The 286,090-nt window shown below is 47.1% G+C and overlaps 3 protein-coding genes across 3 annotated transcripts; all 3 read right to left on the reverse strand.

The window, feature by feature from the left end:
* Positions 1-6,292: 6,292 nt before the first annotated feature.
* On the reverse strand, positions 6,293-228,939 carry CFAP299 (cilia and flagella associated protein 299). Its single transcript, XM_075709379.1, is given in 9 exon segments — positions 6,293-6,388; positions 8,752-8,881; positions 32,414-32,556; positions 152,229-152,319; positions 177,239-177,250; positions 226,735-226,817; positions 226,819-226,857; positions 228,446-228,544; positions 228,898-228,939. Coding segments are annotated over 9 exon segments (735 nt in total).
* A 5,554-nt stretch (positions 228,940-234,493) lies between these two features.
* FGF5 (fibroblast growth factor 5) lies at positions 234,494-242,152 on the reverse strand. Its single transcript, XM_075709583.1, has 3 exons — positions 241,861-242,152; positions 239,194-239,297; positions 234,494-234,838 (listed from the first exon to the last, which is right to left on the reverse strand). The coding sequence occupies exons 1-3, from the start codon at positions 242,150-242,152 to the stop codon at positions 234,494-234,496; spliced, it is 741 nt and encodes a 246-aa protein (XP_075565698.1).
* An 11,080-nt stretch (positions 242,153-253,232) lies between these two features.
* On the reverse strand, positions 253,233-255,711 carry PRDM8 (PR/SET domain 8). Its single transcript, XM_075709733.1, is given in 4 exon segments — positions 253,233-253,673; positions 253,675-254,615; positions 254,871-255,102; positions 255,493-255,711. Coding segments are annotated over 4 exon segments (1,833 nt in total).
* Between the last annotated feature and the right edge of the window lie 30,379 nt (positions 255,712-286,090).

Consider the following 286,090-nt stretch of genomic DNA (forward strand, 5'->3'; position numbering starts at 1 on the left):
TGTGGGTTTTTTTTTTTTTTTTTTTTCCTTCCTGGCTCCCCCCTTCTATTAAGAAATAGGAAAAAAGCAAAGAGGTCAAATAACGCCGCTCTAGAATTAGGCACCAAACTCCAGCTGGTGCGTGCATGTGCACGTGTGTGTGTCTACAGATGCACGTGCAGGCAGATATTTGAGGCAAAATCAAACTGAAGCTGTCTGGAATTATGGCTATGCGTAAGACAGCCCGACTGTCTTTCTCCCCCTCAGTAACACGTACGTTACTTGCCTTACAATTGGGCAGGGCTGGACTTTCCCAGCCGATCACCGACCTATACTTGTTCTACCACGGTACTGCAGCAAGAGAGGGGCACGCGTTCTCGCCTGCGTCAGCGAGGACAGGCCACGCACAAACGTCACCGTCATCCGAGCTGCAGCCAGTGCTGCTCCAGTCAGGTCTGCAGATGCTGCTCCCTCCCTGCTGGGCCCTAGCAGCTGCTTGCTAGTACAGCTCCATCCCACTCCACCACAGAGTCTCCCGTTTGTGAGGCAACCTAGCCTTTTTATTCCTTAGCCCTGGGCACACAGTAGGCTTCAATGTTAATTAAGTTTATTTAAATGATGAGCAACTCCTGTGCTGTTGTCAGGGCCAACCAAACTCACCACCCCCCAGCAGCCCCTTTCAAAAGCGCTATTTAAAACCTCCACCAAAAACTTCCAGGTTTCCACTTTTTCAGAGCTTGCCATGTAAGGCACTTACCAGGTAACTTCTCAGTTGTTTGTTCCCTCCACAGGAGCATTCGGAAGTCCCAGGGAAGAGGAAACCACAAATACTCCTTCTGGGGGAAATGAAATAATTACATATTTGCATCACAAAGTGATATCAGCAAAATCTGTTCAGCATGTGAAGGCCAATCCCACGTTTGCGCTTATTAGTTGCCTGGCTTTCAGGCTTTCCAGAATTTACTTACAAGAGCAATCTCCGCTGCTGTGGCTCCTACATCCCGCTCTCCTCGCTCTCATCTGGTAAATATCCCCCCGCAGGTTCACCCCGGCTGGCTCGCAGCAGCCCCCTGCACCATCTGTTTGCCCGTCTCAGATGGGCTTCTGCGTATTCTGCTCTGGTAGGGCTCCTGCCACCAAGCCTTCGGGTTGGCGACTCCAGCTTTGCTCCTGGCAGCACGTCCCCAACCCCACAAAGTGACCCCCGCTCTTACTCGACCCACGATCTCTGGCTAAGGTGCGTCGTCCTGCACCCCCAGAAGCCATCGCTATGGAGAAACCTCGTCTCTTCTCACTGGATTGGGTCTTGCGACCCAGTCCGCAGAATCCGCCGCAGTCAGCTCTGGATCTCTCGCTTTTCCCAAGCCCTGTCATTCCCCTACATCCCTCACATACACACATTCCCACGTACAGCACCGTGCGAAGTTCCTAACCAGCACAGGCAACACTGAACAGCACGTCAGCCAGCAGTGCTTGGCATCGCACTACACAAACCGCAATGTGCAGAGCTGGCCCTCCCCTTCTACCGGGGAACAGAGCGGTGCTCGCTCGCTTCGCATCTCCTTGCTCTTAGAGTTGCCTACAGAAAACAGCCTTTCGCTGGACAGGGTCACGGTGAGAAACATCTACCAAAGCACTCCTGTGTACAGCCTTTACACATAGCCATTAGGATTGCTTTTTTACGCTCGCTAGACTGGGTGTTTGCTCAGGTGGCCAGAATCAGCCTTCCCGCTGGAGATGCCTTCCCAGCATAATTTCTTCTCTAGGGCCCGGAGATCACGTGTTTCTCTCATCACGGAGAACTTCTGCCGTGGGATCTGTAATGACTCTGCTTGGAGTTGAGCTGAAATAAAACATGCCTCAAGCGAACAATAGCCAAATAACAAGAGCGATGTTTTTTCTTCTTGTAAAGAGCGTGTACTGCACACAGGGCTAATCTGCATGGCTTCAGTACATTCAGCACCTGTGTTTTTGTTTTCTTTGCAGTGGGAACAGTGGCTTGGCCTGCGCTGCTTGTCCCTGCCTGCCTTGCAGAGAATTGCCCAAAGGTTCTATTCATTTTTCATCTGATTTCTTTTCTGTACGTGGGGAGATGGAGTTAATGGAGGATGTTCCCCTACGACCTCTTTCGCTGATGGCCAAAAGGAGAACATCTAATGACCGAGGCGTACGCTGCTTGGGGATCTTGTTGTTCTTTACATGAGATAGGGCTCAGCTATTGAAGTGGCGCTGCCACCCCCCATTTCCTTCTTTCAGCTTTGAAGATGCAGCTAGATTGGCAGGGCTGCCACTGGAATCACAAACTTAAGAGTCCGTGAAGCGCTGCCGTGTTTTCTGAGCCGATACCTTACTGTACAGCTACCAAATTCAAAAGTGGGGCTTAATTGCCGCCATCGCATGGGTTCCTCAGACAGCCGGCCTTCCACAAAACCCCTTTTGGTCAGAGAATGCCAGGCTGCTAAAGCCTCCCCATAAAATCACACTGAACTTGCCACAATTTCATTTCACGTAATACAAAAAGTTTCTAACTACGTCAAAGCACCCTGTTGTGGCACTTGAAGAACAAAGAGCTTCAGATTTTGGTGTAAAATGACTTTTCTTTTCAAAGCATTGTATTTCATCCTAAATAGTAACTCTTCCTGTGATTCTGCTTGTGGCTCAGGATGGAGCTGTTCACCAGCAATCTCGTGCTCCTTTTCAGCTTCACTCTATTATCCAAAATAACAACAACAACAGTAGTTCCGAACTTTGTTGCAAGACCAAAGATCCAGACTCCACATAAAAAGAACAAAATTATGATTTTGGCAGGGGAGGTAAAGACATATAAAGGAATCCAAAACATATACAGGCTAATAAAATCTGTAGACCCAAAGTCATGTACGCAGTTTAGACACGCTTGAAAAAAAATCAACACCACCCCCCCCCACCACCCCTTTGCAAGGATGCACTTTCCCATCAATGCCTAAAATCAGTTGCCTTACGGCAGCGTGCAAACTCTGTACCCGCAGTAAATGTTGTGATCAGCGACAATACCAGAGCCTCTTTTCAGAACAGAATGGAGACATTTCCACTCACCTTACGTTTATAGCAGGCAATAATTTCAGGGTGGACGGTTTGCATTTGTTTCCGCTAAAAAGTCACGAAGCATAAGAACATATACGGGAAGCTTTCATGTGGTTATCAGTCCTTGGAAAGCTTCTCTCTTGATTACCGTATGTTTTGCACGTCCACTTCGCTGTGTGTCCGCGCAGGGCTGAACAGTGACGAGACGTTCGGAAAAACCACCGCTGACATTTTAGGGAAGCGGAGTGTAACAGCACTTAAGCTGCTTTTAGGCGCTATCCTGTTTGTCTAAGAAAATTAACCTTGTATCTAAAATGCAAGTTAGATTACAGAAGCATTTGGGGACAGATTTTCACTTACAGCAGAGGCTAAAGTTTCTTCCATTTAGGATTTGCAACGGACTATCACATGTAACTCGGGAGCTTTCATTTACAATAACGCTCTGTAGTCCTACATTTTGAATGTCGGAAGAGACAGCAGACTGGGAGATTAGCTCATAGGCAAGGACGGGCGGGAAGGAATCAAATGAGCTTACTGAGCATCTGGTAATTCTGGGAATTACTCAGTGAATACCATTCTTTCATTGCAATTATTACAGTTTACTTTTTGTCACAAATGAGGTTTATCGCCCAAGTCAGAAATGGCATGAAATTACAATTGCACAGGAGGTCAGCACCAACTGCGAAAGATGAGGCTTCCTACCTCTTTACAGCCTCTCAGTTACCTGTCTTTAGAGAAGTACGGTGCCTTAGTGTGCTCGCTGACCGGAACGCACGTAAAGCCCACTTAGATCCAAATTTCCTTCCATTTTCCTGCAGATACAGACATAGGATGCTCCTAGACTTCCTGCTGTTCTTCGACTCAAGAGCGTTGATTAATATGATGAAAATCACGGAAGCTGAATTTGTGGAAATAACTTCTAAAGTTGAAAATTTACTTCTATTAAGTTCTACTTCTAGTTATTTATTTGAATGTTATGATTTGGAGACAAAGTTCTCCAAACTCCAGGGACCACCTTCCAACTTAGGTTTTTTTAACATTACTTTAAAAACCAATTACATTGAGGAAGAAAAATGACAATTCATTTGTCGAGTGGAATGAAAAAAATAATTCATATCCTTTCCACTAATTATCCCTTCTACCTACCAGCCTTCCTAACAAGGATTTCTCCCTCTCCAGTGTTCAAGAGAGGCCAAACCTAATGTTTTCAAAATGGCTCGGGAGTTCTGAATTTTTTTTTTCTTTAAAAAAAAAAAAATTCCCAAATGCTAAGCTGTACTATAAAGGCAATTTTGCTTGAATGCTATAAAAATGTTTGAGTCATTATCTAGCCCTTCTCTTGAGCTGCCTCAAGACACAGGGGCAGTAAAACAAAGCTGAGTCCATGACAGAAGCCCATTTTTCAGGGGAGAGGCAGAGAACGATGGAAATCTTTATGTTTGGTACCGCTAAATGAGCGAAACACCTAGAATCACCAAGGTCAGGAGAAGCCCACCCTAACAGTGGAAGGCCTTCCCTCCGGAGACGTAGGTTTCCAACGTAGAGCCCTCTGCAAAATCAAAGAGTTACCGCAGTCGCGGGCTTTTGTTCTTTCTGCTATTAGCCCTGGGAAGAGGCACCATTTGCCTTTGGCTGTTTGTTCTCTGAGCAGGCTTTTCGCTTCGTGTTTCCATCGCCGTTGATGTGTAGGGCTGCAGTGGGTGCTGGCTTTTGGAGCAGGCAGGGAAGCTGCTCCTGCCGGCATTTGCTCTGCCTGCACTAGAGGGCTCTGCTGACCCGGCCATGTAGGCAGAGGCAGGGGCTCGCTGCAGGAGACGAGGCCTGAGACCTGGAGAAGACGAGGCCCAAGACCTTGGGCAGCCTTGCCCCGCTCCGGGAGCTTCCTCCGCAAGCTGGCTGCAGTTCAGGGACGGGTAAACTCACCTCAAGCTTGCCCATCTGCCGCAAAAAATTTCAGGGTGCTGCGGCATGAAGTGCTCTATATGAAAGCAAGACATTACAGTAAAAGATTTTATTATATTTTGGAAATGGCAGAACTTCATCACATTGAAAGTTTTATGGGAAAGAAAACAAGGCTTCTAAGTCTCTCCCAAATTATTGCAGCTTTGAAGTAACAACTTTCACTTTGTAATTGTTGGAACACTCCCTTCTCCTTGCAGTAAAGGGATCTTTAATGCGCCAACTGCTAAGACCGAGGCTCTCAGCCTTTTCCAAAGGGAATGTGCTTGCGATGAGGCTGGCAGATAAACCCCACCCTATGGTAAGCCTAGCAGCGCTGCTACCATCTTTTTTTCCTTGTCCGAGTTGCCTCACTTGTCCTTTTCACAAATTCACAGTACCGAGGCCAGGAAAGATCATTAAAATCATCCGGTCCCTTAAAGAATAAAGGTCCAGGGATTTTTATCCAGCCACTTTCTGCCTTTGTCTCCTCTGCCTTCACCTCCACATCCTCCCGCTTCTTTTCTCTGTAAATACTGCGTTTGTTTCCTGCTAGTTCTTTCTGCTGCTTAGCTGCGTGCCGTTTTCCAGCTCTGCAGCAAGCAGCCAGCTACGTCGGCAGTTATGCCAGCTGGGTCACGCACACACGGGCAATGGAAGAGTCCCTTGGGCCACTGCATTGCTGCCCGAACTTCTGGCAAGTTGGTACTAGAACAGCAGCAAGAGCAGGAATGGATGAAGAGTGGCCTTAGAGGAACGACTAATGCCATCAAAATGCTGCAGATTTCTTTACATTTACCAGTCTCTTTGGTACAACTTCTCCCTGCTACCCTCCCGATGGCTTGGTCCATATTACATGGTATTAGCTGCTGGCCTACCTAAACAAGAGTCTCCCAGCAAGAATTTAGAACATTCTGTTGCTGGGAAAATATGGGACAATAGTTTCTTTTTTTGACTCCAGGAAAGAATGCAGCACCCCTGTCCTAGCTGCCCTTCTGCCCTCGGAGTAGTGGGAAAAGTTGGGTCCAAACTTTCTGTCTTCCTTCTAGGTGCTTTTGCAATTTGCATACCCCATGGACTTCACAAAGGACAAACGAGGGGCCCAGATACACGGACTCTACAGCCAGCATGGGGTCTTCCTTCCACTTCACTTCCCTCAAGGAGCGAGGCACAAACCAACTCTAAACCGGTATAAAAAACCCCCTTCCGACCCCAGAGCACAAAGTAAAGATCTTTCAACCATTTATTTCTCTTGCAGATGACTTCAAAATAGCTAAACACATCACGGGGACAAGAGCCACACAGATGGACCTTAGGTCCCTCTTCTGACGACATGGTCGTAGATAACAACATGGAGATAGAGATCGGTTTCAATAGGCGTCCGCGTTGTGTTGTCTCCTGGGTAGGCCTGAAACACAGAATGTTACAGATACCCAGTCAGGAGAGAGAAGAGAAATGTTTTTTCATGTCATGAATTTTCTTCTTCTTCTTCCCTTGGAACATAAGGTTTGATGAATACAACTAGCTCTAAGGGTGGGGGTTTCTCCGTGAAGATTAACAGCCTGGCACCGGGCAGTTCGTTTCTCCTGCAATGAATGCTTTTGGCAGGTGCAAAGACAGCAAGAGAGTTCTTCTAGCTAAATACAACTAGGAACAAGCGGACCGTCGACTGGTCAAAGAGAAGGTCCACTTGCAAAGATCAGGCAGCTGGTACTATGTCTTTTCAAGCTGAGCCCCGTGAGAGAGAACTCGCGCCCATCGCAGCTCAGCCCACAGCAAGCGCTTCCCAAAAGCTCCTTCTCCATCAGCGAGCGTTACAGAAAAGCCAAAGCCAAACGGATCTCACGGAACTCAGAGGCCTGTGCCCTGCAACCTGTGGGGAGACGCAATGTACACGCACAAACGCTTCTTAGCGTGGCTCTTGGCACGTGACGATCTTTCACGTAGACCCTAAAGAGCCGGTTATTTGTTACAGATGTTCTACAGCTGCAGAAAGTTGGATTGGCAGCCCGCTTTCAATGCAACCAAACACATTTTTAGGTATGCATTTTTTAATTTCTAACAAACCAATGCACTTATTTTGAAATGCATATAATTTCATATTTTGTACTGTTACTATTCATATGCGACCATCTTTCATGGGAAGCACATCAAAGAAACCATCATCCTCGATCAGCTCTGTAGAAACCAAAACAAATTATTGCCCAGCTTAGTTCATGTTGGTTTTGAGAGTAACCAAAGCCTGGGTGTGTTTGTCACATCCAATCTATAGTCCAAGGACTTCAGCTGTAAAGTTTAAAAAAGTGTGGTTGGCACCAGAGGAACACAGTCGGTTTCTTACAGAGGGAAGCTGTCTATCATGTTATTACCCATTCAGCTCTCAACATTAAAGATAAAACACCCACGGCAATTTAATCAGCTTTCAACTATAGCCGAAAATGGGATGTCCGGGCATGACTCAAGCATTCGATTTGTTTGGATTCAACTGCTACGTAACTAAATGGTAGAGGCCAGTCAACTTCAGCAATAACAGGATCACAACCATTTTTAGGTGAAAGCAAAGAGTACATTTGTGCTGTCAATCATACATGAGAGAGACAGGGTCCACAATGTTCACCCAGTCCATAGCACTACTGAGGCACAAGTATTTTCCTTTCTTTTACCGAGTTGTAAATCCTCCCGAACCATGTACTACGCGCTGGAGAAACGCAGCTCTCCGCAAGAGGACCCATCTAGTGTCAGATTTCTCCTTTGTGAGGGACACGGTTTAAAAACCAAGTCTGACCCTTATGCCAGTGACAATCTCAATCTGCTACAAGAACTAAATGACCTTAATGGGCCCGCTTTCCTTAAGACGTCTCAAATCTTTTGTATGAAGGAGGAAGGATAAGGATCGCTTGCGCTTGGGAATTCTACCAGTTTCAGTTCACCATTGCAAAGGTGCTGGGGTACAAGAGATGGCCCACGCTTCAGAGGCAGGCACCGATTCTGCTTTCTGGATTTGCTGGTGTTCAGCCTGCCCTGCCAGGATTTGGGATATTAAAGTTCCGGCAAGCTGCAAGCCTTTGTTTCAAAGTAGCCTAATATTTATTTATTTATTTCCAATATTTCCAATATTTATTTGTTATTATGCACCTGCAGGCATCTTTCACGGTAGAGATGAATACAAGGACCACCAGCCCCAGGATGCGTCGCCAACATTTTAGCAATTTTTCATTTTAGCTAGAGGTACATGTGTCATCCTCAGAGTAAAACACAAAAGTCTTTCCACACCAGATGTACCTGGTTATACACTCCCATGCTTCAACCTGACATCTTCCAGTCAGTCCCGCGTTCCTCCTCAGCCCGTTCCCTCTGCCACGCTTCCCCTTCCTCAGCACTTCTCGGCAATTTGATTAATAGGACGCAACCTCAGCCTATCCTGGCAGTAATGTCAACAGTTTCTCATTCTGGTTGGAAGGAAAAAGGGCAGGGTAGAAGAGAAACCCCGCTTCGGAAGTCCTTCAGTTTTATCGGTCAGTTCAACTTCTGACTGTTGTCACAAGGGAAAGGCCCAGACACACTCAGTGATTAAACAAGGTAGGCTAAGTTCACCCTGACAGGGACCAGCGCAGCTGTGTTAACAAGGGGAATAGCGTGTCCGCCCAAGCCTGAAATATTAGCTGTGTATTGATAAAGACGCTATTTGCAATCGGACTCAGCAGTTTAGCAGTCAAACTCCATTGCATAAAGGAATTTTAGAATATGGGGGGGGGGGGAAGAGACATTTACCTTGGGATCCACGTTTATTATTTTCCTATCACTTTTGTTCTTGAAGAGCAGTCCACAGGCATTTTCTGCAATCACTTGGTAATTTGGGCTGGAATTTGAAGTGCTGACATTTCTATCCCAGTTGTAAAAGCTGTGAAAATGTGAAACAGAAATGCTGTACTTTTAATGGATATCATTCTTCCAGCTTAAAGGGCAGATTCTGACCCCCTTATTCACGCTGAGTAGTTCCTGATTCCACAACAGCCCCTCTGAAAGCCAGACAGATTCACCGAGGAGCAGAAGTCTACTAAATATTAGAAAACCTGTCCAAACGTGGCCCTGCATATCTGATCTCTGGCAAACCAAAACGGAGGCCCCTGGCTGCCTCATCATCCATTCAGTACTAGCGTTACTAAAAGACTCGGAGCCCGGGTTTTAACTAGCGGGAAGTGGTAGTGCTTGAGAACTACTACTGTGACCCAAACAGCTCTGGAGACCACCTGAAAGCGCTTCCCGGACCACCACAGATCTGCAAACCAGATGTGGGAACCGACGGTTTTCCCCTTAGGATCTCACTGGAACTCTCTTGCTGCCTTACTGGTTTTCCTTTCTCTGGTTTTTAATATAATTTTGCTAGCGAGGAGTTTTTGGAAGTCTCCTCGTGGGCCACATAGAGCGGGAGGGGCTGAACTCCAGCTCCCCAGCGAAAATCCCAGCTCCTCAGAGAGCTGTAGGCGTCAGCCTGGCATTAATTCTGGAGCAAACCGTTCGATCAGGCTGACCCTGCTTGCTAGTTTCCAAAGTGTCCGGCGCTCAGAAAAAGTCAAAAGGAATCAGCCTGCTATGTCAAATACAAAACGGACACAGGAGGATTTAAGCAGTTTATCACACTTTTGTATCTTGACTTCTCTAACTCTTTATCACCTGACCTCAGCCCTTTTGAGCTTTGTACTTGCCACACAGCCAACTAACAGGCTATCATCTGCATGCTCATTGTCAGTATTTCTTTAGAAAGCTTTTCAGCTCAGATGTACCCACAAATTGCACAACGCGATGGCACTGCTGCGCGTACCTCGCTGGAATACTCGTTTGATCGCTCAAGTTTGATCGCTCGTTTGATCACTCAATCGCTCATGGCTGCCGCCGATCAGATGAGCGTATCTTTTGCAAAAGACGGAAGAGATGAGAGGAAGAAGTCAGGAAATCATTCTGTGTGTAAGGAGGATTAAAAAAATTTAGAAAATGCCTTTTAATTTTCCTTCCTTCTGCAAGGACACTCCATTTCAACTAGATACATGATTCTGTTTTTTTAAAGCGCCTTTATTTCTTCCTCGCTTTGAGAGAGGGCGAAACAGTAGGCGTCACCGCTACGTATACTAAACCTTTTTACATCTCGAGCGCCGCTGGCAGTTAACGGAGCAAGGTATAACAACTTGGAGGTGAATTTGCAACGCCCGTACAGAATTCACCCTGGCGTCACTCAAGTCAGCGGCCGATTTGCCACCAAAGTCCATCGCCTTGGATTACAGCCAGGCAAGGTAAAATGGCACGCTCGGCACAAAGCGACGTCCTCGGGCAAGCGAGTTAGCGCAAGCAGAAGCCGTCTTCTGGAACTCTGTGCAGCCTAATGCTTAGATGCCTGCAGAAAATCAGCGAAAGGTGGGCGGACACAATTCATTCGGCTTAGTAGTAACAACTGCTTTGTTTTAGCATACTAATTGGTCAAATTAATTTGTCGTCTATAGATTTATTTAACGCTCCTGAGTACCCATGTTAAGTGGTAAACAGAACATTTTTTTAAACTCACAGTTTAAATCTCAGAACATGCACAAACTTATATACACAGATTCTTTTAACTTTTTACTCGGTTGCCTTATTTCATCCATACAGCTCTTGCCTGTCCCCCAGGACACAACTTGGTTAACAAGTCCAATTGCACACATAGGGATTGTGTCTGCTGGGAAACCACTACCAGATTAGGAAGGAATTGCTCTACATTATCTCGGGGAGTGGGGGGGATATGTCTCTCCACACAGACTTCCCCACATTCATTAAAAAGAAATAAAACATCCGAAGGCGGAAATAGTCAATTAGCTGTCAGATAACAACTTCCTGCATTTTGCCAAGTTTCCAACCCCGCTCCTACCATACTTCCCCCTTTAAGCCAGTGAAGACAAGATCAGAGCTCAGACAGCCTTTCTGCTGGGAAATCAATGTCTAGTGCAAACGGTTTTGTTACGTACTCTCACTCTGTGACAAATTAGTTGCCATCGTGTGCTTAGATGCGAGACACAAACCCCAAGTCCACCGGCAAAACAAAGTGAATCTCTCTGCACCCTGTGCTGAGGGCTGAGGGAACGGGGCAGTGCCCCATGCGTCCCTCTGGCTGCCTTTCCCACGTATGAGCCCCGAGCTTCTTGGCGTTCCCGTGTTCTCTGAAATAAAGACCAGCAGACGGCGAGACGGCGGCTGCTTTGAGAAAGCCTAGATGTCTGGCCACGGAAGGAAATTTCCCCTGCGTACCTTTATTCGTGTTCTTCATGGAAAACTGACGACATCAAGAGATTCAAATAAGCCTCGCACCGACCGTCAGCAGGTAGGATGAGAAGGGCTGCTGCAGCTAGAGGACAGCTAGAGGACAGTGTTACTGTGCCGAAATAGGCAGAAGGTCAGAAGAACATTTTGACCAGAGAGGCAAGGAGTTGGAGAAGGCTTCTCTGGAGCAGCCTCTCCCCTGCCAGGTCCCGTCAAGGTGAAACTTGCTCACTGCAATCAATGCATTCCACCACGAGGCTGCTGTGACAGGAGGGGGCCGGCAGTCAGGACCTAGGGAACCCCATCGCATCTGCGTTTCTTTCTCTAGCGTAAATACGAAAGCAAACTTCAGCAGTAAGTGCTCTTTAGGAGTTACTATAATCCCCATCTAATCAAACTAATTTGCGTTAGCAGAATTCCCTGTGGCTTTAAATGTTTAAGTTATCCCGAGATGAAAACATGCTATCAGATGAACATGATCAAATGCCAAAGAAAAAAAAATTTCAGTTTACATTTTTGCTATTATTATTTTGTTTGATTACCATGTGTTTTGCAACAAATGGAACAGTTTTCAGCACGGCACTTAAGTGTGTGGCACAGTCCAGCTGCAAGAAGAATGCATCTTGGGGGGATGAAAATTTTTTTTGTTTATTTTTTTTTTAATTTTTTTTTTTTTTTTTGGACAATGACTTGTTGGTGCAGTGGTATATAACAAGTAGCACACTGTGTTTGGGAATACAGACTAAAATATGTGAGGCGGGTTTTTTTCTCATTCATCAGCTAATTCTGGTCTGAACAGATTTTCATTCTGCAGGCAGGCAGATGCCCTCCCAGAACACAGAAGTCTGAATACAGGTTTTTGTATCCTTGAAGTTATCCTTCGGGTACCAAGATGGCAGCACATCAAACCACATGGTGCTTCTAGAATGTCTTTCATCCAAAAATCTCTGGGTCCTTTTGTAAACATGCATTAAACCACTTGACATTCTTGTGAGATGTAAGGCACGCTTTATTACAGCTCATCAGTGAGTGGCTGGGGGAGCCAGGGCACAAAAAACGTTGGAGATTTTTCCCTGGGATACGTGGGCCGATGGCAGAGCAGCAAAGAGCCCCAGTTGCTGGCTCCAGCAAGGAGATGGGGTGCTTTGGTTGGAGTCGTGTGGCCGCTCACATTCCGGGAGCCGGACAAGCGTTTTCCTAGAGGCAAATCCCGGGGAAGGTTACAAACTGGATTTGGATGCCCCAGAGTGCGATCGTCCCCTTTTTTCCCTTATTCCACAGTGGGAAATGAGGTGTGGTGGAAGAACTCACAGGGCTCATTCCAGGGGTCGAAATGTCAGGGCGCATCAGGCCTGGGCAGACCGGAGCGCGCTTCAGACACCGAACAAGCCGAGGGTTGCCAATCACCGCCTGACCAAAAGCAAAGAAGGTGTGCATCTGCAGGGCAAGAGCTTTGTTGTCCCAACTTACTATTTAAATCAGCAAAATCAGGGAGACAGAACATAGCGTAAAGGTGTTTATGTCTGTGTTGGCCCCACCTTTGATCCCATGGGGTTAGATTATACTACCCTATTCTTTCTTCCCCTCAGGATAAGGATTGGTTCCTTGATTCAGTTCTCTACTTTTCTCTTCCCACCCACACATACACAAAGATAAAACCATTCCCTATAGCAGACTGGGACTTCAGTCAAAAACTAATTATAAACAACGATGGCTCAACAGCTTTTTTCAGTTTGTGGTTCTACGAATTTGCGATGCAAACTATCTGGCTTCAGACCCCCTCCTGGTAATTTACAGACCAGCTTGCTTTAGTTGGGCAGCAGCAGAAGGGCGCAGACAAGGGAGATAGGGGATGCAGGACAACAAAGGAGACCAGAACCGGGAATAAAAAGAAGCAGCGGCTCCTTTATCCTGGCGTTCTCCTTCTTTCTGCCCTCCGGTAGGAGTGCACTGGTAATCATTCTAGTGGGGGGAAACTGGCATTCTGCGTGCGCCTGCCAAATATGACAAAAGTAGCAATGTGCTCGGATGGGATTTGGCCCGTCAGTCCTTCCACAGCTTTTCTGGTGCAAACGAGGTCAGCGCCTCGGTGGGACATGACAGGACCTAATACAGCACATATGCCTGACTCCACGCCAACCGCTGTTTCGTAATAAGATGCATGTCGCAGACCTCTGCTTAAACAAGAACAAGCTACTTTTTCCACCTAAGAAATTTGAAGATGCTGAGTTTTGCTTTTCTTTTTCATCTTGAAGCAGCTTTGACTGAAAGAATTACATTTATCAAACGATTGTCAGGGTAGGGTGAGACATGTGACAGTACTTTGGAAAACCAAGGCAGTTTGATTTGTCCACAGCTACTGAGCACAGTAGCTATTCTGGTGATTTTTTTCCCTGCTTACCTGTGCTATATTGTCACTACTGAATTAAAACCCTGTAGCATTTAGCTAAACTCAGATGGCTGATTATCTTGCAAACCGGTTGTAAATCAGGAGTACCTCCAATGAAGTCTTGCATAAAATTGGTAGAAATGGGCATCTGGCCCATCGGACCAATTCAAGCCTTGGTTTCCTAGAGGCAGCGGAAAAGCACAGTACTGCCTGCTGCACATGCAGTTACAAAGCAGGCGTCACCACAGTAGACAGCGAGCGTCTGACACGTCCTCGTTATACTACTGGCACTGGGAGTAAGGGGGATCTCTGCCTCTAATCTGTGGCCAAGCTTCGCTGCTCAGAACTGGCATGGCGAGAGGATGTTTAGCACTACAGACAGGAATAATCTTTAAGACTGTTTCGGCCTTGCCTTTGCTGCGTAGCTAATGGGCAGTGCACTGCATCTCATTACTGAGCTTGGGAAACAGCCCCATCAACACCGGGGTCACCAATGGCACCTCATCGCTGCAAGGCAGTTTTACGGATGAATGCTGCGCCAGCCAGCACCGGACGCGTCTGAACCTAGCAGAGACGCAGCTTCTGCCTTTTGCTCAGATCTGGACAGCTCCTGAGGCAGCGCCCTGCAGCCAGCACCAGCACCTCCTCTCTGCAGTCCCTGGAGGCAGCCTTTCCTTTGCATCTCTCCCAAGCAACAGCAGAAACCCTCAAATTCGGCTCAACAGAGAACAGCGGCAAAGCTGCCACTGGTTGCAGGAGGGCTGATGCTCCCCCGGTATGTTCAACAAGCGCAGGACAGGAACACATCACTGCTAGTCACTGGGACTACAGCTGTTCCATGGCAATGAAGCTTATGAATAGCAAGTGAGAAAATACCTCCCTGAGCTGTTGACTCCTCCCTTTTTGTATGGCTTTAAAAACAAATAATTTTTTCCTTTTCCCTTACTTAACTACTTTTTTTAAAAAGCATAGGTGACACTCGGCAAGAAGAGCTCTGAAAGGAGCACACGCATGCCGATTCCCGTTCACTTGTGATTCCGAAGCAAAAGGGTGGTGAACTCAACGCTCCGTGGGAGGGCCAAGATGCTGACCTGGCAGAAGAAAACCAGTGCTGTGAGGATGTGCAGACAGCCAAGCGCTCTGCACAGGAGGCCCCGCCACAACGACTGACAGCGAACGCTATGCACAGTGAGTGCAGGGAAGTGCAGGAAGGAAGCAAGCAAGGCCGCGTCTAGAAAGCCTTGTCTCGTGAGAGCTGTAAGACAGCCCCGTATCCTCTTAGGTGGAGGACAGCCAAGCGACTGGAGTTACAGAAGCGGAAGGGAGAAGGAGAAGGAACCTGTCCTGTCTCGTCATCCCGTTATGTCACGAGCCATCGCACTTCACCTTCCATCAAGGCCAAAGGACTTCAATCTGGCCACACATTTCAGTCAGATGTCATAAAACCACCAAACCCTTAACTGCTACATTAAGTTCCCCTTCTCATTTCCGAATTGTAGGTTTCTTCCTTCTTCCCAAACTCTCCTCACCTCTGGGCAGAACAGTTCTCTACAGGACCTTAACAAGTGCAAAGAAATGTTTCAAAAATCACCAGGGAAAGGACGGACGCTACCTTTGCTTCCAGGACAGGAAGGTACAGATTTTAACAACATATCATCATTGACACGACACAGCGTATCGTTGACGGAACGTATCTTTGAGGGCAAAAGATTTCCTTTCCTTTGTTGAGTTTGGGCTGAGAACTAGAAATGGGAAACTGAACAAGGGAATCGCTACCTGATTTTTAAAAATAGTTCAAGTAATCCACAAAATCCTTCTGCACAATATCGTCATGGAGAGATCGTGTCACTGCCTGTCTGGGACGAACCATGTCATTCAGGTGGTTTCAGAATTCGGAAACGGTACAGTTTCCTCAGACTCTGACAGAACTTTCTACGATAACTATTGCTGCATATATTTATACTGTATCTCCAGACACAGGACTGCTGCCAAACACTGGCGTTTACAGAACTGGTTCGCCCCCGCTGTCCACTGCTGTGTGCTTCTGTGCAAATAGGTACACAACAAAATGCGTCTTTTACCTGACAGAAAACATGAGGTAAAAGCGAAACCATTAGCTGTGTCGCTCCATCACTTAAACTCGCTCCTGTTACCTCGAGCGCGTCTATTTGATTCATTTAGATAGAACAGAAATAATACTGGACAAATTAGTAACTAAGAGGTTATAGGTTAAGGACAGAAACTAACACATGAGAATTGCAGTGTGCATTATATTTAAGGCAAGAGATAAGGAAACGATACATGCCTTGCTAACAACTACACCCACAAAGAACTTCTTCAGGGACTGATGATTGAAACACCCTGCTGCAAGGAAGGTTGTGAAGATAAAAAGAATGCCACAAACACGAAGTCAGCAGAAGTCACAGTAACACACTCGCGCTTCTGAGAGTTGTGTATCATGGAAGTCCAGGTGCTGCCAGACAGAGGAGTGCAACCGGTGTCGCACGGACTGGCCAACATCCTTTTCGTCACCACCTCCGAGGGGCGTTGTGCTCACTCGGCGTCGCAGCGTGCAGTGCCCCATCTCCGCCCAGCAGCCGAGGGGCCGTGCCCAGGGCTGGCTGTGGACTGCAGCCCCAGCAGGCAGGCGCGAGGGGCTGCAGGATGGGCGGCAGAACCGTCACAAGCCAACCCCCTCCGGCACCCGAGCTGAGCTTGGGCCACCCCTTCTGCAATTCGCCCCGGCTCTCCGCCGCTGGCAGCGCAGGCCGTTGTCTGAGAGCTCCAACTTGCAGGTCCGTCTGCTTTTGCTTTCAGTGGGTGTTAGGAGACACCCTCAGCGCTGGAACGTTCAGAAATGCCTCTCATAGCCAAGACGGTTTTTGTGTAATCTGCTCAGTACTCCCAGCATTGTTTGAACTTTGGCTGGGTATGTTTCACGATGAAGGCTAAGATTAATGAGAAAAAGAGAAAAAATAAAAGCAATGAAAGGAAAAGAAATTAAAGTCCTTGGGGGTTATAGGCCCGATCCCAAGAAATTATGAAACTACTGTCAGGCTCCAGAGGTTGTGCAGTAATCACTCCGAACGTATTATCTTATTAGTTCTCTCCATCTTTAAAGAACAAAACCACCCTACACATTAGGATTTATGGCCAACAAAAAGAAAAAGTTTCATCTTGAAGATACAACAAAGAAGATAAAAAGGAGACATGTAATTGTTGAAGGAACAACAGGATGAATAGCTTATACATATTGTGCAATTAATAATCACTGAAGGCCTGTTGGAAGTTGCATAGAGCTGATAGATCAACATACAAAACCAGAGTGCCCGTTCTACTGCGTGCGCTGCACAGTGACTGCAATAGCAGTCAGCCAATCAAGTAATTCCTTTTTTTCCTAATATGCCTTTTCAGTGTCTTCAGATGGGAACCAAAAAAACCCCACCCTATAAAAATAAAAATCTCAGTCATAGCCCAGCCTTGGGTGTTAAAACAAAACAAAACCGAAAAAACGAAGCAAGCGCCATTTAAAAAAACACGCACGCAGCGGTCGCTCTGTCCCTGTTCCACACCAAGTGGTGTGGCCAGCGAAGGTTCTGAGCGACGGTCGCTGGAGAACAGGGGCCCTCAAGTTCATTCACTACGGATTTACCGGAACCAGTTCGTCACCACGGCAGACAAAGGAGTATATAATGATCAGCAGTGAGATGGGAGAAGCGATCACCGGTTCTTCCTCAGAAAAGAATAAAGTCTTAGGGAAAGAGTTACTATCTGATTATCTGAGGGGAATTTCTAGCGAAGGCCGACGTAGAAACGAAGAAAGGCATCACAGTAGAGCATTTGTCTGGTTGTCACATAGGTTCACTTATTAGCTTTCCTCTTCCGTTAACGAAAAGCCAGAGTACGATGAGCAACTGCAGCCCTGCGCTATCATTCAACTCATTGCTTCAAGTGCCAAAGATGCAGGTAAGTGCCAAGACAGATTTCCCAAGGCTGATGGTTTCTTGTAGTAGGCGGGGTGCATTGCAGGGAGCTTCCACGGGTTTTCCAAAATCCCCCTGGGCACCTGCCTACACCTTTAACGCTTTTAAAAACATGACCTTCAGAGGTGTGCTGAAGTCGCACTGAACACAACCCTTAGGTGCTTTGTTGGATCAGAGTCATAGTAAGACACAATGAGCAGGAAGACCTGGAGGAACTAAATGGTAACTAGGTAGGTAGGCGAGCTAGCAAAAGCAGCGTTGAAGTATTGTGGCATATCGATTTGGATACGCATATTTGTGGAGCTGGGCCAGCTTCTCCAACGTCTTCCCTTCTGAAGGAACCGGGGTTAACGTCCATGAATAAATTAGCCTCTTGATCAAAGTTTGATTAAGCATCTGAGATGAAATGATGGATTTTTCTGAAGGCATGTATTAAAAGCACGCTTAATGTATGCATTTTTTTTCTTTCTTTCTCCATCTTTCTTCCTGTGGTTTCTTTCAAAGGGTCGTCTTCCTTTCCAACTGTAATCGCCTTAGGCAAAGAGTCAAGTCCAGAAAGAATTCATCTTGTGCTAAGTTCACCATGTGCTAAAACTTCTAATTATCAGCTGAACCGATGAAAAATAATACTTTTATGACAAACAAACATTTCTTTTTCCCAGTATTTTACTTCAGCGGTGTGAGGTAAAGCCCGGGGAGACAGCCAGCCTTCACGGCTTGGAAAGGATTCTTTCCTCCTTCCCACACCTCACTAATGCAAATCCTTTGAAATCCTAACGGCTTAGGCACTGAGGGAATCCTCAGAGCAACCGTTCTGCTGAACGATTAAGGCTGCAATTTCCAAGCAACCTGGGGACATTTAGATGCATCTTTCCCACCAGAATTGGAAAACGGCACATAGAAAATCTCAGCCCCCGAGAGGAGCTCAGTTCCCCTCGTGCCTTAGTCTAGAAGACCGTGAAATTGCTGGGAGCTACCTCAGGCACCGTGGAGGTAGGTACTGGCCTGCCCTGCTGTTTTCTGCAAGCTCTTGCATAACAAATCTCATATTCTGCAAACTTTGCCACTTATACAAACGTTTAAAAGACAAACATTTAGGCACATTTTCAAAATACTGCTTTAGAACTCCCTCCTGCCCCTGCCCCCTGCAATATGCTCAGGATTTTATCTGTATCACAGTGACCTCAGCTTTTAAATATACAGGAATAGGAGAGATGAGAATGCAACGGGATTGTCCATCTTGAGCTACATAACTTCCCTTCGAGTGGCAAAAATGCCAGCTTTTCAGGAAAGGACTACCCTGTCTTGAGGAAAAAGGTCTTGGGCAGAGCCACTCCTAAGCTTATTAGATCTGAAGGGCTGTTGTAAAACACACCCTCAGAAAACCTCTGGATTACAAACTCTGCGTTCAGGATGTAAAAATCACTGCAAAATGGGCTTTGTAGTTTCCAGCTTGCAAATACTAGTTAAAAAAAAAAAAAAAAAAAAAAAAAAAAAAGAGTGATTTACTAGCATTTTGTGGGACCAGAGCACCCAGGAGACTGCTAAGTCTGAGGAGAATTACTAACAGCTAGTAGTATAAAAACAAAATTTTAAAAACTAACTAACTTAAAGAACAGTACGCTTAACTTCAGGCACCGCATCTTGCAAACACCAGCCTTGGTACGATCCATTACTTTCTTACAGTCAAACGTTTGCTGCAGGAAAAGGCAGCGTCTATTCTCTTTGCTACTAAAAATTTGATACAACCCATTACTACACACATTTCAACTATTGGTGTGACGCGCAGCAACATATAGCTTGAGTGGCTCAAACCAACGTAACTATTGAAAACACATCGGGGTTTTTTTAATGCTTCCAAATCACAAACATACTATCGATCTGGGAGACTGACATATCTAATTTAAACGTACTTTTAGCAACAGAGCAAAGAGATGACAGCGTATCAGGCAGGCAACTTTCCTATTTCAGTCCAAACAAGGCGGCAGAGATGCAATATTAATGAAGCAAAATGGCATACAGAGTATGCCCATTCCTTCTCTCTTCTCTACAATAGATTCATAGCTTGTAGTCTGACTGCAGAGCTTATGCACGTGAGACAAACACGTACAACTACATAGTCAAACTCTGTCATTTACTTGCACATTGAATTGAGAAACAGCCTATAACCAGAACCTCTTTGAAATCTGGAGGGATAAAAGGCGCAGGCCCCAGTTCCTCAAACCGCACGAAACACATTGAATACATCGGGACCACGCAGTGCACCGAAAGCTCTGCGTGTGCTTGGGTCAGAAAAACCATTCCAGGAAGAGGCTGTATGGGCAGCAGGAGAGTGCACGTGTTAACAGGAGACAGCAGGAAAAGCAGGAGAAAGAGAGCGAAGTTGAAGGAGACCTTTGCGTGCTGGAAGGGGCGCCGCGTGTGCGAGGACACGGGGCAAGCGCTCTGACAGCATTTGCGGGGTCTTGCGGGTAAGGACACAGATCACGGATCGGACGCGACGGAGAGAGGACGCCGACAGAGCGACATGAAGGGCTCGAGTTGGCCACGGTAACTGTTACTCACCTGAGCTGCAAACCACCCGAGGTTATTCGAATCACAGGAAGCAAAGAAAGTACATGCCCTTACGCAGAACGACAGAATCCCTTCAGAACTGGACAGATGGCTACGTAGGACCGCTGGGGCTGTAGTTACTACAGCTGTTCCAAAAAAGACCGTTTAGATAAACGGCTGACAACACGAACGTTACACCTTTCTGTAAGATTTGAAGAATCGGATATCCAGAAAGTGTACGCTTAATATGGCGGTTTCAATGACTGCATGATCTGTAGCCCGCTAAAGAACAAACCTATTGAACAACCCAAAACAGCAATACAGTTGTTAAGAAAATCACTCTCCCTGTTTGTCTTCAACGTGCAGATGTAAAGAGATTATTACTGCATATTACAGATAAAGAACAACTGCAACCATCTCCTCAGCAAGGAGAGGGAGCGAGTGAGCGGCTGCATGGGACTCGGTTGCCGGCTGGGGCTAAACCACGACACGTGTCCAACAGTGAGAAAAAAAAGGATATTCTCAACCAAAACTTGAGAAAACTTACCAGTTCCTACGCATCCAACTAGAGCTATATGCTACCACAACTCCTGCCTCCTATGCGTTTGTTTTAAAATCTGTCCACCCATCATCTTCAAGACAGAATTTTGCAAGTACAGAACACAACATAATTCTTGTTATACTTCAGTATTTTATATGAAGTTATACTTTTGCAAGAAACACATACATCAAAAGGTATTTGCAGGCATGTATCAGTGTTTAAGTGGAAATGTGAACAGCGTGGAAAATTACTGTAGAATTAAAGAAGGAAGCCTATCAACACTCATCTATTAAACATATGCAAATAGGCTCCGGCAAAACTGCAGACACCCTGGCAAATCACGGCCCCTAACAGCTCCAGGCTTTCACCGTGCCCCTGCTGCCGGCGTGCTTGGAAGCCAAGGGCTGTCAGCGTTGCTCTGCCCTGCAGACGAGGGAAGGGGCTTCCACGGCCAACAGCCTCCCCTAAAACGCGCTCCCCGTCCCTCCCCGCCCGCGTGTGCGGGGTCACCTGAGGCACCGCCAGCGAGACAAATACCACGCTCTCACACGGAGACCGCGGCTCTTCCTCCCAGATGTGCAGGTCTGAAGCCACACAGGAATTTAGAGATCAGAACTAGCACTCCCATTCTTTATCCCTGCTTTGGTGTTCAGCGTTGCATTATTTAAACAAATAATAGGGCGTCCATTTTCAAAACATTTTCTATCCCCTTGTTTATTTTAGCAGATGCAAGAGGTCAGATTAATCAGTTGCGGGTTTTCCGTTAAAAGTGTCAAACGTCGTGAAAATTCCGACTTCTGTATCCGTTTGGGGCTGAAAAGGTTGGGATTATATGTTGTAACACTGTACGATATATGTGGGATTATACGATGTGAGAAATAATTTTAATGTCCCATTGCCAAAAAAACCCCCAGCATCTCTCCTTACCTCACTAATTCTATTAAGTGCTTTAAATGGTACCATTAGCTCCAAAGAGCATTAAGAATACAATTACCTACCTTTCCTTCCCCACCTTAAGTGCTAGCCCATGCTTCTCCCACCCTTTCTCCTGCTGTTCTTCAGGAAATATTTTCAGTGCGATTACAACACGTGCGATCTGCCTGTGCGCAGAAGGCCATAAATCCATATTACCGAATGTTTATCCGAGCTTTTGAACATCTTGGAGAGCGTGCTATCAGTATCCCACAAACCTCAGGGTATACCAGCGCAGGAGAGGGAGCTAGCCGGATACCATGTCGTTACAAAGCACGTTTTGATCTGGGGATGTAATGAGAAGCGGGATCGCGGGAAGGTTTCCTCAGTGGCAGCTCCAGCGCGTCGGTGCAGGTGCGCTGCCCAGGCAGAGCGCTGAAACGACGCGTTTCTGGCTTAGCGAGGACTCCGGCTTGGCTCCGCACGCGCAGCTTTCACATCCAAACCTTGTTACTAGATCAGCCTGGAATGTCATTCTAAATCCATAGTCTCCAGGCATTAATCAAGAAAGGGGGCCGGCCGGAGGCGGGGATAGCCTATATAAAACTCACAGCAGAGGAAAAACATACCCTCCAAAAAACGCCCTATCAGCGAAAGGAATTAAGTCACTTTCCTAGCTTGTGGTCATTTTCAGAGACATAATAAAAATAACCTGTGGGACCCATAGAGTACCTGCAGTTAACTTGTCATCACGTGCAGATGTATAGTACCTTTACTATTGCAGGGCATTACATTATTTCCTTAAATTGGTCTCATACTTCAGCCCCTGGAAAAGCACCAGAAGAATTTACTGGGGCTGCGAGACTCGGATTGCACTGAACAAGCCCCACCGGGCTCACTTGGAAAAGCACGGGAACTCCCGCCACTCAACCATTAAGCCTGGGATAACAGGGAAAACGAAAAGCTCCGAGAGTCGCACCGAGCGGCCACCGCGACCCGGGCTGCAAGCTCTGAAACCAGGGAGGGCTGCTCCCGCGCTGCCGAAACGACACCGTGGCACCCCCGGGTGAGAGCGGTGTCGCCGCCGCCGTCGCATGGCAGCCCAGCATCAGAGAGCACGCCGTGGGGCTCTGACCCCGAGACGTTCTCCTTTCCATGAAAAACACAGACACAAAGAATTGTTATGAGGCTTCCCAGAGGAACGCCAATTTTGTGAGCTCTCCGTAAGCATCTGTGAGTGAGAGGGGAAAAGGAGGCAGGGGGAATTAAGGAAATTCAGAGACCCAGAGAACTGGGAAAAGATTTAAAACAAAACTGAAGACGAGGAAAACCAAGTCATACGCTTATTTCACAGAGGGAGAAAGGAGGTGTACATTGGATGACGGGGGGGGGGAAAAAACGTCAAAAAGGACACGACACACTTTTTAACATTCACGGTATTTTACATCTGAGACACATGGTTCCTGCTTTGCATGCCCCCTGTTAGCATTGAGCAGGCTGCCCTGTCTTGAAGTAGACGGGGCTGAAACGCAGCCCTCGGGCTCTCTCTCGAAGGCCGACTGACTCACAAACCAGACCTCCATCTGCTCTCCATAAGCATGGATGCCTTCAGGATATTTTGAAAATAAAACTGCTATTGTGTACCATATAAAGATTTTCACAAACACAAATATGAACTCTGTAGTGCAAACAAATAAAAAAAGATTGTCTCCCCCCTCCCCCTTTTCTTTTTAATTAATCAAGAGCAGCACAGAGACATGTATTATTTATCCACACAGATCTCTAGTAGAGACCAGGAATTTGGTTTCTTTACCTAATACCCCTCAAGAGATGCAGATTTAAAGCTTTTAAGTACTGCAATATGGTGGCATGAAGAAGTGATACAGTCACTGTACAGTGCTTATGAAGTGTCTGTTCCTTTTTAAGAATACTTGCGGAATTAAACTGAAAATAACTGCAATTACACTAACTTGGTTTTGATGAAGTATCTTTGACACGACCATTGCGGCCAGAAAAGAAGATCCCCTAAGACGCTGTTGATTTTTACGTAAATACTTACTTTTCACTGATGAGATCTAAGGATGAGCAGTGCAATGATTAGAAGCATAAGCCATTTCCATACAACAAAAGATTAACCGGCATCACGCAGGAGAAAAGACAAATACGCGGCATGAAAATAATCCAAAAATAAGGGAAAGCACAGCGATACTGAACAAGAACTTTTAGCTGGAAATACTTTTTTGTACACAATCAAATTACTTGCAGGCCTCTGCTGCAGCACAGGAGGGAAGTAGATTCAGTTCGGGGTACCGAGGAATTTTTCAACCCAGTGTTTATTTCAAGACCCTGACTGCTCAGACCTCACCAAGCATGCGGGAAATCCAGTTGCATAGCCATCCTTCCTTGGATCTTTAATTATTGACATAGCTCAGACACGAGAGCTTGAAAAAGGCAGCCACAAAAGCCAGTAATCACCAAGTTACCCTCAGCTCGTTAGGGGTTCTTCTCTTGCGCTCCCCCTGCTCCTTCCCCCCCCCCCCCCCCCCCCGCCCCCCGAACATTTTCAAGATACTAGGTCTTTTTCCAAATAATAGTTTTGGAAGTTTTAGGGAAAGTTTTTCGGAGGAGTTAAAACAGATCCCTCCTCCCTCGGTATGCCTACTGGTTCCTGGAAGTCAATCGTCAAGAAGCACGGTCTGGTCCCTGGGCCAGGCACCGGTATGGGCGGGCTATCACAGCGGCCGGGGCCTCACCCTGCTAAGCGTCAGGGAGAAACGCTGTTTATGGCAAGACGAAGCCATCCTCCAGTTAAAAGTTTAACACTGCCTGCCACAAACGCACAGGTTTACCTACAGCACCTGGCAACCAAAGCAATACCATTACTTATCAACGCGGTGCAGGAGAATTTTGCCATCGGTCTCACGAGGATAAAGCTGGCAACTGAAGAAAGTACCAGTTATTCCATACAACCATCCATTAAAAAATCTGGACATACCAACTTCAGCCACAGCTATTTCCTGGTCTAACTCGAAGGAAAAAGTGGTTTCTCAGACACCCATGTGTGGCAGAAATCACACGCTGCCTCAGGACCAGCGCACGGCGCTCTGGCTGACATTTACACGTCCGGACAACGAACCAAAAGCACAAAGCGTCCAGGAAAAGACTCGCAAAGCTACGGGATGCTGCAGCTTGATTATAAACATCCCTTTGACGTCCATTACTAACAAGCGATACCCAGATCAGCAACGCACAGGACAGCTGCGCTCGCGGAGTCGGAGCAGACGCGTTCCGGCCGTGCTGGGCCAGGCCCGCTGCCCCGGGCGGGCGACAGGCCGCCCTCCGCTCCTCTCCCTCCACGCTTCACACGCTCATTCTAACACAAGTTTTAAATAAACAACGCAACTAATCGTGGTGCGCCGCATTTTAACTTAAGTGCTGCTTAACATTTTATGTGCAAACGCATTCACTAATGAAAGCCCCAACCTAGGGTCCTTATTCAGCTTTTTTGTTTGGAAAAGCATGTAAATACATCATAGAATCACAGAATGCTTTGGGTTGGACGGGACCTTTAGAGCCCACCCAGCCCAGCCCCTGCAGTGCCAGGGACAGCTTTAACCAGCCCAGGGTGCTCACAGCCCCGTCCAACCTGGCCTGGGATGTTCCCAGGGATGGGGCCTCCACTGCCTCTCTGGGCAACCTGTGCCAGTGCCTCACCACCCTCAGTGTCAAAAATTTCTTCCTTATACCCAGTCTAAATCTATTCTTCTTGAGTTTAAAGCCATTACTCCTTGTCCTGTCCCAACAGGCCTTGCTAAAAGCTTGCCCCCCCCTTCCTGCAGCCCCTCTCAGCACTGCCAGGCCGCACTCAGGCCTCCCCGCAGCCCCCTCCTCTCCAGGCTGAGCACCCCCAGCCCCCCCAGCCTGGCCCCGCAGCAGAGGGGTTCCATCCTTTAAGTGTTTCTCTAAATACGGAAGCAGTTAAGCGAATGCCTAATTAGGTCCCTTGTTTGGGACCTCACCCATTAGCCGTTACTGTTTCTAAGATTATTAATTACACTGCAGCTGTACCAGGAAGCCCGTTCCGGTGGGCACCTTAAAGGGGCCTTTAAAAACGCAGCTCGAGAGGCTTAGGCACGCTCTCCACGCGCGAGACGTGGCTGGGCGTGCGGCACGTTGACTGGCAGGTCGTACGCAAGCAACGGGGACCATTTACAAGAGCTTGATAAAAACCAGCCCGGCAGCACCAGCACGTGTCTATTGTCAGCGCTGCAAAGATTAATTCAGTATCATTTCTGGTCCACGTTAAGAGAGAACTGAGGCTGGTGGGAAGATAGGTGGCTATCTGGTGAGACAAGATATGTAGGATTTCACCTCATGGCCTGCAGAGCGCCCTTGGAAAGAGTGAACGCACAGGGAAGAACTGCGAAATCGTTCCCTTTATTTTCAGGGAATCGCCACGAGGAGAAAGAGCTATCGTGTTTAGGTCCAATTGCCTTATGCATCGTAACACCGCCTTCACGCGTAAACAGCCGTGAATCATTTCTGATTCTCAAATTGCACACAGAAGCTTCAACCCAAATCACATTCCAGACAAATGCTTAACTGATTTCTGTGTTCTGAGGGGTTTTTCCTACTGTTCTGTTCTTTCCAGCAATCATACGACTGCACCGACAAGGAGGACAAGATGGCCTTTCTCCTATGTTACAATTTTTTCCTCTCCTAACATTTTAGCGATTTGTAATTTCCATTTCCCTATTTCAAATGTAGTTAGTTTGTTCAGAGCTGTAAAAAGCCAATCTTTCCTCTTAAGAGACTTTATCTTTCTTAAAGAATGAAGTTCGAATTGAAAAAAAAAAAAAAAAAGAGAGAGACCTTAAAAGTGAAAAGTAGTATTTGCTGTATTCTAAATACAAGCCAGATGTGGAAGCACACATCTCCAAATTAAACATTTACTGGGTTGGCAGCAATGGAATTTTCTTCTCACGCATGCAAACGTCACGTCTGAACGTACTCTCCTTTCTACCTACGCGTCTATCTGCCACGTGCTCTCCGTTGCCTTGCATACCTAAGCGGCGGTTAAGAATTATCCTCTGGACTTCTGCGCTGCCGCTCCTCCTCTCGGCACAACAGCATCACTTCATCTCCAAAAGATTTGAAGACTTGCAACGAAAAATCCTGGATGCCGAACATGAGACAGCAACATGCTTACGTAGGAAGCTAACGGGTGACTGACTAGACTCTAAGTATTATTGAAAGCAACAATAGTGTAGGTACTGAAAATCTTCAAAAACCAGGCCACGCTATTTTTGAGTTAGGACACTAAGTCTCCTATTTGGTGAATACCATTATACAAGGAAAGGACTCTGGACTCACAGATAAACGGCGAGCAGAATGTTCTTCCCCCCGCATATGGCTAGAGAAGGCTCCAGCCGACGTGCCTGGAGCGACAGCAGCCTTCGCTGGCTTCGCTCTCATCCGGGCTCCCCGGTTTCACACCCTTTGCCCACCCATTTCCCCAGAGTCTCAACAGCAACTGCCTTAGTATTATTGGGATGTTGGCCAACAAACACAGAACATCATCGTAACCAAAAACCCAGATGGTTTTGTAAACATTAAGTATGATGACAAACAACTGAAAAAAACCAGTATCTACCTCTTGTGAACTATAAAACAAGGTATTGTCCTCATCAAACTGTTTGAAAACAGTATCTCTAAGAGATCCAGTGAAATTTACTCTATCAGTCAGGGCAAAGTCCGTATGAAATTGCAATGTTTGAGAGAGGTATTTTTCTCTCAACCCTGAATTCTTTCAGACTGTAATATTACTAGCAGTACGGTCATCCCTCCAAATTAGGGGGTGGAGTCTGTCTAATCCTCTCCAAGATTAGAGATTGCACATGTTGGAAACTCCGCATGTTTTCACTTTTTCCCTGAAGTTAAGTTCAGACTTAACTTGTGGTCTATATCCATAGCATCCGATCGTTAGAGACACTAATGAGTTTCTGATTTGCAGGCATTCAACACTACTGAGGAGCCGACTTCTCCCACATGGGCTGGGGTAGCTGGAGAGCGACACGACAGACGGACGATGACTGGGGTCTGCAGGTGCACACCAAGGGCGAGTTACCAAAGGGTTTCCCTTTCAGAGCCAACAGAAGTCAACACGCCTCCAGGGCAACTGGAGAAATGGCTGACTGTGGGTCTTTCAACGCAAGGACAATCTCCTGTTATATTTGGAAAAAACCCTCTCCTGATCAACAAAACGGTAAACACCAAAACAAATACAGCCAGTTTTCCTCCAACGCCCCTTCAACATGGTGCTCTCCGAAAGCTGGAAGGAGATCCATAGTAGCAGGTGTCATCAAGTACAGGCTCACGCTGCCTGCTGTAGGTGACCTGCTCCTACCGCTACCTGCTGTAATCAATGAATTGACAGGCAGCCACGGAGCATGCCCTGTCTGGGGACAAACGCTTTCCAGAGGCTTCGGGCTGGATCCTGGGATTACCACAACCCCTGCATGTGGGTTGCTGCTGACAGGGCACAGCTGGGGCGCAGCTGCAGTTCCCTTCGGCTCCCGCCGCCTGCTCCTCGAGGGAGAAGAAGTTCTCCGCGCGTCTTCTGCCTGGCACAGCGGGACTGCCCGTGCTGCAAAGTGTGAAAATGCTACTGCTTCCCTCGCGGCTCTCACCTGGGTAAGCGGGGTAGGAGCAGCACTCTTCCGTGAATTGCTCTCAAATCCGCAGGGTACGGTGTACAGCAGGGAAGGGAGAAGTTGCCTCACGCCCCACGCTCGGGAACGTGTTTCTGGCCATGATTTGGCCTACAGGTCTTTACAGATTAACAGATGGTATCTTAGAATATACCTGACAATAAAACGGGAGGGAATTCCAACCCCAGTTAATGAATGACTGCCAAATGCTGCGCCCACTTGCAGCCAAAACAGATCGCAGCTGAACTACAAGAGGAGAATGCCAGAAGCTGATGGGACAGTTCTTGCCAGTAACAGAAGAACGACACGCTGTGTCTGAAAGCACCGGTGCGTCATGATGCACCGCAGTCGCAGAGGAGGCGTATCGCCACAAAGCCCCGAATGCTGGGCCTCCCACGCTCAGACGGATGCGTGCCAGGGCCAAAACCAAATGAGTTTCACTGCTGATAAGTAAGCCATTTCAGACCATTAGTTCCGGGGAAAACCTAGGACCCGTGTTCTACAGTAAATGGCTCCTTACCCGGCTCTGTTCTGGAAAAGAATGCGCGCGCTACGTTAGAAGAAATGAAAACACTGCAACCGCGAGCCGAGCGTGAGGATAAACCACTACAGTGTACGGTATCAAAAATACAGTATCTATCACGCTGCCACACTAATGAAAAACCAGGGCAGGAGTTCACACAAAACTGAAATAGTACAATTCTAATCCAAGACGTTTGTGTCATCCTCATTCACTAGGCGAGACGCTCAAAGCGGCTGGTCAGACAGAAGGGAGCCCAGACTTTGTCTTTTGCTGTGCTTCTTCATTCAGAGAACTTTTTGGGATGGTTCCATAGAGTGAACATTCTCCATTTTCTTTGAACAAATTGTATTACACTTGTTTCTCATCAGATTACATAAATTAGCTGAGAGTGAATGGATTCAATTACAGTCCAGATTCCAGACCTCTTAAGAACTTACTGCCTGACACATTTCTTTCATTTAATAAACTGGAACCAAATGAGGATTATATCATATAAATAATACTCCCTCCATAGGGCAATGCAATAAAATGGCAAAAATACTCAGAGGAACCACGTAGATCAAATACAAGAGCCTCTGATATTACCCTCCGGGTTTAAAGTATGAACATCACATCAACTTAATTGTACAGTATTTTTACTTTGTATTGTGAACAAGAATCTGAATCAGAGGGTACTTAAGACCAACTTTAATATCTTCTGACAGCCTCAGACAGCTAAGGAAAAAATGCGTTGCAGCAAAGTATGAATTCCCATTTTTAAAAGATAATTTGATAGCTCTGCACAAGACTAACCTCTCCCGCTAAATCCAACATTTACAATCTCCCAAGGGACTAAGAGTAAATACGACCAAAAGCAAGGGCTTCGTAAAGCTCTGAGCGAGGCAGTTTCCCAAACCGGTTTGTTCTTTAAGCAGGCGACATTTTGGAACAACTTGAATCAATATGACGACTTCTAGGAACAACCGCTTTTGACAGAAATACTCACCCAGTCTTTCAGCCTGAGAAGCGGATACACCATCTCTAGTCGGACGTTTTTATAACTGCTGAAAAGCGTAAGTATCCAGGGAAGAAAAATGCGATAAGAAGACTTAGATTCGGAGCTTGACAGGAGACTCAAAGCTGAAGGCACAAAATTATACACGCAGTCAACTTATCCCCCTTCACAAACAGCGTTCTTGACACATTTTGAAGAAGCTGGGTAGAAAACAAAGCGGCAGAGGAACAACACTGCCAAGATGAGGGATGATCATTAACTGTACAATCACCTGTAAGAAAATTCTTTCTAGATCACTGAAGAATGGCTGAAGACAGTTTTGATGACAGCCTATGTCATTGCAACTTGTCTACTCCTAAAATTTTATTTAACCTGGCACACAACTACAAATACAAGATCCAGCAGGTGAAGTTCAAATTTAAGACTCCAACCAAGAAACAGGATGTTTTCATCTACCAACAAAAAGGTTTTCAGGGGACATGGTAACTTGTTTGCCAACGAGAATCTTTAAATCAGTACAGTACTAGCCAAGTCTGTCTTCCTGGGCTTCTTCATACCTGTCCAACCATCTGTCCAACAACATTCTCAAGGTTAACCATGAGACACACGGTGAGAATGAAATGCGCTGCTCTGAAGACACCTAACTGGTGCAAAACGGGGCGCTCGAGAACTCCAGTGGACCACGGGATGCATAAACGCAGTTAGAAATTTTCCGTGACACGACCGGGCTTTCACGGAAAGCCTATTTGGACACCTGCCGCATCAAGAACTGCATCATTTAACCATAAAGTGAAGTATTTTTCTTTAGCCGGTGTACCATGCAGCAAGACTTCAGTACATATAGTTTTATATATATTCATATATATGGATATGAACCTCATTAACTACAGTGCATACATTCGTACATACATATAAATAAAACAACCTAGCCTTCTTGGCACTGAGTATGCTTTATCCAAACTGCCCTTTACGTTCAGCTAGAAAGTCCGAATGCAGTTTTGAATGGGTTATGTTCTAGTTATAAAACTCCATATATACAAGTAATGTTCTACCCCCCTCTCCCCCCCTTTTTTTTTTTCTTTTTAAACAAAGATATAAAATGAAATATCCCCTGAAGCTATATTCTACCATCAGAAGGAATGAACATACTGAGCTGTGCATGAAGTTTGCAGTGTACCCTAGTTTTGATGCAAGGGAAGGAAAAAGAAGTTGAAGCGTTCATTAAATGAGACTTTTTCAACTCAGAACAACCAGCACTAAGCACACCTACTGGATGCAACAGTGACATTTCTTATTGGAGATGACAACAATGATTTAAAAGGGTTATTTATGAGTCACTAATAAAATCCTAATATGTGGAAAGGACATAATATGCAAAGCGGGCACAATGTTATGGTCACTCCCGTTCCTAATTCAGTCACAAACAGCAACTGTGTTTTCATCGCTGTGATTTAAAATCATAAAATCAGGATTTTTGCTTCCCATCTCAGGTAGCGCTGAGATTTCGGTATCTCTGCCTCATTACTGACATCTGCTGTACCGTGAACGAACAACACAAAACCTTCACCAGCCAACTTGTCCCCTCCAACACTCATTCCTGCTTTCTCGCTCCATAACACATAATGGGAATTTGACTGAACAGTATTTGCAGCGATTTGCATTACAGAAAACCACTTTCAGAAAACAGACAAAAATGCATTAACTCCTATGTACGGGACGCCTTTTTACCAGGACACGGTAACTACGCATGACACTGCAGCTAGTCGTTGACAGTTCTTACCTTCTAACATGCGGGAAGAGAAGACTCCCGTCATGATTCACAAGACCAGCCCACTGAAATTTTTACCATCTCTTTCTCCATGCCAACAGCACCTGCCTGGCATATCGCATACCGCTTCAACGCTAAGCACGGTCCCAAGCCTCAGTCAGACCGCAAGCGTTGCTGCGCCAAGCTTCTTCAACTTGGCCTTCGCCGACAGAAGCGCACAAGCTTCTCTCGTACGTGTATCTCCGGGCACTCAGGTGCAGAATTTATTTTCAGGAAAACACACTCCTCGGCGGAAAAGCTCAGCGATGATGTTTCTCGTCAGTCACAGTTAGTAACACACCATCTTATCTGCCACCAGAAGACCTCTGCGGGCAGCCCGCTTTCAAAGCAAAGTATGCTGCCCCTGGACTCTGCGGAGAGCGGGCAAAGCTGGAGATGTTCTGGCAATAGCTGACCGCAGCTATGTGACCTGTAGCATCTCCAGAAGCATGCTCTTACTGATCAAAGCATGTCGTCATTTACAAACTCCTCAGGGTAACGAAAGATGCAGAGACAGGCGATGGTTGTAATGTCCTGGTTAAATTTTATGCTCTGGACTAAATAAATCTGACAGGGACTCTTCTTCGAGCCGTTCTCCACAACTAATTCGGATCCACGGTGTTTGCCTTTCCGTGAAAAACACTTTTATAAGCTATCTTCCAACTCAAAAGCATTTAAATCTTTCTCTATATATTGCCTAAATGCAAATAAATGAAAACAAAGTCAAAATAAATACCTCAGATCAGTGTTCCGAGGGAAAAGTCTTTTCTTCCCGCTGAAGTAGACTTCAAAATCATCTGTTGTCAGTCTGTGTGCGTAGTCAATGTACGCAGACACCTCCTGGCGACGAGAATTTCGGTCACGAATGAAGATTATGGACTGGAAAACACAAAGGCATCCGCAAATGAAAAACAGAAACATACACGCGTGCACTGACTTCCGTATAAAAACATATTTAGAGAGTATATAAACATTTTCAACTTCACCTGAGCCAGGCTTCTGTTAGGAGTTAAGACACTTAAATTACGGCATATTACAGCATATTCTTAACACAAGCTTGGCAGCATTGCAGTAGAAATAAATATAAGCGCAGTGTCACGCAACGCGCCCTCACGTATTCCCCACGTGTCCTGCTGCCGCTTCAGAAGGGTTTTCCCACAGGTCCCGGGCCGTATCTGCCAGCCTCATGCACACAATCCTAAAGCAGTCTAATGCCATCGGACACCTATTTTTAAGCAAGGGTGGTTTGCTTTGGCCATTCTACAACGCCACTGTCCAGGCACTAATTACCGGACCGAAGTAGGAAGGGTGAGAATGTTATTTCATTTGGGGTGCACCTCTACAGCCAAAGCAAAACTTACTCAATATTCACAGCAGATTTTTAGCTTTTCAGAAAGATGTCATGTCGGGCTGGAAGCTGGTTACCATACGCCCCTCTGTTCTGTGCTACGACCAGAGAACAGAGCAGGCTTCGCCAGCCCTCTCTCTTGCAAGACAACCCCTGCACTGTTTCATTCCTAACAGCTAATGAGTTCCAGAGCAGAAATCTGATAATTTAAATACAAGCAAACAAACAGCAAAACAAAAGCTGTGCCTAGAAATAAAGCTAACTAAAGCAGGGTGGGCTACAAGTAGGAGAACAAATTACCTATGTGGCTGCTGCCATGTGTCAGAGCTGAACCGAAGGTGGCATTGAGGCACCCGGAGGACAGCGGCACATTCAGCAGCCCTTCTGGCTGCAGGAGATTACTTTCTGCCTTAGGGTGGTAACACGTGGAAAGAACATCTCTGCTCCTGCCGAGATGCACGTCGCGGACAAAGGCGCCGGCGGGATGGCTTTCGATGCCACTTGCTGCTGGGAAACCCCGTTTCCCATTTACTCTCTACTCCCTTCTCTGTTCCTTTACCTTTTATGTGCTTTATTGTGCCACTGAACAGAGAACAGGTCGGTAGACAGCAATTCTTTTTCACACACTACCGCAACACAAAAAGCAAAAAGAACCGGTCGGATGAGTGTGGACTTGCAAGACAAAAGGGTTCCTGCATCCTGGGATCCACATAAGAAAAACTAAACAGTGACCGTAGAGGCTATTAGGTGGGTGAGGTGTAACAGCATTTGTTAGCTCTACGCGTTTGTTTTTACTCAACTGAAATCAAGTGATACGTCTTTTTAGAATGTGGGGGAAATGGAAACAATACCACATGGAACTCTTTCAAAAAAGATTTTTTACTTTAACAGCAGCAGACTTCTAGAGTGTAATGGTTTATCTGGCAAGACTTTTTTATACTTGAGACATGTTTCCTCTTCCAATTTCACATTTAATTCCATCAAAACATGTGTTGCTCATTTTGCAGTTTTGTAGCATCGACGTCGTGGATAGGAAGAGCCAGAAGAATCTCCTGCGATACATCTCACCATCTTGAAACACCTCTCTTCCCTATCCCAGCACCCCCCCTTTCGAACGACTGATTTATGCGTCTGCAGGGCCAGGTGAGGGCGGATATGACGCAATGAGAAAAATACGACTGTCCCCAGCACGTGGCAAGGCAACCGCACGCTGCACCCACGCTTAGATACGAGACCAGGTGTGTGTCACGCATCTGAAAAAGGGATTCGTCATCCTTCGGAAAAGCTACTTTTAAATGAACGCCTTGACTTGCGCAGTATAAACTGATCATTTAAAAAAGCTGGCAGATGTTACAGTATTATTTGCAATGTTAAGCAGAGGGCTAGCTTTCATGGCTCTTTGGCTTATAAAATTAATCTCCTAAAATCACGTTCACCTATTATCGGCTATAAATCAACACGGAACTACAAGCAAGCATAGAGACGACCATGAAAACTGCTTTACGAACACTAAGACAGCAAACAGTATAACTAACAAAAAAAAAAAAAACAACCTACCTTAAAGGTACACTTTTGAGGCCGCCTCCTCAAAACTAAAGGCCCTTGATCCTTCTCATCTGTCAACACCGCTTCTCTTCTTCCCTCATCCGTGATTAATTTCTAACCACCTATAAGCATTCATTCACTAAACTATGCATCAGCTAGAATTTTGTTAAGTTATTCTAAACGTTTTAATTGCATCGCACCTTTTTTCCCCTGAGAACACTTGTACAAATTTCCACTCTTTCCTCCCAAAAAGATAAAGCTCCTGACTGAAAAGTAACTGAAAGAGAGAATAAAAATACCATAAAACCCACAAACAGGAAAATCTTCTCCTAAAAGTCTCTTCATTACTCTTCCAATTCCTCTCTAACACAACAAATCCTATTAAGCACAGAGTTTGTGCTTCACATCCATCTGCCAGTTTTCAGGAACTTACTATATAGTGAAAAGTGAAAAAACTTTCATTGAAGATGGGGTTTGAAAGGTATGCTTACATACAGCTTTTGGGTCTAACAACTGAATCTATTTACAACTGGGGTAAACTGACTTAGAACTACTACAATTTGGAGCAAATCAGAAGAGAACAGAACAGAATAGTGCATTTTGAAGGAACCTACAATGATCATCTAGCAACACGGAGTTCCTTTTCCCTCTTTTCTGGTCAGACGCTAGAGCAGGGAGATGCGCTATTTCTGGGGTATAAACATAAATCTCTCCATATATTTACATTTATTTATTTATCATATATTTATATAAATACAAATCTCTCCATGGGGGAGAGGCTGAGGCAGTAGGTCAAGTTCAAGATCAGGAAACAGTCATGTAGAACACCATAGGATCCTACGTTTCCCTGCTTATCTTTCTTGCTTCCATCTCCAGTGATATGGGTTTACAGCAGACAGATATTGTGGGATGCCAATGCTCTGATTATTCCAAAACCATTTGCATCTACCAGCTTCCTATAGACAAAAGCAGAACATTTATAAGGAGCTGCACTTGGCTATGCTAAATACAGGAGCACTTTCTTCAGGATCATAAGTATGGGATCCTTGGAAAAGACTAATACCAACCTGTCATACTTCAAACCGGATTAAAGAAACCCAACAAACCTTTGCAAATGACCAATTTATGCAGACATTGACTGATCTTCTTAACTACATGGAATATTTGTACAATTCCATTGCCATCACTTTTGCCTTGTAATGCACAACCCTGCCAGAGCATTCCAGTAAGTGTGTTTCTCCCACCCAGAGATCATCAAAATCAGCTAAAAATTTGCGCTGACTTGCCCCAACCCAAAATCAGGTCCTATGCTATCAGGTAGAAACATTGGAAGTAGGCTAGTTACATGGGGACAAACATAGAGAGAAGATCAACTTCTGAGTACTTCCAGCACACGTAGAAACTTAAAGCACTAAGGCATTTGATTTTGAGTTTGATGCCTGTATTTCCCCCGCCCCACCCGCCCAAATACTAGAGGTTCAGTTAATTTGCATAATATTTGGGGAATTTTTCTGGACCAAACCTAAAATACAAAATTTTTTCAAGTTGTACACTGTGGTACCCACTGCTTCTTATAAATCCATATACCAACCAATACTTTATGTACTGCCTGGGCCTGCTCGTTCATGGCACACACCCCATCGATCATGAAGATCCACTCCAGCCTCCTGCACGCACTTCTAATTTGAACAGCAACCTGAGGGCTGTTTCATCCAGCTCATTCAAAGCAATGAAACACAAGTGTGTGATCTTTGTGTAGTGCTCCAAATCCATGAAAGAAAAAAAGGAAAGCCAGAAAAGCTGTTCAGGCAGGAAAAATACAAACACAGCTTTCCTTTGGCCATCATTTGTAAACACTGCGGACTTGATTCTCACGTACATTAATGCCATTATATACAGTTGAGGGAGTATAAAAGGATTTTAGAAGTAGTAAAAATTACATTTACCTCCTGCTTACAGCTTACTTATACATCACTAACATTAGGCTGGGTACGAGTCTGGCCCATAACTGGACTGATTTGGGTCATTGGGTTTTGAAGCATGTTCTTCCAAAGCTACTAAAATCATCCGCCTACAAGGCAGCATTGTGCAACCATGTAGGCCTTCCACCTTTATCTTTAAGAAAAACAAACTATTCTGTGCACAATTTCCACATGGTATCTGAGAAAACACTGTCTACGTTGGGGCTTAGTTCCATTGGTGAACTTCTAAGTTGTAACAAAAAACCCAAACGCCACCTGCCAATGATTCACTCCTATGTATGTTACTTTACGCATTGAAACATGTTTCCTAAAACGGGTTTTGATTCCCAATAAGACCTTACCACAGACACCTAAATGCCAGGACTTGTCCATCCTTTGGGATATATTCGTATGCATCGTGAGACAGGTTCAACATTCATCAAAGACAGAAGACCTGCTTCTGCTGACACCGGCGAGCGCTCAGACTTGCCGGCTTGGAGGAGAATTTGTTTGCATTTTTTCCTATTTTGTTAACGTTACCAGGAAGAATTACGTTCCTCACATTAAGCTAAATCTGGCTCTCGGAAATACTCCACACCTGAAGGATCATTTCTCTAGAGCACTAGGGTGGAACCAAGGGACCTGCCAAACACATCACTCCTCCATGTCCCACTCTTCTCTTGGAGGAACTGGTATGAGTATCTGTCCTGCACTGCTGTACTGTGGGGTTAGTCCGACCTGTGATCTTAGGCTGCTGCTGAGTAATCCTGCTTATGAAGGAAAAGTTACTGATATAGATAAGCCTTCCGAGAGACACCTCAAATCTGTGATAATCACCCGCATACCAGAAGGCTGTCTTCATTTTTTTCATAAGGTGATGCTGCAAATGAGCTCTCCAAAGCTCAGGTCTTTTTTCTATGCTAGCAAAGCATACAGTGAGGGCTAACATCGTTTGTAAGACCAATTAATATACCTGGGAGGTGGAAAAAACAACAGGTTCTTAATTAGGGATTAAAAGGTATGGGTGTCCCTTATCTTACAAAAACTTTTAGCTTCCCGAAACCCTTGCCCTTCCTCTGTCCTTGGAACAGAACGTTGCTACTCTGAAAAAAAAACACTTTAACAGGGGCTGTTCCTTCGGCACCTCCCCAGCACAGTCTGCGGGCACGTCCTACACACTAAAAAATTACAGCCATTTTTTAACCGCATCCAAGGGCTTTGCCGGACTGGGACCTACGAGATGGTGAATGAACCGGAGCGTGCCACGATTCGGCTTTCTTTCAAAGCATGGCAACGCAGACGTGTTCAAGTGCGGTGTACCTGAGGAGGGAGAATATATGGGAACAGAGAGAGACCAGCCCGGCTGTCTGGTGAAACAGCCTCGTAATGCGAGCCCTTTAATGGCATGCCAAACTGAAAGTGGATGACAGGCAAGTAAAGACAGACAATATTTAAGAGTCAATTGCTAATTTGCTGAGGAAACTCTTTTCATGTGGACAATATCACAGGTGGGGACCCAGGGGAACGAGCACAATTAGGCTGAAAGGGACAGGCGTAAAATACATTACCAGTTGAAATATATTTTTAATGAGTAGCAATTTATTTTTGTTGCTTAGCATTTGGCCTTACTTGCCACCTGCAGATCACGTTACGTCTAATAGAAATACCAGCGGGCAACAGTAGTCAGAGCAAGGACCTCACCTCTGTATCTTTAAAACAGATGCTAGTACCGTTTCTGCTTTGCAAGTAGGAAAAAATTGCTGACCTGTTCTTCTGGCTAGCTGGGAGTGAAAACAGCATAAAACATAGGCTTACAGGTTGGGATTTTACCTTCTGCACAATTTGGTTTTGGGCGAAGGGGGCGGGATACAGCAGAAATATGTCGTCCTTTTACCGGAGAGACTGCACCACCACTAAAGCAAGCCTAGAACGGGCTCTGCGCACATTCCCAGATTTTTGTCTGGAAATACCATCCTCTTATTTATGCTAACTTTGAAACATTTCTAAAACTTGTAATATGTCTGAAATCACTTCAGTTTCCTTCTCCTATGCTCAAACATGCCAAGCAGGCTTTAGGAAAACACGCATCTTTTACCTGCCTATTACTGTACAAAAGAAGAAAACCCAAGGACTTTCAGAGTAAGCACAAGATCACAGCAGCCTTTACTCTGCTTTCTTCTCATCTATCCAAAATAAGCAGGATGTGGTCTAAAGGTAAATGCAAATAAAAACAAAACAAAACAAAAAAACCCAAAAACCACAAAACAAAAAGAACAACATAAAAAGAGAAAAGAAGAGATCCTTCCACATGCTCGCACAAATATAAAATTTATGTTTGCCTTGGTTTTTTTTTTCCCCCCTCACTTCAAGTATCTTCAAGCTCTGACCATACGAGTTGGATATCCTCTCTATGCGCTTTCCCTGTTTGGCACCTAAATGCCGGATCCCAGCCCCAGAGAGCGCTGCCTGGTGCTAACGTGGGACACCAGAGCATGCAGAAGTACTCTCGGGTATTTTATTTAGTTAGCAGAAACAGAGAGACAAAAACTGTGCCGTAATATTAAGCAATACGTGCTGTACCTTGTACCAAACGGTAAAACTCTTCTGTGGTTCACAGAGAGCTGGTTCATGCTGGTGTTGCAGACCGCGCAGCTGCTGAAATTACTACTCCAGGCCCGACACCGCGGTTGTCAGGTAAGGTACAGCTTTCCCTGGGATAAGCAGCAGACTGCTGTGCTGAAGGACTTCAGGCTTTCATTGGTGACTGTCTGTATTCTGCGCATTTATTATGAGCTCGGCCAAGGCCATCAGATGCGGCGTTCAGGGGACATTTTTGAGGCAGAGGCAACTCAGAAAGATCCCGAGAGCGGGGCTGCGCTCACCGGCCAGGTACTCAAGTCTGGATTCAACTCCAGCTCTGCTGCACACAGCCTGTACCTTCCCCCCCTGCCAAGACCTTTGCAGTTTGAGGATGTTAAGAAAAGCAGCCTGCTTATTACAATAATTTAAATAGGCAACTGAGATACGGAAAAGGTGTTTCTCTGCCACCAGGGCCAAATTCTTTGAGAAGTCGACTGTCAGTGTGCATTATTTTCATCCGTCCAGCCAGGCACCTTTGCATTTACGCCCCGAGAGCAGCGCCTGACTGTTCAGACTGCAGAGCCTTTGCACCAACAGGTAGGTACCACCCTGTCTTGCCGAACTTTGGCCGCCGGCCAGTACAGCTGCGCCGCAGAACAGCCGGAGGAAGCGCGGCTGAGCTGCAGCACTGCCTGCGGTGACGGTCCTCGGGGCTGGCCACGCGGGACCGCTCGGCAGCAGCGGCTGGAGTGCGAGTCATAGAATCGTTTAGGTTGGAAAAGCCCTTTAAGATCATCCAGCCCAACCATTAACCTACACTACCAAGTCCACACTAAACCAATCAAGGGTAGACCAGACTGAACCATGTCCCAAAGTGCCACCTCTGCCCATTTTTTTGAACGCTTCCAGGGATGGCGACTCCCCCACCTCGCTGGGCAGCCTGTTCCAATGCTTGACTACCCTCTCCATGAAGAAATTTTTCCTGACATCCAATCTAAAAGTCACGGGTCCGCAACAGGGTTTGCCTTGTCTAACAGCTCCCTGTGCTCCCCTGGCGTGGTTCTGGGCACGTTTCAGAAACGCAGGCACCGAGACGCGTACACGCACAATAACCTAACCAAGCTTTTTTGAACCTGGAAAGCAGAGTTTGTGGGAAAGAATGGCTGGCCAAGAAGCAGATGTTCTAGCTTTCAACTCTTCAGGGGAAGAAAAAAAAAAAAAAAAAAAAAGAGAGAAAAGAAAAAGAAAAAATATATGGTTACCCTTCAGAAGAAGAAATGTTTGCTATGTATGTGAAACATGTGCTTCCCAGTCTCTTACTGTTAAGTGTTCAGCAGCTGCTCCAACTGGAAGAAGCTCTGTGGACTGTGAATTTGCTTATCTATGTAAACAGGGTGTTGCCTCAGTTTGAAAACAATATTCTGGCTGAGAACAGCCTGCTGAGAGTGTGAGTTTAGATTAATTCTGTTAGCATTAAAATAAAGGAGCTTATTAAAAACAGAAATGCACACAGAACCTAAAATTTGCTCAGACATAAAAAGTCGGCGTTAGCAGCGAGAAGGTAGCTGCAGCCTTTCGGTTTGGCTAACAGGGAACAAGGCACGTCTTCCTGACAGAGGAGGATTCGCTCTCCAGGTCAATGAGGGCTGGTTACTGCAGGTAATGCTCTGAGCAGAATGAAGAGACACAATGAGGAAAGAAGGAGACATATAAAGGTAGTTGTCCGTACGTAAGAAAAGCGGTGGGGCGGGGAGTGGGGGGCAAAGAAGACAAGGAAAACAACCAGAAACAAGAAAGAAAAGGAAAAAAAACCAAAAGAAAAGCCAGTGCAGGACCCCACACCCCACCAGAATTTAAGTGTAGGACTGGGGAGAGGGGGGATTGCTTATTATGACCTATCAAAAAAGAGACCTGCAGATGCTTCCTGAAACCTTTTTGGGAGGCAATCTTTTCTTCAAAGCTACTGAAAAACTACAAGCCTTTTAGTAAATTCAGAAACAAAAAGGCAAACCCCAACGCCAACTCAGTACATGAAGAGAGAAAGCTGAGCGAAGAACACCCAAGACCGCCCAGAAGAGCTGCCATCCCAGGCTGCTTACGCTCTCCCCCATGAACAAAATCTTTCTGAACCACATTCTCCACAAAGGTGCTGGCTGAGCGAGTGAGTCCGCTGAGCCTCTCGGTGCCCCACAGCAGGGCATCGTGTATCACCACACCGTGCCTACCACGACCCCACAGCAGGCAAAATGAAAAGCAGGGGTTTCCTAGCTGCTCAGGATGACACTTTATGCCTGCTACAGAAACAGAGTTCCTGTGCGCTTCTTCCAAATCCCTCTGCCAAGCCCCAGTGTACAATTTTTCCGTGGCGTCCAGCTGAGAGGCAGGATGAAGGATTTAGGGGATGTGGGGCCATCGCAGCTCCCTGTCATGGGGAGACCGGGGAAAAAAGCACAGGCTGAGTACGTACTCCAATGCTGCAGCCACGGATGGCCTCGCACAGAAAAAGTCTGGGAAGAGAGACTTTAAAGCACAGGGTAAACTTCACAAAAAGGATCCTTCGTCGAACAAAGCCTTCTGTAACATTTCATTCTTTTAAAATAGCATCCTTGGAAATTATTTTTGGTAAGAAACTGCCTTGCAGGTAAGTCCCTAGTGAAATCTACTGAAATTCCTGGATGGTTTCACCATTTTCTCAGTATTTGCCCCATTCCTGAGCTCTGTTTGAGCTCTGCTTCTATTAAACATTCACCAGTTCTTCTTTTCCTCAGCTAAATAACTTTTTTTTTGGCATTTCAGTGCCAACACTAGTTTAGCACTGAAACAAACCAGAAGGAAAAAAGCACCACTAACTTCTCCTCTCATTTCACTTCAAATACATCAGCTCAGAATGTGTTTGATAGCCACATATTTTACCGTCAGTACTAAGTCACTGATTCTTCTAAGTCAACAAAAATACACACACATACATTCCGAATCATCAGTACAGCTGATGCTTTAGCATAATAGTAACTTCAATATGGAACTTCAAGCACCCCCAATAGACAGAAGTAGTCTCAACTCAAGAATGACTGGAAGGGAAGCTGACTGACTACTATCTTCCAAGTTCTGTTGAGGACATGTGAGAAAAAGCGTCCTTATTCCTGTGCCTGAAAGAAACCCAGACAGAAGCCCTCCCGAACACACAGTGACAGCAGCCAGTCACTAAAACCCACTAACCGGACCGCTGCGGCCCCCGCCGCGCGGCAGCGGCGAGGGGCAGGAGGAGAGGTTGTTATTAGGACACAAGGTCAGGGCAGGAGCCTGTCAAAAGCCACAGCAAGAGCTAGACAGGCTGCGACAACCCCATTACGCACAAGCAACAGGCTTGCCCAGGGCCCCTGGGCCACTTGGTTTTGACACTGAGGCCAATTTCTGCAGCTTGTAACTAAATAACACCAGCTGAGTCTGGCTGAAGGAGGCAGGAAAGGCATCTTCCCTGGATCAAGACTACCGTGGGCCAGGTGACGCATTCACTTACACCAGAGAAATGATCTTTCTCTGTACCCTGTCTACATAAAAACCCAGAGAACTGTATGGTAACAATAACTGCATCCTACCAAGTCTTTACAAGGTCCATTTCTGCAGTCCATCCCTAACAAGGACACACGAAGGCAAAACAGCACTTATTAAAGGGGATTTGCTGGCTGATGGTAAAGGCAACGCTCTGATCCTGGGAAAGCTCTGTCCTTGGCTGACAAAAACAGAAAACTAGCAGACTGAAGCCCATCAAAATCTGTTCCTGTCCCTGAAGGGACTAACAACAGAGATGTGGGAAAATACAGAACAGGGCAGGTGCGTAACGCTGCTTCCCCAACGCAGCATCCTGAACCCCACTGACCTGCAGCTCAAGCATTTCCTAAACCAGGGGTTTTTAAAGCTAGGCTATCAGGTTTTTTGATTAACTCTTCCCTCTGAGCTAAAGAACGTGTTGCGGGTCAGACAGCAGAAGCGATTGCAAGTGTAGCCGAACGCACGGTCAGTTCTGGGTTTGCAAAAGGAATCACAGGTTGGCCACTCACCCATGGCACCGTAGGAAATGAACGTGCAGAGAGAAACATAGAAATTCAAGTCACTTTCCTAGCTGGTTCACTGAAAACATACATTTCTATTTATCCTGCTAAAACATATAAAAGCTGTATAATTATCAGACAGGTAAACCATTAGATATACTAGCAAAAGATTTCAGCCTGGAAAGTATGTGAGACGAAACGCAGCCTTTTTTTCCAAGACTCTCAACTTTCAAATGTCCACAAATATTGCTTAAGGGTTTTGGGGTGGGTGTGGGGGTGTGGGGTTTGGTTTTTCTTTTTTTTTTTTTTTTCAGCTCGCTCTCCTGTACCTGCTCCATCAGAAGGGCATCCGTGTATTTTCCCTGGCAAACACTTAATTTATGAATAAATAAGTAGCGAGGCAAGAGCAACTAGAATAATAAGGGTATGCCTTAAAGTCAGTGAAAGGGACTGCTCAAAGCCTGCCCAAATATTGTACCAACTGGATTTCCAGGGGCGAGCCTGCCCCCGAGACAAGAGCAGCACTGCACAGAGGGCTCCTGTATTCACATCATGGTCATCCTTGGTCTTCCTCTGATGGAAAATAAAAAAATAAGAAAAACCAAACAAAACATCTATTTTCTATTAATTGGCCAAGAAACCTTTCGGGGCCCCGGACCTGTGCCGCTTCACGCTCTCTCGGGCCGCGTGTGCCTGGGCGGGCACCCAGCCGGGAGCGGTCCCCCCGCAGTGCCCGGCCCGCGCGCCCCGCGGGACGAACAATCCCCCAGTGTTCGGCGCGCCGCAGGTGCCTCGGGGTGTCAGCTGCCTGCTATTTATTAAGGGTTTGCTGTGTACAGGGAGGCAGGCCAGGCCATCACTAACAACTCTGTGCAAATGGGTCGGGGAAAGGAAAATAAAGCCTGTGCAGCGGGAACCTTCAGGGGCTGGCGTTTTGCTGGCAAAGCCTGGCCCCGTTCCTCTTTAGGTGCTACTTAAAAATTGCTACTTGTTTGACTTGGAAGCCACTTCACATAGCTGGGGCTGCGCGAGACATGCGTCGCAGGGAAACCAGCTGGAGGCAGGTGTGCTGCTTTTTTATTTCAAGTCGTACCAGAGGAACACTTCCTCTGCCCAGTTCTGAGGGGTGTTCTTTTTAGAAGTCTGTTTATATAATTTGTTTTCCAGTGGAGAAAAAACACTGTAAAAATAGCAAAGGATTCATTTGCATGTCTTTGAACTTGGGGGGTTTGTTTTGGTTTTTTGTTTTCGTTTTCTTTCGACAGAAAAGAGAAAAGACTTCTTACAATTACGCACAAAAACGTAAGCAAATAACTTTCCAAACTGCAAATCTTCTCCTATTTTCCACTGACCTATGAGTAAAACATGATCCGCGCCCCCGCTTCGGTGCCGATAATGGTTGCAGAACCTCCTGCAGCTACATTTTTTCTTGGGGGGATTATAAAACGGGACTCACGTGTAGCTTTGGGATTAGACGAAAAGCTCAACTTCAGCAAACCAGATGTCTCCAAAGCCGCTGTTTAAGACACGGCCAAGGGAGCGTGCTGGCAGTGCGAACAGAGCGCAGGCACGCTGGTCGCAGGCCTGGGGACTGCAGCTGAGGGAAGGTCACAGAGACAGGCTGTCAAAAACAGCCTGGGAAATTAAATGAGGAAAACAGATCTCCCTGCTTGCGCTGCTGGATGAGCACGGGCACCCCGGCCCTCCCCGAGTCGGGGCTTTGTCCCACAAGACGCGGGCTCCGTCTTGGTCAGCGAATCTACAGAACTCAGCATTATTTTGTTCTCAACAGACACAACCTGTGCTCGCCCCAGGATGTCCCACTGCCTTGGCGAACGGGATGTTTTGACAACCTACAGCTCCAATCACTGCGGCGAACCGCAGGGCCAGGGCTACGCTGGACTCTTCCGCTCTTTGGCAACAACCCCCCGAGCGATTTACATTAAGAGACTCTGTTATCTAGGCAAGTCCTCCCCTAAGGAGATACATATACACAATGCTCTGATACCAGAAAGTCCTTATTTTGTACAAGACTACCTAGCTACGTGGGAATCGACGAACACCTTAAAAAAAAAGCAACAAGTTGCATGGAATTTCACAGCCTTCCTCTCAAACGGCAAGGACTGAAATGAATACGTCACCCCCTGCGCGCTGGGGTCGCCTTTACTTCCATAATAACAACTTCAAGGCTGCGATCCTGCTGACACAAGCAAGCATTTGCTTTTCTGAAGCCTCCTCCCCTTACTAACCCTTGGCCTTTTGGGCAGCTGGAAAACTAGCTGTGTTTGGCAGGTGCAGAGGGGCTGCCCGGTGCTAACATCTACAGCCGCTCTCTTCTCCAAAAGGAGCGGAACGAGCTCTCTCCTGAATTTATTCACACCAAGGTACAAATGGGCACAGTTTACTAAAACTGATGAAGTGTCACTTGATGCCAGTTCTGATGAAACCGAGGAGAGACAAGAAAGGCAAAGGAGAGAGCAAGCAGACATCAAAAACCACAGGAGGAACATACTCCGGTACAAAACCCAAGAGGGCTGAACTCCAAGTACGATGACGGCGGCTTCTAGTAGCTGCTGTGGGGTTCGCGAACATTTGCTACGCAATCACATACACACTTCAACTCTCCGTAAGTTATGAGACCTGAAGGACCACTGCAAAAATTCCTGCCAGATAGAATAAGCATTCGCTGATGGCTCAAGTTTTATACGATACGGTTAAAAACCAGCTTTACTGAGCTCAATCAAACCAAAACGAAGATCCCTGGCCCTAGAGAGCTGCGCAAAAGGTAAAAAGCAGCTCAAACGTCCAAAGTCCTCAAGCCTCCACAAACGGGAGGAGGGAAGGACCCCCAAAATGAACTAAAAGGAGAAGGACAGGGAAAAAAGTAAAAGCACAGCAGAAGTGTCTTGCTTTTAACGTATGAAAGTTTAGATGCTTTTGAGCATATAAAAGCATACTCTTTTTCCTGTCACCAGGCACAGAAGTCAGTTGAGCTGTTGATTTTGAAATCCTAATTAAAAGCAGGGTTTGATGTACATCTGCCTAACTCCACCTGATCTGCTCAGGGCACCAGACTTCTCAAAGGCACCTCTCCGATTCCGCTGAGTTTTCCCCGCGCTGCCGGCTGCGGAGCCCCGTCCCGCACACCCACATGCAGTGCCTCCCAGCCACGCCGCTTCTCCGAGAGAACAGCTTCCTCCTCTTCTATTTTTTTTTTTTTTTTTTTTTGGTAAGGAGTGACCTTTTAGAACAACCCACCTGTCTAAAGAACACTTTTTCCTGGTATTTGTCAAGGATATTTGAACAGATTTGACTGTAATGAATGTCATGGCTCCAACCGTTGAACTGAACTAGTCGTTCCCAGACTTTCTTTTTTTTCTTTTTTAAAATGCTGTTTACTGAAACATTCATAAAATTCACTTGGCAGCCTCAGGGCCTGAACCTCAGCTGTACACCCAGTGTGTGCTTAACACTGGCACTGCTGGAAGAGACCAGGGAGAATTTTTCACGTTTCCACAGGATCAGTCACAGATTCATTACTCCACTTCAAGGGAGGGGACGGCCAGGGTCCATGAGCTCGTGGTTCTGCACAGATGCGGAGCAGTGGTAGGCTCTGAAAGGACTCAGAAGTTTGCAGACTCTTCAGGGTAGGGAGCTTTTACTAACACCTATTGGTAAGTTGCAGAAGTTGTTCACGGATTTTTATTAAAATACCAAACCTATCTCCCAGAGAAATGGTACACTGAGCATCCAGCCTATTTTTCCTGCTGCTGCCCTTGGGTAGAGCAGCCTGATTCACCTCTGCTCTCAGTAATTGCTGACGTATTCTGAGGAAGGCATCTGCAAGCAAAGCTGGCTTTCAGGGAAGTTAGTTTCTCCCTTAGCATTCCTGCTAGTAAGATTTTCAGTTATGTAAAGCCTATATTTAAAAAATATACTTCAATTACTTTCAACACCGCTGAAATTCACCTGCTTCTGTCATGGGAGGAGAGACACCAACCCATCGGTCCAAACGAGCACTGGGAAACGGTGAAAAGGGAGAATCCCTTGCAGAGGGAGCAATCACAGTATGAATGATCAACAGAAAGAGAACACAGAACTAGGATTGAAAAAAGCAGCCTTAACTGACCAAACACCCCAAAAGCTCACGTTTAAAACAAAAACCAAGGGAAAAACCTGAACACACCTAATTGCTGACTTTGGAAAATGACGATCTGACTTCTTACTTGAACCTGCCCGAGTTGAACTCTGCAGATGCCCTTTACCACATAGGTAGCACAGCACGCGGCACTAACTATTTGGAAACTGGTATTAAAACCGCACCAGATGTACAAAAGTCTCTCGGCGTGCTTAACCCTTAGGTTAAGTCTTCATTTTGAGGTTGAACTGTTCCTTATCCGCTCACCTGTGGTATCTGTAAATACTACATACCATGAAAATTACATCACAAGCAAAACCTCATTCCCCAATCTTCTCCAGGTTTGATGCAAGGCTTGCGAGAAATCACCAGAAAGATTCCTTTCAGCTGTAGAAGCCAGGCCAAACTCAGACACTCAGAGCTCTTCGAGTCAAGTGCAGAAATGGCACCTCAGGAACTCCATTTTTACCCACCCTTGTGTTTTACACCTGTGGGGTTTTTGACAGAGGACTTAATTACTGTAGGAACAACAACTCATATATGGTGAAAGCAAACCAGGCTTCCTCACCGAGCACTTTCTGACCGGTGCAGGGCGATTACCTCCAGGGTAAACACACACTTGACTCCAGCCAGCGCGGCACATTCACGTGCACGGTTAACAAGGTCAGCCGAGGCGTGGCACAGTCACGCGAAGCAGGCAGGCTCCATAAAGGTGATAAATCCTTGGGAAATGTTAAGCACCAAATAGCAGCGGAGACTGGATCGATGCCTACACGCTGAAAACACGCTGCCGAGAGCGAGGTTAACTTACGGCAGGAGTGAAGCGGGTGCTGTTTGCACAAGCAATGGTTAATTTAAAAAAATGTCTCTGTGGCAAAAAAACTGAAGGGGCTGGCTAGCATAGCCTAACTTACAGAGGCTTCGGGGGCCGGGGAACGCTCTCGTTGGAGCAGCCCTTCCCTGTAGCCCTGCAGCAAGCGTCCCCGTTTCTCAGTCTGTGGATTTGTTTCACCAAACTCCCGCTCCAGCCCGGGCTGGTGCAAACGCCACGTCCCTCCCGCCACGCTCAGAAGAATGCCCGGCAAGCACATCTACCAGCAAAATCACAAGATAGAGATCCCTTCCCATGTAATTACAGGGCGGTGCCACCGTGCAAATGTCTTCATGCAAAGCTTTGCAGCCCACAATTAACCAGAAGAATCCGGCAGCAAATGTGGTTGAAAGGAAAAACAAAACAAAACAAAAAAGTTTACCCTAAATTTGACAGAACTGCCTATAAATAACTGTAGGGCCTTGTCAAGCACATCTTTGCTGTAATTTTGCCTAAAATATCATGTCAGTGGGATTTAGTCCCACTTGTATATTTTCTGTCAGAAAATGGGCTCGCTAGTACATCTTAAAGATGTCTCTCTGCTCTCTGCCTAGCATCTGGAAGGTATGCACGTGGATTTATAAGGCTTATGTGAAGTATAAGTCAGCGGTTAATCCATGTGATTGTAAATCATGTGACTATGTACTGTGACCACATTAAAACTCTGCCAAAAAAAAAAAAAAAAAAAAAAAGGAAAACTACAGCTAACCTGTAATTTTGGTTGACCGAATCAAGCCTGTTCCGTGGACTCACACGCATTCGGTCCCAGATCTGTCATACAGAGGAGACGCTTGACAGTCACGTCTTTAATGACTTACACGTGCAGCTGATGCGGCTGACAGGCCGGAGACTCTTCTCCCCTCAATAGTTATTTACTCGACAAAAGACAAATACAGAAAACTGAACACTGGCATCAGGAAGGGCGCTGAAGTGGGGAGAGGTGACTTTTGTCGCAGTTGCAGCCTTAGGCTAAAGATGGAGCATTGGAAATAATGGTAAGGCTTGCACATCGTTGGCAAGCCTGCTGGTGACCTCAGGGCCTGAGGGCGGGCCAAGGTTATACTGCAGGCAAACGCGTTGGCCCGCTACTTCTACTGTACGCCAATACCCTCGTGCCTGTCAAACCTGACGACTTCAAAAGACCATCTGCTTACCTTTTCTCCTAGCGCTGTAAGCACCTATTCAGTCAACCTGCCACCGCAGCAGCCGGTGCAAGGGCACCCTCTGCACGCAGGCCTTCCAGCGCTCGCGTGCACGACGGGGGCTCCCCGACGACCCGCGGGAGAAGAGCGATGCTGGGATTACGTCCCGCGCTAAGTCAGCACGCCCCGCAGGCATAACCCTCAGCCGGCGTGCTGCGGCCTAGGCCACGCGCTCCCGGCTCTTCGAGAGACCACAGATCATGGGGGCTTGCGCGGGGCTCGGGAGATCACAGCCCAGCCTTTCCACCCGAAGGCCCCAGCTGCACTCGCTCTCCTGTGGCAGGCCGACTCCTTCCCAAGCCCCGCTGGCTGACCCTTCCTGCCGCTGGGCCGCGAAAGGCCGGGGAGGGGGGCAAGGCAGAGCCAAAACTGCTGACCGCAGAATGGCACCTTGCTGCCCCTGCAAGGGAAAACGCGTTTTTCCTAGGAGACGCGTGCACCACGACCGGCCCCTGGCTTCACGCCGCAGCCCAGCGGAGGCCGTGCGACCGGCACCGCTGAACCGTCCCCTCGCTCGTCCCGGCTGAGTAGCCTGAACCGCCGCGCCAGAAACAAGAACTGTCAGATCTATCTCACAGTGTTATAAGTTATTTACTTTCAGATATCTCCCAGAAATATTTCCTGCCCCCGTCCACATTTCAGCACTCCACCTCCCCAGAACACGCACTTCTAGGCAAGCCGCGATCAAAAACTGCAGCGTGTGTTGTGCCGCCAACTCGTTTCACTGCAGAAATGGAGAGCGGATTCCTCTCTGGAAGGGCAGTGAGGAAGGCAATGGGAAGCCCTCTCTGGAGAACTTGGTTCTGAGGGTTTCCCCTTCACATCTCGATGATTTCCTCAGAGGTTCTTCCAAAGACGGCAGTACTCCAACATCAAAGCCGGAGAAAACCGCACTGCTCTGCTTCTGTTTGGCTCCTTTATCAGAGCAGTAGAGCGCTACAGAACACTCGAAGCCTCATGTTAATTAACCATCGGTGTCACTAGGACAGAAATCATTACCTAGGACTCTATTTATGGAAACGCTGTTGTTTCTCTATGGAAAAGATGCGTGAGTCGAGAGGGAAGAAAGAAGGGAAGAAGAGATATATGATACCCTATATTAGTCCTTCAAATAAATGGAAACACGTATTTAAATCTTAAATTGATCAAGTCTCCCCATCAAGCGTCTAGCCCCTATTAGCTGTGAAGAGACAGGCTTCTTAGGGGGAAGCAGGCTTTCAAATACGCAAAGAAACAGGCCCACACCTCCCCCTCTCACAAATTACACCACAGCCCTCCTTTCTAATCACTTTTACGATTCAGTCAAATACGTCCAGATTTTTCAGACTCAGTTTATAGTCATCATACATATGGCTGCACGGCCCCGGTGCGAAACAAGGATGGGCGTGCGTACGCACGTGCAGAGTAGCAGAAAAGCGTTGCCCTCCTGTGATTTATTCCAAGCTGATTTACAGATCTGGCCCTCTCTTCCACGCCTCTGCCTCATTTGAGAATCCCTCGCGCTCCCTTTGCTTCTCTGTTGCGCTGTGGACCCTTTTCTCTGTTGGTAGCTTTTATTCGCATTTCCTAGCTATCCACTTAATCTACAGTACAGGAAGTTGGATCCTGGCCCAACAGTGATGTTTACATAGCAATGTTCCCATTTTATGCCTTCTTTCATTTTATCTATTTCCCGGGCTCTTTTCACAGTCCACTGGAGACCTGGAAGGAGATAACACAATGCCGGACTTTGGGGTTTTGCAGTGAGGTCTGTGGTACTCTGTGTTGCCCCAGCACCTACAGCACTCATTAATAAAACTCTACAATTTCGTACAGGGAAGCCAACAACCTTCAGCCCTAGAAAGGACAGCTTGGAAACTTAAACTCATGTTATGGGCTCAACGGTCAACAGCTAAATTACGATGTACAGACCTGCCCTGACCGAGCTCCATCAAGGGGCCTCATCCCTGAACCGTTCCATGGATGAAACAACACGTTCAGCCTGCATGAACGCCGCACGTTTGACATCTTCCTAAATTGTCCGGTGTGGTCTATCCCTTATATGGAAAAAAAGCATCAGTAGACCAGAAATCTTCTCGATAAAATTATCCACCTGCATGTCTAATGAAATCCGACTGGTAACTCCGCGTAAGCCTCCCTGTCAGCAGGATTGCCAAGGCACACCCTGCTTGCTAATATCAGTAAAATTCCTCAGTAAATCACTGCAGCATGAAATACAGCTTAAAACAAAAACTGTACCTCTGAAAGGACAAGCAAACAAAAGATATCCTAAGCTCCAGTTTAAAAAGTAGCCGATTGAATCAGAAATGTTTCCAAACATTCAATACCATATAGAAACACCTCTGACACCATACGGTTCACTTTCCACATGTCCCTTTCCCCTCATGTCACTAATACTGTTCCTGATGGATTATTTTGACTTTGCTTTTATTTCTCACCTGAAATCATAATCCACTTGTTGATCGGTGCAGGCTATTATTTCATGTGAGAAACAGAGCGTTTGAAGACTCCTCTGAAGAATCAGCGGTAGCATACAAAACACTACAAATTTTAGGAGCTGCTTTTTATGTCAGGAGCCCCACAGAGAGACCCAAGAGCCATGACAGATTATAAAATCAACAGAGTCGGACAAAGCGGAAATCGAGCATATGTCGCCTGATATTTTTCAGGAGGGCAGTTACGCCGCTAAAAAAGAACAAGCGAGGCAGGGTCTGGGCGCCCAGGGTGGGAACCGCTTGATGGTAACTGCAGGGAACGGGAGGTAGCTCTATCTCCATGGGAGCGGAGCGAGTTTCTCAGATTTGCCATCAATGAGAAGACTCCGCCTGGATAGGTGCTGTAGGGTTGAAATTGGACTGCGAACACCCGAGTACGCTTCCTTTCTGATGTTTTTTTCATGCACTCGTAACTGTACATTTGGACCCCCAGGGTGCTTCGTGCCAGGCACGAGCACACATTCAAGCACGGCGGTGGCTCGGTTCCAGTGTAAAGGGCATCGTTCAAAACCGAGCAACCGTCACAAGTACCGTAGGGAGTGCGGGAAGTATCAAAATAAATGCCTGGGCGGAAATCAAAAGACATCAAAACAGCGCTACTGGATCCCAAGCACTTCTCAAAAACCGTCTTAGGTAGAAGTTAAGCTTTCTGAGGCACCGGTTCTGACTGACTGAAAATTTGCCCCACGTACATCCTAACAGAGCTAGCTCAGAGCAGCTTACCTGATCCTGGTTTCCTTTCCCCTAAGAACCTCTTTGACTCTTTGAAAAGTCCATTAAGCACTGCACCTTGACAGGCATTCCCAGCAGTACAACAGACGAGGCGTAATCTCAGAGAGCAACAGCAGGAAATGCCTGCTGTGGAATTACACATCGGGATGTTCTTGATGATGCTCTCTGATAGTGCCCTGGCACCTTCTGAATAGGTTTTCACATCAAAGAATCGCTAATACAAACATAATTTGTTTACATTGCTCCTCAAAAATCATTGTTCAACATCTTCTAAACACGTATAAACCACCGATCGAGCCAACTTCTACAACCTCTAACCTATCCGGGATTCCAAGTTCAAAACACATTCTCTGATTCTAGTTAAATTGCTCTTAAATCAATGTAATGCTCCATCTGACACACTGTTGAAGTTTTTAAAAAGACTACTACGGTAGCTTTAAAAGGATTTTACGGAGGAAAATGCTCAGCAGTTCACTGCTCCTGCAAGTCCTGTGAAGTGGAACTAGATCAAATAGCCCTTCAACTTTCAACAAAATCCTCACAATCTAGTGCAGTTGATTAAAAGTACTCATGTTTAACTAAATCGCGTATTAATGAGAAAAAAGGATGGCAATGCAGCTCGGGTAGGAACACATAACTTTCTGAAACACAACCACAAAAATAAGGAAACAAAGCTAGTACCTGTGCTTCCACCCCTCCATGATGATTACTATACATTATAGGCCACGCATTTTGACCCAACACTGCCTTTTACTTACAGTTTTTGAAGACGTGATTTTCTTCCTCACCTGTTATTCTGACAGCTTTTGATGTTGTAGTTACTTGCATTGACAGAAGATAGTTTGCTGGAAGGTTGTGAGCAGAGAAGGAATTGCAGGGGACAGAAGATCATCACCTCCGGGGGAGGAACTGAATGTATTAGAGTCATGATATGATCTGGGTCATGACCACTTCATGTAAGGTCAGCAATGTATGGTACATGTAGCACGGACACACATGTGAAGGTTGGGGAACAGAGGGCCTGCCACCATTAAATGATGTATTCCATGACTCGTTTTGTGGATGAGGGCTCCTCAGTGCTTGAGAACAAGGCATTAACTTCTCATACTAGCAATGTACTAACTTCTCGTACTTTTAAATATTTAGTCATCCGAGGGTGCATCAGAGCAAAAGCACGTTTGTTGATGGAAACCATTTCATCTCAAGATATTGCTGTCCCCGGTAACATTGCTGTAGTAAGGTACAACATGGCTATGGCACTACACGCACTTCTCCCTTGGTCAGTCGTGCCAGCACGGTGTCCCCAGCCCATCATAGAAATGTGTGCACCCTCAGCTCGGTGTCCCCAGCCCATCATAGAAATGTGTGCACCCTCAGCTCGGTGTCCCCAGCCCATCATAGAAATGCGTGCACCCTCAGCTCGGTGTCCCCAGCCCATCATAGAAATGCGTGCACCCTCAGCTCGGTGTCCCCAGCCCATCATAGAAATGCGTGCACCCTCAGCTCGGTGTCCCCAGCCCATCATAGAAATGCGTGCACCCTCAGCTCGGTGTCCCCAGCCCATCACAGAAATGCGTGCACCCTCAGCTCGGTGTCCCCAGCCCATCACAGAAATGCGTGCACCCTCAGCTCGGTGTCCCCAGCCCATCACAGAAATGCGTGCACCCTCAGCTCGGTGTCCCCAGCCCATCACAGAAATGCGTGCACCCTCAGCTCGGTGTCCCCAGCCCATCATAGAAATGCGTGCACCCTCAGCTCGGTGTCCCCAGCCCATCACAGAAATGCGTGCACCCTCAGCTCGGTGTCCCCAGCCCATCACAGAAATGCGTGCACCCTCAGCTCGGTGTCCCCAGCCCATCATAGAAATGCGTGCACCCTCAGCTCGGTGTCCCCAGCCCATCACAGAAATGCGTGCACCCTCAGCTCGGTGTCCCCAGCCCATCATAGAAATGCGTGCACCCTCAGCTCGGTGTCCCCAGCCCATCATAGAAATGTGTGCACCCTCAGCTCGGTGAAGCGTGTTTTGATTCTGGAAATCAGGCTATTATGCAAAGAAGTTACAATTAGAACATGAACTGTGGTTAAAAAGGACTTCTCCAAAAGCAAGAAGCTGTCAAACTCACCTACTAGAGAAGTGCTTGTTAAGCCTCCCCTTCAGACAAAGCAAACACACAGAGAAAATAAAGAAAAAGCAAAAAGGCCTCACCAACAGCTCAGCTGCCCTCTTGCTTTCTTACCTACCGGCCACCTGCTTTTAGGCAAACATACAAATGTATTTGGAACTCATTCTTAATCCTAATCTAAATATGGCTTCTTCATCAGGGCCATCCATAGTATAAATTCCATATTCCTGTTGTAATAAATCATATATTATTTTTCACATAAGTAGCATAATAGTAGCATATATAAGCAAAGTTCTATATATAATTAAGTTCTTGCCCTCAAATTCACAAAAGTATAAACACTGACAAACAGATTACTGTTTTTCCCCCCTCATCATTTGACTTTGAATTGAAGTCAAGTGTGCCTCTTGATCAAGAAGGCACTTGTACACCTGAGCATACGTGTGCACAGGCCCACAGGAAATGTTAAACACAGTTCAAATAGAAGTGTGGGGATTTCCTCTTAGCTAACTCTGTTAGCCATGCTCACTTTTTTGAAGATTAATTTTCCAGAGGAACCAAAATGATTTGTCACTGAGCTTCAAAGCCACCGGTCATGCAGCAAATATAAAGCAACCCTGTCTACAAAAAATTACACTTCAAGTTACAGCCAAAAAGCATCTAAAAAATAAACGCAAACTGAGAAAGAGACAGCATAAGCAAAGAGAAACGTAGAAATGTCTGATGGTGCCAGCACGCTTCCTGGGCACCGCTCAGACAGTAAACCTACTGGAAAATATGCTGGAAAAAGAAGGATTATTCCTGCTGTCCTTCCTAAGTGCAACTGCCAGAGGAAGGTGGAGCGACGTTCCCATTCAGGAAGGGCAGGTGAAGTAAGCCGAGAGGACTGTTTTGTTGGGTAGGAAAAAAAACACCTACAAAACATTTCCTTCAGCTACAGTGACACAGCTGAGGCTGCAGTGCAGGCAAGTGCCATGCCCCAGACTGAGCCACGGGAGCTGCCGAAGCGGAAGGCAAACATTAGAAGAAAAAGACAAGTTTTGCCATCAAAGCGGAGTTTTCTTGCATACTGACCGAGTCCATAAACTACAGACAAGAACATTCCCTAAACTTTGACACAAGAATAATCAGTTTGAACTGAAGGTTTTACAGTTAAAGAAACAGAAATGATGTTTCCTGGTTTTGTTCATTTTGCTTTAGCTTTTTCAAGCGAAAAGGCTGATCGCATCTACCCAACGGCATGACGTAACAAGTGCAATCTGTTATTTTCACCAGTATGGAGATTATCCAATTTCTTCCTTTGCACTTGCCGCAGCAGCATTAGGGAACCGGCTACGAGCAGATGCATACGCACTTACTGGTGCAAAGCCCAGCTCTGAAGGTCCTTCGCTCCGTGCTGACAGCATCCCGGCCGCATCACGTTCCAGTTCACATCTCCCTCCTGTCCCGCAGGAGCCCTCCAGCAACCCCTGCGTGTGTCTAAGATGCCAGTGGTGAGCAACGCACAGCCCAAATAACAGAGCTATGGGCCACCTCAGTGGAAATGGAAATTTGGACATTTTCCACTTCTTTGCCTGACTTCTCTTAGCTGAACCGTACCATGATTCTTCGGGTCAAAACAGAAACAAATGCATCGCTACTATATGAAGCCAGCAAGCGGGAATCAAACCCAAGCGCGCGCAAGCTAAATTGAGAGCATAGGTCTAAGTATCCGACGAGTGACTGAAGCCTGGCTTCGAGCAGACCGAAACGAAACTGTAAAACCAGCGCTGAAATGCTTCTCTTGAAATTTCATTTCATCTCTGAGAATGATTTCAGTCAGCTGAAACCAAATTGGTAACCTAAATAAGCAATTGTAAGTGCTAATATTTATACATTCATTATTTACATACAAAATGAAGCTTTAAATATAACCTGAGCTGGCCCTTTCTTCCAAGGACCGGTTAGATGGCGTATGTATGAGCATCAAAAAAAAAATCCCTAAGAATTTTATGTAATGTACAAAAGACTTTGAGATGTGAGTTAAAGATCTCTTCACAAAATGCATTTCTTCCACGAAACCCACAAATATTAACGCACAGTCACTGAAAATTCTGTCAAACATCCATCCACAAACAATCATGGAGTAAAAAGAAAAAAAAGAAAAAAAAAAAAACCACACAAACCCCGCAAAACCCCCTAAACTGGCGTGATCTGCGGTTCTGGCAGTAGTTTCTGTGCTGGCCGTGCTTTGCGCAGGTACGCTGCTCAGGAAGGGGAGCACATCCAGCTCCTTTCCCCCCTCTACGCTCCTGCTCACATCATGCCAAATTAATCGCATTTCCCACAACACTCAAGGGAATTAAGGAGCCTCACGGAGGGCTACATGGAAAAAGGACGGAGAATGCATTTGCCACCTCCAGGCACACAAGCGGCTTCTTCAGGTGGGCTCTCCTGGCAAGTGGTCCATCTCCACAGCGCAGCATCCTGCCCCCCCGGGTATTGCTACTGCCTTTGCCAGGAACAGTTTGGAAGGTCAGCGCGGGAATGCAAGAGTCATCTACGTGCATAGCTTTGTCCAGCATCAGCTAAAACCTTCCTCATAAAAACCTCATTAGCTCTTTGGAAGCTCATTAGCTGCTGTACTCAGTCACTCGCACCAAAATGACAGAGGTGTAATCTCTTAAATACCAGCAGGAAGTGCCTACTGTCGAATTAAACACGATGATTTACTTTGATGATACCTGGCCACGCGACAGGATGCATTTTCACATCAAAGGCTTCACGCTCGTTTCTCACATATTCACTCCTCAGGCAGACAAGCCCTAAGCCCCGTTTGCAAAACACCGTTCTCGGCCTTGAATCCAAGGATTCTTTGCAAGGACAGAGATGACCAAACTACTTAGTCAAAATAAGAATCATGTTCCTCGGTCCCTACTAAGCAATGTGGCAATCCTAGTTAGCAGTATTTTCCAACTAATTATACTCTTCAAACAATGGTGTTAATAAAAATAACAAATAAGAGCGCACCCTGGGATAGCTCTATTGCGTGTCTGCTGAAATTCTAGTAAAAGCTTCTGGAATTCATACCAGCACACTGTTGTGGGGTTTTTTGGCAGGTTTTTGTTTGGCCGGTTGGTTGGGTTTTTTTGTTTTGTTTTTAAAAAACAAGTTATCTGGAATGTACTTCACAATTCAGCTAAATCAAAGCAAATCTTATTCCCCTGAAGTCTGATTCAATGTCAGTGGATGCAAACGAGCGTTAGTTGAACGAGTGAATACCTAAGTGCGTTCAGCCTTGGTGCCAAAATCACACATGGTGTAACTTGTTGATGAATTTGCCTATATGGGTCATCAAGAAAATATTTTCTGCTTCTTTGTAAGAATAACACCGGTTACTAAGGGAAAATTATCTAATAAACAATAATAGCTACTACACAGAATTTAATGAATTCCAATTTGCCTTCTCCAGACACACGTCACCATTAGACAAAAGATCCAGCACCAAAGATTTTCTGGGAAAGGCTGCACCTTATTAAGGTGAAAATCACACCCACCATTCGCACTTGCATCGTCAGGAACATCTTTTACTGCTTTTGAACTGAAGTCCTCAGCTGGCTCAACCTTTTGTTGTGGCAGCCCTCTATAAAGAAAGGTCATTTTTGGCTACCCCGATAGACTCCAATTTTCCTTTAACCCATACTTCAGGGAAGCTTGTTCCTTTTCGGTATTCTCTCAAACCTGTACAATAACCAAATGTTCCAAGACGCCCTAAGTATGGACCGCCACCTCCACGTGATGGAGAGCATCTGCAATTTCTTTCTTTCCCTTTCTCTTCCTTTTTTTTTTCTTTTTTTTTTTAAAAGAGTCAAAAACACGCCTGTCCAGCGTGGACATTGAGCACCATTCGCCCCACGATTCCCCAAGAAGCCAAAGCCATGTGCTTTCCTCACTGGGAACAACTACAAAGATCCATACACCGAATGCATACAGGGTTCTCGAATATTCCAGAAATTCACCTTATCTTTTGACTAGTCTAAAACTGAAACTAACTAAAACTAAAACTGAGAAGGAGGGAGCCCGAGCCCAGCCCCGCCTGCAGCCAGCGCGGCCCCCCGGCCGACAGAGGCAGCAGCCATCGGACACCACGTCGGTATCGAGCAAGGGCAAAGGAAAGAGCGCTGGCGCAAAATCGCAGGGTGGAGGAAGACGTGGACGAGGTTCTCCTCCACGTGCCCAGCATTTACGCAGAGAACCCGTTACTGCAGAGCCAGAATGGTCAGCATCTACGTCTAGCTGCAGCAAGCGCCTGCGCCGATTTTTTACTTTGTCTCTCAAAACCCAGTGCGGAAAGATCTCCCTCTCATCCCTCCTGTCCTTTTGTTCTTCCACGCGCCCGCTCCGCTTGGTGAGTTTCTGTATTTCAGGCGGTCGTGCAGCCCACATAGACAGAACCTCACTCCTTAGTCTCTTCAAGGGTAAAGTTTGGGGACTCAGCCTACACATGGGAATAGCTAGGACAGGAAGGAAGGGGTTAAGGACGGATTTTGTTGACTGTTCTAATTGCCCCATCTGCCATCAGCCTATCGACCATAAGCATAACAATGAACCTACCTTGCCAAATCCTTAAAATTAGAAACATCTGAAATGCCTCTCACCCGCTGAATGTTTTTGGGGAGTTTTTCTATGTGCCAAATAACGGTGCAGTTTCATCCTTTACAACCTTAGCAAAGCTTCTGAAAATAGCTTAAAAGCCCAGCTAAGACGAGACTATGCTATTAACCATTGCTATAACCCTGGCCCAACCAAACGCACAAGTCCTTTTGTCTCTGCCGGCTACACGACAGCTACAGGTTTTCTATTTGCCCGTTTTAAGCACTTCAAAACATTTTTGTGAGGGTCTTGACAATCTTCCAGTAAAAAGCAGCTGTCAAAATGTATTGTACAATATACTAGCAGACCTCCTGCACGCTGCTGCTATAATTAGGTGGGGTTGTTTTATTTTGGCTTTAAAGCAGCTTGCAGAGAATATAATTTTCAGTTTGACTAAATAAAATGTTCAGAGCACGTCAGGTCCATAATTATATTTCAATTTGAGAAGAACGCGTTCACAGTTTAAAAGCAAGCAAGCAGCAGAGTTGGTGGTACTTTATTTTACCTTTCACAGCTTCTGAAAGCCAAAGCCTCAGAGTGACTACAGTTCACAAAGCAGGCAGGAATTTGGGACCTCCTTCTGAAGCGAGCCTCAGCATCTACACGCCCCTTGCAGGGCAGTGCTTCATAGGCAGAAGCTCTGAAGCTTTCACCCTCCAACTCTCTTCTGGCACGTTCTTGACTTGAGTGAAATTAGAGAATTAAACTCCCCACCTCATCAGCCCTGACCAATTACAGAGCGTAACTGGGCACAGCGTGCCTTTTGGGCACACCCCCTATTAGGGTCTGGCTGTTTGTGCTGCTCTTGTAACACGCACTACCAATAAATAAGGTTTAACTGCCTTTATGGATGCTCTGTGTCAATGCAACTACGCAAAAGAGCCAGAGGTTACTGGGGAGCCTGGCTCCAAAAACATACATAAGCACATTTTTGACAGCTCTATTTAATAGGGCTGCTTCTTCAAACGCCTTGGCCAAACGTGCCCCGATACAAGCACGCTGAAGCCAAGGGTCACACGGGATCGAATCTGACCCTGTGCTGCACGGTCTCGCAGCCTGTCCTTAGGCCAAAAGCCCACTGGCGCCCCATGAAGTTTTACCGGAGGCACAAAAAAGAATTTCAAAATGCAGTCGGATTCTCAGCAATTCTGCGGCTGCGACGCACAAATGAGCCTTGCCAGGATCAGGACAAGAACTACACTCAGAGTTACGATTTCTCCCACCTTCCCCAGAAGAGAAAGCTGCGGGGTTTTGCTGTTGTTGTGTTTTTCTTAATGTTTCCCCCTTTTCTCAATCATTTCCCCAGTCTCCAACCCTGAAGGCTCCCTGCTTTTACTTGCTCCAGCCCTACCCCCCTCATCTCCCGCTCTCTCTGCCCCCCCTTTTCTCCTCCTGCGTTCTCTCGTCTTTCTCTCATGTTCAGACCGTTGCTATCTTTGTGTCGCACACTAGTTCCTTTCTACTTCCTGTTCACAATTTCATGCCTTAGAAAATTAAAGGAACTGAAAATCATTCATCTTCTAAAAATCAAAAAATTATCTTTTTTCCACCGGTGGGTTGTTTTTGGTTGGTTGGTTGGTTTGCCTTATTTTTATTCCCTCTGCTTTCCTTTTTGAAGCTTTTCAGCACAAGCCTCTGAAGAACTGCATTTGCAAATGGAAGGCAACATGCTTTTGCAGTCATTTATCAGAGACAGGAGTAGCGCGATAAACGGCGAGGACCGGCAACGCTGCCTTTCTCCATCCCGGCTCTCCTCTTTGTCTTCTCTTCCTACAGTCCAGTCCACCAGATCATTTGCTTCCTGTCAACTTTTATACCCTTACGGCCTGGTTTTTGCTAGGTTTGTTTCTCCAACGTTAGAGCTGTTCAAGTCACCGATTTGCTCCTCAGTACCGAGCCCCTGTGCAGCTTCGACTGGCTCCTCCACGCGCCCATTCCTCCTCATGGGGGGAACGGCAAAGCGCACGTGAAAGTTCAACCCCAAACTGCAACGCTCACCCCACAACATCAGCGTAGGCCTTCACTTGCTTTGGACAGAGCCTGCCATTTGCTGATTGATCCCAGCCACTGCTGCTGCTATCCCAGAATACTTCCTATGATTACTCAGACTGCTAAACAAAGGCTTCGTGAGTTACATTTGCCTAACAGCATTTAGCATATGTGCTCGGTGGGACCCACACACACTTTAAGTGTACATTTCCAGACCAGAGGGAGGGAAGAAAACCTTACACTGTAGAAAAGCCCGAGAAAGGCCAGGTGCCAGCTCATCGAAACTGTGAAGAGGGCACTGAACGGTTTTACCAAAACTTTGGAACAGCAAAAGCAGAAAGAGATGCGAATATGTAATTACAGACCCCTCATTTCATGCCATAGAGAATGTGCAGATATTAATTTCTGCAGAAAGCCTTGAACCAGATATGGCAATAGGCTCTAACTTCAACTACCTTCCTCCCTCCTTTTAACGAGCTAAAAAGGGTCAGACTCGACGGCAGTGCTTATGCAGAGACCGATAATTTCTGGTTTTTTCTGTTAAAAAGAGAGACAAGCAGATGACCCACGCTTCCACCCGCCCACTTAACAAGGACTCACTCTCCTAGGGAGCTGCACCAAGGCGGCCGTGGCTGCTGCCTGCATGAGTTCTTCCAGCCACAAAACAGTGCGAGACGAAGGAGGCGGCAAGGAGAAGGGAACCCGGTCCTCGACAGGCTGTTTTACATTGGCAAAGGAACGCTGGGTAAGCTTACCGTTGTACGTTGCCTTTTTATCCAGAAAAGGATCACTGTTTGGTTAGGATAGAAGAAACAGGGCAAAAATAAATGGTTCTTGTAATAGAGGAAAGCTTGGGACTTTGCAGGGCTCTGTGCCAGGATCTGCGTGGTTAAACGAGCACACAGGTGCCCTGGAAGAAGGGGTGATGCAAAGCAGCAATAAAGCCTGCTTTTGAGGGCAACAGCCAAGTTGTTGAGGTCAACAGAGACTCCGACAGCAGCCATTCCCCCTCCCCCGAGTCAAACATCAGGAGATAAAGCACAGATACAAAATGGCTTCTGTACAAAGAATGCACGAGCGGACTAAGGTGATGTGGAATAACATGATACAATGACCTGGAAAAGGATTTACATTTCACTGCTCCGAGGAAGAACGAGCGACCATGAAAGGAGACTAAGAAGTTCAGAGCTAGCCAAGGGAAAGGCTCCTCGTGCAAGGCATAATGAAGCCATAGCAACCCCTGCCACCACATGTGGACACCAGAAGTTTACTGATATTCAAGAGATGGCTGGACAAAGACAGGAAAAATAAAGCCACAGGAAGTTACTGAGTCCCCTCTGTTTCCCAGAAGCCTCTATTTTACCATTCCAATACAACTGGGGATGGCCAAAAATAAATAATTTAGTTCCCTAAATATAATCTCCTAGCTGTTCTAGCTGGGCAAGCGGCTAAAGGCAGAAAGGAAAAGAAGTGGGCAGTGAACATCCATCTCAACTTGAGAAAGCCAGCACCAAGTCACTTGTACTGCCTAATTTATTTTTTTTTCCTAGCTAACGTATTTAAACAAGTTCTCTGAAACAATGAGTGACCTCGAAAAGATACACAAGAACCTATCCAAAACGGGCTATATAAACACATTAAAGCAGTCCACAGCCACTTCGTACCTCAGCCTGATCCTACATAATACATCAGCACTGTATATTGAAAACTCTCCAATCTTGCCAGTTCTAGGGTTGTATTTTTATGCTGACAAATTGCCCTCTAATAGTCTTTCCTTCATATTTAACAAGATAATTTTCTCCTCCAGTTCTTCAGTTTATTTTTCATTTTGCATAAAAAAAGCCCTTATATTCACGCTTCGACTCCTCCGAACTGTTCTTACGCTTTCACCAGGCAAAACAGAAAATCAGTAACGCTTCAAGTAAAAACTTGTTATATACCCCACTGCTTTTTTCTTGACAGCAAGCATGAATCCTTCCTAAGCCAAGATTCCTAATACCTCTGCTACCCACTCAAAAACGCGGTTCTATTTATCAAGGCTATATTATGAAGTAGACGCGGCTTTGATCTTCATTTGGATTCATCACATGCTTAGTCATTTCCTTCTGTCAATAGCATTCCGTAGCCTCAATTCTTTTATTTAGAAATCTGATACAGTTTTGAGTTAGGCAGCTTCAAAAGTACTTCAAAAGTCCTCAACAGTAAGGAGACTCATTAACCTTTACGTCTTGCTCTAGTACACGAACACAGAAAATCAATATAACAAAGCATTTCAGTAGAAAAACAGGGAATTTTCAGGTGATCACAACAGGCAGACAAGCCTGTCACTTCAGGGAATATAGGGACCTTCACTCTTTTTTGGTGAGCTTGGAGTTTTTGGGGGTTTTGTTTTGGTTTTGGGGGTTTTTTGGTTGGTTTATTTAAATGACAGCTTAAGTAGCTATGGTGCATATCTTGAGAGGTGCATTTGTGCCAAAGTGTCACAGAAGCATCATAAATAGAGCCCTGCGTTCCAAACCCATCTAAAACGTGCCCACGCTTTTCTCGTATAAGGCAACTCTCATTTTTCACAGCAGATAAACGCCAGCAATGGCAGCTTCCTTACAGAAGCCCTGTACTTCTCTGACGCACTGTCTCATCGCTTGGATGGTTTGTAGAAGCTCAAGGCTGTGACATTCTGAGCTGCTCTGAGGCAGCAGGCAGACCACGTACACCTGCAGCCACCGGCATCTTCCTCATTGCTGCCAGAAAGCTGTCCAGTTCAACATCGCCACGATTGTTTTTGTGCATGAACTTGCAGGCAAACACGATCGCAGCACCAACTCCGAGTCGCCGCCGATCGTTCCGACGCTGCTGCTGCTGCTTACACAGAAACGGCAGAAAGTGCGAATAAAGCTGCCTCAAAGGCAACGCACCACTTTTTACCAGGAGAGTCACTTCTGCACCTCTTCTCCAAGTTATCGTTCACATGGGGTAGCGCCGAGGCGCAAAAGCAAGATACATTGACAAGGATGTACTCAGCCTAGTAAGGATCTGTCCAGTGTACAACAGCGCAGAACCAGCAGACTTGCAAATAAAATGTCTAAGGTACAAACTGCTATCCTTCGGATAAAACACATGCCTATTCCTGTCAGTCATATCTACTTGTTAACTACCTATATCGCTGTGCACGTGTCTCTCACCCACCACCCTCAGACACATGAGTCTGACCCCACGGTTGGCGTACACGGACGCAATGCCGTCCGGATCAGTGGAAACGGGCCAGCAGACAGCGACCGTGCCCAGGCTGCATCCGCTCGGCTGCGGCGGGCGGGTACCAGAACAGTCAATGCCGTTCGTTACCAACCTGGCAAAGCCCTTCAAAATGCCCAACCGATTCTACGGCTCATGCCTTTTGGTTGGGATAGAATCTGTTCACCATCGTGTACTGGTGGACACGCCGGGCATTTCTGATATTTGAATTCCACATGGAACGTGTTCAGACAGCTAATAGTAGCTAGTCACTTTCTTGTCTTTACTCTTAAAATACAGATATACACATAACTGCAGAACACTCAAAATGGCAAAATATACCTTCATAGCTTTCCTATGAATTGGCTTAATTCAACCGTAAGTACCAGAAACAATCCATAATCCTTAATTCAATCCGCAAGAACCAGAAACAGCAAGAAATGACACAAACTTTATGATAAGAGATTTTTAACTGGAGCCTTGTAACCAATTAGCCTGTGTTCTGTCTGTAGCCTGACAAATATGCCACATTTTTATTACTGCTTATGTATTTTTCTTTTCAATTAGAAGTTTTCTTTTGGGGGTGAGGAGAAGACAAGAAATACTTACTCGCTGCTGTCAACGACAAGAGAACACTGGTGCTGCCTTCCCATTCAGTATTAACCCAAAACAATACTGAGTGGACCGTCAAACAGTAACCGAGCTAGATTTATACCCCTCGTGCTCCTGAAAGGTATGATAAACAGAGAGCAGGGCCTCGCGGCACAGAAGTACGAACAGAAACATCCACTTGATAATTAACTGCTCTTTCACTATACGAGCTCAAAGATTTAACGTGTTTTCTTCAGCTCCCTCAATTAGTCCTATCCCAAATCCCAGCCAAGTTGGCCAAGTGGCCCCGCACCAACGAGGGAAACCGGAGCAGTATTTGGTGAGGATCCACCGTGGTGCTTGCAAATCCCAGCACCCAGCTGCCCTGCGGGGAGGAAGGGGAGAAGGCAGAAGGCACCCATCTCCCAGGCTCAGCCCTGGAGCTCTTGGACATCATTGTAAGGGGAAATTCCTAGGGTTCCTGGACAAGAAAGGTAAGAATTTATCTTGGGTTTTTACTAGCATAGCCCTAAAGCTACAGGTATTTCATGCCTATGGTAATTGAACCACAGGCAAAGTCCGAAGCACGTGATGGATATTGACCCTTTCTGGGGACACTATGGAGAAACCAGCACCTGCTCCGAGCTAAGACCTCAGGATTTGCTCCACAGATGAATATGGCAGACGAGCAGAGCATGAAAATAAAAGGAGTCGCATGATTCGGTACCCCAATCCCTACAACCGGCAGTACAAAGGCTGCGTCCCCTGGGCAAACAGAGCACCCGCAGCACAGCCAGGACGCCCTGGGTTAGAGGAATGGGCACTAAATACTGCAGGACCTGGTCAGACGATCCCTATCCTGTTTTCAGGGTGAACAGAATCTACTCCCTGGTCCACATTTTTCACTGGACCCAACCTGGCTTTTTTTTCTCCCACTAAAACATATTTGTTAACTTCAGTAATTTGCAAGTGTCTGCACATACAGATGTGTCAATATTCCTGCTACTGATTAGTTTGCAAAAGACTTAAGGATTGAGTACTGAAGTTTTAATCGAGTGTCACTGCACCTAATGAGGAATTTACTTGAATAAGAAGGAAACCCAATTGACTTAACAGGTGGATTTCACCATGAAAAGCTCAAAGTGATGTCCCCCACCTCACTGTACCTAGGCATGGTGGCCAGTCCGCCGGCTTCACGACTTGGGGATGGCTCAGCACAATGCCGACGCGGGCGCGCCATACGGAACGGGCGCCCGGAGGAGCAGACAGGGGTCTGCTCAGGGTTAGGAGAGCCCCGTCGCACTAGGATTAGCTGTTGTTTTCAAATATGCTTAGAATTTAAATGACTCGGGAATTTGCAATTACCGAGCATGAAATCGCATCTTCACGCTCGAGCTATTACAAGGATTCCAGTCGGGTTCCAGGAAGCGAATGCTGCAAAGGCGGGAATGGTTATGACGAGCTTCACGTGCCATTTGCAGGGCCAAACTCACCCTTGTTATCATTCCGACGACTTTACCGTAGCTATGCCCGAGATGACTTAGGTTCAGCGAATTCCACAGATGCGCAAAATAAAAAGGGGTTTTATGCAGATGATGGCAATTGCGGCCTGTGTCTGTCTCCGAGGATTTTCCAAGTCTAGGAGGCCAGGAAGACATAGCAAAGTCTGTAAGGAGCGTTGCTAATCACGCCTGCGGCAGAACACCTCACCAGCATTCACCTGCCCCGAGCGGGAGCGGGAAATGGAGCCCAGGAAGCTCACAACAGGGAAGCAACCGCAGCTGCTGGGGTAACGGCTTCCCTGCCAGCTGCCATTTCTGCTTGTTAAAGGGCAGGCGAATCGCACGTCATCTCTAGTGGCAACACCTCATCGCTTCGACCTCCCTGCCAGCTCGCTTGTTGCGCCACAAGCGGGGGCAGAGGGAAGACCCATCCACTCTCCGCCAGTTCCCCTCCACGGAGCACGGGGAGTTGCCGTCCCCTTCTGCACCCACCAGCCCACACCTCCGATGGGCGCGGTGACCAGCTAGGTCCCTACCCCTGCAACATAAATAGTACGTACGCCTTCCGGCAAGGGAACAAGTCAGCTGTCGGTAACTTGGCATCATCCTAAGTGCAGATCAACGCAAATCTCTGACTTGCAAGCAAAGTGCAAAAACGGGAAAGGGCAGACTGTGCTGATAGAGCTCTGGCGCAGAAGTCACGGTGCTGTGTAGCACAGCAGAAGGCTTGAATTATGCAGATCTCTCCTCTGCGAGACACCTGCCCTTCTCATCGCTGCACCAGTGCCTGCCACGGCACCGTGGTGGGAATTCTTTGACACGATGACTGCAGGGTAAAAACCCCACTTGGGAAGCTGGGACGACAGCTTTTCTCTATTAGTCCAAACAACAGGAGTAAAACGCACTCTCTCCAAACCATCAGTAGTGGGTCCCTCATCTTCCTGCGGACCAGCTCCTGAGACATCTTTACCAGCTCCTACATACACGCACATCAGAGAACTCCCTTATTTGAACCCCAGCCAAGCAATACCTGGTGAGCTATAGATGTACACCCCACGGTGGTCTTGTCTTCACATTAACTCTACAAGTCAAACACATCCTTCTCATTCAAAAGAGCTAACTTCAGGTATGTTTTTGGAAATGCTTAGGCCTCAGCTCCAGGCATGTTGCAGCATTTCTTGTCAAATTGAATTTCTAATATATTGTCATGGAGTATTACAGTTGGCAAAAGTAACTCGGGGCTGGCAGAAATGGTTTTGACTGCAAGATTAAAATATAAATAAAAGCATCCTCAGCCAGAACCGTCATCTACGTGTACAAGACGCAAATTCTTTCACAGAGCGCCAATGTGCAAAGGCATAAACTGTAGTATTTATTCTGTTGAGTCAGTGCGTTCGTAAACTCCCAGTCAACGTACTTACTGGAATATTTTGGTGCGCTCCAATAATAAAACTGTACATTCAAGCCTCCTCTCTCTCCCCTACATTTCTTTATAGATAAGTTACGGAAGTATGCTTAATTATTAGAAGCAGACACTACCATTCACCACAGCTTCTACCCCTGCTTATGGGCCAGCCAAAAATCTCCCTCACAGAATGCGGTGCCAAAGCAGTAAGCGGCTGGAAGATAAGAGCAAGAAGGCAGAGCCTTTCCCCACTGGCCAGCCGAGCAGAGCTCTTCAGAGTCCTGATCCAGAACAACTCGCTTACAAGCTTCACGCTGTTTTCAGAGGTCCTCTTAGCCTGAACAGAGCGCAGCTACTGAACCTTACACGAACTGCTTCTCCGTTCTCCAGCCGGTATATACACAGATACATTTTCATAGGACATCTGTTCTCTGAGACCAAAGAGCCAATTCTAAATATCAGCAGACTCGATGGTAACCTTTTTCAGTGAGTTATGTGAAAACATACAAGATAACTTTTAAACTTAAGTCCATCTTGGATGAGATACCATGGGCAGCAGCTGCTTTGAAATGTCTTGAGAGGAAGAGAAACGAGCAGTGATTTCCTGAAGGCAGAAGAGAAAAACTCACTGCTTACTAATGTGCTTCTGTCCTGATAATCACGACCAGAGTCAAGTTTTCAAGAGAACAGTCTAAAAAAATATTTGGTTTAGACCTGGTTTCAAAATCCCCCGATACTGAGATACTAAGGAATATCATAGAACAGGGAAAAAATGCAGGTGTTCGTTGGGCTTGCAGACTGGCACGTACGCTTGAAAGGAGAGGACGTCAAGAATGGAACGTCGGAAAGCAGGATACTTTTTATGGAAGGAAAACCTCTTACCCGGCTGCGTGGAAGCAGGATAGGGAAAAGACAGCTTGAGCAATACATTCTTGGCCACCCTCTTTACTGGCAAGACAAAAATGATCCAGCTCAAGCCTTCTCTGTTCACAATTATTTTTCAAATAAGTTAGCATTCCAGGTTTGTTACAAAAAGCAGACTCCTAACACTCAAAAAAATCACACATGCTGTAAAACAGCTGGTTAGCAGGTAGTCTGTCTCCAAAAATCACAAAGGAAACTAAATGGAAAAACACAAAACTTAGCAGATACAAAATAAAAGTATCGGTGTGTGAATGACGCTCAGTTTTCAATCCGTACAGAAGAAACAGAAGCTGGATTTGATGTTTCTGGGTGGATTTTTGCTCATCTGTTTGCTTGTTTTCTCCCAGAACAGATCACTTTCGGTGTGTCAGATAACACCACCTTTTCAGTTCTACTACGGTATCACCAGCAAAGAACTTCACAAGTTTAATTCATGTTATTCTTCATAACCATAAAGAGTGGGTGAATAAGCAAAAGTCCTCTAGTCGTCTTTTTTTTTAAAAAAACCACGTAGATCAAATCTTAGCTGGTATAAAGCAGCTTATCAAAGGCAATGGAAGATCACCTTACACAAGCAGAGCATGTGATTCTGTTCTAGGAAAGAACCATACCTGTTATTACTACAGAGGTGTTTGTGTTATTAAGGCATTAAACTTGCTTACAGACACAGGGTTGGTTCCCCTGCTCCCGCTGGAAATTCCACAGGAGGTTATTCCCTTCTGTCATGGAAAAGGGCAATGGAGATGAACACAGCTGTCTCTTCTTGGGGGAGAAAAGAAGAAAAAAAAAAAAGGAAAAAGAAGAAAGAAAAAAAAAAAAAAAAGACGAGGGAAAAAAAAAAAACCAACCAAAACTGCCCCTGTGTTTTTTTTTCACAAAAATTCTCCTTTTTCCTCCACATCTGCACTGTGCATATTCAAGGTAAAGCAGAGGTAAAAGAAGTCATGCCTACCCCACAGCAATCTGTTCTGAATGAAGTTGACTTGAGTTAGGCAGAAACGGGTCCTGTATGCAGGATTTCAATGGAGTCTTGAGATAGACATCCTTCTGCATTAGGGCAGATTTGCCTTTCAAGGAATTATGTGTTTATTCACAAAAATCACCCATTACCAAACCAATCCCTTACATTCGACAACGTTATAAAAACTACCAATCTAGAACTGAATCTCACTTCTTTTTTTAATTAACCACCATTGTGCCATGAAGCAAGGACATCTGTCTCCCGAAACACCTTCCCACTTTCACTTACTGTACACCATCAGCTTCCCGCTTTTTTTTAACTACCAAACAAGCAATTTTTCTACAGAGTGGCATCTCATAGCAGGCGTGAGCAGAGGATACACAACTCAGTATGACACCTCCTCAATGACAGGCAAGTCACAGAAGTGTTACCCAAGCGTATAGAGAAAACCATACTGACCTTGGTGCAGTGCCTTACACTGTACATCCCTTCCCTGCGTTCATTTCTCTTTTCTGTCCATTTCCCATCCAAACACGGGCGGCACGCAAGCAGAGCAAAACTTTGCTTTTCAACTTTTTCAAGCAGACATGGTATTTATGTCTTTTGATTAATCCTCCTAAGAGAAGTTAACAAGTCCACAGGTTTAAGACAGTGTTTGTGCCAACCTCTGAGACGCTATACCTACAGCTCATAGCACAGCCGCTCGGCAGGAGCATCCGCCACGGGGAACTGCGATATACTTTCTATTATTGGCCAGAGGGTTGGTGTTAAACATACGAGTAGCTATGCTCCACAGTAATTTATGTTTCTAAATGCTTGACTATACGGCGTACAGTTAAATATTGTGAATGCCTACACTTACTGTATGGGCACAGGACATTACAGTCGTCTGCTTTGGAAAAGATGAATGAATAACTGCTGAAAGATCACATCAAAAGAGAAGAATTTTCAATCTTCCCAACGAGAGCAGATGGAGAGAAATGCTTCAGCAGACCTCTTTCATAAGCAACTGGGTGCTGAGCGAGAGCTCAGATCGTGAACACACATCAAAAGTGGCAACGCACACCCTTGGTCGAGGGCGGAGGTTTAATCCTAACCCATTCTTTTCTCAACTTCCCCAGCGTGAACTCATTCGGGATGGAGCGTTAAGTCAGCTGCAGCCCAGCCTTCTTCCCTCACAGACATTATGTAATTCAGTCTACGGCAGCAGCAGAGATAACGTAGTAGTATAAAAAGAGAGTTGGTTAATATCTGTAATTAGTTAAAGCCTTAACCTCTGAAGATATGAAAGAAATGAACTAAAACCGTGCCCTGAAATGAGATGATCACAACTTATTAGGTACACTGCATGCTACAAGCTAGGCGTGAGACCAAATTGATCTCCATCTCTCAAACCCAGAAGTACGCAACACCGATAGCCCCCGCAGCCATTCCTCTGTCCCAGTACGTTACCAGGACCAAGTGCATCTCAAAGCAGAGTAGCGCCTCCAAAAATGGATTTGGTTTCACTGGGTTCAGCTCTGAAATTCAGAACCCGTAAACAAAAGTGGGGACGAGGCGGGGGTTCACGCTACGGCGCTCAGGGAGGCTAGTAAGAGTGGATCTGGAAGGACTCATCAACACTTCTGCTATTTCAAACCCAAACACTAAATGCCATTATGCAATGTGGTTTGGCAAACTTCAAGCACCAATATTTAGGCAGGTTGGGTTTTTATTAGAACCATTCACATGGCACTGACCCAAACCAGTGTCTGAGTCTGGGGGCACTGTCATAGTAGATTCCCTCTTAAAACGGCCAAGATTTTTCTAAGAACTGCCTCTGAAGAAGCAGCAATTATCTGTCCGACAACTTCTGTCTTTTTGGAACGCAACAGTTTTCTTCACGTTAAAATTTGTACTGCAGCATCCCTCGGTCCACAGGGATGCTCGAGGTGGAGCAAGCACGGAGGGATGCGGCAGCAGCATCTTTTAGGACAGTAACACTGACAGCACAAGGAACAGCCTTGGCTGTTTTACCCCGAAACAAACTTTGACTCTGCTTATCTTGACAGAAAGGAAGATAAGAAATGAAGACTGATAAAAAGTAAAAGGCATAATGAAGCTTTTTATGGATTTCCTTTCAGTATTGAAGGATTTAATACGTTGTATTTGCCATCCTTGCTCAGAGTCCTTAGCCCTCACAAGACGAATGTTTCCCTCTTCCTCAAGGTCAAGTTTTTTTTGCTGTTTTGAAACATATCCCACGTCATCACTGCAACAAGACCGATTTTCTCGTGCTGACCACAGGAAGAGATGGACGACTGCAGTAAGATAGTTCAAATGTCTTAATTGTAAACAGTATTCTATTGTATTCTCATTTATATAAGACAGCTCCGACTATATACCCCACTGTATAAAAACACCCAGTAAGTGTAGTGACCACCCAGAAGCAAAGGACTGAATTCCAAGAGGTTGTGGGGGGGAGCACAGCTTAGTTACACACGTGTTCTTGTTTATATAATTCTTCAGCAAAATTAAATTGAGCTTTAAGAAAATAAAGTTAATATTGATGTCAACAAAATGCAAATTTCTAGAACATCTGTGTTGGAGTAATATAATCATTCTAATCAGAGCACTGGATTAAGCTACAATTATAGTAGTCAGATTTAAACAGAAAGGAGAATATTTTTTATTGTTTTTTTTTCCAAAGTGGAAAGTCCTTTTTGATACGTTACGGAAGTAAAATGTACTGAACAAAATGAACTATACAAGCCGGACCTGGCACTCCTTAAAGGAGATCAGGCCCTAGTAGTAGACATCACGGTGAGGTATGAAAGTAAATCAACATCTTTGGCAGATGCAGCGGCACAGAAAGTTAAGACATATCAACACTTAAAAGATCAACTTCAAGAATTGACGACTACCAATGCTATTAAATTTATGGGATTTCCTTTAGGAGCATGTAAAAAATGGTATCAAGGCAATTATGAATTATTGAAGGAATCAGGAGCCTCCAGTTCCCAACATGAAAAGGTCACTCGTCGTTTATTGTATCGGGCGTTATCTTCTTCAGCAGATATTGTACACGTTTGTTAGTCAAGTGCAGACTGTTTTAAGATCTTAAGGGATTAATGAATTGTAACTGTATTACTAATGAATTGTAAATTCATTCTTAGTCTTTCTACCTATCTATATAAGGCGGGAGGCCAGACCCCCCTGGAGAGTGCCGAGGGCAACAAAATCTTAGGTCAAAAGGCAAGCGCGACACACTAGGGTTGCGATGGTACGCAGGGACGGTAATGGGCTTGGAATCATGATGCATCATCTATCCTGGCAAAAGACATTAATTACCGGTCTTTACCAAGGTGGACGGGCCCCCTTTACTTAACCTGGAAAAGGAACATGTAGAGTTTTACATATGTTTGATAAATAAACCGGAACTACAGAGTAGCTTAGCCTGAACTCATTACACCAATCTGCATGTGCGTTACCGGTACTCCATTAAAGACAAGAGATTTCCTCTCGTCTGAGCGGGGAGCAGCTATTCCCTGCTGTTTGTGGTGCAGTGGTGTATTAAAAAGACCTTTTACACACAAATGTTTTCAAAGTCCCAGAGACACACCTGAAAAGATAAATATAGCTCATGCCATTTCACAGATAAAAGTAGTTACAGATTAATACCCATTAAAGTGAAATAGCTATAAGCTGATAGAAATCCACTGGCTTAAGCGTCGTGCTTTCAAATCATAACACCTAAGAAAATCACCTTCATCAACTGGCCAGGAGAGCAGTCGAAAGCTGGGATCTGCTGTTAGAAACTAACAGATGAACCCAGCTACGCTGTGTAAGAGGATTGAAGCAGACATTGAGACCGTATTTTTATTCCTAATTTGGTCCAGTATGTCTTCTAACTGCATAAAATAGGCTGATGCCCACACTTCTATTTATCCATCACTGGGTCAAACAAGAAAAGAAAAGAATCCTGCATCTGAGTTTTGCATGCCCTTGAAGTCCCTGCACTTGTCTGGAAATGAGCTATCAGAGATACACCTTTGTTCATCCCGCCATCAGAGAATTTGAGAACTTCTTATTCCTTAACTTCTTTATTGTCCAAATCACCCCGGTAAAAACTCACCTCAGGCAGAGACAGGTTATTAATGTCTCATTTTACAGATCAGGAGAAGACAATATAACCTGGATTAACGTTCCTAATCCTTTTACCCAGCTTGTCATTATCTGACACAAAATACTGGGGAGGAAGCTCAGTGCTTTTACAAGCTAGGAAACGAACACCAAGTGACCTAACGACCGTACCGATACGGTTGGGAAGGAACACACCACTTTCTATGAAATATTGCTTTGGTAAACGCTACATCCTCTTTTCAGTACTACCCAAGATTACGGTGATGGAGTCATCAACGGCAGAACGGGTCAGCAATTCTCAGGGCACCAAAGGATTGGTAATAAAAGCAGGTTTCATTCACTCTTCAGGCGTTCATCTGGAATTACCTGTGGACGCTCACCTTGGCCGCAGCATCTCTCCCCTTCCACTCAGCTCCTCTCCCCTCATCAATCCCTCAAGACATTTCTATCCTGCTCATCTTAAAAAGTAAGCCTGTCGGCCAGCTCAGCCAGCCTAGCGTGTTAACAGCCCTGTTCGGTTTTAGCACGGGTTCTTCCGCTCGGCCACACAAACCCGTGTTTTTACAGTGTACAGCTCTCGAGAGCCCTGACCCTTGATGGGTGCCACAGAAATACAAACAAGAAACAGGACACCGGCATTACCGACCCCAAACAGAAACCCAGCCTGTGACGCCGTCCTAACATTCACGCACTTGTCCCACATCAGCAAAAACGGCCTTTACCTAAAGAATGGCGCTGTCACGAGAGCACATGGGAAACACTCTGTTTTGCAGCAGAGTTTATCAAACGCTGCTGCAATAGCAATCCCGCAGCCACGGCATGACGCCCGCGCGAGACCACGGAGGTTCGGCGGGTGCGTACACAACTCCTCGCTGACGCTTGGAGCAGAAAACAGCACGGTGGTTCTAATCCCACAGTCAGGCAAGGTTCCCATTGACGTCAAACATAAATAGTGGAGAGTTCAGCTGTGTAAGCCTTCTGCGGTGTTGAAAACAAGTATATTTTCAGTACTTAAATGCTTGGCGTGTTCTTAAAGAGAGTTCAGATGAAGCCTCAAAGGCAGGTCCTTCCAAACAAGAACTTGCCGCTGTACCAACCTTTCAGCGGAACGGTGTTCCTGCCTATGCCACGACGCCGGAGCATCAGGCCAAGGCACGGTACCACCAGCACCTCGCCAGTCGTGTAACCCTTCTCTAGTCAGCTGTGCTATCTCAGCTGTTGGGTCTGTGGCACACCGAGAAGTGCTAACTACATGCAAAGGTACCGCAGGTCTGCTATCGGAAGCTTTTGGGCACTACCCAGTGGGTTATCCCTACGTGCTCCGCACAAGGCACGACCACCTGCTTCTCTTCTGTGAATTGCATTAACTGTTACATATTTTTACATGCCAGAGAATAAAATGCCATCATAAACAAAATACACATCTGCCACCTTTCCCTGTAAGTCACAGAACACGGCAGATTTTTAAGCCGGGGCAAACAAGCAGACCCTCTACCACCTCCCAAGCTCTGCACGTGCGTGGACGTGCCCGTAACAGCAGCCAGCTACAAGAAAATGCTTCCAGGCTCCTTTAGAAGAAGTTGGTACAGAGTGTCAACAGCATACAATTATAAGGGCTCATTTTATATTTTTTTCCCCCCTCTGCTCATGCCTATTTCAATGGGCTAAAATCAATACCGGAGAAAGAACTCTCCCATTACAGCAGGAATCGCCGCTGCCGAGCACGTGCGCCGATCAGGACGGCGGCGAGGCTCAATTTCTGTCTCTGGTGCAATGCGAGGAGCGGTGATAGGACTGCACATGTCTGTTCCAGCCAGGGTAGTTTATATTTATTAGTGCAGAAGTGTAAAAATATTTGGTGGTAAAATGAACCGAGCGGATGTTTTTGCTGGCAGGAGACTGGGAGTGACAACTGTACTACTCATTGTGAAAGAGTAACAGCTGAGCATGTGGTGGAGTTGATTTCGCACTGACAAAGAGGCATCCAGTACCCTGTGATTAATTGGATTATAGTGGCTTTCCACTTCCCACCAGATCAATTGGCATTTTAAGTTACTCACTTATCACCCCGGAGGGTGAAAGGTCGAAATTAACAACTTCAGTAACAGGCCTTTTGCAAGAGGTTAAAAGACTTCTCTTCCTCCGCCCTAGCCCCTGCCTCCAGCTCACTTCTTCGCTGCTTTGCTACCGTTTCACTATGCTCATCTACAGCATTTTTCTGCTTTGGCAAAACAATCAATTCATGGGACAAAAAATAAAACATGGGGACATTAATATAACTTTTTTTCCCCCCCAAAAAATAAAGCAAAGAAAACATTTTAAACTCTATTTATGTGAAAGCAGAAGGACCATGCCCCACGAAACCCGATTTCCAGTGTAACCTGAAGTAGGATTTCAGCAGTAGCATGAAAAGCACGTCCCTCCCACAAGATGTGTCTACAAGCAGCCTTCCCGGAGAGGTGTTATTCTGCCACTGCAGCGGTGTTTCTTATACAGTTTGAAATGATTTAATAGTCAGTAAATGCTTTTATCTTTCTTTTTACTTTTTATACAAACTATATAATGGTTTTCAATATATTCACTTCCTTGTAACCCCCTGGTCTCGACATTACAGTTTGGTACATTTGTTAGCGTTCGAGAGAGCACAGCCGTAAAGGGGGGCATTGCAGGCGGATAACCCTAGAGTCAAGACAAATTTTTCAGAGGGCACGTTAAGAGGTGCAGGGAAAGAATATGCAACCCGCCCTCACATTTCCCTATGGAGAAGACCAGAACTTGGCCTCCGACATATGCAGACTCTTGACGTAAAGGCAGTGCAGCTTCAGCACTTCTCGGAAGCGCAGAAAGAGCTCATTTGCCACGCAGAACCGCAGCACAACTCGTTTGCAAGTCGGAAGGGGAAAAGGCTCTTTCTTGAGTTGATAGAACAGATATTGGTGCTCCAGCACAATGAAACGTGACCACGTTTTTTCTTTTAAATACAAAGGAAATATAAAAATAACACAAAGTCACTTTTATTCCCCCCTGTAAAGAAGGAGGAAACGGAAGAGTGAGAATAAAGTGGCAGTAGGGGGTCATCCCAGGAAATTAAGCGCCTAGTACCAAAATCTTCATCAAGAAAGCAAGTTATATTCTGTATATTTTACAGCACAAAGCTTTCTACCTCAAACCTGCAAAACGCGTAGAGTCACCAAGGCACCGATGATGAAAACTATAACGAAACGCGGCTAAGTGCATATTAGTCGCTTTGCTGAGATGTCACGAAACTTCGTAGCTTAATTGTGCCTGTCCTTTGTAGCACAGAGTGCTAGTAATAATTTTCACAAAACACGATGTTTAGGATAAGCTGGTCTTGAGAACCACTGTCGTTCTGGCATGCCTGAGGCTTTGGTTTTCAAATGGTGGTGTCGACAGTCCTCTCTGTCTTTTATATTGCCAGCATGATCAAAGCCGCATTTTATTGGCTTGATCAATGTTGAGCATTTCTTACATAGCTGGTGCACAACCCTGTGCTGTCAGCACACCCAAGGCAGCTATCATCAGGCTATCTGAAGAATTAGCCTCAGCAGAGCTGTGGTTTAGACATCCTCCGGTGCCTTCTCTAACCTACCGCTACCGCGCCAGCACCGCTCGGCTCCACCGAGTGACGGAACCGCAACCTCTTGCCAATGTCCTTCAGAGAGCAGGCTCAGCTATTTAACATGACCAAACAAAGCACAGGCAAAGCAGCAAGTCAGCTGTATTGCGCTTAACAGTTCCAAACCCACAGAACACAGAAAACAAAGGATGTAATTAACGTTTACTAGGGTTTTTTAATCTTACAGGACAGGTGCTCCCTTTCTGACTGCTACTAATAGCGGCTGGATGCCAAGTGCACAAAGCCACAGGTGGAATCCAACTAAATCACAATTTATGAATTCTATTAACTGGATCAGTGCTTGTTGGACTGGCAATGCCAATAATTACCAGCCTCCAGCTGAATGTTCTACCAGTAGCTCAATGAAGCTAAATGATACAAAGGGCAAGTTCAGAGGGCAAGCAGTACGCTCTGTCTACCCGAGCTCTGAATAAGCCAGGGGCACCCACTCCTGCGTACAACTTAACCCAGGGGTAGCACCTGAAAACAGCTGGGGCCCGAGAGGACAGCAGCGGACCTTCAGGATATGGCTACCCGTAATAACTACTCAAATAACGCACGGCTCTACAGACAGCTACGTCCGCAAAAGGACTCATCATCAAGTTAATGACAAAGCCAGGGATTTTGTTACCTCCACAAGTTTGAATTATTTTGTCCTGTTTTGAAGCTCAGACCCACGCTGCCTTGCGTCCTGGTTTGACTGCCCGCAACGTGACAAAGTTCTCCAGAGAAATACTTTCCCCCCTAGGAATTAAGTTCTTACACCAGACGCTGAATGAGCAATTTCATCAAATCTCTATGAAAAGTTCACGTCTCCTATGTTTATTCTTCCCTCCGCAGCAGGCAGATTTCTGCCCAAGAAAAAGCAACGTACCTTAACTTCCACAGATCAAGAAACCCCAAGCAAAGTACCCCCCCCCCCTTGAAATTACTCTGACTTTTGTTGCCAGAGGCTGCCAAAAATTAAGGAATCTCAAACACGCCTGTAAGAAACAAGAGGATCTGTGCCTGTTCGTTGGTTGGTGAAACACCTGTTTCACAAAAATCCAAGTAATTGCTTCAAAATCCTGAGACAGCTACTCAGAAAAATATTCAGCCATTTCAGTAGTCCTTCATACACAAAAGACAGCCCACGAAGTTGAAGAACAAGAGAAACAGTAAAGAACTAACTCCTCATTGCAAAGATTGGGATGGACTGCACATACTTCCCCCCAGCTCAGCTACAAGGAGATGAACAAGACTTCGAAGGCCACAGCACGGGACAAGGCTTCTCCCTATTCCAGCACAGCACGTGGTTAGCCACCCGCAAGTTACTAATTAATCTCTCAATTACTTTGGTATCGTTCAGTAGAAACGCCTGGCAGACTGACTCCCTCCTTTTCAGAACCTCAGAGAACACAGGGAGGCTTGTAAGCGCAGGACCATCCATGGTTCCTCCAAAACCACCAAACACAATGGTCTTGAAGTCTTGCTCCCATTTCAGAGCAAGTGAACCAAAGAAAGAGGCTCAAAGAGCAATACTGATGTCTGCCATCAAGTCAGCTCGTCCTCTTATAGACAACAGCTCCGAAAAATCAACCTTCTTCCTCAGAGACATAATCAGCTCGCTGGATTTGAAAATGTCATGCTGGAGGTAGCGTGGCTCCCATAAGGATCGCACGCCCTTCTCCTTGCTCTGTAACCAGCTGTACACTCGCTTCATTTTTAATAAAAAACCTTCTCTTCTGATTATATGGCTATTTTTCTGAACATTTGACCATGCAACTTTACAAAAATAGTCCCGAAAAATCAAAATAAATTACTTGTTCTGAGTCAATGTTATCTACAATTCTATTAACTGAAAGGTTTATGAGGCATGATTTACCCTAGAAGAAGCCGTCTGAGTCTGATCCACCTGGAAATGCTTAAACAAACGTTATTCTACACTATTCTACACTTGGTTAGAGTTTTGTTTATTTCTTCCATGCAGCTGAATGGTGTCTAACTCCCAGACTTTTTCTGTCTCACAGTTCAAATAAGCCTCGAATAAGCCTTTAAGTGAACGTATGCAAGTTTGTTCATCACTTGTTTTTCTGTTTATGGGCTTTCTAATACTCTTGGATTTGAATTCATCTACGCGATCCTGAAATAGTTCTATCTTCCAGACTTGTGTTTAAAAAAAAAAAAAAAAATCAATTAGTTGTAAAGAAACATGACAGTTCTAGTACAGGACTGATCGTAACTGCTTAATCAGGCAAATTCCCATTGACTTACTGGAAGCTTTGGTTCCATATGAGGATATGTGCATTATGATGTCCTTGAGTCATAATTGAGCAGGGTGGAACCTTAATTAACTGAAGCTTTTCACAACTGCAAGCTTATACAGGTTGTGAGCAGGCTGCCAAGCACTGGAAGTCTAATTCTGTAAATCTGCTCTACTTTCTTCATCGCTTCAATATCCTCAAATGTTCCTAAATGACCACTACATCACCTAGGAACTACGTCAGACAATGCAGAAATGCCAAATACACACAGTATTATGGAAATATTCATTGTGCCGTGCCACACGTTAGTTTTTCAAGTCCACCCTCCGAGACGCACGGGATCTCACAGATGAAGATCCTCTGAGCGATAGCTTCTTGATATGCTATTGCTATTTGACATTGCAAGATGATGTTTAATTAAAAAGAAGTTATCTACCCAGCGAAAAAGCAAACAACTGAGTAAATTAATTATGACAGCATGCGTATTATGATCATTCAGATTTTTCCATGGAAGAACAGCAATGCTGTTTAGGCATGCCTTCAGCATTTGCTTTCACCACAAAGTAAGCTCATTAATGGTATATAAACTTTTTTTTTTGCCTTAGGGATTCCAAACATGAATCCTGACCATATAAATAGTTATTTATTTAGAGATTATTTTTTAAGTCAACTTTAAATTTTAATTGTTTTTAATGATTTTTTTAAAAACACACTATTACTGGCTTCTTAATTTATTTATTCACTACATCAAGTGAAAAAAATTAATCTTCTAGTATAAATTATACACATGGAACATATCCAGTATCTGCATTAAAAACTGTGATTATTAATAGTTTTTTCTAAGTTTATAAACACATATTACACATTCACCATTTGTTTGATATATTTCTGTAACGCTGCCCGTAACAGAAAGTTGGCCTCTAGGTTTCAGGGCAGTTGCACCTAACAAGACACAAGCTGCCATACTGGACCAGCCAGCAATTTTTGTAATACAGTCTTCTTTTTCCTGAAGACATTGATTCATAGCCTTCGACCTGCAAATTGACATCTCAAAAAACCGACTGCTTTTCCTCCACAAATATGGAACCTTGTTACACTTACGGTGCATTTTTACCTCTTAACACACACGTGGAGAGGCCATAATAAGATCTGAAGGTGCAAATAAAAAAGTCACAGATCTGATTTATACCCCAGAGTAACTAAAAAAATTAAGTATGTGTCAGTAAATTATTCCATCAGTGCTTCCCAGGCGAAGTAGCAGCTGCAAAGGGAGAAAAGGACAGGACCGTACAGAAGGGAGAAGCGAACATTACAGATGCAGTTGCCGAGCGGGCACCTGACGGAAACCATGCTTTCCACATCGAAACCTGCTTTGAAAGGCACAAAAGCCCTTTCTGAAGGCCGACACGCAAAAGCCCAGCCCCACAAGTGGGAGCAGGCAGCTCCTGGTTCCCCTCAAGTCCATTCCTTTCACCTGTACAGTCACAGAATCATAGGATCGTTTAGGTTGGAAAAGGCCTTTAAGATCACCCAGCCCAACCATTAACCCACACTACCAAGCCCACACTAAACCAATCAAGGGTAGACTAGACTAAACCATGTCCCCAAGCGCCACCTCTGCCCGTTTTTTGAACGCTTCCAGGGATGGGGACTCCACCACCTCTCTGGGCAGCCTGTTCCAATGCTTGACCACCCTTTCTGTGAAGAATTTTTTCCTAATATCCAACCTAAACCTCCCCTGGCGCAGCTTGAGCCCATTTCCTCTCGTCCTATCGCCAACTCAACAAGGTTGTCCAGAAAGCAGCTTCCTGCTCAAAGGCATCCTGAGCTTCCCCGGTTGTTTCCTTCACGGCACCGCAGGGCGACGGAGAGACCTTTCCACACTTGGGAAGCGCCACTACGTGACAGCTAACGAGAGCAATGCGGGACGGGGGGAAAGCTGCCAACAGACAGGCCAGAGCTGATTGTCCCTTGGCTGGTAGCCCCAAATCTGAAACGCGAGGAAGCCCGAGGCACTGGCAGCTCTGGTTACCACTGGGGCTGGACTGGTAGGAAACCCTGACCGCTGGCGAGCCTACCTGGGGCAGGGCTGCTCCGCGGCAGCTTATCGGTTTGAGTATCTGGCAGCAGAACTGATGTGCTTCTGTAAAACTGTTTGGCTCCAACAAGTGGCATTTATTCACAGCAAAAAGTGTTTTCCATTTTTTTTTTTTTTTTTTTTAATATGCTATAGCAATTGAGGAGACTGTGGTGGTTCACCGACAGAGCGCTCTGTATCAAGAAAGCAGTTGCGACATTATTTTCAAGAAACCATAGCCTCACAGCTTGGTCCTGCAGATGTTGATCCCAATTACGGCAATCTTCAGCAGATATATTTGAAAAGGTGTTTAATATGACCGAGGTCGTCTCTCATTCTCAAAGCAAATCACTGTGCAAACATGCCATATCATGCCACAGATGGAGTTCAGCCCTCCGAGACAAGCTGTACTCTGTCTGAGACGGCATTTAAAATAATAATTCAAGTAGCAATGCTCCTGTCACTCAAAGTAATGGTGAAAGCAAGGTTAAATGCTTTTCTTTGTGTCATCGAAAGAACAACTTGTTTACTGTCCCATTATGTTGTTACAAGCTATTATCTGCTGCACTGTTCAAGACAGGCAGTAATCGTGTATAGGAAGGACACGGTAGTTTACACGGAAGTCCACAGCTTGCAGCTAAGTAAATATTTCACCACTTTGTTGAGTAGCAAAATACTCATTTGTTATATCATCAAAAGCCTGATACCTAGTGATCAGGCAGCCATAAAACAGACCCTGCAGGTCATTACCTATCCTTGTACCTCATCCATTGGTAAGAAATGACTGAGGTTATGGTAGCACATGGTCTGGCACTTCTCTTCCGTGGCCTCACCAGGCTTCACAGCATCCTGCTCAGCTGCGTTCGATGAATAGCATCTATTCTCTGGTGCAATTGTTGAGAATTTAATTGAACATTCATGAGAGCCAAGGAAGTCAAGTCTTGTGCCGAGCCCTGCACGAGCTCCTGGGGCTCGTGGAGAAGCAGACTTTCGTCCTGATGCTCCCCCAGCCACTTTGCCCACACAGACCGCTTTGGGAAGCATTGCCGTCGTAAGGTTTTCGTGAGAATACAACTTCCAGTTAAAGCAATCTCTCTACAAAGAAAAGTCTTGGCAACCTCCATCCAAAAAACCCAAGAATGTCCTGGAAAAGAAACTAGACAAACTCTCCCAGAAAGACTTTTCAATGATTTTGAAGTGCAATATCTAATATAAACACTCATATCAAACCATAAACTTTATGGGATGCAAAGTCCTTCTTAGTTATCATTATGGCAGGCAAATCAGTTGCTACAATACAACCCATAAGATGATAAACACTTTTCTCCAAGCACTTTCTTGTTTGCTATTACAGAATTTAAAATAGTATTGATAATAGAAAACTTACACAGACAATAAAAATGTGATAAAAAAGTGTCTGCTTTGTCACCTTTCCAGCAGGAAGGCTTGTGTCCCATTCCCAGCTGGCAAGCCTGTATCACGAGCGATAGTCCAGAGTCAGATGCGGGGTGGCAAGGACCAGTCTCTGGGTGGATGGGGACCGGAGACTGGAAGAAGCTGTTTTCCTCACGCTGGCTGCATGGGGACCATCACGTCTCGCTGGCTACAGCGGTCAGCTCGGGCAGAGATGCTGCCTGGGCAGCTGAGCAGCGCAAAGCTGGGCCGGGCCCTGGCTGCTGAAGCCCCTGCCCTGCATGCCGCAGCACCTCCCCAGCCATCGGCGAGCACCAGCCCTCGCTGCGCCCTGACAAGTGCCGTCGGCGAAGATGCACAAGATCATCCCGAAGTTGATAAATGAAGGCAGGAAAAAAAAGAGGGAAATGCCAAGAATAGCCACACAGATACTGAGTAACAGTAATTATAATAACCTTTTTTCCCTCCTGATTGACTGCGGAGAATTCAAGAGTGTCAAAGACTCTTTCACATGCAGTCCTGATTATTTACCCAAGACAGACTGATAGACCTTATCTCACCTTTCTATTATGTGAGCCTGTCACAATCTTCCTTTTATACCATGTTTGCGAGACAAAGGTGCGAGGCTGGTGATTAATTTTAGAGGAAGCACAGGGACGCTCAGAGACACGGCGGACTCTACCTAGGCAGTGCTGGAGGTCTGGAGAAACAGAGAATTTGCCTCTCAAGTCCCACCGCCGATACCTCCCCTTCCTATCTTCCCTTCCTATATCTTTATACTTGCATATTTCCCTGCAAGGATTTTAACTTGACAAATCGTGAAAAAGAGCCAACAAAAAATACCACAAAAGAAACCAAAAGCAAAACTTTCCTTATCAAGAATTATAACACAGCTACACAATAAAGCTGCCCATAACAGCTGCAATACCAAGTCCTTCTAAAACACCAACAACACATCCGAGGGACCAAGCGCGCCCATTACAGCTCTGGAAACTGCCACTTAACTGCTGACCATTTAACTGCAGCAAAAGGCCTGACAATCCTCATCTACGTGAATTTGTGAGGAAGAACCGCTTGGTTTGTGGCTCCAAGGGAATAAAATGGCAGGAGACTCCCTGCGTCTCTTAAGGGAGTACAGAACGGTACAGCCGAGATGTCCTGCTCTTCAACCAAGTCCTCCGAGTGCCTACCACAGTTCTCCAAAGCAGCATGAAAACTCGTAAAGAAAAATCCTGAAACTGAATCACTTCCTTCTAATCTGCTGCCTTTTTTGGCCCTTTTCCGATCAGATGAGCCTCATCCACAGCTTCCTGCTCCGAGCGTCTGTGCGCCACACACCACAGACGCACACGAGGCTCTAATGGGCTGACACACAGACATTCCTGGATAATCAAAGCATTTTTAATGACTACGTTACAAGAAGGAAACACGATGCGGAGACTCTTTATGATAAATATAGCAAGATGCTTGCAAATGGGAGATTTAAAAGTGTATTAATAAAGTGAAATCAATCAGATGTTATCAATTGCACTAGCACACACATCACCCAAAAGGATGTTGGCTTACATACAAAAATATGGTTGACAGCACCAAAAAAAGAAAAACCAAACCCCAAACCCCAAAACACAAAACCAAATCAACAAAAAAACCTGCCTAAACTCCCCCCCAAACCTCCCCCAAAAATCCCCACACCAAAACAGAAATGCTACACGGAGAATACAAAACCTTACGCTTAGTTGTCTCTTTTGAATCAGCAGGCACACAAATCTAAAAATACAGCACAATGGCCTATCACCGTTTCCATATTGTGGATCCAGTGACTGTAAGTTTTATCACAGCAGCTGGAAAAAGAATGGGACGATGAGGTGCAGCAGATGAAGGGAGCTGGCACCTGCAAAAGCCAGTACAGAACGTTTCAAATCAAACAAACAAAAACCAGACTAGTCAGAAAAAAAACCTTAAGCCTAAAGGCCTTCAAGTTTAGGAATGGTACGCAGGTTATTGAACTGGGATCACTGGAGTTTGAAAGCCATGTTTTATAAGCCACCGTTGCGTAAGTCTTATACGCACATCTTTATGCCCTGGGACGCATTCAAGTGCCAGTGAACATTCAGTTTATGTTTACTTTTGTCTTGTTTACATTTTTAAGAATTTATATTAGTCACGTTCATTTAATCAGTTGCCTTAACTGCACTTCACTGCGTGACATGGGTTTTAACAACCACAGCTATTAAATATTACATAAAGTACTGAACAGTAAACAGTTTAATCATTAAACCCAGGGCTACAACAAACATTGATTTTCACTAGGAAAGTAATTCCGGTATTTTTCCACACATGTAAAAAAGGGTGCCTCTCTTTAAAAAGCAAACAGAAGTGGGGAAAGGCTGGCAGATTGTACAGTCAAAATTAGATCAAACTCAGATAAAAAGAGAAAGAAATTATGAAGCTGGAAAACCGTTCTGCAGACGGCAATGAATATTTTACAGTTCACCTCATACAGGTTGTTTTACGTCAGGGAATGCATCTTTCGTGTTGAGCGCGATTCACCACGTTATTACTGCCAACGTTGGGAAGCACATTCCCTATAATATGGCCCGGTTTTATGCAGAACACCATCATGCCCAGTTTCCAGGGAGCTGACTGTCTGCCACTGGTCAACAGTACGCGCTCCGCAGGCACAGGCCAAAGGGAACCCAGCCAAAGCACGGGGTCAGGGACGATGCCTCCCGAAGCGCTCGGCGCTGACTCGCTCTGCTCCCACCAGAGTTAATGGGACCGCGGTGGCGAGGTCTGCAGGGGCCTTCGGCGCTCCTGACGCCCCAGCAGCGGGAGACTTGTCCTGGATTAGTCGGTTAGTGGGACTATATCTGATACTGTTCTGAAAGCAGTATGTTGCGCTCCATGTCAGGCCAGCTGCCCCCTAATTTAGCCCACTACAAGCATGGGAAGAACGAGGATCAATCCATGTTTTACTGAAACATTTACATTGAAGAGAAATTTGACAAAGCGAGAGGGAGAGATCTGCAAGTACATAAATCACTGCAAAAAACTCAGAACAAAATTTCAGATACTGGAAAAGTCTATGACAGCCGTGTCCCTGCACTACATCTGCACTGTGCAAGAGAGCAGGGTCTGAACAAACTGAACCAGCTCCGGAACCGGGTAAGGACGGCTACCTCACAACAGCGGCACTTTGACGTCCGTAAACGGAGCCATTATTGTGGATACAGGAATACAATCCTGCAGCAGCGATGCTGTGCTATTGCTCCCACAGCCCCGCTCCTAGCTCTGTACGTACGGCACTGCGCACGGTGGGTGCACAAACTTGGGTGGTAGGAGCCGGGGCATCTCTACGCTGTCGGCTATAGGGCGTCCTCGACACATGGCAAGGACGAAGCCGGATGCTCTGCGGACACGCGTGGTGGGAAGGCGTGCTGCACCGCCTCCACGCGCCTTAACCCAGGCTGCGGGCAGGGCCTCCCGCTTGCAGCGCGGCAGCCTCTCCCCGAAGCCGCTGCGGTGGCTTCTCCCAAGCCTCTGTGGCAGCGTTGCTGGTTTGTGCTGCTCTGGGGTTATTCTGCTCATGGCCTGGCACCTTTAAGCCCAGATATTTTTCCTATGAAGGGTTCTTACAGGAAACCAATCACCTCTCCTTTCTTCCCCGTATTCTGTAGCTATTACATAAGATAGCGCATAACAAAGGCGGCAATAGTCTTTTGAATATCTGGCGGGTGTACCCAGTAACATACAGGCTTAGTAACCAGCCAGCATGCAAGACCTCAGAGTTTTACCTTTAAACCTCTCCTGCATTTTCTCTCATGCTCAGTCTTTCTCTTCTCCCTGCCCCCCCCCCCCTTTTTTTTTAAATTAGGAAACTCAGAAGCCCACATATGCCATCAACTACAGACCCACTAATAAAACTTTATGCACCTCTCAACATTCTTGTGCAACATCTGCGAGCCAGTGGTTGCATTTCACCATATGTCGCCAGCTGGCCAAGCGCTGGAAGAAGCTGCCCGGAAAGCGTGTGCGGTCTCTGTCCCCGGAGGTTTGCAAGACCCAACCAGGCAGAGCGTAAGCAAGCGGGTCTGAAATCAGTGTGGAACCTGCCTTGAACAGGAGGCTGGGCTGGAGACCAAGGCAGCGCTCCTGGCTGCCTGGTCCCAAGCAATGACAAAGTTGCACGGAAGGTGGGATGGTATCAACCAACCACAATTCTTTGAAGTGCTAAGGGTGATGGTTTCTGCTTTTTAATTGCAGAAGCTGACCGCTATCACAGTGTCCAGTCAATGATAACTAATACAGTTAGCCTTAAAAATTATTTAGCGTCATGGAAAAATAAGGGTAAATTACAACAAGGAACATGAGCCCGGTCAGACCTGCAGTACAAGCCACACGCTAACTGCTCAACTCAGAGAAAAAGACTTTGGGATGGAGTCCATACTAGCACCCTTTTTTTTTTTCTTCTTCACTAAATTAATTTATCTTGCTCCCTTTCTCATATTCATTCAGCCATGATACTCAACTGCAATGTAGCTTGATTCAATGCAAATTGTGGCTTTTCTTTGTCTAGCACTTGTTTGTGCAGCTTTTGCTGAGATGGTATCAAGAAAATCTATGAATCACACCCAACTAATCAAGGTAACTAAGCAGATGGCAAATTTTGAGAGCAAACAGTCTCAAAGACATCTGTAATTCCGTCTGTTCTTCCTAGGTATCTATGCTTCAAGTCCGACAGACAAGTGGGCAAGCCGTTTACGTCCACATTACTTGTAGAACTAAGCCTCAGCCGATCCTCCTCTAAGCCTATATCCCCACCGGGGAGCCAGCTGGCTCGCCCCAGGTTTGGACCGATATGCAGACTTGCATTTGGGCTACGTGAGCAATCCTGAAGGCTGGGCTCAAGACCGAAAACAACAGAGAAGAAATAATTTCCCACAATGGGGAGAGAGAGGGAGAGAGAGAATTAAAAATCCAGTGTGGAAAAGGAACAAAACCATCAGGAGACGATGTCCATGAAGCAAAAATTGTTTACTGAAGGAATTACAATCTAGTTTCAAGGCTCCATTATCCACAGGTAATACTCAAGCAAACTCTGTCCTATTTCCCCTGAGCTCTTCCTCATGCCTGGGAGAAAATCCCTCTGTTCTCTCATATCCCCTTATAAAGCTTAATATTTTGCAATACTGACAATATTTCAAAAAGTAGATGGCTGCTTTCATGACTCCCGCCACTAACGCTGGGTTGGCGATGCCTGCGAGTTTCCAGGCACTCCCCATCTTCCAGCATTCATCTGTGGTTTATATTCCTTTTCTGTGTTTGCAAGGTTTTTTTGAGAGACGGATTGCTTTTTCTGTATTCTTGAGCTAAAGACTCTTTGCCATTAGTAGGCTTTACGGAAAGGCAAATAAAAATAAAACACGACTTGACAAATGCCAAGAGTAAACATTCAGAGACAGAGAGAGGGGAAGCAACCCTCAAAAAGATGATGAAAAGTTCATTTCCAGAGAGTCCTCCCAACGATGCCAATACTGTTATTTCAGTGACATCCACACAATCTTCAAGGAAAATGAAAGCTTGAGGAACTCCCTGAAAAAGTCACAGATAAGGGTAGCATGCGCAGTACATCTGTGCAACCGAAGAGCATGGCAAGGGACTGACTTAACAACAGTCTCAAAAGCACGTACGTGGGATCCTGTAATATTGCCAAGTCGCAAGTAAACACAGAAAAAGCAAGGTTGTTATCAAAGTGAGCTGGGTCACCATTACCAAGGCTTTAAAAAAGTTCTTTTCACCTCCACAAGGGAAAAATTCTCATCACCGTAAAGCTAAAACTAGAGGTAAACACTACCTCTACGTTCAGTTTCCGGCAGCAACGCGCAGATTTCTCTGAAGAGATGGAGGTTGATGATCCCCCCGCCCTTAATAGTCAGCATCGAAACAAAGTTGTTCATTAACAGGCACTAATTTGTGCTTCCTTGTACTGGACTGTCTGACCAGTTAATAGAGTCAAGTTTCAAGTACGCCATATCTATAGAATAAAGTTTAACACACTCTTGTCCTAATCTCGGCCGATTGGGACATCTTCAAAACATCTGCAAATTTTGGTGCAGTGCCCAGGGATCATAATTATTTCTGAGGAGGAGGAACTGAGATTTATTGAGTAAGACAGGGCAATACCTGAAAAATTATGAATCTCAGGAAAGATATGCTATTGCTAATAGCATTTCAAAACTTGATGAGAGTCAGCACTGTGGAATGGTGAACTCCAGGCGTATTTTTAATGGTGTTTTTGATTACACTCTATTTAAAAGAATCAGCTGTCAACACTGATCATTTCCTTTTGTATAATTCATAAAGTGGTTAATTTCAGAAGCAAAAATATTATGGGTTTGAGTAATTGGCTGCTGAAGCACAGTAGGTACTAGATCTCCACATCTGGTGACTGGGAGCACGTGCTTAGCCGGCTACATACTCGCTCAAAAACGTACCGTGTGAAGGAATGTGCTTCCACACGCAGGCTTTTTGCCTGAAGCGGGGGGAAAGAAAACCTCCCCAGTGAGCACAGAGGCCTCGCAAGAAATACATCGCTCCGTGTACTGCAAGTGCGATGGCTCTGTCCTTCTCTAGAGCCAACACATCTATGTATGCTCAGAGCAGAGCACGCAAGGAGGTCGCGTTACGGTGAACAAAACGGTACCTGTTCGTGCATTGCAGTGCTCCAGGCTGGGATTTACAGTGGTCCTGCACCATGCCACCCAAATGCAATAATGCTCTGTCAAGAGCGTCAGTCAGCCCTATATTGCCACAATATTATGCCATTACACATTTCAGAAACTTAGACCCGAGGCGATAATTTTCAACTATTTCTGTTTCGGAGCATCTGAAAATTTCTCCAGAGGAGACGGAAAATTCACTTACGCTCACAAACTGGTTTTCATTCCCACTGTATCGTTTGCAGACATCACCCCGAGGTCCCGGCCAAGCTGAAGACCACGGTGAGCGATGCGATCGGTGGCATACCAGCACGAGGCCTCGCATCTGCAGACGATTCTCCCCAGCGTCATTGCCGGCGCGGAGCGGTGACAAACACACATCCCAAGAGCCGAGCCGAGAGCAGTGGCAGCCAGCCTCTCTACCTTCTCGCCTTTGAGCCGGGGCCTCGTCTTTGCCAGCGACAAACAGGGATATCGTAACAGCGAGCCCCCTATTAACTATGCCCCATTTACGCTATTAGAACATATTTACATACCGATTCTTTGCATTTAACAAATACGTGTAATAAAAGCTTTGATTGCCGTGGTTGTGGCACTCGGTATTCCTGCCAAATAGCCAGGCTACGTTCTGATGTTTGCATAAATTTCTGATCTCAAGTTCTAAAGGCGAATGGTGACACAGCCGGAGGGCTATAAATACACAGAGGAGAGCTGGTCTGTCTAACGCTGACCTGCTAGCGGCGTACGACACTGGAAGCCACAAACAGAGGACACGTGAAACATGCAGATAAGCATTTAAGAGTCATTTTTAAATCCACTTTGTGATTATGTGCTTGGAAACTGGTTTGTGTAATGACAGCAATTTGATAAAGTTTTCATGTGAATATTTGTAGATTTTCTTTGTGTTTGTGTATTTACTCCACCATAAAGAGGAACACATGACTGAATTCTAGACATGAAGAATCACTACAGTTTAAGGAGGAAAATCTCTCCTATGCTACTACTTACATTAAAAAAAAAACTCAGGAATGCAATCTTTCAAATATCTATCTGTTTATATACATATTACAGAAAGGATCGTACTGGTCTTCTGCTAAATCCCCTATCGGCTAATAATTTATTCAAGCAAAAAAACTTGATAATAAAAGCAAATCTTTTCTCATGCAGCAAGGGTCTTGCAACTTTGAAGTGAATTCTTGCTCTCACATCCAACATTTTCTATTTTTTGGTGGGCACTTGTAAAACAAACGCATTTCCCAATTGCCAACCCTGCAATTGTGTGTCTGGTGGGATCTGAAAATCAAACTGGTCCTATTTTATCGATCACCAGCAACAAAAATAAAGAAACCAAACTTTGCTCTGCACAATTTCAACCATTTTGAATGGATGGCTGGGATTAAGAGCAGAAATTTGTCTTCCAAATGTGATTTAGTTAACAGACCAGCTGGAGATCCAAGATACAGAATATTTTCCAAATCATTTTCTCACAGAATGCCTTTGGAGGATTACAAATAAATGCTATTTAAAACTTACTTTAGTTATGACACGAAACAGATGGAACCCTGAGTTTCTTCCTCTGAACTATAAAAAGAAGTTTTGCTCTTTTTAGAGTGCCTCGGGAACTCAAACTTGATATTCGACTTGACCTCTGGATTCAGTGTCCTCACACACCTTACTTTCCATGGCAGCACTTCTGCACTGCCCCTAAGTTCCTACCTCAAGCCTAATTTTTTTTTAAGTATGTCACTCCACCAATATAAAGGCAGCACCTTTCCCAGCAGTAACTGCTTGTGGGTGGGAGGTAGCCGCTTCTGTTAGACAGCTTAATGTCAATACATAGGCATCTTTCTCAACTTAAAATGGTGTCATATAAAATCACTGGGAGAATGATCTCAAATTTTCAGTGAGATAGATAATTATATTTTGAAACTCATCTGCTTTCAGGTAATTGTCTAACACGTATCTATTTCAGTCTCCTCATGCAGCACGCTGTAACCTTTACACCAAAGAGCACAAGCGGCAGCGTACGCTCTTTAGGGGGCCCAAGTCGCAGCGCTACCATTTGGGGGTCATGGCACTTCCTGGCGCTGCTGCTCGCTAGCGACAGCACTAGGCTGTCACGTGCAGGGAGCCATACCTGTGCGTCACGCCTGAAAGGGGGCAATTCTTCTCATTTTAGTGGAGCAGCTTTGGGCATTAATTTATAGAACCACAGAATCGTTTAGGTTGGAAAAGCCCTTTAAGATCATCCAGTCCAACCATTAACCTACACTACCAAGTCCACTCTAAGCCAATCAAGGGTAGACCAGACTGAACCATGTCCCCAAGTGCCACCTCTGCCCGTTTTTTGAACGCCTCCAGGGATGGTGACTCCCCCACCTCTCTGGGCAGCCTGTTCCAATGCTTGACCACCCTTTCCGTGAAGAATTTTTTCCTAATATCCAACCTAAACCTCCCCTGGCGCAGCTTGAGCCCATTTCCTCTCGTCCTATCGCTAACTACCTGGGAGAAGAGCCCAACACCCACCTCACTACAGCCTCCTTTCAGGCAGTTGTGGAGAGCGAGAAGGTCTCCCCTCAGCCTCCTCTTCTCCAGACTAAACACCCCCAGTTCCCTCAGCCGCTCCTCATAAGGCCTGTGCTCCAGACCCTTCCCCAGCTTTCACAATTTAGTTATCTTGTACGCTTTCACAAGATCAAAGTGCACCTATTTCAACCAACAGAACCACGCAATCATCTGTTCCTTACTTCATTTTTTATTACTGAGTAGGTCAAAACGGATGACAATTACTCACAACTATCTCAGCAGTCCCTATACCTGTCTACCCAGTTTTTGGTGCCTCTCAGCCAGGTGTAGGTGTCAACTACAAGTCTCGCAGGCCAGTCCTTTTTCAATCTGTCACAACTTTCCCGCTGTCGCAAAAATAAGCAGATTTACTGATGCCAAGTGGCGATGTGGGATGCCAAGGTTTCCTCCACCAAAACACTTTTTAGATTGGTCCTCCCACTGGATGGAGATTCAAGACAATGTAGCTACATAGTCATCTTTTCATACACCACCATTTCGTGTCACCTGTCTCCTAAGAATACATCCTGTGACGCCAAGCCTGCCTCACAAACACCGCATCCATCGATAGCATTTTCTCTGTTTTTTCCTACACGAAGGACTCTTCCCACAACGCCATCCATTACCGGAGCGCGGCAGACGATGCAGCAGGACCTCTACCTGCTGTATCCATGGAGTGACTGAGAGCGCGGAGCCCTGAGCAGAGAGACCTGTCCAAGTGGAAAGGAACCGCACAGGTTGATCTACAGTGTGTGTAACTGCAGTGCTGTTCCTAGAACTGCAAAAAGCGACAGCGTTACTACGCTCCTCATGCTGCATGTAAAATGCTGTCCTACTGAGATTGTTCACAAAGCCATGCAGGAATTTCTAATATTTTCATTTTCTGAATCTCTGAACTTAAGCAATTAGAAAACGGTAATTAGTTAATTATCTAGAGAAGTCTAACATGGACTGCCTGCAAGCAGCTGTCACCACTGGTTAGTGCGGAACAACTCTTCTGAAGAGACAATCATCGACCTCAATTTCCATGGGTATGTGACAACAAACATCACCGTAACAGCATTGGCCCGACATGAATTCAAGTCTCCAGCAAGGTTCACTGCCTGTGGAAAACACTGCATAAAATACCAAGAGTTATCAATCCATTAGCACGTTTTAGTAACCGACAATTACTTTTTCCTGATAACGAGAGGCTTGGGAAGAGGCTTGCTGCTTTCACCATTTCAGGAATGTTTGATCCGTACCCAGCCGTAGCGCTGAGTTACCTAACTCTGCTCATTAGCAGCCCCATCAGTCCCGAATGCCATCGTACACGGGAGGAGAGACCACGCTTTACAAATAAATGATTAGAAGAAGTTACAGACAGTACTGGAGAGACATATAGATGGTGCCCCCAAATCATGCTTTTCTTGTGAAGTTTGAAAATTCTTTCACAAACATTAATGTAGTCATCCAATAATGCTCTCCGGGGGCTGGGGGGGAGACGACACGTGGGACGGACGCAGACGGGGGGAGGACAACAACCCAACCACCAAAACCTAGAAGCTCTTTCAGAGAAGCAGCCATTTCTGGAGATACAAGAATATCCTTTCAGAAGCATCGCCCATTTGGTACCCAGCTTGACTGGCTTTCAAGTGCCAAGAACACACACGGCTGCTCCGAGTCACGGAGAGCCGCAGACGGGCACTGCTGAGCGGCAAGCTCTGAAGGGACCACCTCAAAACGGGGCATCCCTAAAAAGCTGGCGCTGCATAAAACGCAGCTCCAGGCACCTCCCCAAAGCGACACAGGTCCCCAGTTCTTTGCTCTGACAACACTCGAGGGAGGGAGGGATTGTTGTTCATTGATTCAAATAAGTGCCAAAAACTGTCACAGCCAAAAGGTGGGAAACCCGTGAGACGGGGAGACAGTAGGAGCAAGCCCCACGGCACCCTTCCGAGATGATCCCCTCTCCTCAGATAGCTTTCCGAGTCCTATTTCTGTTGGACCGCCATTTCCTTTGCTTCAGCACCTTTGCGGAGCAGGGCTCCCTGTCAGCTCCTGAGCCCAGGGGACGTTTCCGAAAGGGACAGCAGAGAAGCAAACGTGCATTTTTTGGAAATCATTTTGAAACCGCGTGTTTCCAAGTTATTCAAGCCTGCATCAAAATATTAAGTGGAAAAAAAAAAAAAAGCCCAAAAAACTTTAAGCATTTCATTTTTCTAAGTGAACAGGGTGATTCACAGGAACTTTCTGGGGTGGGAGGCGAGGGGGCAAAGAAAATCTGAGATTTTTAGTCGTACAAGTCAGCAAACAAACAGGATGAAACTGGAGGAATAGCAAGCAAAAGTTAGGGCCCAAGCTGCCCCAGCCATAAATTATACTAAAAGTAAATCAGCTGCCAGGAAAACATTTTAAGTTGTCAGCCAGAGCAAGTGCAGAGGAAAACACGCCCTGCCAAAAAAAAAAAAAAAAAAAAAAAAGGGAAGGAAAAAAAAAGAGAAAAGAAAGAAAGAAAGAAAAAAAGGTATCACAGCGCAAAACAACGCTTATTCCACAATAGCTCTCAGTGGAGAGGGGAGGTAAAAAAATTAAGAGCTCTGATGGAGTGCAATTTCCAATAGGGCCCCAGCAACTTTTCAAAGACTTGTCACTCATTTTGTTAAACTCCTAAAAGCTAGCAGCAGAATGGGCCAGGGGAGAACTGGATTCCCCTTCTGCAGGTGCAATTTTGCATATAGAAAATTAATTCCAGATGCAAAACAGAGTACCCGTCCGTCTCTATAATACAAACCTGTAGTTTGACTGACATTTGCTTGCTGAAATTCCCACCTGCAGTTCAACTGTGGGTTAAAAATGGGGGGAGCCCTCTCTTGAAAACCTGTGCCAATCTATCTTTGTTCTCTCCCATTGCCACATATACAGCAATACACTGGGGCATGAAGAAATAAACCTACATCCTGACCTTACACAGAGAATTTTAGGCATATAATTCATGTATGCCAATTATATGTGGTAGATGAAAATATTTTTTCAATTATAAATTAAACTTAAAGAGAAGAAAAACATCTGGAAAGGTCTTTTGTGTACTTGCAAATATGGAGTTTTGAAAAAGTATGAAGTCTTCGGGGATGTCAAACTGTTTTAAAATTCTGGATAAATCACATTTCCCATTACTTTTTTTTCCACCGGTATGCACAGCACTGGAATGCGAGGAAAGCTCAAGATGCAAACCTTCCATAGAAGTAATCAAATGTCACAGCTGTCTCTAAAACGGTGTAGCAAGCTATCGAGGGTTTCTGCCTGGGATCATTTTAACTAGTTTACATCGTTACTAAACACTTTCTGAATCGACACTTGGCATGAGGAGCAGAATCCCAGTACAGCGACGCACCAAGCACGCTATCTTGGGCATAGACATCACGTGAAGCTGGATTTTTCAAGGAGCCACAAGTGCCCTGATGCCAGCGGTCACAGCCGTAGGCAGGTTCCCAGGAAAGCTCCACTCCCAGCCACGGGAGCTTGGACAGACATTTTCTCTAACAGGCTAAACTTTTCTATTGAGTTTTTTGTAAGATGAAGCTGAAAGAGGAAGTGGCGAGAAAAATTCGTTTACTAGCACTTGTAACTGCAATAGAGTAAATACAACCAATCTTTTGTTTTACGTAGGGAATGCTACCAAAAAGACAGGTAAACCGCTATAAAAAAGGGTCTTTATTTGCCGCTATCTGAAAATGAATGGCACTTGGCAGCAATAACAACTCCCTGCAGTTTATTAAGCCTCACTGGCCGTCCTCTCTGGTGCTTCAGCCCAGTTGTTCTGGAGAGCAGAGGGATGCTCCACAGGGAGCCACGGACACGTGCTCTGCAAAGAAGGAGCACTACAGTCTCAGTCACCAACTCCCCACGTTTGCTACGTAAGCGTGCCTGGAACCGCAGCAAGTCAAAAGAGCAGCTAAAGCATCTCCAGCTCTGCTGCATTGCTCAGGCTGTGCTCTACCGCAGGCTCTCAGCTTCCACGGACCCACTGCTGGTGGTAACACACCCAAACCCAAAATGAACTCAGCCCTACCTTGCAGGGGCCATGTGAAGCAACTAAGGTGGCAGCAGTCGATACAGGAAAAAAGGATTTCTGATGTCGAAGGGAGGATTCACAATTGCAGACTCTGGAGAGAAGTGCAGGGAAGCACAATTCCCTTCTGTGAAAACAGACAGCTCTGACTGGCAACCCAGAGCACTTTGCTGAAAAGGACAAGGACCGCTGTTGAGCAATCCTCTCCAGAAGAGCGAGAAGAGACTTGGTTTCTTAGATTGAAAAATCTAAAAAAAGATTAAAAGGGCTAGCAAGCTAGAACAACACTCAGGCTAAGAAAACGATATACGTAATACAAACAGATCTTGAGTTACCCACAGCAGTGCTCCTCCTGCAGGCAAGCTCTGTTCTGAGCGTGGTAAGGACTAAGACAGACAGACAGACGCCCATTTCTGTCCACATCTCCTCTTCCCACCTGTGTAGATGTGCTGTTGTCACAGTCCATCTCGGTCCAGCTACGCCTGACTACGTTCCAGCTGCAGAACAGCGCGTCTTCAGGGAAACAGGTCCCGGTCATACACAAAGGGAAGGTTTTCTGCCCCGCAGCAGCAGGTATCAGGCACGCTGACAGCCCGGCTTAAACACACGGATTACAGCAGTATCACACAGACGAGCAGACTCGTTACTGTCATTATATATCATGGACTTGAAAAGGCTTGGTGCATCGGGAACTCAGCGGGACTTGATGCGTACTTCCCGCCAAAACACAGCCTAGCCAAAAAGAAGCGGGGAGAGAGGAGGCCTATCTTGGAATTACAGAGGCTTTCGAGCCCACCAACACCGCTACAAATAAGAGGTTTCTGCTAACCATTACTCACTCCATTACCCGTATTGTTTTTTGTGGACAAAAGTAAGCCGTATCAGCAAATCTCACGTTTCCCAGATTAACTCTGTGCGGATCAGACAGGCCCACAAGCAGTAGCGTGCCACTTGGCATTTTAGGAGCAGCAGCAAGGTTCCCTCTCCTGAAGCTGACAAGACACAGCTAGCTGACGTAGCTTCAAGAGCTAAGTACCTTTTTTATTCCTCTCAATGGATTAGAAATCCCTCAGTGCAGTGACAGAGAGTACATTGCAATGACAGCTTCAGGGCTGGTGCAGCCGTGATGTGGTGCTGGAGGGAATGGGGAGAGGAGGAGGAGGAGGCGGCTGCGCTCAGCAGCAGGTGCTCTCCCATGTGAACAGGTACACTACTACCGAGCGATGCTAATGGGGATAACGGGGGCTACAGTGTCCACCCCGCCCCACGCTCCCAGTGAAGCTACTGAGGGGGTCCAGGGCTTTTACGTGTACAGTCTAAATGAAAGAGATCGCTTCCAAAATTACCAGTTTCTACAGACGTTGTGGTTATTGGGCAAGACTATCCGAACTATTCTGGGAGCCATTGTGCAATAGCTTTTGGCAAGTGACAACTTTCAAAAACCAACCAACCAAAAAAACCCATTCTAAATAGATGGTATTGAAAGCAGCATCCACGTTACTTGAGGCGTATTGCGTGTGGGGATGTATAAATACATCCTAAGAGATAGTTTTTACTCCAGTGAGCTTACTAACTGCATCAGTAAGACAGGCAAAGAAGCACAAACCTGTGAAGCAACTTCCCCAAAAATCACAGAGCAGCAGTGCTAAAATCTTGCCCTACTGATTCTCAGCCAAGTATCCTATCTGCTAGACCACACTGCTTCCACTTGTTTGGAAACGCTATTTGCATCTGTGGACCAACAAGCTTATTTACTGTTAGAAATGTGCACAAGGTCTGACAGGCTGTATAATTTTTATGTTTAATAAAAAGACAAGTACTTTTTTTTTTTTTTTTTTTTTTTTTTTTTTAAGAGAACTGACTTTGGAGCTACTTTTCCACTTAACAGTACTCCTGTCAAATTACAGTGTTATCCAACAGGCAGCAGACCCTTTATATTCTCATCTTTTTCATCAACTTCAGGCTGTGAAATCCCTTGAGCTCTCTGAGCATCACTGTGCCCCGGGATGATAAAGCCAGGAGAATAATACGCGCATGCCAATTTTTAGCAGCGGTATGCCTGTAAATCCAAGGCTATTTTTAAGTCCTTGGAAATTCTTAGGTGTTTGGATTCTTCTTGAGCCTGAGAGCGATGACTGAAAAAATGAGAAAAGGGCTGGGGGAGTCACCTTGGCCACCAGGTCCAGCCCCTCGGGATCCTCCACAAACGCACGGTGGGTAAGATGTGCCGACCCACGGCAGAGTTTTCGAAACGCAGTCCAAAAGTGCTTCCAGGGCAGCCGCCTTGCTGAAGACGGGACACATGGCTGCCCACTAGATCTCTTGGCTTCTGCACGGAAATACCTATCTCCAGCTGGAACTAAGCCAGCAGAAGCTGCTGAGTTTGACCTCCCAGGCTGCCTGGGGATCGAGCTCCACGACAGCCTTTCCCCTGTGAAGCCTGGTCCTTGCCAGCGAAACCATCGCACGCTCGCTCCTCCACCAACTCTCAGCAGTGCCGAGTTCCGTGGCTCCCGGCTCTGCGAAGACCTCGTCCTGCGCCTGGCAGACCCAGGAGGGCTGGCAATGCCCGCAACGCGCGTGCACGAATGGGCTGGGGAATACGTTCCTGTTCCCTACGCCACCACCGCCTCTGGCACCATCTCACCGGCTCTGGCCACGTCCAGCCTGGCAGACAGAGCAGAGGGGCCGACGCTGGGAATCCGACCATTCTGTCCTCAAGCGCTGCGGCTCGGGGCCCAGGGCCGAGCGCGGCGTGCCTGCTCCCCAAACCAGGTGTCCGCCTCCCCGTAACGCAGGGTGGAAATGGGCCGGGGAGTGCCGTGGTCACACCCCGAAACGGAGCCTACGCTTACCCGGGAACTGACCTAGACCGAGACTTCAGGTGCAACCCTGGCTCTTCCAGTTTTGATGCAGCCGTTAAGATGCCAAGTTCAAAAGATCGGTGCCTCATAACACCCGCAGCGTACCACCCGAGGAGACCAAGGCAGACCAAGGGTATTTCCAGCGCATTCAGAGCATGCGCTGGCTGCACGGGGACTCATAAAGACCAGGCAGCATTTCCTCCGCAGTCATCAACATCTGCAGTCATCAACATCTGCAGTCATCAACATGGAAGCCACAATCATAAGACAACGCCTATTGATACACAGGAGACTAACGCCGAAATCTCCCTGACCCAAACGCTTGGGTCTGTGATGGCTGGGGCTGAAAGGGAAAGCTCTGCTGCTCCAAAGCACAGCTGCATTCTTTCCAAAGCGCATCCAGCCAGTTAAAAGCAATTTTCAAAAATTTCCTAGCCCTATTTCTGGTTAAAAATGAAATGATCAACATGGAAACCCAATCTCCAATTTACATTAATAGGATCAAGATGGATCCCTGAATTGTTGCAATCAGTGACAACAGAGCTGAAGCCCACATATACACAAGAAGTAAATTAGCAACTCTCATCAATTACAGTAAGTTCTTCTTAAAACATACAGCAGATTTGCAAGCTTTCAAGGATGTGAGTTCACAATAACAACCCCTTGTCTTTAGATAAGGGGAGACAAAAGAGCATTAGATCAAAGCTGATATTTGAAAGTTGGGCGATTATTTTTAATAGTCTGTAACACTAAAAGAACACGAACATTTCAAGACATATAATTTGCTTTAAGTGTAGCAATTTTCAAGCCAAATCAATTTTTCAAGCTGAAGTTCTAGAAACGTTGATCGGGGCATCTTCAGTCTGAATAAACTACTGCTTTTCATAATAGGCACATCTGATTTCAGTGACAGCGGTCACTTACTGCTCATCGTCTTTGGTTCCAGAAGAGAACCCGACAGAGCTGTCCCTATTTTATGTTCAACTGCCCTTGCTGCTTTTGGAAAGTGCCGATTTTCTGGCAAGTTTTCCCTAGACATGCACTTAAATCAACACCGGCAAATATCTCAAACAGAATCTGCTAACAAAACATCTCCCATATAGTAGATTTCAACAGGATACTCTCTTCGCTTAGTAGCGCTGATGTTAAAAACCAATGTTCAAAGCATGTCGTGTCATCGATTGTGAGACCCGGCCTCTCATTCCCTCTGCCCTGGCTCACCTCAGGACATCTCCTTGGAGGTCAGGGTTTTGCAGCCCTTTTGTCTACTGGCAGCTCAGAGGTAAAAATACAGCTACACCAGAACACACTCAAAATAAAAGCGTATTTTTGATGAAGACGGTTCAGTGATATCAAGTGCTTTCATACTAACTCAAAATGAAAACAAGGTATCTCAGGAGGAGAAGAGAGCATCTGCTATGCCAGGGAAGCTTCTGAGCAGTAGGTCAATTAGCATTATTGCCTTTTATTTTAAGTGAGTTTAGATTAACGAAGATGCAAAACAAATTCACACAGCTGTCAGCTGGGAATGGCAACGCCAGACATACTCTGAGGACGTCTCAAGAGGGAGTTCAACACGGCCGGTGGGATCTCATAGAAAGGCTTTCTGTGAAACGCGAGAGCAAGCCGGGAACCGCAGCTGCTTCGGAAAGTACCTGTGTACTTAAAATCACATGCTCTGTGGGCTGCAATATTGACATTGATCCTTCTGTCAGGGACCGAGCATTACTGCTGGCTCAAGGGACGCGTTGCTTTTCTCTCCTAGATCTTCATACACAGGGGGGACCAAGAGCCAGTGCTAAAGCCTACAAATGCAGGGATAAGGTATACATTTGGGTTCGTACAGAAAGCACTGACCGTCAGTCACAGAAATGCAGACTAGTCCTGCGTGAGTACAGGCAACATTCAGGTGGAAACACAGCACATTTGTGTGCATTTGCCCCGCTTTCAGAGCCAATGCAGTAAGTTTTTACACATCTATTATTAAATAGATCCGAAAATAAAAAGTTGCCAGGGAAAAGCCTCCCACTACATCTTTGTGTTGCAATAGCATCTATGGAGGGGTCCTAACCAATACAAGTCACTGCCCTTTGTAAGGAGCAAAGAGATATCAGAAAGGTGGTACCTGTCAGAAACTGGGCAAAGTTAATGCAACACAACTTGGGGTGTGGTGACCCTGGAAGCCAAAGTAAGTCTCACCAGCATCAACCACCATAGGAAGGCAGGATATACGGGCAGATGTCAGCTGACAGGCCCTCGCATAGATCTTTCTCTGAACATAGGTGCAGGGAAAAGGATGCTGGAGTGACCGAGGTACCATACGTGAGCCGGAGGGAGAATTTTACCTGCGTGAACGCACAGGCAAAGCCACAGTCAAGTGTGTCAGGTGAAAAGAATCCCCAGAGCATGCTGACTGCCAAGACATGAAAACAGGGCCAGAGTCCAAGACAAAGCCCAGGCCACCTGTGCACACAGGCCCCTGTATAAACGTGCTGCCTTTGCAACCAAGGGGAAAGAAAAGTTCTCTCAACAAACCTTTGGGGATTTTTATGTACAGGACAGACACTTACATACGCACAGGAATAGGTAATAAATCACGTATCTAGTAACATAATTCTAAGTATTGGTTGCCTCTCAAGAACACGGGTAGAATACCTATATAAATACAGAATCACAGCATCATCACGTTGGAAAAGACCTTTAAGATCATCAAGTCCAACCGCTAACCTAGCGCTGCCAAGGCCACCGCTAAAGCATGTCCCTAAGCACCACATCTACACGACTTCTCAATACCTCCAGGCATGGGGACTCGACCACTTCCCCGGGGTAGCCTGTTCCAATGCTCGACAGCCCTTTCGCTCAGGCAATTTTTCCTAATATCCATCCTAAACCTCCCCTGGCACAACTCGAGGCGCCATGGACTTGAAGCCACCCAAAAAACTGGCCAATTGTCCCCTGAGTTACTGTAGCTCTCGTCAGTCAGGGGCACTTGCCCTGGGCAGAGGAATACAGCCGGCATTCAGTCTGCACCCGGCTCCAGCACAGCTTCCCCAGCATGTGCTGCCAACAGAAAACAGCATGCAGAACCTGAGGTCTTGTGCTGTCTTGATCAAAAGGTGATTTTTACATTTATTCCAAGAAAAATCACCTCCCTCGATAAAGATGGAAGATGGCCAAGTTGCATAGCTCTGTAATCAGGCAGCCAAGTGCCTGGACACGCTCTGCAGGTACCAGCGGCCCATCTCAGCCACAGCATCTCCCTCCCACCTACTCGGCCCTGGCAGCGTGTTCCCCCTTCGGAAGCTTTGCACCCCTTCCTGGGAGCCCCTCCGACGAGCAATTGTTTTTCTTTCTTATTTCATTCGTCTTGCTGAACCTGCTCACCTGCTGGGAGACTAAGCACTGATACAGTTCAAAATAAAGAGTTCTACCCCGGTCTCTGACCAAAAACATGTTAGCAAAACACAAACCGACATTAAAACAAAAAAATCCCCAGAGACAGCCACGTTTGCGAGGCAGGAGCCCAGTGCCAGGGTACCCGCAGACGCTCGTCACCCTGAACAGAGACGCCGGGCCCTCCTCCGCGCACCCTCTGCCCGGCGGCCACGGAAGCCCAGGCCAAGCCCTGGCTCAGGCCGTGCTGTATTCGCAGGGTGCTCGGCCTCGCACCCTACCGACCTGCCGATCTGAACCCCTGACCTGCCTCGCACCCGCGAGCCGCTCTGGGGAGCACAGGGCGCTGCCTGAGCCTGGTGATGGCCGCCAGCTCTGCTGCTTCTGCTCCAGCGCTGCCACCCGCTCCAGGCTCCCTGCCTCCGCAGAGATGCTCCCTGCTCCTGCTGCGCCCTGACACCCACGGGAAGTCACAAAGCTCGGAAGTAACACGATTTTAAAGCTTTATGAACAGCTTTAGGCGATTCACCCCCAGATAGCAAGCGATACCTGTGGCCGAACAGCAAAACCAAAGCTGAGCATTTACGTCTCAAGCTGTAACACATCTCTCCTGCCCTCCAAGCCTCACGTCCCCGCCTTGCAACTCTCTGCTCTTCCTGCTGTCCCCCCGAAGCCGGCGGAGCTGCCAGATGTTCAAAACCACAGCAGGCTTCACGGCTGCAAACTCACTAGGGATAATTACTCGATTACAAAACAGAGTCTCATTTGATTTGAGGTTGTGGATTGGAACATGATCTGTGTATTTTATCGTGCTTTCTTCTTTCTTTTTTTTTGGTATGAGTTCTCTATGCATGATGTATAAACACAGTATAGTTTGCAAATTCCTTAAACAATTGTGTAAATTGTGTCTTTCCAACAGTAAACATCATTCAATCTGATGCCACCTGCTTCTCTCAGCAGCAGTTCCTATACTTCTGTGAGAGAAAGGATTTCAACAGGAAACTTTTCAGTAATTGAAGGTAAACTGCAAGCTTCCATCTGCACCTATGAATCATAGAACGCTTTGGGTGGGCAGGGCCCTTCAGAGCCCACCCAGCCCAGCCCCTGCAGTGCCAGGGACAGCTTTAACCAGCCCAGGGTGCTCAGAGCCCCGTCCAACCTGGCCTGGGATGGTGCCAGGGATGGGGCCTCCACCGCCTCTCTGGGCAACCTGTGCCAGTGCCTCACCATCCTCGTTGTGAAACATTTCTTTCTTATGTCTAGTCTAAATCTATTCTTCTTTAGTTTAAATCCATTATTCCTTGTCCTGTCACAACAGGCCTCCTTAAAAAGATTCTCCCCATCCTTCCTGTAGGCCCCCTTTAAGTACTGGAACTTAAACCTCTCAAAACTAAATGAAGCTTCAAAATAGGCAGCTAGAAGCAGCAAGCTGCATATTCAGATGGGCACGCTAGAAGCAACAAGTCTAGTTCACAATCCGCAGCCAAATTCACACCCGAGAGAAGTTTCCTCCAAGTATACAGACACGTTAGCCTCTATACAGCAAATTTTCTCCCCTTGCCTTTGGGCCGTAATGAGAAAAATCCCCAAGAACTGTTCAGAGGCGATGCAAAGGGTGGCACATCATCCCTTCCAGTAAATTTCACGTTATCCAACGTAAGGCTGCTCACTATAAAACCCCGATTGCTCTTGCCGAGGTCAATCAACGATACAGTGCATGTGGGTCTGTGCTGTCAAAAGGGATGGACAGAGGCAAGGGGAGCTCAGCAAAAAAAAAAAAAAAAAAAAAAGGCATAACGCTCGGGGCTCTGGATTACACGCTCCCTCTGCTTGCAGGGGAACAGAGCGTCGCTAGCGCTAGATGAGCCTTCTTCCTCTTTCCCTTCACACCAGACACGACACGAAGCGATAACCTCCTGGAGGAGAAATCCTGAGGGCTGCAAGAGAGAGATGCAGCTTGGACAGTGGAGCGTCGGACCTCACGCAGCTCACAGCATGGCATTCCCTCCGCGAGGCTGCAAAGCAGCCCTGCCCTGCAGATGGAGAGCACTGCAGGCTCTCAGGAAGAACTCGTGGCCTGTCCAGGTTCCTAAGCAAGTGATGAGACCCAACAGTCCAAACCCTTCTTAATTTACAGCTGATGGCAGCCATCTTGCTGGAAATTAATCTCCTTTCTCGCTCCCCCTCAGCCAGGAATTCTGGCATAAGCACCTTTTAAGCCTGTAGTTTTTACTTTTTTATTCTAAAGAATTTAGCATTTGATGAAATACTATGCTATGTAAACAAAAGAATTATCCCTAGCTATTAAACGTAAAGTCCCTTGTTTTGTTAAAGAAATACCAAAGCCAAGTACGACGTCCCTAGATACGCCTGCAGGATATTCAAAGCGATTAACCCCTTTGTCAGACTTCCCTGACCTCCAAGATGGATCAGCCACGTTTTCTGCAAGCATTTCTTCAGATGTTCTGGCAGTACTAATGGTCTGTTCTCACCTGCGGGAGTGGAGCTCTGCGTCCGTTCTGGGACACGTGCAGGTTAGAAGCCAGGATAATAAATTGCCCTTTAGCCTTAGAAAAGCCCTATCACTTATCTCAACGCTACCCACCTGCTGGAGACAGCAATGCTGACCACATCTATTTTACAAGCATCTTTTTAAGGTCGTTTGTAAGCAAACCCTGGCTGCAGTTCCCAGTCCAGCTCCCAATACAGTCATTCTAAATGTTGCACATGAAAGGGATTATTCAGGAAACCTGAATAATAATGCTCAGAAACTGAGACTAAAGACCCCAAATCCTTCCCCACGTGCAAATACTGCAGAGCATGTAAGACAGAAATTCTGGACTCTGCCTCTGCAGAAAGAATTGCTGAAAACTGTGTAAACTGCATTTTTGATCGAGGAAATGCTTATGTGTGTACTGCTCCAAAGCATAAGACAGCAATGTCTTCAGGCTGAAAAAAAAAAAATTTGATTCTAAACCTCAAATCTTGGCAGGTAACAGGATAAGGGGACCACACCCTCAGACAATATAAATCAGCACAGCTTCTGGGCAACAGCTTCCAGTTTTAAACATATCTGCAGATTTTAACCCCATGTCCTGATATATGGCCGAGACATGTGCACAGAGCTGAACTCCAAAAGTGCAAATGCACAGATCAGATGGGCAGCGACGCTTGTGCGAGCAGGTTTAACCTGTGCTAACACCCAGGTAACGCATAACTTCCATCTAGACTGTGTGGCAGCTTAAGAGAGCCGCTGATTAGAAGAGCTGGGGAACAGTTTGCTGTCCTTGAAGATCAATTCGACTTCTGGCGTGTGGCAAAAGGAGATGACTTAAAGCACTCCAGAAATAAACAGGCTTCAAAGATAATACTCAGGAAGAGACATGGGACAAAAATGAATTCTCCCCTCCACCAAAGCTGCTGAAGCTTCAGCGAGAGCTCAGCCTGGGCCCAGGAATACAAAATGTTTTTCACAGTGGGGAAAGAGTCTCCTGCACCTCGCAGTGTAACAGCTTCATCTGGTACTATGAAAGGTCTTCATTGTGCATCACCAGTCATGATCGCTACTCCAGACCTGGAGCTACGCTGCTCTCCTTAAGAGGTTCCACATTAGTGAGATCATCACTGAAAACAAAGAGCTGCACGTACCAAGTCTCGCCATTGACAATCAATGCAGGAAGATAAATCATTCTGCTGCCGGGCTACGGCAATCTGTTCGCCAGAATTCTGAGCTCTGCTGAACAAATTTTTTCCATGTTAACGAGCTCTCTGCTCTTTGCTTGGTGACCATGAAACCCCCCGGGACTTTGCTTACGCCTATTAAACTTGTGATATTCAGCAAGTCTTAAATAAATAAACAAACAAAACCAAAAGCTACATCACAAAAGAGAGGCAGAACCAGGAAGACGAGCAGGCCGTAAGGAGAAGTACTAACACGCAGACCCTGCGATCGCACTGCAAGAAGTCATCAGAGTCGGAGTTTATCTTCTCTGGGGCTGGACTTTACGCAGCCATGTAAGAAGTCGTCCCAACAAACCGATACTGTCACTTAGCTACAGGCTGGTTCGCGTGCAGGAGGGCACTTCCAGCCCCTGGCAGTGTGCAGCAGGTGCCTGAGGAAACCCATCCCGTTCCTTTGAAGGAGCATTACCGAGAATATTTTTATCCCACAGAGACGTCCCAAGAAATTCGTTTGTCTCGGAGGAACTAAGACAGACCTGAGGCGAGGGATGACGCCTCCCCTTCCCCTTCCGCTTGTAGCTACCGTAAACTCTTCTGCTAGACTGAACCTACAGACAGTGAGGTATAGGTCTGAGAACATGTGTACAACAACCTCTTACTGTCTGTGCACAAGCATTTGACCTGGTTCAAGGCAATAATTTTGAGCTTTTTTCCATAATACTAGTGTGCAGGAGGTGCAATTTCATATTTGGCAATATATCCTGCCCAGTACAAATGTCTGGTCTCCATGAGAACACTGTAGAAAAAAAAAAATGTTTGGCTCCTAAATCAGACTTCAGCTCAGCAGTAGTCAAATCATGTAAGCCCCAAAAGGCTCCTCAGCCAAGACCATGGAAATCTGGCTTTTGTGTCTCCTCAGACTTCTAAATTAAAGAATGCATTTGCAGAGCAGCCATGGTGGAACTGCACAAGGAGGGTTTTCACCCAAATAGTAACAGTTACTCAAGAACAGAGGGAAAAAAAAGTTTAATTAAAAAAAAAAAGACACACACCTGTAGGCAAGACATTACGAATTATATGGAAAACATATTTCTGAAATATTTCTTTTCATCCTAGGCGGCTGAGAATAGCTTCCAAGGAAGGCATTTTCCTCTGTCTAGTGGCCACACGGAAATGACACCAACCAAACTGTAACCGTTAAGAGCTGAAGCTTGCGTGCTTGCTATTAGCTGTTTCTATCCTAAAATATCAATTAAATACCACTCTCATTTTGCAAAGAATAATTTACTCTCCCAGCCAGCAAGCAGAAACTGGCAACTACGCTGTACACCTGTTATTATGCATTACAATGAAATTAAAATATTTAGAGAATTTGGCAAGTCTACGCTGCTAAAACTATGCTGGTAGTTGTAACTGTGAACTGTGTAGATGAACGCTGTTCCCGCTTGCTAGAAAAATATTGCTGCATAAAAAACTACTGGTGGCCAGCAGCTGGCCTTTCAAGATAAGTATCAAAACATGCACTTTGTGACATTTGGTCAGATGGCACGGGTGCCGAGGCTCCTGTTATTCAGCAGGAGCAGCAGGGAAAAAGCCGAAGAATGGCCCTCATGCAAGCCACGCGCGCTGACCTCAATGGGTGAAGTGCAGAGCACTATTTATTCAGGTGCAATAATACAAATCTTTGTGGGTTGTTCTGCAATGATAAAACAAAAAGGATTCCAAAGAATGCGCTCCATGTGTGACTTCCCCAGCTCCACTGTAAGCACACCGTATTTGCAATATCAAGTGACAGCCAGAAGCAAAATTATTGTCGTTTGGGGCCGCTGAGTGCAGAACTTGAGCAGCTTTTCAAAATGGAAAAGTTTTATGGTGCTGCAGAGTATAACTGGGATGTGGGGAATAACACAGGGACCTGATGGAGATGGGCTTTTTCTCCCCCAAGTACTTATTTCAGCTGTCCTAACCTTTTCATGTGAAAATAAACAGGACAAGCTGGTAATAAAAGGCAATTTATGTGTACTGCTTTTGCCTCCACGAGCTAGCAGCACTATTAGAGCACAGGGAACTGCGTGCATCTGAGCAGTCAGTGACCGTAGAGTGCGTCATTAATTACTATTTTTGTTTAAGATCAGAGAATTTATGCTCAATATGAAACACCACGAGCATACATGGGAGTTAGAATTCCAGTAATTTACGGAAATGTATTTCTCATCATGGACAGAAACCGGTGCAGACACCTCAGCGTCAATAATACGTTTAGACTAATTTTCGGATGCAGGCTAAGCTTAATGCACAGAAGCTTCACCACACACCCCCCCCCCGATGCTACCTTTATGTAATCGATCCTTCTTGCGTTTGCGTCTCGCAGACCAAATGACTGCAGTTTACAGCGTTACTAGGTTATTTTAACCTCATCCACATGTTGAGTAACATCCTTGTCCCCAGGCTTGGAAAAGAAAATACCTAAAGGACCTGTGGTTTCCAAACAACACCGTGGTTGTTTCAGAAACAACACGTAAACTGAATCATCACTGAATTTTTCAGAGAAAATTATATTCGGTAATCTTAGGCAGTTTTTCTATGAACAGATCAGAGACATATACTGGAGGCGGGCAAGCTGTCGCGCTACACCTGGCCTGTTTCAGGAGGACGGAGAGAGACGAGGTGACCTCAAGGCAGCTCCGGGTACGCTCACCCATGCCTACCCAGGGGGTGGGAGAAAGCAACTCTCTGGGTGCTTCCGCTTCCATGCGCAGCTTTGGAAACTGGCTATCACCGGTTCCCATAAGCGTGGCATTTCTGCTCTTTTTGCCTGTACGATGACCTTTGCGTACCCCTTGCACCAGACCCGTCACAGAATCAAAAAGGAGGTGACAGACCGTGCGGAGAAACCGCCCAAGCCAGGAATTGAACAGAACCTGTCTAACTCACAGGAAAAGGAGATACGAACTGAATAAACAAGGTATATTAAAGGTCTACAGAAAAGGACCACTAACTCAGAGCATACCAGCATTTCTGCAATGCCTGGATTCTTCTACTTTCACAGCTATGCATCTAAAGCTATCCAAGACTGATCCTGACAGTAAATACTATCGCTGCCGTGTCCTGATCCTGACGGTTCGGGTGCCATCTGGCAGAGCAGCACTTTTCTTAAGGGTTCAGTTAATTCCGATACGCTGCTGGCAACACCCAGCTCCTTCAGGTCACAGCTTTTCCCACGGGAGCCAGTTGCTTCTGCACACATTCTGCTCTCCTTCCGACTCTTTCTCTGCAGGGCACTTGTCCCCCACCAACACTGGCGTACATCTCTGCCCCCGTGGGTATCTTACACTTCCTCGTCGACACTCGTCGCCTGTTTTTAACATCTCTACGCACAAGAGGCTACGTAAGACTCTCAGCCCCAATAAAAATAATCTCTAAGATGAGCAGGGAAGACTCATTGTCAACCAAAGACATGCATTACTTGCAGAGACATTCGCTACTTGGAGAGATCAAAAGGGGAATTTCACATTTCACGCTCCGTTTCTCTTCTGGGTGCGCGCACATGTCCTAACCTAGAGGTCACTTCAATAATTTCTTCAGTCCAACCGCACAAAGCAAAAGAAGTATCTAAATCTCAACTATGACCATCTGTTTCTTTACAGTCCTGCTAAGAAAAGGATGGAGAGACATCCTCAGGTGAACAACAGATCAGAAGGGCGTTTCTTCCAAGTGAAAAGGAAAAGTTGAACTGGGAGTCTTTTTTGGCTCATTTAAAGGGTTAGAAGTAAATGCCTGTGATCCTCAAAAGTCTGAGGATCAAAGGTGGAACAACAGACGAACTATTTTCTGCCATTAACTTCTCTTTCAGCAGAGGGAAAAATTCAGGCCAAAGGCATCCCAAGCTAGCTTTTAGTCAAAGCAGACTCCTTAAAGACTACATGTGAGTAAGTATTTACCCATTTTCAACTGTAATGAATACCAGTTACCTATCCACCCTCCCGCTTCCCGCCAAGAACAGACAGCACTCCCATCCTTTATACCACAGCTTTTCCAGCTGTGGGCCTGAAGTACAGTGGAGAAAGATCCAGCTGTGAGAGGCATCTCCTTTTTCTTCTCTTCAAGAAAAGAGGTCGTTCCACCTCTGGCTTTACTTCCTACAACTGAAGGCAAACAGGAAGCAAAAGAAGAGCTGATCCTGCGATTCCCTGCGCGCCCTCCTCAACTACGCACAGTGTCAAACCCAGCTCTTGAGAGAGCAAGCACGCTTCCACGGAGAGCAATGTGAAAGCAGGGAACGATGCTATCCCTATTTGGATAATGGGTCAGTATTTTGGAAGTGAACAAGTAGTTCTGAAGGGGGGGGGGGGGGGGGGGGGGGGGGGGGGGGGAAGACATTTTCTTAAACTTTTTTGTTGTTGCTTTACAGGGATGGTGTTTTAAACATGTGGGAAATCTGCAAAACAGAAAACTGCTTCTCAAGACTGTGGAGTCATTTGGCACATTTGAATTTAACAATAATGGCAACAGGCAGCTAAAAGCAGAGATCCACCAACCAGCTCTGGTGGAACGCAGAAGCAAAGCATCAACACCCTGATCCAAGATCTTTTGGACAAAGTGCTGCTTGGCCAGCATCTGTTTTTCTAGAAACGCTACAGAGTAAGCTAATAAGTTATGCATACCTTTGTTCTGCTATATATTTACCCCAGACATTTCGACTCACTTTTGCAGATCTCCTTTCCTCTCTCTCTCTGTTTTTGTTTTTTTTTTTTTTTTTTTTAAGAGAGACCCAGTTCTTCAGTTTTTCCTTTCCAAACTCTGATTGAGTTGTCTCCACGGAAAGTACAACAGAAAGCTGGTTTTCCTACAATTTTGTTTCAAGTTTGAGCTGTGGGGACATAGATATCATCCCTAAATGTTGGGGTTTTTTCATTAATTCTTTGCCATAAACTTCAGCAAAAATGAAAATTAATATTAATTGAAGTATAGTGGGGTTCGGGGTTTTTTCCCCTCAAAAATTGCTAAGGACGTGACAGAAACAGCAACTAATGTAAACTCTCAGAGCCAAATGCTTTTTCTTGGGTAACTTGCTAACTACGGATCGGATTGAGATCACTACATTTAAGTCAAAAAACACTACCGCAACAGACACATAATTTCATTAAAATTGTAATTCTTTTGAGTAGCCATCTGAAGAGATAGCTGTAAGCCCACCATATACACACGGCTGCAAATTTGAATGGCCTTTGACGCCAGGCTGGGAAGACAGGATCGGTGTCGCTTGCGTGCGGAGACAGTACAGGGACAAGCTACCTGGTTCCAGTTCCACTCCCTGCTGATCTGCCAGTGAACGAAGCTACCCCGGTAGCTCAGGTGGAAAAGGACTGGGTTGCTTCTTATTTCTGCACCCGCTGCACTGAATTGTGGAGAGCTGTACAAGGTTTTTGCACAGATGGGGCTGTCCCATCCCTAGATTTAAAAAGAAATGCCAGGTACCAAGTATCCACCATGTTTTCATAACATGTAGTTATATTTTGGCAACAGTCTGGAGTGTTCTTACAAACAGCTTGCACATGCAAAAGCATCTGGGTAAACCGTACATTTGAGGATGGTTGTTGTTAGAGAAGTGCAAGTATGGGTCGCTGGCTCTCCTGCTGCCAGGGACAGGGGTTTGCAGCCAGAGGTACGGCAGCCACGCTCCCAAAAGGTCGGCCAGGGACTCCGGGAGCCGGCTTGGGACTGGGGTAAAGCCCAACAGATTTCAAGGCAACGTTAAAAGACATTAAGTAAAAGCAGTACCATTAGCTACAGGCGTTTTGAACGCAGTTATTTCTTGAACGGGGTCCTGAACTATACTAAAATCAAGCCAAGTTGCCATACTGAAGAAAAAAGTAAAACAAACACTGGTATAGAATCTATATAAAAATACTCTTAAAAGCCATTTTCCTGTTGGTCTATGTGAACGTGCCTTTTGCCTCTCAGCAACAGATCTGTCGCATTTCTGCGTAACGGTGGAGTTTAGGCACATCCATCTATTCCAAAGAGAAAGAAAACCGCAGAGACATCGGACACAGCAGGACGCTGTGATCCTGTTTTTGCGATGGAGGCTGTAGAAAAGCTGTCAGATGAACTGGGTGTTCCTTTGTCAAAGCCGAGAGGCCTCAGTACTAGGAACAGATGTTCCCAGCTGGAAGCTTTTAAGAAAACTTTAGCTTTCTCCTGCCTCACCTTCTTGACTGCTGTCAGAAGTCAGGCCATTCGAAGAAAAGCCCAGAGGATCCCTCTGCTCATATCCAGTGTAAGGAATTTGTCAAGGAATCGGTGTCTCTCTTCCATCAGGAAGTTTTCTAATTTTACTTACTCCACTATCAGTCTAGATGATGAACACTAACGTGGGAAAGTAACACCAGCATGGGGCTTGAGAGGTAGCGTTCTGCGACAAACGTTCCTGAGGTGTTCCTCAGGCACGACGAAGGCTTGGAAAATTATATCTATGCTGTTCCTCCTGGAGTCTGAATTAAGCCATTAAATTCAATATGTCCTTGTCCAAAAGATTCAAACAAAAAAGCAGAGGTAACGGAACTGATATGGCAAGTTTTAAAATACACGTGCATTTTGACCAGTTTCAATTAATTCCTTCTAATAAAACAAGACATCTCTTGAAAACACAAATCACTGGTTTTCATTGCTTTTTTTTCCATGGGGAAAGAAGAAAGAGAGGCCCAAACTCCAATTCTATAGCGGTCAAAAAACCCAAGAGAAACAAGAATGACACATAATCCTCTCCTCCATTTAGACTGAATGGTCAACTGTATGTGAAACGCCTCCATTATCAAATCATTGTTCAGACACCAAACATGTACACACACCTGAGAGAATTCATTAAGATAAACTCTGCTAAAAAAGCCCACAACAAAGTAGGTTTTGAGAGAGGAGAAAATGTGCACATCTCCCTGTGTAAATCATCCTGACATTGGGAAAAGACGACTAGAGTTGTTTGATATGAATCCAGCAGACGTTTTGATAATGCTGTTTGGTAGAAGTTTACCTGACCCACTACACAGGCATTGAGACTTACTTTCTTTCAACTCTAGTGTGTTTAGGAGGAAAATTACATAGATCAATAAAGCAATGGAGCTAGCAGAATGCAAAGACTGCATATTACAGCTTCATAGCGCTATTGGCCCTTGTGGAAGGTGCTTTTCTCTACATCTGGATATATGAGGAGAGGTAAATCACAAAGCTAAAATACCTTCCCATCGATGGTTTGCATAAGCGCAACTAACGCTGAGCCGAACACGTATTCTATCTTCATTAAATTCATTGGCCTGTGTATAAGTTACCAATTACAGTAAATTAAAAGCACTTGCATTGCCAGCTCTCACCTCATCATTCAGCTTTTAGTTCTTTCAATAATCACACCGAGCGCGTTTGACAGAAATAAATCTGGAGATTCCACCCAATTAACAAAACTTCCTTTTGCCTGTGGAAATGACGGCTTCTATAAAGCGGGTCTTCTTCACCGGAAGAAAACAAAAAGGCCAAACTGCTCTTGGCAGAATAACCTTCACTACTGTCCTTAGCCTTCTCCTTGCAATTTTAGGTGGCTTGGCACAAAGTCTGATTCCAAGGAACTACAGAAGAACACAACTTACGTCTCAAGCTCGTTGTCTCACACTTCCCTGCTGGTGACTGACACATCCCTGGGAAGTGATTAAAAACCACCTCTTGGATAATACATTAACTGGGATTTCAATGCTGCTTTTGCCTATTCTTACACCAAAACCAGAAGTACACTCAGTGCCAAATTTGCAGCAATGAGAGTTTCCAGTACTCACAAAGCTGCAGACTGAGCCTCTGCAGAGAGACGAGGGTACAACCTGAGATGGCAATTCCGTAGGAAGTAGGGGAGAGCTGGTAGAAGCGTAGCACGGAAGGCGAGCGAAGGACTAACAGACAGCAAAGTGGAATGGTTTCTCACTCGATAGCTACAATATCACCAGAACCACAGCAGCTGCCTCTACCTTTAAAATATATATATTTTAGAAAAGAGAGATCACCGTGGAACACGACACGTCCAGCTCACAGCCTGAACGGGACAACCAGGAAATTAAAGGCTTGAACACAGGTGTGCTGTTGGATCGGCCACAAATTACTGTCTGCGATCCCAAACTCAGAAGAGAAGCTGAGACACTGCATCGTGACTCAGAGCTCAGACAGACAATAAAACAACCTATAGAAGGTAAAAAGGAGCTTGAACCAGAGACAGATAAAGTGCATTCAGGCAAGTCCAACTTGTACTTACGTCAAAAACTGGCATATGGATATGGTAGCAACTTACTTAATTTTAAAAAAAGAAACACAGAAAGGTTTTTTCCCATCCTCTGAGCCCCCAATATGGTAATTCATACTGCTGCATTAATTTTCTATTAGAAGTAACTATTTATTTCAGACAAAGTACCAGTGTGGCATGGTTTTGTCCCCCCCCCCCCCCCCCTTTTTTTTTTGTCTTTCAACTACTAGGTTCATTAATTTTGGCTATAATACAGTGCCTTCAGATCTGCTCACATACATTTTAGGTTGAATTCCTCCAGTGCATATTTTAAAGGATGTATTTTATTCTGGCTACCCATTTCTGCAAGCCTATTCTGCATTTCAACATTTCAGCTCTAAGTTGATTATTTTTATATTGTCACAGCAAGGCTACCGCTATCTCCTGCTGAAACCGATTTTCATACCATACAGTAAACTCACAACTATTTTAAACAAGTCCTTTACATATGTCTATGATTTGCTAAAAGCACTAACAACAGTTCAGTTCCAAACTATAATAACTGCTGTAACTCTGCCGATTTGGTCAATTCAGACCCATTTTGGAAAGCAACCTTGCTATTTTTAATGATTCCAAGCCCTGTAACAGACTCCCAAATGAGCACTGAAAAGGGATCAACGAAGTTTTGTGCAAGCATTAGCGTAATTCTTGCTATTACGCTACGCAGCGACAGCAAAACCCTAGAACGCACAAATATTATGAAGTAGGAGAAAAAGAAAAGATGAGCAGAAACCCAAGAGAAGCAAAGCACTCCATTGCTTTTGATAGGTTAACATTCATTTAGAGTACAAAAACCTCTTAACGAGGTTCAAACTCACAAGTATGAAAAACCTCTTAACCTGTCATTAAGCCAAACCATAACACTGTCCGCCCAGACTCCGCGTCTGAAAACGCTGTTCCGAGCAGTCACGCTGCAGCCTTGCTCCAGCATTTCTGTCAGTAATCAGTCTGCAGGTTGAACACTCAAATTCTCCCATTGCACCAGGGAAGGGTGAAATTGGCCAAACACAACAAACCATAACCTTGACTCAAAACAAACATGCCAGTCTGCGCAAGGCCTCCCGGGCCACCGAGAAGCATTTTCATCGTGAAGCCTGCAACCCCTTCTGCTCCTCCGGCGCAATCGTTATCACGACGCCAGGCCTCACACCTTCACAGCTCTGATGTCCGAGTTGCTGGGTTCACCAGAGGTAATGGATTACTGATCGTCATCTTACATTACAGCACCGCTAGACCCCACCGCAACAGAGGAAATAGAACCCTGAGCCTGGCGTAACCTGAATGCGTGGAAGTTGGTCCTTTCCCTTCTCCCCGTTATCTCGGTGAATCGGGAACGTGCTCCTGGACTGACCGCCCGTGCAGACCAAAAGCAGCGTGCAGCTTTCCGATGCAGCCTTTTGTCTCCTGCACGCATTAACTCAAAATACAGCAAATCAAGCAAATAGTCAAGATTTATTTCCTGCTGTCTGAATAGAAGAATAAGGAAGGGAGGAGGAAACTCTTTTTTTATATATCTATATGAACTCCCTAATCAGGTACTATGACAGTGCCATTTATAAAGGAGCTACATTTCGGATGGTGTAGCTCTTTCCATGCAAAATTAAGTTCAAGGTACACAAAAGGTATATCCATAACGCAGCACCACCTACTTTGCAGTAGGCTCCCCAGCTGAGCACCTCGCGGAGCTGCTCCTCTGCCACCGGAGGGACTGAGAGCAGCAGAGCGGGACTGTCTCACTCCGCGCACGGGCAGAGAGCCTTTCTACATCGCAAACCCCTCGCCTCAGCGACCAGGCACGCAAGGCACACGCCACTGACTCAAGGGGGAGCAGGATCTGCTTCAGCCAAGCAACCCGCTCCTACTTCAGTACCAATTCAACCTCTCCCAGAAATGTTTTCTCAAATAAAATAGTATCATCAAAAGGGCTTCCGATCGACAGAAGAAATAGAAGATAATTTTTTGAGCAAAACTAAAATAAAGAATTCAGCCCATACAATACATGGCTGTCTAAATACTTCAGTAAATAAAGATTAATCCAAAACTAGCCTCCTTCCAGCCCCTCAGAAACGCAAGGCCATCATTTCACTGCGGTGTAACACACTTTGGCTTTGGCCTCGTGCATATGGTTCAAATTAGCACCTGCATACCTCAGTTATTAAATAAAAACCAGCTCTCTCTACATGACCTGTAGAGTTCTTGTATACGAGAACTTATCCAACAACATTATGTCTTCCCTTATCAGATGCGTGTGGTATGACATAATGAATGTAGCGCTGCAGCGCAACTGGCACTAGTTCAATTCCCAAGCATTAGGTCACATTCCCCATCGCACTGTTTTACAGCGGACACTATGGGCTTGGTGGCTAACGGATGGAGCCCTGGAATTTTACCTCAGATCCTTCAAATTTAACCTAAGTCTGATGAACTAAATTCAATCACTAGGGAAAAATGCATCTGTCAAAACCACCGCTTGCAGCATATGGCTGAATCGAGAGGTATGCACCAGCAATTTTTAGCTTGATTTGTTGCACATAAGTTAAGGTGTCTGCTACACAAGCAGGATCTCAAATGAAAAGTTGCCATTCTAGGTATTTTACCAAAACCGCGCTTGGGGACTTGGATGGTGGAAAACAAATTGTTTTCTTGTTGAAGCACATACCTTGGTGTTAAGGAGACCTAGTTTCTATTTCTGACTCTCCCAAGCGTACCACGTGAACCAACACAATTGCTTTACTACTGTCTCTAGATCTCATCCTTAACCTAGTGTACCGGTGCTCACGAACACAGTGGACTTGCACCAACTGAGGATAAAACCGTCGATTTCTCACTGCTCTCGTATACAAACAACACCTGGCTTGATAACACGCAGCCATATTCACTCACAACTGGCAGCAGATTCAAGAACTTGGCAACTTCTTCAGACGATGCATCCATCACCAGCGTCCCAAGACTCCTGGTGCTGCCTCTGGGCACCGCACAGGTCAAACATTCCACAGTCCTTTAAATATCAGTCAAAAACTAATCGCCGCATAGGAGAAAAACCTTCACTGAAAACAGGCTTTGCTAAAGGAAAAAAAAATGAGGGGAAGGGGCAATATTTGTCTGGCTATTGTTTGTTCAACACAGCAGAAACCGTTGGAGCAGTAACGTACAGGATCACAACGTAGTATATATTTATACATTTAGTTGCCTATTAAAGCGTTCTTAGTGAGTCCTGTCAGTAATTGTTCGTTTTCATACATTTCTCCAATCTTTCAATAGGCTGCTGTAGGCTACTGCCTGACAGATTTCCCTAAAGACCGACTCTATTTCTCAAAGAGAGCTGTGAAAGTACATTTCTAGCACAGAAACACCTCCTCGCATTCTGAAGACCTTGCAGTGACCGCCCCGAGCGGAAAGTAATCAAGCCTATTAAAAGGAAATATGTCATAATGACTTTCAGGAACCCGAATGACTATCTAATGGTTGGGTCACGTCTCAAGCTGACACAAGCTAGACTTGGGCCACCGTGCTGAGTTGTGAACTCACCTCCACTCAGATCTGAACCCTCTTCATGCCTCGATGCAGGCTTGAATTATCAATATCGACCTAACATAAAAACTTTGGATCTCATTTTCATGTATTTCATGAGGCTGATGTTCTGGTCTAAACCACTGTTGAACAACAAATTGAAGCAGCTCAGCACTTAATTCACAGGGGTGAATTTCCTCAGAGACTGCTCAGTTTGATACTTAAATGTAATTCTGAATAATGATATTTTTTTTTCCTACTTACTGTAGTCTACGGCAAACAGCTCTTTAAAATATACCTCAAGAGTTCCCTAACAATAATCATTCTCGAAAGGTCAGTCAGTGTCAAACCGTAACATGAATTTGTTCTGCACTTATGCTCAAAGGCTGCATAAAAGAAAGATTTCAAGTGCAAACACCGAGACATCCAAGAAGATTAGATTAAGTGTCTCCCTTTTCATCTCAGCTGAACGCTGGCCAGTAAATACTCTAAATGGTGTTGGACAACTTTGTGCAGCTGTTTGTTAGAACAGACAAGAGGAAATCATTAAAGATCGAAACTTCCAGCCACTTGACTTCCACACCAAAATAGAAGAAGCAAGTGGACATATCCATGACCCGATTTGCACGCTCACAAGCAAATTGCCAAGCACGGCCTTGCCTTATAAAGCAAATGAGTATTTTTCTCCAATGTAATTGAGAGCTTTCCAGTTCTGTTCTCCTGGGCTCCCATGCTTACAAATCCAGTAGCTGGAATTTACATAATTGCAATTTCGCTTTGCAAATATTGTTGAGCTCTTTTCATGCCTGATTTTCTCAACAGCTGCTTCCTGGAGTTGAATTCTTTACTAATTATTTCAAACATTTAATGGAAAAATGCAAACCATACTTGACACAATTATTACACAAAAAAGAGGAAAAATTCTCATGGTTTGGAAGATGAGGGGACTACAGGCTTTTGGGTTGGGTTTTTCCCCCGCTTTCATTCTCCTTCGCTCTTTAAGAGCAGCACATGCAAAACATTTGTGAGGCCAACACAGCTGCGGGGCCCGCTCCCCACACCAGTATTGTCAACCGAGTATCCTTTCTAGCTTTTTATAGATACAACTTAAAAACACCATGAAGTTTTTTTCCTGTATTTTCTTTGAAAGTCAACGTTTCAGCAAAACTCTCTCAAGAATGTGGAGTTATGCATTTACATTGCGTTAACGTAGTCCTTCCCTCCCCGCTTCCTTCATCGTTCCCTCTGCAGATGCTCTTCAGTGCTTTGTTCGACCTGCCTCAGTCTTCACGGTCTGCGAGTCCAGCCTGGCACGACCATCTCCGTACCTAGCTTACCGAGAACTGCCACTGCCCACGCTGGAGAAAGGGCACCATCCAATATACAGAACACAGGTATGGGCTCAGAGGGTCTTTTCCTGAATTTCTCTCTTTCCTGCTGTAAATTCCTGGGCAGATAACCTTACAGCTCATTTTCCTCTTCTTCATTTGCGTCAGGCTGCTCCCCGTCTCCACCTCTGCATTTTCAGTGCCTAGCCTAGCCTCAGACAGGACCTCTAGAAGCTGTTATAAAGTAAATATTATTATTTTAAGCTAATAAATAAAAGATCTCCTGGTCTGCATACACAATCCATTCCAACACACTGATATCATTTCCTCACACAGTACTTGTTCTTTTACCAATTACACAGACTTCCTTCCGTAACAGCAACCATCTTCACAGTGGAATAGATACAAGCAATATATGTCTATACACACCAGACTCTAGACTGCCATTCACGAGACTCTCTGACATTACTTGCAGCCGCTGGAAAGCCGACGCAGAGAACAGCCTGGGACATTGCTCAGAGTATGTCAGTATTTGATTCCAGAAGCCGGAGGAAGCTTGGGAGCACTGCTGTGCACTGCTCAGTCAGCGTCAAACAGCGCAGGCTGCCCCTGTACCACCTTCACTCGGTCGTACCAGCAAAGCAGCTCCGGAATTTGTTACAGAGCAAACTGGACAATGGATATCCCACAAAACAGCAAAAAGAGTAAGAACAGCTTGCACGCCTGAAAGCTTCCTTGCTTATGCTAAATGCATCATTCAGTCTAACAGATGACACTACATCTTGCCACATTTTGATCCTTACCCCGCTGTGGTTACAACAACGTGAGAAAACAATAAGGAAATACTCCTTCCCAAGCAGAGCCCAGTTAATAGTGGTTGCGTTCCTGGACTCTTCTTTACAACCTCAGAGTTGGACAGTGAAAGCGCTGAAAGTGTACGCATGAGCCCGGCATGGACGGAAAGGAGCTCCAATTCCTGAGACTGGAGTGCACGTCCAAGTAAGGATGCCAGGGAGAAAGACAAGATGAAGCACACATAACAAGGAGTTTAGGAAAGGCAGAAGCTATGTTAATTCTGGCAGTTTTTTCTCCTTGGAGGACTTTGCCTTACAATATTAGGAGTACCCTTCTAAAATAAAGTTCCCTACTGCTTTTATAGATAACAAAACCATGGTTCAACAGCTGTTGTATAATGCGGTTCTACATTGAAAAAATGCCCAGGTCCTTGGGGCTGCATCCTACAAGAACCTACACAAGCAACTGGCACATCAGGCCAAAGATACTTAACAGAGATCTTGAGCTCTTCAGAGGGTTTCCATTTTGCATCAGAGGCAGATCGTCACTTGTATTTTGTCAATGCCCAAACGCACCCTGTTGTCTACTGTACAAACAGAAAAACACAAAAATCACAAAGCATTCACAGCATATCCTTAACACAGACCACAGAGGTAAGGATACCCAACCTCAAATAAATAGCTAGGCATTATTCAGAGAACTGATGCAGGTTCAGTTGCAAGACACACTCTTTCTTCTGTATTCTGTGCCCACGAAACAATTCACAGACAGTTGAGACTGATCTAGAGCATTCAATTGCTTTAATTTTATATAGTCACAGCGTTACCGTAAAATCTTGCCCTACAAGAGCCACTTTGTGGCTTTACAACACCACTAATGCACTTTTGCGATCCCAGGTAACCCTAGGCTAGGGTTTGGGGTTTATGTAATAAAAAAAATAAAAGGGCGTCAAAGGTTTCACGTTACCTTCTCTTCATATTTGACCATAATATTTCGATTTGTTTTTCTAAAAAAGCATGCAGACATTGTTTGCCCACGTACTCGCCACCGAAGTTTGAGGCTATACACCCTTGCGGGGAGAGGCTATGACATCATGGCAGCGCAGGATCCTGGTGTAGCACGCTATCTGCCTTCTCAAATTGCTCCTCAACTGTGGCCTTTTGGGATGTTTGCTGTGAAGGAGGAGGTCGTCATCTTCTACTGTGATTTACTTTACCCGCTGATATTTAGGATCTGCAGTGAAAGGCAATTTGTCATTTCACTGCCTGTTTTTCTATTCTTACCCCATTTAGTTCCCATCTTAGACAATGGTTGCTATAAATTCACTCCGTAAATTTTGGTGTGACAGTAATGTCTATGCCTGTGATATGTTAAAAAAAAAAAAAACAAAAAAACCAACCTGGCAATTTGTACAAATTATTTCAGAGCTGGAATTTGGAAGTGTTAGTCTGTCAGCTTATTATTCTCCCTTCTGTTGGCAGCTTCTGAGGAATCTCCTGGGAAAAGCCAATCACCAAGCCTAGTATGTCAGAAATACTTGCTAAATGGAACAAGCAAATCTTAGCACCTAAGACCACATTGTGAACCCTAACGTTTATGCTCCTGACCTGTGTTTTGATCCGTGCGGCATCCAGCTCTGACTTGCTTTTCTGCGCAACGGAAGGGGCTGATCTGCCTGGAACCTCAGGTTGTGTTTATAATTTCTGTTACCCGAGGTATTGAGCTATTGAGATGAATGGTCGTCAGCGTTCTGCAACACGGGACACCTAAACTAGGCGGCGATTCCCACGGGCAATACTCCTGAAGCGTGTTCACCCGACAGCAGCGCTCATTATTTGACCCAGCCTTGTTTCTGTGAAGTACCCGACTTCAGTCTGTGCTGGACGCCACATTTATACACGCTGGATAGAAAAGAAGGGGACAGAGCACACAGGCTCAAGGAATAAGCGTAAACTAATTCAAGGGATTCAGCTCAATAAGTCTTTGCCTAACACCCAAGTCAATACAATTTACTTGCGCAGAATCTACTGTTCACACAGAACTGCTAGGTTTCAGCTAGGTTCAGAGCCAAAAGAAAGGGAATTGGACATTGTGATGAAAAATGAGTGACCCAAGAAATATTATAAACAGATCTATCTAATTTCATGTGTCAAATAAAAGATGAAATTAGGTCTATTTTATCCCAACTTATTTGGACACCTCTAGTTGTCAACACTAGTTCAGAGTCACATGGTAAACAATATTTTTATACTGACTGCCTGCAAGTGCCTGTTGAAGAAGAAGAAGAAAAAAAAAAACCCTGTAACTGTTACAGTTCTGCATGGAAAATAGAAGTTGCTTTGCTTGTAATCCTATCATTTCGCTACTGCTGATAGCTAAAAGCAAGAGTCCTTTCCCAACATATTTACAATGTGTAGTGATTTCTGTTGTTAAACAAAAAGGGACTGGTTACCAAGAAGCACAGTCTGTGTTATGGAAATCCCCTTTGAGCAAACCCAAGGGGAGAGCCCTCAGAGGGGGGCACCGGAAGGCAAGCACCGACCGCGAACGTCAGTCCTGCGACGGGACCAAGTGCACTACTTTCCAACGGCAAGGATAAGAGACCGCAGTGTTACTGCTCTTTATGTTTTCTAGTATCTTCTCCCTTCATCTCGTGTTCCACGGTAGACCTAGAGTAATTAACTGATGTGAGAGTGGAGTAAGTCACAACTAGTTATCAATTTAAATTAAATACAGGTGGTCAGGAACAGTTACTGAGCACCGAAACCATGGTGGAAGCAATTCCAAGCTGACTAAATATCCCATCTGTATGAAGCATATCCAATCCTCTCTTTTTTTTCTTTTCTTTCACAAATACTGCATGGGATGAAGGAATGTCAGGGCTGAACTCTCCAGTACAGATGTAGAACACATGTATTTGCATCAGTTTATAGCAAGATTACAGACACTAGAAAGCAGTTGTGGTTTGGCACTAGAAATCTTCCATTCTCATTAACTCACAGTCTGAATGATTTCTAGAAAGCCTTCCTCACATTGCAGGAGTAGGATTACTTCTATCAGGACAGGTTTCCCAAACAGATTTTCAGGGGGGAAAACTAAGAGAATGAATTACTTCAACTCAACAAACTCAGTATAAGACAACAAATCAACTCATACATAAGCAAGTTCAGCAAGTTCCACAGGTTATGCCAGGAATAATCTCAAAACTATGCGTGTGACTGAAGCTCACAGACTATTACCCACCACACGCAGACCACCATCAGGTGTGCTTCGAGGGGATCTTTCCATACCTTCCAATTTTCTTGATTTGGCTCCTATATATCTTGTGCAGTTCTTCCTAGCTCAGCTCTAGAGGAATTGAATCAAGGTGGGATCAACTCAGGTAATGAGCAATTGGTCCATTAAATCTCTCATCAGGATCATAGTCAGTCAATAAGAAAGGATTTTACTCCAATACTTGGGCATTGAACAGGGCTACTTGAGCACAGAAAGAAGAATTCGACAAACTCAATTTTTAAGAGTCTCTAGATTGAATCCTTAAAGATTCTAAATGATTCATCGTTACGACCAAATCCATGACTATGCTGCTGGACTTAAGACCACACCAAGTCCAGTTTACTTTTTCTTACTAACAGGAACAGACTTTAGGCTGCATTAAAATGAATAACCGGGTTAGTCTGGTACTGAAATTCGTCTCGATTTAACTTCAAATATTAAGAATGTAGAATAATTTCCATATTACAAATCTTGTATTTTTAGTAAACCCCTATTCCAAAGAAATTTTTCTGCATATTAACACTCCAACACCACAAAGATTAAACACAGGGCTAACAGGCTGACCTTCTAGATAAGCAATATTTTGCTCCATCCCTAATTAGAAGGAAAAAAAAGATTGAAAGACTCAAGTAAGAAATACAGAACTACCCAATATGTTAAAGCTTGTGTACTGTATTTAAAACACTGTTTCTCTTGTTGATGGTAAAATTCATGCTAATTTACTGCTAATACGTGGTTTGATTGATGGCTTTTAGAATCAGCCATTTCAGGGTTTTTTTGTTTTGGTTTGGTTTTTTGGGTTTTTTTTCCCCCCAAACAACAAACCTAAGGACAGAAAGAAAACAAACTGCTTTATAGTCAAGCTGTTATGCTGTGATTTTAGTTTTGAGAAAATCACCTTTAGCTTTAAAACTTTTAAAGAAAATATTAACTTTTGCAATGATAACACACAGAAGTAGCCACTTGAGAATTGCAAATCTGACACGTTTATTCTGAAACATAAAATCTGAGTGGACAAGACATCTTATTTTTGGTAACTGTTTTAAAAATATTATATGCTTAAAATACTGATTTCTTTCTTCCTTTTTCTAAGTGTACTTATGCATTCTGTGGTATATCACACTTATCTTTATTGTAGCTACAGCTACTGCATTTCTGTCTTCAAAGCACATGTAACTTGATAATTTGATGTATTAGGATGAACAATACATCCAAGAAACATACTGATGCACAAGAAGGCTAAAAAAAGACCAATCCTAAAGCTACTTGCAATTAAAGGCCTGGGTTTGGAAACACAAGAAACTGCTTACGGATGAGCTTTGGAAAGCCATCAGAAATGCAGCTTCTCCCAGAACTACACGTGATGTGTTTAAGCCACTGGGGTTACGTTACCTGCTCCTTTTGCAGTAATGTAATGAGAAATGACAAAATCTGCCCAAGTAATAAATTTACTTGTTAAGGAGTAAGAGAGCTTCTGAGGTTCTAGAATGAAGTTATGCACTCAACTGCCATTGAAAATCAACTGTTTTCCAACGGATCGTATCCACAAAACAGTAAAAATCCTCATTATTAGCATGTGTAATGTCAGACACCCACTACCCAGGCTGTCATGCCATCGTCTCCCAGCTGGCCCGTGAAAGCCAGATGCCTTAACCGAGTAGAAGAGAAGCAAGGACTGAAGGTGGCCTCGATATTACCATGGCCAGGTAACAGGCACGCAAGCAATTACTGTCTGAACCAAAGCAGAGGTACCCGAGCCAAAAGGACCCTCCCACTGGAGAGTCTAAGCAATTACCGTAGCGATGGTGAACCCTAGATACGTGGCGGTGCAGGTGCGCACCGGTAAGCTGACAGGACTCTACAGGAGTTACGCCAACTAAGGGTCTTATTTTCTTCATGTTATTCCAAATATTAATAAACTCTTTATTTGATTGGAAATACTGCTTCATCTGCTCCTTGTTTAAAATTATTTCGTCATGAAGTTTAAAGAAAGCAAGCCTTTCACTGGGAAGTGTGAATGAGTCCTGAGGCCAGGGGTAGCTCAGGACAAGATACCTCATCCAAACTATTCGCGTGTAACACCGAGGACATTTACCAGCGCCTGAAACCACCCTCGGGCTCTGCACAGACGCATCGCAGGGACAACCCCTGCAGATCTCGCAGGCTGGAGCAAGCCCACAAGGCTAATACGGCAACAGACACCCAAGGGAAGCCACCCACGGCAGGGACAACGCCTGCAGATCTCGCACACTGGAGCAAGCCCACAAGGCTAATACGGCAACAGACACCCAACGGAAGCCGCCCACGGCGCCCCGGAGGTAGGCCTAGTTCAACATGGCCTACGAACGCACCGGAAAGCGCTCCTCGGAATAACCCGGACGTGGGCAGTAAGTTCACGCAGCTGGGACGAGCGTAGCTCTCCAACATATGTAAACAGTATAGGAGCAGGAGAAAACGGAAGAGTTTTGGGTGCATTTTAATTGCACATAAACAATCACTATTAAGTATTCCTAAAAATTTCAGTGAGAATACTGCACTCCCAATACCTATTAGGTCACACTCAATACAGCGACACATACATAAAATGCAAGCTGAAATGATACTGTGGCCTGCTATTTTGCAACTATGACATTTTCCATTCCATTAATTCCACTCAGTTACGCAAACTTCATACGAATACACTCTTAAAGCCTGGCAAAAATCTATACTATGAATTCGTAGAAAAAATTATCTTAATGCGAACACATTCAATGACACATGACAGTGGGCTAGAATACGGTGTCATTGCTTTTTAAATTCTATATTCCGCCCCCCCCCCCCTTTTTTTTTAATAAGTAGACTAAGCTGCAAGATCACTCTGACAGGATGAAGTGAATACTCAAAATATAACATGCAATGCTGTCAGAGGATGCCAGACAACCTTTGGAAAAAGGGTTACTTTTTTTTAATACATGAGCTGCTACTGATGTTAGCAGCTCTTCCATAATCTACAGAAGAGCAGAGAATACACTAGAAACACACAGTTCTGAACTTCTGAACAACTTATCTCCAGTTTCCAGCCACAGAGAGATGCAATTGCAAGAGGCAGGGATACTTAGGGTTGTTACAAGGCTGATGGAAAGAACATAATACATTTAAACCACATTCACTATACAAATATCCCAAGTTAATGTGAGCACAAGTCCTGCGACGCTGTTTTTCACGCACCGAATTGTCTCCCCTTCTCTCTGGCTGATGGCTTTTCCACTCCCCTGCATTAAATGAACCTCAATGCAACCTTGAAAGCTGTGGAGCGTTCCTGCCCCCTCTTGTCACAGCTCCATTACTACCACACGACGTTTCTATTTTAGGTAATTTTACCTCTAACTGACAGTCTGTCTGGTTTTACCCTAGAAACCTTAACTGCTTGGCCCTCATCTTTCTAAGGGATCCTTCTCTTCCCAGACATCCTATTTTTAATGCAGATATCCCTTCTTTAGTTTTCAACTCCTAATATTTCATGCAGCCTTTCTGTCTGCTGTTCCTGCGCGCTTCAAATCAGTGCATGGTTCCCAAGAAAGAGAAGATGAGACGTTTACAATTGTTGTTTATACTGTTGATAATTCAGGTATCTTTTCTCCTTCTAACAGCAGGAACTTCTCAAACCTGCGTGAGACTTAGGAAATCTGCATCCTTCAGTGCAAAGCCATTCAAACGCTCCCCAGTTCGCATGACTTTCCAACTGGGCTTCTCACCCCAGTGGGTCATCGGCACCGCACGGGGCTCTGCTCCCAGCACCGGCCCTTGCAGCTCTGCCCGACACAGCAGCACGCCGAGCCGCTCCAGGCATGCCACCTTGCTCAGGGACAGCACGGTGTGCTACATGGCACTGCCCAGAGCCCACGGTGGGGAAGGAGAGAAGGTGGCAGAAGGGATTCGACTCTGACGATATACCAGGGAGCACGTCTAAACCTCAGCAGGCTCTGCTGGAAGTCGGCTGTCCAAAAAGAGCACAAACTGGCCTGCATAGAGGAAGGTGGCTGCGGCCGTTCAAGCTAAGGCAGGAAAAAAAACGTGAGAAGTGTGAAAGATTTCTGTTTCCCAGAGACAAGTATGGACTGCACATTCCCTTTTATTTAGCAATTTTTTATTAGAATTAATATTGTCACGCCTCAGAAGACAGACCTGAAAGATCCGGATGCAGTAATTTCTACCCGGTGCGCATACTTTTCATTTGTTTCCACTGCGTTGTACCCGTTACACTTTGCACATGAAGCCTTAACAATTTTCAGTACATTTCCCTTTGCAAGGGGAAATACCCTATCGCTATCTTATCAACAGGGAAACAGCCAGACTGATGATGTGATTTTCCAAAAGCATCTGACTGCAACTCCGCTTGCCAAAAGACAAGGCTGCGGCAGAGGCACTCAGACCACCTAAGACCAAAGACAATCATCACTGGTCAATGCCCTTCCCCTTCTGTGCCTCTCGTGCGTATCAATCTCTCGACCCCTTCTCATGCCTACCCCTTTGCGCACAACGCTGCTGGAATGCTTCTTTGCCTCCCTCTCAGTTTTTCACATGCATAAGGCCCAGCAAGTGTGCAACGGTTACTATCTTTCAAATGATGCAACCTAATCAACTGAAGTTCCAAAAATCCTGGTGGCTTCCCATACCCTTCAGGAATCATGAAATACGTGCAAAAACTCCCAAACCATGTCTTTCCTGCCGTTGCCTGGGCTAGTTTTTCCCTTTTCATTTCACTTTTTCTTTTTTTTTTTCCTTTTTTTTTTTTTTTTTTGGACAGCTTCTTGACTTGCTACTTCAAAAAGCTTCTCTGTGCAGGTCTTGGGGGTTGGACAAATTTCTTGTCACTACCCACTGTCCTGGTTTCGGCTGGGATAGAGTTAATTTTCTTCCTAGTACCAGGCATAGTGCTGTGTTTTGGGTTTAGTATGAGAATAATGCTGATAACACGCTGATGTTTTACTTGTTGCTAGGTACTGCTTACACTACTCAAGGACTTTTCAGCAGCTTCCCATGCTCTGCCAGGGACACAAGAAGCTGGGAGGGGGCACAGCCAGAATACTTGACCCAAACTGACCAAAGGGCTATTCCATACCATACGGTGTCATGGGCAGTATAGAAGCTGGGGGGGGTTGGCCAGGAGGCAGCGATCGCTGCTCGGGGACTGGCTGGGTGACGGTCAGTGGGTGGGGAGCGGTTGCATCACTTGGTTTTTTTTCCCGGGTTTTGTTTCTCTCTCTTGTTGCTCTCCTTTTTATCACTATTTTTATTATTTTATTACAATTACTACACTTATCTCAAACCATGAGTTTTCTTACTTCTGCCCTTCTGATTCTCTCCCCCATCCTACCGGGGCGGGGGGAATGGTGAGCGAGCGGCTGCACGGTGCTTGGTTGCCGACAGGGGCTAAACCACGACACCCATAAAACAGTGTCTTTCGTGAAACCTCAAGTCTATTCCCTGCTCTGATGTCACTTTTCGAGCAGCTTTCCACATAAGGGTCCTTCTGAAAAAGTTGTCTGCTCAGAACCTGGCTATTTCTGCACAAGAACTTCACTGATAGTAAGGCAATGCCCAGGTGTAAAGATGCTTGCGTTCCTCCTCCCAATACACCGGACATGTTCTAAGGCCCAGGGCACCTCTAGCGCAACTTAGCTAATCCCAGCTTCACCTCAAAACCAGAACCCTGAGAGCTTGATTTCAACACGATGGCTCAAATATATTCTAAGGATCCCATTAAAAACAAGAAAAATATTCCAGTTGACCTAATTGACTTTAAAGGCACCGGAATCAAGATGTAAAAGCTGCTACTACACCCCGTTGTTTCACCCGAGACGTTATGATGAAATCCTCTATCCCGGCACTGGACCAAGAAAAGCCTTCGTGCTCCCTTCCAGCCAGCCGCAAAACCGGGAATGTTCCCGAGCCCCTGCGAGGCAGGTGAGGAGCGGCCGGGCAGGTGCCGCTGCAGGCTCCCAGCACGCTGCGGCGCGGGAAGTCCCTGCCCTCCAGCCTCTGCCAGCCTGGCACGGGCTGGCACAGCTCAGAAAGGCTGGCTGCCGATGCAGACAAGGCTCCGCTGCAACGCAAGCGCTCAGCGTGACAAAGATATTACATGCGCTGCATTTAGGTCTGGCACTGTAAAGCTTCCTTCGCAGAGGGACTTCTCCCACACAAGTCAGTTGAGTCCCATCGCCCAAAATAATACAGGTCAGGCCCAAAGGGAGGCTTTCCTTCATACCTTTAGGAATAAAAATGCAAATTCTGGAAAGGGATGAGGTGAAAAACACATCTCAGGAAAAAACAGCAGCGCCCAGGATGCTCTATTAAACCTATTTTCCAATGACATCATTGCAGCTTGTAGCAATGAGAATTGAAGGTAAAAGACAAGTTCACAACAGACCTCAGGTTTAGGATGAACCTTTGAAAAGGAAAAGGGCGGGGGGATGACAGATCAGTTCCTTAATTACGTGACATTTAGTTTCAGGTCACCTGAAAGGCGAATCCGCACTCTCTCCGCTTTCAAAGCTACCTTACAAAATTTAAGGAAGTGCACATCAACCTCCCCTCCTGCCTTTGGTGCTCATGTTAAGGGCAGGCAGTTGGGCAGTGCAAGTCTTCACATGAGGCTGAAATGCAATAGTGCTGGGAATTCTTCTTAATTTTTACTTTAAACTTGATCTTTCAGCTGCATGACTGACCAGGTTATTACCTCTGCTCAGGCTCAGCAAGGTCTGCTGAAGGCTGAACATTGCGGGTCTACAAACCAGAGACAAACACAGCCATTGTGTGCGCGTCAAGGAAATGGAGAGGCATCGACAGCCACCGCTTTCCACGGCCGAGGAAGGAAAATGCTTGTCTATGAATTCCGCTTGCTACTGTACATTACACTGTATCTATTACCAACTGCTGACAATGGCTTTTTAACATTTCCAGTTGGATTACATGAAATAAAAAGCAGGTAAGAGTCCATTTTTATTCTCCTGATGTCTGCTGTGGTATTTCTATCTTGGAGAGCATGACACCTCTTTCATGCATCATTATTTATGTAAGACTGATTTTTTTTTTTTTCCGCTCCTACAATCAATCTATTTTGTCATCTGCCAATGCTGTACAGAACCTGTGGCACCACAACCGTACCGATATCAAAACCCTCACATGTAACTCGGAAGAGCGGCTTCATCACAGAAGCAACCTAGAGAACAAGCCAAACTCCCTTGCCAGAAAAGAAGCGGCCTGCAAATCTTCAAAAATTTTACCTTTCTGCTGCATTTCTCACACAAACGTAACTTTGTTCCGCGACACCTACCTGCCTTCTCCCTCAACTACAGACCAACCCGATTTCTGCCGACCGGCTTGTGCTAACATCCGCCTATCCTGCGGAAACAACGTCCTCCTGATCCACCCCGCTGCCCAACCTAGTACGTGCGCTCTCCTGCGACCGCGGCTCCCCGTGCACGGGGCCACGCGGCGCACGACGGCGCGGGAAGCCCAGGCAAGAGCCTGGCCCTCGCGAAGAGACGGGAGGCGCAGGATGAAGCCACATCCGGCACTCTTATCCCACATGCTACAGTGAACCGGAATGGCCCACACAAGTTACATTCCCCCTTTACTCCTCTGGGCAAGTTCGTGAGGTCCGCCAAAACCCGAGCCTACGCTTCTGTAACTGATGGATATACAATTTCCTATTTACTAAGGAAGGCATTAACGTCACCCAAAAGAAAATCTTTGTTCCCTGTTACAATTAATTCCCTCTTTAGTTTACTTTGCATTCAGGTTTTGAAAAAGTGATTGTTCTGTGGAACACACGGAATTATTCCACAAGCAGAAACTTGCTCTTAATTACAGAGAAAGGAAATGTGGGAAGGAAAAAAAAATCGATATGCCTGATTATATCTCCCTGTATATTAAACTCAAAAAGCCTGTGATATCATTCATTTGTTATGTCCTCAGCATCAATCTTCAGGAATAGCAAATTAGTCAGAAAGTATCAATGACATTCTATATATATATATACATATATATAAAAGAAAAGGGAGACAGACCTCATCTTTTAAAGGGAGGTTAAGAAACAGCTAACGGCACAGAGAGATAAAATGTTTCCATTTCTTTCAAGACTATACTTAAGACTGTAGAAGAAAAGGGAGAAATTACATAAAATGAAGTGGGATCAACTGAAGGGACCAGCGACCAGCAGCCAATATATCACTAAAGTTAGCCACACCACGTAATCCTCACTAAGAACCATGCTTACTACAATTCCCAATGCCAATCCCACCAAACGGGCAGAAACCCACCCCGGACTTGACTTTGTCCAACTAGGACAAATCCATTCCCTTTCCACTTAAGTAACTATCAGTAAATGGAGCAGAATGCTTTTTATGCTCCGTTCCCTTTCCCATTTATGACATTTCAGCTGTCGGGAACTAGAAGGCAGTGAGTTATCATCGTATCGCTTTCTGGGTCATCTTTGTTCAAAGGGACAGCAGGAATTTTGGAGAGAAGGACCACTGGCAGCCAGAGAACGCAACAGCATAACTTTCGTAGCATGCATCACCTATCTACAGAGTGGCGCGCTGCTTATGCACACGCCTATCTCTAAGCACACATACGGAGCTGGCTGCATACGAAGATCTGTGCGTGCTTATAATCAAGCGTGCTTCTAGGTGCTGTGCTGAATTTGTGCTTAAACATGCAAAAGCTTTGCCCAGAGGAAACCAGAGACATTCAGCTTGTTTTGATAAACGTTGCTATTTATAGAATTGCCAGTGTTCTTTTGGCATACTAAGGTTTCATCCTTCCTCCTTTGTTCACAGATATTTTCCATAAAAAGCAAACTTCACTGCTCTGCAATTAATGGATAGGTTCTGAGGGAAAACTGCAAGGAAAAAAAAAAAAAACAAAAACCAACCCAACCCAACCCCATCCCTCACAGTTAAAGCAAAGCAAAGGGAAGTTTTTCCTGCTGTGTTCTGTGCAATGGAAGACAGCCCACCATTCTGACAAAGCCGGAATTTTTTTTTTTTGCATACAGTAGTGGTCTCAGTAAACCCACCCCTAACTCTTTGAGTTACCAAGTTTATTTTATAAAGGTTTAAATCTTACCTTACATTTTATCATCTTCTGCTAATAGAAAAAGCTTATGCAATAGCTACTGGTCAAAAAGCAACAAGAACTTCATTTTATTCTGCCTAAACATGATGTGCAGTCATTAAAAAAAAAGCAGACCTTCTGATGATTTTACTTAGTAGTACTAAGTAATATTAAGTTTGCAAACTATCAGTCAACACCACCAGTGTTCTTGAAGGGCAACTCGAATGAGAAAAGACGAAAGGATTGTAAAACATTTTCTTAATGTAAACTTTGCCTGTTTCATTGTGACACTTTAGCTAATTTAGCAAATCAAACACTCTAAATGCATCCCATGGATCAGCTTCTTGCATTTGAGACAAGAAATCCAACAGAAAACAAAAACACAAGGCAAAAACTTGTGGCTGATGTAAAGCAGCTGAATACAGTGCTTCTCTTTGCTGGAAAGACTTTAAGAAACGCGGTTTGCCCTACAGCGGTCTGAAATCTTGCATGCTCTGCTTGAACTGCATTTGCCCCTACCTGCCAATGTATTCGGCACGTTGTCCAGGAGATGTTTGGACAGCTCTTGAAAAATCTCCCTCTACCACACATAATTCTTGGGTACTTCAGAGTCATCACTTCATCAGCTGTCGCTGACAACCGCTATCTAATACTCGATCAATGATTTAGACAGGAGTGTCGTCTCATAGACCAGGCAACAGAAAGCCTGAGCATCTCCTCGAGCTTACTTTTGGCAGGCAACCTGAAATGAGTGCATCCAACAGTTACATAAATTGACAGGAGGCACTCGTGCTCATTTTCCTCTACTTACAGAACCCATTTCTGGGCAAGCAGTGCATTTTAAGACAACCCTTGGAAGACACAAAAACGCAGTCAGGAGCAAGCCGACGTAAGGCAGGTTGGGACTAGTGTGTCCTTTTCTCTCCAAGTCACACTTCCCGAGCCTGCTGATGCGGTGTTTAACTTCCTACTAAACGGTTCAAGAGAACTAATCCATGCTTCTTAGCTCTGTAATTGTTGCATCTGCATCCGACGCCCCGTCAAGGAGCCCTGAGCTGGCCTGCCAGAAACAGCACCCTCCGTGAGCCTCCTTGGACCGGAGGCGCCTTCAGGTGTGCTGACTCAGCACAAACTCACTGGCAAAGCAACAGCAGGCACAAGCGATGCTCTCAGCTTCAGCAATTCTAAACAATAGAAATCTTCAGAAAACGTTCAGCTCAGCCAAACTTTTATTCAGCTCGTTCTTTCTACCAGCGCCAACACTGAGAAAGTGTCTTGGGGTTAAATCCAACAAATACCAACCACATAAAAGACTGCGTATCCAAAGAAGTCTCTTCAGCGACCAGAATTTCACTTGCTCGGTTACTAGCAGCGTGACGGTTCCCCTTTCAGCTGCAGCAGAAAGCAGCGCGACAAAGACCTTTTCGATCTCAATTTCCTTTTTCACCTTTTTTTTGTAATTAGTCTGAACAACAATTCACATTACTGCAATTTAGCCGAGACACGCACAAGCTACTTAAAGTTCTAGCAAAATTCAAAATCCCCTCCACTAACCTAATTACAGACAGATTCAACTGCATTTTTCCGCACAAAATTAAGCAGAAGCTACGAGTTAAAATCCTAACATCAATAAAAGCCAAGCGTTTTAACACACTATTTGAGAACAGGCGTTATGCATAGTACTACTAAGACTTTAACAATTCTTGAAGGAAAATAGATGAGCTCTCAGAAAGAGAAGCAGCCTCTTGAAGTATACTGAAATGCCACAGACATGGCTGAGAGATAAGTGAAGAAAGCGAAAAGCAAAAAACAAAGCGAGCACCAGCCTGGAAGCCACAAGACCGGTGAGTGTTGAGGCAAGTCAGAGCCATCATGGAGCAGCGTAACGCAGGAGGAAATGAGACCCATTAAAATAATATGGCAAGAGGCAAGACTGCTGAAAGTTGCCAAGACCACTGGTGAATTTAAAACTTGGCTCACTGTTTCTCCGTCACTGCCCTTTCCTAAGGAATTGTGCTGACAATAGGAAAATGTAGCTAAATACACAGTGTTTTCTTTTGTGGAGCATCCCCAGTCTTCCATGAGAAACTTGTTTTGTGCATGTATGAGCAGAGCAAGAGGCACTCCTCGTCCCGAACGACTTCCACGCTCAGCAGGCAAATAGAGACGGCGAGATGAGATACATGGAAGACAGAGTCCCTGAGGTGCTCTCTGAGGATGTGACAGTCTCTTCACCAGAAATCATTTTCAACACAGCTTCATATCCACTCAGGAGGAGACTGAGGCCTGAGCCCTATCCAGATATCACATGAAAAGGGGAGGGGAAAATCAAGGACGGGGGGAGAAGAGAGAGATTCTCCAGTTTAAGAAGCAGGGGCCTTCTACCCTTCAGTCTGTTCCTTCGCCCGACCCCAGCAGAGAGGGCATCCAGGCGATGCCTTGCTCTGGCAGGAAAGGCCGGTAAGCGGTGGCTCGCTTTGGATGAGAGCACTGCCCAACTCCCAGGCCCGCACAGCGAGTCTGTCTGCGTAAATATTACAACGAGCTTTGACGCATCCCCCAGCACCTACGGCTTGGCAATTTCTATTCTTTACTTAATGCTTCTTTCCCAGCTTTTCAGTTTTTTTTCTCTTTAGATCCCAGCTTCACCAAATATCTACTTCAGTGTGCAGGGTATCAACACTGCATCACAGACTAACACATATTCATGTGCATACTCCATTAACTGTTTTCTCCATTCTCTTCCCCATGAAAATCAGTGTACAGTTGTTATGTCGCGTGGACTACGTATGCTCCCAGCACAGGCTTCACGCACAGGGAAGCGAGCGTCCTCTGCAGTCCCCGCAAGTCAGCTACTATGAGCACTCAAATAAAGTCAAAAAATAAACAAGGTGAAATGAACCCACAGAATGATGATTATACAGACAGCAAAACCGTGTCAGCCAGTCCTTCAGGTGTGCATGACTGCAGACCCAGCTGACACCAGCACAGCCCTTGAGGTAAAAGCAATGCGTCTATTTACGTGCTCTTTGCTAGGTTTCCACTGCAGCTTCTCTGCAGATTTCAGGGGGAAATGAGTATTTTCACAAGGTACCTTTCCCTTTTTTCCGCTTTATTTTGCTAGTAAACTGAAAAGAGTATTGAAAATGCTCTATTGATGTTGCTCTCTCTCGGTCAACCGCACACAAAAGTATTTGTTAAAAGAGATTGTTACAAGTACAATCATCTAAGTTATCAGGAGTACTAATTTATGGAGAACGGAACAAATAACATTCCTACACCACAACTGAAGCAGTGATTAGGGACTCGGGCATTTGCTTTACTTCAGAGCTATTTGATATCTGTTTCTTTTTTAATTTAGGCATGTCAGTGCTCAACCTTTCACCTGGTTTGCTTTCCACGTGCAACACCACCACAGCAGCTGACATTTACTTCCATTTTAAGCGTGAATGCTACACATTCTTTCAGAAAACACCTTATAAATACACATTACCAAGGCCTTCCTGAAACGGTGATTAAAAAATATATTTGCCAGGACTGCAGATTTAGTTAAACTCTCCTCACGCACGCCTGGTTTGTAAACCAACTTAAAAGCAATACAACATGACTCTGTTAAACAGTGATACGCTGGGATATCTGCTAGGTAAGTCTCTAGACACCTGGACGCTTCGATCAGCTTTCCTGTGTTCTCTGTTCTACCTCGGCAGCTCAGTTTATTAGCGCAAACATTTCAGAATAGGGCAAGTACTTCAGATGCATCGGTGCCAGCTGAGACATTTTGCATCTTCCCAGCAATGGGGGCTTGACTCGGTTGGTCCCCGCGCTGCCAAGTGTTACATTTCAGACTTACAGCGGGGCTAAAGGAGACTCTGAGGCTGCAGACGCCTGTGCTCGCACAGGCTGGCAGCTAACAGAGGGGATGCCAGGAGCCGGTCCAAAGCAGGTCCTGCGGGGCTTCTGGCCGGAGCCCGGCTCTCCGACTGCCGCCCTCCCGCTGCTCCGTTCTGAACCTTGACCGTCTTCCTGACTCCCCGCACAGGTGTGAACTGCACCTGGTAAAGCATTAACTTTGTTCTCCGTGTTAACAAAACAGGAGTTGCTGGGGTGCACCTGTTTGTGCGAGGTTACTGGCACCGCAAGGCTATCGGAGGATACCTAAGAAAAAGGCCAGCTATGCTAAGGGGCAAATTCTCGGTTGGTATTGCAGTCGAGTGAAATAATAGAGTCCAATTTTCCCATGTCAATTAGCCTTTGTTGTGGTGGATTTCTTCTTGCAACACCTGACGTCTCTTGCTCAGTTCAATTTGCAGTCCCTGATGTGTTATCTGTTAGACTTTTAAAATTAATTCTTCTAATGCTTTTGAAGCTTAAATTTTTCTGGGTTTTGTGTTATGTCCTCTTATACACAAACTGCTGCCCCATCTTCCCTGCGTTCTCAAGTCCTCAGGAATCCATCTCAATTTCAGCATGCTAAGAAGTCAGTGTAACGCCTGCTGACTCCTCTTGGAAAGCTATGATCTACTTTATTGCTACCTACATATTCTTCACCAAGCAAAACCTGCATATATTTCAGCTCAAGTTGAAACAAAACTGAACAAACGGCGTAACACAGAGACCACAGTCAAAAAAAGGTGACTCTTCCTCCTAGTGTTCTCTATGGCCTCTCCATCGTGGCCTGGGGGCGGGACACAGACCCACCTAGCACACGGCCGAACAGCAGCAGAACGCCCCAACTATTGCCGACCACGTGTTTCTGCTACGTGACCACGCAGACAACATACACATCCGCTCCAGAAGCACGTTTAGTACTGCAGCGAGATGCAATTCATCATTCTTGCAAAGCAAAGCTGAAGGGCGAATTAACAAGTCCCATCTCAAGCACTGGAATTTATGTATCTTGTTATCATGCACTGGAAGGAAGAATAGTTCAGAAAGACTTTAAAAAATGCCACAGAAGATGTCTCTGCTCGTTGCAGGGGCGTTGGACTACATGACCTTTAAAGGTCCCCTCCAACCCAAACTACTCTATGATTCTACACACTTAGCTTGTATTCCCCAGAATAAAAATAATTTCATTACTGAAAACATGTATCTTAATAGGCCAAACTATGAATCTTCAACTCAAATGTTATTTACGCCTTAAACCACAGAGATGTAAAACATGGAAATCTGTCAAAGCTGCAAATGTTTCAGAAGAACTCTAACCTTTTCTATTAAATAGACGCATGTTAAAAATGCAGTAGAGTGCAACACCTACTGTCTCTCAAGTCATCCACCAAAAAAGCTGTAAACATTCCCAGCCTGCGTTAAGAACAAAGCCAAATCCTCAGCAGGAGTGCTCCTAGGCAATCGTCGCAATATTTAAAAAAGAAGGACTAAACATCTAAGTGTCTCCATCCCACACACCTTAAAAAGAGAACACTTCAGAGTTTTACAGAGGCAGAAAACAAGCAAAGAACAGTCCGGGACTGACAGGAACGGTGTAGCCTTGTTTGCGCCTAAAATCACATCTGATAACACATCACATGCAAAATTTAGTCTTCGCGTTCAAGCGCCGACAGAGGGATTAGATCTTACTGCGCACCTAATTACACAAGCATACGTGCATCGCTCCTGCCTGGTCTTCCAATATGGGTGACATCTCTCATTTTTACCATGGATAACGAAAAAGAAGATATTGAACCCAGCAGAAAGTGAGAGTGTTGGCTGGTTTGTATGGCAGGACATAGCTTCATGTAATTCCTTTTGTAGAAATGACACAATGATGGAGTAACAAGAACACGCATTACTGACCGGTGTAATTTCACCCCTGCTTAAAAGGCCATTGCTTAAAAAGGAGATGAAAGCCTCAAACTGATGAATGGGGATAGAAAAAAATCGGACAGAAACAACATTCGTGGTCTCAGGGGAGCCGAGTCATGTGGTTCATGCGGTTTTCCATTTGGCTGCGGAGTCATACTGATTTACAACACGCTCTGACAGGACCTGATCAAAATTATTTTCATCTGCCTCCAGATGGCTCCTAGAACACGTTAGGGCATTTATAAACACCACCAGGGGCACGTCCAGAGGACTCCAGAGCAACAGCGTGCCCCTCTCGCATCAGCAGCATTAACTACTATTTAAACAAATCTCTTTCATTCATCTGATGCTAACAAGCACAACCCAGATTCCCCCTGGACAGCAACGGTTTCACAACGAACTTCTATAGCACCAGAATTCAACCGTCCATGAACACGGACTTGTAAATGTTATGAACTATTGTTCGGATAGTGACGACAGTCAGCTCCTGCTAGGGCCCTGCCATGACAGGTGTTGTACAGTGCCTCACAGCAAAGTCAATGCCCCATTTGAAGGGAAGGGCAGAAATCCAAGGTAGGTGGGCAGGTTTCCACTCTGGAACTGCATGCAGCCTGGGTTGGCAAAAGGGAGGGAGAAAAGGACCAAGGGGGGGACCTGGAGGGAGGAAGAACCGGCGCATCAGGTAATAGTAACATCCAAAGGCAGGAGAGGGAAAGCAGAAACGCTGCCCAATACGGACCACATGTTCGTCCTTCCCTATCAGAGCATGAGACTGGAAGCACCTCATGACCATCATTCAGAGCACCCAGGGTCTGATTTGGGGGTGGGGGGCAGAGGGAAGACAGCTTTCTAGAGGAAACGTAAAATGTTCACAGCATCATGCTCTCACTCCCTGAACATGGGGTAGAGGCAAGAAGTACTCCTTAGAGCTCTGCTTACACAACAAAACCAATATGACCTGTGGAACATGCACTACTGTTTTTTATTCCTATTCCTAAATAACAGAACAATTATCTCCATTAGTTTAGATGATATTCTTTGACTGCAGTTGTTTATTTGATCATCTACTGCTGTAAACTTACATCACAGATAGCACCTCACCACTGTAGATTATCTCAGCAAGAACCTTTGCCAGAGACATTTGTGCATATCAGCTTCTAGTTTGTTTTTGCAGCCTTCGAAGAAAGCCCAATATCGTGTTACAGAACACGAGTTAACAGCCAGTTGTCTCCTTGCATAGATGATTACAGAATACAAAAGAATAGCTGATCCCTAATTTTAAGAATGTAAATATCACCAGAAGCACTAAAAGACAATTTCTGTTTACCAAATACAAAGATGTAAAAGATTAAACCAAGGTCACCAGCAGTAATGTTTCTGCTATAGCCCTTTCTGCCCTGTAAGTGCTCAAATGTTTACAAGCCCACAAATTGATATTGATTAAACACTATGGTATATTTTCCAGAAAAAGATCTGATATCTGGTTCTCTCCTCTGACTTATTTTCAAGCCAAAGAGGAGGGAGGAGGACTACTGTTTTACCTTTGGTATTTCAGTGTATTTCAGGTTAACAATTTATTTTCTCCTGTATTGTTTTATTTGGCACGAGGGACACTTACATCGTTGTTAGAGTATATACACTAACATGTACGCTCAGAAGAATTTCAGCAAGGCAGATCTGACTCTCAAGCGCTTGTTTTCGTACATTGCAGTTTATGATCCAGGACGGCCAAACTAAAAAGGTTATTAGAACAACAGTGTTGACTGAACATCATAAAAATAGACAATAATAAACAAATTAAGCATGACAGGGCTACATCTATTTAAGAAATAGCCTACAGGCTTTGTGAAAGTGAAGTAGGGCAGAGTTTCTCACATGCTGGCAAGAGCCATTACTTGAGCGCTGCAGAAACACAGCGACCCCAGGATCAGCACATCTGAAGAGAAGTTCGTTCCCAGCACTGCTGTGAAGCGCTTTCGGCGTGATGCAAAATCATTTTTTCTGTCTCTTAAAGGGAAAAATGTATCCCTTCTCCTTACTTACAGGATGCCGGTCAGAAGTCATTAGGATCTCTTCTAACTGTGCAATACCTAGTAAAAAGGGCTTCTGTTTGGGTTCCGCAATGCTATTTTAAGTACAAATAAACAGATACTTACAAGTGTTATTTGTTGAAATTTAGATTAGCTTCCTTTAGAAGTTGATCTGAAAATGATTAGGTTTGTCATAGTTCTCTCCTAGCCAGCTCATTACACTACGTAGTTCTATGATTTCGCTATTCACAGTGAAAACTGTTTCCCAGATGAAGACACCACATCGGACATGTAAGAAGTATACTCTTCCCCACCCCCCTTTTTTTTTTCCAGGGGAGCTGTTCAAAACTTACATGGGGTGAACAAACAGGCTCTGCTGTCTAGCGAGAACTGCAGTTGAACTAAGTTTCAAACAGTTGGAATGAAACTTTTAACCGCTTTTGCGATGCTTACTTCTAACATGCCAATATAGTGCTATTTATCTACAAGCAACACAAATGTTGCTTCAAAACAAACGTGGATCAAAATAAACTTCTAAAATACCCACAAATGCTAATCTCTCTCTCGCCCTTGCTTATTTGCACGTATCGAGAGATATACTTGGTACTCTCCCAAATTATCAAAGGAAAGCATTTCATTTTCACGCAGTAGCATCCTGCCTGCTGGAGAGAATCTTCTGGACTGCCTGCCTTAACATGAGTTTTCAGTTTCAAGAAAAACACCCACAGCAGGCAGAATTCACTAAACGCGCATCTACACTTTCCCTCCCGCAAAGACGGTGGGTGCGGCAGCCCCACTACGACTGGCTTGTGTCCTAATGCCCAGTCCCTCACCTCGCGAGCCAGCCGCAGAGCAGCCCCAGGGGCAAGAGCCCCCTTCGGAGCCAAGAGCGGTGGAACCAAACAGGCACAACAACAGCCCGAAGCTCTTCGCTAGTCAGCTAGCTCAAAAACGCTCCTTACAAGTTATTCTGGGGTTGCAAAACCTTCAGAGCTAGCAAATCTGCTAGAAAAGCAGCTCTGCCACACTGGAATACCCTCTGCCAGGAATCCTCTCTGTACTGAGATTTTTGGCTAAGCAAGAAGGTCAGCCACCGTATGACACAGTGCTCTCATATTCCAAGTGAGTTCTCGGGTAAATGCAGCATATTATTTACAACGTATTCTACTTCAACTGCAGCAGTGCTATTTCCACGTGAAATGGAACATCTCCCACATATCGCAGTGTCACCACATTTCAAGTTCCTGCAAGATAAAACCAATGTACGTTGTCTTTGTCATTCACAGAGGGTTTCAACCGATGCACGTGGTTGACCTCAATTGTCTTCTAGGTCTACAAGAAATGACCCGTAGGCATACTTTACGCATGTGCTAGGGTCATTTATTACTCTACAAATCAAAAAGTATATAGCATAATGAAAGCATATGCTCTATTGACTAGTTCTGTAATGGTCTGAATTAGTAGGTCAGTGGGTACTTGGCAAGCATCTGTATGACCATCTGATGACTTGTTAATTTAATGTCATGGTACCAGGTGGCTCGCTCAGTAAACGTGCGCCCACAGCAAACCCCTTTGTCGAAAAGCAACAATTTCCCCTCGTAACAAACTCTGTTCTCGGTGACATCCAACAGGCCAGAAGCACGTACAAAGCAGAGCTATAAAGCTGTTCGCATTAGCAGGCAAGGCGGCCTAGAACATCACTCAAACGCTAAGGAGGGAAATATTTAGGAATATTGCGTAACATACAGAACCGCCTTAAAGCCCATTAGTTCTCATTCCAGCTGTCGTATCATGCTTCTTTCAGTAATGCTTTGAATGTCTTTTCCTACAGCTGGTTTTCACCGAGTCTCACTTATCAGACCATTAGTTAATTTGAGCAAATCAAATGATCTGTTGACAGAATAGCTGTTTATTTCATTCATTTCCACTAAAAGCTTTCATGCATCAGCTCTTTCCGCCTTCCTCCATTGCTTCCTTTAGAGGTAATAATTTATAATGTGAAAGTCACTGTGTTTGGTAACATTAGGCAGCCAGATGCTTGGGTTTTGTTTTCTATAGCTGGGAAAAGAGAAATGCTCCTATTGTAAAGGTTCAAGAACCGAAAATACTAATAAAAACATGCGGGCATAATGCTTTTTGAAAGTCAGTGACCAAGAAGGAAAAAATAAATTGTTTTTGACAATATCACCATTTTTCTATCAGTACCATCATATTTCACTGAGTTTACCCAGATATCTTTTTACCGCACTACTTACTTGTTTTAAGCTAACATTATAAAACACATACAACCTGAAATACGATGCCCGAGAACAAACACCGAAAGGCTCTTAAAACATGTGCGCACTATTTAAGAAAACAGGTTTTCCAGTTAAATCGCAGGTTGTTATTTATGTGAAACACGTTGTCAGTTCTCGGTACAAAGGCATTCACAGAGGTTCATTTCGTGCATGCCCAGGAGCAAGAGAGAAGTATCTCCGGAGTTACACGTACCAACTTCCAGTTGCGATCTTGTGTGTAACTAACTGGTTTTAACTTCCTTAACACCCGCTGGGCTTACATTTAAACCTGCAAAAAGCTACTGCTGAGAACATGAAGCAAACTAAAGATCAAATTCAGCTTCCAGTTCAATACAGGAGGAACCCAGCTGACAGCAGCAGAGAAATACCGCAATCAATATGGGACCCAAGGTCCTTAATCACACTGAAGAATTTCTTTTCCATAAAATAATGCCATCTCAAGGAATACTCTAACTTAGTAGCACACATACAAGGAGATGTGGTCCTGGCTCCATTTAGCTCAATGGTGTCAAAATAGCCACTGAGGTCTGCAGGGGCGTGACTTCAACCTCCATTTCCAAGTAGACAAAACACTACCCAGACAGATGTGGTGAGCAGCCAGCTAGTACACGTTCTCCACTTTATACAAGGATCCTACAGAAAAAATATCCCAGAAAACAAACACGCATGCTTAAGGTAAACTTGCCATTTTACGACCTGAATTAAAAGTTTTCCAACCAGTATTTTCTGACTTGAAACATAGCATTTTTTTCAGAATGCTTAGTAAGCAAAGGGCTACACCAGAAAGCAAATTCACGTTAGAGAAACAAATTTGTGAGGAATTCAATGTCAGAGACCAAGAAAGTTAGCTTTAAAAACAAGACAGACTAGCCACTTGAAGAACATTTAAGTACATGAGACAGCAAACTGCAGCGGTTCATCGTGCGACAGCCAGACTGCCATTCCTCACTGCGGGAAGAGGTTGGAGTTGGACTGCTGTCAAATCAGGACTTTCACTCCACAGCCATCACGCTTGCCAAAATCCCTCCACCCCCAAGCACAAGTAAAACCTGGCATCACCATGGAGCATGACCCTCACATCCGAATCACTGAACAGCCACTTAAGCTTTCAGAAGCCAAAAAAATAAGCGCCAGGGAATGAGAATGACAAAGTCCAAGAGACCTGGTCAGTTGGAGGAGAGAGACCCTAAGGCAGCCCCCTCAGGAAGATGCTACCTCCAAGCTCTGCCGCTTTTACCCGAAAGGGCAAGACAGTGGCTCAAGTGCCCTTTCCCATGGGAAGAGGAAGTTACGGACAGCCACTGCCCATCTGGAGACAGCCAACACAGCACGTGACAGGCTTGGCCTTATTTTCCATGTGCCTAGAGAATGTCTAACGAGAAACTCCTGTAACACAACCTAAACCGTCCAATTCTTGATGTCTTTGCTAGAGGGAAGGCCCCATCCCAAAATTCATTAATACCCCTTTTCAATCACTTAGAAAAGTGTGAGTCCCACAAGAGTCTGCTTCAAGACCGAAAAACAGTCACAGTTCTTCTGCTAGTAGGACAGATATTTAGCTCTTTCCCCCCTGCCCCCCGTGTGTATTTTAGTCAGTGATTTAACGTCAGAGTATGCACAGTCTCTAAAAACATATATTTTCCTAAGCTAAAGCATTTACATGCTTATCCCTCCTTTTTTAATTCACAATTTGAGAAGAATGTGAATGAACACATGACAAATTCCTCCCCATCAACAACTTATGAACACAGCTCTGACATTCTTGGAAAATGAAAGAAAGTCTTTAGAAATACTTCTCATAGGATTTGTTAAATTACATTCATACAAGTACCCTGATGTTGACAATCAGTCTTCTGAATTGGCCAACTATGGCTACTTTAGGAAAACAAAATAGTAGGTTTGGTTTAATTTACTTACAGTCTGTGATTGCCTGTTTGTCTGTGTTTTAGTGATGCTCTTTGATGATTCAGCAAAGCATGACCCACTTCAAGGAGTTCTCTTCCTACTGAGAATTTTATTTCTTCAAGCCGACAGGCCACGACGGAAGTTTACCATTTCACGTCCTAGCATTTAACACATCCTACTGTCACAAATACAGCGAGCTGTACTGCAACGTACATTTGCTCTATATTTCTATAATTGCATTTGTAACACCACCTATTTCCCCACTAAGATTACTATTCTTTACTGGGTTGGCTGTATGTAAGACATCTACTAAAAAGCAAAAATTTGGCACTCATCTAGGTCCTACTCAGGAGAGACCTCCTCAAGCTACATTTGCGCCGGACAATCACGCAACACAAAGAGCGGGACTTCAGGAATGACATGCTTGGAGCCAGAGCCCCTGTGTCCCCACAACGTACACATTTGGGGATCTTTACATCACAGTAGCACTAGTCAGATCCCAAGAACTGGCTATGTGTAAAAGGATGGTGCCCCTGGAGCCCAGCTTCTTGTTTAATGTCTCTTTTTTTTTATTTCCCCTCCAATTCAAGCCAGTAAGTGCATTCCAAGATTGCTCTGCGATGCAAGACCAACGTGTGGTAAGTGGGGCCCACTGAAGCAATTGTTTCAATATTACCCTCCTCATCCCAACTCAAACACTCATGTAGACACAGCGTCACATACGTGTATGCAATCGCTCATCAGTCCCTCTCGAGCTGTCTTTATAAGGAACCCAAGACTTCTGCTGAAACAAAGAAAACCAACTACAAGGTCTTTAAAGGGAGCTTAATTGGTCTTGAATTAATAGCAGTCAATAAAATTATGCATTTTCATCGGTATTCTAAGTGACGTCTTCTGATGACAGCTAATACCATTCAAATAATATGCCACATGCCTTGCTGTCAGCTGATCTGGACCATCACCATTTGCCACAGCGCAAGCAGTTTGCAGTTATTCACAGCTGTTATGTCACTACAACGATACAATTCAGGTATTCTACAAAATGTACTCAGCTCTCCTAACTTTTGCTTCACTTCCGATAAACTACAGAAAAGAATGAAGAAATAAAAGACGCTCTATATTTCTCCTGCTTTTCCACACGCTTTTCTACATGCAGTATCAGTCTGGCAGCCTTCCGATGGAAAACACACACTACAACTAATCATGTTTTTTTAAGGTCTTTAAAATAAAGTACAATCCACACATTACAATTAAACTAGAACAATTCTTCCATGATACTGCACCTATAACTTACAGAGAAGGAATTTCTTTCTGTTGCCAGTACTTCACGATCCTGCAAGTGAAATAATAGAAATAAAACTAATTAAAAAATATACAGCCAGCTCCCTAACAGCTGGTGTTGAGGTACAGAGGACTCTGGATGCACCAGCCCCATTTCCAAGCATTCCAAGTGTTTTTATACTCCATTACACCTGTTGCCAAACGTGCAGCAGCATATAGTACACAAACAGTAGCATACAATCATGCCTATGATTTCTGGAGATAAAATATAAGGAAAAAAGGTTCCACCTGTTATCTGCACAAGAAGTCTCAACAAGTAACGTGACTTCCACACATCCGTACCGCCTTTTACTTGGTGAGAAATGCATACTAAGCCTTCAAGAGACGAAATAAAAAAATTACATCTACGTCCAGGAAACACAGATTAATTTCTTTCATACTAGGCACTTTCCAATGACGTGGAATTTAATATATATTTTCTATTTCAAGGGCAGAAGTGATTTGTTTTAAATTAAGTTCCGATTACCTGCGTGACTCATGCAATTTCTGTAGTGATTTATTAAACAGACAAACATAGGTTGAGTTAAAAGGGAAATAAACATTTCTATAATACGCTCCTTCTCTTGAGAGGGAACCCTTCATAGACATTGGGAACAGTAAAGAGAAGAAAGATCATGTCAACACAATATTGTTGGTCATATACAACGCAATCTTATGCTCCATCGAGTTTTCAACGCAGGAAACGCGTATATTAGCAAGTGCCCAATTCACAAGTTTTTCTGAATCACCTGCAGTGGTTGTTCTGAATGGCTCTAAGGGAACAAGCTGTGACCAGTGCTTCCATACAGCTTCAATAACGCACACTGCAAAGCCAAAATGGCCCAGCCATCTAACTGCTTTCACAGCCAATACTCAGTAGAAAAAGCCAAACAAGTTCATTCTGCTAGGCATGAATTTCATCTGATCTCCTGGTTGTAGCTCTCACATGACTGAAAACAGGAACATCACATTTTGGGGGGTTTTTTGGGTTTGGGGTTTGTTTTGTTTTTTTTTTTTTTGTGGAAACCTTCCCCTCCGCACCAATCAGTGGAACAGGGGGAGGGAAGGATGATTCCTTAGCTTACTAACGTCCCTAATTTCCATGAACAGATTCCACCAAATTATTTGAAGTGCCTCAACACTTTTGATGCTGGCACCGATGCCCGCAAGAACGTAACTATAACTTGTTACGACCAGCATGAAATTCAAATCCACGCTTACAGGGTACCTGTGACTTCAGATACATCAGTATAGCTGTAGTCCTACTCTGCCCCACCACCCCAAGCCTCTCCCAAAAAGCTCAGCCTCAAGGTATTCACAGAGTGACTGAGAGACTTGCTCTGGCACACAGAAAGGAGTTCCCGAGTATTGCATAATTTCCTAAGGCTTTTGTAAATACCAACTACGATATCCACGGAGCCCTTTATCACCTTGAATACACAAGTACTATTTAATGCATACCAGAGTATAGGTGAGGGCTAGATAGGGTAAACATACACCTGCCTAAAGAAGTTGAGACCTGTCTGCCTGCCGAGTTCATCTGCTCGGAAGATATGCATTGCATGTCAGGTGAATTCTCATTTATGAGAACACAGAGCATTCACCACTACTGCCAAAATCCATCAGCAGCCTCGTGTTACCTCACTCCGCAGCCCCTGCTCATTTTTTAAAACTACCTTCTACCTCATACATCCTATTTCTCACATAAACTTTTCTGGATCAAGTTTTTGGATGGAACTGGTTAATCAGCAAATACATGCAACACTTCTGTCATGACAGTCTCGTTTCGGAGAATTAACCTCCCAGATCAACTTGACGTATGGATGACGTGCAAAGGCCGAGGTGAAACAGAGGGGAAATACGAGCTTCAGCTAATCAAGCCACACAGTCACCAAACACAGCTGAGAAAGATTTTTTTTCTTCCAGGCACAGTAAAGTGCAGGTTTCGCAACTGGATGTTTTTAATCGCCCTCTCCCCACTTTGTGTGAGAAAAGGAGGAGACACTTCACCCTGCTTTTTTTGTAGCTTTTTTTGTGTTGCGCTGGTTTTTTGCTTGGTTTTTGTTTGATCGGTTTTGTTCTGGTTTTGTGCTTTTTTAGTGTTGGTTGGTGGGGTTTTTTGTTGGGGTTTTTTTGTTTGTTTTTTGTTGTTGTTGTAGGTTTTTTGTACCAATAGGATAGGCTGGCTGTATATCCAGAAAAGACAAAAAAAAAATCATTTGGCAGAGGTTGATTTCTAAGGGTCCAGACATGCCAGCAGAGCTCCCACCGGCAACACCAGGTGAGAGCACTGACACCACGCACCGTACCTCCTAGATGTATCCCTGTCACCGTGACATGCAGAAGTGCTGCTAACCCTTAAGTAAAGGGCCTTGCTGTGGATAATGCTAGAGCAAAATATGTATTACAAAAAGCTTTGTCAACATCACACTCCTTCAGCCTCTGACAAGGTTTTTAAATCCTTTTCTTCTTCATCTCCCGTTTCTGCAGTAACCCCGAAGTCTAGCTCGACAGCAGGTAACCCCATCTAGCAGCATTAACTCCCGTTGTGCTGAGGACCACCACGGCAGAGAATCTCGTCCTGACAACGCTGCCACACGTGTGCAGTGATTTTGGAGGTAGACCACAAAGCCTTATACAACCTTATCTGGATGGACTGAGAAAAGTCAGTCTTACCTTGACCAGACTTTTGCAAGGAAAGCCAACGATTTAATTAAATTACTCATGGGCTCGGAGACACCCAAGTTGCTATTGTCATGTAGTGCCAACAGCGCTACGTGACACCCTCTGAAGGAGGATGGGAACTTACATGATGACTCCCTGCTGTCTCTCTCATTTTTATCAGTCCAACTTGTGTGACTTGGAAGCAAGTCCCCATGGCTTGCACTGCCTTCCCCTCAAAAGGAGAAGCAGGTTCTAGATATCACATGCTGAACAGAGAAGCGTGGAAACCATGCAAGTGTCTCAGTGAGCACAGACTGGATCTTGCAATGTAAGCATTGCTTGGCAGCAGTTTTAGCTTTACAAACAGGCAGTGTTTTCGTTGGGTAGGCTGGTCTTCTCAGCAACCAGTGTACATGGTCTTAGAGCCCAAGTACAACCCCTAAAAATGTACAGAATTGTCTACAGCCCTAGGAATAACACAGGTGACACTGTCAAGATAAAAAAAAAAAAAAAAAAAACCCACCCCGCACCAAACAGAGTTTCATAAGGGAATACCTTCTCTCTGCGGTTCATTAGGTAAGCAACAGTAAAAACCAAAAATGTCTTTTGTGTGCATTTATGACTGCAGCCAACAGGTTTATGTTTTGAATCACTATTTGAAATGCATTCCCACATCGAAGTGTATTAAGAAAACATTATGGGGTCCCCTGTAAACCAGCAAACTGCAGGAGTCGGAGTTGAAGCTGAAATTGCACACTTGATATACTTCATTATATCTAGGTAGGTACCAAATAGCTTGTAATAATACTCACTGTTCCAAAAACTTTTGATACATAACCAGAGGCTGTTTTGGGGGCCTAGAAATTGTATCACTGCAGGAGGCCTGGGAACTTGGGAACTGAGACCAGCTGTCTTCATTTTGATGGGACGCTTATTACTTATTTTTTATTTTAATTTTCAAGGGTAGCCTATAATTTACCTACCTTCATTTCTTAGAGCCCCACACTAGGTTGCCAGGCAGAGCGCTAAGCCCTTACCAGCGCTTTCCGAATGCAAGCTCTGCTTAACACAGGTCTGGTGGCTCCCGCCTGCTTGTTTCAATATCCCCTGCCACAGCACTATAAGGATACACAGCCTCAGAGCAGAGAGGAGAACCAAACTAGCTCCAACATAGAGACGTGCCTCAGAGCATCAGAAAGAGGAAACAAACAAAAAAATTCCCCCCAAACCTCTTTTGGTGTAGCAAACCCAAGGAGCTTAAAAGGCGGGGAGTATCATTGTAAGCATATGAACCTATTCTACCTTCTTCTCTCCAGGTTTCTCAGGGCCGAGTTTCACGCAAGGAGGGAAAACTCTACCAGAAGCTTCCAGGAGTTCCCAGGCTGCACTGGATCCAGTTTCAGGTGCTCAGTGAATGCTACCGCACGGCGTCCCCCCACAAGACTGAGAAGCCTGTTCCTGACCTCGGCGCTTCCCAGTGCCCTCCTAAGACCCTCTGCGGTAAGAGAGAAGCACATTTCACTTCCCACCCCCAGACCCACGCAGCACCCCGTCAGCACAGCCCGGGGACTGGAATCCATCTGCAGGGAGGTCTCAGCCAGTCTGAAGTGCTGGGCTCGGCCCTGCTGCCTTTACATCAAGGCAGAAATAAATACCTGTTAGTATAAACCGACAGCCCTTCGCTGCGCTGAAAAGGTTCTGCATAACTCAGTAGTGCCCCCACCCGCAAAATGAAGAAATTACTTCTCCTTTACATGATGCTCTGAAAACTACAGCCAGAAAGGGAATGACGAGAGTAAGACGCTACAATTAGCAACTGCTTTTTTCCTTTTTTTTTTTTTTTTTTTTAACATTATGGTAAATATGTGGAATAAGTGACAGAGTGCTTCCACGCTCAAGGCTAAACAATCACAGCATTGTTCCACAAATGTTGAGGAACCACACTCCAGGCAGCATTTCCTCTGCAAATTCTAGAGATTAATTAGCTGGCCATAAAAGAATAAATATTGACCCTAGAATTATGGAAGGGAGAGGAGTTATGCTTTTACTTCAATTAGGAGAGTTGAAGGAAAGCAAAAAAAAATCATTAGTGTATGCCCGATCAACTTCCTAAGCAAGCAGAACCCGACAATAAGATCACCATCACGCTTGACTTCCTGAGTGCCCAGCGCTGCCTTTGCAGTCACTTTCATGACTTTTCTTTAACATGAGAGGCCATCTAACAGACAGAAATCCAGGCTCCTGCTACCCCATAAGGAAGGCAAGAAACAGCACTATTCTATCTAAACACAGCAGTAAGACCAGGAGACCGTTCCGGGCTCATTTTCAGTTGTGTTAGGACGGGTAAATGGAAGCAGAATGAACTCAAATCACAAAACTCAAAACTCCCCTCCTTGTACAGCATGCCAGCACAAACTCTTCTTGGTGCAAAATTACAGCTATTAAAAAGCCAAGGATACAGGACCATCCTCCCTTTAAATTGAAAGATATTGATCGAGCTACTTTTACAAGTGGCAATTTAAACTTCAGCAACACTGTCCCCCGAGCATAGCTACATGAATGCGGGGGAGTGACAGCCAAGGCAGGGGAGATTCCCAAGGGGCCTCTGCCAGGATTCTCCAGGATCAAGTAAAGCACCAGCAAGCACAGCACACGGACCGCTTTGCTAGCGTGTACGAGCTGGCAGAGTCAGGAGGCACACGGCCATACTCGTAACACTCTCCCACGTGAGACCCAACGTACCAAGCACCCCACCCAAACTCAGCAGGGAAACTCCAGTAGCACCAATGTTAGTGAGTTTCCAAGAGATCATCCCAGCCATCAGGCTGCATCTTCATCTAGTGAAAGCACACACGGGAATGTATTTGGCAAGGCAAGAATCTACAACTTCTTATGAAATCAAGTTACTTCACTAGATGTTCTTCCTCTTGTAACCTTCAGCTCATCACTTACCTTTTGTAGACTCCTGGGTAGTGTTTTCATATGCTTTGCTTATTAAAAAAAAAAATTAACATCAACAAATTTCTAGGTTTCAAGAAATGTCTCCTTAAAAAAAAAAAAAAAATCTTTTTCAAATGTTCCACCGGAAGTTTTCCTGTAAAATACCTCATTTGCCTATTCAGATTCATTTTTAAGCTGCTAAGAAGATTGTGATATCAGATACTCACAGAAATTTTTCCAGTACGATTGCCTTCCTCTCTTTCTGCCAGGGCCCGCAAAAAGTTATCTTTCAGTTCTTTTCCTACACTTGCTAGTGACCTACCAAAAAAAAAAAAAAAAGGTACAATTATTAATTATTGCCACAGACTGAGTTCACTGTTGGGTTAGGCATTCTGTAAGTATAAGGAGACAGTCCTCACCCTGTCATAGCTAATTTGTCTATTGCCTCTTCTGTTTTTACAAACTCTTAAACCACTCTTCAAAATTCATCACTACTGCAGATGTACGATACAACAGTAGTTTATCAAAAGGCAACTTCTACTAACACACATTTTCAATTATATATCTGGAGCCATCTAAGCACCTATTTTATGTCCCCAGAACTATGGCCAAAGTCATGTTTACATAGAATACCCAATTTCCAGTGTACCAATATGAAGGTAAATGGATGTAATACCTTATCCTTCACCCAGCAACTAATCAAATGAACTATTACATACTTAGACTGCTTGGTGTGCTAGGGTTAATATAGTTTCTGTATCCTGAAGTACAAAGCATGAAAAGAAAAACCAATTTTGCACCACAAAAACTGGTAAAAAACAAAAAAAACCTAAAGTCACAAGAAAGGATACCATACAGTAGAAATTACTTGTTAGCCTTTGAACGTAGTGCCCTAGAATTCAAACAATCATTAAAAACAGAAACCACGTATCAGATGGACAAAAGCACTCAATATTGGACAAACCCTTGATGCTGGGATAGAGTTAATTTTCTTGCCAGTAGCTAGTATGGGGCTGTGTTTTGGATCTGTCCTGCAAACAGCGTTGATAACACAGGGATGCTTTCCTTACGGCTGAGCAGCGCTCCCACAGAGCCAAGGGCTTTGCTGCTGCTCACCCAGCCCAGCAGCGAGCAGGCTGGGGGGGCACGAGAAGCTGGGGGGGACACGGCCGGGACAGCTGACCCCGACTGACCCCAGGGATATCCCACACCGTATGGCGTCAGGCTCAGCATATAGAGCTGGGGGAAGGAGGAGGAAGGAGCAACGTTTGGAGCCATGGCGCTTGTCTTCCCCGTTGCGCACGACGGAGCTTTGCTTTCCTGGGCATGGCTGAACACCTGCCTGCCCATGGCAAGGAGCAAATGAATTCCTGGTTTTGCTTTGCTCGTGCATGGCTTTTGCTTTACCTATTAAACTGCCTTTATCTCAATGCATGAGTTTTCTCACTTTTACCCTTCCCATTCTCTCCCCCATCCCACCGGCGGGGAGCAAGGGAGCAGCTGTGCCGGGCTGAGTTGCCGGCTGAGGTTAAACCACCACACCGTTCAACAAAAAAGTGATTCTTCAAAATGGTTTCCGCAAGTCTCTTAGCCTAATCTAAAGCCCTTCTCCACCTGCAGCAGTCATTGCACTCACTCCAGCGTACTTTGCATGCACCAGAAGGAAGCAGAGACTTCCTCAATCCTGCACTCAAGTGGCTTCACTGGGAACTTCCCTCCTTCTAATGTCTGAAGTACTGAATGCTGACTGGAAAGCGTGCCCTCGAGCAACCCAAGGCAAACCAGGGCCTCGGAGTTCAGCACGTATCTACCCAAAAGGGGAAGGATTACTACGTCCCCCCACTACCTCGATGTGAATATTTCAATAAAAAGCAGTAGCATTGTCAATCCAAGTAGACAGAGTACAGCATCAATAAAGATCCTTCTATCAAGTGTATAACGTATCGAGCTTCAAATAAAAGAGCGCCACAAAAACTGAAAAATTCCCTTTGTTAGGTTTTTAAATATAGACATGCGTGGTAACACATCCTTAAACTGAGTGGAAAGCCTGCATCTAAGCTTCAAATCTCTGATGTAGAGCTATCGGGTCAATCTCTGGCCACTTTACCAGCTGTTATCCAGAAGTACATGAGTTCTAAGATGTTTCAGAAGCCCATCTGCTGCACTGTAAAAAAAAAAAAAAAAAAGAAAGACTAACATATGGATTAAAGCACCTCAATTAATTAGATGTAGAAGACAGATAAGGAATGGAGTATCAAATTTTCCTTTTCCTGTCCAGTTAACAATTCTAGATTCCCAAAGTCTTCCTTTCTCTGGCAGAGGTTAATACTAAATCAACAATAAATCCACGTTTAACCACTGTTCTACCCAACTTCACTACAAGTTTGTGGCTCCTATTTGAACCAGAAGAAGGGTGTGGGTGCCTGAAAGATTATGTGTTTTTACCCACTTAAATCTTATGTTCCAATAAGAGATTTCCCCTTTCCTTAAAACTCTTGTCTTCCTCCCATCCTTCAATCACCAGCAAAATAATCGCTGACCCACTTGCAGAACATACATAACATGCATAAAACTTCTTTTTTGAGGAAATAGCGTTCCTTCTGCATTAGAACACACTGAGCCATGCCTGAAATCAAGCTGCACTGTTCCTGGAAAATATGAGGTATCACTGGGTGGCCCTGTCTAGGTCAAAAATTACGGAGTGTTAAAACATAGAGCTAAAATTTCACAGGTGCATCACAGGTGTAAGGCAGCAGCTTTTCACAATCCTCAGGGTAATTCCAAAGGGGCATTAGTGTGCCTGACTTGCTGTGTTGACTACTTGGGGTCTAATTCAGCAAGCCTAACTTCCAAAAGATGCAAGACGAGAAAAAAAACTTCCTCTGATACATATGTATTTTCTATACACTGTTCTCAGTGACAAAGGCCCCCTTGCTCTGCAGAAGATGCTTCAACATTGAAAAAAGGGGTGGGGGGGGGTGGGAGGGCAGGGAAGTCTGGATTTGACTAGAAGTTCATTCTCCTATGGCCCGCAAGAAAAACCATCAACAACAATATTATGGCCTAATAAAACATTATGAATGCAACACATCATGGTTGAAGGGACACAGAAGGAAGATCACTTGGAGCAGGGCTCAGTATTAACTGTCTGCTTTTTTGTAGTAAAGAGCAGGGTGGGACAGAAGACCCACCCCCAAAAAATCAAGCAAAATTATTCGAGTCATATCTGAGAAACATATGAAACATTTGTTCGTTTAGAGAAACGTTTTTAGAAATATATCAACATCATGTTACCTGCACAACGATGTCCCTAATGGCTTAAAAGTATTAAAGAAAAAAAGTTCACGGGACCAGTGAGTGAAGAAACAAAACAGGAGACGTGTCCTCTGTATCAGATTCTTAACCTCTTTGAAATCCCCTGTTTTAAATATATACAATTACTATATATACACTATTAGTGGATAAAGAAGAACAGGCGGTATCACTGCTAAATTTGAATCACAAAGAAAGCAGAAATAGGTCCAGGCTATTCCGACATCAGCTTTTATCAATTTAGAAAAGAAGAGTGTTAGAGGGAATGAGGAGCTTAACACTTCAAGCCCGAATTCTAGAAGTCCAAGATCTGAAAGCATCCCCCAGCATCTAAGCGAGTATTTCCTGAGGTAGGGACAAAGCTACTTGGTAGAGCTTCCACTTAGTTTTTTTTTTTTTAACTGGCAAGGATTAACTCCCTTATTTCCTGCATGAAAGCTTATGTTATTTCTTTGAGCTTTGGTCTTTTTCACTTCTTTGCCCCTTGGGATGTGCACCCTCAGCCTCGGTACCCCAGCTCCAAGATCTGTCTTTCCTCTCGCAGCTTGCCCACACAGGAAAAGTGCACCCGTTTACCTTAAGGGAGATTTTCAACTAAGGTAGTTAAAACGGCACAAAAGGTCACATGAATATTCTTAAGACTGGCTTAAACAAGGCTCATTTCAGTATCAAACGTAATCCGTTAGTAACTGACCTGACTTAAAGTGTCCACAAGGAATTGCAAGCTTCTGCAGACATGTATTTGCATTGAACCAGTTTAAAAAAAAAAAAAAAAATCAGCTTGACTTTAATAAATTGTACATAAAGAATTGCAAGCTTCTGGAGACACAAGCGTGCACCAAATGGGTTAAAAAGAGTTCCAATTATACCTTGTTCTCGTCTGAATAAGGCTACATGTTCACTAGGAAGATGCAGCGTTGACGGGAACACTGTATGAGCATTTGTTACTACTCAGTCTTTGAGAAAGGAAGGAGATTTTTCTCTCCCTGCCACAGCAGCACGTACATTCTCTGCACTCTAGTTTTACCATCATAGCAGAAGACTAAGAAGAAAAAAAAAAAAAAATCAAGGCATTCCACTCTGCGCAATTTTCCACACACGTAAACAGGCTGCAATTTTGGGGTGTGCCTAGTTAGGAATTCATGAAGGCCACATAAGTGTTTGTTCCAGGTTTGTTCCTGCCAGGCGAGATGAGGGAGTTCTCCGAGCAGGGAGGAGCGGCGAGGAATTCTCTAGCACCCACCGAACACTACTCCTGTCTAATGAGGGTTACTTAACTTGCCATGACCTATAAATTGGTGTTGAAATACATTTTTTTAAAAATCCATACACAATAATATTTCATTATTAGCGTAAATTTGTGCATCTGCAGCACCAAACATGTAACCATAACATTCACGCACTGCCCAAAACAACTCCTACCATTTAGTTCATGCCTCGGCACACTTATGGAAGGATGCCTTAGAGCCAAAGTCCAATTTAGGAGGCAGCATTACCTCTTTACAAGGCACTCTGATGCCAACTGCAGTCACCTGTACTCATCACCGTACATTTCTGACCGATGATATTTTTAATTGTTCCCTGCACCACATGGGTAGAGGCCCACACTGAGAGCAGGGTGTTATTGTGCTAGGCACCGTACAACCCTCCTGTCTTGGTGAGCTTTGAAACCAAACACCCAGACACAGAAAAGCCTGGTGGAAAAAGTAAAATACAGGAGGAGGTTACTATTCTCATTTTCTAAACGGGAATCCGAAACATGCAAAGATTCAGCAACATACCCAAAGCTAACACAGAATGTCTCTTCAAGCACGTTATTGTCACCGGTCTGGCGGCAAATGCTCCACAACTAGCTGCGTTAAATATTAATTCCTGTATTAACTTCTCCCCTTCTGAAGATATACTTTTCCTGCACATACAGGAGAGGAACCTTAACAGTGAGTAACACTCCTAACTACAGCGTCCTTCAGTGGAAGCACTACTGAAAATAAGTATCACGGTTTCACACAAATGGAAGGGATACTTTTCTGAGGGAACTTGGTTGGGTACAAAAACTCCTAGCGATGTTAACACTATTAACTGTTGGCTGCTGTTTCCAATTCCATAAATACACTTCTTTCTTTATGATGCTCAACGTTTCACTTACGAAACCGTACACTTCCACACTATTTTGTTCCTCCCAAGCTGCTCTCCTCCTTCCCAGAGCTCCCAGTATCTTCCACCATCCCACATACCCTCCTCGCCTTCCCCGTTCAGACACCTTTTGCTTGCGGCATGCTTTTTTGGTCTTCACCAATAGCTGTTAGTGAAAAGCAGAAAGCAAGCAAGCTCTGTTTGAACTTGGGTTAGGACTCCTTCATTCTTATTTTGACAGGCTACACTGCTTTTTTTTTTAATTCCCATTTTGTTATGGTTCCCTAGGGCTTCATTTATTTTATTTTATTTTCCTACATCTTCTACCATGTGGGCTTTTCCTGAGAGCACTGGAGTCACAGTTGGAAACAGAACAATACAGTTTAACTTTGAGAGCGCCCTGTTGACCTGAAGAATGCTTTTTATCAAACTGAGATAATGGGAAGAACATCCAACAGTCACACTGTTATTCTTTCAAAAGTACGCTCCATGCTCCAGTTCAGCAGAAAGCCAGACTGGAATGCACATTCTCGCCTAACTTCTGCAAAGCAGCTGTGTTTTGCAAACACCTGCCCCAGGATTAGTGGGGAGACAGGCTTAAGAAGTCCATCCCAAAGTTTCTCCCTCATCTCGAGACACATAATTTTTATTTTAAAACATTTGAAGTTTCAACCTCCCAGCGCCACACACTTACAACATCGTGTCCTGAGGCAGGACTATTACTTGAGCACTGTTCCAAGACATCAGATGTATATTTGTTTTCTCTACGTGAGGTATGCACACTTTAAAAAGGAGAGATTAGAGTACGCGATTATACCTTAGAGACCAGGGCGTAAGGCTGGGACTGGAAAGATTCAAGTTCATCACCCCGCTCTGTCACAAAGACGCGGTGCAAGCTTGGCGACTCGCTCGGTTCTCTCGCGCCTTAGTTTCCAGTCTGAAAAGCTGGGATGACTCCACTTCTCCAGCTCAACACGGCCACACACAGCAAGGCCGCCTGGGACTCCGCAAGAGGCACAGCACTTAGAAAGGCACGGGGAAGCATTCAGCCACTGCAGCAATGCGGACAAATACTTGCTCATTTATGTTCATCACATGAACTGAAAGCTTGGTCAAACCACTTCTCATTGGTAAGTCTTCTCTGCAAGGATGAGAAAACACGCCACCTCCGCAGTAAAATACTACTTTGGTCAAACGTCAGTGTGGTTCTGCAGGCTGCCTTGCGGGAGTATCAGACTGGCTCTTGAGACCCGTTCATTTGCGTTCGCGGGCCTTCCTCCCTTCGTGACGGACCTAGCTCTGCAAGCGTACTTGCCCCTTTCAGCTAACTTGCCTCAAAAAGGATGCGAGATTAAAAAAAAAAGCTCATGCAAGGGTAGCCAGCATCCATCAAAAACCTAGTAAAGATTAGCAAAGTAGGCAAGCGGTCTCTGGCTGACCCACCACATGCAGCCAGGGTAACATAAAGGAAGAATGAAGACGGTATATCAAGGTTAATGGTCGGACTGGATGATCTTAAAGGTCTTTTCCAACCTAAACGATTCTATGATACGCAAGGACATGCGTATGGCTGATTTTTACTGCACGGTGCCATCTTTTTGTGATTTTAATGAAACAATACACAGAGTGCCTACAAACTGCAATGACGCCAGACAGCAAGAACCATAATCCTTTATAACCATGATTACCTGAATCCATCTACAAGTTTGCCTCCATTTTAAAAAGGAAAAATGAAAACAGGAAAAAAAAAGGGGGCGGGGGGCGCGGACGCAAACGACGACACAGACACCCAACCCAAGCACTGATGTACCATGAGCTGTCCAAGCCTGACCTCAGGGTCCGCCCTCTATTCTCCAGCAGTACTTCCACTGTATTCGAGTGATAAGGCAAAAAAATGCACCCAAAACATCAGCTGAAACCACAAGCTGGATTTGGACTACTGCAAACACAGATGTCTCTACCAAGAGATAAAGGGAAAGCACTTCATTTCTAAATAAACATGATATGGGGCTGCTTAAAGAGGAGGTGTAGATTTAAAAAAAAAAAAAAACAAAAACCAAAAAAAAACCCCAACCAAACAAAAAAAAAACCCAAACCACCACACACACTTCTTTTGGTTCACCTTTGTAAAATAAAGCCCACTGGTGCTACTATCCAATTTGACGTATTAACTGGAGCTGTTACAAACAACACCAAAAGGTAAAATCATCATTTCCTCTTTCTTACAAGGACAACGATGCAAGGAGAAGACGATTATTTAACTTTCTTTGAACCTAAAATAACGACATCAAAAGGCACTAGGCAACAGCATGTGTATAAAGAGCCTCTGTCTGTCAGTTTTATTTTATTTTGCAATTTTATTACATAAGGTGTGTAGCATCATGAGAGCAGAGGACCTAAGCAGGAAGGCACGGCTAAGAGTAAAACACAAACGACCTGAAAATCTCTTGTAGCTCTGCTCATGACCTCGTGTACTGTAGAAGCGTCACATCTCTAAAATAGCATGAAAACTTCCCAATTACGGCAAGAGCAAGCTCTGGCTGTAAGGGCATGGTAAGGGAGGAGCTTAACGCTGACCGCAAGAGAAGAGAGCGTAGAGATGGGCAGAGCGGGGGCCAGCGCGACTGCGCCCCGTTTCGCAGAGTCCTTTTAACAGCCCCGGAGGTCGCTGCCGCCTAAGGGTACTCCCGTCAAAGCCCTCTGCAAAGCCCCCACCGAGCTTCCTAGGCCCAAGATCTTCATATGGACAGTTCGGGGCATACTGACACGGAAGCGCGCGGTACGTACTATTGTATTACTTGCGCAACTTCATTTTAAAAATATTTTTCACAGTATGTATGTCTGTGAGAACCACTCCTGACATCAAGGAATTAGAGTAGGAATTATATAGAATGAGAAGATTAAACTTTCAACTACTTGGACATTTTGGGGCATATAAACGTTTGTAAAATCTGCTATAAAATTTGTGATTGCTGGTTAGGTAACTGAACATACAGGAAATACCTAAGGACCTTAACAGCATACATGGCATTGTTTAATAAAATGAACAAGGAACTGTAACGACTATACTTATTACGTGATATTTGAAACTCCACAGAATAAACGATTTTTTTAAAAAACATTATAGAGTTGCTTATGCACTTCCCTGGAACACTTTCCAGTGCTATCGCAGATTTGGCTTGTGTTGAGAAGCCCCCACCTGACAAAACACTGGCACCGATATTTCCAAGGGTGTGAGTAACCAGTAACACAGTCCTGTCCCTCATCCAACATTCACAAACTTTAAAAGAGAAAAAAAAAAGTTCCTTTATCAAGTCTGATTAAGGCCCTAGGATACACACACTACTGCCTGTTTAACACAAGGAAGGGAAGAATTTCAGAGATTTTTCCTAGTGCTGCTGACATAGCTCACCATCTATGAGAACAGGTAACTACGTGTCCTATATGTTGTGCCTTCTGCATGAAGGAATTGGACTTGCCCTGTTTAACTCGAGACAAAAGCTCAGCTGACTTTGGGAGGCACACTGAGCCCGTGGGCTGCAGCTCAAGACACGGGGACGTTCTTCAGCTTTTTGCTGAAGCCAAGCTGGGCTGGCAGCAGGCAGAGCCAGCCTCCTCGGGTAGGTCAAAGCAGCTGAGACACCCTGATTCAGATTTCAGCAGCTGTAAGGCCACGCAAGAGAGCCATTTCCACCACCTATTCAGGTAGTGGGTGCTGAGCCATGAGGCCCATATTGCTGTCAGTTTGTACTGCAGGCAGGCGTCAAAAGCTAGGGGAGAAACACAGCCCCCCTTTTTCCACAGCAAGCAGAGAAACTGGCATCTACAAGACTTAGTAGTGCCACACCTCAATCACGACTGCTGAGGAATCAAACTGCAGGGGTTCTTCTTTTGCATTTGGGGTTTTTTTTAGCCCCACAGGCTCAGTTATCTCCACGACCGACAGCTCCTCCAAGACTCACATCGAAGCGTTAGGCTCGCAAGACAGAACGAGACACAACACCCAGGTGTAAAAATGCGAGAAAAAAATCCCTCTAACTTCTTTGTCAAAATGACAGCACCTTAGGGAATTATGTCAGAGACACAACAAACGTAATCTTGCTCTAATCTAACTGCTGCTTTTACTTACTACGGAGAAACTGACCTTAAAATACAGAATTTACAAATAACACAGAAACAGAGTAACTTTCTTGTAGCAAGCAAAATGGGAATTACACCTGGCATGGCACAAAATGACTCTGTCAACAGGAAAATGATACTTGTAGATAATAAAACCACTCTTTTTCCAAACAAACCCCAAATTTACATAGCATTGCAAGGCTGCAGAACTCTTGAACAGCACCTGTGTCAAAAGCAGGCTCAGACCGCAGCGGCTGCTGTACTGTTACACCCTACTCTCGGGCTCCGCAGGTGCTACAGCTTCTACTACAAGAAGAAGTACCGCTTAAGGCTCCAAGTCTCCTGCTTATGAAAGTAATAAGGAAAAGACCCAGCTTCTTCAAAAATGCATGGAAATGATTATATTCCCCACAATAAAAATGTTTCTTTCTGATTTTGTGTTTAATGAATAAGACAAAAGTGAGGGAGGTTGTCCACATATACCATTGTGTCACGCACACAAGCTACCAGAAAAAGAGTTTTGCTTAAAGTATGAACGCTTTGGGGGTTGGCTTGGGTTTTTGTTTTGTTTTTAAACAGAGTCAAGATAATGACTGCAAGGATTCTGCAATATGTCATTCCGACTCCAGGCCAGGTAAAGCCTTTCACAGGATACCAGTTTCTAGCTTATAGTATAAAGATAAAAGTGCCCGATAGTTTCTCAGCAAAAAAAATCTCACACCTAAGCTTCGAGACCGATCTGTAGCAAACTGGTACTTGTATATCTGTATAAATTCTCCCAGCAAAAAAATCTCACACCTAAGCTTTGAGCCCGATCCATAGCAACCTAGTACTTGGACATCTGTATAAATTTTCACTACCTTTTCCATTTGAAGGACAAGGCAAGCACCAAGCGAGCCCAGAGGGAGCACAGATTGGCTGGGCAACGGCTCCAGCCGTGACAGAAGACGCCCACAGGGTTCTTGGGAGCCAGGGACAGCTGGGGCGCACCGACGTGCCATTTGTACGCCATTCTACCAAGACGCTTCCAGCGCTCCCAGCACCGCTGCATGTGAACTTCCCTGTCCTGCGCTACATGGAAGACTGGGAGCAGAGCGGTGCAGCAGCTAGGTCGGAGGTGCCCGACACTCAGCAACTCTCCCTACGCCATGAGAATTTTTCAGAAGCCGGAACAAGCGCCAAAGCCTTGGCACTGTTGGGAGCGTCCCGGCTAACAACGAATTGCCTAAATGGTGGGAATGACCTCTCCAAGGCATCGGTGAGCCCTGGGAGCGCCTTCTAAGGACACGGCGATAAGGGACTCACCTGCCACGTTTGTGCCTGTCATTTTCAAGTCATGTGCGGAATTGAAGATTTCCTGTTTAATAAAAGCATATGTGGAGGCGGGTGTGGGACATCTAATCTCACAAAGAATTATTTTTTCACAAGCAGTTACAGAAAAGGAGCAGAGATGCAGAGCTAAGCAACCACAGTACCAGATATACAAATGTACAGCAGAAACACCTGACCAGCTATGCAAGACATATTACAACATTTACCCTTTCTGGTCGCAAAAGAACTTTACTTCTGTATAAAGAAAATAAAGCACCTGTACGGTTAAGCATCTTATTGTATGCGACTACATTTCTGGAAACCCAGCAGAACTTGGAATTAGGATGTTCTTAGTAACGGAGAAACTTACATATGAAAATAAAGATACTTATCAAGAGGCCATTCGCTGGACAGGCCACAGCAGATTTGACAATATCACAGAATCATAGAATGCTTTGGGTTGGAAGGGGCCTTGAGAGATCATTGAGCCTAACCCCCCCTGCAGTGAGCAGGGATTGAACCTGTGAACTTGGCGTTATTAGCACCATGCTCTAAGATACCCCAATGCCTTTACAACCTTTCTCCTATGAAGCCAAATGATTTAACTATCTGAAACTGTGAAACTGTGCCCCAAAGTTGCAGTTCTTAGACAAAACTTACTTCCAACCCTGAGAAACAACATCTGCCTCTTAACCCTTTTTACTCTTTGTGTCACGGTCTAAGCCTTCATTCCTAGCTGGGGAAAGCGAGCTGTAAGGAGCTACTGCCACTCAGCAGGGGCCACAGCACCGAAGCGACAGCCCCCGAATTCCCTCGCACACCGCTTGTCTTGCTTGACGGCAGTGCCTTCCACAGAGCAGGGGAGCTCCCGGGACACTTCCAGGCATCAGAAAAATAGTTGCTGAAGCGCACAGATGGATCAGGGTGAGAGCAGTCAAGGTTTGCTAGCCATTTGCCAAGGAGAGATGGTTTTTAAAATTGATTTCATGAGAATATATTAACATTTGACTAACAGGTGCAACAGTATGGGTGAAAGTCAGATAACCTCTATTTCCAGTACAACACACAATCTGCTCTAACAGCCAAATGAACAATCTGCTTTTGGACGAAGCAACAACAGAGAAATAATCTTTAAAGAAACTGCTTCCACCCCACACCTGGTCCCACAGTCTTTCCAACTTTTGCTGCTGACTGCCATCGCATCACAATTACCCAAACATCAGGCACGACTCATCTGATTTACGCTCCTTCACCGGACCCATTCTCCGTGCCTACTCTAGTAACCGAGAACAAAAGCATCACTCTTAGCTTTTTGCAAAGACTAAGAAGTTCCTCTGTATCTGCTGCTTTTAAATAAGTGTTAGTAGTCTTGCAGGTTGAATCAGTTCCCACCAGACCCAGCCCGTGCTTCAATGTAACACAGATTATCAACTCCTTGTTGCTCCCCTTCCTCACCAAAAAATAGCTGCTTTAGACAGAGAGAAGTCATACCGGGGAGGAGAAGGGGTTGAGAAACATGAGCAATGGCCAGAGGCTGCTCCCAGTTTCCTCAAAATAACTGACAAAACCAGGGTCTACTGCTGGGAATAAGGCTGGAGCAATAGCTGGCAGACACAAAGCTTTGCGAACGCAGGTTCAAGTGCAGTGGGGAGAGCCAGCACACACCTGCTCGCTCCACCTCACAAATGCTCCATTTTCAATGGCCAATTTTTCCGAGAGGAAAAGAAAAAAAATATACCCCTAAAGCAAAAAGATTTAAGGCAGCACAGTTAAATGAGGTGCTCTTATCTTTCTTGTGCTTGGCTGCCCGAGCGTTCCCCACTTCAATTACTTGGCTGCTATTATGCAAATGAGAAGGAAGCCAAAAGTTATGCACCTGTGTTTGCCCCACTATTCAATATGCCTATTAACTCCTACAGCCCTATTATGTGGTAGACAGGCACGCGGGATTGCTCAGCTGAGGTTACAGCAGGGCAGGTGAAGGGCTTTTCAAGCTCAAACAATGAATTCCAGACAACACAGTGGTTAGACTTGCACTTACAGCTGAGAAGAACAAAAACATTGAATAATACTGAAAACACAGCATTTATTACAGCTGCTACTATGCACCCAGATATTTTACGCGTGAGAAAAGAGTAAGCAAGAGGTCCGAACCCGGCAGGCCTACCGTCAAACACAACAAACAAGTCCAACTCAGACATTTAACGAAGCTTATGTACAGTACTGTTTGCTGTATTAAGGCTTTACACATTTTCTAGTACGGTTCATACTGTCAAGAGAAACTTTCCTCTTGCGTTTTGGGAGATCTGCTTCGCCATAAAAGTTGTCACAAGGCTAGGTCTTCTCTGTTCTGATTTACTGTTATGAAAAAAGCAGCTTCCACTTCATCAGAACCTGTCTTTTCAACAGACTTACGATAAAGACTGATTCTGCCCTGTGCATACAATACAGAGCTGAAAGTCTGCAAGTAATAACTTCCCAGACTGCGGGAAACAGTGAGCAATATATACACACCATTACACATATTTGAAAGTTGAGTTTCTGAAGCAGTGATTAACAGCTGTATGTCTGCAGATTAACCTCACAAGTTACCATCTTAAATTAAAAAACAAAATAGAGCTGGAGTTCCAAAGGAATATTAACCTGACCATCCGATTTGGTGAAAACAAAAGCTTTGCAAGGGACCCCTTACATATTATCTGTGCCAAGACACCAATAGAAAGGCTTTTGGAAAGACAGAAGTCAGAAGCCACTCAGATAATATAATGTGTTACCAAACAGCACTTAAGTGAGGGAGTATAAGATGGTTCACTGAAGACTTGCTGCTACTCAAATCATATAGGCAGGAATAAACAAAACATCAGACACACCAGAGCTGTATCAGAGAAATTTAAAAAAATGTGGCTGTGCTGCTGAAAAGCAAGTGAGCATGGACAGAAACTCATTGGGAAAGCAGCAATGCCCTGGCGACCAAGGAAAACCCAGGCTCAGGTCTTACAAGAAGCTGCCAGCCCACAAAGGAAGATCCTAAATGGTAGATGCAACCGGCAGGCGCTGCTCTTGGGTCCGAGCGGGACGTGCCCAGCAAACTGATCCCTGTCAGCTGTTCCTCTAGGCTACTCTCAGGATTGGGGTTTTTGGGGAGAGCAGAAGGGACCTGTCTGTTTTGTCTGGATCCACCTGAAAAATTGCTAGCAAAAAAAAGACCAGAAGCACGACCACCAACACGCAGCATCTCAGCTTTTCAGGGCACTCGGGAGGTGAGGCAGTTCCGCTTGGCTACAAAGCTGTAAGAGCGATTTTCTCCGAGAGATGGTACCAGGGCAGAGATTAGATGGACATGTATTCCTTTTTCTATTAGCTGACATTACTTTAGCTGTTTGTTCTCCTTTGAGCTTCAATAAATAAACATTTTGCTTCTGGACAGATTCTTACCTCTAAATTACTAATATGTTGCCTCAACTTTCACCTATGTGCCATTGTTTGGCTGTGAATCCGATGATTAGGAGATTTCTTTAAGTCCAGCAATAGAGAAGATGAAGAGGTCTCTGAAGAGAGCGAGAAAGAAATGGGCTTTAGCCCAAACTTAAGTAAAACTTCACCAACATCAGCAGGCATCTCCTAAGCAAGACTAGGCTGAGTATCAACCAAGTGTTGCAAACATTTCACAGCATCTTGTTTACTTGCAAATTTCAACTTCCATTGCTCTGAACAACTTTATTTCTCAGGAGCCCGCTGATGCTTTTATCAAGATGACCTGCTTCCATAAACATTTCAGTGGAGATTTAAGCTGTCAATGCTAATTAATATTATACATACTGTTGCACGGATTTATTCGTGAATTGATATTTTGTTATTGGTACTATTAAGAAAAAAGAAACCACTAACACATGGGATAAAAAAAATAAACACAATAGTGAAACACCGCTGTGTACTGAAAAACCAAAAAAACTGACCTTTTAAAGAAAGCTCCCCCACCTCTTCACTTCTAATTTGCCAAAGAAAACAAAGAGTTTCTAAACTCAGGGAAGTCACTTGCTAAAGTCCGACTAAGGTCCTTGATGCACAGCAACTACCTCATGAGCACCTACGGATTCATAAATTTGATATTAAATGTACCAGCAAAGTTGTTATGAAGGTTATTGTCTGGAGAGCTGGAAGCCATCCCTTTCTCTTGTCTTCTGTTCTTTTTCCTATAACAGAACAGAATTTTTCAATGTTTCTGCCAAAAAAAGCACTCCACAAAACTGCAATTACTATGTTTTTTAGGTGTGCGAATTGGGAGGGAATACTGCATCATCATGTTTACCGTAGGAAAAAACAAATGAAAAATCCAAATCGGTAATAACAACCGATGCTGATTCCTCCCTCCTTTTCCTCATCGCTTCCAACAGGAATACTTTTAGAGCTTTTTTAACTCTCAGCACGAGGAACTAACAGAGCACGCTTAAACCAAATCCTTTTGGAGACAGGTGCTACACACACTTTCCTAGCGACCTCTGCTCCGTATTTTATATGTAATGCCCAAACATCTTTGCCGTTTCACTCTGACCATTCTTACACGGACATCACCAATACTGGCAAAACAGATAAAGCTGAAGGATATTAGCACGCCGACAGTTTGCGGTCACAGCTTCCTTGCAATCCTTCTCAAAGCACCTGCACGTTAGCTGCAACAACGCTCCGTCCCCTCCGCCGAGGGCTGGCTGGCGGCGGCTGGGGCTGCAGCGGGCGGCTACGGTGGTGCCGAGGAGGACACTGGCCCTGCCGGAGCTGCCCAGGCGTGCCCACAGCCTCCAGCCGCCCACGCGTGCCCGCAGCCTCCAGCCGGCCGCCCACCCTCAGCACCCCGCACCCCCGGCGCGGTGCCTGGCTGCTCCACGGCAGGCAGCGGGTCGCAGCCGGGACATGGCCAGCCAAGGCTGGGTGGCCCCAGCGACCGAGCAGCTCTCCACTGTCATCGAACCTGGGCGTACGGCCTGTGCTGAAAACGGCATGTGCCACTGGTTACTCCTGTGCTCTACAGGCCACACAATCAGCAGGAAATTACTTGCAATCTGCCTTGGTAAACCAAAATTAAGTTGCCAGACGATAGCAAAGCCTCTCTTGTCCTAACATGTACGTAGGATCACAGCCTAATCACGCGGGTGGGAGCCTAAATAACACCAAGTGACACCAATGCACAGAGTATACAGTGGTATTTAACCACAGATACTCAACACCCACAGACACCATCACTCATACAACACATGTTAGGAATGGGGCGAAACGCAACCGCCCAAGTACCGACTCAAGCCCAGACCGCAGCGATGCCAAGGTGAGAAAGCTGCTCCCTAAAGAACGGTGTGTTTGTTTGCAAGCATTCACCTAGCTGTTCATTTGAAAAATACCTAATGGGCTGACTTGTAGCTGGGTAGAGAAAGGCACAGGTGTGCTTCTTTACAGATAAACAAGTTTCATTATGGGTAGTGTCAGAACAAAATTATTTTTAACGGACTTACTAGCTGATGAAAAAGACAGACCTTCCAGGTCATCGAAGGAGACTAAAAAATCCTGGGGGAACTGCTCAGGAGAGGAGAAAACAGACAAGAATGAAATCACCGAGACTTTGACTCCTAACGTTGAGAGATGCAGTCACCGGCACCGCGAGTGCCATAGATTTGAGGCCAGACAGGATCAGCAATATCTGCGCTGTGCCTCATGTTCCTCCCCCTTCTGCATAACACAGGATTACCCACCGATTCCTGCACTGATCGTAGCGCCTCACTCAATCTTCGCTGCCTATCAGAGAGAGAAACCCTTTTCCATTAGAAGTGTTCTCCATTTCTTGTATGGATTGTAATGAACGAACAAGGGCGATGCTGGAACCGGATGACTGAAGGCTCCCTCTCCTATTACAACACCAAGTTTTCCAGCAAAGCTCTTGTGAAAAAAAAAAAAGAAAGAAAAGCTTTTAAGATAGCGTCACGCTGACATTTGCACCAGTAAGTGAGAAAACCAAGCATCTTCTGTGTGTGTCTGACTGAAGTAAAGCAGTTTGGGGAACTGCTCTAGCTGGAGCCCACCCCTCTGAGCGTCCCCGAGAGCCTGTCTCCACCCTGACCCACCGTATGAAGCCACCACCCTGTTCTACCATGGCTGCTGCAACGTTTCAAACCGAGATGCCTGAAGCGGTAACAAACCTGGACAGAATTTGTTTTCAGCTGCCTGCACACTCTGATGGGGCTCTGTTATAACCACTGAAACCTTAAACACTAAGAAGGGACAACTCAGGTGTGTATCTAGCCACCTACAAGACGACACAGGGAAGGCACCGGTGCATCAAGCACGCCCGGTCCTTATGCAGCTCTCTTGCTCGGGGCACCCCTCCGTGTTACCACGGAGAGACAGCCAAGCGGCCAGGGAAAGGCCGATCCGCGGGCACCTCGCCTGCAGCCGCGTCGCCCCCTCCCCACACGCACCAGCAGCACCCCCTAACCCGCCGGTGGAGGGGGACGCTGCCCCGAACATGCCTGGACCTTGCACAGGAATTTATAGCTTGAAATAACGTTCCGCAGCGTTTGATGTTTGTACATGTACGCGCTCTTCCCCTCCCCAAGCCACATCCCCGAGATAATAGAAGTGGAAATAATAATCAATCAAACAAATTTCCCCTCCGTTACTGACTTAGGTCATGTTTTGCTCAGGATTTTCAAAGATTATGTGTTTATGTGAATTGGCCGGTGTTTTTCTTGGGAATAAGATCATCTTGACAGAGATGAAAGGGGCGGGTGCAGTGTCCGTTTTGGAGTGGAGTTAGCAGCTGGGTTAGAATTTACCCTTGAGTAAACAGAAGATAGAGTTTCATTTTGAAATGCTGACAGTCACGTTAATTAAACAAAAAAGAAGTTCTATGAAAATATTCATACTTATTACCTCACTGTAGGTACCTCCCTCTAGCAAATGGAATTTATAGAAGTAAAAATAAACAATAACAGAAACAATACCTTTATATGGACCTGCAGAAAGTGAGGCAAGTAAATGCAAGCAAACCCCAAGTGTTCTGGGGACAGAAGGCACTGTAGCATACTCTAATTGGAATACACTGACATAGTCAATTATTTGCAAAGTCTTAGGAAGTATACCATTAAAAAGAGACTAAACAAAAGTCTAAAAGCAAGATATTCCGTGCATATAGTTTATTAAAATGATAAGTGATACAATTATGCTTCACTTGGGCTAAAGTTCCATTTATTTAAATCCAGTGGGATTGCCATGAGACTACAGGCTCTTGTCTAACTGATAATACTTTTGCTATTTTTAATACCTTGCTTCATAACCATTAGCATATGCCATTCATTTTTTTTTTCCAGTATTATGCTGTACTATTAGTTATTTTTATTATAAAAGATCTAGGTAACCTTTTCAAGCATCTCTAAACTGGATTTATTTTGTGATCCTTTCAGAGACTTATTGCCTCCAAGAAAAACGACCACAGAAACTGTCACAGTCAATTAATAAGCCAATTTTGCGCATTCTCTCCAAATCTCCAAGCTATTCCGTAAGCAAAGGTTAAAAATAAACGCTCTCAGAGGCTACAGGAAGAAGGAGGCACTTTTAACAGCCCTCATTTCTGGCCTAACAATAGGAAATAAGACAAAAGCGAGAGCAGAAATCTCAGTCTAAGACATGGGCCGTCAGCAGCCCACACGCCCGAAGCAAAATCCATTATTTTGCTTTGGATAATCTAGCCTTTGTTTCGGCCCCACGCAACTCAACTATGAGCGCAAGACCCAACTGCAGGAATTCCCTCTGGGCCAGCACAGAAACGTTTCCGACAGCAGCAACTGAACAAATGAGAAGCACTGTGCACAACGAGGCGTTTTCACATAACGAGTCCGCTGTGCAGCAGGCTTGTGAGCTGTGAACAAATGTTACTCATGACATTACCTAAGTTGACTTTAAAAACCAAAATAACATTGCACCTAGAAACAACAAATCTAGTTATCTTTTGGCAGCACACTTGGATTTAAAGCTACAGCAGACAACATAGCGACGTCTATTTCTTCAAGTGACTGCAGATTGTTAACTCAAGTTGTTTCTTCTCAAGTGACCCTGCTTATCAACAAGTGCTGAGCATCCACTGTGTAAAAGTCAAAACCCATGGCCCAAGATCTAAAAATTTTTTGTCATTTTTAGAAGAATTCAAGTTGCCAAGCCTGTTCACAAAACTGCATTCAACGCATCCACCTCCGCAGCTTCCCAAGGCCAAGTTCCATACAACCAGCTAGCGTAGCTAAAAAGATAACCTACAGCTGCTAATTTTTTCCAACCAGCACCAGGCATGTCAATCCTCATTATCTCACAAAATGAGTATTTAGAATGGGGTTTGTGCCGATTACTAGGTTATCTTTGGACTTGAGCACTGAAACCCTCTGCTTCTGCTGTCTCATTTCTCTAATCCATCAACACGGCAAAAAATCTGTCTTACATACTGAAAATGGTCAGAAGACATCAAATTTCCTTTGTACCACATGGAAATAATTTGCTATTTGGAAACTGGTTCTCCACCAAAGTGACAGGAAGAAAAAAAAATCTGATCTTTTATTATTTGGATCAGTAACTGACATATTTGCTAATTGATTAGCAATAATAGACAGTTCTAGGGACCGACTCTTCCACCTGCATTGCAGAAGTCTTCAGTGAGTCTGCTTCCCGACATCAGTAGCCTCGTCCATCTAAGCAAAATGAGAGACTGCTGACAACATAGAGAAGGGCTGCAGCCACTCCTATCTTCTCCCCCTTCCTCCCAACATCCATTTGGGGTTTTTGCCTCTTGAAAAAGACAAGCTTTCAGATTCAAAGAAATTTCACATTTTCATTCCAAGCCCCTAAGGCAAATGGAAAGTGCAAGAGCCTGGTCACCGACCGAGTGGCTTAAATACAAAAGTTGTGACACGTGAAGACACAGAGTTGAAATAGGTTCAAGCACTGTAACAAGCTATGAAGAAAGCCGCTCAAAGCAGCAAGCCAAAAACGCAACATGAAGAGCTGGATAGCAGCGTGCTGAGGCACCAGCAGCAAACAGCCCCCAGAACCTTGTCCAGAGTTCTCACCCGGGGGCTGCGGGAGCTGGGGCAGAAAAAAAAAAGGAAGAAGGGACCAAAAGGTGATAGCTGTAGTAGTAAACAGAACAGTTCCAGTAGTCAACCGGTACAGCGACACAAAGCACCGCTGAACCCACGTGGCTTTAGGGAGCGGGTCGTTGTATCCAAGCTGCCGACTGGGACTTGTTCCAGGACCAGCTTAACTCCAGAACTGCACCCACAGGTCTTTGGGCCAAGGACCAACGCACCGGCACCCAGGTACCTAACATCTTCACTACGGGATGACCAAATGCCTGTGCCAGCATGCAGGCTTCGGCACTGCTCAATCGCTTAGGACAGAGATAACCCAGCAGGGACTGGGCCAAATGGAATATCCTGAGTCGCAAGGATGCTAACAAGCAGTCTGGGCTGCGAAAATGCAGCAGAGCTAGACCAAAGCAGAAGGATCCGTTCCCCTTGCCGAGGGGTCCCAGGTCCCCAAAACACACTGTAACCCCTCTAATAAGCTGGCATCATCTCAAAACACCAAGAGTGCTCAGGGAGTCCCAAAGCTGCCCGAAAGCCTTGGCTCCCTATTCGGATACTTTTATGGACAACAGTTTATTTGACGAGTTCTGGCCTACCCAAACTTCTAAGGCCAGTGGACGTGCCGACACAGGTAAGTTACGACATCAGGTGGCAGCAAGTAAAAGCACATGGAGCTCGTCTAGAAACGCTCAGGACAGCTACGAAGGGTGGGACATGTGCTTGAGACTTCTTCGAGAAAACGTTACAGCTATTTACAATCTGCCATGTAGGAAAAGCACAGATACCCTGAGCATATCGACTTAACACCACACCAGCAAAACAGCTTACTTATTTCAGATAGTGGGATGAATCCCGACCCCATATGCAAATAACTCCCTAATACATTCACATTTTAGGGCTACAAGCAACAAGAGATTTTTCAAGCAGTGCATCAGTTTACAGTTAAAGAAAAAGAAGAAAGGAAAAAAAGAGAGAAGAAAAAAGGCAGTTGAGGCCTTTTCTGCCGGCAGAGCAGACTGAGGAGGAATTGAAAATTGCGAGCTATGACTTGATATAATTACCACCGCTACTCGAGGCTCACAGCTGCTGCCCAAAATGTTCCAGAAATTTCTGCAAGCTTTGAGACTGCTGCCAAAGCAAATGCCATATGCTGCAAGGCTCGAGAGTGGATTTCTAGGCAGGATACCTATCATTACAAGGGAATTCAGAGCTGCTTGAGGTTTTTTGGTTAATATTTTTGTTTAGATCTGAATTCCAAGGAACAAAAGAAAAAGGTTTTGGCACGAATCGACTGAAGAAAATATTTCTGCGCATGTATTTGAGAGAGTAAGTTTTTGCCCAACTACAGTTGCTTAGCTCTTGCAGAATATGTTTTCCTCTGATTGCCAGAGAACACTTTGCTTACAGTAAAATAAAGCTTTCTATTTTCTCTTCTGCTGAGCTATCAAATCACTTCTTTCAGTTAACTCCGCTATGTTCCCAAGAGATAAAAATCTCATTACCCGAAAAGCACACTGAAGTTAGACCAAGTCAGAATGCTTGCACCAAAGCTTTGTACAACCAGCCGACCTGTCAAAGATAGCGAATGAGCCGGCATCCTACCCACACGAGAACCTACGGAAGTAATCTTTCTTAGGATACAAATGCCATCGAAGTCAAACAATGTAAGTTTTCAGGGTGCAAAAAGAGTGATTTTTTTTTTTCCTTCCATGGAAAAATGGATTTAAAGGTAAGAAAATAAATACATATTACCTGAACTGACAAGGTAAACATTGCTACAGCCATATTCGAGGCAATAGGGATGAACAGTTTTTGAAAACACGTCCACGCATACTGAAGAAGACTTTTAGTAGCTAACAGACGAAGATGGTGTGAATATATTATTTTAAATAAGCTACCACTGTTCTCTTAAACATGATAATATCTTTATCCTGCAATAATCAAATCTCAACCTTTGGCACTTGAGTTTATTTAACTCAAGATACTGTAATTATTTCATGAACAGCAAACACCCAAGTTGCAACTTACAACTATTAAAATGCTTTCAGTCATAACCACACACACAGGGAAGAACGTGAGCTGCACTTACAGGGAGGGAAGGGGGAAAAAAAAAAAAAAAAGTGAACCACATTTCCAGCTCTCACACAGACATGCATAGAGATGTCATGCATCTCAGTAAAGCTTCATTAACTTCGGTAGAGCTACGCGGATGACAACAGCTGTGGCTCTGGCCCAACATCTTAAATATATAATAATAAAAAAAGACTACATTAAACTAAAATTCTATTATTAGGAGTTTACATGCTGCTACATGTGCGCTTGCAAGTATAAAATAGTAGTTTTATTATGTCTGATGAAAGGTAGCACAGTGCTCGGCTTCCATTCATATCCCCAAACAAGCTCACTGGCAATCGGTCGATCCAAGAAACTGAAATTTTGCCAAGAAGTAAATCTTGCCCCAATGTAACACCTCATACCTCATCCATCTTACTATGACCATAGTTCTGAATCGCTAAATAGCAGTGAGAAGCGCTCTGTAATTTAGAAAACCTGCAGCATTTTTAAAAAGGAAAATAGAAGTTATAAGCTAAGGTTTTGTAGCATATGGTTCCTGTTTACAGTTCTTCAGCCTTCCCGGACCCATTTACAAAAATCGTAAAGAGCTTAAAATGTTTAAGCAGAAAACAAACAAATAAGCGTTGCCCAGACAGGCACTGTTCTGCTTTGTTTTACTCTTCGGTTACTCTTTCTTTCAAAACCTAACCCGATATTGGAAACTGCACAATTTCATGACGAAATCGGGGAAATCGATGCTCTGGGAGCCATACATATCCAAACGTAGCCACCGCCTGTTCGTTCGCGTAGTTTCTATGAGCTCAACGGGCTGCTGGAAAAGGAAAGCCAGGTTTCCACCGCGACAGGACTAGAGGAGGAACCAAGGAGAGGGTTCTACTTTACAGCCCTGCTGACGGCTGCGAAGCACGTGAGTAGTTCTCCCGGCAGGATGCAGCTCCTGCGCTCATGGCAGTTCTGTAGCACGAGCTGTACACCAGCATCTTCGCACAGTACCTGGGCACAATGCAGAGTTTTTTTAAAAATAGGGTTTTACCTGTCTTAGCCCCAAAAACCAGCAGCTGGAAGCACGATTTGGGGTTAGGAACTACAGCTTTAGCTTGGACTGCAAGAGGACGAGCTGAACCACTGCTTTACACCTTCCCATGTTTGTCTTTAAGGGCCAGCAAAAAACCCAGTTATATATGCCAGCTACTTGTAACAGCCTGATTAATTAGCCCGTCAAAGCAGGTTACTGACGCGTGCATTGGAACTTGGTACTGACAAATAAACTATTACTGGATTACCTGTTGGAAACAGGGTGGAATCCTGCCCATTACACCTGAAAACTAACACTCCTACGTACTGTAACATCTGAAGCAGGAAGCAATGTCTGCCCTGCAACCTCCAGAGCTAAGAACAGCATTAAATTATTTCTTCCTCTTAGAAAAATAAAACGAAAATATAGACATAAGCTGGTTATTTTACAGGTGGTTTGAGCTAGAAAGTTTCACGCTAGATCTCAATGTATCTTAAAACTCTCGTTCCATTTGAAGTAGAAAAACTGTCCACAAAAATCACCTAAATAAAAGAGGTAATTTGAAGGCAAAAAAGTAATTTCTTCCATCTTGCTGATCTAATTGTGTGCTGTTTGTACTTCCTCAACTACTTTCGAAAATTATATCAAAATCAATTAAATTCTTTTGTGTACTTTCATTATGTCATTAATTACGAGAAAAAGATTAATGATTTTTGAAGCTTCCAAGTACTTTAGTTAAGATTTTCCTTTGAAGAGCTTTTGAAAGATGCCTCTTATTTGCTTTTCCTAAGTGCTTAAGTGTTTTGGTAACGCGCTGCTTTTTTTCTGTGTATTTTAAACTAAGTTTGAGTTCAAAGTAAGAAGTAAATATGAAGGCTAATTGAAAACCTGGAAAATACAGTGAGAAGAGAGAAAAGATTTATTTGATGGTGAAATAATTAATTTTTTGTAACATCAGTTGTGGTATTGCTTGTTTAAAAGTCATACCCATTAATGCATTTAGTCATACGAGAGTTAAGGCCCCAGAGATTTGCGAGTGTTTTATTTCTGTAACATGCTATACAGCTAGAAGCGCATGGCTACAAGGAGTCTCCATTTCAATTGGAGTTGCTAACATAATTTAAGTTGTGAACCTTGACCCCTGAGTGTGAGTATTGGTTCAGAAAACAGTTCATCAGGTCATAAATAATTGGAGGGACATTTAATTCTATGTGGAATCGTATTAATTACATTCCTCAGAGAAGTACTGTTGCAGATGTTAATATCAGCAAATTGGCTACAGAGCACTCTAAATATTTTGAAAAAAAATGGAAAAAAAAAATCTGCCAATTCTAGCATGTACAGTTTGTTTACTTTACGGCAGAAGATGGCTGAAATCAGAACTAGGATGAAGGCCTCACAAATTCCAGGACCTTCCAAAGTTTTCTTAATTTGTCTAGGAAATTATGAGCTAGGTGTAAATCTAGATTTTAATACTGCCCTGGTGCTGAACGTCAAAGAGAGGGAATATCCCAGTTCATGTTTCGGTAGCCCATCTCTAGCTTTCGCAGTCAGCCCGCTAAGCGCTTACACTGCAGAAAGGACTGGTTCACAAAAACAGCTTTAATATTTTCGTCTTTCAGTGCAAGGTTTTTCGGGCACGTAATTCCCCCTCCTCTTATCTTCTTTAAATCATATGAGTTATACTTTGCACGATTAAAAAAGCATTATGAGAGTAAGACCTCTTGAACTGTACAGCATCATTAGACCCATAAATCAAGCTTTACAAATAAACAAGCAAGCAAAGAATAATATTTCCCAATGGCTCCTAATATTTTTATACATTCAGATGTTTTCAGGTGCTGTAGTGACTGCTTAGAGTATTTAGTTACATCTAACACTTTCTAATGTGTGCCGCCTTTTCAGCAGCATAAGCATTTTACAAACAACATGGATGGATAGCTGTACATGTCTGGTCCCTCAAGATTAATTTTTGAGCACATCCGATTTGAAGAGATTCAGTTGTTTTCAAGAGAACAGCTAGCGAAAAAGACAAAAGCTTTTCTTGGTTGGGGTTTTGCTTATTTAAAACAAACAAAAGCAGAGGGGGTTCCAGGGAGGGGGAAACACTATTAGAATAACTGCTTTGTACAGTATTCAGCATTCAGATCATTATTACTGTTGAGGTGTACTGCGCTTACAAGAGTATGAGATGTCCTACAGTAAGCTTCTGAAAGAGTATTTCAGGCCTAAGTCCTTTAATCCCTGCAATTTAAGACAAACTGACAAGTGCTCATATATTAAAAAGCCGGACCAAAAAAGGTAGAGAGATCAGTGCTGTGAAATGCACGTGCACACAGCCTTTATGTATCTTGAGTGGAAAAAGAGTTTGAAACATGCCTAGATGAGGCAGACCCCAGGCATTTAGTCAGAGAGAGGACTCCCACCCCTCCGAACCGTTTCTGTGGTTTTCAGCAGCTGTCTTACAACTGAATAAGCAAAGAAGAGGCACTCGGTAGTAACGTAGCCACCGAATGCCAGAGCTGACAATTCGTCATCATTACCGACGGACTGGCAAGTGGGAATTTTTGAATTGGCATTTCCTCAATGGTAAAGACACTAGACACGTGCAGATAAGCAATATCAGGTCTGAATTACTGCCTTGCTTCTCCCGCTGGTTGCCTTCCCCCACACCACATGCACTGACTTGCAACCTTTGGCTGCGTCTTACGATAATCCCAAGCCTCACATCAGTAAAGGAGCAGGGCACGGCAGCAAACCCTCCCCACCTCTCCCCACTGCGGACGAGAGACCCTGTTTAACGCAGGTTGTTCCCCAGATCCATGAGAAGGTGCCTGTGTTACCCATTCCCCCCAGTTATACACCGTTCCAGTTACTCCCGGTATCGAGTTTTACATGAGGAAGCATGAAACAGGCTGCAGGAGCCAGCACCAATAAAAGGAAATTTTCAACCTGAATTGCAACACGCAGCAACTCCGGCACAGACAGATGCAATGTAAACGCATCCACCGGTGGCCTCCGCCCTAACCTGCGAACACCTCACCGCATCCCGAGGTGGAAAACAGTTCATCTCTCACAATGGCTCCATTAAGTGCCTTTATTGAGTTGAGATTGCCAACTGTATTAATCTGTGCCAAGCCACGCACGATGGCTTTGGGACAACTTCTAGAGATGGTAAAGACCAAGTTCTGGCCGAACTATATTTACAGTAAAATTGCAGCAATTTTATTCTGCATCACATTCTGAAATTTCATGTAATGAGATGTATAAAACAGAAAGCCTAAAAACCATGAAGAAACTACTCAGATTTTTATCCTGAGACTACTATCAGAAACCCAGCTCAAGAAAGTATTTGGATTGAAGTGCATACTAAATTAACTGTTTTCCTAAAGTGAAACCACACCACTGGAAATGCCATAATGGAACACATGGCAGCACACAGCTTTGGTGGGGAAGAGCATAATTCAGTTTCTATTTTGCTCACTTGACCAAAAAGCACTGTTTCTGGACCAGATTCACTCACTCTGGCTGAACAACCTTAATTCCCCTGCGAGCGCTCACTATTCACTGCTTTTTACACGATGCTTTCTACATAAAACTATATAGAACAGTCACCATAGAAGTGAAAACCTTTTCTAAAAGAATAAGCTAAAAATACAGTTCTCAGATAAATAGGCACTGGATCTAAGACCTCTTATGTTTTCTGTACTCAAAACATTTTCAAATTCTGAGCAGGAGTTAAAAAAAAAAACAGAAAAGCACAAAACAAGGCAGAAATCTCTCCCCCGCCCCAGTGTCCTCATTCAGTAAGTCAACAGAACTCAGCAGTTCTGAGGCCAAAAATCCAGGTATAGTTTTAACTAGTGTATAGGAATAGCTTTTTCTTCCCACTTCCGGAAAACACTACATAAACAGTAAATAGGCTACATCAGCCAAATCACCTTAATTGACACGGTTGCAGTTTTCTTCAAATAACTCTGAACACGTGCGGCAGGATTTCCCCACACGAACACCGCGCTTGCTGTTCCCCGGCACACCAATCTCACCTGCACCCTCTAATCCCATTCCTCGTTACCATTTCTAACAAGCTGCCTTGCCAAGTTGTCACAGCCTTACTAGTGAATAGTTTACTGACTCTCCCTTCTGCAATATCTTTAGAGAACTGTTGTCATGTTTAACACCTTGCAGTCCTCAGGTACTAAAGTAGTTGAAGCAAAAACATCCCCAGCAGCATAAGCAAGCTAACAGTTTTGTTAAGGTTTTCCTTGAAAAATTCTGGGTAGAATATAGTTTTCAACTGTTTATCACGCAAAACCAAAATTAAACAAACCAGCTCCGGCCAACCCAACAACAGCTATCACCAAAACAACGCTGTAAATCTCATTTAGGCTGAGCCTAAATCATTTGTGCCCCCATGGATTAGAAAGAAAAAACAAAATGAAAAAATCCCTACGTCTAACAATAAAACAAGAACAAAGAAACACAAGACAGCATTGAATGCAAATATTTGTGGTAACCTGTCTCTGAAGTTGGCACATTCCAAACCAATTTTACTGTAGGATTACAATGTAAGCCCACAAGCAGGATTTTTACCTGAAACGTACAGAAGAAACGAGCACAGTAGCCTCAAACACACCAGAAAGGAAAACACAGGACCCCCTGCGCTGCTCCCTGGCTTTACCTAATGGTCTACCAGCAGGTGAGATTCATGTCCCTACCATGAGGCCGGCTGAGAGGCAAACCACTTCACCTGTACCCAGCTGGCACCAGAGACGTGGTACAGATTTAACAAACCCACCTGTTACCTGCAGAGGTTTCTGAACAAGACCCACCCTTTTAGTAAGAAATCGAGCACCCGACTCAGCATGGGTAATAAGAAATTACTCCTAAATATAATATGTTGATGGTTTACTGCAAGTTCATATAACGGTAAGACAGCCAGGCTTGATTTAAGTTATGAAAGTTAACTGCATATACATTACTAAGGCACTAAAAGGTCAATTATCCTTGTTAAAAACTTGTGCTTTACTTCCAGATTAAAATAGATTCCTTCCATATTCTAGTCAGAGATACAACACTCAGAAGGATATGGGTAACAGTGACATATAACATGCTTTACATAAGCATGTTGTCATGTACCGTTTAGATTGAAGTGAACTTTTATTGAACTTCTTCGATCTGTGACACACCGTACCAAATTCACAGGGACTGTCCCATTTCTCAGCAGCTGAAGCAGCAGCAAACTCCAAAGGGTATTTTCCAGTGTTTCCATTTCGGCTCTTCTTGCCATGTTCCCAGCAGTCTTACCGTCACATACACCTATCTCTTATGTGTAGTCAGCCTTGGCTTTTCAGCCCCATGACGAGTCCAATAAAGCTGTCATAGAGAACTAAAAATAAAAGCCGACCCCAGACGTGAGAGGAAAGGCTGTGAAGCTTCTGTATTACATTAGTGACAGACACAACCATTGCTTGTATCAGCTGAGCTGCATCCCTTCCTATCACAAGAGGAACTAATTATGATCACTACTGCAAGATCATTAGTCAGGCTCCCATTGCAGGGATCTGTGAATCCCGGGCATATGAAAAAATAAAGTCAATAGCGTCCAGTGCCTGTAAGTTACAGGGGTGGTGGGCGGAAGCAAACAAAATAAAGATTTGGCACGTGCGACATCCTGAGGATATCAACATATGTATCTTTTCACCAACATTTCCCCGAGCAGAAACTTAGAAGAAAATTCCAAGGCAGGAATCTTACAAATGAAGAGCCATGTATTAAAAAAACACCATCTTACTGGATGAACTGGTTCAAGAGCCCCAAACAAGTCGGAGCTGCGGCGGAACACCAAGCAGCTGTCACATGCATGCAGAACGCTCCCTAGCACTCCTCCATCACGAAGCACTTGTTCTCTGTGCAAGAAGCTGTTCTCACCTTCGTGCAGCGCATGGGAGGTGACAAAACCCTCTCTCCAGTTCCCTACTGCTAAAAAGGGTCAGGGATTAGATAATACGAACCATCAGCAAGCGCTGACAGCCAGCAGTGTGCGACCAAAAAACTCCTTTCTCCTAGAACTGTATCACTGCCATTTCCAGAAGTGGGCAATTACAGTAAAACTGCAAAAACAGGGGTGGTCGCCTCAAGGACGTTGGCTACTGAAAGTTACAGTTAATCACCTTCAGAGAGCAAACATAAGGAACCAAGGGAGAAAAAATCAAACCGAATAAGGACTGGCAAAGGCCCTTCTTTGAAAAATGTTTCCTCCAAGTTCAACAACCGAGTCACCGCCTGGGAGGAAGGAGAAGAGGACTACCTTTCCAACATCAGGACTGACACCAAGTGACTCCGTACCGTTGAAGAGTGATGCTTACAAACCAAGCAAGAATAACACAGCAGCCTCACAAACAATACTGTGGTGAAATCCAGCCTCCCTAAAACGCTTCTGGGACTCGGGGCTGAAGGAGCTACCGAAGGCCTTTCGTCTCCTCCCAGCCCTTCCAACGCAGCTGAGAATGGGGTTCAGCCTTCACAGCGGACGGCGCACCGCACGCCGGGCGCTCCCACTGTTAGCAGTGCTTGCCTATTAATGCGCTGCCCTCCCTAAGCCAGGCGCACAGCACGACGCTGACGCACGCGACTGGTACAACGGAAGGAGAACCCGTAGGGCTTAACCGCATTAATGACCACGAATTACAAGAGCGGAAGGAAATAATTTTAAATCAGTATCCAAAAAAGCATTAAGGGACTTAAGCAAACAAATACCCTCCCAGAAAGTGAGCGACTTCTATTGTACTGCACAAAGCTTCGGTAAAGGCCCAGGGAGCTTAGGGGTTAAAATGTTAAGGAACACAAGTCCTAACAATAATTCATAAAAACTTGCCATCCTCTTTTGAAAATGAGTACTGAGTAAGCAAACCTCATCTTACAGGTAATTCTCTGCCAGATGTGATGAAATTTTCCAAAGTTAAGTTCCACAGCAGCTTTACTTCATCATTTAAAAAGGGAATGATGCTACTGACAATGACAAAATGCTGGTTCACATTTTTCACCGCACATTATGAACCCAATTTTGTCAGCTTGTTTTCCCAAAAATATAGTGAAAATGTACACTATGTTTTCTAAGCTCTCCTCAGACAGCAATGAAGGAGCCAAGCCTACCAGCTTCTTTGTACTTCAGCCTACGGCAGCCAAAGGAATTCCCAACAAACCTTTAATTCGTGGAACTCTTTATCTGCTGGAGAGGACCATCTAGTAGAAAGATGCTGATCGCCCAAACGTGTATAAAACACTTAGCCAGTGACTGCCTGAACGCCTTAAGATTGTGAAAATTTAAGTTTGACAAACTAATTCGCAATTCCCAAAAGCTGCCTCAACTTCGCCTTAACTACTCTTAAGGACTTGATTCTGACTTTCATGGAAATTTTACCATTGAACTTGTTGCATAAATCAGCCAAGAAGATAAACCTCAGTGGTCTGGGGTTTTTTTTCTGCTGTTTTTGCAAGTTAAAGGTTAATGAATAGCTTCGGCATAAAGCACAGGCCAGCTGCTTTGTGATATCATTCACCCGACTCTTTGGCACAATGAAATACACATTTCTGATCCAACTTACTCTGCAATCGCTGACAGCTAGAAATTTACTATCTAAATATTTTTACTCATAAAAAATTTATTAGTACCTCTATCAGAGTATTTGTGCGTATATACTTTAGCCCATATGGTTATAATGTGAAAGTCCTTTAGAGTACATGGAATGATTACTGAAAGAGATCTAATTTTATCATAAATAAATGAAATTAATCGTTCTAGATTCCGCCCAGCTGACAGTTAGTTTCATGTTTTCACTAGTACAGCTCCATGGCTTTGCAAGGCTTAGTTTCTTCAGTAAAGGAGGACTCCACAGCTGATCTTGCATCATTTAACTACAGACTCCAAGATCTTAATGCTGAATATCCACACGCAGAACATGCAGGAGCCCATTGCACCAAATAAAGGGTAACATTTGCTAAAGCACCACAAATCAAACCCAAGGTTTGGAAACTATTTTACAATGAGAACTGCATCACACAACAGAACAAATGTTTTCAAAGCGTGTATTCTGGGTTTAACACCACCTCTGTTCTCACCTGGAAGTACAAACTACCCATCTTTCACCTAGGTGTTTGCACACTCACCCCGATACTCATCACTGCAACATGTGAATATTTCACACGAGATTTTTCGTAACCACAACAGCTCTGGCAGACTCCACACTCTCGGCCTGCATGCCACACAGGCAGACAGGGCCATTTTACATTTACTGGAGCATTTAAGAGACATGAGGCTGTGAGATGTGACACAAACCTCGCAGAGGCTTGAACCTGTCTGGAGCAGCAGCTGGAATCCAGACTCCAGGCAGGGATGACTCCGTTAGCAGACACCGTGGTGAGAACTTGCTGCATTACAGGACTCTACCTATCACCCAAAATCAAAGCATTGGGCAAAATACCGCCTATTTGCTTCACGGAGCGATCCAAATATTTGTAGGGAAAGAAAAAATTACCATTTCTTTAACTTATGTGAATTATGCAAAACTGCTGGAGCCCTGGGAAGTTCTGAGCATCCCTTCGACAGCGAGGAGCTTGCAGGTGAAGCGGCACTGTCACACACTGGGAGCAGGCCCATTTTCGTTTGTAAAAAACAAGGTTTTCCACTGACTTCACATTAGAAGCATTTCCGAGAATTATTATTATTATTGCACGATAACTAAGACAGCCAATTGACTGCTGAAAACAACAGAAAACCACGGTGGAAGTTCATGCCTGGTGTTTCTGTACCAGGAACAAACTTGAGTTCTGCCTTCTGCCTACCTGACCCACTCGATTAGAGGCCATTCCAGGCCCAGCAAACAAAGGTGCTGAATAAAAAAGGGGCTGATCTTAGGAAATAAGTCATTATTTAGGTAAGCTTCAGTGATGATCACTATATGGGGTGCTAAGATTTCTGTAGAACTGCTGTACACCGCTGACTCTCTGCTTTTTTAACTCATGGGAGCTTTTACTCGAAGCATAGGCTACAGATGCTTGATGTTCCAGAGGCGCTCACATCTTCCTCGAGACCGGGGGCCTTTGTGCGAAGCGGGCAGTCCCGGGGGGCAGAGGACCCAGCAAAGCCGTGAGCAGGCGCGGAACGCAACTCCCCAGCGCAGAGCCGCAGCGGGGCGGTCGGCAGGAACACACCGGGAGATCCCAGAGGCCAGGTTTGGCTGAAGCCGCTGCTGCGCGTTCAAGCTGCGCTCCCTCGATGGGGCAAAACGGGCTGGCGCTCCGTTAACTCCGCTGCTGCTCCAAGCCTTTTACCTCTGCTTTCCATATTTCTGCGGGCTGAACGTCTACATTTCTTCAGCAGACCATTTTCAATACTCCCATGTGTGCTGTAAACAGAACTGGACAGCTGCAGTATCATTAGCAATTTTCCTGTTTTCTTTAAAGTCACCGTGATCCATTTTCATTCGGTTTTTCAGGAAAATTGAAGGCGGCTTTAAAAAGGAGCTCCAAAACCTAACGCACCACAATAAGCATGTGGGCGGGTTGGCGGGAAAAATTAAAGGGGGGTAAGGAGAGGGCTCGATTGCTTCCTGTGGTTAAGATGTTAAAATCCATTCCAGAAGAGTCTGGCTTGATACTGTGGGTTTCGCTGGTATCTTATTTATGAACATCGGAAATAAACTTGCATGTGTGCCCCACTTTCGGTAGAAAGCATGTGTTAAACAGATGGAACTCGGTTATATTTCCATCAAATACAATTGAAGACTCATATTGAAGGTGCTGCCAGATGCCACAAAAACTAAACAGTTTCCAGAAGAACAGAGTTTGCTGCTGCAGTGACAGCACTTTCCAACAAAATTACAGGCTATGCTAACAAACTGAAGGAATTCGGCTTATCCACAGAGATATTTCTCTTACTCAAGTCATTTATAACTTCTTTTTACAATCAGACGTCCATTTATTCCAACTAATTTAGGGCAGATATATTAATAACTGGGTATACGCTAAGCCAGATTTAAGGCTTCTTTAAACAATTCCACAAATTCTTTCTTTAAAAACTAGTCAGGAAGAGCACATACGCAAGCTTGGATGGTCTGACGTTCACACCGACTCCACGCTGTGTACCTGTTACCTGGGCACACGTCAGCCAGCGCTACTGTCAGAGACAGGTATTTCACATCTGGCCTTACGATGCAATAAACACCTTCATCTTGCCTTTTTTTCACGTCTCGCTCTTGATCCGACATTGTCTCATTGTTTTGTCTGTTGTTCGTATCTTTCCTCATTCATACTGCCCGACACCAATGAAAATGGTCAAATATAATGCAATTTGCACTGCAAAGGAAGATTTTAACCATTTCTTATAAATACAAACAGAATAAAATCGATCCCTACTGAAAGGAGCTGGAGAAAACCAAAGTTATTCCTTAATTACAAATGCTTTGTGTGATAAAATACAATGAGATATTAATGACAGCTGTGAAAAAAAGACAGTAAAATAAACCTTTTTTGTGGCACAAATTTAAGCCCACAGCAGCAAATCACACTACTGCAAAGGAAAAAAAAAAAAAATTGTCTGCTGCGTGCCAAAGGAAAAAAAGCGCATTCTTCCACGTTCCTGCGTACTCACACGTAGGTGCCTTGCCAGGTCACCGCTGCCCTCCCTGAGGTGCTCAGGAAGGGGATGAGCCTGACTTCAGGAACCCGGCAAGGGAGACCCTGCTGACAGCACCTTCTGAGTAAAAGCATCTTTGTCTGCGAGAACCCAGCTTTCTAAGCGTACTCAAACAGCGCTTCATTCACGTTTTCGACAGGGAGGAGAATGGATGGAGGATACAAGTGGAGACAAGAATATAACACCGTGATACGAGAAAGAGTCATTTACCATTACAATGGGCAGATATTAGTCTATATATCGGGATTAGCCTTTTATTCCACATCTTGTAAATATTGTATTCTACTTCTACCTAAGATTGTAAAAACATCTGGACCGCGGGAAGTAAGCGGGCCTTTATAAGCACATGAAACAGCAGGGGAATTCATTGGTAATTACAGGACCCTAGAGAGTCCCGGGATGAGTGCTGAAGGACCCTGACAGCCTCCACGCTTCCTCCCTCCATATAAAACCCACTGACAAGTTAGCAGTGGTCAAGAATATTTCACTGCACTGCCAAACTAGGAAGCATATGCCTCGAAGATGTACTTCAAAGCCTGGTACATGGGTATGGTTGGAATCACTTATCAAAAAGATGAAGAGGTGACGGAGTTATAAATATCTCCATGTGAAGAAAACACCGGATATTACCAAGATCATTAATTTAGCAGGGAAGGTCCTAGCTAAAACCAATGGCTAGCAGCTGAAGCCAGACAGAGCCGACAGTTTCGACAGTACAGCACATCTCACCAAAGCCGCTCATGTCGCTTCCATTTATGAATTTAGACACGGAGCCAGTTGGTTTAATGCAGTGTATTTAGCTATGTTCTTTAAAAGGTAAATTGACATTTTCCCGTCGAAAAAACTCACATTTTCTTCTGTGACGGATCAGGATGAAATGCACCGAGCCAGCAGACAGCCGATTCTCAGAATACTTGGGAGTATTTTTCACCAACGGAGAAAAGAATTCCTGAACGGATCAAGTAGAAAGATTCAATTTCTCCAGGCTTAATACAACCAGCCATCAGTATTGAGTTCATACTGCATTTGGTACAATAATAACTGAAACTCTTTGTGAGAAAGACAATTGTCACTTATCAGCATTGATAGTAAATGACAAATTACCCAGGTTGATGAGTGAATAAGAACTATTATTTTTATTTTAGCAGGTGTGAAGCCAAATTTATGTTTGTCAGCCTTTAAAATACTAGTACCCTCCAGGCTGTGAACACAACTGAAAACTTTAAAAAGCTACTTGCTGAACACTGAAAAAACAAAATGCATTCCTAATGCAACAAAAGATAAATGTTGAAAATCCGTGTGTCCAAACATCTCTACAGTTTGTCTATAAATCAGGTCTCCCTTATCTGCTAGAGTGACAGTATACCAAGTCCTCTATAGAACCAGAGAGAAAAAAAATAATGTATCAAGCCTAATTATCAAAACAACAAGTCTATGGGCGGTAGGTCTACATGAAAATAAACCTGTTTATTTTGTCGCTGTTTTATTTATAATTCTAGCTGAAATGTTTCAGGAAAAACAAAACAGCTTGCTTAATATATTTTCAGTGGGAGTCTTTTTTTTCCATGCAGAAAGAGTGGCAAAAGGCCCGTATTTCCTTTGTGATTTCCTTTTTTTTTTTTTTTAAAACCTAATTATTTCCTCCTAGTAAAAGAATGGTACAATGTTAAAAAGGTAAAGTAACACTTTATGGAGTGTTTTTTTCCACTTTTTAAAAGTAACTTTTCACCTTTAAGTGCTAACCAAATGCCTGAAAGCTAAATGAATACGTCCCTCCCCCCACGACACCTGCAGCACAACAAGGTGGACTGCTATTTAAAAACCAAAACTCCTGTGGCAAAGTCATGAAGGAAAAGCAATCACCTCAAGTAACCCGAATTTTTTCGTTGGGAAATCCTCACAAATAGGGCACCAGTATTTGAGTGAGGACTTTTCCTAAGCATGCAAGGGTCAAAATTGAAATCCAAACCCCTGTCACTTGGAAACATTGAAAGATTTCTTGCAAAATTTAAGATTACGTTTGCTTGGATGGCTAAATTCAGAATCACGGACAGATTTTATCGCAACCTCTGATTAGGCGAAGTCATTTGGGGGATTACACTGCAACGCTGAGAGGCTATAGTTACACACAGTATATACTGTATCTACCCAGTTTTGGAGATTTGCCACCACCAGGATTCAAATCCAAGCCACCTGGCTATAAAGTGCAAGTGCAAGCCTCTTGAAATTCAAATATTTAATCTTTTTGTCCTAATACACACAACATAAATGCTTAAGGAGGGTGGAACCAGCGTTTTGTCTCTTATTATTACTGTGAAATCTTCGGATAAAAGATTTGATTTTCTGATGTTTTCAGGTAGTACGATGGCTATCTTGTCTCTTGACTTCCCGCAATCAGCTAGCTATATGCACAGTGCAACATAACTGAAAAAAGAGAAAGGGATGTTCTACGGATAAGCTAAAACAAGAAATTGTTCAGCAGTTCCCTAGAGCTAAAAAGCAAAAGGAAAGATTGAACATTATGACAAAGACGGTTGTATACCCAACATCACCAGGCAAGGCACTCAATTTCAAGAGGAGATGAGAGCTAACAGCAAACGGAGGAATGCTGACCCTACACAGACTGGCCAAGAACAGGAGGCAAAAATGACCTCAGCGAAGAAAAATCCGTCACCTTCTTCAATGGTCAAATCTTTCTGCTGGCCCTATGAGTTGCACAAGAAGAAACGGAAGATACTTCCAATGCCTGTGGCCAGCTTAGAAAAAAAAAAAAAAAAAAACCAAAACCAAAAACCAACCGCACAGTAATTACAAGTTTGTACAGGCTACAGCAGTGCTCACAGACTCAGAATTTCACCAGTAAATTTGCATCACAGTGGTCTCTCACAGTTGACAAAGCAAAATCATGCACATACAGAATATTTCACGGCTATATGCTATCTGCTTTTTACTAGCCCAGATGACCGAGGGCCAGGAGGTGAAAGTGGGACAAGACCTCTGTCGGCATATGTCTGCCTTCAGCAGCTGAGGACCTGGTACTCGAGGGGCGTGTGCACATCCGTACCTATTCACCCTGGGCAGGGGGCAGTTTGGGTTGTTTTATTTTCTTTTCCTTCTCTCATTTCAGCCTGTCCATCCTCTCTTTCCTTTTTTATCTTTTCATTTCTGGAGCTATGGCCACCACTATTCACAGACAGTCCCGCAGAGGTTTTGGCACAACAAAATCTAGAACATTTTAGGGTCTTAAGTGTGGGTGGCTGGATTTGCAGATGGGGAAGACTTGCACGGAAGCCGACTGTGCCAGGTACCTCAGCTGAGGTGTGATCTACAGATTTCACTTAGATTCTCTGTCTGCAGATTTTCTTTTTCCTGGCTTGTGTGGGAAATTGGAAACACAGCTCTAGTTGAGACACAGAAAATCTGTATGTCTGTTCTGCACTGAACAGGTTTCCTTCAGAGCAAGACTAGTCCAGAGTTGGTTTACTGACAGAGGAAAATATTAAAAATGTGCAAGTTCAGTAACAATGTATATTAGAACATCCCAGCGTAGTGAAGTGATCCTGCTAAGGTGAGCATCAGAAACAGTCATGGAGAAGTGACGTAGTGATAAAGCAAAGCTAGTCAAAGAAGGACGCAGGCATGAGGTGTTTTCCTCTGAGACTGGATCCTGTGAAGAGGAGGAGGGAGCCGGTGCTGAACTGGAGCTTTTACAAGTTTCATTTGCAGTCAAAAGCTCTCCAGAAACCCTAAGAACATCAGCTTCCCGAGAAGCTTACGCAAAGAAGCCCAGGATTGGGCTTCCCAAGTTTGCTTGGGACCTTGCAAAAGCCTAAATTTGTATTTCACTTAAAATCTAATGGATGGCACCAAAGGAACATTTCAGATTGCGTTCCAGAGTTTGTTGCCAGCCACTAGTTGGAACACAAAGACCACCATGCTTCCTGTTATATGCTTATGTAAATCAAAAAGCTAAAACTGTGGCACTATAGCAGTTTGGTTCAAAATCATTACAAAAACTGCGACCCATCGTACAGCAACAGGCAGATAGTATCAGAGATGTTGCCATTTTGAATCTTGCGTACGTACAGAAAAACATGCAGCGGTTTTATAAGCAATGATATCTGTGAAGAGACATGAGCCCAGCATTTCATCTCCAGCATCTATAAGGATTAAGTACTATTACAAAGTAACTGTATTAATGGGACAGACTTCACATCACTTGCTTGCTTTGTCTCACTGCTCAACTCTGAGCTCTTCAAAGCAGCTACCAACTCGTGCTAAATTTTAAAACAGCATCTAGCCCAACTGTGATACTAACAGGATGTAAAAATTCACTTAGCAAGAACCTAGAGTTATCAGGCTTCAGCAGTTTGTCACGATAAGCTGAGCACCATCTTCAGAGTGACTGCTGTAACAAAGCGTTGCAGGTATGCGGTCACTTATTACTGCCCTAGGACAGCAAAAGCTGCAGAAGCCGCCCTTGGCCCACATTCACCAGCTGCGTCTGATGAGAATTGCCATCAGCAGCAGCTATGACGGGCCCGAGAGTATCATCTCTCTCCAAGAAGCAGGGGCAAGAACCAGCTCCGTGGCAGGTCACGCAGTGAAAACACACTTCAGAAAAAGGGTTAATGAAGTGAACGAGGTAGTTGAGCAAAGAGAAGCTACTAGATGTTTCTATTTTCTTTAGGTGTTCACTGTACTGTATCAGTTACTTGAGCTTCAAACGGAACAGTTAAATCACATCTGAGGAGCATTACAGAACTCTGGTGCCCCACACAATTATCTCCACAGCAAAACTTGGGGCTAATGTGTTGCAATATGGTATTCAAACACCAAACACTTCCTTTCCTATGATAGAAGATAATCCAGGAATTTAATTTGTGAACTCCCAGGTGGCTGTCTTCCATGTTACGCATGCCTGAGGGCAATGATTCCTTTAATACTTTTTGCACCCTCGGGTGAATGTTCCAGACATGTTCCAAGAGGAGCTCCCCTTCATGTAACCACATCACACAGTAACAAGCAAGAATCCTCCCTGAAGGCAAACTAAGATTATATTAAGTTACCTAAACACATTATTGTTTCAATATTTTACATGCATTTGGTACTCTTTCAATTTCTTCTGAGTATGTATGAAACAATAAAATGGGTAAATTCTGCAATCTGCTCCTACAGAAAGGATGCTCCTGCTAACAGCAAAGCAGCACTTCACAAACGCACCAGGAGCCAATGCTTGGAGCTGGAGAGGAAACTGCTCAGTGGAACAAAATATCTTGAACCACAGAAGGGATTTTGGGCCTGTCAGGTTAGCATCACTTGCGGTACTGCAATAACCCAGGTCCCATCTAACACCACAAGTGCAAAGGATGCCGCTATGTTTATCACGTAGCTTTTAAGAAAATCAAGTCCAGCCTGGCCAAAAAGTTTTATTATTGGTACAAAAAGAAGCAAACAATTAAACAGCAGCTTGAGCAAAGAAGTATACTGAAGTGCAGAGTAATGTTTTCACAAGAGATCAAAAGGTTCCTTAGATCATTAAGGCATACTCAAAGAACCATCAAATGTATGAGGCCTTTGGTTAAAAAAGTTGGTGGAAGTAAAAAATGCCACCATTTTTAAAATAATCCTTTACAATTGGTTGACAGAACTCCAGCCAGGTTTTTTTTTTTTTTCTTTTGGTTTGGGGTTTTTTTTTTTTCTTTTTTTCCCTTTTTTTCTCAATAATGCCATGTATCTAACCTTCAGGTATTTTTTAAACACCCACACACACACATGCACTCATCCTCTCAAAACAGATACCAAAGAGGAAAGCTACTGTGCTGTTCATATTCAATACACCCCTACCTTCCATACATCCACAACTGCTCATACCTGCAAAACTAAGCCCAGCACAGACAGGAACAGCATCACTCGAAGTTGTTAAATGGGTACGTTGAGCTCTGTGCTGGAGATTACAGTTGGGGGTAGCTGTTGACCTCCCAAAAGAGCAAAGGCAAAAGTTTTATTTTTCATGTGAATTTCCTGGGAAACCCAAGTAAAATACATTCCACGAGCGGGACTGTTGCTACGCATGCGCTGCGCCTACCCGTGCCGGGCAGAGCTCGCGCAGCTGGCCCGGGGCTTCCTGGGCGCTTTGGCCATATCGCCCACCGTGAAGATCGACCTGCACATACAGAGCTGCCAAGAAGGACAGAAGGAAGATGCACCATACTCCCATGACCCAGACAAAACATCCTGTGCGAATAAAATGGGGTACGTGGGACAGCACACTCTACAGCAGCCCTCGCACCCTGCTAAAGCAGCAATGCCAGCAGAGCTCACTAGCCCAGAGAGACAAAGAGCTGCTGCTTTAACGCTAAAAGCTTTTTTCTGTTGTCGTGGTTTAGCCCCAGGCAGCAACTAAGCACCACGCAGCCGCTCGCTCACTCCCCCTACCCTGGTGGGATGGGGGAGAGAATCGGAGGAGTAAGAGTGAGAAACACTCCTGGGTTGAGATAAGAACAGTTTAATAATTGAAATAAAGTAAAATAGTAATGCTAATAGTAACAGTATAATAATGATAATAATGATACACGAAGCAAGTGATGCACAATGCAATTGCTCACCACCCGCCGACCGATACCCAGACAGTTCCCAAGCAGCGATCGCTGCTCCCTGGCCACCCCCCCCCCCCCCAGTTTATATACTGAGCATGACGTCATATGGTATGGAATAGCCCTTTGGTCAGTTGGGATCAACTCTTCTGGCTGTGCCCCCTCCCAGTTTCTTGTGCGCCTGGCAGAGCATGGGAAGCTGAAAAAGTCCTTGACTAGCATAAGCAGTACTCCGCAACAACTAAAAACATCAGCGTGTTATAAACATTCTTCTCCTACTAAATCCAAAACACAGCACTGTGCCTGCTGCTAGGAAGAAAATTAACTCTATCCCAGCCAAAACCAGGACATCTGTCCCCACACAGAAGTCTCCCAGACATTGCTATGTTCTTTTTGAGACTTCCAGCCTATACTCTCAAGCTGTACCACCAAATTGCCTAGTTTAGGGCTAGCCTCTGTCATCCCAAAACAGCTTTTAAAAGCCTACCCTTAACATTCTTGCAGCCCCAGAAAAAAGAAGTTGTGTTACACTGTCCATCTTCAGTTTAAGTAACACACACACACACTACAGCGTCAGCTGTTTTCACAGGAGTGGCAAAAATAGCCCGCAACAACAGGTCTACTTCAAATGCCCCGAGATGAACCTTTGACCATCAGCTAGAGAAAGATGAGATTTACCAAGTCTGTCGTATTTGCAGCTATCAAAGTGCAAACAGCCAGTGAAGACTGAAAAAACCCTAGGACTGTGGTAACGTGATGTGCATTGAACACTCCAGCACTACTCTTCTTTCTTTCAAGGAACTACCGTTCATAGCAAAGTTTAATTGACAGTTCACGCCATGGCGAGAGCCTCATTAGATGCCATTCTCAACTGGAGACACAACACTGGACCCACTTCACCCGGCCTTTAACTGAAGTGCTGTGGCAAGAACTTCATTTTTAAAAATTCTCCATTTTTTCTACCTTGTGAAAATGTCACTGCAACAGCAAAAAAAAAAAACCCATAACAACATCTTTTTAATTTTTCACAATGGTTTCATCAAAAGGGAATTGACAGAAAAGGTCTTATGTGATTGACAGTAACTACCAATTTTTCCTTGTTTTTTCATTGTTGCCCTTACATGTTAGATCTAAAGTAATGTGGGATCTGTTCTTCAGCCATACTGTCTTATTTCACATGTTCACACCTAGATAATCATACATACAGAGAGATTATATAAGGGGATTCAGAGCTCCACAAAACCTCCCATACCCAAGAGAAAGTTGCCCACGTCAGGAGTAAGGAAACCTGAAGTCATTCCTTCGATTCAGGTGGTACTTTAAATTTCCACACACTACACTACCCTTCTTCTTGTCTATGGCCTAACACACAGAAATTGCATAAATGACCTGCACGCTGGGCTGCTGTTCCACACATTGCCACGGACGTTGCCATCGTGCATCAGCTCCCTAGTTTACCCCAACAGCAAATGGAACCAGCTTTTTTTTCAGTCAGCTTCTCTCAAGGTTACTGGAAGATCTTCTCTTCGGTGTAGGTCCCCACAACACCACTCCACCTTGGTTTCTTGTGGATTAGTTTGGCTTAGTGCGCTTTTCGTCAACCATCTACTGAGCTGTCTCGACGCACAGCCTTGCGTACAGGGAGTAAACAAAACAGGATTCATCTGAAGTGAATGTGAAGTTCACATCATCAAGTGACACCAGTGAAAATCAACAAGGTCATCATTTCACTCCAGAAACTTAAAACTGATTCCAGGACACATTCCTGAAAGCTGCGTCAGGAGAAAGTTAGTGAGGACTACAATAAAAACATACAAGACAGACTTCAAGAAACAACGTGGACACTTAGGAGTAACAAAAGTGTTCACTTACTGCAGAAAAAAGGACTGCCTACCCAACTGTCACATCTCTTATTCTCAGGATCTTACTGTACAGCGCGGGGGGGAATAAGAATCAAGTAATAATCATTTGCAATCATTTCTTTAGAGAAGATGCAGGTAATTTATAAGTTTAAAGAATCTGTAGAGTGTTGACATTGCATGTAACAAAGGCTCGTACCTCTACATTGTTTCCTAAAAAGGCATTTAGGGCCTTTTAAAAATTTGTTTTCCTATTTCAAATTTTATCTGAATACCATGCAAGAAGCTTTTTTTTCCTGACCTGAAAATACCTTGAACAATAACATCGATAAGGACAAACGTCACTCTGAGTTAGACTAAGCACCAAGTACTTTAACAATCGCTGAATTAGTAAAATGAGAAGAAACAGATCAATTCTGACAAATCATAAACGAGTCATATACAAAACTCATCTTTCTCATGGATGCAAACTGAAATATGACTTTTTCCATGAAGTTCAGTGGAGCAAACAGACTCAGCTTTCCAGTCCTTTAGTTCCTAACTACTACATTCTGTTAAGGTTCCAGGATGAAACACTTCTTTGGATTGTAAAAAGGAAAATAACCAGACTTGCAAGGCGTTTTGCATATATCAAAAACCCTTTCCAGTAGATGCGTGACTAAAATCAAGCAGCCCAAAGAGGCTTCTCTTCCATTTTCCTTATTTAAAGCAATATATCGACAATACCACTCTTCTATAATTCATACAGTACAACAGTGCATAAAGCCACAATACCACCATCTGTGCCCTCAGAAAGGACATTTGCACTCTTTCTGGAAACTACTCGAGAGCCAAGAACTGGATCTGCAATAGCTCATCCCGCGTTACCATAGGACAGCTGGGACAACAGGTTTGTATTCCTGTCTGGACTCGCTGTACCCACAGGAGCTGCAGTTGGTGGACACCACAGAACATGATTACGCCTTTGGCTGACTCTATTCGCACACGGGCGTACGCCTGGCATTGTTCAGCAGTAACAAGTTAAGTAGTTGCTGCTTTGGTTTGCTGCAGGCTGGTGCAGACTCACCACCTGCTTAGCAGCTCAGCACATGTGTTTCGGGGGGGGGGGGGGGGGGGGGGGGGGTGGTGAAGAGGGAATTCATTCTCAATAATACAAGTCCACCAGAGCCCTTCCTGACACCACAGCGGGACCCGGCCAGCGTTGAGCAAGGATGCCCAGATCCAAGTTTATCTAAAGACTAATTAAATGGCAGGTTGCTGAAGAAACAGTTCGCTTCTCTTGAGAATAAGAGAAACCTAGAAATCGGTAAGAGAGAGGAGGGGAAGAAAGCAACATACGACCATTCTCAGTGTGTTCTTTTTGCCTGCAGCTTGTCCCTAAGTAGCAATATCTAGAAAAAACCAACTGGTTTCCATCTGCGGGTAGACCGTAAATACAAAGAGACTGGCACAGCTGGCTGGAGCTGCAATAGGGAACAGCCTGGAAATGACCACTGACAGATGGCTGGCAAGGACCCGCAGCCCACGCAGGCTTCCGCTTACAGGCTGCCCACCACTGCTCGTGGCCCTTCACAGTTCGCTCATGTCAATGGTGTTGCATACTGCTGACAGTCCCATATCTATGTTCAAAGGGGTCCAATCGAGGGGCTATTTCCTCTGAAACCACTGCTAGGTTCTGCAATCATGAGCTGTGAGCTTCAATCCTGATCCATTCTGCCAGAACATCTGTAGAGATCCAGAGAGACAGTGTGTGTGTTCATGTGTATGATCACTAAAACCTGAAAATACATGCCAAGTTAGAGGTTGGAGCAATTTTCATGGTTAAGGTCTAAGTCCCCAGAAAAGCCCATTTACAAGGTTGAACTGACACAATGTGAACCCCATTCCTGCTGCCACTCGTTTCTCCAAAGCTGGCCCTATGAGAAGCAGCACAAAGTAGCCATCTGCATAAATTCTGGATGTGGAGGGAGAATGATTTTATTCATTCTTTTATCTAGGAGCGATTAAAAAGTGGAATAGACAGAAGAAATATCATAACAGGTAATATCAAGAAGAGAGTAAAAAGCTGGACCGAACTTTAAACATTGTTCCATATTTAAGACAGACTAACAGCCAGCTTGACTCCATCTCCTTCTTTGTTGTGTGAGCTCCTAAGGGATAATGAATCTTATTCCTAAAGCCGATACTTCGGTATGAAAAAAGAGCAACGCTGAAGTAGTTACCTAAACAGGAGAAGGAATTGATACAGCAGTGCTGGACCAACACACTAGAAAGGCAGGTAACAATCAACCTGTTGAACTGACTGAAGAAAAGGAAGGAAGATAAAAAACCCAAAAGGTTACAATAATCCAAATAAGAATCTTATCAGCAGGAACTCGGGCAACAATATGCCTCTAGTATTTACCTTTTCCCTGCAAAAAGGAAAGAAAAAAAAAAAAAAAAAAGACACAAAGAGAAAAGAAAGAACATAACCAAGTGTACAAGTCGAAGCAGAATAACAGCTGAATCTGGAGGGGCAAAGAAAGAACAAGTAGAGGAATTGCATCGGGATAGGTTTGATAAATTTATAAAAAGAGGAGGAGCACTTTGTTTCTGTCGAGGCTCTCTGCTATGGCATTAAAGGGTTTTTCTATTTAGTCTGCCTAGGCTGCATGTCTCCCTGAGAAACAGAAAATTTTCTTGCGTACTTCATTGGTCTCTAAGAGGCAAATCCATTTGTAATCATCTTTTTGGCTGGACTAGGAGGTTTTTCAAATATTTTCTTCAGGAAAATGCTTGTTTTGTATCCATACAAGAGGAGAAAGGTAATTCCTTGTAGCTCCATATAGGACTGTTAATGACAATGGCTTGCAGAATGTAACGCTACAGAAATCTACAAACTGGACTTCTAAGTACAGTTGTCCTTAAACAAACCAGCATTTGAAAACCCATTTGTCTTTCCTGCAGGCTTAAGCCAGAGAGATAAGTTAAAGGATAGATATGTGTTCCCATCTCCCTTATAGACTATAACAACCCTTGGAATTTTTTTTATAATTAGAGCTTTTGAGCAATCCTCAGGGCCTTTTTTTTTTTTTAAACGAGCACATTTTGATGAATAGTGCAATTATTTAAACAAAACCCAGCATTATTTCCGATGTCAAGAAATTGCTTTTAATACCTGTTAGCAAATGAAGCTGCTGTGGCAATTGCAGAATATTCTGTATGACATGGTACTGCTCTACAGGAGGAAGGACTGGGTCTTGCTGCCGGGTTCAGCTCTGGTATAACAGTCCTTCATCCTCTACAGCAATATTGCTCAAAGACATTTCTAGGAACACTGATCTCTAAGTCAGTCTTGGAGAAATCATGCTGGCACCTGCCAGTTGTGGCCCTGACCCAGTATTTCATACTATTCTAAACTGAAGAGTAGAAAAACATCAGATGCAGACAACATGGCCTACGACAGGAAAGAGGGCATGAAGAGCATAGTTGACAAGGGGATCTCTAAAAGCAACATCTCTATCTTTCTTCACCTACTAAGACGACCTTTTCATTTTTATATACGAACAGAATCTTCGTCGAACTTTCTATCCCAGTCATCCAGGTCCCTTTATTGTCACAAATCACGCCTATTCCTATCACAAACAGATGGTGTTATCAAGGTATAAAGCTACAAGAAGTCACAAAGAGCAGCTGAGGCTTCAGCGCTATGTATCTAACACACAGAAAGAACATCCCTGAAGACAGATTTCAGTAGCCTTCAATACAAAATCCCTGAAAGTGCTCTTGGAAGTTTTTTCAGTATCAGTGACATAGGCGTGTACAGCATGCGTGGGGAAGCGTTACCCAACACCTGCCTACGTTACGTCCCTTGGCACGCAGTACTATTTCTCTTTCAAGTTCACTGAAGTTCTCCACATGGACCTACCACGAGATCCAAACCAATCTGGCCAGAAGGCAAATTCACTCATTCTTTCTGCCACATATAGTTTGTTTCTCACTTTTCTCTCATAGTTTAGGTTGACTGGTTCCCCCTGCTCCCCACCATAAACAGGAACCAGCGAAATAATGACTTTGCTTTACTTAGCAGATAGGTGTCATCAGACTCTGTTTGTTTCCCATTTTCGGATGGGAAGACAGGATCTGTCACAGTAGAACTTTTACCGGTGGATGGAAGAACTGTGCACACCAGTCACTCACAACCATATTTTGCATCCTCAATGACTTTTATCAATCAACAGCAACACTTTTTTGCCATCTTCAGCCCTCTGCTCAGTACACAAACTTTTTTCTTCTTACATGCTCTCAGAGAATGGCGGTAACTCTGTTTTCCACCTGGCATGCCGCTCGTCGCCATCCTCTGCAAGGTACCTTCCCACGCTAACTTCTGCTGTCTCCTCCCCAGTGCTCAAGAACAGCTGTTCCATGACTCTCTGCTTTCCAGTCCAGTGGAGTTTTTGGCTTGTTTGGTTTTTTTTCTTTTCTCTATTCTAAAGGAAGCTTCCCTCATCTCAACACTGTTCCCAAAATGCTGGGGTTGTTTGATTGGTTTTTTCCCCCCTCACTTATTTTAGTGGCTGGAACATCATTTATTTTTAATTCCTTGTGATATCCTCCTGCTATGTGGTGGGTTTTTGGTTTGGTGGTTTTTTTTTTTTTTTTACCCTGTGGAAAAACCCTCCTGGAAGTGTTGCTTGCTTCTGACACTTCCTTGGTTTTCCATGCTCCTTTTTTCTGTTCTGCCAAGCTAAGCTTTGTCCCTCTTAATTTTTGTTGTGAATGAGCTTCTTCCTTACATTTTTCTCTTCCTGATTCACACCTGCAATCTTCGTTTTCTTGCATGCTTGCTGCTGCAAGTTAATATCAGGACCAATCCCATCTAAGCTGCATTGCCAATTTTTTTTCCTTCCGTCAAAACTTTTCTCTGCCATCTCTTCCAGGGTAGCTCTGCCTGCCCACTGCGCGGCCCACAGAGCTCGAGAGACAGCAGGGGCGGGGACCCCATTCTGCCCCCCCGCAGCCCCGGCCGACCCGCACTTCTGCGCTCTCTAGTACCAGCACACGCAGCACGAGGGTGACTGACTGAAAAGAGATTCTGACAGAGCAACGTGAACAATCTGACCACCCAGTAAGGGCCAGGTCTCCTCTAAACTACACTTTAGAGTCCCACCCCTAGTAATTGTTATTTAATTTTCGTAATTGCCATATTTTGGCATTAGGTAACGCATACACAGCCTTCGCCTCAAATCCGAAACAGTTTTGCCAAATCGCTGCAAAAATCAGACTTGAAGTTATATATTGCATAGGCATAGCTGACAGCACCTTTTAACCTTGGTCAGATTTGATTTATGGATACAAGGCTCAAATCTGTTCGTTATTTTTGCTTTTTAATTTAATGAAAAAAAAAAAATCCTGCTTCTTTCCAAGTTCTCAAATTTAAAGACAAAAAATATGTAGATATTCTCCAATAGTTCTCCGGTTATTTTTCTGAAGATGATGTTTCTTAGCTCACATATTACACTAACATAATTGTGAAATAAACATAAAAACAAAACCACAAAGAAACCTGCAGTCGTGGGAGTTTTCATCAAGTATTACTGCATTTCTTGCCACAAAATGAACTGGCACCTTCCCGCTATAAGGGAGCGTATGTTTGGTCCTACTTTACATTTTTTATTTTAACGCACAGATTTATTTGTAAACCTGAAAAAATTAGCATCTTTTCCATATATGTGAGTTTCTTTTACTGTTCAAATATTACCTCATCCCTACAGAAATTCTGCACGTACCTCCTTTCCCTGTGTCCGTCCCCGTCCCCCCCCCCAAGGACTCCCGCTTGTCAAGGTAGCATATACTAATTTTATGCCTCCTATGCCTAATCTTGTGCCAAGATAATTTATTCTGGTATCTTCTCTAAGATGTCCTCAAGTAGAGAAAAAGAAGGTATTAGATCTATGGACTTCCACCAAAATTAATTTTAAACAACAGAAAAGATGCAGAAAGTTTGCCGCTTCTTTATTAGCTTCCCCCTAGATACAGACACAGGCAGAATTGCAGCCTCCTTTCAATTTTACAGGACTTTTTAAAAGGTATTGAAAACATTACCATAACCTATCCAGAGGCTATGGATCAGCAATACACTCTCATTCCACGCATCATAATGCAAAAGTTATGGGTTTTTTAAAGGTAACTCTTATACTGTGACATACATTGGGGAGGCAGGGGAGGCCAGTTCATTTAGGTTACTGTTCTATCGCGACAGGAGTCAGAAACACGCTTCCAATTTCTGTTGGTTGCCAAGGGAACGATTCCCTTAGGAGTCTAATTTAATCCTGTGTTTTCAAACGTCAAGTCCTCGAGCCTGATGAGGTAATCCAGTCTCTGCATACACCTCTTGTGAGAAGTCACACACACATATATCAAGGCAGAAAGTAAGTTCCAAGCACTAAACGCCTCTTGGATACGTTATCAATACTTCCTAATTGAAGAAAATTTGTCATCTTGGTCTTACAGACTCCTGCACAATCTCACGGGCTTTAGTCTCTAATCATACAACTGAATCTTTCACAGACTCTTCCATAAGCTTCTAATCTTAGAAGCTGGGAAACCCGCTCCTTTTCCACTTAATTTTGAAAAAAATAAAAAAGGGGCGGGGGGGGGGGGGAGCTGCTGAAGTCTCATATTTTGCCCACTGTCCTTTTTCATATTCAGCCATCACCTCCAGTAAGGAACCACCAGCTTCCCGAGGGACAACTGCTGCCTCCTGCAGTCTTTTCCTACTATTGCAATGTGAACTGTCTTTATTACAAAAAGCTTTACCTGTCCAGTCTCCAGTTTTTTGATTGGTTTCACACTACTCGTAACACTAAGCAATACATATTTCACACACAATTGCACTGAAGCTTCCTATTAAACAACTCAACCGCTTCCAGGTGCGGTGGCCTGTAATTCAGGGGGCAGGAGTGTTTACATGTGCCGCTAGCAATTTCTGAGATAATTTTCTGAAACAGCACAGGACTGCAGATATCACATGCTTGATTCACTGTGCTCAATTAAAAAAAAAAAAAAAAAAGCCCATACTATTGCTAAAGACTTCAAGTTTTACCCACAGCTCTGTGTGCCATTGCTAGCAAATACTGATTTCACACCTAAGAGCAATTTTTTCCACAGTTGCATTCTCTAATGATGTTATTTCTGGACAGAAGACACAACCACCCCAAAACAACAAGCACGTCTTTTCAGCATATCTGGCATAGATCCATGCCAACTTTGAACCATGATCTAAAGTTCCTATAACTGCCTGACAACCTCCAACTTGTCAAGCTTCACAATCCCGGTTTATTTTCCTCTGATGTCTATGTTCTTTCAAGACCAACATAAATCAGTCGGAGGTCACTTTCTGCACATTCCAATTCCTAGGGATCTTCATGGAAATAGTTTCACACCACTTGCCCCAAGCTACAGGAATAACAGATTTTGCTGCTTGTTTCCATTCAGTTCTAGAAAGGACATCTACTACTCTCTGTTCAAGCATCTAGGTGGAGACCTCACGTCCCCATGGTCCTGCAGTTTGCCAGCCACCTTGACAACAACATTGTCTTGTTTCTCTGCCAGCATTTGTGATCTGCTCCCATTTATCCTGCAGCGTGGCTAGTTCTCTTTTTCCCCTTTCTTTAGTTAAAACAAACAAACTAAATTGTCTACCAACGGTCTTTCCTAACTTCAAGGTTGGAAATTCCATTCCTAATCAAAGTCTGCTCTTTCATTAATAATCCAGAGGCCTAGATAAACCTTGTGTTTGACACAGCTGGACAGATTTCTTTCTGTAGAAATTGTTCAACAGCTTCTCATGCTCCCCATTCTTACCCAAGTTGATGTTTTTCAAAAGCTTTGCACTTTGGGATAATTTTCCGTATATAAGCTCTTTGGGATGCAAAACTCTCTACATTCATTACCGTTTCTGGTAATTGGCTTGGTCTTTCTCACTTAATTCCATACTTTAAGAGCGCCGCTATTCCTGCACTAGTCAAAATAGCTGCTCTGTATTCATGTTCTACCTTGCTTCCATCACGAAGAGATCAAGTTCACAGTTTCAGCTTTCTCCAGGTATTCCCCGCTGGACTTGTTAGGTTCTTCAGGATATTACTCCTTTACCACTTCTTCCTTACTCTGCATCTGCAGTATTGCTGTACAACGTTCACTGGCATTCTTTAGAGAAGAGCACCACACCAGATTTTAATAACTGCCTGGAAATGATCATGTTGCCAATGCAAAGCCTGGAACACAAGTGAGGTATTCTCAATAAGATGACCCGCTTCACACATTTCAGTCTTTACTCATGTCCCATGCAGACCAAAGGCTTTGTTTCTCAGTTCAGGTGCAACACTTACTTTAGAAAACAAAAAAACCCACTTTTTTTTTTTCTTCTCCCTGCAGAGTTTGATACTGTTGTTCAGCTTTCAACCAAGCATGTGTCCGAGCAACCATCCAAGCAGTATTTTCAGTGTTAAAACTCAAAGCAAAATATTTCAAGGTGATTCCCACTAGCTCTTTCTTTTTAGTCCTAATGATAACATGCAACTCTTTCATGTGCTTATTTAAATCAGAATCTTCACATTACGAGAAGGATACTTTCTTTCTGTCCAACAGAAGGAGCTGTCTTCCTCAAAGGAGGAAAACAATGGAAAATACTAGCATTACATACCCTGAAAATTAATTCAAAATATAATTCCATTAATACTTTGGTAGGACAAGAAGTTCAAATTCTGTGACTTAGAAAAATATACCTCTGAGAACATACAACAAAATTTGTCCTCGCTAATCTCACGTTAAAAACCGTTTTAGGAAAGATTAGCATTTACCAGTATCACACCAGGCTTTTCTAATTGCAAATCCATCTGAGAACAAGTTACCCGCAGTAGAAGTAAATAGTCCTGTCTACAAACTTTGACTTAAATCACTGAATCACAAAAACCCCAGAGCTACCACACTGGAGATGATGTGAAACATACTTGGCAGAGATCTACTACAAGTGTTTTCTTTTAAAATAAAATTCTTATTACATCTGGCTACGTAATTAACATAAATACATGTATTGACAATCCTTGGGGGAAAACTTTTTAGGAAAGAAAATAGCAATTTCAGTGGCTCAGCTTGATACACCTTCAGAAAAAGCAAAATTATCACAAACTCCTGAGAAGATCCCTCATGAAGAATCAGGTCCTTCTGGTGACACCTAATGTGGGAGTAATTTGAAAAAGAAGAAAAGAAAAAAACCCAAGCTTGTATTGGATCAAATAGAACAATATAAATACATAAGCATTTAAAAACCCATCACATTCTGAAAGTAGGAAACAGGGTAGTTTATTCTTTTACTTAATGTTTATGTAATCATAAAAAACAAATGCTAACTAAACAGAAACCACTGAAGATACAGCTAAGATTTACAGGTCCTACTTTGGGAAGTTGTAATGAAAAATATTTGCTCCTGCATTGACACTCACCACAGTTTAAATCGGTACTCTTGCTTGCTCTTATTCACCTCCCGCCTCCCATTTTCCACAACTCTTTTTCAGCACTTTGCACCTAACTATTTTCCTATTGCAGTGGTATCGCATCATAACACATCAAGATTTTGGCTTGAACTTAAGGTCTTGAGGCAGATTTTATAAGAAACTGTTCTGCTTTTCACTGCATTAACCGTGACAACATTTTCTCACTAAAATAAATATTTTCCACGGTGAAATGCAAGTGCAAAAGAAAAAGTCAAGTACAGCACAGGAATATTTTTCAGGCTAAGGACAAATACAAATTTTTTAAGGTTTAGGTCATAATCTAGCATTTTAGAAATGGTTTTGGGCTGTGCAACTCAAAGTGCTTTATCCCTCTGACATGCCTGTCTTTGTCACAGTAAGTCATGGCTATAAACCTGCAAACCCAATCTGTCTGTTTTGGCTCTGAACTAGAACATCAGCAACATACAAACCAAGCTGCCAGCATGAAAGGATCTCGCTGTTCGTGCGCCCCTCTGAGCCAGAGGACAAGGTCGTTCCAACAGCGCGGCGTTATACCTGTGCAGACCACGTGCAGCACGCCCTATCTTTGCACAAACACCCGTACTTCCGATAGCTCGCTCACACGCCACCATCACCGGACATCAGCCTTCTCTCTCGGAAGCCCTAGGGCCATCATGCACTAACATACGGTCTTGTGCTTCCATATAAAACAAACCCCTCTGCCTCATAGCATATATCGATGAGCAAGGGCTATGCATTTGGAAGTAAGACAGTTTAAAACTCTAAGCTCGTAGGTCCACAACCATTTCACCAAAAGACAGATGAAGAGGGAGTTCTCAAAAGTACACAACTGATGAAAAACTCCCCTTGATATACCTCAGTTCACCACCTGTGGGATTTTCAAAGCCTTTTTTCACAAGTTCCACAAAGTTTCCGCCTCATTAGGCATTAAACCACTTTTAAATCTTAGGGCTCCCACAGCACACAAAGCGCAATTTCCATTTGCCCGCTCAACTCAGCCACAAGGTGAACATACACGCTTCCCCTGGTGCACGGCTCCAGAAGCGGGGAGGACCGCAGAAAGGGTCCGTCCGCAGCCACTGCGTGTCGGTCAACGTGGCAAAGACTGCAACAACAGAGTTTTGTTCACTAGGAGCAAGCAGCAGCCCTCAGCAACACAGGTCATCTGGTTACACGGCTCTCTGGCTAGAGTATTCCAAATGAAATCAGTCACTGCTCCTCGGCTACTGCCTTATTACATCCTATACTACAGTACTACACATTTCTGTGCACATCAAGATTCACGGGTAAGAACTGTCACACCAATATCCTCGAATACTCCACCTTCACTGCAAACATCATATTAACCTTCTTGATTTCTTTGTGCAGTGCAATCACAAGACAAGTTGTTTAACCACTCTGCATATTTACAAAACAGAGTGTGAAGTTTCAAACAAGCCTCCTGGTTAGAGGTGCATTGTTTGTCCAAAAAGAGTAACTTTGTGACCAAGAATGAGAAACAGATGCATGGACCCTTGTCAGCTTGTACCTGCAATTAACTCAATTTCTGCTGCTATGTTAACACAGCAGTCAAAAAAATTGACCTGACGATCTCATTAAGAGACTGCTAAATCTAGTTAACACTGTTTCTAGGAAGCTTCAATATCATTATTTAAAGGTGCGACTTAAAAAGCAAAACCAATAAAGCCCACAGATAAAATGCCTGAGGTTTGGGTTTGTTTGGGGTTTGGGGTTTTTTTTTTCCTTTTAAAGAACTCAACTATCTGAAATATCTTTCTGTACTTCAGGTGAGTTTATTTCCAGTTTCTCTGGAAAGTGAATCAAGTCAATCTCCATTCTACGATATAAAGAGCAATACATTAAGGAGGTGGGACACCGAATATCATTTTCAGGACAGGTTTCAGGCAGATCAGCAACATTTTAAAACAAAAGCAAGACGTTATTCCAAACGTTGCTTAAAAATAATAGTTGACCAGAACCTTCAATCACGTACACACTAAGTACTAGTACAGTAATCGATCGCTTAGCGAGCTGAAGTTTTCCACTCATAGATCCGCTGTTGCTTTGGACTGCAGAGCGCTGAAGTACTTGAAGCTGCAGTAGGAAACGTCCCTAAGCACAGGCCAAGACCCAGGCCTCGCTGCACTACTATGACCCGGTCAGCGCTCTGTTGCTGTGCTGCTTGCAGCTAAACAAAAAAAAAGGCTGTTTTAAATCCAAAATACATGAATCGCTTCCAGATGGCGGTTTTGTAAAAATAAATCTGACGTCCGTTTTGCCTTTCAGAAGAATTTCATTAATTTTTAAGAATGATAAAGGGTCCAATCAAAAACAAACTTTATTCAATTCATTGGCAAATAATAACCCCCCCCAACTTGCCTTCATTCTTCTACACTGACAACATACAGCTTTGACGCCCTGATTGAATAATTAGGCGACTCTCTTCAACCTTTGTTAATATCTCTTTCGCCTTTACTGTGGTAGACTCACTGTTTTTTTCTTTCAACTAGAAAAAACCACCCAACACAGGTCAGAAGTTATGAAAGCTACTCAAAGTTACATGAAGAAACATAATGAACATTTGAAGGTTTAAGCAAATGCCAAATATCCACATGGCTAGTCATGCTGCTTCCCCCCCTTTGCATGGAAGCTACTAATGAATGCCTTGTGGCAGCCCTTGCAAAAAGCATCTTCCAAACGCCTGCTCGTGTCACCTACGCCGCGCTTCCTCCATCCAACCCACGTACAAGCATTTGCCCCACGGGGGATGTGACCACATCGTCACTGCCGTCCCAAACAAAGCCCTTTAAGCCATGAATGACCGCTGTTCCAAGAACCACAGCTGTAGATTTCCATGGCTATCGATGCAAAACATGGCAGCTAAACCGTGTCACCTGTCTTGTACCACCCAGACAAGACCCTCTTCTCTCTAAAAATAGTGACTCAGCATGCAATGCTGCTACTTCTCAGGTAAGTGCTTAAATTAAGCACGTAATTAAGTCTGTGGGAGAACTTACAGGGCCTGAAGTCTAACGCTATAATGTGGCACGCATACAGTATCTCACTTCGTGTCTAGAGAAATCATTATGCTACTACGGAATGTTTTCTTCCTGAAAATCCACCCATTATTCTAGTTACACATCTGACAAAAATGCAGCGAGTTACCTCAAGTCCCATAAATTCTCTGCTTTCTCTCACCACATCCTTGACCTTTCCAGAAAAAAAAAAAAAAAAAAAAAAAGTCTACAGCTGTTGGAGTAGTTCTTGGAAATACAATAAAACACCCTTTCCTTGGAACCCACAAGGGCAGGTACTGAGGGCACAGTACAGCTCCTGCCCAAACCCACACATCACAGCCCTAAAAAGAGCACAGTGTTCAGCCGGGTAAACACGGGCAACGCCACCTCCGCCAACAACTGCACGTAGCAGAGGGCTCGCGCTGCTTGCTCCTGACGAACCGCGAAGCGTGACTCACCACGCGGCTCCCTCTAACACACCCCAGGCAAGTCTGGCCAGGCAAGCGGCCTCCAGCAACTTCAGCGCCTCCGCATCGCCATGACTTCCAACCACGCTCGCAAGAGGACCCCTCTCTTGTACAGGCAGGGCACTGCCGTGGCTCTAGTGCATCTCCGCAACCGAGCCCACAGGAGAACTTGCACGTGCCAGTCAGCAAGACCGCTGCAAAATGACTAACATTAATGCCACATGTAACACTTCTGCTCTCTCTTCGTTAAGGAGAATTGCCTGATCACTACAATCAAAACGGCCCCTTGAGTTCAGCAAGAGCTGAAGCAACCTCTGCTGCTGTGGAAGTTTATCTGTAAACAGCCTTTAAATACCTTCAACACCTGCAGCTCTGGGGTAACAATCAAGTTGTTTTAAGAACTGCTTGTACCCTTCTGCAATATTTCCTCTAAGCAAGCGATTAATTTACGACCACATCGGCTCAGTCAGAGCCTTTTCCTTGATTCTTCGCTCTGGAATCCTCTCTTTACATGCGGGATGTTTTGTGAGTGCAGGTGTATAAATAGAACAGCTTCCATTAATCGCAATGTTGCCCATAGCATGTCTCTGATCAGTGGCTGTTGTGCACCTGCAGTAATAAAATACCACGAGAGATAATGTACTGAATTTTAATCACATATTGCAGTGTTACATATTATGCTGTTTAAAAACATTTCCTTTACTCTTGAGCTGTTTGTAAAAGGGTGTTACCAATTAAGCACGAATAGCCTGGGGAGTGATATTACAGTTCACACAATTTAGTTATAGTGACTAAGTGGAGAAAAGCAGCTTGACAGCAGCTGCTATTTTTCTTAAATGGCTAACATAATAATAGGACATTTTTTCATGAGCCCTTGCAAGGGGAAGGGAGCTGTGGTGGTTTAAAAACACTTGCCACGTTGTAATGCGATATTATTGTGTAGCCCAAAATGATTCACAGTTCAATATAGAAGCTAAAATGAAAACAATCAGGGAGCAGGGTAAACAAAATTAAGAGGCACATTAGTGGCAAGATGTTCCCAGAAAAAAAATGAAAAATTTCAGTCCTGGTTCTTTGTATATTCGGGGAGACAGCCCGTGCCACCGCACACAGACCCGTAACCTGAAAGAACGTGTCAAGGGGAAAACTACATACCGGCTTCGAAGGCGTTTCTTCTAAAATACCTCCCCATTTCTGCCAACCTCTTTTTTTCCTATCAACACCAAGGACATGCACTGAATTTAAGGAAAGCTGAGCGTGCACTAAAGGCCTTTACTGAAAATAAAGTACGGAAGGAGAAAAGCAGAAGACGCTTTAGCATCTGGCCGTATATAACAGAGATCCCAAGCTCCACACGTCCTGTCAGTTTCTCAGTCCACTTAGGAAACCTCAGTGCACCCCTGAGGAACGGTACAGCTGATGTTGTCACGCTTTGGCAGCTTCGCTGACTGGGATAGGAGCTCGGTGTCACAGCAGATCTAGCGCTAGCTCCCCAACGGCAGGAGAAAATGCTATTGCCAGCAACCTGGGCAGGAAGATACCCGAGAGTAAACTCCCTGCATCCCATTTTACTCCTTCAGTGCCACAAAAAGAGGACCTTGACGTATTGCTCTTCTGTCTGGTTAACCTGCAAACCAGCGTGCAAAATGAAACGCGCTGTGCTTCTCTTGCTTTCCTGCAGGTATATGATGAGCAGGTACAGGTCGCTAAACCACAAATGGATCCACACAGAACCTTACATATGCACTGAAGAAGAATCAAGATGAAATAATCCAAATGAGAGATACTGTAATGCTCACAAGACCACAATGCCACAAACAGCAGCCAAATTGTACAAGAACAGGTGCCCTCTTCAGCTATTACAGTGCCAAATGGAACACAATTCCAGTAAGGTCCCTGCATCCCACTTCTTCCTCTACTGTCATGTAATTGGTTAGTGTAGTGTCACTTCTAAACCTACAACAGCCCTTGAAAGGGCTTTCCCTTCAATATCTTGGGTCATACATGCAAAAATAAAAGGAAGCGTTTGATGAGAACAGTCTATTTGGAAAGCAGTGCTTGAACCATGGATGCCACCTATTACAACGTACAGTAAGCCAAGAGGCATGTGCTTCTATCCCCACGTGTAGGGACAGATGTGAAAACAGGGCATCGCCATCCACTCCCTGACACTGTTGCCAAAATACAGTCAGGAGGAAAAAATTACTAAGAAGGCTGTTGGATTTATAGTGTACCTTATTTCCTCTATTAGGGGCTTCAGAAGAGGCAAAACCAAATTTAACAACTAGGAAAGCATGTTAAAAACGAGCACATAATTGAAAAAGAAAAACGAATACTGGCCAGCAACGAAAGCAAATACTGCAAGAAACAGAAGATGAAATAGGAAGAGATTAGAAAAACAAATTGGCAGAGAGAAAACCACATAATCCAGGTGTCAAGTCAAAGCCAATGCAGTCATTCCCAACTCGATTACTCAGGCAATAATGCCGAAAGACACTCAAGAAAGCCCTTCTACTTGCTTGACTACTTCTACAGCGCAACGACAACTATGGGGCGGGGGGGAGGCACTTGCAAACTAGCAGCCTGCTTTATTAACACTGCTTTGGGCAAGATTGGAGCTATCAATGGAAATCTCCTCATAGGTCTAATGGTGGTGTAGAAATAGCTGCTAAAAATAAATTAAAACCTTGCATTCCTCAGAAAATAGGAAACTTCTCCAGTCAGTTTCACTGCGTACACAGGATGCATAACACTGCGTCACAACAGACGGCAGACCTGTTCAGCCCTTGGTCCAATTCACTCTGGATACGATGCAAGGCCACATGACGGCGAGGACACCTTCATGAGAAACGCCGACGAGCGATCAGCCCAACGTGCTAAGAGGGATCACAAAATACAGCATCAAATAGGTCCAACCGAGTTCTTAATTTTCACCATCACTCTTACCCTTATGGTTACTGGGCTTTTCTTCTTATTTTCCGGGCCAGTGTGCACACGACTATTGTTTACTTACTTCCAGACTCGATCCAATCTTTTCATATACATCTATTACAACAACTCTAAGTTAGCTACTACAGTTAGCCTTCCCTTTGTACAAAAGACTTAATGCTGTTCTGCACACACTCTCTAGATCAAACTACACTCTAGAAGCGTTAAGGTTAACTTCAACCCAGCGCAGTAAAACTAACTCACTTCACCAAAAAAGGCTGCAACTTTTTATTACTGTTGTTATCATTATTTTTAATCAACAACCTAGAACTTACTCCTTTTAAAGGCACGTAACATACGGCCCATCATGTTACTCCATAATACGGAAAATCATCATCTTAGACCACCAACACTCTCCCAAATGATGTCTTTTTACTCCTGTCAGTTGTGTGGCAACATCGCATCATTCACCAATTTCGCTCAGGGTCTGGAAGGCATACCAAGGAACTTAAAGCTGTGCCTCACACAGTACAGTTGATTGCACCACCTAGTAGATGCAGCAACAACTTGCTCCTCAAGCAAGGGGCTAAGGGATACATGCAACAATTAAAGGTATCTTTAACATTTCTAGCCTTCTCCTTTTCTTTTTCTTTCAGGACTTCAGAAATAATTTCCGCTGCTCCCCACAACTTGGCATTTTTCAGCACTGAATTTCACCAGCCACTGCAGTACCAATCCATATAGTCTAGTCAAATTCCTCAGAACTATTTTCACCTTCACAGGAATTAACAGATGTAAATAACATTGATCTGAAGAAGAAGGACTGAGCCACCATGCTCTTTTTCTTTTGCCACGATGGAAGATTCTTACACCTTAGGGTTTTTAAGCTGGTTTAATGCATACCAAGACAGTCACTTACTTTACTAACCCCAGGGAGAATTATTGTCAAAGACATTCAGAAAGCTTAAGCACATTGTGTCAGACCGTTTCTCTTCTTTCCCTCTTAGCAGTGTTTGAAGAGTGGCAAGAGATTAAGGAAATCCAACTTGTCCTTTGCCAAAATCACGTTATCGTGATTTTCCAGGTGTTTTATTATTTATTCTGTGACCGATGAAACACATTCCTATGTAAACACTCACTAATCTGCAATTCTCTGCCTCTCCCTTACAGCATTTCTAAAAAAAAAAAAAATGCAGTATTTACTATTCCTCCATGGATACAGGATAGGAGCAGCTTTTAATGATGAATGCCTTAAGTTCCACCACTTCATTACTGCCTACTCTTGGACTCCGGGGAGTACAGGGACTGGACTTCGTGATACTGTTGGGTAACACGTGTCACTTGTTTCCAGCACATTTTGCAATACCGTTGCCCATATTCACTGCCAGAAAAAGAACACATCTTTCCCATTGTATTCTGTAGTGAAACATCAATGAAAAAACATTGCCTGGCATGTGAAAATTACTAGTTTACTTTGTTTTTCAAGGTGTACGCTTCTGTAGGCTTACTGATTTTTTTCCACCATACTAATAAAACACCTTGTTTTCACCTTTGCCTTTAGCTATTCTCTTAGTCATACCAGCCTTCCTCCGACGTACCGACTACTACCACCAAAGCTTCCGCTCGCCAGCTTCAGGTGTCCAAATTCAGATGACTCTCCCTATACTGACAAAGCCCCGAGATAACAAATAAGCCAGTTTTGCAGCCGTTTCAAGCCAGAGCACTGCAAGAAGCTTCAACCAAGTCCAGGGTCTTGTCTAGCTGCTACTTGTACTACTGACAATTCCCTGGACGCCAATGTGAGAGAGCAGAGCGTTTCCAAATATTCCCCACGTTTTGGTAACTTGTCCTAAGTTTCAGGCGCATTCCAAAGGTAGGTTATTGCAAGTAACTGGAGCAGCAGATGTCTCCTTGGCAAAAAGGCCAATTACAAAGCAAAGTTTTCTGATGCCTGCTGGAGAGTAAAGACATGTGAACGCTTATTTATTCATTTCTAAGTCTGATGTTACCGTACAAATTAACTGTACTTGTAAAAACACTCAAAAGCCTTCTCATGGCATTTTAATATGGAGACACATGCACAGGAAGCTCCTGAAATACTTGACTACGTGGCATAAAATGTGAGCTTACTGCACTGTGAATATACATGGATAATCTATATTAAGCAACATCGCCACAACAATACTGCTGCTGTTTAAAACGAAATATTTCATTAATACCAGTGTGTCAAGTGTTAGCTCCCAGAGCACTGGGGAAGACAGCCAGCACTGCACGCGGCCCGTTCATATTGTAGTTTTTGGGACTCAAATCTAGATTTCATGTCGGAGGGCGGGCAGGGGGAAGGTGGCTACTCCAGCCAGCCAGTCACCGATTAGTTGCTTCAGGCAAACATTTCCAACGCAGCTGTTTCAGTCACAGAACAGGAGCAACATCAGAGAATTCCAAGTAGTATGCACAATACATATGACTGCTCATGGACAGTAGAGAGCGCTTAGTGATACACACACAGACTTTCATAACTCTCAACGAGTAACAATCTTACATGGGAATAGATGGCTTTTCCCAACACTGAAATGAGAGCCACTAGTAGGCTTCCATGGAAGTTAGCCATGATAAGACTACCTCGCTCTGACTTTTGCATAGCACCTTGCTTAGTCATTACCTGTAGCTCATGAAAGCATCTAGTGCTTGCAAAGAAATACTGTCAAGAGCTAAGAGAGAAAAGGGAAAATATTTCAAGATACCTACGTACCACAGAATTCAGAGCATGCAAATACTGAGCTACAGAAGAGACTTCTTGCTAGTGTCCCCGATTCCCCATCACAGGGGAAAACACACCAAAATTCAGGTGTGACTGTCAGGTAACAGCGATGCGAAAGGCAAGTTGGCAGGACAAGGGAGCGTACGCATCTGCGAGCAGAGCAAGGGGGAACAAATCAGGGTATGCCAGGACCATGCTGCACAAAGCCATCCCATAAGAAGCGTGAAGTCGGGCCACCCGCACAATGACACCAAATCAACTCCCAACCTCTTCACAAAACCCAGCATCCTTTCAGATCTAACCTCTGGTATGTCTGCCCTCTCATTTGGGCCTTCTCACATTGACGTGTAATAAGTCCACGTACAGCCCTTATCTTGTTCAGGGCTCCCAAAGTGCTGTCAGTCCTGTCACTAAGCAAACTAAGCATTAAGAAGCTGCTGAAGTTTATGGACTTCCAGACCTGGGAGCACCGTTATCTAAGCGACATCCAAAAGCTGTTTAGCTCATTTCCTGAAATCAAATGTATTCCACAGGGAAGTATTCAGACAGAATTTATAGCATCCTGATAATTCCTTGGCAGTCCTCAGATACTAGCCAAGCACTAGAGTTGTGACCTAAGGAGATGCAGAAATCACTGGGCCTATGAGCTTACAGATCGGAGGCAGGAAGATATGAAGGCATCCGAGTTAATTACCTCTCGTACACTGCTCTGAACTGAGAAATATCAACTAAAAAGGAAAACCAATACACACAGAGACACATTGCTTGTATTAAAAAGTCTCTTAATCTCATCAGGTGATTATTTAACAGATGACTGCTATCTGGTAAAAGGTACCTCTAGGAAGATGCTTAGCAAAAAGCCTGAATATGGATGCCTCTGGCTCCCTAACACACAAGGCTCCTATTCAGTGAGAGTGGTTTATTAATATCAAAAAGAAAAAATTAAATATCAAGAGGTCTCCTCCAGGCTAAGTAGTGCTAGAAGTTTCAGGCTAACAAGTACTTCCTCAGGTTTTGAAAACGTACACAAGCAAAAGTAAAGCATGTAACAATTGCTTTTAAAAATTGTACTTTTTTAAAAGCAGGATTGAGCGGACACAGCCATAAAGGTGACCAAAAGAAAGCATTTACAGCCCAGTGCCACGCCACAGAGGAGCAGGCAAAGATCTCTAGCGAAGAGCCAGATCGGTACAGACTCAAGTAAAGAATTTGTGAACAAGTGCACACACACATGATCTATCTGAAAAGAGCCAACACTGCTTCTGTGAGGGGAAGCCTGCCTCACAAACCTCAGAGTTCTCCAAAACCGTGACAAGCATATGCATAAAGATCACCTAGTTGACATGGTCTACTTGGATTTTTGAAAGCTCGTCACTGAAGGCTTCTAAGGAAACAAACTGGTAGTGCAGTACAATGACAGGCCCTTTCTAGGATAAGTTTTGCAAAAATTGATCATTTACTTCTACCCTCTATTTTCTGTCTTTTAAACCAAGGGACAACAGTAGAGTGCTGGCAGGAAGTGTGCTGTTAAACTCAGGGAAAAGGGAAAGAGCCATTAGGAGAGAAAGCCTGATGATGAATGGAAATTATTCAGTGTAGGGATGAGTCTGACACCCTAACAATAAGTTATAGAATGACCTCATGAAACTTCGTGACTGGATAATAAAAGGCCAAAGGACAATCAATGCAGAAAAATATGAACAGATGTCTACGTTTAAAAAAAAAAAATCCTACCTTTACACATGAAATGATAAGTTTCAAACTGACTATTATCATTCAGGAGCAAGATCTCTAGATTACGATACAGACTCTGGGCTGTTGCAACTGCTTCAAAGTCGGTCCTGTTTATTTGTTTTAATTGTTTTCATACAAGTTTTAGATTGTTATTGCAAAGTCAACCTAAAACAAAGAACTCGCTGGCCACTGCATACCACATCCTTAAGAGTCCAAAGAATGCGCAGCTCAGCTATTTACAAATTTATTATCCTGATCTAACGTGGACATTCATGCCTCGTTGCTTTCCAGTTACCAAATGGAATTGTAATTAAAAAAAGTACAGTTTTAGTCTGCAAATAGCATAACTAAAAAAACATTATGAACACAGAAGAAATAAGCTAAAAACGTTTTGGAATTTAAGATGTCTTGCTAGAAGAGAAGCATATCATGAACGCTACAGACAGCTTCCTATCTTTATTTAGGAAAAAAAGGTAGCAGGGAACGTGGCCTTTCTATAGCAATCTTTTGTGACGTGATTCAAAGAAAAATTTAAAGCTTTTGGAAATTCCAGGTTTATTCCCTAAACCCCAAAGACTTAAATTCCTCAATTACCTCCTGTCTTCATTGAGCAGGGCACACGGATATCCCAGGCTTTTAACACAACACTAACAGAAACCACCTTTATAACACAATCCTTGCCTGCATCCAAACAGGAGAACAACAATAGCGACGAGACAACTGAAAGCAACAGGACTACGCAAAACGCAGCTGGGGCATGGGCACGTGTGAGGAAGAAGATTGCAGCTGTAAGAAACACCCTGCTGCCGCACCCTCTCCCTTGACCGGGGAGGGAGCTGACGGCTGCTACCACCGTTCAGCCAGAGACGATAGGTGTGCTAGTGCTCCAACAGCCGGAGATGCCCTGCGAGAGCATTATAGACAATCTCAGTACAGCACAGGTTAAAAAGCAGCAGAAAACCCAGCCACTGAAGCACTTGAGGAAAACTCTCCTCGCACTGTTCTGTGTGGAAAACCACAAAAAACTTAAGATCAACAGAGCTCCTAAATCACCTAATACCAGCTCTTGTCTACTACAGTTCAATGGTTTCACACACATACCCTAGCAGCGCTTCTGCTGTTTGTTTTTATTCCAAACAGCTTTAACAACAAGTTTAGGGTTGCTTTTAAAAATCATTCATCATAGTATCCTTATTCTTTTACTAAGCTTAAAGGTAAAAATCCCATGCTGGTGCCAAACCTGATGCTTGCTTAAGAGAAACTTGCACATGGCTAAATCTTGGATATGCATACAATTATTATAATTTGCCTTTCAGAAAGTAACATACTGAATTCTGTACTTCAGTTGGAGCGTAGAGAACAATACTATGTGAAAATTGGATGTATTTGCGGGGCACGGTGTGTCTCAGTTTCCCGCACAGACCAATACAAATAGTTTCCATTTTGATGTTACTGTATAATTTGGTACACGCATCTTCCCCATGCGAGCCAGTCCAAGCTGACGGTTCACGCTGTTCCCACCACCTTTGCAATCCTATGCAAGGGTGTAAGCCAGAGGAAAGTTTGCCCTTGTTAGCGTGCCACTCGCTCCCATTCAGTTTAAGAAACGCACCAGAACGTTTCGGAGCGGAATCAGATCCTAGAAGATGAACTAGACAAACATCGTAAACGTTCCCAAAAGCATGCATAGCTACATTAAGAGATGTTTTCTACGTCTGGAAGACACACAAACATACAATGCAATTCCTCTTGCAGTCGGCAGCACTAACCAACAGACCGAGTTCTCAGGTGAGGAAGCACTGCTCAGCCCGAGCGCTACATCTGTTCAGTAGGAACCGAGCGATGCTGGCTGCTACAACTTGACAAGGATACACCCCAAGTGTGTGCCAGCAACCCCGCAAAAAAAATGCAAACGTACCATCGAGCTTTATGCTTCAACGTGAAACACTGAGGTTCCTGCTATCTTTAGGCAGATTTGCGCTCCAAAGAAATTCAGGGTTTGAGCAGCCAAGACAGCCAGACATTGGAAACACTTAAGCAAGGAGCCTGGGCAGATCTTTAGCTTTTGTACGTGTATTTGCGACAGCCACTTCCTTACCACAACAGAGCTCCTGACAAGACTTTTTTCACGACTTGCCATCCACTGCGTTGGAGGTGGTCAGGCAGAAAAATTCTGTCTAGTCCTTAGTGTGGGCCTGCGGTTCTCACTTGACTTTGTTGCAGAGAAATGCTTCAGCTCATAACTACTGTTTTGCAAAAGACTGCAATCCTTGATATACTTCAGAGGAGGAAAGCTGCTTTGTTTTTCACTTAATATAGAACACCCGAATTTCAGCGCTTTGAAGGTGCGTGTTCACATGACACATTAGCGGGAAGAAGCTGGAAGAAGGTGCAGACGTTTGAGCATCCCTGCCTTAGGCGACATTATACCAAAAGGAAACAGATAGCAAATTATTTTTAAACTATTTCTCTTTTCTAGGTATTTAGCTCATCTTAGCAAAAGTTTGCACTTTCTTAATATCTGTCTTGTCCAAAAGAAATGTGAACCAGCAGATTACGAACTGCAGGAATCCACAGGCAAATCCATTTCCCGGACTCCGGTTTCATTTGCTTGAAAGATTACTAGCAAAATAACAAACCATCCCTCTAGAAAGGAAATACTTTCAGCACCTACTTAAACACATTTCATTTATTTATTCCAAGTATCTTCCCCAAACTACCCACAATTTTATAAAGAAAAAAAAGTAAAAAGATCAGGACCGATTTATTCTTAAGCAAAGAATGTTGATTATTGCAACACACTTCCAGGTGAAAAAACATTTCTGCTAGCGTAACAAATTCACTGCCTAGACTAGAAAGCTACCCAAACACACCTGGACCTCTTCAAAAAACATTTAATATCGTATTAAGAACATTAAGGACGTAACACTTGGAATTATCAAAAACTGCTCAGGTTTGTCTGCTACTTGGGGGGACAACTTGCACGCACGGTGAATTGAATGGTACTGTACCACTTAAAAATAAATTAAAAAAAAACAGAAAAAACCCAAACCACGAAATAAAGAGCTTATTGCAGTACCATCCTAAAATTCTGCCCAGTGATGGACAGAAAGATGGAGAAATCTTCTTCTTCCAGTTTTCCCAATCCTGGACTAGACAATTTGTAACAGACAACATATTGTCCTTGCCTGCAGCCATCGAGGCTTCTCTCCTTCCTTCAGCCTTGCCATCTGACTTCTGCAGGAGCAAAGGCACTAAGCAACCCAAAACTTTCAGTACTCATGTGCCCAGTATTAGTATGTACATGTTAATGTTATGACTTCAATGTTGTTGTTTCCCTACCAGGTTTAGGAAATTTCACATATATTTCTCAAGGCATCTGACTTCACACAGCATACACAACCAGGAGAAGTCTGTTGAGGGAAACAAAAATTCATCATTTTCTTGCTCGTGATGACCCACGTGTCTCCTAGGCCCACACTCAAGAAAGTTATTGCTTTACCTATTCGAGAGGCTTACGCTGAAGACACCCCTCGGCACACCGATTTCCTATGGTGTTAGACACACAAGGGGAAGCCAAAAGAAACCGTTCACTGAACTTATCTGTACAGTCCCACATTGCCTTCTATGTCTTATTCATTTGAACATGTAGCCATCACAGGTTTGGGGAAAGCCCAGAACGAATGACTGGAGCTAATTAAAGTGTCTGCTTAGGTGTGTGGAATCCCTAAAAAGCTTTATTTTAATTTGAAAGTATCAGAAGGGAAGGAGCCCAGGATGATCAGCACCTAGCGCTGATGCTACCAACTAGTACAATTCTAAAACTTAACCAACTAATTCATCTCCTGGCATTTTCTGCAAAATGTCGCTTTGCAGGTAAGAAGTAAGTCTCAAGCCCACTCCTTTCTATGGCTGGATCTCAGGAGTTTCCAATCATGACAGCAGCAAAAAGAACTACCAGAACTCTGTATCCTCAGCAAACGACTGTCATAGAGCCAGTCTTCCAGCAAGAACGGGAGTTGCATTTGTCTCCTTCCTTCATTAGTCTGAGCAAGCGCCACTTCACACTGAATCGTTCAGAAAAACATGCTGCTAATTTAACAGTAGAACAAGCAATAAAAATTCAGAGAGGGGGAAAACCTGGTCTCAATCCTGCTGTGAGGTTTGGGGTCAGGAATGGGTCATCCTCCCCTTCCCACTAAGGTACCGGTTTAAAAGACTCCAAGGGAGGGTGTGGAGAAGGAGGAGAGAAACAGAGAGGGAACAGGAAGATGTCCAAAAATGCTATTTTGCTGGGCCAGAAGGGCCACCGTGAAACATTCTTCAGGCTGTTCCAGTTTGCTCTGTTTACCCAATCTTGAATTACCGAGACATGTGCAAGCTTCAAAAAATTCAGCTTGGAGAAGCCTTCCAACATTGATATCAATCTGAATGTTATCTATACATTATGGGATTATAAAAAGGGGGAAGAAAAGAAAAGCTCTAAGATATCCCTGCCGTGGATTTTCTTACACATTCTCCAATTCTTACTCATGCTGGTTGAGCCAAGAAGCAGACTGTCAGCCACATGACTCAAGCTGTTTGTCCTCTAGTCCCAGCAAGTGCTAAGAGCGCAGAGGCACGTTGATATGAAATATAATTAACCATACTTTTTCCATAACATCACAGAAGAAAATTCTATCAGAGCTTAGTAATAGCTCTGGGGGAGATTTGGCAGGGGACAAAAACAGGAGTGGCTCTACCGCATCCGCAGGGACTTGGCCCTTCAAAGCCTCGGAGGAAGTTAGGTGGTTAATTCACTGGAAATCGGGCACCCAGCTGCCTTCAGCGCCTTTCAGCATTTCAGCCTAGGAATGAGTAGGTTCACTCCATATTTTTTAATGCTACCTAAAAAGCCACAAGTGTTTACAATTGCCACCCCTCGATCCATCCTTGGCTCTAAGACTGGCCCACCCAGCAAACCGAGAGCATCACATGCTCCCTGCGCCCTTCCACCAAAGCAGTTTGACTCACTTGCTAGCACAGGCTGTACAAAGGCGCCCTTCTCTACTCGGTGAGGGTACAATCCATGCAAAAGTTGATATTAATTTACGAGCTACAATGGGAAAGGCAGGTACTACAATCACACCGCTTTCCTCCAAGATCCTTAGGTGTATTAAGAGAAGGTCACTTCCTGCACTACTTCAAGAATAAACAGATTCAACCCTTCCCGCATCCTCCCTCTGAAGGAGTATCCACGTATTTCCCAGCCACACCTTGATTCATACGAAGGAAGTGCTCTCAAAGAAATTTCCATCCAAAGGTTGTCATTTAACTGTTAAGAGTCTTCCCTGCAGCCACAGCAGAGTCCAAGGCATGCACTGGGTACAGAGCCACTCTCGCGCAAGAGCCGGAGACAAGATTTGGAGGAAGAATCAAACCACAAATTCAAATCCTAGATACTGAATGAAGGCCTGCTTTCGGCAGATTTCTTCTTTTCTTTCTGTACACAAGAAAAGCCTTTAGACCATACGTGCACACACACGTGAACACCCCTAACCAACAATTTCTTTTAAAGATGTTTCACTTAACGTTATAGACACATAATTGCTTTGGGATTGGGCATTTCCTGCATCTCCAATCACTAAAATACTTGAAAAAAAATTAGGCTACCATTAAGCACAGAGTCCTAAAGTTTAATTCTTACCATTATATTTCAGTGGGATCACTTGCAATACTGAAATCCGAAGCAACACTTCAAAAAAAAAAAAAGCAACATTCCCTCCCTCACTTGCAATGTTTCTGTTTAACGGCCTGCTTAAGAACATGTTAAAGAAAGAGAGGACAAGCAAAGACCTACTATTGACCCATGTACGAAAACACCTGTTTTCCATACAGTTTGTAAAAGGAAATACATTTTTAATTAGACATGACTGCTCTTCCAAGAGAAACATTTGCACACATGAAGACGCATCCAGCAGACAGAGGTGTTTCTGAGCCGACGCCTCCCAAGTAAAGGATCAGAGTAGCAGCAGCACAGAAGGAGCTGGTGCCGAAGAGAGACAGGTTAAAGTTTACTGGCTTTAGCAGGACACTCATGGAACATTTGAAAGCAAATTGCTCTGCAGCTGTCTCAAGCCTACAGTCTGCAGAAATGAAATGAGCTCCCCCTTCTGCTTCATTTTCTGGTTTCTCCGATAAAGGGGCACTCTGTAAGTGTACCTCCCGGATCACATTATGCAAAAGATAAAAGAGAAGACAGTAACATCTGTCCAACAGCTTAACACATGCTCCCAGCACTGCTGGCACCAGGGTTTCATTCCCTCCTCTGGCTGATGAAACTTAAATCCAGGTTTTCTACTGCCCAGGTGCAAAGCCCAACTTTGCCATTTGCTGTGCTGCTCCCACCTGCATTTGCACAGGAGAAATATTTCTGCGTTTCTGTCCCTGCGCCAAAGGCCAGTGCTGGTGTAGTAAGCCACAGAAAAGCAGCCCTGGGCGTGATGCTGGAACCCAGGACATACTCCCCTTCTCAGGCACTCATCCTGACTGATAGGCTAACTCATCACCCTCATACTCTTCCCAAGCAAAAAAAAAAACAAACAAACAAAATAAAACAAAAAAAAACCCTAAATAAATAAAAAGGGTATTTTATGCATGAAGTGGACCATTTCAGGGGACAAAGATCCAGCACTGCATTCCAGAGTAGCTTGTCCCTGGGCGCTATACTTGCATTTCCCGGGACGCAGCTGCAAATATGCCTTCACAGAGGTAGCTACGCAGCATTTCTAACGCCTGCCTGAGTGGTACAGCCCTGGTGCTCTGAATGGAAGTAGCAGCCTTTCCTCCAGAGGAAAGCCTTAACAAGGATGGTTCCAGCTCTTTTGTTTGGGGTTTTTTCCCCCCCCTTATCATAGTCTACTCATACTACTAAGCAGTCAGATGAGAGCTTAAGGGCTGTGAATCTTAAGTAGAGGGAGGCCTCTCCTGGTTACATCAGGTAAGGCACCAAAACCCTGAAGCAGAGAGAGATACAAGACCCCCAGCCTAAACATCCTCCCCACTTCAGCCACTGCTCCTTCGACTGCAGCCTTCAGCGATTCCCTGCACAGGGGGCAGAGACAACTCATAGCTACAGGAACCATGCCAACGACCGGGGCAGGACCAAATACAGCTCTTCAGCGTGGACATCAGCAGATCAGGAGTGGAAATGGAATTGAGTTACACTTTTACTGGTGTTGCTTAGTACTAAATCTCGTGGGTAGCGAACACTCACGTGCCATTCAGGAGTCACTCCAAACCCATGTCAGAGTAGCATGGTTCCCTGGTAAGCAGAGGCCACAATATTCCCGCAGTAAAACGTGGGCATAGGTGCCGTACAGACGTCAGGAGGTGCAAGCAGCCCGGATCCAGGCTTTGAAATGCAAAAGCAGTTACAAACTGCTGCCACCTCAGACTGCTCAATCGCAAGAGGAGCTTAAAGCACCATAAGGCTTTATTTCCATAATGCTGTATTTCCACTTGAGACATCTGACAGTAAGTTGCTTCCTGTCCTGATGTCAACCAGAGTTTTATTTATTCTGTGTGACCTCAGCTGAAAAAAACCACAACTCTTAAACATCGATGCTATGCAAGTTACAGGACACTTGAGGAACATGAGATTCTTCCAGCTCTATCACTTTGGCCAACAGAAAGAATAAACAATCTTGCACTCATTTAGAGATGTCCTAATACTAAAAAAAAAAAAAAAAAAAATTATATATATATATACACACACACACGCATTCTTAATTTCCAATTTACCTCTATTAAAGAAAATAAAACACAACCCTGGGCTCAAGCCCCTTCATTTCAGATCCCTAAGAAACACACATACATCCTTGTCGCAAAGAACAGATGGTGTGTCGTGCTTCTATCTGCCTCTCAAAGTCTGCAGTTCCCAGGTTTTTACTATCCCATTTCTTTGTTCTTACAAAAAAAAAAAAAAAAAGCCAAAAGCCAATTGTCTGATGGTGCCCCTTTTTTGTGGGCAAGCGCAAAGTATTTTAAAGGAACTAGTCTTACTTCTATTTATTTTCCCCTACCAATTTTCACTTGACTTCAGATGTGACGCTAAGACCTGAAAAGTTTAAGACTGCTTCAGAAAGAGTCCAAAAGAGGAAATGAACGCACTGCCTCCAGCCCACCCAAATCCATTTTCTGCAACATGTACTCAACTTATTTTTACCATTTGTAAATTAAGTCCTACCAACCCTACCACGTACATGCCGTAATTGATCATGCTATTTAACTAAGCAGGAGGCATTCAGAAGGCGGAGGTCAGGATTCAGAGGAAAACCACACTAGCATTCTAGACACTTGAGGGAAAGTATTGGCCCTTCTGATCAGAAGCAGCTTTGCAATATGGTCTAATATGTAGCTACTCTGAAGCTCATTTTTCAAATATTAGTCAAGATGAGCCTTCCTACACACGAAGATGACGATGTAGTTCTTGAACAAACCCTGACCGTTATATTTAAGCAACCACAAAAACAGAGGAGCATCCTAAACATGACCACCTTCCTTGTGCTCACCTTTACTACCGCTCTAAATCATCTACTGAATTCTGTCTTACTGATTTGTTGCTACTCCACAGGAACTACGCTTGGAAGTATTTTGTTGCAGCTAAGAGGACGCTTCCCAGTTACTAACCTTTGCGTACGGCTTTACATTTCCAATAAATTAGTTTTCCGTGATTGTTCTGTGCTACAGTTGCAGCAGTAGAAGGCGTGGCAGGAAAAGGTTGCCAACTAATACAGCCTGTGTAAACTAAGTGCTTCTGACCGCTGACAGAGAACCCTAAAAATAAAATGGGAATTTTGGAAGCTCACAGCAAACACAACAGCTATGCATAATACCCAGCGGCACACCATGGAGCGAAAAAGCTGCAGCAGCAATATATATTATGGCTGTTGGCTTATTTTAGTACTTTTTAGCAACCAGAGCTTGAAGCTGCTGTTGTGCAATACCACCGGTGCACACGATTCCTTAGAGCTCAGTGTGTTTCTATCAGTAAGGCACGCGGGAAGCACTCTGGCTGCGGGAACCCCATTGCCACGAATATCAGCCACTTGCAGATATTTCCAAAACCATTAAGCACAAGTTTGTTTCCCAAAGCGAACACAAAAGTCACAGACCAGCTAAATCCTCTGCGTTCTGATCCAAATAACTAACCCTTCACTGTATGAACGTCCAAAGCTTTGACTTAAGTGATTCACACTGTTTTTCTTTGACGGAGGAGATTATTGTGGATCGGAAATGGCCCTGTCAGCCCTTTTGAATGGGACAGCATTGTCATGGCAGTAGGTGCGGGATGGAGAGGAGCATCAAAGCAGAAATCCTGAAGACACCTGCCTAAGCTGTTTGCTCTCCTTTGCAAAAATCATCTGGGCGGTCAGAATTAACAGTGCCAGTTTCTGAGACCTGTGCAGCCAAGTCCAATTCGAGGAAATTTTCCTCTACTCAGACAAAGTCACAGATAAGTTTTTGCAAGCAGACAATTCAGAAGCCCTGACAGCAGCAACTCCTGACACAGATGTTTGGATTATCTGCCCAACCAAATGCGGTTAAAATAAGCTATTTAACCCTGTGAGTCATCCCTGACACCTCCACCTACAAACTAACGGGAAACTTAAAGGATAACGAAGTGAAAAAGGACAGTAGGACAGAATACCCACTCACGACATCAAGGAGAGACAACCGCAATGCGAGCTCTGGCTTTAGTTCATTTTCACTCATCTCTGTACACGGAATCACTAGAAGAGTAATTAATAATCATCAGTGGTTTAGAAATATAAAAGAACATTACAAAACCAACTGGTCAGCCATCTGAGTTCAGTTCTTACTTATATCAGCACTGTCACCATCAGCTTCATCTGGCTGCAGAGTACGTCTGGCATGAGCCACAGAACGTCACAAGTGTAAACATGTGTTAAAATAAACAATCCTTTTTGTCTTTATTCAAATAATTAAGCCTTTGGTTTTGCAAAATTACTTTCTCCACATAGCGACGTGAACAGTTAATTCTTCAAATTAAAAAAAAGTCACCTCACGCCTGGAATTGAAGTTTGATACAGGACTGTACATGAAGTATGGCAATAGTTTAACTACACGGCACACATGTTCTCGGCCCACAAATGCTACGAAAAGCATTTGATGCATGCTGTTAAATTATTAAATTATAATTTCACTATAGCACAAAAAGGGAAAAGCACCACAGGAGGATAAGACCACTCCGCGGCTCTACTATTCACTAACCATCTTGGGAAAATAAGTACTGTAATAACATTATTTAGCTTCTTGTAGGAAGGCACCAAAAAGAAGTTCACTATTTACGGGGGTTGTTCATTTGTTTTTCTCAAGAGGCAAAGAAAAAAAGAAACCAGCAAAGCAAACAGCTAAATATTTTAAGATTTGCAGGCTGGTTAACGGAGCAGAGGATGTGCAAAAATAAAAAGGTAGGGGGAACCAGCCACAAGATACGATAAAGCTTTATTGCAAAGCACTGAACTCTCGGTGCAACGTGAGCTTTCGTGAAAAGTGCATGCTGTAGCTATATGCTCTGTAACAAGTGTGAGACAGCAGAAGCCAACACAAAAGCCTAAAAAAAAAAAAAAATTGCATATGCCCGCTTGAACTCCCTTTGTCAGAGACTTTTGGAGAGTAAATCAGCTCCCCCCTCAAAGGCTTTTGGAAATGTGGCCATAAAACAACAGACACCTTGTAACAATATCCAAAGATACCCTTATCCAGTCTGAAGCATTTAAATCTCTTCCCAAGTGCTCGTTCTCATAGACCTTGGTGTGATTTGCTTCAGGTGCCCTATGCAAAGGGAGCACTGCCGCAACCATCTCAGCCTCCCTGACCCAGGGACACACTCGCAAGGAACCAAGATGAGCTTACCCACTGCTGCTGATGGGAAAGGAAGCCTCGACTACATTTCTCCATAAAGTCGGCCCTCAAAGCCTAAGAAGTGATCAGCAAAGAAAGGATATGTTACCATCTCCTATGCCACCCCTTTTCCATCAGTATGTTCCCTGTCTTGTTACCAGCAATCCCAGGAGTCTGAAGTGTTAGGAAACGCACATTGCTTGGCTACAACTTGGAAAGGGTGATCCAGGTATTCAAGTGCCCTGTCTCGTAACCAAGTAGCAACGTTTAGGTGTCTCCAACACATCCACCACCTAAGAGACATCCGCGCCTCATTTCTCTTACACCAGTGTCTGCGCCTGTGGGAAGGGTGACAAGAAAAAACAGCGCACACGCACACCCCCAAGTCGTGAAGCGGCGCCAACAGCCAGCACCCCGCTTTTGGGGACAGGCACCCGGTGCGACATCGCCGGCTGGGCAGCGGCAAGGGAACGGGTGGCGGCTGCAGGGTCGCAGTGCGGGACTCAGTCCCCGTTCCGAAAAGCCACAGGGCAGGTGCCCGGCGGGGGGGGGGGCACCGGGAAAGCCGCAGGGCAGGTGCCCGGCGGGGGGGGGGCACCGGGAAAGCCGCAGGGCAGGTGCCCGGGCGGGGGGGGGGGGGGACCGGGAAAGCCGCAGGGCAGGTGCCCGGCGGGGGGGGGGGGGGGACCGGGAAAGCCGCAGGGCAGGTGCCCGGCGGGGGGGGGGGGGGGGACCGGGAAAGCCGCAGGGCAGGTGCCCGGCGGGGGGGGGGGGGGAGGGACCGGGAAAGCCGCAGGGCAGGTGCCCGGCGGGGGGGGGGGGGGGGCACCGGGAAAGCCGCAGGGCAGGTGCCCGGCGGGGGGGGGGGGGGGGACGGGGGACCGGGAAAGCCGCAGGGCAGGTGCCCGGCGGGGGGGGGGGGCACCGGGAAAGCCGCAGGGCAGGTGCCCGGCGGGGGGGGGGGCACCGGGAAAGCCGCAGGGCAGGTGCCCGGCGGGGGGGGGGGCACCGGGAAAGCCGCAGGGCAGGTGCCCGGCGGGGGGGGGGGCACCGGGAAAGCCGCAGGGCAGGTGCCCGGCGGGGGGGGGGGGGGTGGGGGGGGGGGGGGGGGACGACCGGGAAAGCCGCAGGGCAGGTGCCCGGCGGGGGGGGGGGGCGCGGGCAGGCAGGCACTTACTTCTGGGGGGGGACCGCCCCGCCGCCGCCGCCGCCCGAGCCCGGAACTCCTCCCGCTGCAGCACGGCCCCGCAGCCCGCGGACGCCCAGCTCCACCAGCTGCCGCGCCACCGCCTCGCTCTGCGGGAAGGAAGAGACGGGCGGGCGGCCCGCTCAGCGCCGGGGACCGGGACCGCGCCGCGCCGGGGCACCGGCGGCGGAGGGCGCCGCCTGGCGGCGCGGCGGACAGCCGCTGCCCCGGGCGGGCGGGCGCACGCTGCCGCTTGCCCCCCCCCCCCCCCCCCCCCCGCCCCTCCGGCGGGCCCCGTCCTGGCCGCTCCCCACCCCCCCCCAAGCTGTGCCGGGCAGCCGGCGGCTCTGCCGCGCTGCGGGCTAACGGGGTCTCGCACCCACGGCCGCGGCGAAGGAGCTCCGAGCGCCGCCGCAGCGGGGGGCTCGGGGGGGCTCACGATGGCAGGGCCGCGGGCAGCCCCGCACAGAGCCCAGCAGCTGCAGCCCTGCCCACCGGCCTCTGCCCGCACCCAGCTAAGCCCCAGGAAAGGACCTGCGCGCCTCCAGCTGGAAACCGATTCCCGAGTTTGGGCGGACACCCCCGCGGGAGACGGGCACGGACGAGCTGGGCTCTGGGGAGGAGGCAGAAGAGGGGTGAGGTCCGTCCTCCAGCTGAAGCTGGGGCACCTGATAAGCCCTGATAGGCAATGCCCCCCCGCCCCTTCCACCCCAGCCCGGCACCCAGGCCAGCTCTTCCCAGCTGCCAGACTCGGTCCCCGATTTCTTAAAGCCAAATGGGGGATCGGAAGCTGCTCTCTGAGCACAGACCTGTAAGCAATGCCACCTGCTTTCCAAGCGTGAGACACAAAAAAAAAAAAAAAAAAAAAAAACTTTCCACCAAGCAACGTGCGTTATCATTTTTCAGAAGTCAAAATTTCAGCAGTCAATACCTTCCGAGCATCACTACAATGTGACTTGTTCAACCAGACACGGCCCTTGGAAGGATTCAGCCTAAAAATTGTGCTTTGTAAGCACTGGACAAGATCTTCCTCCCAGTTTTGGTTAAGAACTGGGCCAGCACTAGCCTGAAGCTGCCCTTGCACATCAAAGCGAGCCCCGCTCTCTTCAGCTCATCGCATACCTCTAGACAGACGGGCTGTGTGCTGCCACGGTTTGGTTCCCTACGTGGGTATCAACAGCAAACATTACAAAACAAACAGCTGCTCCCATCAGAGGCTCTCTGGTCCAGCCCTGCACTGGGAGGCTCGCTGGCGAGCAGACCCCCGTTTCGGCGAGCAGCGCGGCGCTGCTCAGGCTGCCAAGACGCAGAGAGCGCTGCCCCCTCCCCGCCTCAGCCGCCCCGCTGCCCACCGGCCTCAGCCCGCCCTGGGCGGTATCTGCGGGGAACGCTTGCCCGGGGGGAAGCAGGAGGGGGTTATTGCCCCGGACGCGGGTTCTACCAACGAGACCCTCGCACCCAAGGGGCACCAAAAGCTCCACGGGCTAACAACGTGCCCGACCGCCCTCGGGAGGGAACCACCGACCTGCCCCCGCCGCCGCGCAGGCCTCCCCCGCCGCGGCCGGCCCCTCGCAGCGCACAGGCCCGGGCCCACGGGGGGGGGGGGGGGGCCTACCCCGCCTGCCCTCACGGCGGGAGGCCGGGGCCGGGCGCGGAGCCCCGCGGCGGTGCCGTGTGCCCCCCCCGCCCCGCACTCACCTCCAGGTACCGCAGGTCCGGCGCCGTCAGCTGCGCCTCCAGGTACTCCTCGTAGGTGCGGGGCAGCGGGGGGCGCGGCCGCCGCCATCCCGCCCGCGTCTGGGGCAACGGCGCAACGGCCGCGGCCGCGCGTGCCGCCCGCCCAATCAGCGCGCGGGGCCGCAGGGCGCGGAGGGCGCGCGGCGGCGGCGGGGGCGGGAAACCCGGGGAGGGGGGAGGGGGGGGGCGGCCCGGTGCTGTTGGGGCTTTTCCGGTCGCTCTGGGGGTTGCGTTTGGAGGGCGGCTCATCGGAGCGGTGCGAAGCGGGCCCCGCCGCGCCGCGCCCAGGGGCTGGGGCAGAGGCGTCGGTGCCGCGGGGCTGCGGCCACCGCACGGGCAACAGCAAACCCACGCGCGAAAGCCGGCTTCCCCTGCACCCCCGTTCCACACACCCCCCCCGGTAACGCAAGCACCTGCAGCGGCCGCTGGAAGCGGCCACAGGCCCCGCACGCCATGCCCCAGATGCTGATTTTATTAAGACAGGAGGTTGCCTAATCTTTGGCCACAGTGCAGGTGTTTTTGGCCATCCCACTGCGGAGGAGCGGAAGTGCAGGCGCTGACGGGGCTCTGTGGGAAGAGGGGACAGCGTGGGGCATCTGCAGCACACCGGCCAACACCCCCTGCACCCGCGCCAGTGGGCTCTGCTGAAGGGCCCCGACCTGCCGCACGCTGCAATCATGGAATCATGGAATCATGGAATCGCTACGGTTGGAAAAGCCCTTCAAGATCACCCAGCCCAACCATCAACCTACACTGCCAAGTCCACCACTAAACCAATCAAGGGGAGAGTTGCAATTTCATGTTTCCTGGCTCGGTTGCTGGATTATTTTTAAATGAAAGTAAAAACTAGGAATCATTAAGGTTGGAAGGGATCTCTAAGATCATCAGTCCAACCATCAACCCAACACCCCCATGCCCACTAAACCATGTCCCAAAGTGCCACGTCTGCCCATTTTTTGAACCCCTCCAGGGATGGGGGACTCCCACCACCTCTCTGGGCAGCCTGTTCCAATGCTTGACCACTCTTTCCATGAAGAAATTTTTCCTAATATCCGACCTAAACCTCCCCTGGCGCAGCTTGAGCCCATGTCCTCTCATTGCTTGTTCCTTGGGAGAAGAGACCAACACCCCCTCTCACTGCACCCTCCTGTCAGGTAGTTTTAGTGTAAAACCAAAGCAAATATTTCTGCAGATCTGGAAAATGATGCACCTCTGCAGGGATGTCTGTAGCAGTTAAAAACAAGATGTGATGGGGAGAGAGGGAATGGGGGGGGGCTTTTCTTCATTTCAGAATTTTAACAACTGCACCCAACAACACAGAGCTGGGGCATTGCCAGCAGCTCAGTGCACTCCACTGTGCTTCCTACAGCCCCTTTCCAGCTCCAGAGGGATTTCTGCCTCCTTTGCAGGCCGCAGTTGTTTGGAAAGGAGTTTGGGAATCCTCTTGGTTTGTTTCATTTCCAGCTTTTTCACCCCAGCACCACATGGTAGAAGGAAAAAAAAAAAAACCCACCCCAAACCAAAAAATGACACATCATGCCAACCCTCAGCTTCTCAAAATATGTGGGGTTGGAGCCAACATTCTCCCCATCGGGTGATAAGTTCAGTTTGGGGTTACTCCCTCCGGGGGGGAACACATCAACAGCGCAGCCCGTGGCCGCCACGAGCCCGGCCTGCCCCAGGGAGCCCATGGCCAAGCGAGCCGGCTGGGGTAAAACACCAGCTCTGCAGAGCAAAAAGGCAATCAGGCGCTCCAGGGGACTTCACATTTGTTCCAACACTGGCTAACATCGTGCTTTGAGCTGAGCTTCCAGAGGCATTGCGCCTCTCCCCGTGCGGTACTTTGCCTAATCAACATCTGAGACTTTTTATATCTGCAAAGCCTGCAGGAACAGATGACTCAGAAAGCAAACGGGAGAGAAAAAGAGGGCGAATTGGAGGTATTGATCCACATTGTGCAATCATGCCATTTTTAGCCTTGCTGACAACGAGCTCGGAGGCATTGTGCTGGTGTCCTAAGGATGGTTAAACTTCATACAGCCGCGTTATCTTCATACATGCTGGCTCCCTGAATGCTTCTACCAGCCCTGCTCTCAGCGGGCTCCGTGATTAAAATTGCCTAAGAGACCGCTGGTCCCTCACCGAAGGCCACCCAGCCAGCTGATGCACCACCCCTCCTCCCTGCTTGCTTCCAGCAGCCAGACCTCCCCATGGTCCCCAAACGCAGAAGCCCTTCCCCGGCATGCCCCGCTGCCCTCAGCACCCCAAAAAGAGGGCTAGGAAAGCCCCTCCCCGTTCTTCATTTTCCCAGAATGTTTTTCCTCTGCATGCAACAAGACTTAAAGGCAATATGAAGAGCGTTTATCTAAAATAAGTACAAAATCTGTTTATGAGTCCAGCAATTAGTGCTGTTGCTGTTGAAGCCCAGATGATGAACCCACTTGGATGAAACAGGAGCGGCTGACAGGATAGTTTATGTCAGAGTCGGAGCTGCAAAGCTGGAGCCAGAGCCTTTCTTCTTTTCCTGGACTGTCACAGCAATTTTCCCTCCCTCAAGTCACAATACTGAGCGTACGCTTGTTCTCGTTGATTCCGCAGGAGCAATACTCCCACGGCATGGCAGATAAAGTGCTCCCAACAAGCAGAAAAGAGAAAGAGAAGAATTTTGGTCTCGCGTCCTTTCTCCCGGTAAATCCCCACCTGCTGAAGGGCAGCGGAGGGCAGGAGCCTCTGGGCTTCTGCTGCAGGCTTTGGGCTTCTCGTCCTGCTCAGGGAGCAGTTGGCCAGCGCAACGTGGCCTCCGCTCCACCTGCAAAAGCAGTGGTCAGAAGGGTTTAAATGCAATCGACAGCTGCAAATAAAAGTATGGCAACAACAAAACAACTTTGAAATGCAAGAAACATAACATACTGAAAGAGTTACTTTTATTCCTTAAAAGTCTCTCAAGTGTCCACAGGCAATTTTTAAATATAATAGAGATATTTACCTATTTTGTAATGCCTTCAGTCTCCTCCTGATAAGCAAACCTATTAATTTCCTTGCAGAATAGTGGCCAGAAAGGAACAGGAAGGGTTTGTCAGTCCACGCCACTTAGATGAACTTGCATTAGGCTCTCTGCTGCGGTTGCTAGCGGGCTGCTGTCTGCCCTTGGCACAGACCTCTCCATTGCAATAGGGTAACTGCATTTTAATAATTACTGTACTATTAAAGCACCAGCCTCCGCCCGCAGCTTCCCATGCCTGCTAGCACCCCTCAGCTGCCTGCTGCGGGGCTGCTCCTGGCTGCCAGAAACCGCACGTAAAACATCAGGGTTCCAGCAGCAGCCTTCGACGTGCGGCATGGCAGCCCCCGCGTCCCTGGGGAAACGGGGGTGTGAGGCGGGAAAGCACCTGCACCCCCTCAGCCCGCCCCAGCCCTCCCCCACCTGCAGGAGAGCACGCGTTTCACCGGCCCCCGCAGGGAGGAGATGCCCGGGCTGCTTCCTCAGGCAAATCTCACCCAGCAGCTCTCAAACACGATAAATGCTCCTCTTCTCCTCGGTGGGAACAGCGAGGGGCGTCAGGAGAAACACGGTTCAACCAGACCCACAAGCACGAGGTGACGGCGGTGCTCATCCCCCCCAGGCAGGGGGGCTGCAGGAGGGCTGGCTCGGGGGCAACGCGACCGCCGGCAGCACCCCGCTTTCCTCCGGTGAGTCCCGAGGGCGACGTGCTCAAACCGCGGCCCCCCGCGCTCCCGTCCCTCCCGGCAACCACAACAGAGCAAGCAGCGCTTCCCGGTAGTTGCTATGGCAAACACTGGATGCTGGCATCACAGCGCAGTTCGGGATCAGTTTTTGTCCAGAAACAACAGGGACCAAAGCATTTTTTTGTCATACAGGCTAGTTATCAACAAGCATTTTCCTTAATATAAGGTTAAAAAAGAACCCTTTTCCCCTCCGAGGGAAAACAGCGGCAGCAAGGGACAGGCACTTTTGCTCCTCTTACCTGCCCGGGGAGCTCCAGGCACCCACCCGGGGCGGAGGCTGAGGACAGCACCCTCCCACGCGGCTCCTGCAAATGTTTTCATTCAATTAGTTCATTTAGGTAGCCCCATGCTTCACTGAACATTAATTACACCTAATTGTGCCTGGCTGCTGAACAGCAGATAAGCAGCATTGTTTGAATTCTGTAAGTTCGTGGTCAGGCTGTCTCGCTGGAAACGGCCGGGGTACGCAACGCGCCCGGGTTTGGCTCGCGCTGCCCCGCTGTGACTCAGGCCCAAACAACTGCCCCGGAGGAGCCGTCGGGAGGTTTGTCTCGGCACGCGGTACGCGGAGTGCGGCATACAGAGGAAGCAGAGGCACCAATTTTGCTCCGCTCTACCCTGTCGCCGATACCACGCCAGCCAAACCCTCAAAAACACGGGTAGTGGCTAATTTAGCAACACTCATTTTTTTCCTTCAGGGAAAGGAAAGAAAAAAAATGCACGGAGAGCAGACAGGCAAGAAGAGATTACACAACCAGGTTATAAATGAAGCACGATTATATTTTATTCAGGCGTCCCCATCCATCCCCGCACGTGGAGCGCGCGCCCTTGTGCAAAAGCGTTTGCTGCCACGTGGAGCGGATACGTCCGGCCAGGGGCCGCCCAGGAGGACGACGGGTGAAGAACCACAATTTCAATGGAAATAGCCATTTGTACCATGATCAGATTTGGAGAAAAGGCTCGGCAGCGCCGCCTGCCCTCGTTATTGCTGCTCAAGAGTGGCAGGGCTCAGGTTGGGAGGGGTTTTGCTAACATGAGCCCGCCTGGGCTCCTATTAAGGCTTAACCGGTGAGGTTCAATGCTACCATTTTCTGTATGTATGCAACACAGCTAAATGCCGATTAAAAACTCCATACGCGCAATTACTCCACAGGTAACACCACAGCGGAGAAACAATTCAACAGGCGGGGCCATAGGGCAGCCTGGGTGGGAAAAAACACTTCCGAAGTTACAAGTAGCTGTAACAGCGTTTATTGCCACATCGCCACGCTCGCTATAAAATAAAACCCTTTCCCCTTCCCTCTGTAAGTGTATTGTGAATGATAAAATAAATCAGCAGTGCAAACTGTCGGAAGAAACCGGTGGGCACCCAGGGCCAAAGGCGTCCCCGTCCCCAGGAAGCAGGGGTGTGGAGGGGCTCCCCCCGGCCGCCCCCCAGGAAGGGGTTTCGGAGTGGCTTCCTCCCCACGCAAGCAGGAATGCCACGGGCCGGGGCAGAGGTATTTTAAACACAGAAATCAAAGCCATACTTTGATGGACAGGAGGAGACTCACTCCTCCAGCTGTCCAGGGAAGAACGGGAGAGACCACCAGGACCGGGCTGCGAACAGCCGCCCTCCCCAAGCCTGCAACCCTTACAAAAAAAAAAAAAACAAACCAAAAAACCTGTTATTGCCAACAAAGAGTTTTAAGACCCCCTTGCACCACAGATAAGGTGAATGATTTTGTTGGGCTTGGTCTCGTTGTTTTTTTGTGGAAGGGAGGAGCTGGACTGTAAGAGAAGGGGAAGGGGCAGACCTGGATATACGGTGTCTGAGGTATGGTCGGAGGAAAAAAGTGCAGCAAAAAGGAGACGCAAAAAAGACAAGAAGGGAAAAAAAAAGCACTTAATAGGTTGGCTCTGAACATATCTCTTGTATGAAAATGATTGTCAAAAGAGTCACTAGTGAAAATAAGGTAAGAAAATATGTTCGCCATAGAGATACCTTTCTGCTTCTGTCAACAACAGAAAATTAACCCGAGGTCCACCGCGTGTTTTCTGCTCACCACAGCAATACGCTTTGGACAGCCCAAGTTGCGTCGTCCCAGCACGCGCCTCCAAGGATGCCGTCCGCTTTGCGGGGCAAAGAGAAGGACCCCGAGCCCAGCACGGCTACCCAGAGCCTCCCCACGTCCGTCCGGGGAGGGGGGACGCGGGACTCCCGCGGGGTCACCCCCAAAAGCTGCCCGGTCTCTCCCGCGCCAGCGTCCCCGCCATGGCGTGCTACCCGAACCGAAACTTCAGCCGGTACTTGACAGGGCCGGGGTTTTTCCGAGGTGGGGACGGGGCAACCTTCGGTTTCGGCGGTGGCGGGGGCTTCTTCTCAGGGAGGGTGACGGTGAAGGCGAGCTCGGGGGGCTGGGGCTGCCGAAAGCGGGGGAGGAAGTGCGTGGAGACGTGCTGGGGCCGGGCGCGGGGGCTGCAGCCCCGCTTGGCTTTGCCCCGCTTGTTGAGTGCCACGTACCACTGCCGGCCCGAGCGCGGGCTGCGGTGCACGGCCGAGGCGTAGGTGTTGTAGCTGTTCTCCTGGAAGCGCTCCCGAAACTGGCAGTCCGCCGTGAACCGGGCCTGCGGGGACAGAGCCAAGGGCACTGTTAGCGAAGGGCTGGTTTTACCCGTCCCCCGCCCCACGATGCTTGCTGGGTTTTTAAAACTCCCAAAACCAGGTCCAAAGGGGCGAGCAGCAATGTAGGGCACCTGGGAAACCCACTCGGAGGCCGCCAGGCACCCAGCAATTTGGAAAACCCCCAAACACAGATACTTTCTGTACCTGCTTGCCAGCTAATGAAATTTTGGACTTTCTTGCAAAAACCAGGCTTGGTCTGCCCCAGCAGCACCCCTCCTCCCCACCCCAGCTCTCCTCCTGCCCTCCCCGCCGACAGGAGAGGGGACGCGGCTCCGCACCCCCCGTGGTGCAGCCCAGCCGAGTACCCTGGGGCTGAGCCCGCGCTCCATCTCCGTTCCCACCCTTGCACCCCTCGCTTGGGCACTGAGTCATCACTTAATAATCTGGAAAGGCAATTTGCATGCAGATTTTCATTGCTTGGCTGAACATGGCTTTGATTGTATTGGATTTTTTTTTTTTCTTCATCCGAAATGAACTCGGTGTGTTTTGTCCTTTGATAACCTGAAGAAATTACTTGCAGCCCAGGAGCATCGCCTTTTATAAACAGGGCGGCTGTGCTGACTCCCAGATGGCCGAGGGGAAAGGCTTCCCAGTGCCCGAGAGGACAGGCTGAGTGCTGCCCATAACAGCTCCTTGTTGTTGTCAAGGGGGGGAGAAGAAAAAAAAAAAAGCATGGAGAAATAAAAAAAAAAAAGCCATAATGCCCCAGATATGTACCCACGGCCCTGGGACACCCAGCTGCAGCCTCCAGCCACCCCTCTGACATCTTTTGCCACGCTCTGATCTGCCCACGGGCACGGTACCTGGTGCCCTGGTAGCTTCTCCAGTGACGCCTGGGCCACCGCAGCCGGATTGCAAAGCAACACTTCAAAACTACTGACGTGAAAGGGATGCAGAGCTCTTTAGCTTCGAAACCCCGAAACCCCCAGCAGTGGACGACAAGACAAAAACCCCCAAGCAGTGCTTTATAACCACACAGAAGGCCCAGGTGTCTGGGATCATTTTTAAACTCCTAATTTAACCAGAGGAGTTGAGCCCTGCAATGCAAGTGACAGTTCCTGACCTGCAATGCATTTTTTTTTTTTTTAACTCATAGCACTTTGAATTGTCTCCTTCTGCTCTTCGCTTGAAAGAAACGTCACCCTGATGACTCATTTTTGCTTTCCCTGTCTTTTATACATCCTCAGTGCTGCATCGCCCATGCATGAGTGTTCATCCTCCTGAGGCAGGGCGTTGCTGACCCCTCATTGCTCTTCGAAGCCCGGACATGCGCAGCGGTGCTCGGGCAAAGCACCCCCCGCATCAGCCTTGGCACTGGGAGGCTTTTGGATTGAGCGAGGCACCAAGGCACACCTGAAAGGGTGCTCAACACAGAAGGGACCCTGCTGGGACCCTGAAACAGGCCCTGACTTTCCCCATGGGATTTGGGCAAATGGCCAGAGCAGGCTTTTTTGGGGTAGGAGATGAAGCTTGCTGCCCGGCTCCGGGCATCGAGGCTGGCCACAGCCGAGGATTGGATACTGAAATCGGCTCCAGCGGGCTTTGCAAGCACTGCCGCAAGTAGGAGAAGATGCTCCTGTCCCTGCTCACACATATCCCCGTACAGACAGGTCAGCTCACCACTGCTTTGCCTGTTGGTAAGCCAAACTGGCATTTCCAGTCTGGCCCAGCGTTTTTGGGCAACGCCACCCCTCACCCACTGCCGCTGAGGGAGGTGGCACTAAGAGGGCTCCCTGTCGGGAGCATCACAGGAAAAGCTCCTGATTTAAAGTGTTTTTTGGGGAACCGCTCCCTAAGAGTCAGAGTAGCATCCCCTCCAACGTGGGATTTGGGGAAGTGGTGAGGGGTCCCCAGCCCTGGACAGGGAGGGGTGCTGTGGGCTGCTCCCGCCGGCGGCACGGGGAAGGAGAAGACCCGCAGCCAGCGCGCGCAGAGGGAAGCTCTCACCCCCGGACAGCAACTGCCCCGGGACCCGCGTCAGCTGCTGCTGCACCATCACTGAGCCTTGCCCACGCCCCAGCCTCTCAGCTCAGCAACCGCGCCGTTTCAGCCGGGTAAAGGCATTTTTCCCAGCACAGGGCAGGCGGCGCAGCCACGGCATGCCGGCTGGCCATCGGATTTGCTCTGCAGCAGCTCCAGAGACAATCATGAAGAGCAATCTGGAAGTCAATTAAATTTCAAAATCCAATTCAACAGAGATTTGCCCCGGCGAGGACCACAGCGTTTGGTCAACTCAGAACAAGTCCTGAGAAAGGAGAAGTACCTGAGCCCCGTGCGGGCAATTCTCTCCTCCGGGGCTCGGGCCGGCCCCTGCCGAGACTGCCACCAAACCCCCTCCTGCCCGATCCATGCTAAAAATGTACAAACAAGGGACCAAGGATTTAACAATCCGAGGAAAAAGCCATCTGTGCATGCAACTGATAATTGCCGGGATTACTGTCATTTTCTGAAGCCGGTGCCTCTAAAAACGAACCACTTGGTAATTTAATTAAGTTGCCATCAAAAACAAAAAGAAGGAGGGCTGCTGTAAAGCACCGAGCTGGGATAAAGCCGGGCCTCAAGAGCAGGGTTCGAAGGAGCCTGAATCCCTGCAGGAATGACTTTTATCTGCGGTTCAGCACAAAGTCACCGGCGTGACTCCCATATCAAAGCGCTGCCCTGAGTGACGGGCGCAGGACGCGCTTTGTACTGCTCAAAACTCATTAGGCCATGAAATAACTTTATCCTGCCAAGGCAGGAAAGAACAACAGATGCTGGGTTTGCATTATCGGCATTATTTAGCCCAGCAATCTTTAGACATTTGGGTCAAGTTTCTACAAATTCGCGGCTTTCATCCGAGTGGGGCATCGTGTGTCCTCACCCCCGGCTCTGACCCGCCTAATTGAGGTCCCTCTCCGCACTGCCCCTTGTGTGCCGACAATTAACCGTACACCGGCGAGGTTTGATTTAATTTCTGCCTGCGCCAGGGCATAAATCAAGGCTTCAGATCGAATAAGGGGCCCATTGTACGCTGCAAGGGAGGGCAGGCTCTAGAGGGTCTGGGGATCACGCTCGGCCTGTTTCCCCTCTCCTCTCCATCCTTTACCTTTCCACTGCTCTCCTGCTCTGCCTGTTTCCTGCCCTGTCTCCTTCCCTCATGTTTTCCTCCGTACAGCCATTCCCCCTTTCCCCTAGATGCCATTCCGCTCCTACTTTGTTTCCTAAAATAAGCAGTCATGTGCTCCCCCTTTAAGCATCATTAGGTTTCAGGAGCAACACTCCAATAAGACTCAAGGGAGAGAGAGGCTAGTTCATAAATCTCACTTGAAGGCAATCTGCAGGCTCGGGCAGCGCAAGCACATCAGTAACATCCACTTCGCGACCGCGAGGTTTGCTCGTAACCGTGGGGGAAGCAACTGGCTTTTCCCTCTTTTGGGCTGTCAGCCCTCAACAGGCTCCCGGGAACAAACTCGGGTGACAGGTTGTCCAAGATGCTGCCTTAAAAATGCCCTTCTTTGGGTGTTGCATTTATACGCACCTTTAAAAGATGACAACTTTCATGTAAGCGCAGCAGTTACTTTCATTTGTTTAAATGATCTCTAGAACTAACAGGAAAAAATTAGCAAGCAGCATCTCGAAGTTAAAAAAAGAAGTGAAATCAACTCACAGGATTCATTCCATGCAAAAAGCCTGGAAAAAGCACAATTAGACCTGCAGGAAACCCAACCTGCGAGAAAAACAGCCTGCAGAAACAAGAGTTACTGGGATTTTTCCCCTCTAGCTGCAATGCTCCTGCACGGGCTGGACCTCACCTGCCCGAAACCCTGCGTACAGCCGCACGAGCTCACCGGGGGACGCCTCTCCCCCATGGGCGAACCCAGCCAAAACTCCGGGGTTGCAGCCCCTTCCCTGTGCGTGCACGGGCGCAGGCGGGCTCCCGGCACCACGCGTGCCGCTCTCCAGGAGACATTTGGCTAAAACCGTCTGCGCGATCTGCTGCAGCAGTTGCTAAAAATAAATGCTCAAAGAACAAGTCCTTTTGATGCAAATACCCAACTGCAAAAAAAAAAAAAAAAAAAAAGGCACTTTTCTTGGTTAAATGCAGTAAGTGGGGATATGGGCTTCAGGATTTTTGGCTCCACCTGTCCCCTATCTGTCTGCGCGGTGCCAATGCCACCCAGTGCAGACCCCTCCCAGCGGCCAAAGGAGCTCGGCACGCAGGGGCCCTGCCCGGGAGCATCGCTGCGGTGTGCACGTGAAGGTGTCACAAGGCCTTTAATAAACAATACATACTGAGAAGCGGGGGGGGTTTACTTACACTTGCATGGAGTTTTCCTTTTTTTGACATCGCTAAAAATTTGTTGCTGAAAACTCCTCGTATTCCTACAATCCCCTGAGACACAGCAAATATTTCCAAAATACCTAGGATGACAGAAATCCCAAAATAAATCACAGTTCTTTTCACATCGTTGTGACAAAGAAAAAAAAAAAAAAAATCAGTCTCATAGGTTTGCATTTCCTCTCCACACAACCCTGCTCCTCCTCGGCTGCTTGGATCCACGCAGCGCTCCTGCTCCATCCCTCCTCCCCACAGAGGGACCTGCATCAACTCTGGGATGGCTGCAGGGTGGTAGTTTTGGGGGGGTTTGGGGTTTTTTTTTGGTTTTTTTTTTTTTAAAGCTGCATTTTAGAGGATAATTTCTGACTCGGCTGCGACAGAGCAAGTTCCCCTCTGGGGAAATCCCTCTGAAGGGTGGGAAAAGCCCCTTGTGCCTACAGGCAGCCTGCTGAGATCAGCCTTGCCCGTCGTCCTCCCGTACACGCCACACACACCATTTGGGGCTAAAAGTAACAATAATTGTTTCTCCGGCCCTTCCTCGCAGCAGGACTCGGGGAGCGGGGCGCTACGCAGCCCAGCCACGAGAAAACAAAATGTTTGCCCCTCAAACGGGTATTTTCCGAGCAGCATGGGGCTCTGACCCCTGGCAGGGCGTGCATGACCTATGATTTATCTTAACGAAGAGCTTCGACCTCCGAGCACCGTTCAGCAACAGCACCGACACATTTTGCTTGCCCACACAGCGCGGTGTCCCCCCGCGCAGAGGAAGGGGTGCAGCAGGGGTCAGGCATCCCCCCGACACCCCCACCAGCTGGGGGGAGCCGGGGTAAGCACCACATCCCCAATGTGCCCTTCCCACCCTGGGAAATAAAGCATTGCTACCCCCGGCTGCAGCCCTGGGGCGGCCCTGCTGGGACTCGGTGGCCCCAGGGGGGTTTCGGTGGCCCCAGCCCCAGAGGAAGGAGCCTGCGAGAGCATCTCGCCCAGCCCCAGCGAAGGGCCACGCGGATTAACATGCCGAGAGCAAACACGAAGCTGCCGTTAAATCCCTGAGGCCGGGGAATCAGATCACCACTTCCCATGTTTATTTTAAGGAGGAAGCGCAGCTCCCGGAGGCGCCCAGGGCCCGGCACAGAGGGCCTGGGGAGCACTTTGGGGTCTGGCGGGCCGCCCCTCGTCACCCCACACGCCCCAGTGGGAGCAGCGGCCAAGAGGCATGGGGCTGTGCAGCAACACGGCACGTGCCCTCTCCAGCTCCCTCCCTGTCCTTGAGGGCACCCCAAAACCTGCTGGGGCGGGGGGGTGGCCGTGCTGGCTGGGAGACCTACCCCCAGCTATTGGGGTACCCTGGGTCAAGCCCACTGTCCCAGGGGCCAAAGCTGGGGTTTCCCTGCCAAAAGCCGACTTCTCCCCCACGGGGGATGCTCCTCGGGGCAACACCCTGGCACGCCCGCCACCAGCACGCGCCCCCGGCCGGGGCTGGCCCTGCTCTGGAGCACGGAGCTGGCGCCGCTGCCGCCTCTCCGAGGACAAAATCTCAGATTAAAGAGGAAGGAACTTCACATAATCCAAGCCCCTGTGAGACAGCTGCGGCATGAAAGGCTGCGCACGTCTCACGGGGGACAGCCCGTCTGCCATGCCGCTGTGGGACAGGGTGCGGGGCGGGGGGCATGGCGCAGGCAGCCCCTCCAAACTCCGTCTCCCAAACCAGCATCGGCGTGGGTGCCCCATTTTCCCACCCATCCCCTTCGCAGCCCCTAAGCCCCTCCTGGCCACACACCTGCACTGCCCCTCAAAACCCCACGCAGGGTTTCTGGCCTCCCAGCATCCCTGGCCACAGGTCGGCCGGCCGCCCTCCCGCATGGGGCCATGGCACAGACCAGGGCCCAAATTATTGGGTCCAGGCCAGATGTGGCCATTGCTCCGCGAGCACGCCCGACAGCTGAAGCCACGCGTGCTGCCAGGGTCACCTCAGGCCCAAGCCCTCAGGCTCTTAAGTGATTTTTCATCCCCACCTGCCATTTCATTCCCTCTTAACAGGATATCACGACAACTCCGACCCAAAGGAGAAGCCGTGAGTTAGCACAGCTTTCTCTCAGGGGAACGTCAACCTCAGTCCTATTTTTAAACTGAATATATCCTATCACTGCGCTGGGAGAATGAGAATGCAGAGGGACGGATGGAAAAGTTACACGGGGAAAGGATGGAAAAGGGGCGCGAGGGAGAGCCCGGTGCAGCATCCTGCCCCCGGTACCCCGGCGAGGCGCTGCGGTTGGAACACAAACCTCGCGCCTTCGCACGGATCCCCACGGCCTCACTTCCTCAAGGCGGGCGAACCCCGCGGGGCGGCACTTCCCAAAGCGAGCAGGGCAGAGCTCCCCGGGGCCTCAGGGCGCAGCACCCCCGGCACACCCCGGGCCCAGCCTCCCGGGGCGCTCAGCCCCCCACATTCACCCTTCCCGCGGCCGCCTGGGCTGCATCCCCCCCCAGGTGCAGGCGGCAGGCAGCCAGGGTCTCCGCCGCCCCCCAAGAGACACCCCGGCGATGGGGATGCTGCAGCCCCGGGGGCGGCACCCCGCTGCCCCCCGCGCTGGGGCGCGGCCAGACGCCCCCCGGGCCCCCCGAAAATCCCCCGCGGGCACTCACTGAGCGGGCTGGCGTCGTGGGCGCCGTCCACCCGGCCGTCGGGGTGCAGCTGGAGGTGGAAGCCGATGCCCACCCGGCAGTACAGCCGGCCCCGCCGCCGCCCCGGGCGGCTCCGCGGGAAGCGGCTCGGCCCCGCCGCCGAGGAAGAGGAGGAGGAGGAAGAGGAGGAGGAAGGCGCGGGGGCGTTGCGGGCCGCCGGCCCCGGCTGCGCCCCGCCGGGCACCTGCTCCCGCCGGGAGCGGGCGGGCAGGGCGAGGAGGAGGAGGAGGAGGAGGAAGAGGAAGGGGCTCATGCTGCCGGCGGCGGGGAGGGCGCCGCGCCGCATCCCGCTCCGCCGCCGAGCCCCGGCGCGGGGGGGGACCCGGGCCGCCCCTCCCGCCCCTTCCCCGCCCGCCTTTTGGCCAGCGGGCGGTGGCCCCGCACCTGTGCCCGGCCCCGGCAGCGCCGAGCACCCCCCGCCCCGCCCCGCGCCGCCCCCCGCAGCAGATGCCGGGGCTCGGGGGGAGCATAAATCTGGGGAATTAACTTGTCCGCCCCGCCGAGACGGAGGCGCTGGGGCTGCGCCTCGGGTTACCGCCGAAAAATACCTTGTCAGCGGCTCCCCCCCCCCCCCCTCCCGGGCAACCGGGCGCGGCGGGGCCGGCGGAGCCCTGGGGAAGGGGAAGGGATTGGGTTGCAGCCCCCCGGGCCGGGGCCGCGGGGGGATGACAGCCGGCAGCTGCACCGCCAGCCCGGCCCCCGCCCCGGGCGAGGGGCACGGGAGCGCATTTGGGGCCGGAGGCAGCGCCCCGAGCGGGAAAGCCGCTGGCCCTGCTGTGCGGGGCGGCCGCGCCGTGCCAGGCCCCGGTGGGCAGCCCTAGGGGGTCAGCGGGGGGCTCCCGGCGCCGCCGCCACCGCAGATCCCCTGACAGCATCTCCAGGGGTGCGGGGAAGCGCTGGCCCTCGTCTGTGCGCAATATCCCCGGCAGCTCCTGGGCTGGAGGGATGGCGGGCCCGCGGCCTCCCGCTGCTGGCGCGGTAACCCCGACACGCGCCCGCTGCCCCGCCAGCACCGGCGGTCGTATTTCTTCCCAATTACAAAGACAACTGCCACGCAGCACCGCGGCGCAGGAGGAGACCCTGCGGCGTCAGCCCATCCATCACCCCGGCACAGCACCGAGCGTATTCCGCTTTTTTTGGCTCCTGGGGCTGCTCGAGGCTCCCCGCGCATCTCCCAAAGCCAACAGGAAAACCTCACCTCTACGGAAGCCAACATCAGCCAAACTCACCCTGCCCAGCACACAGCCCTAATGCTGCACCTACGTGCCCTTACTGCTCTCGCAAATCTGTGTTTTCCCCGAAATCCCTACCCAGAAAACACTCTGCGGCCGTCACCAGGGTTGGCTCTGGGCAGCAGGCTCGGCCAAGCTGCGCGCCCGGGGATCGGGTTCGGCAGGAAGGAGGCAGAGCGGGTGGCACGCCGGAGGGTGACCTTCGCCTTCAGAGGAAGCTGAAGGTCAGGGGCGCAGGGAGGGACGCGCACTTAAGGGGCCATATCCAGCCTGACTGACACCTGGCATGGTCTGCTGCGAACAGACGTGATCTCACAACAACGTTACTGCAATTTTGAACTATTTATCAGCACATATATATACACACACAGAGATATACACTCACGTATGTTTTATATATAAATGTGTGTATATATAGACAGCCCTATATATAGATACACATACCTGAAGGAGGGTCAGGACGCTCAGAAGCTTGTGTACTTCCTCCAGCTGCAGTGGTTGGCCTGGTAAAATCTTCCACTGACCCACCTCATCTTGTTTATTTAATTACATGCACACGCTGACTCTAAATGCAGATCCATGAGCAAGACAAGGACCTAAAGGGGTTATGACCCTCTCCCATGATGTTTGCCCTGGACCTTATCTATCAGCGCAGCTGAGGCTCACGCAGAGGCACAGCCACCTCACTTGGGGAGGGTTTCCCCTTTTGCATCTTGCTTTAAAGGCTGCAGCTGCCAAGGATCAGCCCCTGGGAAATGTCTATTCTCCATCCAGGTTGAGGAGACCGTAAACCATTTCTGCCACTGTAAGTTAAGGTGAATGTAAAAAAACGTTTAAAGTCTTCATCATGGGGGTGACTGGGCACAGCAGCAGCCCAGGGGCAGGAAGGAGGCACATCCAAGTCCCCTGAGATGCCCGCCCAAAGCTGCCATGCCCAAGAGGTTGACCAGCAAGGTTGACCTCGCAGATTTTGACCCTAGCATCCATCTCCATAGCTTCCACCAGCTTTTCTGGTGTCACCCTGGCTACCAGGCATCCTCTGCTCACACACGCTTCTGCAGCAATTCCCCCCCACCTCAGTGAAGAAATACCTGAAACCCCAAGCTCCCATGGGGTGAGGCCATTGGAAAGACTACCAAGAAGGTGACGCCTGCCAGGTGGGCTTGCCCAAGCTGGTCCTCTAGACCTGCTGTCGGTGGCAACCCCACTGCGCTGCGTGATCACGACCCTTCCCGGGGGCACTGTGAGACAGCCAAGCCCTTTGGGGCTCACCCGCTGCTCTCCCCGCTTCTCCCTGCTGTGGGATAGGACACAGATACGCTGCTGCAGAGGCGGGGTCCTGCCCAAGACCGGGGCTCCTGCCCGTCTGCAGGATGCCATCACCCTCCTCTGGGGACTCCTGTGCCCCCATCAGGGCCACAGCCCAGCCGGCCACGTTGGCAGAGACGACTCACGCAAGCTTTTGTGCTTATGGCACATGGCATATTCTCATCTGCACAATGAAACCCCCAGTAAGAAAACTCCCAGGCGGTCCTTTGGGCATGAACTGTGTTGTCTTGGGGTGTTTTCATTTGAATCTATTCATTAACACAACACATTAATTTCAAATAGTCCAAGTGCCCCTGTAGCATAACTCAGTTAAAAAAGAAAAAACAAAACAGGCTTAGATCTAAATAAGTAGATGTAATAGTCAACTTCCTGGAATAATCCAGCATAATTGCCTTTGGCAGTAGGAACCCTTACATACACACCAGCAGCTTCTGAAGCCTAATGCTGCTGTTATGTTACCTAAATTATTCAAGGCTTGGTTACAGAGAAAACTTTCAGCAAATGGAGAGGATAAACTGGGTTTCAAGTCTAAAATTTCTTGTCTAAAGAGGAGGAGGGCTCCGACGAGCCTGTTTGATCTGCTGCGTAACACGGGGCCATGCTTCGCATGGCAGGAATGCTCCCCCCTCCAAACACGAGCCCAGTGCTATTTAATTGCCCCTTAAAAATACGCAAGGTCAAATGTGACAAGACACAAAACAAGCCAGCGAAGCTCTGTTCGGTGAGCTTGTGTGCGAAGCTGTAGCCCTGGCCGTGCTCGAGCTGCTGCGCATTCCGCCAGCCCTGTGTTTATAGGAACCACCCCTGCTTCCCACAGGATGTACGTGTATGGGTATGACAGCCCCGAGCCAAGCCGTGCCAGGCTACAGCAGCACCCGACCAGACGGCCTCACAGGGAAAGCATGCCAGGCTTTCAACATCACTTGTTTTTTCTCTCACAGGAAGGTTTATTTGACAGTATTAGCAGAGTAATAGCATGCTGGATTCAACCTCTCGGGGGACTGCGGAGCGACACCGCGTCCCTGTGCACATGTAGGCACTGGGTGCCCTGGGGCCAGCTGCTCCCCAAGGAAACACACCCCACACCGCCCCAGGAGCTTGCAAAAAAGCCATCACAATAAGGATTTGTGGCCTGAAGGAGACTCACCTGCAGCAGGACCCGGGGTGGCTGTGCCCCAGGTCACCCTGCGAGGACCTCCGGGAGGTGTCCCTGCTCCTGGGGGAAGGTGCAAGCCTTGGCCGCTGGAGCAGCTCTGTGCAGAGCTGAAAGCAGAATATGTTACTAGGAACACACACATCAAACCGGTTAAATTTAATTAAGATGACCCAGGTGCTGTGGGGAAGCCAGGTGCTGCTGCGTGACATGCACTGCTTCCCCATGGGCACACAAGCCACTGGGGTCACTTGGAAGCCACCTCACCAGCCTCACCACTGGGAGATATCAGCCTGGCACACTGCTGCTCCTGAGAGGCCACGGCTGCCGGCAGCTCTAGGAAAGGGCAAGGCTGAGCCAAGGCCCCAGGATGCTTCCTTGAAGAGGAGCCTGAGCACAGCTTCCCCTGCAGCACCCCGGTGCAGCAGCACGTCCCCACGGACGGGGCTGCCACCCCACTGCATTCCCGCAGGCAGGGGCTGGCAGCAGGCTTGCACGACAACAACCAACAGCTGCTGCCCTAATGGATTAGTTTCGTCTATTAAGACAAAGCACAGTGTAAATGGTGTGGCTGGAAGATGGACGTTACGCTGAATGCAATAGGCGGTTGGCACGGGCTGGTCCCAGGCGTGCCACAGCCTTCGCACACCCCCTTGAGCAACGCTCCTGTGCTTACCCAGGCTGACCAGCAGCACGGGACACCCTGGTGCATCCCCAGGCATGTGCGCTCACCCCTGGCACCAGTGGAGACCCCCTTAAAAGAAGGCAAACCCACAACCCCCTGCCAAAAGCAATGCAGAGGGATTTCTGATGGGCAGCTGGTACCAAAGCGGGAACTGCGCCGGTAGCACGGGTGTATTTGCACATCAGTGCACGTCCACACACGCCCAGCGTCTCTTCTGCACAGCAAGGCCTCGGGACCCTGCAGGCTGCCCATGCCCAGGGCTGCAGCACATCCCCGGGGTAAGCGAAGCTCTAAAGCCATCGCTGCAGACACGGGCTGTGCCGAGGGAAGGGAGCGGAGACAGGCAGTGCTGTGCTGCCGGCCAGCTGTGCCCGCGCCGGCGGTGAGAGCCCAGCCTCAACCTGCCCGCAGGGCCCCCGTGCCGCTGCCGGCCACCCTCTTCCTGCCCGTGGGACAGGGCAAAGCAACCTGTCACACTTAAACCTTGATGGGCGCAACATCCAGCCGTTGCAATGGGAAACAGGTAAGGGAATAAAAGATATATTAACAAGTGAAAAAGACCTTCTCTTTAAAAAAAAAAGAAAAAAATGCAAAGCAAGCCATGTATTTTCCAGCATTTTGCAGGACAGCGCCCATATTTGACAGAAAACTCCCCCATGCATTTTGCTTTTTTGTGTGTATTTGTTTTAAACCCAGCATCAATACCTTCCATAGTGGGTAAGATCTTTTCCCCCTCCAAATAAGACCTTAGCAGCAGGGTCTGGTTTTGGCTCCAAAGTAGAGAACGAATACTGTACAGCTCATATTATTTTCAAAACAAGTAAACTATTTCAGTCTTTTCTTAGATATCCACAGCCCAATAACTCATTTTTAAGAGCAGAGGATTACAATGAAGTCTTAATGGCTGATTTTTCAATTTTAGCAGCTTGCCCAATTACAGGTTAACCAGCGATACACACCTTGCAAAGAGGAGCCAGCCTACTCGGGAACAACCACAGCAAATGCTGTCATTGACCGGGCAGCAGACTTTCATCCCTCCATCATGCCAGCGTGCTGCTTTGCATCTTCATGCTTAGCAGAGAGATTTTTGGGCAACCTCTGCAGGCTGCGATGCGGCATGCAGGCACCGCACCAAGTGCTCGCCGTGAGCTGGGAGGGACGCTCCGGGGGAGCTGGGAGGGGGCTGACCCCCCATGAAAGCCTCGTTCGGACACCTCTCTCCAGACCTACATTTAAAAAAATGGGTGAAAGCAGCTCTCTTCAGCCTGCATCTGTGCAGCCAGGGAGTTCAGCTGCCCGTGTCTGACTGCACGGGGACTAATCCACAGCTGAACCCGCTGCCACGTGGAGCCAGCGGCAAAGCTCCCACTGGCGTTGGTGGGACAGGATCAGGCCCCAGGGCAGGCAGATACTCTTGGTTTCAGCCTGGGGATTCGCGAGCTGCGGGCCGGCTGCCCGTGGCAGCCTGAATGCCGCTTGTTGTATTAAAAACAAACAAATCCCCCCTGAAACCACAGTTTTCCCACACTTATCACTACCATGTATTAAAATAAACGCAGTTCAGATCTGCTTTCAAATAGTAACTACTGCAGGTGCAAGCCTGCCTGCTGCACCCCGGTAACAGCATTAATACTGGCATTTGCCAGAATTATTGTTATTATTACTATTATTTGCAGTGTGACCTGGCCACAGACACAGCAGCCTTACCTTGAGCGCTGCAGGGAACAGGCAAGGGGCTGCCCTGGCAGCGCTGGGGCTGGAGAAGGCCAAGGCTGAAGGCTGCCCTTCCTCGCTCCCGAGGCACCCCGCTCCCCTGCAGCACACTAAAGATGCACCTCGCCGGGTGGGTTTTAGAGGCAGATGCAGCTGCGTGCTCTGGTGGGGCTTGCAGGGGCATGTCTCTCCCAAAGAAATGCCCGAGCTGAGCCTCGGCGCTGCCTTTTCGGGGCTACGATGCTGGGAAAGGATCCCACGCCAGGGAAAGCCAGCTGGTGCCGCAGCCCGGCCGGCCTCTGCCCTGCCACAGGCAGCAGTGGCTGCTCACACTCGCTGCCCTGCAGGGATGCGGCACAGCCACAGCGTCAGCCGACAGACAGGGAAAGACATTTCAAAAAAAAAAAAAAAAAAAGGGAGATTCCCTTCCTTCCTATTTCACATGCAGCAGTCCTGTTAATTGACAAAACAGCAGCATTTGGGCAACAGCACTCACTCTGATCCTGAGAAAGCCCGCACCGCTCCGGGGAGCGAAGGACCTGCTGTGGCCAAGCCCTGAGCACCAGTGGTCCAAGGGAAACTCTCATTGTCCTCCTTCGTCCTCTACCCAACCGTACGGGACCAAGGGCGCTGCCTGCCCTTATTACGTGGTGTCCTGCTTGTCCAGATAGCATCAGTTGAGTGTTATTTATCCCTTCTGATCCTGATATCAGACTTTGCCAAAATAAAGTCTAGCATCTTTGATTAAATTTCCTGCCCATAAGTCCTGTACGTTTTTGGTATTTATGTAGAGGAACAGCGTGAGTTTTGTGTACCAGTAATGGCACAGAGCGCCCACTGCACCATACCTGCATTCTGTGACAGGATTTTTGAGGGGCTGACAGCGCAGGCAGGCACCCCTTAGCCCAAACAGACTCCATGGGCCAAGCCCCAGGGCTTTGCATTGTGCCTGCAGACAGGGTCACAATGAAAGGGTGGGAGAGCAGGGTGCTGCAGGGTGCTGCCAGGGCAGGACAAGACCCCAGTTTGCTGCAGGACCACACGCAGGAACTTGGCTGTGAGAGGCCATAAAGTATTTGGACTTAATTTGAGAGGTGCTGTAGGTGCCCAGGTGCCCGAGACCCTGCAGCTGTGAGCCAGCTCCGGCAACACTCACCCATGGGCAAGGCCAGGGGGGCCAGGGGAGGGGGAGCAGCAGCTCTCCAGCCGCACTGGGACCCAAAAACCAGAGTGAGCACACCAAGCCAGGGAGAGCATCATCCGTACCTGCGTTAGAAGCCTCCCCGGGCTCCAGGGAGGCGCAGAGCCCCGAGAGCAGTCCCAGGGCTGTCGGAGAAGCAGAGCTGCCCCGGGAGAGGAGCCCAGAGCACGGTGCAGCCCTGAGGCCAAGCCGAGCAAGCTGGCCGAGCATCCCCACTCTCCTCCCCGAGCATCCCCGCTCCCCGAGCATCCCGGCCCTCCTCCCTGCTCCCCGAGCATCCCAGCTCCCCGAGCATCCTGGCCCTCCTCCCCGCTCCCCGAGCATCCCGGCTCCCTGAGCATCCCGGCCCTCCTCCCCACTCCCCGAGCATCCCGACTCCCTGAGCATCCCGGCCCTCCTCCCCGCTCCCCAAGCATCCCGGCTCCCTGAGCATCCCCGCTCTCCTCCCTGCTCCCCGAGCATCCCGGCTCCCTGAGCATCCCGGCCCTCCTCCCCGCTCCCCGAGCATCCCGGCTCCCCGAGCATCCCGGCTCTCCTCCCCACTCCCCGAGCATCCCGGCTCCCCGAGCATCCCCGCTCTCCTCCCCGCTCCCCGAGCATCCCAGCTCCCCGAGCATCCCGGCCCTCCTCCCTGCTCCCCGAGCACCCTGGCTCCCTGAGCATCCCCGCTCTCCTCCCCGCTCCCTGAGCATCCCAGCTCCCCGAGCATCCCGGCCCTCCTCCCCGCTCCCCGAGCATCCCGGCTCCCTGAGCATCCCCACTCTCCTCCCTGCTCCCCGAGCATCCCCGCTCCCCGAGCATCCCGGCTCCCTGAGCATCCCCACTCTCCTCCCTGCTCCCCGAGCATCCCGGCTCCCCGGGCATCCCGGCCCTCCTCCCCGTTCCCCGAGCATCCCGGCTCTCCTCCCCGCTCCCCGAGCATCCCGGCTCCCCGAGCATCCCGGCTCCCCGAGCATCCCGGCCCTCCTCCCCGCTCCCCGAGCATCCCAGCTCCCCGAGCATCCCGGCCCTCCTCCCCACTCCCTGAGCATCCCGGCTCCCCAAGCATCCCGGCTCTCCTCCCCGCTCCCCGAGCATCCCGGCTCCCCGAGCATCCCCGCTCCCCGAGCATCCCGGCTCCCCGAGCATCCCGGCTCCCCGAGCATCCCGGCTCTCCTCCCCGCTCCCCGGCGCCGGCCCCGCTAGATGGCGATGCCCGCCCGCCCGCACCCCCGGCATCCCCGGGGGCCCCCGCCCCGCCTCCCCCCACGGCCACGGGCGAAGCGCCGGGCACCCCGGTACAGCCACACAAAAAAAAAACCCAGCCCCCCCCCCCGGAGGGGGGAAGCGGCGGGGGTATGCTACTGCCTTTGAGGAAAACTCCCGGGGACTAATTAGGGCCTCGCCCCGGCAATTAATTGCAAACAGGTAGAGCCACGCGTGTTCCTGACTGCAATCAGCAGGTGCCGCTTTAGCCACGCCGCATGGTTTGGGGGTTATTTGTACAGTCCCGGGCGGGGGGCAGGTAAATTTTGGCTTTCAAGGGCGAGTGCGCTGATGGAGCCGACAGCGTCAGAGGGAGCTGGGGAGAAGTGGCTCCAGCACAGCCTATGAGCGTGTAGGGAGAGTAATCAGAACGGAAAAATGTATTGTATGGGGGGAAGAACTCCAGACTCCGACGCCAGTTTCATGTCAGGGACCCCCCCGTGCTCTTCTGACGCACAGGAGGGCCAGTGCTGGTTATCAGCCTCAGCTCTCCTCAGGAAGAGACAAGAAGGCTCAAAGCACGCAGAGTTTTTAAGCGTTTCCTATGTGAAGCTCCAGCCAGCTTCCCCCGGAGCTGTAAAAGCTTTGCAGCAGGTCCGGGTGCCTCACGGCACACTCCAAAACACACAGCAGCAGACGCTGCCGGTACCCTGAGCCCCACTCGCACAGAGCCGTGGGACTCCCGAGCTCTGACGTGGGCTCCTGCCTTGCACACCTCCTGCTTTGGGATATTTTCCCTGCCGGCGACCCGCCGAGCCACACGCAGCCTTGGCCCTCGCCAGAGTTACGCCAGCCTGCACGTGAAAAGGGGTTTTCAACACCTCACCAAGCTGCTGCGCTGGCTAGCGCTCTCCCTTGCACCCAAAAATACATGGGTCTGACACGAAATGCACTCGCTGCAGGTGGTGCCCGTAGGACCAGGCTGTCCCCCCATGCCCAGGGAGGATCCCCCTTTCCTCAGCCCTCCTGTGTGTCCCAGGCTGTGTTCCCATCACCCCAATAACGCACCGGGGCCGAGGGGACCCTCCCCTGGCCCCCCCCAGGCGCTCCCTACCCCAGGACGCCCCAGTCCGGGGGCTCCTCCGGGCCCTGTCACCCCCGGCCCCTGCGCAACCCCCGGGGGCTCTGCCCACAGTCAGGGCCCGGCGCCCCCCCAAGCTGGGGACCACGCGCAGCTCTAGGAAGCGTGGGGGGACAACAAAGGCTCCCGGCAGGGGTGAGGTGGGTGGGTGGGTGGCGGGGAGCAAAGGGGAGGCCCGAGAGGGGCTAGGAAGGAAAAGGGGAAAAGGGGAAAAGGGGGAAAAGGGGAAAAGGGGAAAAGGGGAAAAGGGGAAAAGGGGAAAAGGGGAAAAGGGGAAAAGGGGAAAAGGGGAAAAGGGGAAAAGGGGAAAAGGGGAAAAGGGGAAAAGGGGAAAAGGGGAAAAGGGGGAAAAGGGGAAAAGGAAAAGGGGGAAAGGGGGAAAAGGGGAAAGGGGAAAAAAGGAGAAGGGGGAAGGGAGAAGGGGTAAGGGAGAAGGGGGAAAGGAAAGGGAGAAGGAGAAGGAGAAGGAGAGAGAGGGAAGAGAGGAAGGCACAGAAAAAGAAAGAAAAAGAAAGGAAGGCAAGAAAATTAAAACAAAAAGCATGAAAGGAAGAGGAAAGGAAGGACAGGATGAAAGAGAGAGAAATAAAGGGTGAATAACACATGGGGCGAAACCACGGACGAACGGACAGAAGGACGGAGGGATGCAGAGAGGCCAAAGGCAGGCAGGAGAGCAGAGAGGAGACACGGCGGGGGCTCTCCCCTTCCCCGCCCCGCTCCCCCACCCGCCCGCCCTCCGGCATCGATTAACGGCCAGGTGCTTTGAAGAAAATAAAGTCATTTATTGTCAAAGCATCCAACATACCCAGATAAACTATAAAGTTTAATAAATCTTTTCGAGAGGGAGGGGAGGAAAAAGAAAAAAAAAAGAAACGAAACCCAAACCAAACGGAAAAGGAAAGGTAACACGGAACTATCGAGACTGCATTTCACGGGCACCAAGTGACACTCTGTAGTAAAAGGGACGCGGGCGGCGGGGGCCGGGCGGGCGGACGGCGCCCGGTGCATGCAGGACCCCCGGCCCGCCGGCCCCGCCGCGCTCCTCCCCGCCTTTAGCTTTATATCTAAAATAAAAATTTACCCTGACATATAATTATTATTACATCTAAACCATAAGTGCTTAATAATTTAAGTAGAAACGTATGACAAATGCATCAATATGTTGCAATATATGACATTTAAAAAAATGTATTTTTTAAGTCATTTGCCTTTTTTTGTCTTTGTCTTCCTTTTTTTGTCTTTGTCTTCCTTTTTTTTGTCGTACTTTTTGTCTTCCTTTTCTGTTGGTCTTCCTTTTATTTTTGTCTTCCTTTTTTTTGTCTGCCTTTTTTTGTCTTCCTTTTTTTTTGTCTTCCTTTTTTTTTGTCTTCCTTTTTTTTTGTCTTCCTTTTTTTTTGTCTTCCTTTTTTTTTTTGTCTTCCTTTTCTTGTCTTCCTTTTCTTTTTTGTCTTTTTTTTTTCTTTTTTCCTTTTTGTCAACTTTTTCCCCGGTGCTTTTTTTTTCCCCCCCTTCCTCCTTCTTCTTCTTCCTCCTCTTCTGCCTCCTTCCTCCTCTCCTTCTGCTTCTCCTCTTCTCCCCCGCCGCCCTCCCCGCCCCTCCCCGCAAAGTGAAAACGCGTGCATCGAAAGGGAAGGGAAGGAAGGCGGCGGGCGGGGGGGGGGGGGTGTCCCCGGGGCGCGCGGGGGGGGTCCCCGCTAGTTGTGCGAGGTCATGTGGCGGGAGAGGTGGTGCCTCTCGCGGAAGGACTCGTTGCAGATGGGGCACTTGAGCTTCTCCTCGCGGCGCCGCTTGACGAGGGGCTCCAGCGCGTACTCCTTCTTGTGGTGGGAGCGCATGTGGTAGACCAGGTCCGAGGTCATGCGGAACGAGGCGTTGCACTTGGCGCACCAGTTCTGCGCCGGCAGGCACAGCGACGTGAAGGAGGGCGGCAGCAGCGTCAGCGCCGACGGCAGCTGCAGCTGCAGCGGCCCCGCCACCGCCGCCGAGCTCTTGGGCCAGAAGGCGGTGGCGTAGAGGAAGGGGCTCTGCTTGGGCAGCCCCCCGCCGCCGCCGCCGCCGCCGCCGCCGCCCGCCGCCGCCTCCCCGCCGCCCGGCAGCTTGACGGCCAGCGCCTCGGCGGCGTAGAGGCGGGCGGGGGGCGGCGGCGGCGGCGTCGGGGCAGGGCTCGCCCAGCCCGCCCAGCTTCTGGCCCAGCACCAGCGGCGGGCCGTGCGGGAAGGAGCGGGCGGGCTGCGAGAAGGCGCTCTTCCGCTCCTCCGCCCCGCCGCCGCCGCCCGCCCCCAGCTGCGGGACGCTGCTGAAGGCGCTGCCCCGCGGCGGGCTGCCCCCCTCCAGGCGGGCGGCCAGCGGGCCCCCCGGGCCGCCGCGGGGGCACAGCCCCGGCTCCGCGCCGCCCGCCCCCGGGCCGGCGGGGGAGGCGCGCTCCTGGCCCTCCTCGGGGCCGCCGCCGCCGTCGGGCTCGGCGCCGCGGGCCGCCTTCTTCACCTCCACGAAGGCGCTGCGCTTGGCCTCCCCCGTCTCCGGGCTGGGCGGCGCGAAGAGCCGGCCGCCCTCCTCCAGCCCGCAGTAGGAGCCGGCCGCCCGGTACTGCTGCTGCGGGGCGCACACCGGCTCCTCCTTGGGCGGCGGCGGCAGCCCCGGCCGCTCCGCCGGGAAGCGGCCCCGCGCCGCCGCCGGGCCCCGCGCCTCCTCCTCGGGGTACCGCCGCTTGGCCCTGCCGCCCGACGGCTCCGGGCCGGCCTCGGGGGCCGCCGGCCGCCCCGGGGAGCCGCCCCGCCCGCCGCGGGCGTTCTCCAGCTCCCGCGCCAGGTTGTGGAAGTCCGTGGAGGGCTTGGTGCTGGCGGCCGCGCCGCCGCCCTCGGCCCCGGGGAAGGGCTGGTGCGGCGGCGCGCCGGGCTTGCAGTACTTGCCGGCCTCCGGCTCCTTGCCGGCGCCGTCCTTGCCGCCGGGGGCCTCGGCGGCGGGGCCGCCGTCGGGGCCGTGCAGCCTCTTGGGGCAGCGGAAGCGGAGGTGGGCGGCGAAGGGCAGCTCGAACTGGAAGCGCTGGCTGCACTCGGGGCAGGCGAAGGGCGGCGAGCCTGCGGCCGGGCACCCCACCCGCGGGGCGGCAGACACGGGGGGGGGCACCGTCAGCCGCGGCCGGCGCGGAGGCTTCCCCGCGGGATCGAGGAAAAGGGGGGGGGGGGTGGTTCCCGACGCCGGCCGCCTCCCCGCCCCCCCCCCCCGCCAAATATCACCCCGGCGGGGACACCCCCCCCCCCCCCCCCGGCGCGGCGGCCCCGGTCACGCGCGGCCGTGGGAAGGGGCGCGGGGCGGCGGCGCGGGGCACCCACCGTTGGTGCGGGCGGGGGCCCGGGCGGGGCCGAGCAGCAGCAGCTCGGTGAGCTCCTTGCCGTACCACACCAGCAGCTCCTCGTCCTTGGCGATGCGGCGCAGCGAGCGGTAGAAGAGCTGCCCGCTCTTGATGTAGGCCTCCAGGTTCTGCTCCTCCCGCTCCCGCGCCGACTGCACCAGCCGCAGCCACATCAGCCCCTCCGACGAGCCGTTGGCCGCCGACGTGTCCACCTGCAAAGCCCGCGGGAATCAAGGCGGACAGACAGACCGCCCGCCCGCCCGACCGACGGGATGGGCCCGGGCAGCTGGCGGGGGAAAGCGTCCCGGTGGCGGGGGTCCGGCCCGGCCCCCGTGCTCTGCGAGGGGGCGGCTGCAGGCGGAGGCGGTGCGGGGTGCGGGCAGGGTGCGGTGCGGGCAGCAGGCAGGTTTCAGGCAGGGTGCGGGCAGGGTGCAGCACGCAGGGTGCGGGACCGGGCAGGGTGCGGGGTGCGGGCAGTGGGCAGCAGGCAGGGTGCGGGAGCGGGCAGGGTGCGGGGAGCGGGCAGGGTGCGGGGAGCGGGCAGGGTGCGGGCAGCGGCCGTCGGGGGGGCGGCTTTGCCCGGCGGATGAGCGACTTCTTACCCGGAATATGTAGGGGACGGTGCGCTTGTCGGTGGACTTGAGGGCGATGAAGGCAATGCTGTCGTACAGGGACGTGTGGCTCAGGACGCAGGGACCGAAAATGGCATTTTCCGGAATGTCGCAGGTGGTGTAAACGCTGGTGAAAATGTCAGTCAAGCACTGCTGGACCGTCTTGGCGTCCCCGTCCCATATTCCCCTCTGGACCCCGGCGTCCTCCATGCCTGCGGGCGGAGAGAGGGGCAGAGCGGAGAGGTTACGGCGCGGCGGGGCCCGCCGCAGCGCTGCGCGGAGACGCGGCCGGCGCCCGCCGGGGAAACAAAATTTAAAAAAAAATATAATTGACAAAAAATAATAATAATAAAAAAAATAACAGGCAAGCGAGCACTTCCAGCGGTCTGGAAAAAAAAAAATAAAGGAGGCGAGGAGCTCCGCGAGCGGGAGGCGAGGTGCGGGGAAGCTGTCGCGATGATTTATTTATCGGCGAGCCCGCCTGCGAGCGCGACGGGAGCCGGGCAGCAAGCGGGGGGTGCAAACCCGAGCGGCGGGAGCCGGCCGAAAAGGGGCCAAGGAGGGGCTGCGGGCCCCGGCGGCGGGCGGGTCCCCCCGCCCCGGGCCGCGGGCAGAGCGGGGCCGGGCCGCTCTCCGCGCTGCGCCGGGAGCAGAGCGAACGGGTTTCGAGTGGCTTGTCATTGTCGCTGATTGCATGTCAGCTCACCTCCCGCTCCGCTCGACAAGAGGGAACGTATGTCTGCTCATTACCATAATCCAGCACTTTCCCTCCGAGACTTTAATTAAAAGCAGCAAGCAGAGGTAATTATTTTTACCTCGACACGCTTATTTATGGAGGAGGAGGAGGAGGGTGAGCCCCGGCTCCCGTGCTCTGCGAGGGGACGGCTGCGGCGGAGGCGAGGCGGGCAGGGTGCGGGGTGCGGGCAGGGTGCGGGGTGCAGGGTGCGGGGTGCGGGCAGGGTGCGGGCAGCGTGCGGGGTGCGGGCAGCGTGCGGGGTGCGGGGTGCAGGGTGCGGGCAGCGTGCGGGGTGCGGGCAGCGTGCGGGGTGCGGGCAGCGTGCGGGGTGCAGGGTGCGGGCAGGGTGCAGGGTGCGGGCAGGGTGCAGGGTGCGGGCAGGGTGCAGGACAGCGGCCGCCGGTGTGCCGCGCCCCGCGGTGCCGAGGCCGGGGAGGGGGCAGCGCGCAGGGCCGCGGGTGCCCTTGCCCGTTCCGACCCGATGCGTGTGGGGCTGCCCCCCGCCCCCCACCGGAGCCACCGCCTCGGGGGTCGCTCGGGGCCGAAGCGGGGCCGCTCTCCGTGCGCCTCTTCCCAGCCGAAGCCGCCCGCAGCGGGCACGGCCCCGCCGAGCCGCCCCTCGCCCCCCGCTTGCGGAAGACAACCGCGTCCCCCCGCAACTTCGCCCCCGGCGTGGGCGGCGGGGGGTCCCGGGCCCCGCCCGGGAACGGGGGCCGGGCCGAGGCCGCTGCCGCCGCCTCCCCGCCGCCCCCCTCGTTGCGGAGCTGCCCGGCGCATCCCTTCCCCCGAAGGGATTATTTCGCCAAACGAAACAAACGGCAGCGAGCGGCCCCCGCCAAACTTTCCACCCGCCCCGGCCGGGCCCCGCACGGCCCCGCGCCCCCCCGGCCCCGCCGCGCTGCCTCCCCCGCCGCCGCCCTTTGTCCGGGCCGGGCGGCGCCGGGGCCGCTGCCGGAGCCTGCTCCGCCGGGCACCGCGCCCCGGGCAGCGCCGCCGCGCCCCGGCCCCGGCCCCCGGCCCCGGCCCCCTCCCGGCATTGTTCCCGCAGCCGAGCGGCTCCCCCCGGGCCGGGCGGCGGGGGGCGGCGGGTACTCACCGGGGAGGGTGGGGATGCGCTCCTCGCCCCGACGAGTGGCACAAAGACGGGCTGCCGGCTGCGCTGCCCCCGCCGCTACCGCATCAGAGCCGCTCCATGGCCGGGGCCGGGGGCCGGGGCGCGGGCGGCGGGGCGCGGGCGGGCGAGGCGGGGAGGCGAGCGGTGCAGATGGACCCGATGCAGTGAGGGACTGGCACACAGACACACACTTTTTGTTTGCTGCACATAATCTGCCCAATGACGCGTGACAGCCCACGTCCCCTCCCTTTAACCCCTTCGGGGGCTGCCCGCTCGCTGCCCGCCCGCCCGCACGCTGCTCACCTGGCCCCGCCGGCACCGGGCACCTGCGCGGCTTTGGGGGGGACACACGGGGGCGGGGCGCACCCCCCCGCCGACCCTTCCCGCCGCCTGGCAGGGGGTGCGGGGCGGGGAGGCGGGGGGGGCCCGACGGCCGCTCCGCCCGGTGCCGGCATCCCGGCGGCCGCCCCCCCGCTCTGCCCCCTCACCTGCGGGGCAGCGGGGAGCCCGCCGGGCCGGCCGACAGCCCCCCCTCCTCGCCGGGATAAAGGCGGGGGGTGCCGCGGCGGGGCCAGCCGCCCGCCCTCGCTCCGCAGCCCCGCTCCCCCCGGCGGCGGAGGCCCGACGGGCGGCGGGGCAGCGGCCCCGGGGGTCCCCGCCCGGCCCGGAGCGGCGAGGGGCGCCGGCGCGGAGCCGGCCTGGCCCGGGGCGCGGGGCTCGCCCCCCGCACCCGCACTTAGGGCCACGCACGCAGGGCTGGGAAGCGAAGGCGCCCGCAGGTGCTCTCTGCCAAAATAAGGGGTCTGCCGCGCGGAAAAGCGTTGACCGGGTCCTCCCGCATCGCCGTCATTTTAGATACAAAACAGATTTTGGTTTTTTTTTTTAAAAAAAAAAAATTAAAAAATTAAAAATAAAACTGAAAGCCCCCTAAACTAAACAAAAGAAGAGACAAAGCGTTTTCCAGAGGCGAAGGGAGCGTTGTTTGCAATCACAGAGTGGGATGATATTTGGCTTTCAAATTCACTTATCCTCTACATAATTACGATTTTCCTTGCATTAGGATTAAAGGCTGCATATAATATGCTTTCAACATTTATCTTATTAATTCGACGAAACACAGCGTCTCCTAAAAAGGAGATTGTCATAACATTAAAAATATGGGAGTCTGTAAAAATTTGGATCTCAATTCCTGCTTCAAAGGGTTTTTTTTTTTTCCCCTTTTCCTGGTTTCTGCCTTTCTCCTTTTTTTTTTTTTTTAAATGCTGCAGCTCTCGCTGTGTGATATAAATTGTCCGAATGACTGTCATTAGTAGGGGGGAAAGAAAACCTACGCGTTATTTTTATTCGTGAGAATTTTAAGGGACACCACGGTACATAAACTATCTCGAAATTGCTTCGACATTCTCTCAGCTACCGAAATTCCCCGATACTAAAAAGGAGCGTAGCGGCATTTATGAGCATTTATTCAGCCTCGGATGCTACCGTAAAAGTGAATCCCAGGCAACAGCGTCGCCTCAGCCCCGCAGAACCGCGCTGTGATGTACGCGGACCCTCGCCTTTTAAGTTCACGCTTCCAAGTGCCACGGCCGGGCAGCGGCCGCAGCAAACCCCGCCGGCCACGGCTCCCTGGACGAGCCCGGTGCTGGTGCCGGTGGTGCTGGCAGCCAGCCCTGCAAGGCGGACGGCGTCCAACTCGGCGCATTTGGGAGGCAGCCGCTCCCCCGGGATCAGTGAAAACCCGCACCGGGAAATTTTTTTTTTGCGGGGGGGGGGGGAACGGTGAAGGTGCGCCAGGGCCCGATCCGGCTCCAGCCCCGCTGCGGGGCGAGGAGGGCCCGGCCCGGGGGGGGAGCGGCTTCCCCGGCCACCAGCCCCAGCCCGGTGGGTGCCCGGCCAGCCGCCTCCCGTAAACCCCACACCGAACACCTCCTTATCCATCGGCAGGTTATATCGCTTATTCTTGCAGAAAATCTCCCGCCGAGAGCCAAGAGCTGAGGAGCTCCAGCTGCCTGCCCGCCGAGCGCCCGGCAGCCCAACGCCGCCTCCAGCCCCCCAAAAGCGCAGCCCCAGCCCCGCAGCACCCGGCACCCCCGACGGCACCGGCCCGGTGCGCAGCCGCCCGCCGGCGACCGGCTCCGGGAAAGGCGAAGGCTCCCAGAGCTGCGGCCGGAGCGGGACAGGGACCGGGGCTCGCAGTGGGCCGGGCAGGCAAACCCACGGACACGCGTGGGCCAAGGGCCGTCCAGCCCCGGGGGGGCGGCCCGGGCTCTGCTGCTCCCCGGCCGGGACCCCCGTGGGGGGACGGGGCGGCAGCGGGGGCCAGCAGGGCCGTGGTGCTCGGCCACCGCTGTCCCTTCACCTCTCAGAGGGAAGCGTGGGTTTTCTGCCCGTGAGGAGTTACCATGGGGATGGCTGCAAAGGATGGAGGATCTGTCTCTCGGAGAATGTCAGGGCACCCGCCCGGCTGCGCCGGAGGAGCCTTCTCTTTCCTCCCGGATTTCACCTGGGAAGGCGAGGGGGAAAGGGGCCAGGTGAGGCTGCGCAACCTTTGCTCAGAGACGCTCCTGCATCCCTTGGGAAATGCTGCCTCAAAGTTGCGACACGCACCAGGCCTACAAATGTACGGTTACTCCTCTGAGGAGACGCGCACGCAGCCGAGAGTCGGCTCACGGGTGACTCTACCGTAAAGTCACCCGTGAAATAAAATCGCAGAGCAAACGCGCACGTTCCCAGAGGCGCAGGAGCCCAGCCACCATCGTTCAGGCGGTGCTGGGGGACCGCGGGGAGGAGGGACGAAGGGATGCCCAAAGCTGCCTGGCTCCCATCTCAGCCCGCTGCTGGCAGACACGAGGCCGGCCTGCGGCCCTCGGGGGGAGCACGCAAGGCGGGGTGGAAAAGTGACTCAAAATGTGGAGCCACAAGCTTTCCTGGTGCCTGAAGAAATGCAGGCAGAACGGTTCCCTTCCCCTGAGACAAACACGGCAGCTAGGCCTCTGTAGTGGAAATAAATCGGGGCCTTGGCTGAATCACAAATCATCCTTTCTGCATTTAACTGTTACCAGGCTCGTGGATGGCACCTCTCCTCGGGAGACCCTGTACCAGGGCGTCAGCAGCATCGCTGCCACGCTGCACGCCAGCAAATGGCGGCACGGAGGAGCAGCACTTCTCCCACCGGTAATCCTTCTAGGCAGGCACAGGGATGCTCCTGGGACTCCTCAGCCCCACAACCAGCCGGGACGTTTCTGCACAGCAGGCCCTCGCCACGGCCGAGGCACGCCGGCAACGCCTGTCCTGTCTCGTTTCCAGCTCAGCTCCCAAACAAGCCCGCTGTCCTCGTCTCTTCCTATTTCTGTCGACGCTTCAGCCGCATCTCACTGATGCTCGCAGCAGCGCCTGGGACTTCAAAGTCAAGTCACCGCCACGTTACAAAACTGTGAGGCCCTTTTTGCCCGACGCCAGCTTTGGCTGCGGTTCCCCCCAAGAGGGAACAAACACTCCTGCTCCCCCAGCAGCCCCGGGCAGCCACGGCGGCCCTCGGCATCCCTTCCCTACCCGTTTTTTCTCACAACTCGGGGATTTCATAAGCGCCTCAGCTATTTCCTCAGCCCCTGATGGTGCTTGAGCTTCTCCTGTACTTCTTTCCAAGTGAACACAGAAACTAGTTAGAAATATTAATTTGTATATTCACCAAAGGGTCACAGAAACTTTCTTAAAACTGACCAGAACACAGACCACTGAATGTAATGTAAGATGGCGGGTTAAGTGGTTAACATATAGCCCCAAATCACTCCTGCTTTCTGTCGCAGAATTATTTTTCTCAACTACAGCTTTCTGTTTCTCCTCCTTACCTGATGCGATAGTAGCACCAAGGTTTAAAACCTGGAAAGCTTTCACCTAGCTTTAGCTTCCTGAAAACGTTTAACAGCCTGACAGAGGATGTTATGAGCTGCATGGGACAGGAAAGAGAGAGAAACGAAGTAGGGAAACCCCCTCTGGGAGTGAAATCTGCTCCTGCCTCCTGTACGTCCTTGGGGCTTTCCATCCCTGTGCGCCACGGCCAGCGTCCCCCGCTGGGGCTGGAGCCCACCCCGCTGCCCTCGGTCATCCTCCAGCGTGGCGTGAGACCCTGCAGAGACTGAGACTCGATGGCCAACACGCTGGGGCGAACGCCGAGCCTCCGCGGGGGCAACCGAGGGACGGCGCAGCGGGCTGCTCCCTGGGGAGCACGGCCCACAGCCCCCGGCCCAGGGGCTGCCCCGCCTGGGGCGCAGCGGAGTCGGGCAGGGCTGGGCTCCCTCTCCTTCGGGAGATTTGGGCTCTGCAGCGAGCTGTGGGCAGCCCGACCCGGGCGTCTCTGGTGGCCACACGGCCCCGGCCTTGCCAGGTTTGTGAGGATGTCACCGAAAACTCCCCACCGGGACCTGGGGTGGCTGCTTTCTGGGATACACGTGGACAAGGCTTGGCAGGAGCTGACTGCCCAGCGTATTCCTGTCAGGCGGAGATCCGCATCCGGGGATGGTCTTTCCTTCCCCGCACAGCCTGCGGGGCTGCGAAGGCCTCCGCTGCTCCAGTGAGTGACAGTCCCTAAAGTTTGCAGAGGTTTGCTAAACCCTGGCAGAAAGGGGGTGGGGAGAGCAGTGAAAGGACAGACAGACGTGGGGGGGGGAGCGGGGGGGGTGGAGGGAGGAAAAAAAGAAAGATGCAGAGGATTTCAGCTCTGGCTCTGCGACTTGACGTGGGGTGTGTGAAGGAGCCTGAAACTTAAAAAGATTTATTTTCTCTAGTCATAAATCTCATCCCGTTGTTCCTCTGACCAACCAAGCATGATAAAGTCCTTTTCCATAAAGTATTCAGTATTAAAGCCACAAAGCTCACCCAATCAGTAGCCATCTGCTTCTCCCATAACTGCTGCTCCAGAAGCAGGGAAAAGCAGCCAGAAGAGAAAGGGCACCACTGTTACGGCTCCAGGACAAATGAGGAGGCACTGAATAGCAGTCGAAACCTTTAGTTTGCCTTGTATATCTGTATCTATAGAGACAGAGAAAGAAAGGAAGCATTATATTGATACAACAATTGTAAAACAAAAAAAGGAAGAGGCATCTAAAGGGCAATACAGCAGGCATCAGAGGGCCCCACGTAAAAGGGATGCTAACAGATTTATAGAAACCTTTAATTGGTTTTCAATTGAAAGATAAAGAGGCCGAGGGAAAAAAAAAAAATGGGAAGAGCGGCAAAGTGATCCGCGTTACACTCGTGCATCGGCGCCCGAGCTCCTGCAACCAGAGCATTTCTAATTTTGATACCATATCCCCGGTATCACCCCCCCGCCCCTCCCCAAAAACATCGCACCCAGCCCAGCCCCGCTGCGCTGAACTTGACTTTCAGCCGGCTGAGAGGGACCCCCCCTTGGCTAAAGGCATCTGAAGGGCAGACCCCGAAAGCGGCCCGGGCAGGGGGCAGGGCTGGCCCGGGAGGGCATTTTGGGGGGCCCTCTCTGCCGGGGCGGGCACCGGCCGCTCCCCGCCTCCGCGCCGCTGCCCTCGCCACCGAGACAAAAAGCAGCGGGGGGGGTTAGAGTGACGGAGGGCGGAGGGGTGACTTGGCCGGGCGTGCCCAGACCCCGGGCCACCCCTCCCGCCCCCTCGGGGCGCGCCCCCCGCCCCCTCCCGCGCCCCCGCCGGGGGTAATTAGAAGGTTAATGACCGAGTTACCTGATGCCGTCAGAGCAAAGCCTTTGGCCGAACCCCCGCCCCGCATCACGCCCTCGCCCCCCGCCCGGCGGGGACCCCCCCCAGACCGCAGAGGGACCCGGCCCCCCGCACACGCGGGGCGGCGGCGGGCCGGGATGAGCGGCCCCCCCCCCCCCCCATGCCGCTTTTGGGGATCACTCCTGGGATGAGGAGGCAGGAGCGGCGGGGGAGGCGGACCCCCCCCCCGCCCGCTCCGCACTCCCCGCCGGGGACGGGGGCAGCCCCGGGGAGTTTGGGGGCGGCCCGGGGGGCCCCCCCGGCCTTCCCCCGCCCGGGGAGCTGCCGGCAGGGTGAATGCTGCCTTCCCTCCGATGGAGGGCAGGAGAGGAAAGACGAAGCCCAAGATGCTGCCGGCGGCGAGATTTACGTCCCAGGCACCTTCCCGCAGCAGAGCCGGCTCCCGGGGGTCTGGGGCGGGGGGGGGGGAACAGCTCCTCCCGGGCTCGGCCCCCCCAGCCCCGCCGGCAGCCGCCGCCGCTGCAGCCCCGGGCACGGCGGGGAGGGCGAGGGGCGGCCCGGGGGGGCTGGGGGGACCAGCTGGAGCCGGCGCTGAAAGCGCAGGAAAAAAAGGTTGGGTTTGGTTTGGGTGGGTTATTTTTTTGTTTTGTTTTGTTTTTTAAGGTCCCCTGGCACGTGAGGGAAGCGAGCACAAATACGATTTACGTACCGATTAAAAACACGGGCGAGGAGCGGGAGACACGGATGCATCACCCTCCCTCGCACAGGTTTTGCCTCTCCCTTGCAAAACCGCGGGCGAGATCGAACGCTGCGTTGAAGGCGCAAGTTACGCCGCGGCTTTTCCCAAGCGCTGTCGTGTCCAGCAGCACTGTATTATGTCAAAAATCTGGCATGGCAGCCAGTGGCACATCTGCTAGGTATGGATGACATTCATTAGCCAAGGTTCTCTGCTAAACGGCCTGCCAGAGTCTCAGCAGTAATGCCCAATGCCAATCACTCGTCTGCTGCCAGCTCAAAGGCAATCCTGCTTCAAGGATGGCTTCTTTCCATGCTGGCAGGAGAAACAGAGGAAACAATGCATTTAGATGTTTGGGATGTGAGCGAGGTTGCACATGGGAGCAGCAAGCAGATGTAGCAGAAGAGGAGATGAAGTTGTGAAGTGTCATTTAATAATTGCAGCACACGGGAGATGTACTGGCGAGTCGAGCTTTAGGAAGGGAAAGCGTTAACCCCTTTCCAAACCGCAAGGCAGACAGTGGTGGATGCTTTTTGAAAGGAAAGGTAATGAGACTAATCCTGCAGATTGCCTGTTTGTGCCCCTAAAGGATACACAACATCTTCGGCAAGGGGAGACCATGTGTCAAGACAGCCTGGAAAGCAACTCAGGCCCGTGAATGCGTCCGTGTCACACCCGGCACCCACGAACGTGGGGTTGAAACCAAACAGTGAAGCAGCCAGGGTGGGCTTTGAGATGCCACTTCACCAAGTTGTGCAGGGGCTTTCTTCCTTGCTTTAGTAGGTGGGTTTTTTTGGAAATAAACCCAAGCAACTGTGAAGCAGATTTCCTGTGTGCGAGCTCTTTTAAGCCCTATGAAAGGGGAGGCAGAGCAGCTCTGCAGCACCCACCTCTCCACTGCCTGGGTGCACCAAGCCCAGAACCGTCCTCCTGCCCAGCCCCTTCAGGCACGACCCGCTGCCTGCGCAGGGGAAGGAGCAGCATCGACCTGCTCGGGCGTCAACCCGACTCGAGTTGTTCTTCCTCTCTGGAGGCCTACCCGCTGCAATCTGGACAGCCTCCCCGCTCGTGACTTAGTGGGCTCAGTGCTGGTTTTGACATTTTGGTTCCCAGCCTAAAAATGGCAGCTGCCTAATTGGGGCAGGCTGGGCACTCACCGCACTCTCCTGTGAGTGATGTGGAGGCCAGAGATGGAGGGAAGGAGCACCTGCTCGGCCCTGCTGCTACCATCTTTCTCTGGGAAGAGAGGCTCCATTTCCCTCTGCTCACAGGTCTTGTAAAGGTCCTTGTTCCTACAAAGGAATTAAAACACCTTGGGATGAGATGGATGTAAAGATATTCATCTTCCCCTCTTATTACTTTCGTAAAATTACTACCACCTAATGAGGTTTGAATTTGAGCCAATATTTGGTTTTCAGTGAACCCAGGAAGCAACCTCGAACAGGCGCTCAACGAAAGCTTCCCTCATCCCTCTGCCTGCCTGCCTTCAGCTTCCACTGCCTACTTCTATTTCTGTTTACATCCATTCATTTAAGTAGTGGTTCATAAAATGTGTAAAATGCTACCTACACACAAGAGCATACAGTCCTTGCCTCACAGATGAATTTCTATGACAGTTTCAGCACCTTAAATCTTCCACTACTTTTGCTCACGCTGTGGAAGACCACTGGTAGCTCGCAGTGCCTTTTCTACTTCTTTCAGCCAGTCAAGGAATTACTGGCTTTTTGCCCCCAGTGTCGGCTTCTCTGCAATTACCTCTGCTATTAAATCTCCACGTACACCTTTCTGCCATCCCCCACGGCCCCACACCCATGCTTCCCCCCCGGGCTAGCATGCCGCACCGCGGTGGTGCCCAGCTCTAACGCCACGTGGCTCTGCCAAGGCTTTTCGGACAGCTCTTCCCAAGGCTTTTCGGACAGCTCTTCCCGTAGCCGGTGGTTGCGGCTCCCCCGATTTCCCCTGCCCGGCCATCTGTGGTGCAGGCTCACTTGTAAGCCTCTGTCCTTTTAGCCTTCTGCTCCCACCTCCCTGGAAGTCCCGCTGCTCTGGCCGTGTTCGGGGTTGAGCCTTATCCACCTTCTGTTTCCTCACTGGGTTTGTCTCTGTTCTGGTTAGTTGGCTGGCCTCAACCAACTAAGTGGCTGTAAATTATAAGATATTCCCCCAGTTTCCTACTTTCTGTGGTTTAGCACTTGCTGTACCGCACCAACATACTTTTGGCACAGGCTGTGTGAATCCCGTAACATACCCTTCTCCAGCACCAGAACTGGGTGCGTTTTAAGAGGAGGGACCAAACCCAGAGGTAGAGATGTGTTGCTTCTCCCCCCGTCTCCAAACACTATACCTTTGCTTAAATATGTGACTAATCCCATTTGATCTGCTGCGGTGCTTAAAGTTAAGCCTATTAAGTCTTCACGGGGCAGTGGTCTCCATGCAGAGGAGTCAGAAGAGAGGGGAAGGGGAGAGCGGGGCACCGCTGCGGAGGGGAGCTGTGCTGGTGGGAAACATCACCTCGCTCTCCGTCCCCCCAGGGCCGTGTTCTCCTTCAGCTGCTCCTGGTGCTCTACAGCAGCGGCATCAGGCTCCCCCCAGGCTTTGGCGTTTCCATTGACATCGGCTACGTGAATGCAGTAATCGTTAGGGCTGTGAAGATGGAAGGAAAAAAAAAGTATTTTAAAAACTCTTGTTAAAACAAAAGCCCGATTTGATTTTTTAATTCCAGATGGGACTTGGCGGTCATTGTGTTTGAAAGCATATTTCATTTTATTTTCAAGTTGTTTCTCACAACTCATTAAAATGGTGTTCATTGTCACTATTTTCAAACAACTATGTGGGAGAGGAGAGCGTTAGTGCTGCTCCTACAATGAGGGCTCTGTGCAGAAGAGCACTCGTGCACGTGTTCCCTTCGCTCTCAAAGGATTTTAAGCATGTGCTTAAATTTAAGCCTAAGTACTTTTTGGAACAGGGACCGTCTCTTCAAACTGGGACTTGATTCAAAATCTATACGTCCGCGGAGCTCTGTCTCTTAACTCTTTGCTTTAAGCACTAGAAAATCTCCTGCCTCAGCCGCACAAAACCGTGTCACGCCGTTTGATACATTTCTTGGCACGTGCACATTCTAAATCACAATACTACCGTTTCTTGCCCTTTTTTTAGTTTGCTTTTCTTTGGGTGCAACGTATTATGTTTTACTGTATGTACTACTACATACTGCTTGCACAATGTTTTGCATGATCTAATATTCTTTGTTCAAAGCTGCAAAAAAATCTAAATAAAGACTATAGTGTGTCGCATCAGTATAGACATCAGCTAACGTTTTCTACGGCATATGGTACTTCAGAAGCCATATGTACCACTGTTTAGTGATTCTGGCAAAGAGGCACAGAATGGTTAAATCCAACTGCCAGGATTTCTGAAAACAAATATGTAAATGCTCCAGTGCTTTTGTTATTCATAACATACCTCTAACACAGCACATACAATATGCTGTTCATTCTGTAACTAGTATACTACTAAACTATATTTGCTTCGGTTCTCATTTTAAAAGGTTTTTTTTTCTTCTATGTATGATTCTTCCATCCTTTCCATCAAAATCAATTCAAATTGCAATTTAGAAAGGGCATTTTATCTATTTTAAAGGATGCATTTTGGCGGGGGGATTGGGTATCTACGCAAGGGTCTCATATCAGAACAAAGACAGACATTATTTCAGCAGTCCGAGAATGCCCATTGTAACTAGTGGAATGAAAGCAAGAAAGGAAGCTGCATTTAACAAGATCAGTTGTGCAGAGCAAAGTCTGTTCAACCAGGAATAACCTCCCAGGGAAAACCGGTTGGTTAGCCCCGCTCACGGGCTAATGCAAAGCGAGTAGGCTGACAAATCCTTTGGGAATACGCTCTAGGAAACAATAGTTGTGAAGGAGACAGATGATTTCAGACACGTGGTCAAAGGTAGATGGCAGCTGCCAAACTCTGACCTGGGCTGGGATCGGTCCTGGCGAGCTGGGGCTCTGACACCGGCCGAGGAACAAAGGGGATGCTCCACGGCCATGGGTTTCTCCCCAGAAGGGCCAGCAGCACCGACGCTCGCATCTTTTGTGCAGCAGCCCGAGAAGTCAGAGCACAGGCGTCAGGGCAGCACAGAGCTGCACGGTCTCTCCTTTCGGTGAGCGTAACTTGCCGACAGTCCGTCCCAACGCTTGTGTAGGGCATTCGTGCATCAGCAAAGGCGCTTCAGAGCCCTCCAGTGAAGGCAGGAGCACTCCTTCCAGAGCCAGCACAGGCAGGTAAGCAGGAATCAACACCTGATTCCCATTAAACATCTCTGGCAACGCTCCTTCATGGTGCTCCTCATCTGCAGACAGCCTGAGATTTTGCTATGATGAAGTATTTAAAAATCTTGCTATTTAACATTCAGCTTCACTATTCACAACAAAACATTTTAGAATTCCCTGTTGCCACAATTGCCTCTGCCTTTGGGTTTATCAGTGTACATGGAGACTGAAATTATGGGAGCGATCAAACACGTTAGCAAGTTGTTCTGCGGCTCGCTCCTGCCTCGTCCGAAGCAAGGCTGCTGTAAATCACTGTCACGGCCAGCGCTCGGTACCCCTGCGGCTCCGGGCAACACCAGCGATCCAGGCAAACCTCGAGCTGCCCGGGGAAGTAGAGGAGGGGAAAAAATAGCAATGCCTCTGAGAAACACGTGCCTTCTCAGTCATCGCTTTTGTTACTTACATTGTTAAAACCAAACAACAAAACAATGACTCCCCTGCACACCTTTTTGGCAAAATATTGTCCCTCTACAAGCTCGTGGAAAATTTCTGCCATCCCCAGACAGGCCAACGTTATCCAAGACACAGGGATGCCTTTCTCCCAGGAGATCAAGGACTGCTTTTCCTTTCTTTGCCAGTCTTGAACTACAGCACCGTATTTCAGCAAGCACAGCCTCCCTCACGGGGGTCTCACGCCCACCACAGTCTCTGCTTAACTTTCTTCCTGCACACATAACAGACCTGCTCGTTACCTACCGCCTCCTGTCAAGTCCCCACTATGTTATCCTCAACTGCAAATGGTCTGGGTGCCCAAGCGATTCCTTTTTGGTAGTTTTTTTTTCCACCTACAATGTTAACCAGGATCTTGCTTTCCTCCTTTGAAGTTAAAAGAAATGCCCTGTTATAAAGCTTAAGCTAGAGCTCTGTGTGCAGCCAGCTCTTTCACTCACTCACTTTCTATTCTATCGCAGAAGAAAACCCTAAAATTAGCCTTCATGTTTTCCTACTTTCACAGATCCTGAAACCAGAACCTGTTTTTTCTATTCTGTTCTAGCCAGCAGGTGATAAAAAGTCGCCATAAGAAATTTTGGCTTTGAGCATAAGAAGTGCCTGGATTAGAAAAAGAGACAATTAGAAAGTGAAAAGTGGCAAAAAGCTCCTAAGAAGCCAAAAATAAAAGAACAAACAAACATACAATCTGGCTATCAAAAAAGCCACATTTTTCCCTTACTGCAGTAAAAATCAACGATGCAGCAATGGCAGAATATTTTGAGAGATAAGAAGTCTATGAAGAGAGGAAAAAAACCAACAGCCCACCGCAGTCAAAAAGCTAAAGCTATGGACAACCCTGACAGAAACATCTGAAAAAGCCAAAGGGGCTACGCTGCGATCCGGGGGCACGCCAAGCTGCCGCACGAAAGGAAGTAACAAGAACAGCCAAGCGGCTCGCGCCGCCGGCTGATAAGACATTGCACTAATCACACGGCCACACGGTAAGACAAACTACACAAAGGGAAGGGAGCCAAAAAAAAAAAAAGAGCACGTTGATTGAACTGGTTCATGTACACCGGCATTTATGGCAGAGCAAAGGTCAGTCCTGCATTACCTCTTGTGAATCCCTCTTGAATGAGCAGGCTGGTGATTTAATGGGCTAAGAATGAGGATTTATCAACATACCACGGGTTGCTGGCCCTAACTCTTAACCCGCTGGCAGAGGCTTTATTTTTTATTAAGGGGGGCTATACATGTAATAGTCGCTTGCTTATGTTAAGAGTAAATATGATCTCATCCCACAGAGCTTGCTGCTGTGTAGCTGGCAGACTATTTTTTTTCTTTAAGCACGAAGGTTCGCAGAAAGCTTCCTCACTCGAAACAGTCTGAACAGTTGAGGGCATGGAGGGCAGGGCGAGGGGAAAGCTGGAAGGCATATCATGCAGTTGCTGGCACATCTGCATTGTTTGCTTTATGCCATCTGTGAGCTCCAGGCCAGAGGAAACCCAGCACACCACTGCTGAAGGACACAGCAGGTGCTCCCTCTCTCCGTAGGCACCCTATTTCCTGAGCCAGGTGAGCACCCCACAGCCGACGGCAAGGCAGACGACTCCAGAGGGCGATTCAGAGCTCACAGCTGCCATCTGCACATCACCACCACAAAAGCCAGCCTGTTTCTAAGGGAGAAGGGTCCTTATCTGGGATATAACTGCCTCAACAGGCTTGCTCCCTCTCCTAAATCACCATCATGATTGCAGAGCAGCAGTAGCTTAAAATGGGAAGAGCAATCTGAACAGTTCTGTTCTTACAAAAACACATCCTCGCATCTCTTCTACCAACAATTTCACTGCGGTCCTCACCTCTACAGCTCTGGTCCCTCTGTCCGGAGCATTGCCTCTGGCTGTCTGTACGTCAGCTACTGGGTTATTCTGCTCCCCTCCCCAGCCCGGTTATTCCAAGGAGGCTCCTATGAACCCTGCTGCATCCAGCATACTTCTGTTTTACAAGATCCAGCCCAATTTTGAAACCTCCTTAGACCCCTGAGCTTTCACTGGCAGCTAAGAAAAAACAACGAACTCTGCATCCTGTTTTTACACTTCAGTGTCTCGCACACTTCACACTTGTTTCTACCTTTTCCTGTTGCAAACCAAATTCCCCACGGTGCTGGCCGGGAGCACAGGGGAACTAAATTCACTCCCTCCTTTCCTTCCTGCTGTCTCAAGCAAACCACGTAGCTGCCCTCTGCTTCCTTCTCCTTCTCTAAAGGAGAGGTGAGACTTTCTTACCTCGCCGAGGCGCTGTCAGAACAAGCTTCCCCGCCTGCCTGGCGCACTTATGCACCCAAACCCCTTTGGCTGCCTGGGCTGCAGCGAGCACGGCTGGGAGAGCCGCGCAAGGACTGGGAGAGGGATTCCCAATATGTGCTCCTGCAGAATGAATGAATAATTTCTCTTCCGCAGCGAGTGCCAGCACTTGCTCTTTGCCAGTTGGCAGAGGGTACCGCTTCCTTTTCTGAGGAACACTTAACATCCACCTTTCTCCCCAGCGAGGGGTGCCACGGAGGCTGGTGCAAGTCCTTCGGAGCAGGCTGGTACCTGCAGGAGCTGCAGGCTTGGGGCAGAAGGAGGGATCCAGCAAGAGGGTGGCGGTTCCTGCTTCAGGTGCTCCTTTTAGCTGAAGGGGGGCAGCTGGCACATCTCTCTCCCTTACCTGAGAGTTCCCATGGGAACACAGAAGGGCTCTGTAACAGCAAATTTTGGAACAGGCATGTATGTGAAAAACTTCTGATATAATATTTGAGTCCTCAGATGTTCAACCATTTGCACATACTGCGCGAACGCCTTATTTGCATAGAATTTGTATTTGTTGGTATTCACATTTGTAGGAGAACGCATACATTAGATTAATGTCATCACAGTTTATGGAGATCATCTGTGCCACAGTAGCAGCTCGAGGCTCTGCCTGCATTCAGCGCCCCGTGGCACACTGCAACCCCTCTGGCCCTGCCAGAAGGGCAAGGCAGGGCTACCAAGAGCCGGGACAGCTGCCACCAGGCTGCAGACACACCGACGGCCACACTGAGCCCCAACATGGTTCTGGTGGACCATCCTGTTTATGAGGCTGTGCTAACTTCTCCAAACAGAGAAGCTTAAGGATCATTAGGAGCAACGGGCCAAAATTGCTTAGCCTGCATTTCCAAAGGTGAAGTTAGTTGAACTATTTGGATTTATTCTCTTACATTTGCTTCTATGATCCTGTAACACGCTCCCTGCTCACATCTTTAGTGCCAACGTAGGGACGTTCAACTGTGAAGCAGTCCAACTAGGCAGTCCCTTTCCCTCTTGCAACAGCACCCCTCCCTCCGTAAAATGGGAATGGTTATTATTCACTCCCTGGTTTACCATGGCACCTGGGTGCTCTCGTCTGCTAGACAGCTGGAAACTGTCACTAGAGATGCTGTTCTCACAGAAGCGTTGCTAGGCTCAGTCAGATATTGTTTGTAAAGCAGATGGAAAACCTCAGAAGAACAGCACTGCAGCAACAGAAAGCTCATTTTCTGCTAGGAAATTTTTGTTATTGGGCAATGTTTTCATCAGGTGACTTCACATCCCAGCGAGCCCGCACGCCAGGACAGCGTAATAACGATTTTGTTAACCTACTTCCATTATTGAAACCCTACAGCTTTACTTCCCACGGCTGGCCAACAGCCCCAGGTCATTTGACAATCTCTGCACTCCCCAACTGCACGGCACAGAGAGCACCTGAGAGCAGGGAACAGCCAAAGCACTCCTGGCTCTGTCACCCAGAAAGCCTTCCTACAGGCGACTGCTCTGTCCCTGAGCAGCTGCTCACACACCAGCCTCTCACCTTGGCTTTCAAATCCGAGTCACTCTTCACACGCAGGATCAGCTGGATTCCCCTTGGAGGCCACCCACACCCCGAGCGGCAGCAGCTGGCAGAGCTGCCTAGGAAGAGGGATGCTGCGCTTCCCGGCGTGCAAGGACACAGTGGGACCAGCCTTTGGAGGATGCTCGAGCAGCCTGAGCATCACCAGATCATTTCAGTGGCCATTTCGGAGAAATGTGCACAGGTGACTTAGCAGGACAGTTAGATTCTTGGTGAAAAGCTGACGGTTTTACTCTGTTTGCTCAGTCACAGCCACCACCGTACATGGTACGACAACGGACTGAAGGGCTTCACACTGGTTTTGGGACTTCCATATAGCCGTTCACACTACAATACTGCTCCTCTTCCTTCTCCCTCAAGCTGCGTGCGACGTATCCCACTTCAGGATGTCCTCCCCCGCCCCCAAGCACAGTCAAGATCTGCTGCTTGAGGGAGAGGTGCAGTGACCAATCAAGAGCCAAATCCTGCACGGGTAATGATGTGTTTCTGTGAAATCTGTCTCAATCTTCATGATGCAACCAAAAGGAAGTGGGTAATACAAAGGAAGAGCATACATCCCCAAATCTGTCTTTTAATGATTTTACGCTTACTCCGGTAACTGGCCCAGTAACATCATTTTGGCAGTCATTAGTAGTTCTGCTATTAATAACGCGTGCCACCAACCTACGCTCAAGCTAAGCGCGCAATCAGGTCGCTCAAATTTTTCCCATACATAGGCACAGCTCTCCCACCTCGCAGCAAAGGTCCCATCCCTGCTGCATTCAATGCACAAAGTTACTGTTATGAATAACTTAAGACAAAGGCACACCCAACTTTAACATGTTTTAGCAGATGTGATTTGAAATTATGCCCCTGTTACAAGAGCAATTTCTTAAAAAGGCCTTTCGATATTGGAGTGCCTCAGTCCTATTTTCCAGGTAATTTATGCATTAAGAAACCTAGATAGAAACTTCCAAATCATAATCAAAATCCTTAGATATTTCAGAAAATGTTGTCCCCTAATATTTTTGTAACTAATATCGTTGTAACAAATAGTTCCCTATTTTTCTTTTTGTTGGTTCCTACTTCTCACCAACATCTGTCACTATGATTATGATCTCTAATGGGCTTCTAAATTACATCACGGCATTCTGCATTGATGAGCAGTAACTCAGTGTTTCATCCTGCAAGGCTTGAAACATTTGCTACAAGATGCTGAATGCTCTCAAGTCCCACAGCACAAAAGGTGAGAAACTGCTTTGGGTTTTGTTTTGGTGTTTTTTTTTTAAACACATCTTATTCAAGGAAACCTGGGAACTTTAAGAACGAGAGACAGAGAGATTTGCACCTGCCTGCTTCACACACTGAAAATCTTTACATAAAGGTGCGGGGCTCTCTCTTGACGCACAGCAGCAAAGACATGTCATGCATTTCTGCCAGGTGGTAGGACAGTGGAAAAAAGCTAAGACAAGGCCCCAGAGAAACTTAACATTATTTTTATGTTGAATTCAAGTTAAAAATGAAGGCTAGTTTGGGTGATTTACCTAAGTACTCAGAATGCTGTACTGACTCAGTTCCTTCGTGCTGCCAGGATCCAGCACTGTGCTCCACACCTACACACGTGCGCACGCACTCTTTTTTCCCTAATGACCACACTGGGAGACTCTGGTATTAATGAAACTGGAAAAGTTGATATTAACAAGCAAGGTTTGCTACCTTGGCTGTAAAAAACTGGTTTCACAGCTGTGATCACATGGCCCTACAAATGCAGGCCTGCCCTGTCTGGCAATCTCTAGATGACTGGGATCTCTCAGATCCATGTTCCTGTTAATTTGTGAGACCACCTGTAGCACAACAGCAGCCCTGCTCAGCTTCCTTGCTAAAACTTGCTCATAACATGCACATCCAGAGTCACATCCCACGTTACTGTCACTTGCCCTGTCTGGAGAAGGGGTACTGTGTGCTCAGACAGCCCTGTCTCAGGAAAAAAAGGACAGAAGGCAGCTGATTTTTTTGTTTGTTTGTTTGACAGGGCATACAAATAATTTTCCACAAGGAAGGGAGCAAGGTGATGACTCCCTGCTGATGACTCAGCTGTGCCTTTCACTGCCATTCATCGAGGTTCCTGTGACATGGCTCATGAGAGTAGAGATTGGCAGGGTTTGATTTATAGGACATGATTTATGGGGGTTATTCCTTACTTCCTGCAGATTAGGACATGCAGAGCTGATAAGCAGCTCCCACGTTTCAAGCTCAGAGTAGCTGTGCTTTCCTTGCAACTCCTGTCTATGGCCAGCCTTCCACTTTGTGTATGCAAAGCGACTTCGAATCTACTGGGATGAAATGTACTGTGCACGGCAAACACGGGAATAACTATTGCCCTCGCTGCGCTACTCCTGGTGCAGCTGGGCTCCTGGACGCTGCCGTGAAGTGGCTTCACAGACAAGAACGCTGCAGCGGGATACAAAGCCTGAATTTGTGGCTGTCGGGACCAATGGCAAGCTGTATGATTTCTACAGGTGGCAGTCATCCCACTGAACACAGATCTCTCTTTTGCTGATGTCTAAACACCAGCTCTGCAACTTAGGCACCATTGGCTATAGAAGCAATTCAAGCCATCCAAAAGCTGACACCTACGTTTGGTCAGGTGAACCTCGCCTCCATCTTCTCCATCACCCAGAAAGACTAACTCACTGTGGATGTTTACCATCTAGGACAACTCAAGCTCAAGGAGACGATGCCATAAGCCACCCTTCAGCCCCCTCCGCATACACAGGGGTGCACATGATTCACTTCTAGGCAAACTCTGGAGAACTGATTGTCTTTTAACATAGCTTCAGCCTTAGCGAGTGCTAGGCAGATAACAAGATGCTGAAAACACATTGCAGAGACTGCAGGGCATTCCTGGAAGGGAGAAACATTGCTGGCACAAATCCAACTGGGAATGAGTTCCCACGCAAACTGTATTTCTAAGGGCACCACAGGAAAAAGCAAGGGGACGACTCCAATTGCAGAGCAGCAGACTGGTCCCAAACAAACCCTGTTCAGCTGAAACATCTGCCTGCCCTCACCTCAGGTGACAGCATCTCACATTTCTTCTGCTCTGCGTGCACACCAAGCACCTTTCCAAGTCCACGATGACTCTGACTCACTCCCTGAGGTGCACAGCTGGTTCCAATGATTCTTGCCGAGGTCGGGAGCACAAAAGCCTGAATGAACAAATAGGAAAACAAGTGAAGGCTACTGAGCAGAAGGAGATGGGAGAGCACTGGCAGGGAACTGCCAAAGGGCATATGTACCATAGCTGGTCTGTGCCTCAAGGCATCTTTGCTTAAGACTACGTGAGGTGTCCATGAGTTGCCCAGGTGAACACACACTGACTCACCACCATCTCCGACTAAGGAAATGAGTTAGCCAGTCAATTAAACCATATCTTACGTGCACATCCTCAGCAGGGACTGAAGCACCTCCCACTCTGAACATGCTTCACAACAGGTATATTTTGCTACAGTGGTTTTGTATTGAAGAAAAAAAAAGCTGCTTCCCTGCAGAAACTGAGGAGCAGTGCTCAAACCAGCCAGGGGAAATGCAGCTAGGTACAATAAGCACAAGCCTCCACTTGTGCTGGCTGACGGCATGCAAGCCTGCTTTCTCTGCTGTCAGGGGGAGAGTTGGGCAGGTGCCCGCTGGAGTCTGTATGAGAAAGAGATGCTTGTGCTGCGATGTTGCAGAGACGTGGCAGCAGGAGTTCTGCAGAAGACATACCCGCGCAGGAATTGTGTGCAGGACATCACCAAGGAAACACAGGTATAATAGCAGAGGTGTCTGTCCCCTACAAGCGAGGGGCACATTGCTACTGGTGCTACAGAAAAGCCTAGAGAGACCGTGCCTCATTGGGCACTGTATTCTAAACATCCCAGGCACCAAAGGAATAGCAGAAACCAAGTCACTATCTCACAGATGGAAAGCGGAAAATCAAGCAATTGGATACCTGCTGGGTATCACGCAGGAAATAGCGGTGGGTTTCACATTATCAAGTCTACTTGGGCAATCAGCTTTTGAGCCTTAACCACAAGGTCAGCTGTACTTTTCCAAAAACACTGGAGAGGCACACTGAGAGGGTCATTCTTGGTACCAAGAGCTATTTTGCTTCTTGTTGAGCTTTGCTGAACAAAACTTTTACTTTATAATGCTTTTTTCAGCCAACAGACCACAAGAATTCAACATTAATACTAAAATACTGCCACATAAGGATGACAGTTTAGCCACTGAGCTCTTTTCCTGCAACTATTACTGTCTGGCAACTGTAAATGTGCCCCAAAACCATTGCTAAGTGTGCTGGTTTTGGCTGGGATAGAGTTAAATCTTCACAGTAGCTGGTATGGGGCTACATTTTGGATTTCTGCTGGAAACAGCGTTGATAACACAGGGCTGTTTTCCTTACGGCTGAGCAGCGCTCCCGCAGAGCCAAGGGCTTTGCTGCTGCTCACCCAGCCCAGCAGCGAGCAGGCTGGGGGGGACACGGCCGGGACAGCTGACCCCAACTGACCCCAGGGATATCCCACACCGTATGGTGTCAGGCTCAGCAAAGTGAAGCTGGGGGAAGAAGAAGGAAGGGGGGGACATTTGGAGTGATGGCATTTGTGTTCCCAAGTCACCGTTACGCGTGATGGAGCCCTGCTTTCCTGGGGATGGCCGAGCACCCACCTGCCCATGGGAGGCAGGGAATCAATTCCTGGTTTTGCTTTGCTTATGTGTGTGGCTTTTGCTTTACCTATTAAACTGTCTTTATCTCAATGCACGAGTGTTCTCCCTTTTACCCTTCCCATTCTCTCCCCCATCCCACCGGAGGGAAGTGAGCAAGCAGCTGTGCGGGGCTGAGTTGCCAGCTGTGGTTAGACCACAGCACTCAGTATGCCGCCTTCTACATCCTGATAGGTTGATCCACAGAGGTGCATTCAGCGCTAGCCTTGGTTAACAGGGTTATGATCTGCAAGGTGCCAAAACCATGAAAACTTTACCAAGCTGCTTCATCTGCTCATCTGTGGGTGAAGAGAAACTACCCTTCCTCTTCACAGCACACACTTATTTACTGCTCTGCCAACAGCACTGCTTGAAATGAAATCTGGAATCCCAGACAACACTGCTCCACCTCTACCTATCATAACTGCCTGTCCTGGTTTCAGCTGGGACAGAGTTAATTTTCTTCCTAGTAGCAGGCACAGTGCTGTGTTTTGGATTTAGTAGGACAAGAATGTTGATAACACACTGATGGTTTAGTTGTTGCTCAGCACTGCTTATGCCAGGCAAGGACTTTTCAGCTTCCCATGCTCTGCCAGGGGCACAAGAAGCTGGGAGGGGGCACAGCCAGGAGAGTTGATCCCAACTGCCCCAAGGGCCATTCCATCCCATCCGGCGTCATGGGCAGTATAGAAACTGGGGGGGGGTTGGCCGGGGAGCAGCGATCGCTGCTCGAGAACTGTCTGGGCATCGGTCAGCGGGTGGCTAGCAATTGCATCGTGCATCACTTGCTTTGTATATTATTATTATTATTTTATTGTTACTATTAGCATTACTATTTTACTTTATTTCAATTATTAAACTGTTCTTATCTCACCCCAGGAGTGTTTCTCACTCTTACTCCTCCAATTCTCTCCCCCATCCCATCAGGACAGGGGCAGTGAGCAAGCAGCTGCGTGGTGCTGAGCTGCTGGCTGGGTCTAAACCACGACACTGCCCAAGCATAGGAAGGAAAAAAGGATAATCTCTTGAATTGCAGACAATAGGACATCAGTACTGCTTGGTATACAGTACAAGTTTTACTTCTTTTCAGGTGTTGACAAATTGAGGAAAGGGTAATCCAGAATCACACAAATTTAAATACCAGTCAGTTAAGATACATCCTATCTCACTCGTATCTGAAGGCCAGTGTCCTGGTTTCAGCTGGGATAGAGTTAATTTTCTTCTTAGTTGCCAGTGTAGTGCTGTGTTTTGGGTTTAGTAGGAGAAGAATGCTGATAACACGCTGATGGTTTAGTTGTTGCTCAGTGCTGCTCATGCCAGTCAAGGACTTTTCAGCTTCCCATGCTCTGCCAGGGGCACAAGAAGCTGGGAGGGGGCACAGCCAGGAGAGCTGACCCAAACTGCCCCAAGGGCCATTCCATACCATACGGCGTCATGGGCAGTATAGAAACTGGGGGGGTTGGCCGGGGAGCAGCGATCACTGCTCGGGGATGGGCTGGGCATCCGTCAGCACGGGGTAAGCCATTGTATCACTTGTTTTTCCTGGGTTTTGTCATCATTCCCTCCCCACCCCCGCCCCAATTTTCCATCTCATTACAATTTATTGTTATTGTAATATTATTTTAAAATTTTATTTCAATGATTAAAATGCTCTTATCAATTATTAAAATGCTCTTATCTCAACACACAAGCTTGCTTTCTTTTGCTCTTCAGATTCTCCCCCCATCCCACCTGTGGGCAGGGAGGCTGAGCAAGCTGCTGTATGGTACTTTGCCACCAACCGGGGTTAAACCACAACAGCCAGTACAGTCACAGTGAGGCACAATAAAATGCTTATCATCCAGGCAGCTCGGGAAACTGCTCACACAAATAGGGCACGTAAGGCTGACATACGCCAGAGTTACCTGCGTGGCTCAGCTGGTAAATACCCTGGCACGGCCATGACTCAGCTGGCAAACACTCCCACAAGCGCTCTTCCTGCCCAGCAGTCTCTGACAGCAGACAGAACAAGACGACTGACCGTGGTAGAAATCCCAGGCTACTTTGTAAATTTGGGTTTTCACTAAGCACATTCTTTAGAAGGTTTGACTGGAGTTTGCATTTTTGTTGTAAACTTTTCAGTAACCTGGAGTTATGCAAGGCAGCAGAAAGCAGTACTGCAACCAAGTTTAAGAGCTGCATGTCCAAAGCACATCATATCTTTAAGCCAAAAAAGAAAAAAACCCCAGTCAGTCAGGTTGGAAAGTACCTCAGACTGTCCAACCTCCTGCTCAAAGCATGGTAAACACAAAGTCCAGACCAAACTCAAGGCTTTAACTAGTCAGGCCTTAAAACTCTTCGAGGGTGCAGACTGCACCTCTCTGGGTTGCCCTTACCGCAGTGCTCAGCTGGCTTTGTGGTGACAAGGTCTCCCTATGACCTGCTGCCACTGCCCCGCACGGTGCTGCCCTCCCATCCCAACTGCAGGCATGCACCCAGCCCCCGGAGTAACTCCACACCTCACAACCGCTCCTGCTTGGGGAGTGCAAACCCTCTCCCCTTCCTCCCTGTCCCTCTCCCAGAGGGCCCATACCTGTCCATTGCAGCACCCCCTCCACCCCTCAGGTGCCCACACGGCATCCTGGACCACCAGGGACATGCAGAGGACCCGTCTGAGCTCTTTCATTCCTCCTGAGCACTCTCTCGCAGACATCACCCTGCCCTGCATGCTCAGCGTGCTGGGCTCACTCTGCAATGTTTCTTCCCTCCCTTGCGATCAGGGTAGAGGCCATTAAGACCAGAAAGCAGAGAAGGAGCCCTTCTGCAGCTGCCAACCTGCCCCACGTTGGAGCCTCCATCCACCTCTCATGGCAGCACCACCTCCAGCCATCCTCCCTCCCATGTGCCCCGGCTCTTACCTGCAGGCAGGTCTCCACAAAACCTCCACAAAAGGTCTGGCATCTCCTCTGCCCCTCCTGGTAGCCCCATCCCCATCACCTCCAGCTCTTTCCTCCACAGGGCTCCCGCAGGACAGACCATGCCACCCCGTGCCAGTACTGCATCTTCCTTGGGACAGCCGGCCACCAAGCCCCCATACAGCCCCACTGCACAGCCCTGATCTTCTGGAAGCAGTATTTCTACCTCTCCCTGCTCTGCAAACCTCCAAATTCTCTCTGTGTGGAGCTTCAGGAGCATGACTCCATCGCACCAGCAGCAGCATGCCCCCCTGTGAGATACCCAGCAAAACAGAAAAAGCCCTCCAGGTTCAGCCTTTATAATCACAGACCTGCAATCAGGGAATACCTAACAGCTGCTCTTGGCTGCAGGTGGCCCCAGAAGTGACCCTGACCTACGGAAAGCAGAACTTGCATGAAAAGATAGATGACAAAATCCCACAAGGAGCTGCTGGGGAGAGGAAGCGAAGATAAAATAAAATAAAAAAAATAGTGCCAAAAACCCCAAGACGCTTCCTCAAAATGTCACGCAAGAAAAAAGCTGCTAACCCCCCACCCCAAAAGCCTCTCCAAAACTTATACAAGCCCTTATCTAAATAAATAAGATAAATAAATGCTCCACTGGAAAACTCCAAAATTGGGGAACGCCTCAAATTATGGATTGGGGGAAAAAAAGAGGAAAAAAGGAGAAAGAAAAAAATCCAAAAAAACTGGCAAAAAACATGGAAAAGAAAGAGACCACCTCCAAGAAAGACAGGGGAACCGTGAAAAGTTGTTGAAAAAAGCGCCGGCAACAATGCCACCAACGAAATCTCCCCTGGTCAAAAAACACGGTGGAAAATTCCCACCCCACCCCTCCAAACTAACAGCCTCTCCAAGTGTTGGTCTCTGCCGAGCTCCCGCTTCCCTGCCGAATTGTCCCCGCAGCAGATACCTCCCCTGCCAGCAGGCACTATAACCTAGAAGAGGGAAAGAAAGCTAAGGAACGGACCCAAATCCCAGTGGGCTTTTGGTCGGACCATAAATGAGTTGTGTTTGGTCAGAGCACGGGCAAGGTGTTTCGGCACGCTGTATTCCAACGTGGAGCTGTAGGTAACCGGCTGCGAGCGCGATGTATGCCCGGCTGTAGGTCTGGCGAAAGCTTACGCTCTGCTGAACTCTATTTTTAAGGAGATACACGGGACTTCAGCAGCATATACGGCCCATATGGGAATGAGTTCGACGCTCTACCATGACTACGATGCCGATGGAGAGCGGGAGCTGTGTGTGGTCTGCACGCAGTTTGGCGGTGCCCAAACCCCCCGGTGCAAACAAGGCTGACAGGTCCCAGGCGCTGCCTGCTGCCGTTGCTAAGCACAAAGCTCTTTGTGACTGTCACTCGACCATGATTGCAAGCCGGAAGAACGTTGCACAGATGACTTAATGAAACAAAATTAAGAGTCATACATAAGAAAGGACATTGCCACAGTTCTGGCGTAATTAGGACCCACCATCATCAAACACAGGAAATTGGCACATCTGCTTTTCAGGCTGTTGATCCAACACTGGCTCGTGCACGCTGTCAGGGGGAGTCCTGCTGCAGCTCGCTGGCCCTGCAAAGCTGTCTTTGCATAAATATTTACATAATTTCCCCCAAACAGCGGTAGAAGCAGTTGTTTTATCATTTATCCTCCCAATTGTTCTTTTCTCTTTCTCTCCTAGACCTAGGAAGACAAAACAGCATAATGTTCTCATTCTCCTTTTCAAGCCCCAAAGCGGTCAGGCTAGGTAGATAAACATTAGTCACTTTTTGACCAGTATAACCCCAAAGAGAACAAAAGTTACATTTCTGTTTGGATGCATCCTAGAAGGGATTTGATCCTTTTTGCCTAGAGTCAGTGATAAAACTGTCACAAACTGGGTGGCTGTAGAATCCTGACCTGTTTCATACCTGCTTATGCTTTTTTTTTTCCTTCATCTACTGCTCAGAAATGTGTTGTCCTTTTTATGGGATGTACTGTTCTTCAGGGAGCGTTCCTGCCTACTTCATTCCGCCGTCTCCTCTAGCTGGGCCGTTGTTTCCTGAGAAGACCAAAAAGTGTCACTACAACTCTAGAGTTGTGCTAAAATCCCAGTATCCCTCAGTGCTGCTCCGAGCCAGCAGCAGCTCCCGGGCCAGAGCGGGAGTGCAGTGTTTTCTATCGTGCTTTTTTTTGCTCTCCTGGGACAAGATGGACTTGTTTTTATTCTGCGATGGTTTGCACCAGGACAGCCCATCTTTCCTGCTTTGTTTTCATTCCTTCTGCTCATCTTAGCCTAGCAGAAACAAACAGCTCTGAAAAAGTGGAAACAAACAAACAGCTCTGTGCCCAGTGCAAGGAATCAGCCAGCAGATAATCACTCCCCCAAAATAATGGAGCCTTCCCCACCTTTGCGGAGACCAGGAATGAGTACCAATTATCATCCCTGGCTCATCTGGGCAACTAATGGTCCAATGTCCACATGCGAGTGACATCGCTCTCTGTTCTCACATTTATAACTTCGTTCATCCAACACATTGCCAGTATTTAGGTTCCCTAGATTTTGGAGTTGAGAGGGTAGGTTTTTTCCCCCTGTGTATTTTCAGTGGGTATTACAAACCTTTTAATGATGTTGGAAAGGAATGGTTATTCAGGAATTCTGAGCTTGCATAATTCCCAGATTTGTCTAGACAGCTACTTTCCATCTGGATGATACATGCAACACCACACTAACATGAGTTCCTGTGCTACTTAATGCTATCCTTTTTATTTATTCATTTATACACTGATTCACAGGGTGAGCACAGACCACGAGGCTACATCTGTAATGGGGAAAAAGGATTTGTATTGCTAATCCTCCAGGAGGCAGCTCCTGCATAACTGCTGCATATTCTAGAACTCTTGGAGCCACTCCGCTTTCTCTATCCTTTTGCAAAGCGTGAGACTTCCACGTGTTGTTTATATCCTGCGATGGGAGAAGAATAATATTTTCCTGTGAGCTGCCTGGAGTCAAATTCTGTTTTAAGCTGGAACGGCTCAAGGGTTCGCATCAGCATCGCCCCTGCCCTTTGGTTCACAGAGCTCAGAGCATCTCAGAGCACTGGCCGGTGCTTGCCACCACGTTACCAGCAGCCGTTGCTTCGGAGCAGGCAGCCGGCACGCTGTACTCGCAGCAGGCACTGCTGGAGCTGTGAAAAGGACCAGGATGCCTTCAGCTTTCCACTTTCACTCTGCTCCTGTAGCATGTGGCAGAATGACAAATCCGGATCTTAATCAGAAAGTATATTTAATTAATCAGAACTGCAGCCGCACACACACACACGCAAGTTTCATTTTTCCCAGACAAAATTTTGGCAATCGTTGAGCGTCTTGTAGACAGCCGTCTGTCTCTCAGTTGTTGTACAGAGGTATCCTGGACCAGAACTGAATTTAAGGAGCAGCAAAGACCTACCGACCCTTTGTAGCTTATAGAAATTCAGCCCGCGCAGTTGCTGACCCACTGTTTGACTTTGGTTACACCCCATGGTCCTTTCTCCTCCCACTGAGGTCACCTCACCGCCGCAATCAAGTATTTCCCACCACCAAGCACCATCTTTCTGCTGCAGCGTTGACAAGGATCCAAGGGCAGGGCCAGGCTTACGGCCAGGTTACATTGAAGTCACAGGTTGACTTTTCACTCCAGCTGCTTCCTTCCGAAATACGCCGGGTTCGGTTTGGCACGAATGCAGTTCGCCTAAGGTCTTCCCAACCAGTCTGGGCCAAAAAGAAGATGGGAGTGGGTGGGACTTAAGGGTCAGCATGTGGGGAAATCATCTGCAAGTGCTGAAGAAAAAGAAAGGAGCTGTATAATCCCATACGTGCTGTGAACTGTACTGTTTACTAGTTTCCCTGCACTAAATCTTGGCAGTAAACTTACGCTCATCTGCGCATCAGTCTTCCATGTGAAAACCTCTGCTTCTATTGCTGGGTTATTTTTAAGCTGTATTTAAGAGTTCTCTTTTAAATGACCACAGATTTCCCTGCTCGAGAATAGCTAACAACTTCCTTTCATTATCTGTATTTGCTGCATGCAGAGGAAAAGGAGTACTACCTCGGAAGCAGTACAAATACTCTTTTTCTGCCTTGTGAATCTGTCATAGGCAAACTATGACTCCTTAGTATCAGGTGAGAAACACCAGAACCAAAAGACCACTACCTGAGTTCGTGTTCTCTGTTCGCTCATCGAAGCACATAAATACAGCACAGTCTTACATCATATAATGGGTATTGTAATCCGCCAGGTTTGAGCTGCCCACGTCCCGAAGTTGAGGAACAGGGTGCAGCCCCGAGACGGGTGGTCGTAGATTTGCCGTCCAAAGCCCGGATGTGCACGAGGGTTCTGCAGTGGCAGGAGCACGCACTCATCGCTGCAGTCTCTTCCTGCGGTGTGCAGGTCTGTCTGGGTTACGTGTCTGCAGGACAAATAGTGCCAGACCCACCTTTCTTTCCCCAGATTGAACGGCGGACAGAAATGAAACAAAACTGTATCATTTCCGAGAGGCAGGAAAAGTCTGAAAGGGACCAGCTGTCATTAGGCACTTCAAGAAGTCTTCGATATGCCCATGTTTTGGGAGATGCTTCTTTCACATAGCCTCTCCAAATGCTGTCAGCCTTATACCAACCAAGCGAACCCCAGGACGGTTTCTCCCCAGATCCTCTTTTTTTCTCCGCTGTCCCGGCCACCAGTGAACACTGTGGCACAAGAAACCAGTGTAAAGGAGGTCCTTGCGTGAGTGAACTCCACTCGAGACCGATGGGAGGGTGAGCGAGGGGAAGCTGTTGCTACTCCAGATGTGGAACCGATACCCGGTGCCAGCAGGAGATTCACCCGCTGTCGGGGCAGAGGTCTGCAGCTGGCCTTGGTCCCTCGATACAGGCAAGAGCATCAGGAGTCCACTGCTGCTGCTGCAACACGGTCGTCTGCTCTGCGCTGGCACGCTACTGACACCCCATCCAGCTCCTCGGATATAAGCAACTATCTATCTCCACGGGCACTGGAAGGTCCAATTTAAGGAACATCTGCAGCGTTTCTCCGCTCAGCTCCACGAGTCTGGTTTTCTGACGGTTTGTATACAAACGGTCGTCAGGGCAGTCACATTTCCCTGCGTTTTCTGTGTTGGTGTGCACACAGTGAGAAACGCGCGGCCCGCTGGGGCTGGGCACTGCAGTTCAAGTTTTACTCAGCGCTGTGGCTGTGGAGGAGGAAAGGAAAGAGGCGAGCGTCGCCTAATGAGTTCTGAGAGCCGGGAAAGGAGGCACCGGGCCCTTCTGCTAAGGAAGCCAAACACATGTACATAGCCCTGTACCTCTGTGCCTAGCTCCCTCTCATCCAACCACTCCAGCAAAACAGGCGTGATTTATCTGCTACGTCAGCAGAAACCACAGGCTAAAAGAGGAATTCACACACTTGGAAACAAGAAAAGAGCAAACCCTGGCTACCACAGATCCCCAACTGGCAGGGGTAGCTCGTTCCACACACAGTCGGTCACATGCGCTCAAAGTAAAATTTCCAACAGCTGGATAACGTGACACGTACTCCCAGGCGAGGCAAGCGCTCCTAGGGCTTGGGGCTGACTTGTGCAGCTCTAAAAGCTGAAGTGCAGCTTGTTTTGGAAAGCCTCAGAAAGCCTGCTCTGCCGTATCGCATGCCTCTCTAGAGAGAGGGGAAGGCCGGCTCTGCACAGCGTTTCTGAGATGTAAGGGATTATCAGCCTTCGCTTTTGTTGGGTCTTTGGCAAAGCACAGGCTGCCCGGTCCTTAATCTTCCATGTTTTGTGCATCCACGAGGACTGTAAAATACCGCTTACTTACCCTTTAGCCTTGCTAGCTCAAAGACATTAAGAACTTCATGAGCCAGATCTTCGGCTGACATAAATCACTGTCGTTCCACGGACTTTTGTGAAATTTCCAACTTGCATCATACTGAGGCT

This window comes from Pelecanus crispus, chromosome 4, assembly GCF_030463565.1.
Source record: "Pelecanus crispus isolate bPelCri1 chromosome 4, bPelCri1.pri, whole genome shotgun sequence".
In the NCBI taxonomy this organism is placed as follows: Eukaryota; Metazoa; Chordata; class Aves; order Pelecaniformes; family Pelecanidae; genus Pelecanus; species Pelecanus crispus.

Bases quoted from the DNA above. Each gene is read 5' to 3' on its own strand.
- FGF5 (XM_075709583.1), bottom strand. From the start codon at position 242,152: ATGAGCCCCTTCCTCTTCCTCCTCCTCCTCCTCCTCCTCGCCCTGCCC. The intron at 239,298-241,860 runs GTGAGTGCCCGC...CTGTCATCCTAG, and splicing joins CCACGACGCCAGCCCGCTCA to GTATTTTGGAAATATTTGCT. The intron at 234,839-239,193 runs GTAAGTAAACCC...CTGTCCCCGCAG, and splicing joins AAGGAAAACTCCATGCAAGT to GCCCGGTTCACGGCGGACTG.